Source organism: Trichosurus vulpecula, chromosome 2 (assembly GCF_011100635.1).
Source record: "Trichosurus vulpecula isolate mTriVul1 chromosome 2, mTriVul1.pri, whole genome shotgun sequence".
In the NCBI taxonomy this organism is placed as follows: domain Eukaryota; kingdom Metazoa; phylum Chordata; class Mammalia; order Diprotodontia; family Phalangeridae; genus Trichosurus; species Trichosurus vulpecula.
The window spans coordinates 268,445,187-268,733,544 of NC_050574.1; the positions used below are offsets into that span (position 1 = coordinate 268,445,187).

General features: G+C 40.7%; 3 protein-coding genes across 4 annotated transcripts in view; all 3 read right to left on the reverse strand.

Annotated features, from left to right (window-relative positions):
* Positions 1-12,706: 12,706 nt before the first annotated feature.
* LOC118837508 (tubulin-specific chaperone cofactor E-like protein) lies at positions 12,707-147,780 on the reverse strand. Of its 2 annotated transcripts, XM_036744433.1 has the most exons (31): positions 147,734-147,780; positions 143,385-144,229; positions 142,974-143,123; positions 140,940-141,079; positions 134,607-134,788; positions 133,179-133,435; positions 130,160-130,286; positions 128,632-128,748; positions 95,052-95,116; positions 91,140-91,273; positions 87,987-88,274; positions 83,513-83,650; positions 82,970-83,135; positions 76,519-76,931; positions 70,641-71,211; positions 67,155-67,747; positions 64,832-65,405; positions 57,919-58,520; positions 48,067-48,628; positions 38,444-38,643; positions 33,756-34,139; positions 30,910-31,196; positions 28,228-28,508; positions 24,583-24,693; positions 22,654-22,856; positions 21,483-21,646; positions 21,009-21,257; positions 15,751-15,913; positions 14,194-14,281; positions 13,751-13,867; positions 12,707-12,807 (listed from the first exon to the last, which is right to left on the reverse strand). In XM_036744433.1, exons 3-31 carry the CDS (start codon positions 143,104-143,106, stop codon positions 12,707-12,709), a joined length of 7,410 nt encoding a protein of 2,469 aa, XP_036600328.1. In that variant the 5' UTR covers positions 143,107-143,123; positions 143,385-144,229; positions 147,734-147,780. The 2 variants fall into 2 exon arrangements, with proteins under 2 accessions (XP_036600328.1, XP_036600329.1); XM_036744434.1 differs by lacking the exons at positions 12,707-12,807; positions 13,751-13,867; positions 14,194-14,281; ... (18 more) ...; positions 91,140-91,273; positions 95,052-95,116 and adding an exon at positions 113,042-116,981 and having other exon boundaries at positions 147,734-147,772.
* Positions 147,781-215,813: 68,033 nt separating this feature from the next.
* Positions 215,814-288,358, reverse strand: part of GRIK4 (glutamate ionotropic receptor kainate type subunit 4) — a 457,202-nt gene continuing 384,657 nt past the window's right edge. Inside the window, exons 12-19 of the mRNA XM_036745295.1 lie at positions 274,127-274,240; positions 257,601-257,710; positions 254,358-254,531; positions 249,225-249,390; positions 247,153-247,378; positions 236,443-236,571; positions 218,669-218,787; positions 215,814-216,194 (exon numbers count right to left, since the gene is read on the reverse strand). Coding sequence (XP_036601190.1) covers positions 215,838-216,194; positions 218,669-218,787; positions 236,443-236,571; positions 247,153-247,378; positions 249,225-249,390; positions 254,358-254,531; positions 257,601-257,710; positions 274,127-274,240 — 1,395 coding nt within the window. The 3' untranslated portion in view covers positions 215,814-215,837. The remainder of the gene's footprint in view (positions 216,195-218,668; positions 218,788-236,442; positions 236,572-247,152; positions 247,379-249,224; positions 249,391-254,357; positions 254,532-257,600; positions 257,711-274,126; positions 274,241-288,358) is intronic.
* LOC118838086 (intraflagellar transport protein 25 homolog) lies at positions 264,825-265,370 on the reverse strand. The gene has a single exon (XM_036745296.1). It carries the CDS (start codon positions 265,357-265,359, stop codon positions 264,928-264,930), a length of 432 nt encoding a protein of 143 aa, XP_036601191.1. The 5' UTR covers positions 265,360-265,370; the 3' UTR covers positions 264,825-264,927.

Consider the following 288,358-nt stretch of genomic DNA (forward strand, 5'->3'; position numbering starts at 1 on the left):
ATCCAGGAATGTTTGCCAAGTTCTCTATTTTCATGGGCTTTAATGAAAGTCTGGGGCCCATTTTTCTTCTAGAACAGTTTGTGGGGGGCATATTTCTTTCATATGAAATTTGGAATCTCAGACTTTAGATGTTATCTTGACAGAAGCAGATAAGCTGGCAAAGGAAGATGCAAAAGGCCTTTTAGACCAGGAAGACCTAATAATTGTAGATGGATGAATTTTGTGCAGAACATTTTGGGGAGTGCCATCACCTCTTAGGGGGAAATGAAAGTAAACTTCACTAAACAAACCTCGATTTGGAAAAGGAAAGCACTGCACAGCCTCATCTGCTCTAAGTTTCAAGCTTCATCCAAGTAAGATTGCTCTGCTTCAGCTTATGCTGGGACCCCCTACTTGTCCATTGTGTGTACCCACAGCCAAAGAAATGGAATCAACACTTAGCTGCCAGAGATTAAAACTCAAAGAATATACAGAAGGGCAAATGTTCCTGTTTGGAAGTTGCTGGGGAAATAGTCAGAATAGCTTTACAACAGGCTACATAAGAATTATTTCTACCTTTAGGAACTTGGGGTTTACTGCCTACATTTTTCTTTCTTTCTTTCCTTCCTTCCTTCCTTCCCTCTTTCTCTCTTTATTTCTTTCTCTCAACCTTAAACCCAGTTCACTCTGAAGCTCATAGATTGGACCACAATAGGTCCCTGACCAAGCTCCACTGTATTTTGGGCCTGCCTGGCTTAGAGTGAATGTAACCATTTCTCTTTGGAATAGCAACCCTGAGGGTCTGCCCCTCTCACCATGATTTTTTTTTCTTTCTAATTAAAGGGGCCATCCCTTGACTCACTTCTTAAAGATGCCTATTCAATAAATGGGCATTACCTCCCTCTAGGTGAGTCCATGAAAAGAGCCTAAAAGGGCCAGGGTCTCCCATTGCATCCTGGGTCACTTCCAGTCATCCTGATGAATATCAGGCCACTAGATCCAGAAGGCTCTGGAGGAGAAAGTGAGGCTGGTGACCTTGCACAGCCCTCCCTCACTCAAATCAAAGTCAACTGCAAGTCACGTCATCATTTCCCTGATGTCATGGTCCTCTTCAAAAATGAAAGACAAACACAACAATATTTATCTATTGAATGTTAAAGATGATCAGTCCAGTTTTTTCCCATAAAGGAAATGATATGTGTCTGTATGAAATGATAACATTGACATGAAGATATGGGTCATATCAGATAAGAGGAGACACAGCATGGCAGAGCAGGTCAAGAACTGTCTTGAGAGTCAGGAAAAACTGGTATAGGCCCTGCTGTGCAAATGTGGGAAATTGATTTAACAAACTTCAAGTGCACCAGACAACTCGATTACAACTATAAGCAATCCACAATCATCTCTTATGTGCCTACTACATGCCAGCTAGTGGCAAAACAAAGACAAAAAGGAATCACCTCTTCCCTCAAAGACCTTATGTTCTATCGGGGAAGACGTAAATATGTTCAAAGCATGAAGTAATTTTTTTTTTCTGAGGAGGCACTAGACTAGAAGCTGGGGATGAGGCTGGGGCTGGGAGATAGGATCAGGAAAGGCCTAATAGAGAAGATGGTGCTTTACAGACTGTAACCTCACTGGAGGAAGTTCTTCCAACTAAATTAACAAATTAAAAAAAATCTGATGGCATCATCAGAGGCGCTTTGTTATTTCTACTCCGTTTTAGTTTGGTTTCCTCAAGGAATTTCATCAGGAAAGTCAAGCTCTTTCCCTCTTCTTCCTCTTATCACACTTCCTTCTGAGTTCCTGATTCCAGGTGACTTAAACTCACTAATTCCAGAATAGTTGAATCATGACCTCCCTCTCTCAAGGGGCATGCTGGAGCCAGCTCACATAGGTTGGAGAAATGGATTGTTAGATTTTCCAGCATTTATATCTTAGAAATCAGGAAATGCTACAAAATTAAGGTTTAGATTTATTATTTTGTTGATTGTCTAGATCAGAGATGTCAAATTCATGATCTTTTGGCCTAGTGGGGCCAGAATGAGATTAAAATGTAGTTGGAAAAAATCTAACAAAATAAATAAAAAATATAATACAACATAGATAATATTAATTTGTGGTTTTCTAAGTAGTACACAGCTTGTAGGGATCCATTTCTATTTGAGTTTGATACCACTGGCCTAGACTTAAGAAAGGGTTGGAGAAAATGTTAACAATGGAGATTAAACTTCAAAGTGTGTTGTGAAATCATTTTTTCTTGGAGAGCTGGTTGTTAAACATTTAGCAGCACAACCCTATTCTTACTATACTTTCTAACATCCCTTGATAAGTGTTTTGATCAGCATCTCTGTCCTTTTAAGAGCCTCCTTGGGAACTTCAAAAGAAGTGTACTTCCTTTTTCCTTTCAATAAGCATCTTCCTTACCCCTTCTCTTACTTCATCTGCAGGTTGCTAGGAAAAGTCTTTTATCTTGACTCAACAGAGCTAAAACTTCCAACCTTCTTCCCTTTCCTAGCTCTTTTGCTCTTCCCTTTTCTATCAATTTAGGGGTAGGGGCAAGCCACAGAAACAATAGGAATGAGGTGGAAAAGTGGTTAATGTGAGGATTGGTTTAATAAGCTTACATATTTAATGATCTTTGTGCCAGACTGGTAGCCTGGCTGCAGGATGGGGGCTGGAGAGGAGCCCTGAGCTCAAGTGAATCTGGCTAAGTCCTGGGAAATCTTGACTTCTAAAAGAGTTGGAACCAGACTTTCTTCATTCTTCTAGCTCATTATGACCCCCACTTCAGAGCAGAATTCTAGAGGAAATGTCTAAACAAAGTTATGGGATGGTTCATTTCTAGGTTCTCCCCTAAAAGAGATTAACAAGAGTCTTTTCTGGAAAGTTACTCAATACATAAAGTAGTACATGTCAGTTATTGGACAGCTACTTTTTTCTTCCACCATTAAAGAAAAACTTAAAATATAAAATACACAGAGTGCCTGTTGGCAAAATACTCAAAATAACACTCAGAACATGAAAGAGTAATCCCACAATTCTTATTATACTTTCCCAGAAGCTTACAGTCTTGATGAAGAGATATTTCACTTTCTCCACTGCCCTGCTCTGTTTGCATAGCTCACAGTTCCAAATCTCTCATTGAGCTGTACCCGGGTTTAAGCTCTTTGAGTCCTTTCATATGTACAGGGTGTTCCTAAAGTCTGGACACATAGGCAATTGACAGCAATGTGGACTTACTGCATCAAGTTCACATGAACCTTGCAAAGCACATCAACCTTTGCAACACAAATGATGGAAATCATATTGAAGATGTTATTTGTTAATATTCCAATTAAATAAAAATTTCATTCATTTCATTTCTTGAAAATATGCATTTTTGCCTATGTGTCCAGACTTTAGGAACACCTTGTAGTATCCTTCTAGAAGTTGTCATCTTTTTCTTCAAAAAGTTGTTGCAAACCACCCTCAGAGAAACAGGACAAACAAGGATAGTATGGTCTTACATAGATGCATATGAATGTATAGTCTATATATAAGTATGATTATAGATATCTAAGTATATGTATGTGTATGCATGTACATGTATATGCACATGTATATGTATGTATGTGTATATATTTACATATACATACATACATACATACATACATACATACATATATATCCACACTTAATTATAGCCTTCTGGGGGGAGGGGAGGAAAGGGAAAAAAAGAGCAAAGTAAAAAGTGCACAGCATAGAACAAAAGAAAACTTACAAGGGAGCAAAGATGAACAGCTCTGAACACAATGTGTAGTATTTTTGGTATAGGCTTTCTTGAAATGGAAATTTATTGCTGCATATTTTGAATCCTCTTTTACAGGATGATGCTTTTTTCTTTTGTTATTTTGTATTTAAGTTAAAGATAAATTAATTTTTTAAAAACTTGTTGCAAAGATCACCTCCTGTTGGGCAACCAGCACCCATACCCAGGAGCTCCTGACCTCAATATTTCAGTATCACTGTTTGGTCATTTGTACTTGTGGAAGGAAAGACAAATCAGAAGAGGCAACTAGGGGCGTAAAATCTAGTTTCAGTTCCACCTGTGAAAGAAAAACCCATTCTTCTTGCCATGTGTAAATAGTTACTGTTGTTGGGGGAGGCAGGGAGGAGAGAGAGATACCCTCTCCCCAGTATTAGAAATTTAAAGGAAAATCCTAACGTGCTGGAGGGAGAGCAAGAGTTACTCTTTGGGCATGTCCTCCTGCCTCAGTGGCCAGTTTTCTTTGACACAGCCTCCCCAGCCCTCTCCTCACCCCCTTTATGGTGACAAGGGAACCAATGAGGCATTGCTGTATCACACTAAAATCTAAGTCCTTCAGGGTGTGCTACAGGGGGTGGCACCCACAGGCCCAGTCTGCCAGATCAAAGTTCCCTTGTGTGTCTCTGCTGCATTAGTAAAGATAGACCTAGGAGGATCCCCTACAAGGAGCAAGAAAACCTAGAGGGATAGAATTCCACTTCTTGTTCTGATTGGTGACTTTTAAAAATCGCATTTACAAGGTTACATAAAAAAGAAGCACTGTTTTCGTAAAAAGACAGGAGCATCCAAGGAGATGGATTTTAGAGCTTTTGTTAGTTATGTTCAAAGAGGTACTTAGAATTTTTGCAGGGCGGTGGATTCATCGCCTAAACAAAATATTGGAAAAAAAGTAGGGTGAGGAAAATGAGGAAGAGTGAGTACTGAGTGAGTACTGGGGTAGTGGGATGAGCCCTGGATTTGGATACAGAGGCATTGTGTTCAAATCTCGGCTCTGCCACATGCTACTTCTGTGGCTTTCTCTGGGTCTCAGTTGTCTCACATGTAATATGAGGAGATTAGAATAGGTGATCTCTACATTCCTTTACAATTCTAAATCCTATGCTCCCCAGGGTTCTATTTTGGGTGAGGGAGAAGTCATTCTGTGGCATGTCAGAAAAAAACAATTTCTGTGACATGTGTGCGTGGTGACTCCTCAATCCGTACCCAAGAAAGTCATCTTGTGTCATATCAGGTGCAAACAGTGATTTCTAGACTATTCACAGTAATGCAATGTTGGTTAAGTATATTCTAACTACCTGTGATTTCAGGGCAATTTGCCTAAATGAGTGCTTTAACTAGTCCCTGGGTTTTGCAATATATTCAGTGGGCTTTCCCTTCCCTGGTCTGGGCAGCAAGAGTGGAAGCTCATGATTTAGCAGGCAATGCTTGCCCTCCCTCCCTCCCCAGGCTTAGTTGTAGGTGACCATTTAAGATTATTTAATGGCAGTCATTTTCTTATGAAAATTAACCTGGTCCAAAAGATCCTTTAGAAAAAAACTAAGGAATATTATAGCTTACTTAAAGTGTTGTGTATGTAAGTTATTTCTTCAAAGATATTCATAATAGCATTTTGTTATTGCAAAAAACTAGTTACCTACATGTCCAGCAGTGGGAGAATGGATAAACAAATTGTGGCACATTAATGTAATAGAATATTATAATGTAATTAAGATGAGTGAGTATGAGGAATGTGAGGAAATATGAAAGTGGAAACTATTAAATAATGCGGAGTGAAAAAAGCAGAGCCAGAAGAACAGAATACACACTATGATCATTTGAAGGGAAAAAAATGGATGGGAACGGATAGACAAAGATCCTGCTGGTGAGAGAGAAAGGATAAAATAATACTGCTAGGACATTTGATGGGATGAATTTCTTTTAATTGTAAACAGTTGCAAAGGAGTATTAATTTATCGTATTGCTGTTCAGTATTGTTTATAAGAAATCATCTTTTAAAAACAGAAAATGTTAAGGGAGGGGAGACTTGTTGTTGGATACAGTCTATACTATGGTAGCAGAGCTGCCAAAGACTGTCCCCCCACCCCAATTTCCGTTCATCTTGAATGAATATGCAGATTACGCCTACTCTTCTTCTAACTTGGGTCTACGAAATCAGCACTTTGAGTTTGGGGTTCTTTTAGGGTAGAAATTATTCAGAGCTCTCCACTGTTCTTCCCACTCAATGCCTTCAATGTTCTGATATGACACGGAGAAGCTTTTACATTTCATATTAAATCGCTTTCTCTGTGTCAAATTAGTTTGCTAAATTGCTTTCTGCGTGTTGCTCCTCAATAGCATGGAACCCCTCCTCTTCTGCATGGATGCAGATATTCCCAGTAGCATTTTGCTGTCATGAAATATGACTTATGGAAAGCATGATTGAATATACAGTCAGTAACTCTCTGATTTGAATGTTCCAGGTAGTTATGTAAATGACATCGAAGGAACAGGCAGGACTGTGGCATTAGGGATGTGTTTAGCAACTAAGTTTAGAGAAATGCAGGAAGGAGAATATCCTGGAACTCCAAGGATGATGCGACCTATTACTTTTAATAATAGCCAATATTTTTAGAGCGCTTTATGGTTTGCCAAGTGTTTTAGGACTACCTTCTTTGATTCTCATGGCAACCCAAGTAAGGAGGTACTATGGATATTTTTAGCCCCCCACCCCTCTTTATAGATGAGGAAACTGAGGCTCCTAGAGGTGTCCATTGTCCTACTGCTAGTAAGTGTTAGAAGTCCTGATTTAATTTGGTAGCAATTCTCTTTACATTGAGAAATAAGCACTAGTCTAATGATTCCTTGTATCAAGGCAAGAGTTATAGACCATTTAAAGTAAATTAAGTGTCTTGTCTATATTTGTAAAATAGATTTTAGACTCCTTTTTTATTTCTGACCTAAACTTGTGATTTCATCAGTGTTGCGGAACTCTGGCTACCCGGGGAAGTAGGTAATCCCTCCAGGAATTTAGTATTAAAAAGTTACAGTGGACATTGAAATGTTAAATGACTCACTCATGGTCCTATAGCCAATAGGATGGCTTAGAGGCAGTATTTGAATCCAGGTCTTCCTGGCCTCCCTAGGCAGCCCTCAATGAGCTATGCCATATTGGCTTTCCCTAACAGCTTGGTAAACTAGGGTAAATGGGTGAGCCTGTCTTTTTGTTTAGCGAAGTAATCCCAGGGTCACAAATTCTTTGCTCCAAATAGCAGATCACAGCCATACTTATGTGTCGTTTCAAGGGAGTTCTTAATAATGATCACTTTAAAAAAAATAGAGTTGAAAAAAAGATATCCCTAGGGGTGGGTTTGTAGATTTTGGTAGGGAATAATTTGTACCATACATGATAAAAATTTGAATACTTCTCTTCTAATTTCTCTGTCAAAAAGCAGCATGATTCAGGGTTGAACATTTTTAAATGCAGGTTGTAAGGCAATTGATGTGAAAGGTGTGCTATTAGCATAAGGTATTATTATTTCATCTAACAGGAGAAAAAAATCATAGCTCCGAAATTATTTTACAATCTTTGTTTTGTGCTTAAAGGCTAAAACCCTCACAACCATGGAGTGCATAGTCCTATAGGAAAACGTAGAGCCCAAACTCTCGAATATTTTTGAACTGCCAAATTCATCAACGAACAGAGAGTCTTTGGGGTTTTCTTCCTGCCTGTGTTCCTTTATGATGATGAGAGGCTCTTAAATGATAGCCATATTTCAGGAGCTGAATTACACTCTCTCAAGCAGGGACTTCTAATAGTCAGAACAGAGTGATTTTAGCAGTGCCTTAGGAACACAGAAAGCATTTTACATTGTTTTGAAAAAGGGCCACTAAATATTGCATGTAGTTTTCTCCCTCAGATTGTTTATTTCTCGGCATTTTAAAAAGATACTTAATTTTTCTCGGCAGCTATTTTTGTCAATACACTGGGGAAAGGGATTTTTAAGGGCAAAATTTGCATGGGGTACGCCAAGAGCTGGTATTTTCCTGGAAGGCTGCTCACTACTTGCATAAAAATAAATCTCGCACTGCTCTCCAGAAAATGTCCTTGGCATTTGGTGTACTCTCTAAGCAGCACCCCGTATCTAAGATTTCAGAAAAAGCAAAAGAAAAAAAGATCTCGATTTGGTTTATTTGTTTCAATGCATACTTTGATTTCTCTGGAAAACAGAAATAGTGCACTAGAGGGCGCTGTCTGATTTGCTTTTTAACTCGGTAATGCATCTGACTTGCAAATATCAGTGGTTTCTTTTAACCTCAACCAAATGGGAATAAAAATAGGGGGTGAGGACCTTACTCTCCCCACCCCCTACCCCGCACCCACTCCAGGTTCAGAATGGGGTAGGTGTTTAAAAAATTCTGAATTATTAAAGAAGTCGTTTTCTATTACTATGGGCTTTCACGATTGTCATCTTGTAATAATTTTTAAATTCCTTTGACTGGAAGAAAATTTATTGGATTCTAAACTTTCCCGAAATGTCAAATGATTCTTAAAATAGCTAGGAAATTAAGCAATGTAAAACAATTAGTGCTCTTGAGTTTTCCTATTAGCATTTTCCAACACTTTGACTGTAGCCCTCCCCATTCCTGAGCTAAGAACCAAGGATAGATAGAATTCCCTCTTGGAAGAAACATTTGGCCTGGAGGGACTGACTGCTTTCTTTGATAGGACACAGATCAAGAGCTGACAAGGCTTCCCATTCGATTCCTCTTTTAATATCTGTGACATAGAAGTCACTTCTTTTCTTGCTCGCAGCTAATGCTCTAACACCGCCTGGTGTCTTTTTCTAAGGCACTTCCACAAGATGACTAGAAAAGATAGCTTGTTGTTCCCATATTGTAGATGGAGATATAGCAAGTGATTCATGATCTGAATAATGAGTCTGTAGAAGAACTAGGAATAGCTCCACAGGTCTTCTGACTTCTGTTCATCTCGAGATAGCCTATAGAGCTATCCTTATTGTAGGTTGGAGTAATTAACTCAAATTATTTAAAGATCTGACCCATCTGAGCTAAATACAAAGTGAAGGAAATGTGATGAGAACATCTCAAGCTACTAAGGATAATAAACTGAGATAAAAAGATGGGGGTTAGGGATGGGGTGGAGCGGATCTTGGCAGTCTAGCAATCATTTTAAAGAAGAAAACCCATAAGATCACAGCATGGCAGATCTTGAGTTAGAACGGAACCTACAGACCAGGGAGTTCAGTCTTCTTCTTTTACTAATGAAGAAACTGAGGCCTAGAGAGGTTAAATGACTTGCTTGAGGTAACATAAGTATTATAGGTAAAATGCTGCCCTGCTCTAGCCTTGGATGTGGACTTGTGTTTCACGAATGAGGAGCTCCTTCTACCAAAGCAGATCTTTGAGCCTCGTGCAAGTGACTCTCCGAGAAAGCCTCCTGACTCTCTCCCCTAGGGCTTTTAAGAGGGTAAGTGATCTGCCTGAGGTCTCAAAGCAGTCATGTCCTGGAGGGGACACTTGGAATCCACTTCCTGCCTTCTATCTAGTTTGTCAAGCTGCTTCCCAGGACCAAGTTAGAAAGCTAGCAGTCATTGAAGGACGTCACCTTTGAAGCTGGTTCATTGACGAGCTAGTCTGATAATTCTTTAATTTCTGGAACCTGCATTAACAGAAATGATACATTAGTTTTTACCATCCATTTAGTGTGAGATACAGAGTGGCTGTAGTTCACTGTAGCTGTAGCGCACACACACACACACCCTCTCCCTACAACACAGGTCATGGAATCATAGATCTAGATTTGGAATGGACCTTAGGGGACACCTGGTACCAACCCCCATCATTTTTACAGATTAAGAAACAGTGCCTGTGAATTTAAGTAACTTATCCAATGTCACATAAACAGTGATGGCAGAGACAGGGTTTGAACTCAGCTCCTTTGTCTCTAAATCTATCATTCTTTCTACACCATTTAGCTACACCAGGGCTGTTTCCTTCAAGATCAGGAAGGAGTGTGTGCTGTCTCCCACCTAATAAATTCCTCTTCTGATATAAGATTGTTTCTTCAACTCCCAGCATATACCTACGAGATTTTCAACATCCAAGTGAAAGTAGGGGTCTTTTTCCTCTCATTTTCTGGTTCAGTGCCTTTGTTGTGGCATTGGCAAAGCCCTCTGCCTAAACAAGATAGCTAAGAACCCAAAACCAAAAAATCACGGAATGGGTTAGAACCCAGGGAGAGAGAGAGAGCTGCTCGCTACAGTCCCACAACATAGATTTTCAGCTCAACATGTTCTTTGAGCTGTGAGACTGGTGATTTTCACACATGGGAGAGGCCCTATTGGTCACACCTACCCCCAACTTAGCAGTGCTTAGCTTCTCAGCACTCCTAGCTACACATAAAAGCACCAAGAAGCTTAAAGGCAGAAGATATGACTTCAAAGCTTTCCTTGGGGCTAGTTTGACTTGTCTTTAACCTTGAAAGGAGAGGCTCTGCATGGATGCGTTGAACAGAGTCTGCATGTAGCTGCCAGCTACAGCAAATGTGTACAAATGCTATTTATCGGGGGAAAAGGCTGGTCAATTGTACCTCATAGTATAGCGCATCAGTGGAGGGCTAATGCTGCATGAGGATCTGCAGATAGCAATGTAGCCAAATTCAGAATTGCAGCACCTCAGAGTTGGAAGGGACCTAGAGGCTGCTGGGTCCAACCTTTACAGGACTAAGAATCCCTGTTGCATCATCACCTGACAGGTTCTTACTGGTCTTTCACTGGAAGAGCTCAGGTGATGGTGGGGAAGGGTGGAGGTGAATCCAGTGCTCTCTGAGGTCCCTCCATCCCACCCCAGGATAGCTCTGATTATAAGGAAGTTTTTCCGGACATCAAGACTAAATTGACCTCTTTATAACTTCTATCATCGTTCTGATGGCTAAGCAAAATGCAAGGGCTCCAAATGCCAACCAGAGGGAGTCCCTGGAGTTTTTTGAGTGGGGGAGTGACCTCAAAGCTGAGTCATTTCCTGGCCCACGTTAAAAGTATGTGAAAGCTCTGATCAGCCATCACCTGCCTCCTCTGCTCACACTTGCCTTTTCTCATGAAATGTATTTTGCTGACTTATTTGTGTATATGCTTATTGTCTCATCTCCATCCTTACTAGAACGGAAGTTCCTTAAGGGCAGGGAATGTTTCCTCTTTGGACTGATTGCAGAGCACCTTTATATACTTAGTAAATGCTTAGGAAATGTAGAAATGAATGAAATGCTAGAGTAGGCTAGGCTTCTTTCTTTCTGCTGAGGGTAGCACATCCTTCCATTTCCCCAGGGTTTAATCTCTCAGTCATCCTCCATTCTTCCCTTTCTTTTACTCCATTCCCAATCTGTTGCTAAGTCTTGTCAACTCTAGCCTATCTATGATGACCCTTACATTGTTCCTCTTCCCTCCTCACTGCTCATATGCTCCCCACCCTTGTTCAGGCCCTTACCACCTCTTGCCTGGACCATTTAAATTTCCTGCTTGGCTTTGTTGCCTCCAGTCTCTGCCCTTTCCAATCTACCTTACATTGTCAAACTGATGCTTCTAAAATCAGTCAGTTGCTAAATGTTTATTAAGCATCTACTATGTGCCAGGAATGGTGCTAAGTGCTGGCTTGTCACTCCTCAGCTCAAGAAGCATCTGTGACTCCCCATTGCCTTTCAACGATCAAATATAAACACCTCTGTTTGGCATTAGAAGCCCTTTACAGTCTGGCTCCAGCCTACTTATCTAGGCTTATTATACATTTCTCTCCTTCACATTCTCTGTTGCTGAATGTGATAGTCCATCTCCCATCTTGGGGTCATGTGCAGTCTGTCCCTCAAGCCTGGAATGTTCTCCATCTTTTCTCTGCCTCCTATCTACCTTCAAGGTCAGGTCAAATATCACCTCCTACATGAAGTCTACCCTCATGCCCCTAGATGTTAATGACCTTCCCTACTCCAAATTCTTTAACATCTGTATGTGAACGCCCACATGCGTGAGTGCGTGTGTGTGTGTGTGTGTGTGTGTGTGTGTGTGTGTGTGTGTGTGTGTAGTATCTCTTTAACTGTGTCTATGCTGTTTTCCTGCTATAGTTCCTTGAGGGCAGGGTCTACCTTGTTTTTGCTTTGGTTTTCCCTACACCTGGCACATAGGAGGTACTTAATGCTGCTGGACGGAATGAATCAAATCAGCGAGTAAGAAACAGTCCAGCCACCAAGGAGTGAGAATACTTGAACACAAAAGTTTATTGAAGCATAAAACACATTAAATTATTTGGTTGCTTTGTAAAAGAGGACAGAGTGGGTTTGGGGTGTTGGGAGAGAAACCCCCAGGTCTGCAAAACATAAACCCAGTGGTCAAAGCTGCCCTGGCAAGGGGAAGAGAGGAGCTTGAGAGGAGGCGAACATGACCTTCCTTTGATGGTGTACAGACCGACCACTTCCAAACACCTTACAGATTTCTTAGAGCCACACAAACTCTCCAGCTGTTCCCTCCTGACTTTTTCTTAATCCCTCTCTCTGTAAAACCATGATCTGAGCAATTGCCTGGTTTTCTGCCCTTCTCTAAATGGTGGCACGGTTTTGTTCACTTCTTTCATTTCTCCCCTCCCACACCCCCAGTGCTTCTTGTTTGGGGGAGCCAAAGTTTTTGGAGATAGCCAAGTTGAAATTTCAGGCAAGATGGATGCTCTCCATGATTAGCTTTTAGTAGCACCAGAGTGTGCTCACTCATCCAAATAGCCTGGAATTTCCCTAGCTTCAAATAGTCCATTTTGCTCCATTTTCAGCCTTGAGGGGCTGAATACTTCTGGATGGGTTTTGACTTAGGGGCACACACTTTTAATCCTACAAGGAGGTGAAGTAAGTAAATTACAGTACTTTAAATAGAAACCTTGAGTTTATTATGAGGTTGTGCCTGATTTATACACCAAATGCCATAGTGAAATCTGGGTCAGGATGAGGAGGGCGATCCAAACTTGGAGTTCGATGGAAGAATTAGAGGCTGTGAAGAGAGAGAGAATCATTAGCATAAAACAGTATCAGGATGGAGAAAACTGTCTGGAGGGAATCCTGTGGCTCAGGAGTTGCTATCTGCCACATGTAGGAAAACTTCACAACAGGAGCCACCTTCCTTATCCAGTTGGTCCTAAACAAGCAGGGAAGACTCAGAGCAACCCTGACATTGAGGACCATCTCCCTGGCAGTCCTGACTAATTCAAGTGATGCCCAGGGGAGTCTCTGTGGCTTTCTGGTGTTTGACCAGGACAACAGTTTGTTAGAGAAAGGTCATCCCCATCCTATTCTCATTCCTGCAGCACCTGGTCCAGTTTATTGGCGTAGGCATAAGGATGTTTGGTCATTAGGCTTTACCTCTCAGAGTCAGGCATGTAGGGTTCCCCAAAGTGGTTTGACACCTTATTATAAAGCCTCACCTCCAAGTGTTGGAGCTTACCACCCTACTTCCTTTCTCCTGTATTTAAGTTGTATATATATATATTTGCATTGACATTTGTGGGTACCTGTTGCTTTCTACTCCTTGATCCTGTAGAATATAAGCTCATTGAAGGCACTGGACATTTCCCTGTTGCCTTTGTATTCTTAGTGCCTAGCTCAGTACCTGGTGCATAGTGGCAACTTCAGAAAAAAAATTGAATGGAATCACTTCCATCTTATAGAAAAATAAATGGGGACCAGAATCAGAAATGGGCCTGAGAAAAACTCAACAGTTTCCATATTCTCTCCATCATCTCTGGGACAGTTAAGTTCATAGTTATGTTACTGATTTGGTTGGACTTCAAATAGGAACTACTTTTAACAAGGGTAAAATCACTTATTTAACTTTTCATTCCTCTCCCTAAAGTGATTGCCAGAAAGGTCAATGGATTGACTCCTTTTGGATCAAAGGCAGCCTGGAAGGGATCCTGTCAGTGAGGGTTAGGAGGCACCTCTGCAGCTCTTGCCATCTTCTTGCAGGGTCCCTGTCACACAACTGCACAGAGGTCCATCCACCCTGCTCGTGCAAATCTGCTCACAGCCACCATTGTCTTCACACCAGTCTAGCCCTAAAAGGAACCCATATCAACACCCAATGAGGTAATTGCAGACAGAGAATTCCATTTGGAACTTAAACTTAATGATTTAAAAGGGAGAGATGAAAAAGAAATAGCAAGTCCTTTTGTGATTGAAAACAATACAACAAAAATAGTTACTTGAGGGGAAGTTATCAACTCTTCTGAGAATGATACCCCCATCCCACCCACCCACACAATGTTAGGAAAACATTCATTGACCAAATTCATAACATGTCAATAGCACACATCCCAAAGTTAACATGAGCCTTCCAAGTGTGTTGCTTTAATAATTAATGGCATTTGGGGAACGTACATACTTTTTCTCCTAATAGGTCCCACTGAAATGATCTGTTCTTTGGGTTCTTTTGTGTAATCTGTGGCAATCCTGGAATTCTGTGGGCAGGTCTGAAAGAGAAAACACCAGGGGGCCCATCTCATCATTTCAGGCTGATCATTTATTCTTCCCCACATCCCCACCCCCAAAAGAGTCGATGGCTTCAGCCTCAAGCATAACTGTTGCTTAGATTAATTAGAACCAATGCATTCTTGATCATCGAGCTCACTGGGGGAATGGATGCTCTGTGTTGAACAGAAGTGGAGATATTTTCTGCACCAGGGTCAGATAATAAAGGGCTGCCTGTCCAGAGATGAGGGCTGGTTTGTCTCATTAGACAGTAATGTATGCAGAACTAGAGGGAAGCGTGGTTCCCATTAATCCCCTCTTAGAGTTCAGATGCATGACGAGCGTGATGATGAAGCATAGAAGGTGAGGTACCAGGTGAAAATTCTGTCAGATCTAACAAGCATGGTGGTGAGGTAAACTACCTGGCATAAGAGAGAAAAAACACCTTCCAGTCTATTACCCCCAAAGTACAAGATGAGTGTGCGGTGTGCTGAAGGATGCCAAAGGGACTTCAGCTTGTTGGTTTCATAGCTGGTTAGAATTCAGAGAGATGTGAGAGATTGTCACCATTATCATCATAGCTAGCATTTACATTGTGCTTTAAGGTTGGTGAGGCATTTTATGTATTTCTTGTCGTTTGAGCCTCACAATAACCCTAGGAGGTAGGTGCTAATAGTTTATAGATGAAGAAATTGAGGCTGAAACAATTAAGTGGCTTCCCCTGATCACACAGTTAAATATCTGAGGCAAGATTTGAATTCAGAGCACTAAGCCCAGCACTTTGTCCAGTGCGTCACCTAGCTGCCTAATCGAGATACTCTAATCCCCTCATTTTACAGATGGGGAAACTGGGTCTCAGAGAAGTTAAGTGACTTAGAGAAAGAGAGCTGGACTTGGAATCACTGGAAACCTGGTTTTATATTTTGCTTCTGACACTAGCTTTGTGACCAAGGGCAAGTTACTTAATTTTCCCGAGTCTCATTTTCCTCATCTGTAAAATGGAGTAATGGGGTAGTTATATTATAGCATCGGCTTCACAAGGCTGTTGTGAGGGTACATTGTGGCATAAATGGCAGCTGTTATTATCCAGGGCCTTGCACATAGTAGGCACTTAAGAAATGCTTTTGAATTGAACTGAATTCTCCAAAGTCTGTAGACAGTTACTAGCAGGAGTTTAGGTTTAGTCCAGGGTAGTGCTTAGAACATAATTCCTGGCTTAGACCAAGAATGGCAGCTTGTAATAGTATGTCCCCATATAGCCTCGGTGTTGAGACAGTAAAAACGAGCCTTTCCCATTGATGCTGACTCCTCACTTCCCAAAGGTGTGGAGAGGATTCTCAGTGCCGCCTTTGCCAAGTGCCACAGAGAGCTCTCTAGACCATGTGTTCTTGGCCCTCACATCCCACCATCTGGGAGAAGCTCGGCAGGGAGAGAGACGATGAAGCATTTCATTTCTCTGCCACTCACTTACAATTTTGCAGGAATATTTTTCTGAATCGCAGAGTGACACTGCACAGTGAAGGTGAACTTCATCGTAGTCCCCGATGAACTTGAAGACCGTGACGTGGAAGCGACAGGTGAGAGACACGCCATTCTCCTCAATGCCGATGGTGTTATCTTTAATATTCTGACACCTGCTCAGACAGAAAAGTGCTGTCTTTGCTTCTGGCACATGTTTTCTCCTCTGATACTTTAGACCTTCCATATTTACTTTAAAACTGCATCCCTTCCCAAAAACTACCAGGAACGACCTTGGTAAAAAAAAATGCCTTTGTAACTGAACCAATACCTTTGAGACTATTAGGACTTGGGAGTCATCCTCTCTGTTATATATTATAATAGGTATGTTTTGTTAAAGAACCAAGAACATGTTATTAATTAGTATCATAATTGCAAATAAAGATTTAAAGAGAATGAATTCTTTTCTACCTCAGTTTAAAATGATTGATTTTTAATCAACAGAAGATGATTCTCTATTTAATACATTTTTTTCAGTTAAAATTTTTTTTGGGGTCTATACCTGTCATTTCATTGGCATAGGGGCCTTCCAATGAGGAACCAGTGGCAGGCAGACTCTGATCTGCAACTTATATGCTTAGGGTAGCCTAGGACCCTGAAAAACTGTGAGGTTTGCCCAAAGTCATACAGTCACTATATGTCCAAGGTAGGATTTGAACCCAGTTCTTCTTTACTATGAGGAGAATCCTCCACCCACTCCTGGAGCTTAATTACTCTTCTATAATATCAGGTTTCCTAAGTCACTATGAGACTTCTCATCACAGAAGTCTATAATCTCTGACGAATTCCCATTGGAGGTAGCCCAAACAGCAATGGAAGACATGGTTGGTGAGTGCTGGTAGCTTGCGGCAAATTATCAAAGATGTGTGGGCAGTGGGAATGAGACAGATGGTATCATTGAGGATGTGATAAAGAAGCAGAGCAGTGGAGGAGCTCACAATCTTATCAGTGCTGGGGCTAGTTAGGGGACCTGGATTTAATTCCTTCCTGCCTCTGATGTATATTATCTGTATGGCCTTGGGCAAGTTACTTAACTCATTCTCTGGGACTTAGTTTCCTTATCTCTGGGGGGGGGGGGGTGAGGAGGTGGGGGTGGGGGTGGGGTTGGACAAAATGGCTTCTGCAATGCCCTCCAACTCCACATCTATGATTCAGTGACTCTCTGTATGACTGGAAAAGGAATTTGGATCAGTCATAAAGCAAGAGTGAAGGTGAACAGCTCAATAACCTAAGCCTTGCACTCCCAAAATATTATAAGCAAGGCCACCAGAGCATTGAGTGCATCCTCTATGGAAGGACAAGGCCATGTATCACACAGCATGAGTAAGACCAGTTAGGTTGTGATTTGTTTCTGAGGAAGGAGTGTCCATATTGATGAGATCCCAGACCCATCTAAATCAGAAGATTATGCCATAGAAAAGCCATTGATTTGAGACCTATTGCTAAGGCTTACCACATGTTATAGGGCCACTGTTGCAGGAATTCAGGGCTCATGGGATGATGGAGAACTGAAAGGGAGTTTGAAGGCCACCAGGTCCAGCCCTTCTGGACAAGGGTGAGGGTGGAGTGGAGTGGGAACAGTAAAGGGTGGTCTTGGAAATGATGCAACATGGGTTCTGCTAATCACAGCCTATGCTTCTGGCTGCTTCAGCGAGCATTCTTTAAGCCTGGCATTTGCATCCCTTAAGACAATCATCACACTATCTGAGCAGGGAGCCATGGCATCAGGGAAGTTCTTCCAAGTGGTGAAGGACTGATGCTCAATCAACAGGAGATAGAGAGTTATTTTCTCCTCCCTATGGCTTTTGCCCCCCAATCTATGGCTCAGAGATAATTGAACTGAAGTTATCTCCAGAACCTATTGTATTTACTTGCTTTTATAATTAGAAGCGAGAAGTGCTAGAGATGGGAGAAATCACTTAGTCTGATCCTCATATTTGACAAGTGAGGAAAGTGACATCCATAGAGGTTATCACTTGCCCAAGTTCATGTAACAGAGTAAACACTAGAGCAGGTCCTCTGATTCCCAGCTTGGTATTCTAACTATATTACGAAAAACCAAAGTTGCCTTTCAGGAAAATGGCCATGTGAAAATTCATGACTTATTACCAGGGAGGGGTATTATTTATGTGGGGGAGGGGAGGCGAGTTAGTGATAGAGATTCAAGAGAAGGGAAGGAAGAATAATCAATTAATTTTTTTTAAGTATAGAAGAAAACAGAAAGTCCAAAAGGGGATACAAATAGGACAGTTTTGCTACTACCATGTAAATTTAATGTATACTTAAAATGTATATAATAAAATTTCATTGTTTTATATGGAATTCTCTTTCTTTTCATTGTGTCTTGAAACGTTCATTTTGTTGATGATTATTAAATTCATCATAAAGAAAGAAAAGTAAAAAAAAAAAAACCAACCTAGAAAACATATGGAAACTAAACATTGGAAGCCCTGCTTTTTCTTTTCCTGACATTCATTTGGACTTTTTAAAGATGGCCCAGGCATCATTAAATTCTACCAGTCCATCAACCTTTCCATGAGCACCCCACCTGATCCCCATACTCCCATTGGTCAGTGCTTTCTCTTCTCAGATTATCTCAGGCCTATCTGTGTTCATACTGTATCCTCCAGTGGAACAGAGGGAAGGAACTGCTTTTTCATTTTTCTTTCTATTCCAAGCACCTAGAAGAGTACTTCGCACATGATAATGATAAAAAAGTATTTATATAGTACTTTAAAATACTTTAAAAAGGGGCAGCTAGGTGGCTCAGTGAGTAGAGCATCAGCCCTGGAGTCAGGAGGATCTGAGTTCAAATCTAGCCTCAGGCACTTGACACACTAGCAGTATGACCTTGGGCAAGTCACTTAACCCCAATTGCCTTCCCTTCTCCTCTCCAAAAAAATACTTTTAAAAAAGTATTTATATAGTACTTTAAGGTTTGCAGAGCTATATAAATGTTATCTCATTTGATGCTCACAACAACCCTAAGTAGGTGCTATTATCCCTATATTACAGATGAAGAAACTGAGGCTTAGTGAGGTCAAATGACTTGGCCAGGGTCACACAATCAATCAATCAATATTTATTAAGTACCTCCTATGTGCCAGGCACTGTGCTAAATTCTGGGGATACTAAAAGAGGCAAAAGACAGTCCCTTCCCTCGAGGAGCTCACAATCTTATCAGGGAGACAGCACGCAAACAAATTTGTACAAAACAAAACTATGTGCAGGATCAATGGGAGATAATTAACAAGAGGGAAGGTACTGAATTAAGAGGGTGTGGAAAGTGTCTGAGGAAGGTTTTGAATTAAGATCTTCCTGACCCCAAGACCTCAGTACTTAATAATTACTTGCTGAACTGAATGAAAGCATTTGCTTTTAATTAACTCAGCACCCCGAATAGCAGCAGGGTGCTTGGAAGAGCAGCTGTGGGTGGAGGAAGGAACCATGGAGCATGGAGGCAATGTGGTCTGGGCCTTAGAGAAGAAGGAGGTGATGGTGACTCCCAGCAGGAACAGGAGGAAGCCCTCTATTCAGACGGGGCGATCTGATTGTGGACATGGAGAGACACCCTCCTCTCATTTTCTGCACACAAGGGCTCTCTGTATGCCTGCCTTAGAGCAAGCAAAGAGAGCAGCCCAGAGACACCCACACATTCCAGCCATGATTGTTTACCTTGACACTAGTTAGCTCCAGATACAAAGGAAGAGGAACCACTTGTCCACTGACTTGTGAGCCTTCAAGGAAGTGCCTCTGGGGAAGTTCTATCCTATTACAGATTGTGATGCCTAACTGGGGTATTAGAGAGCAGGAGACTTGAATTAATGGGGTGGGTCCCATGCTGCTATCATCTCATTCACTGCTGGCCACATGTGACCTGACCATAGCTAACTCATGCCTGAGGACCAATGAACTGATGTTAGCGTAGAAAATCATATGAAAATCCTACTCCAAAGTTTCAATGTAGCTTGTGCAACTCTGTGGGTACTCAAAGGCTATGCCTTCAGAATACAAGGTCTTGTAGGTCTCCACCTGGCTGGAGAGATTTGGAGTATGAGCCCAGTGGCACTATCTGTCATTTGAAGACTGCCCCAGCTACATTTGGAGAAGATAGAAAGGAGAACCCGGCAGGTGGGTCAGTGATCATTTCTGTTATTGTGAAACTTGTCTATAAATGCTGAGAGTTGGGGGAAGAATACCCATGCTGAAGAAATCATGACTCTTTTGAAATAAGTATGTGAATTAGTCCCATTGCTTTCTGCAATTAATCCCATAAAGAAATCTAACCTAGGGTTCTAAGCTCTAGGTTAAGTGGAGATGCAGGATAATTTTTATTTTTTACATTCACTTCTAGTACAAAATGCAAAATACCACAGTTTCCTTAAAAAAAAAAAGACACAGAGGTAATGTCATGTGGGTTCATATGACCAGGAGCTGAGATTGTGCTCCTTTTATTTTGGGAAAGGGAAGAAAGAAGGGACTGAGAAATGCATTTTTGGCTGACACGAGGGGAAGGAGAACAACTACCTTGAAAATCCTGCCATGAGTCACAAAAGCCTAGGGCTGTAAAAGAGAAATGAGTCAGAAGTCACTTCCCTGCATCCAGGAAAGATGGTAGTTAAACCATTCCAGGAAAAATATAATGTCTCTCTACCCTTCTGAAGAATCTCTAGAAAAGATATGTCTATATATGATCTATATCTTAGTCAGCTACCCATGCCAGGGGGGTGTCACTATGTTAGCTAGCCTGCATCTCAGCTGATACAATTCATTTGTCCAGATCAGTCCTCACCAAGATGGATAATCTTAAATCGCCTTCACTAAAAGTGTAAGTCCCACTTTCCAGTCTTAGTTATCTTCTAGATTATCTAGAGATGGTCCAATCCCTGGATAGTGGTGGAAACCAAATCACTTAACCTCAGTTTTCTCATCTGTAAAATGGGATTACCGTAATACCTATTTCCTAGGGTTGTTGTGAAGATTAAATGCAGTTAATAGCTGTGCAAATCTTGGAGTGCTGTATAAATTCTAGTTGTCATCTACTACTACTACTACCACCACCACCACCACAGCCACCACCACCATCACTACTACTGTTACTGTTATATTAGGCAGCATAGGATCTCTATTTTGCTCACCTAGGAAATGACCTTGGTAAATAACACAGTAAGGACTCAAAGAGCACCCCTGAATCCCAAGAAGGCTACGTACCCTCCTTCAATGATGAAGTATCTGAGCTTATCATTGCTGTCCCGGGATGGGGTTGCGTAACATTTGTTCAGCGTCAGGATCAGGTGTGTGGAGTCCGCCCCAACAACAAAGACTCCCACGTACAGCACATCTCGAGTGGTCAACACTACCTCCCCTTGCCGGTAGGGATGCTTGTAGGACGCATTCTTGTATAGAGCCATCTTGGTGGTGAAGCTGCCTTCTTGGGTTGGGACGGTCAGGTTAATTACACTATAATGTAAGCAATTCATGAGAAGGGAAGCCACAAAGGCACTGTATTCAGTACCAGCTCTTAACCATTTTTCAAGGTGAAACCGGGAGAAGGCAACAGTTGGGTAAATGCCTAGGGAACTTATAATGAGGACATTCTTGGTCTCATAGTCTCGAGGAGACCACTGAAATTATGGTATCCCTCACACTCCTGATGGAAGGGACATAGAGCCCAAGAACCTTTACCTCAGCATCGGTCTGACAACAGAATCCAAGGAGATCTTGATATCCAGTTCATAAGCGCAAGAGAACTCCACATTGATCGTGCGGTCCCTGGTGATGATGTTGCCGGTGTTATTGGCACTCTCAATCCAGACAGTGTTTTTGTACATGATATGGGTACCATTTGACTGTGGAGCAGAGGAAGGTCAGAAATCATTAATCCCTGGAGTGAGCCTTTCAAGTTGGCAGGCCTGAAAGTGGCAGAATGGCTTCATTCCATCTGTAACTCAGAGGCCATTATAAATCAGTCTGGAGCATGTCTCAGAATGATGTCAAGCGTTTACTGGAAAAAAAATATCACAATAGATTGTGAGAGCACCCTTCATTCTCCTAACCTTGTACAGGCAGGGAGGTCCTTCCATCCACCCCCAAATTGTAACTGTGACTAACTCTCAATTGTCTATGGCAAGGAGAGGGAGCATGGGGAATCAAAATCAAGAGAGAATCTCAGTCAAAATGTTCAACTTGTACTGAATTTTCCACCAGAGCTGTTATTAAGCACCAGCAGAAACTTGTTGGAATTTCTCCTCCTCTCTCCTCTCACCTTCTGCTACGGAGCCAAAGTGGCCCTAAGGTGGACGAGAGTCATACCAATCCACAGAGTGGGCCATCAAAGCCTGAGCAGCTACCAGGTGGCTACCCTCTGTCAGCAGAGCCCTTTTTAATGGCCAACCCGGTTTGGGACAAAGAGGGAAGATGAATTCTTTGTCTGTTTGAAGGAGCGGTGGGAATCCAGGAGCTGTAACAGAGCTGAGCTGGAACTAGGCCAGGACATTTGAGAAATGCTCGCCCCCGAAGCCCAAGTTTAAAGCTGCATTTAGGCAAAGTTGGAAAAGAGGCTGAAACCCAGATACAGAAGAATGCGTCCACGGAGAATGCAAGGCAGACCAAACAAATCAAGGAAAGAAACATGAGTCAAGTTCTGTGCCATTTCAGTGCCTGCGGAGTCCGTAACACTGAAATGACTGTTTGCTTTCCTGCTTTTCATTCCTTTGGTGTCTTTGTTTCCTGCCCTGCTGTTTTCTAAGGAGGACATTTTGCAGTAGTAGCCCATTCTTAAGTTAGCTTTGGGAGGACCCTGGCTGCCACCATCATGGGGGCTTGGCCCCCCATTCTTCTTGTCCCATTTCCTCACCTGCACAATGTTCCCACAGTTCCCTTTTGTGTTGTTGATCTGAAAGGAGATGAAATCTTCCCCCTCGATGCCGGTGCATTGCCGATCATTGATCCTCACCCCCTCTCTCTCAAAGCCAAGCTGAAAAAGTTTGCACTTGGATATGGAGACCTCCATCTGAGCAGCCTTACAAGTTACCTCGGCATCGATGATGTCATGTGAGTCTGTGGGAAACAAGGGTTTGTGAAAGAAAAGTCCCTGGGAAGGATTTCTGCTGTGTGAGAATAGAGCGTGATGAGGAAACAGAGGTAAAGAAGACAGCTGGAAACTCGGATCCTCCAGAGGCTGGTGGCATTCATTCCAAGCCTAGTGCATCTCTGGCCGTTCTTCGGTCTGAATGCACTCTCTAATTTATTTGAAAGCAATGTTAAGCTGCACAGACACTTATACCTTGAGGGAACAAACGGCAATGCCTTTAAGAAGTGAAAAACTGGCAACCTTCCTATTTTTCTCTTTCTGATAAACATCCCTGACAGTCTTCCTCCTTGGGGTAGGCTGCCCTTGTGGGCACTGTGTATCACACCCTGCTTGCTGTGACTCTTCCCAAGGCCAACTGATTGCTTTGTTGGCAGTGGTAACAGGAGCTCACTTAAACTTCCAGTGTGAGAAAAGCCTGGTTGGCAGGACCCTCCCCCCCAAATAAAAACAAACAAACCGAACAAAACCCAAACAAACAAACAAAAACCAAACCCTGGATCACCTGGTGTGTGTATGTGCGAGAGAAATTTCATTTGTTTTGTGAGTTGGTAATACAAATGCATCGTTGTACCAATTGGCATTTTATCCAAGTATACAAGCCTGTATTAATGGGCATCATGGAAAAAGACAGAGAGGTCTCTTTTAGCAAAGACCCAGCTCCTGAACTGCCTCTATCATCCCCTCCCATGGCGCCTTTGAATCAATTAGGTTTCCATCCTCTAATGTTAAATTTAGCACATTTTTTAGTCCAGTCGGAAAGCAAAGGTCAACCTGCAGATCAGTGGATCCAGCTACACACTGTGTTTTCCCTGAAGAAAAGTTTGTGGTGCTGGGAAGCAATGGAAAATAGAAGCAGAGAGGGCCTGCCATAAGTCCACGATTGTCTGGGAGAGATCAGACGGCAAATCATTTCTTTGCTCCCTTAAGGGGAATACAAGTATGAACATACCTATATAGTCTCAGATATTTGTTCTTGGTTTCAGAAATTTCTGTTGGGTCTTCAGGGCTGCAGAGTTCGGAATGGGAGATAAAAATCTCTAAGCTCAAACAGGTCTAATGAATGCACTGGAAACTTCTGCCTACTAACTTCTTTTTGTTTCTCAGTTTTGAAACATCTTTACTTTCCTGTGCAGCAAAATCTTAGATCGATTCTGATGTCTCTCCGATTGAAAATAGCCCTAGATGGAATGGTTGATTCTCTGCATGCACAGATTTGTCTAACCTGTTCTAATTTACCCAAGAGAAGGGTTTAGATGTGTGGAGATGAATGTGAACCTCTTCTAAAGTGTTTGGACACCCTCCATGCTCTGCCTAAATGGTTGTAATGGCTCAGTAAGTTGGCTTTTAACTCTAGATTCTTATCTATAATAACTGGCAAGTTTATAGTACTTTAAAGTTTGCAAATCTCATTTGACCCTCAGGATAAGTGTGTGAGGTCAGTACTGTGGGTGTTATTATTATTTTTAAGCCACATGTTGCAGGTGAGGAAAGGCTCAGAGAGGGTGACTTCTCTCTAATCACAAAGCTACGAAGTGCCAAAGGTGGTATTTGAAGCAGGCCTTCCTGACTCCAAGTCCAGTACTCTGATCATTAAGGATCCTGCCTCTTGAAGGTTTCTTTCCTTACACTGTTATTATTTTTTTTCATGTTGCGCTTTTCTGGGTGGGATGATTGATCGAATTTGTCACTCACTGTTTCCATAGGGCGGGGGTTCAATGCAACCACACAGTTCTCCACCGTTATCTAGCTCACAGGTACGGTTGGGACAGTCGGCCCCCACACAGGGATCTTCAACCACTCCTGCTAAAAGGGAAAACAAAACAAGAACACACAGAACTTTATTTTCACACCAAATAACAGTTATTTTTGGCTCCTAACTGGACTTGGCATCTACTGTTCCTATGCTTCTTGGAAAGGTGCAGGTTCCAAGGTAATAAGAGCAAGTCAATAGACTCTGGTAGCAATGGAGGAAATCAGCTGCCTGGTCACTCCCATCATGGTCTGAAGGTGGGATTTCACTGAAGGCAGAGATGACCCTTCGACCCTCTTGGGACAGTTAGATGGAACCACAGGGATGATAGAGACACTTTGAGATCAGTCATCAAGGTTTGGAGACCTCCTCCTCTACCTCTTTCCATTGTCTAAAAATGAAACCAAACAAATAGAAAACGCTTACGCGAATTCATTAGACCAATGATGCTATTTCATTAATAAGAGAGACTGTTAGATCATGAGCTCCTCAGGGGTAGGGACTATCTTTTGCCTTTCTTCATATCTCCAGTGCTTAGCACTGTGGCTGGCACATAGTAGGTGCTTAATAAATGCCTGTTGACTGACACTGGCTGTCAGTAAATCATCAGTCTATGCAAGAATACAAACCATTGAATTTTGGTCACACTATAATCATTAATGCTTCAAGGCACCATCCCATAATCCACTTGGAGCACATCCTGAATTAAATTAGCTCTCTATCTCCAAATGGAGCTACATTTAGCTGATAAGAGCATCTCCTGTTTTCAAAAACTTCCAGAGAGGCCTCTCCACAATGGCTCATGGTGTACCCCTTTCCAACATATAGCAGCAGGCGCTGACGTTTAGCCCTGATATTCTGTGATTCTATGATCTAGAAAGATGATTTGGCATATGATGATTAGAACCTGCTGTTAAAGTGCCTACAATAACTGATTCAATCCCACTATGAACCAGTTGCAGAGAGGGAACCTTTGCTTTGTCATAGTCACGGATCCTACCTCTGCTGTCAGTCAGTCACATGCCAATTGTAAACTCCTGATCACAGGGAGAATTAAGTTAGAACATTTGATCCTTCCTTATAATAAAAATAACCTCCCCATGATGTTGCTAGTCCCTCAAATTGTCATCTTGTCTTTATTCCCTTCCACTACCAAGCTTTTAGAAAGAGTAGTCTATACACGCTATAGAAACGTCCTCCTCAACTCCTTAGAGACTGACTTCTGTCTCAGCTGCTCTACTAAAACAGGTTTCTCCAAGGTCACTAATGATCTCCTTAGTGCCAAATCCAACAACTTTTGTTTTGTTTTTAATTCAATTTTATTTTATTTTCAGGTCCAACTTCTCCCCCTGCCCCCATTCCTTCCTCCCCACAACCATGAGAAAGCAAGAAAAACAAAACTTATAAGAAACATACAGTTGAGCAAAAATAAAATTACTGCATTTGACCCTCTGCTTTGTAACCTTTCTGTGGCATCCAACACCATAGATCAGTCCCTCCTTTTTTTGGTCAACTTTGCCTCTGTTGGCATCTATGACATTCAATATTCTCTTACTATTTTCACCATTCCTTGCCTTTTTTTGCAGGCTCCTTAACCTTACCCCATCCCTCATTTTCCTACATTTTCTTTTCTTGGGAAGAGAAGATAATGGGTTTGGGCAGGAAAGGGGCCTGGAAGACTATTTCCACTGTGTACTGGATGAATTCAGGGAAGAAGACAGTCCCAGGAGGACCAGGAGGTAGACAAAGCTTACCCTTAGAACCAGATTTAAGGGACCATAGGTTAAATTTACACACACACACACACACACACACACACACTGGTAGGGAGACAGCTAAAGAGTAATTGCAGATACTTCCCAGGAGTTGCCCTATGAGTGCTGGATTTACAGGTGACAAACACTGAAAGTTGTGGCTTCTCTCTCTCTCTCTGTGTCCCTGGCCAAATAAGCATCTAGTTAATATGTCAATGTCTCATTGCAGAGAATCCCTTCTTGGAAATTGGAAGAGTATCCTTCCAGGAGAGGGATCAAGCATCTCTTTTAGGAGATGGAATAGAGAGCCTTAGAAGATGGAATAGAGACTAGGGGAGAAAAGACGGCCCCAGATCTGTGATGATACACCTCACTTACTCAGTCTAGACCCAGATGGCTCAGTTAATCTTTTCCTTTGATCCTCATTATGGATGTGTAGGTCTTTTATGCATATGCCCAATGTGGGCACAGAACAGGCATTTAGTAAATATATGTTGACTGATTTATACAGTGTGAGAATGATCAATCAAAGGGCATAATAAAGTATATAGTCAGCAGCACATATACAAAAAACAGCCTATTTAGAAGTGAGCTGGTTCATCTGCCAGTTGGCAAACATTACCTGCCCATGTGCAGAGGGTAGCTTGACTTGGATGTAAAAAGCAACAAGATTCATTAAAAACAAAACAAACATACAACACAAGCTCATTGAGTATAAAACAAGTAAAATTTTAAAAGCCACTTCTATTGACTTAGCATAGTGAGTCACAAAAATTGAAGCTAAGAAACAAAATGCTTTCACTAAATTCCAACAACAGAGAGAACTGTGGTTATTAACTTGTTTATAGACTGTTTTTGAACTCATTGAAGGCACATTCTTCATTAACTTCATTGTTTTCTAAGCCCCAAGTCATAGTTTTTCCTGCGTGTGACCTGATTGCTAATTTTCAGATTTGTCATTCCCCAAATGGGCCAGATTGTAAGCATGGTATATGTGGTGTCCTGAGCCAAGCTGTTTTTTGCACTTGAGTACATGCATGTACATGTAAGCACACACATATTCATACACATGCTTATCTTTATATGATATTTGACTTATACTAAGTGAAAATATGACCAAATGCTCACATAGAAGCAAGGCACTCATGTCATTTTTACTATACTACTACACATAAAGGAACACAGTATTCTCTCTACATATCTATATAATGTATAGATCGATCTCTCCCTCTCCCTCTCTCTTTTTCTCTCTCTGTCTCTGTCTCTTTCTTTCTGTCTCTCTGTCTTGTATTTCTCTGTGTCTGTGTGTCTGTCTCTCTCCTAACTTACTTTCATGAATCCAACTGTAACCTAACAGGTTCTTATAAACCCATGTCTCCTGTCAGCTCCTCAGGCAGGACATGTCTAGCTATGTCTTTGAGTGATCTGCCTGTCACTCTCCATATCCGCTTTCCTTTCTGTTCTCTGCCCAGAAGCTTTTCCCAGTATAAAGGACATCCACAACTCAAGTCTGCAGCTGAAATCCATCAGCATCATTACCCTAGGCTTTTCAATTTTATCGGCTGCCAAACTGTCTGCTCTGAGCTGGAGAACCTCACCTTCCAAAGGTTGCTTTCCAATTACTTTCTCTGGACTTGAGCTATGAGCGAGTGAAATTTCACTAATGCCTTTCCCCTCAAGTCTCTGCTGTGGTCCATGGCCAAGTGACCCTCTGAGCAAGGTTTGTTACCCTATATGGAGAGCACTATCCATCCCTAGGCAATGCCACATCTCTTAAAGCCCATCCATTTAACTCAGGAAGCCTCCATAGACAGAGATAAAAAGGACTCTTACAGCAATTCTCCTTCTCGATCCACTCAGTGCTGAGGATGCCGAAGGAGCGGCAGGCCTCTCCATAGGCAGCCAGGGAGCCACACAGCTGGAACTTCTTGTGGTTATAACAGCCATCTAAGAAGCAGGACTCATAGAAGGGAAGGGGGTCCAGCAGCCCATAGCAGGGCTGGAAAAAACCCTTCATGTCTGTGAGTTTTAGGCAGTAGCCATCACCTTGCATCTTCTGGATATGTACATTGTCACAGGTGGATGCATACTGGGAATATTGAAGTTCATTACAGCTGGGAGGAAAAGAGATTTTGTCAGTTTAATTGATACAAAAGAAAATGGCTAGGGACGCTGGGAAACCATTGGTTTAAATTCAGTTCCTTCAATGAAAGACAAAGGTGGATCTGTGTGTCACTATAAGGTAACTCGTGCAGATGAGTCATCCTCTCGTTAACTATCTGGGTGTCCTTGGTCAAGTCACAACCTCTCTGAGCTTTGGTTTTCTCCATCAGCAAGATGGGATACTCTCTATTCCTTCCTCCCTCACTGGAATATTTTAAGATAAAGGTGAAATAACAGAGTTGAAAATAAGTGTTATATCAAGGAAAGGTATTGTTATCATTCTGAGATGCTAATTATCATAGATTTTGAGTTGGAAGAGACTGCAGAGAGCAGTACAATGGAAGAAAGTGATGCCCAAGTCACCAGGTAACTTCACTAAGTTTACACAGGTAGTAAGTGGCAGAGGTGGATTTGAACTCCGGTCCTCTAACTCCAGATGCAGAATTCTGTCCATGGCACCATGCTCTCTGCCTCTCCACTGATGGAATCAGAGGCTCCAAAGCAAGCCCTAGGAGGCTTCAGATCTGTCTCCCTTCAGTATCTGCCCACCACTTACATTTCTATAGTGTTTTCTCTATTCACAAAGTGGTCTTACACACATCATCCCATTTGATACTCACTGTAACCCTGAAAGGTAAGCAGGGAAGGTATTATTCATCTCACTCTACAAATGGGGAAACGGGCACAAGGAGGTTAAGTCACTTAACCGGTATCGCATGGGTATAAGTAGTAAAGAAGGAATTAGAACCCAATTCTTCCGATTCTAGCCTAGGGCTCTTTTCACCACAGCTTGCTGTTCCTCCAATAGCTAGGCTAGCAGTGTGGCTCTGGGCAAGTCACTAAACTTCTCTGGCCCTCGGATTCCTCATTGGTAAACTGAGGCAGTCACACTAGATGATCTCAAAGGTCTTTCTTTAACTCATGGATTCTATGCATCTGTGATTCATGAGAAAGTCTATTCTACCTATCTGGTTCAGTTTGGGGATATGGAAAGCCCAGAGGAAATTCATAGGGTCTTTTCTACTCTTGGGTGGACTGATTGCTGACATCTTAGAGGATGAGGAAGAATGAGTGAGGGACTCAAGATAAGGCTGTAAGGCTAAATAAATATTAAGAATGGGAAGCTTAGCTGTTGAAATGCGAAAGGAGATAGTGTTTTTAGCCGCCCAGAGGGCTTTTGGACTGAAAAGCTCTTTTGCAGTAAGAGATGGTTTTTGCTCATTTTTCTTTTAGCCAGAGCCAGAATTGTCCCCTACCTAAAAGTGCCCTCTTTTCTGGCTTGGTGCTACAGGGCACAAACATACCAGCTCAATCCAACAAACCTTTGCTGGGTGCCTGCCAGCTCCTCCCTCATGTGGGCCATTCCAGGAGCCTCTGCCTTGCCCATTCAGGTCATCAAAAACAATGGTGGTTATGACTGACATTTATACAGCACTTCCAGGTTTTCAGAGCATTTTATATGCATTGTCTCATTGGATCTCACAACTCTAAGGCAAGTATTACAAGCAACATTAGCTTCCACATGCAGCTCAGAGAGGATACGGGCCTTGCAGAAGGTCATAGTCAGTAAATGTCAGAGGCAGGATCTGAATCCAGGACTTGCTGACTCAAAATCCTGTATTCTATCTATTACTCCCCATTGCCTCACTAAACAAACAAAACTAGAGAAATCTTGGTCAGCTCTTGGTAGAAGAATAATGCACTTTGGAAGTTATGGTGCAACATAATATCAGTGCCTTGAGGCCAGGGTATATATTTCATTTTTATTTTCTTTGTGTCTTCAGGGCCTAGCTAACACTAATAATAGGTAACATTTATATAGCCTTTACATATATATATATATATATATATATATATATATATATATATGTGTGTGTGTGTGTGTGTGTGTGTGTGTGTGTGTGTGTGTGTGTGCCAGGGACTGGGCTAAGTGCTTTATAATTATTATCTCACTGAACTCTCAAAAAAACTCTGGGAGGTATTATTCTTCCACTATTATTACTGTCTCTGTTTTACAGATGAGGAACTGAGGCAGACAGACGTTAAGTGACTTTCCCAGGGTCATATAACGAGTAAGTGTCTGAGGCTGGCTTTGAACTCAGGTCTTCCTGACTCTAGGCCTGATGCTTCTATCCACCGAGCCACTAGCTGCACAGTGTCACCAACATCATAGGTGCCTTTATAAATGTTGGATTGGGTGGAATATTCCTTCTTCTAGGCCCTATTATTGAGCTGCCCAATGCGCTGAATGGCCTTGGCTAAAGCATCCCTTCTTCATGTGACAGGATTAGACCCACGGATTCCACAAAGCTGTAATTGTCTGAGTGTGGTATCCTTCCAGGTTGCCCTCACCTCTTCTGCATACCATTGGTTTTCCAGCTTTGGGCCAACACCACACTGCTCACCACCGGCTTTCCCCGCAGGGTCACATAGTCGTCGGTCAGGTCCCCGTTGAAGTTGCCGCAGAGGCCGCAGACTTTGTTCTGCAGCCTTTCACTGATGCTGATCTTGATGACGTTGAAACCATTATAATAAATCTGGATGTCTGGGCTAGTGTCAATCACCAGGAAGCCCTCACTGCTGTAAATTTTGGTTGCCAATCCTGTTATAAATGGCACGTTCACCTGGGTCCCATTCACCTAATTGGGGAGGAAAAAACAAGAAAGAAACTCACTGAGAACTGGGGGTAGGAGGTGGGGAAGGGGATCACCCTTTTGATTCCTGTTGTTTCTGGTTACCTAATGGTGGCAGAAATATGGTGGTGAATAGTAGTGGAGACAGAGAGAGAAAAAGTGCATGGAAAAACACAATGAACAACTGGGTTTTGTGTTAGTTTCACCAGCAAAAGCCAATTACTGAAAAATGAAATCCCAGCTCTACATTAAGGGAGAGCCAAACACAACTAAAATGAAACTGGGTATCATTGCTATGTTTATTGTTTTCTTGTGTATAATGCTCAAACTGAAATTCCCCCCAGAGATCAAAGAGCCACACAGTATTTCCTACATTCGTCATTCTCTTGTTTATAATATTCTCTTTCCTTAGCCCTTGGGAAACAGCATAACAAGGTTTTACTGTACTTACAAAATAAATTGTTTTCCTGGGTTGTTAGTAACACTTTAGAGCCTTAACAGCAAAAGGATTTTTTAAAAAACTGATTTTTTTCTCCGTTTTTGGTTGGCTTGGGGTGTTCCATTCAACACAGTATGTGATTTAATCACCATTGTCAGTTTTGTTCTCTTAGATAATCAGTTTTCCTCTCTAGCTCGCGTACACCGGACCAACATGTTTATGTTGACATTGATCAGAGAACAGAGGGAAGGGGCTCTGTGACTGGCAATAAAATTAAAAACGAACACTGAAATTCTGACTGTTCCTATCAGGCTCTTGCAAAATACTGACAGTGTAAAAAGCCTCGTGTTTGATTGTGACCTATTTGATGATTCTTAAAATCAAGATGCATTCAACGCCTGACTATCTGTGCCAATAGAGGAAAGCAGCCATGCACAATAAACTATAATTCCCAAATCGTTTATGTTTGGCTTTGAAATGTAGACCCGGGAACATACAAACACACTCTAATCTTCTCTTTGCTCAGCTTTCTCCCTCCACCAGCTCAGCTTGACTATCAAGATTTGACTGAGGGAAGCTTGAGGTTTCTGGGGATAATTCAGCAAAACAGATCATGCAATTGAAGCTAATTGAGAATTAGACCTGGCGGGAGTCCAAAATCCTAAAGCAGTTTGTTTTAGAGGATCGAAATTTGTTTATGTACTTAAAGACCTAACTAAGCCTTCAACAAATTCAAACAGTAGGTCTAAGAAATCTACACTGGTTTGTTTCTTGTTTCAGTGCATTTGATTTGATTTTTATGGAGATCCCTAGTAGTGGGTATTTTATTTATTTATTTTTAAAAATTCTTTGTTTCTTTATGAAAGTACATTTTTGCTTTGGTTTTTTAGTTAGATATATGCTTTTTCTGAATGGATCTTCTTGCTTAGGGGAACAATCGTGGTGGACAGAAGAAAAAGGAAGGGAAGGCAATGGGACACAGGTCAGACCAATGCTAATTTTGAAGACTCATACAAATGTTCACAGGCTAGAAGATTTTGTGAAATGAATCTATTGTACCAAGTGGTTTGTCTACTGTTCTTTAAACTAGAACTTTCTACTAATCAGCCCTTGGTACATATACAGTACATTGATAACTGATGGTCACAAGGATTACCTGGAAGTATGATAAGTTCCTTAAGAGCCTTCTGAGACATCAGAGATAAACTCAGCTATGTCATTTATAATTTAAGAAGGAGGACTAGTAAGATTAGGACTAGTAAGACTAGTAAGAAGAAGACTAGTAAGATTAGGAAAAGGCCAGATTGTGAAGGGTTTTAAATGCCAAACAGATTTTACATTTGATCCTGGAGAGAATAGAGAGTCACTAGAGTTTATTGAGTAAGGGAGTGATGTGGTCAGGCTTGCACTTTAGGAAAATTATTCTGGCAGCTGAGTAGAGGATGGAATGGAGTGGGTCAGTGAGACTTGAGGAAGGGAAACCAACCAGAAGTAAGGTGATGAAGGCCTGCACCAGGACAGTGACTGCATGAATGGAGAGGAAATGCGTATGAGAAATGTCATGAAGATAAAAAAATAATACAACTCCAGCAGATTGGATTGATGGAGTATGTGTAAAAGTGGAGGCATGGTTTGACAACAAGGTTGTGAGCCTGTGTGCGTGGGAAAGTGGCCATGCCTTTCACAGTAATAGAGAATCTTGGGAGAGGGATAGTTTAGGGGAAAAGATGCTGTTTCGTACATGGCTGAGTTGGAGATGCCTATGGGACATCCAGTTCAAAATTTCTAAAAAGCAGTAATTCAGGTGCTCAGGAGGGCTGGTCTTGTGGTCAGGCTGCCTTTGATGCATGTATGTATGTCTGACAGCGGGTAAATCTTAGTGATCTAGCCATTCTCTTAGACTTATAAGTCAAGATGACCTGCTAATGTGCGTCTTTGTGTCTGCAATTCTCTACATGAATGAAATCATGTAGCAATGCCCTTTTAATTTAAATATCTGACTAATCAGAACACTACATTCCTTAGTCCTGCCAGATAAAGTATACGGTTAAACATGTGTCTTCTTATGAGAGGATTGTTGGGAAAGCAGATCTCACACGTGAAAGCTCTGGCAGTCAGTATGGTACCTTGACAGTATTCCTGTCATTGATGAGGATCTGTTCTTCATTAATGTAGAAATAGACAGGAGAGATGATGGTGAGGTTGGGGGAGGACCACTTGTCAAAGTTGATGATGAGCTGAAATGAGATATCAGGTAATTTCTGGCAGATGGTAGAGAGGACAAAGGCGCAGTTGGCTGGGAAGCGGAGGAAGGCGCCATCAAAGGTGCGAAAGACACCACCACCTGCAGCCAGGCAGTAGGAGGTCTTCGTGCTAAAGCATCCCCGGACTCCGTTCCGGAGGGCACATTCTTCATCTGACTTGCACTGTCGAGGGTCACATTGGATGAGATTTCGCCTGAAACAGCGGCATCGGCGGGTACAGTCGCTGTTCCAGAACAGCTGCTTGGGCTGGAAGAGAGAGGAAGATAAGGATAAACTGGGGCTTCAGCTGGCTGGCATTGGGAACGTCAAAATCCTGCTCTACTGGTCATTTTGCCAGTCTGAGCCAGACTATTTTAACTAAGCTGGGACTTGGAACATAGGGAATAAGGAGGAGCTATGGTGAGGAAAGAAAGAGTGACTTCTTGGAAATCATATATTATGAAGTACAAACAGATTGGAGGCAAAGTCTATGATGTTGAGCATGCCTTTCTTTTTTTTTGAGCCAAGAATTCAGGCATTCTTTGTAGCTCTACTTGTCAGACAATCAATAAGCATTTTTTTTAAAGTGCTCACCGTGTGCTCGGCATCATGCCAAGCACTGGGAATACCTAATAATAATGACGTTAATAATAAAAAGCAAAAAAATGAAGTCCTTGCCTCCAAGGAGCTCATATTCTAATGGGGGAAAAAAACACATGAACAATAATGTACATACACAATATGTACAGTATAAGTGGGAAGTGATCTCAGGGGGAAGGCATTGGCCGTGACGGGAAGGCTGTTGGAGGTGGGAATAGATTGGGAAAGTCTTCCTGCAGAAGGTGGGATTTGAGCTGAATCTGGGAGAATTCACGGAAGCCAGGAAGTAGAGCTGGTGAGAGAGAGCGAGAGAGCATTCCAAGCATGGGGGACAGCCAGCAAAAAGGCAGAGAGTTGGGAGATGGAATGTGTCCAGCATTACAACCAACCTGAATCCACAATTGTCACAAAAGCCGACTGACTGAACAGGGCAAACATTTGTATTGAGACCTTTTGCGAAGAACAGCTTCTGATAACATCTGGTCTTTCCCCCAGGACTAAACCTGAATTGGTCCCAGACAGATGGGTGTCTGTTCTATTCTTAAAGATGCCAAGGAAAGCAATGCCATTATTTGGACTCCCAGGAAAACTGGAAGTTCTTTCTTGGGTCCAACCAAAATGCCTCCACCTTCAAAGAAGACAGATTCATCCTCTCTTACCCTCTAGGGACTTAGAGAGAACTTCTGACTTCACTCATCTGGAGAATAACCTTTTACCTCTGTTAAGGAGAGTAACTCAAAACAATCCACCCAACCTCTCCAAAATCATCTTACAAACCCCCATATGGAAATTTAAATGGATAATTCAATAATGAACCAATACATGCACTTTTATATAGGATCTAAGAGTTCATGAGGGCTGCTGAAAAGTAGTTATCTCTGCCTAGCCTAGAATAGGTAAGTAGAAAATCTCATCTCATGTGATGCTCTGCAACTCGGCAGGCGCTCAATAAATATTAAATCAAATTGACCCCAAAGCAGTTCCACCAAGGAGAGACGTCTGAAGGCTAAGAAGATATCCCTCTTCGGCCATTTCACAGTTCTCTGCTTAAACCAGTGTCCTTTTCAAAGCCCTGGATGCTAGGCGACTGATGCTCCTTAAATACAGAGATAGACAGATGACTGAAAAGATCTTTTAGGGAATTTGTTTACAACTCAAGACACTCCATGTTGATCTTTTTATCCACCAAGAGGGAGTGGTTCCCGGAACCACCTCTCCTCTCTCTCCAGTGCTATAAAATATTCTGGGTGCTGGCAACCTCACAAATCGACTTCATTTCTCTTATCAGATTTATGGAATAATTGAGTGGATGGTCTGGCTTCTCTCTGATAAGAAGTTAGACATTACATTGGTGGAAGGAGAAAAATTACCTCACTTGGGTGGATAGGATCAAGGGTAAATAACTCATCCTGCAGGAGAGCTTGATCATAAAACTAGCCTCACAGTAAAGTGACTGGCCCTGATATAGCTCTCTTTGCCCTAATTAGACATGACAAGGACAGCCAGTAGATTACACTAAGAGCTAATGGCCTGAAATGTTTTTAGCCTGCGTGTGTATTGTGTGTGTGCCTGCATGCACATGTGTAGTTTGTAAGCAACTTCCCACGTGTATTTGGATTATGAAAGTAAATGTGGATTATTTAGGTTATTGAAGTTTCTATGAATTGGCCATCCTCCGGAGTTAGCAGCTTTGGAAAATCACAAACTTTCTCTAGTGACGATTGATAAAATAATGATGACATTATTATTAACTATCATCATAGAGGTATCTGAGATATAGCAGAAAAGAATAGGATGTGGAGCCCTAAGACTTGGGTTTGAAATACCCAGTGACTAGTCCTGTGACCTTGGGAAAGTCATTTAACTTTTATGAACCTTCATTCAGTCATCTGCAAAATAAGAGTAATCCTGTCACTACCTACCTCATTGGGTTTTAATGAGCATGAAATGAAATAAAGAACATATATTAATATTGGCTATTATGTTCATATGTTTCTTACAGATTATCTAATACTTCATGGTAATTATATAGTGTATCTACTACTACCTGGAAGCCCTTTCCCAATCCCCCTTAATGCGGGTACCTTCCCTCTGAGATTACTTTTCACTTATGCTACATATACAAATCTTGAATGCCCACAATTGTTTGCATGTCTTTAGAATGTCAGAGAGAACGCTTTGCCTTTCTTGGTGGCCCTAGCATTTAACACAGTGCCTAGTAAGGCTTAATAAATGTTTGTTGACCTATCGACATTAATCTGGATTGTCTAATTATATTTTTAGGATCTCGCAGGGGAAATAAAAAATATCCTTGTGAGACAGAAAGAGGCAAGTATTGTTATCCCCATTTTCCAAGTGGATAAACTGAAGTACAGGCCAGCTATGTGGTGCAGTAGATAGAGTGGTGGGCCTAGAATCAGGAAGACCTGAGTTCAAATCCAGCCTCACACACTTACTAGCTCTGTGACCCTGGGCAAGGGACTAACCCTGTTTACCTTAGTTTCTTCATTTGTAAAAAAAAAAAAATGAGCCGGAGAAGAAAATGGCCCACTTACTCTGGTATCTTTGCTAAGAAAACCCCAAAGAGGGTCATGAAGAGCCAGACATAAATGAACAGCAACAGCAACAAAACTGAAGCACAGAGAGGGTATGATCTTGTGTGCCAAAGTGTCCGGGCAGATTTTAGAAGGCTCTCGTCTCCATCCCTAGCCCAGTGATCTATTCATTGGGGTTGTTTGAAAATTAAACATGTGATTATGCCCCTCCCCCTGCCTTCTGATGATGCACATGCATCAGCTCTTTCAGGAGATAGATAAAAATCTCCCTCTTCCAAGAGGCCTCCTTGGATCCATCCTACCCACCTCAGGCCCTGCAATGTATCATTCTGCATTTGGTAAAAGGCTGCTTGGTAACTATTCTGTCACTTTAATTATATTTTTTCTCTCCTATAAATGGACTATAAGTGCTGGAGCGGGGGGAAAGAAACAATGCTTTAAAATTATCCCTTTCCTCAGTAATATACTGGTAAATGTTTAATAACTGGCTCTCTTAAAAAGGTTCCCACAATGCATTTTTCTAAAAGTTTAATCTACATTATTAATATTTTCCCTTCACTTTATTTAGTCAAGATATTCAACAAAACGATAACTCAAGCCCTGGTTGGTAGCGTTTTCTTCTGATTTCTGGGTTGTAAATGGTCACACTGAAAATTTAACGATCTGTGTTCCAGAGCTGGTTCTTGCACGCTCTTGTATCTCTTCTTCTACATTGTGCTTAGTACAATCTCTATTACTTATTGACAATTTGCAGCTATTGGAAGCTTGGAGGGGTGTGTGTGTGTGTGTGTGTGTGAGATTGTTGCTGGTGTTGTTCACCCTTCATTCTTGAAGAGGACCAATGGCAGCATTCCTTCATGGTACCCAAAAGTCCAGGGTTCTCCAGACAGGAAAAATGAAACTCAAACTGGAAGAACACAAGGCAGAAGGAGAACTCCTAGTCTCTGTTCATTTTCACATGAACCCTAGACTGATTTAAGGGAAAGAGAACCCTCCTCCCCATCCCTCCATGCAACCTCAAGGCTCTATATTTTCAGGTTAGAAATATACATAGATAAAAGAGTTGTAAATGACAGATTCATGGTCACCATATTTTCAATCTCTACCCGTGTCAGAAGCTTTCAAATGAAGATTCATGGTAGAGAGGAAATCAGAATTCAGAGAGAGGCTAAGCAGGCAGAGACGGTGATTGTGGAGGAGGATGGGGTAGCAGAGTCACCTGGAGCCCATAGGAAAATGGAAACCAAAATACTTCTAAATTTGGTCTTCAAGAAGTCACTGACCCTTTCTGTTTCAAATCTCCCTCCATGCAAAACTAATGTGGTACAAGAGATTAGCAAATATTGACCAACCACTTTGCAGATGAAATGAAATATGAATAAGGAAAGAGGAAAACAAAGGGCCCAGCTCCCATACCTCATAGTATTTGCCGTCTGAGTAGCAACCACAGCTGTGAGGCAGGATGCAGCTCTTTCCATTAAGGACGTAACCAGTGTCGCATTGACAGCCCTCCACGCAGTAATGATTACAGTCACTTTTCAGGCGGATAGCAGCACATCGGGGCTGACAGACACTCACACAACTCTCGTAATGGCTGTTTGGAGGGCAGGTGACAACTGAAAGAATTTTTAAGAAAAGTGGTCTTGCTCAAGGGAAGGTGGGCCAGGAAAGAAAGTCATGTCATTGCTCACTTGCTTGGGGATTATCTGAGGGACACAGACAGACATGCTGTCTCTCAAGTAATTGAGTCCCTCTCTGCCAAGGAGAAGGCTTCACGGACCTACAAGGATTCAAATCCAAGGATAAATAAGGAAAAGTCGGTGATAGATTTTCATGCGTGTAATTCCCTCCTCTACCTGACTTTGAAGGCACTCTGTAATTTGCCCTCATCCAGACCACCCCACATTATATCCCATTACTCACCAAGAATTACACTCTACTCCTTTCAGGGAGGTCTCTTCACTCTTTGCTACATGCCACGCTCATTCTCACTTCCATGTCTTCACTCAGGTTTTTCTCCTTGTTAGAGCCCTATCCAAATGCCTTCCAGTTTTAAGGCACATCTCAATCCCCCACTCCTCCAGAAAGCCTTCTGTGATTACCCCAGACCTCTCTCTGTCCTTTGAAATTCTAAAGCATCCCAGCCTACTACCAAATGAGATAATGTATGTAAAGTGCTTAGCAAATTTTAATAAAGCTCTATATAAATACTGGTTAATATTATTGCCACATAATTTAGTGCTCAATCATAAACTGATTTGTGGTATCATTACTGTTTCATGTTTGTCTTGTCTCTTCAATTACACTGTAAGCTTCTCAAGGGCAGGAATTCTATCCTACTCTTCTTCTGTATTCCCTCTGGTGCCTAGCATAATTCTGAGCACAACATTCCTCTTTGATGAATACTTGTTGATTGGTTCCAGAGGGTAAAATTAACATTTTCTGACACAATTCCCAGGTAACATATAATTAATAATCTCTCTCAGTCACCCTCCTTCCCCCTACCCTCACCCTTCTTAAACTTCCCCTTGTAAAAGATGGACAGGCTAAGAAGAGGGGACTCATTTCTACTTTGTACTGCTTTATACTGCAGACCCCCAAACTTCCTCTGCTGCCATGAATGAATGCTTGTCCTATCCGCTGCCCACAGGCCCATTTAGCATTTATGTCGGTAGTTTCCACGCTGGAGATTTTTTCTCTATCCAAATGCTCCCCCGCTTTAAGGCACATCTCAAGTCCCATCTCCACGAAGCTGCTTTTGACTACTGTAGATCTTTCTGCGTACTTTGAACATCTAAAAGATCCAAATATGTGACCAAATAAGATATGCCAGGGGTGTGCTGGGGCCAGCTTACACAGAGAGCCGATCATTTTCTGTGTGAGCATCTATGCCTTGGAAATCAGCAAATCCTATGAACCAAGAATACTTTGTCATCTTATTTATTGTCCAGACTTAAGAAAGTGAGAGAGAAAATGTAAATAATGCTGATTAACTTAAAAGTGTACTGGGCGTACATTTTTTTGAGATCCAGTTGTTAAATATTTGCCAACACACTCCTGGACATATCCCATTAGATTCTAAGCTTTTTGAGAACAGGGGCTTTTGTATTAGCACAGTTATTGTTCAGTTGTGTCTGACTTTTCCATTTTCTTGGCAAAAATACTAGAGTGGCTTGTCCTTTCTTTCTCCAATAGATTAAGACAAACAGAGTTTCAGTGACTTCCCAGGGTCACTCAGCTACTGAGTATCTGAGGTCACATTTGAACTCAAGTCTATCCTGACTCTAGGCCCTGCACTCTATTCACTGAGCCATCTAGCTGCCTAGCTAGCATAGTCCCTAGCACTATTATAGGCACTTAATTAGGGCTTGTTGATGGATTGATTGCCCTAAAGCAACGGGTAAAGGATTGGCAAAAAAGGAATGTAAGTAGACTCCACAATCTGGGAACAATAATCAATCATGACTGTCATTTCTGGAAAAGACATGTTAAATAACACCCCTATGGCTCCATTTACCACCCCTATGACTCCCAAAGCCAAAACATCCCTCCCTGGGTCACCACTTTCTTGTATGTGTTGTCTTCCACTATTAGTAAGTCCCTTGAGTGAATCCTCAAACTTAGCACAATGCCTGGCACATTGTAAATGCTTAAATAAATACTTTTCATGCATTCAATCAGCCCCTGATTTTGAAGGGGCAAAGTCTTTCACCAGAAAGAAAAAAGGCTAATGGGAATTCCCTAAAGGACTTGACCTTGAAACACATCTTCCTATAGGCACTTGGGTGGGATGAGGGGTAGAAATCGCAGTTCCCTCTTGTCTGCCTACTATCAATCTCTCCACAGGTCTCTGGCTACCTTTTAGACTAAATTAAGTCCCCCACCCATCCTCAACCCCCCCCTCCCCCATTTAGGGGCTAGAAAGAAGAATGGGCCTATTTGACAATCTTAAAGATGGTCAGTGATTCAGAGAATTTCTCCTCTTTAGCTTGGCAGACACTGCTTGCTCTCTCCTGACCTGAAGAGGTTTTTAGAAAGGAGAAAGGTAATTGGATAATAAATTGTTTTCTTATTGACAAGACGAGCTGAAATAATTGGAAAACACTAGCTTTTCTCCCTTGCTACCAATAAGGCTCAAGTGTAATGGAGGATTCTTACTTAACCTCTTTCTTGGTATTCTACCATGTGTCAAAAAAGGGATTGTTGAATGCTTCTTAGCAGAAAGAGGTTCAGGAAATAATTCTATTCTTGTTTTTTGGAAGTCAAGGCCATGGAATGCAATCTTACTATCTTCTTTAGTCAGATCTAGTGACATAGTAACAAGGGCATTCTCTCTCTCTCTCTCTCTCTCTCTCTCTCTCTCTCTCTCTCTCTCTCTCTCTCTCTCTCTCTCTCTCAGTTTTCTCTTGTTCCTGAAGTAAGTGTTGAGACAGAACTGGCTCTGACCATACCTCACAATTTCCCTCAGGCCAGTTCTTTCCTTTCTGGCATTCTTTCCTGACCTCTCAGTTTCTTTTACACACCCTACCTTGAAATGAGAGTTTTGAGTCAATCATCAGTACTGATAGGTAATTCAGGATTTACTTAACTCAGTAATCTGGATCCTGAGTTCAAACCATCCATGACACACTTGGCTACTCTAACTCTAGGTTGGGCCTTAAAACTTGTTTTTGTCAGAGCCTCAGCTATGTAAAGAAAGACCTTCTTACCTGGGAGAAGATAAACCTGTACACGATAAACCTGTACACAAGCCAGGTTTATAGAAAAAAGAGCCCTTTTTGTTCCCACGTTTGGACTCAAAACTAAAAATTTTTCAGAGCCTCAAGTAGGGTCTAAGCTCCTTCTAGACAGAGACCACACTTATTTAATTTTCTCTATCTAGCCCTTCCTTATTCCCCCAAGAGCCCCTATTCTCTAGCACAATGATGGTTCATAATAAGTACTTATTGATTGGTGTAACTGGAGCCCAAAATACTGAATTTCCTGTTAGTATTTTAACTGTGTTCTTAAAGCGAGATCAACCCTATATAGCGGAAAGAAGAGTGAAGTAGGAAACATGAAACCTGGGTTCTTGGGCCAACTCTTATACTGACTAGTTTTGTGACCTTGGACAATTCAGTTGGCTTCTCTTGGCCTCAGCTTTGTCAGCTGCAAAATGGAAATGATACTTACCCCACCTCTCTCTAAGGGTAGTTGGGATGATCACATAAAATTACATAGGAGAAAGTTCTTTGAAAAGACATGAAATGTTATACAAATTATTGTTATTGCTAGAATGCACTGGTTACCAACTTCAGGTCTATACCCAAACTGGGTTGACTAACAGTCCCCAGAAGGGTAGGGAAGAATGCTCTGGAAGTCCTTACAGGCCTAGCCCTAGAGTTATACTATTGTTCTAGCCAAAGCAAAGTGAGCTTGTGTTTGTGCCATTTTTTGCCCTTCCCCAATACATGGTGCCTGAGTTTTATAAAGTTTGCATCTGACAAGAACCTGGAAGGAACAATAAACATTCTGGATGACAGAACTAAGACTCAGGTATACCTTGGTAACTCCCCAGAAAGAAAGGGCCAATGGATGGGTCTAGGGGAGCCTGAAAGATTCGGGGATCTAAGCAATCACCGAGTGGCTTCAATTTCCTCACTTACTGATGAGGAAATGGGCTCAGGGAAGTGAAAGGACTTTTTGGTCCAAGGTCACATCACTAGTAGGTGTTGTCCAGGAGAGAACAGAGCACCTCAGGCCAGAATCTTCCATGGGTCATAGAAAGGATAGGTAAGAGCCTCAGCCTCAAACTTCCTCCATTTCCCTCTTTCTTCAAACATTTGGGGAGTAGCCAAAGATAGAACAGATGCTGCTAGCTGAAGAGACTCTGCATAGTCAATATGTTATAGTAGAAATTATACTCCTTTGCAATCAGGAGAGACCTGGGTTTAAATCCCACCACTGACACTTAACTAACCATGTCACCTTGAGCAAATTCTTTCATCATCCTGGGCCTCAGTTTCCTCATCTGTAAAATAAGATGACCTTTAGGGTCCCTTCTAGCTCTAGGGCTTATGAAAACCTACGGAACTCAGTCATGTGATAGGGAAGGGAAGAAGGGACAGGGGAATAGCCACAAGGGAGGGAACCGAAGGAGTGTGAAAGAGGAAGGTCTTAGGATTGGTGTTGTAGACTGGGAAGGAATAAGCATGGAATCTAGGACATGGCCTTAGACCATGGACAGCGTTGCACCTCCCTTCTATTCATTTACTATCTAAAGGTGCAAACAGAGGGGAGGAACCTCACTCCTGGGGCTGAGGAGCCCTCAAAGGGCAAATCAGCTGGGGCAAATCCCTTGAGTTCTCTGAGCCTCTGTTTTCTCATCTATAAAATGAAGGGTTGAACGAGATGATATCTACCTTCCCCAGCCTACTCTACCAACCTCATTGGTCTGTAGATACACTGGATATTTCCATAGATAGTGACCATTACTTTTTCCAGAAACATACTCCTCCTCTTGGTCTTAGTATTTTCATCACTCATGCCACCATTCACCTCATCTCCCATATTTGAAACCTTTGGTTGAGAGGTATGGGAGAGGGGAGAGTCCGATATTAAGTTGTGTTGATCACATTTCCATAATCTCTATCATCTGTTTCCTCCCAAGGCAGCCCCTACCTCACCAATGCCCAAGGATAGACATCATCTTGTTCAACCTCTCATTTAATAAATGAGGAAATGGAGTCTCAGAAAAGTCAATGGACTTGCCTGGGCCAATTCCTCCTTTGCTTCCTACTGGGACCTCCATGGCCTTCCAAGCCGTCCTTCACACAATTGATAGAAACACCTTCACTATGCATGGACCTAGCTATGCCACATCACTGCCCCCAGAGCTTCAGTGTTCTCTAAAGCCGATTAAATAAAATTCAAATGCCTTCACCGGGCATTCAAGCTCTTCCACGATCTGGTAGCGCTCTACCTTTTAAAGTCTTTGCCAGTTAAATTAGACTACACTGTCATCATAATAAACCCAGTACTTTGCTGCCTCCATGACCTTACTGCTTAAAATGCATGTTCTTCCTATCCCCATTCACTACTGTTAAAAACCATCTCAAATGGCACCTTATTCTTAAAGCCTTCCTTGATTCTCCTAGTTGGAAACAACTTTCCCTTTTGGACCTCACAGAATGTGTGTCTCATATCTCTCTGTTAGTGCTTTTCATGTAATGTGATGTATTACAGTTTTCTTTGTCTGTGTTTTATCCCCCTGATAGACTATAAACTCCACAAGAGCAGGAACTGTGTCTTTTCCATACTTCTATTTCGTCTAGCACCTCTTCTGCTTCTTAACCTAGGGTCTATAAACTTAATTTATTAACATTTTTTATAATTACATTCAATAAATAGTTGGTTTCCTCTGTAATCTTATAGATTTTATTTTACACATTATAAAACATTATTCTGAGAAAGGGTCTGTGGGCTTCACCAGACTGCCAAAGGGGCCCATCTCACAAAAAAGGTGAAGAACCCTTGCTTTAGTGTTGTACCAGTTTTTACAGAGGGTCACAGAGTTAGAACTGGAGGGGACCTTAGAGCTCATCTAGTCTAATTCCTTCATTTTTACAAATGAGAAAACTGAGGCCAGAGAAGAGAAGTAGTGTCCCCAGGCCATGCAGGGAACAAATAGGAGAGGCAGGATTTGAACTAAAATCCTCTAAATCCAAATCTTTTCTCTACACAGTAGGTAGAACACAAAAGTGTTGGTTCAATTAATTAATTAAAATTTAATCAGAAAAGCCTAATTACTCTGGATAGGCAGTAATACTAGCTAATTCTAGATGATCTGCCACCAGGACCTCAATAGGCAGCCAAACTCATTAATGACAGGAAAATGCTTTACTGCCTTCTCTTTCTCTCTCTTTCTTCAGTTGCCCTCCATCTACCAGTCATTTCTCTGGGGACCCTTTTAAATCATTTGCTTTCACCTGTATGCATTGAGCATAAGTATATAACCTTTTAATATGTTAGGAAGTTGTCCCTGTTGGTAGTCAATAAAATAGTGTCCATTTGGGAAAAAAAAAACTTATTTAGTAAGACGATACCAGAGGAATTGGGGTCATAAAGCTGGCACACCATATTTCCTGAGTTTGTTCCTATCAAAAAAATCAGTTGTCTGACTCTCATAAGGGATAAAACCTGTAATATTGAGGTCTGGGTATCAACCTACCACAGTGAGGTCATAAGGAAGGTGCCATGTTGTCTTGATTGGTGTGAGGTGCTGGAAGTGGCAATGAGGTACTGGGGACAGGCCCAGTGGGATGCACTGAGCATCAGCAGATAGCCTTTTCATATGTTAGGGCTTCCAGAAATAAATTTGTTCATTTCTCATACATGCATCATGCTAGGTGCTGAGGGAGTTACAAGATCAATGGATCTATTTCTTTCTTTACATTCTGCCTCATTAGATATAACCACCTTGTTTAGGTAGTGTTTTTTTTTCTGAATACTTTCATGTCAGTTATTTAATTTCCAACAATCCTACAAAGTGTTCTTTTGGGGACAAGGGGAGGATAGAATAAGATGAGTCAGAAGCTAACATTGAACCCAGGCCTTCCTGACTCTGAGAGTTAAAAAATGATAAAATTGCCAAATATTAAGGGACTTCATGTCACCTAGTCCAACCTATACAGAAGTAGAAATCCTTATTACAATACATCCACCAAGTGGTCATCCAGCTTCTTCTGCTCAAAGACCTCTAATTCCATAGAATTGGCCTCTTCCTGAAGCAGACTAGGCCATTTTGTGACAGCCCTTATACTAACAGCTTGCATTTCAAAAGCACTTTGTAGCTTACAGACCACTTTTGTTCCAGCCTCTGGAGTCACATAAACAAGTTAACATGACAGCCTTTCCGGTATTTGGGGACAGATGTCTTACCCCACCTATGTCTTCTCTTCTTCAGGCTAAACATCCCTAATTCCTTTGATGGTTCCTCCTATGAAATGGTTTTGTATCCCCTCACCGTGGTGGCTTCTCTGGACAAGTTTCAGTTTGCCAACGGCTCTTCTAAAATATGGCAGCCAGAAGAGGACATAACACTTAGATGTGGTTTGACCAAGGCAGAGTCCAGCAGGATATTCTGTCTCTCACCCTGGAAGCTATGTTTCTATCATACTGAGCTTATGAGCTTACTGAACTACTAAAATCACTCTGATTTTTTATTTAAATTAAGTGCTTTTTAATTACTTCTCCCTCATCCTATACTTTTGCAGCTGGTTTTTTGAATGCAAGTGTAGGAATTTACATTTATCCCTTTTAAATGTCATCTTACTGGATTTAGTCAATTATTAATGCTTGCTAAGATCTTTCTGGTGGCTAATTCTGTCTTCCAGGGCAATTGGCTATCTTTTTAGCTTCAGGGCAATCCCAAATCTAATAAGCATGACTTTTCATAACTTCATAACAATAATAATTTGGTGTGGGAGGGGAGAGGGCAGATGGGACCGACCTGTTATTTCATCAATGTATGGAACTCATGATATGGAAACATTCTCTTCTGACACATATAGGTGACTTTTCTGTAAATTATAATTTTAGACAGTCTGCTGGGGCATTGAGAGGCTAAGTGGCTTACCCAAAGGTTCAAAGGTAGGACTTCTACCTGGGTCTTCCTGATTCCAAGTCTGGCCCCTTAATCCACTACACCAATAATAATAATTCATTTGTACAAAGTGTCTCAAAAGTTTTAGTGTAGTTTTAAGCTTTTAATGCCTTACCACTTAAAATTTTAATAGCTTAAAACAGCACCAAGACTTTGGTAACACCCTGCATAGTGCTTTAAATTTTACAAACTACTTCACAGAAACCCTATGAATGGGTTGTAGAAATATTATTCCCATTTATAGATGAGAAAATTGAGGTTAATAAAGGTTTAAGTGGCTTGCCCATGGTCAAATAAATAGAATCGGGCCTTAAACCCAAGTCTGCTAACAAGGTTTATGAAATACAGATTACAAATGATGTATAAACGGGTTTTTTCCAAGTCACTGAAAAATAGAATCCAAGACCTATGCTCCTTCATTAGGGACTTCCCCCTATTAATTAGTACTTATCGGGTCCAATCGATCGAACAGCTGTGAATTGAAGCTTTGTCAAATACCTTCCTGAAATACATACACATACCTGTACACACACATCTGTGTATATATGAAGGTAGATAGATCTACATCTATCTATCTTTCTATCTATCCATCTGTCCGTCCGTCCTTCTGTCCGTCCGTCCGCCCGCCTGCCTGCCTGCCTGTCTGTGTATCTGTCGATACAGATAAGGGTATCTATATCTCCATTGCTATATTTATCTGTAGATAGCTATAGCTATCCAGAAAGCTAGATCTAGATGCGAGCATGGCCAGCATATTCACCTTAAATACTATCCTACAGACTAGTTCTTGGTGAATCTCTATTAATTGCAGTGATCACACTTTTCTTTTCTGTCTCCTTTTCAGTCCCTTCCAGAATCTTCTCATGAATTGGCAAGATCACTAGGCCTTAGTTATAATTATCTGCCTTCTCTTTTTTAAGTTCAGGACAACATTTTCCCAGCTCTGAGTCTGTATTGCCTCCACTAATGCCTATGATTCTTTAAAGCAGAAGGTAAACCAAGTATTATTATCCCCATTTTACAGGTGAGAAAACCACTGCTTAAAAAGGCCGGGTGAATTGTTGACATCACACAGTGAGTGTGAGCTGAGCCAGGCTTAGTCTCCTAATTCCCAGGCCTAGGCTCTTACCATTCTGTTTAAGAATAATGCTAGCCCATGTAAACTGAAGCAAGTTACACAACTTATTCCCATATTATTTGTGTATCTGTAGGCCCAGGAGGTTCTAGAATTCTGAACCTGTGTTCCTAGGGCTCTCCTCTGCCCCTTCCATGTTAGTACTGACACTCTCACCCCAGGGAATTTACTCTCATGTCCTAAAGAGACAGCTTTTGCCCCCACAAAATGTTACCCCAACAAGAGAGAAGAATGGGGGGAAATGGAAAGAGGTGGGCTCACAGCAGGATGTGTAGTTCCTCCAGCCGGTCACCGCAATCCCTTGGGTTTGGCAGGTGCTGGCATAGTTCTGCAACCAGCTGCATGCTGTCTGCACAGCTCCACCATCAATACAGGAATCAAACAGGCAGTTCTTGTAGAAAAAACTGGGGTTGACTTTACTGTGGCACTTGGCAAAGCCCGCATTCTGATTGGGGATCAGGCTGCAGAGCTGCTGAACTTTGGAGAAGCCTTCCACCTTGGCACAGGAGGGGCAGCGGTCTCCACAGCCCACCTGGCAAAAAGTGTCCCTCTTTACCCAGCTTTGCCCAAACTCATTGACACTTGAGGCCATCAGGCCCATGGGCATCTCCAGGTCATCATCAGGATTCCCGTTGTAGCGGCCACACAGGCCAAACGTACCATTCTGCATGCTCCGAGGTACAGTGACTGACAGAAAGGTTTTCCAGTCATATACGACCTTGAGCCCAAAGTCAGTTTCCACTACCACATGGAAGCCAAAGGAAAAGATGTTAATTTTTCCTTGACCCAGCTTCAGGGGTAGATACAGACGCTCATTATTGACCTGCAAGAAGGAATAGTGTTGAGGTAGAGAGAGTCAATTTCCCCTAAGATGTCCCAGATTCTATCTTAGTAGTCACTTACTAAAAGGCTTTATGCGAATTTACAATGAAAAGTTTAAACCCAAAGGGAGAGATGGGCAATGGCATATGCCGGGCAAATCAAAACCTTGCTACCATCTCACCTCCCTTCAGTCCTCAATGGAAAGAGCTCAGGATCCTGAACCCTGAATTCAAAAGCCTTGGTAATAGCCATGCCCCTCCGGACCAGTGGCTCTGCTTCCAGCCCTGGTTCTGTAGCCATCATCGAGGGGAGTAATCACTGTGGAAAAGGGGCTTACCTTCCTTGCCACTATCAATATCAACTGCTGGCTATCTGCCACTGACTGGCAGGTACACCCAAGGGCCCCAGGAGTTATAGCAATTCAGACACCAGCCCTGCCTCCAACCTAGCTCCCAAAGACATCATACCAAGGAAGCAACCTGGGTGTTTTTGGGGGTACTGCAGCCACAGCTACTGAGGTCCCAGAAAAGAATGTTTTTAACACCAAACTCTTTGGTACTTTGGCTCAAAGTGGCCGACATATCTCAGCATCAGAAACTGATGAAGATTTTATCAGTGGAAATTACATCAAAGAAGAAATGTTATCATCTGCTTTGCCACTGCACCTTAAGGACAATGGTGTCTTTCCATCCAACTTGCTGCTTGTTTTCTCCATTAGAATGTGAGCTCCTTCAGAGCAAGGGTTGTCTCTACCTTCCCGTTTTTATCCCCAGCACATGGTAAAATGCTCTGTCCATTGCAAATGCCCATTCATTCATTCTTTTATTCACTGTATTTCCTTTTGGATTTTCTACCATATTGGCTTTTCAGATGTGTCCTAATATCCTCTATTATGATTTGTCATAGATTTAGATAATTAACTGTTAGTGCATTAATTATGACTCTTTAGATTTATATAGCACTTTTTCCCTAAATATTTAAATTGTTTTTTGATGACTATGGGAGGGGATACAATTTAAAGATTCCTGAACGCTTAGAGTCAGAACCAAGAAGAGAAGTTGTCTATTGCCAGTCTAAATTTGAATTTATTTTTGGTAAGTAAGAACTCATGAATTCCTCACCTGTGTAACAAAGTTCATTGGATAAATGCTTTAAAGATCTTTTTTAGAAAAGAGAACATTTATAGTTCAGCCCAAGGATAATATCTAAGATTCCATCCAAGAGAGCAACTTCATTGCAAGACTCTTCTGCCAAAGGACTGAGTTAGGTTTTGGTTTCTTTCTTTCTCTTTCTTTCTTTCTTTTCTTTCTTTCTTTCTTTCTTTCTTTCTTTCTTTCTTTCTTTCTTTCTTTCTTTCTTTCTTCCTTCCTTCCTTCCTTCCTTCCTTCCTTCCTTTCTTTCTTTCTGTTTTGTTTTTGTTGTTTGTTTGTTTGTTTGTTTGGTTTGGTCTGAACATTTTATTTCATTGATGTTGGGGACTTCCCTGAAGAAATTCCATCTAGCGATGCCAACTGTTAACTATTCTGCAATTTACAGTCTGAAGAATTTCCCTGTAGCACTGATAGAGTAAGTAATTTGCCTAGGGTGACATAGCCTGTATATTTCAGTGGTGGGATTTGAATCCAGGACTTTGTGACTCTGAGGCTTTTTTGCTATCTGCCGAGGCTTGCTACACGGTCCATGGCTGGAGGACAGATGATAGATATCCTGCCAGGTGGTCTGAATGGGCAGAATTTGCTACTCATAAGGAGTTGAGACTACAGTTGCCAGCAGACGTGTATTTGCTTGGCTTGTCTGGTTATTTCATCACAAAGGTCAGCTGCTTCTTGCTGATATATCACACTAGGGTTTTCATCATCCTAGTTGTCTGCTTCCATTTTTCATACCTCTGGACTTCTCATTCTGATGTAATCCAGATTAACAGGCTAAATTTTTCCCAGAATAAGACCATACTCAGCTCACTAAAAAAAGAAATATTTTCTGAAGTACAGTGTGCTAATTTTTGAATGTGGGCATTATGTTAGGGAGCTCAAAGTTTACAAAGCACCAAACATCCCCGGTTGGCTATATGGCCCCGGCTTTCAAAGGCACAGAGCTTGGGAACAGACATAGCCTTCTAATCCAGATCAGGCTGGTGACTGGATGCCACTTGATAAGAGTTATCTCTTTACTGGCCTACTATGCTACCTCCCTCTCTCCAACCAGGGCCCAAATACTCATTGCAGTCACTTCTCTGGGACAGACAACAAAGACAAAGACTTTGTTTCAAAAAGGTCACTGTTTAACTGAATGTGGGAGACAAAGGGAGGGAAAGCCCTTGGTGGGGCCTTTTCTAGCCTTCTCACACTAGTACGGACTGATCAGTGTGCTGATCAGATCAATTTATTATTTTAGAAGACACAGAAAGCCTAGCTCTTGTGGGTGGAACATGAGATGTAGGATGGATAGGTTTTAAAAGATTAAAAAACTTTGGGTAGAGTATGAGACAATAAGGGATACCTTCCCAGAGCAGCCCTGGTGCAGCATTATGTCAGAGAGCATACATTTTAAGGGAAGCCCAGAAAGGGTGCAAAGGTATGGCCAGGCACGCCCCACCCAAAAAGATAGAATCCAGACAGCCATGGAACAGGGTAAGGGTTTTCTCCTTGCCTCCGTTCCTGATGCCACACAAGTATACCACCTTCAAGAGATGCACAATAGAGAAAATGAATATAGGTCAAGCCTAGAAGAATTTGGACAAAATTCTTTGAAAAAAGAGAAAACTCAGGACAGAGGAGATGTCTAATGATCCAGAAAACAAAACAAAACCATCAAATAAATAAAACTGTTTTCCTATTTGACCATGAATCATATTAGGAAATGAAGTCAAAGGACAGTTGTTTAAAAAAGCAAAGCAATGATCACTGGGTGAGATGAACCCTTTAATAAGCACAGAGAAAAGGGTTACTCAGTAAAGGAACAGGTTGGGGAGGAGACTTTTAACACTTGAAGTCTAAAGGTAATGTTATATAACCTGTGGCCCTGTTTCCCCTTACATTACTATAGAAAACCAAAGCTAATTTCTCCAAGAGAACAGGAGTTTTTCAGCTTTGTTATCTTCCCCAAGTCTATAGTTTCTGTTGGCTATTGGGCCTGGAGAAAAAGGAAAGGAAGAGAGGAACACTTTGAGGACCCAATAGGGTTGGATTAAACCAGGCAATTAATGAGCTCGTCAGTTTGGGGGTTTGCTTTTATCTTTTCTGTCGTTTCTATGGGGAGCCTTGGAGCAGGATCCTACTTTGACTCTGGGAAACTCAGATTCTCTTTGATTTGACTCATTCCCAAATCCCATGGATCCCTGCTTCTACCTTGACTCTGTTACTTTATTTCAGTAAAGAATAGAGGGGAAGGTAGGTAGGGTTATGGGATCAGGGAATAGAGGGGTCTGAAAGGAGAAAGCAATAGGAGCCGAAGATGAGGCAGGAAGAGAAACAGACAGAAAGAATCCCCACTAGCTCCCTTCTGCACTCTCACACCCTTACTGCTGAACATGGGAGGAAGCTGCCCAGCACCATTGGGGTCCACTACAAATTCATTTGATTTGATCTCCCTGGGTTCCATTTCATCCTCTCAGCAAATCTTCTAAACTTTCTCTCCTTAAACACTACAAAGTAACACACTCACCTTTCTCTCTGCCCAAAACTTCCACTTCATCTTTTATGAAGAAAATAGAGGCCATTGACTGTGAATGTCAACTTCTTGCTGGTAAAGATTATTTCTGACTTTGTATTTGTGTTGCTGGAGTCACGGGTTTTTAATAAACACTCAATTAATGGACAAGCTCTTTCCTTTGCCATCCTATATCTTAAAACCTTGGATATCATCCCCCATTCTCTTCTTCTTGACTCCAGTCTGTGATGAAGAGGTGGCCCTTTTTGCCAAAATCAACTTACTATTTGTACCCTTTCTCCAGAAGAATTCTCCTTCCTTTACTCCTCCACCTAATCATTCCCTACCATCTCTCTAATATTTAATCTTTCCTTACCTATTGATTCTTTTCCTGATGCCTACAAACTTAACCAGGTCTCCCCTATCTTAAAAAAACCCCAAACCCTCAAACCAAAAAATCATGACTTGACTCTACAGTTCCTTCATGTCTCTCTCTTCCCTTTCACAGTCAAACTCATAGGAAAAAAGCCAAGTTTTAAAGGAAATTGGGAAGATCTCTATGTACAGAGGATGGCTGAAGTGAGCAAAACCAGGAAAACCATTTATTGTAAAGATTAGCAGTCTTAAATGATTTTTTTGGGGGGGAGGTGCCCAACCTTTTTTTTTTAAATTTAAAACATTTTTATTTTCAGTACCAAATTCTGTCCCTCCTTCTAACCCTATCCTCATCCCATTGAGAAGGCAAGAAGTTAGCCATATGAAAAATACGGAAATATTTAGAATATGGAAATGAGTGAAATATTTTCACATTAGCCATGTTATAAAAAAGCAAGAAAAATAAAAAATGAAAAAATATGCTTCAGTCTGCACTCAAGAGTTCATCAGTTCTCTCTGGAGGTGGAGGCATCATCATGTGTCCTTTGAAATTGTCATGGATCATTGTATTGATCAGAATGGTCTTTCATATTTGATTGTCATTACCATCTTGCTGTTACTATGTACAATGTTCTCCTGGTTCTGTTCACTTCACTTTGCATCAGCTTATATAAGTCTTCCCAGGTTTTTCTGAAACCATACCCCTCATCATTTCTTATAGCACAATAGTACAGTATCCCTTCACAATATACTAGAACAGGGTTGGTGAACCTGTGGCCTCGAGGCCATGTGTGATCCTCTAGGTCTTTGGTGCCCCTTTGACTGAATCCAAGCTCTACAGAACAAATCCTTTTATTAAGGGGATTTGTTCTGTGTAGTTCAGGTTCAGTCAAAGGGCTACACTTCAGGACCTACAGGGCCTGATCACCCACATGTGATCTCGAGACTACAGGTTCTCCACCCTGTATTAGAACTTGTTCAGCCATTCCCTAATTGATGGGTATCCCCACAGCTTCCAATTCTTTGTCACCACATAAAGAGCTACTATAAATATTTTCATATACTTGGGCCCTTTTCCTTTTTCTTATATCTCTTTGGGCTATAGGTCTAGTAGTGATATTGCTGGGTTAAATTTTATAGCTCTTTGGGCCTAGTTCCAAATTGTTCTAGAGAATGGTTGGATCAGTTCACAGTTCCACTAACAGTGCATTAGTGTCCCTGTTTTTCCACATCCCCTCCAGCATTTGTCATTTCCTTTTCTGTCACATTAGTCAATCTGATGATTATGAGGCAGTACCTCAGAGTTGTTTTAATTTGCAATTCTCTAATTATTAGTGACTTAGAGCATTTTTTGTGTGACCATTGATAGCTTTGATTTCTTCTGAAAACTGCCTGTTCATATCCTTTGACTATTTATCAATTATGGAATGGATCTTTTTTTTTTAATTTGGCTCAGTCCCCTATACATTTGAGAAGTGAGACCTTTATCAGAGAAAACTACTATAAAAAATCCTTCCCCCCCTCTCCAGTTTTCTGCTTTCCTTCTAATTTTGGCCCCATTGGTTTTGTTTGTGCAAAAACTTTACTTTTATGTAGTCAAAATTATCCATTTTACCTCCCGTGATCCCCTCTATCTTTTGTTTGGTCATGAACTCTTCTTTTATCCATATATCTGATAGGTCAATTGTCCATGTTCCCCTAATTTGTGTATGGTATTTGAATAAATTTAGAGCTCTGATCCATTCAATCATCAGAGATGAAGCAGGTGACCCCCCTTCTGCCAGTTGGGAGATGGGCTCGAATGGAGAATGAGATGCACATTTTTGCACATGGCCAGAGGGCTCATTGTTCCGAGGATTTTCCTTTTTTGTTGTTTAATTAGATAGGAGGAGTAAAAGGGAGAAAAAAATGATTCTTAATTGGAAAAAAGATAAAATTTTTTAAAAATTGTCTACAATCACTTCCTTTCACACGCTTCTCAAATCCTTACAATCTGGCTTCTAACTTCATCACTCAATGGATCCTGCTTTCTCCAAAGTTATCAGAGATCTCTCAACTGCTAAATACAATGGTCTTTTCTTAGATCTCATCCTTCTTGACCTCTCTTGCCAACCAGACAACACCTTGGATAGACTACTGGGACTGGAGTCAGGAAGATCTGAATTCAAATTCAGCCTCAGACACTTACTAGCTGTGTGACCCTGGGCAAGTCACTTAACCTCTGTTTGCTTCAGTTTCCTCGACTATAAAATGGGGATGATAATAGCATCTACCTCACAGGGTTGTTGTGAGGATCAAATGAGTTAATATTTATAAAGTACTTAGCACAATGCTAAACACATTTATAATCACTCTTCTGATCTCCTGTCCTAAATCACCAACTGCCTATTCAAACTGGATGTCCTGTAGGCGTCTCAAACAACAAACAACAACCTCACCACGTCACAAACAAAACTCATTATTCCTCCCTACCCCGCCCCCCCAATCCACATTTCTTGTAAACTTCCCTATTTCCAATCTACTCTGTATCTTGCATGCACCAGATCTCTCTCTCTCTCTCTCTCTCTCTCTCTCTCTCTCTCTCTCTCTCTCTCTCTCTCTCTATCTCTCTCTCTCCTTTTCTTCTCCCCTCCCTCCCTCCCTTCCTTCCTTCCTCCCTCTCTCTCTCCCTCCTTCTCTCCCTTCTCTCCCTTCCTCCCTCCCTCCCTTCCTTCCTTCCTTCCTTCCTTCCTTCCTTCCTTCCTTCCTTCCTTCCTTCCTCCCTCCCTTCTTTCCCATGCACCCACCAGATAGTATAGAACTATATGTAATATTTCTAAGAAAGAGGAGGGAAATCAATGAGGGCTACACACACACACACACACACACACACACACACACACACCCTTTGGCTTTTGTATTTGGAGTCTTCAGGGCAATTTGGAGACAAAAGCCTTTTTAGGGGGTACAGCTAGGTGGCACAATGGATGGAGTGCTGGGCCTGGAGTCAGGAAGATCTTTCTGAGTTCAAATCTGGCCTTAGATACTTACTAGCTGCATGTTTGCCTAAGTTTTCTCAATCTGTAAAATGAGTGGGAGAAGGAAACAGCAAACCACTCCAGTGTCTTGCTAAGAAAACCCCAAATGAGGTCATGAAGAGTTGGATGTGGCTAAACAGCCACAAATTTCTACTTTTGGTATTTTTACTCCTCTAGGCAGGGCTGGGTGCTCTCTGTCTAATTACCCGGTCCTTCTTAATTTCTTTGGGAGACATTAGGGAGAAATAGGCTTTTATTCCACATGGAATAAAGCCTTTCTTACACCTACTATGCGCTTACCATGAAACAATCTCTGTTGAGGAAACTCTTCTGCTTGGGTATTTGAAGCCAGCTTTTGCATTTAACATGTAATTTGTGATCTGTATTTGTTTGTCCCAGACCTGCAATTTTATTGGTATAGGAAACTTCCAGAGAAAGTTTTTTGGACTTGCTCAGAGCCACACAGCTAGGAGGTGTCCCAGGCTGGCTGGAAATTGAGATCTTCCTAAACCTGAAGCCAGCTCTCTGGGCACAATGCCACAGCCCCTTTCAGTTGTCCTTCTCAGAAGTATAATACTCCCAAGTGAGGTCATGAATGCAACATGCTCTGGAGACTTTGTTATGCAAATGTCAGTTGCTATCAGCATCCATAGAATAAGCAGTATGGCATGGCAAATGGAAAGCTGGCCTGAGAGCCAGGAAGGTCTGAGTCCTGCCCCTGACCCATATTGGTTGGGGTCCCTGGGCAAGTCACTTACCCTTTTAATGCTCTATGAGCTCCCCGAGTCTATAAATGATAGATTTCTGTTGACTTGCACTGGTGGAGGGAATCTACTCACAAGTAGCTCCCAACTTCAGTGAAACCACAGGTGTGGAGCAAACCATGTTACTGCCACTACCATCATCACATCTCCATTGTTACTACCACTACTACAACTACCACTACTACTACTACTACTACTACTACTACTACTACTACTACTACTACTACTTTCCTCTGTGGCTTACAAATGAGATCTTAAAGAGGCTATGCCTTTATTTCTTTACCTTTCCAAATACATATTTAAATAAAAATAATAAGGTTTAAAAGAGATATTGAGTGATTTCCTTATATAACCTTCATGACCACAGAGTTACTGAAGTTCCTATAAAAGAAGCAAACTGTTTCCATCAGAGAACATTAGGTTCACTGTCATAATTAATACCATGTTACTTATTATTTAATGAGTATTTTGAATCCTGAGATACTCTACAATTAAGCCACTAATAACATCCAGCTTTTACCCACATAAATGAACCCACATGAACTGGAGAGAAATGAGTGAATTAAGGAACAAGGTGCTGTGGGGGCTGAGGAGGCAAAGATAACAGTCTGCGGAGGGGGTGTTGGGGAGGAGGAGGAGAGGAATGCACAAGAGGATGGGAATAATAAAACAGAGCATGGACTGTGGGGCTAGAACTGAGCTAGCATGATGCTTTTAACCAGGAGAAGAGAAGGCTTCCGGGGAGCCCAAAAAGTGCTTTCAAATACTCGCTAAGCTGCTGTGTAGAAAAGAGATTAGATTTCTTTCTGGTCCCAGAGGGTAGAAGCAATAGACATAAGTGTTCAGATATAAATGTAAGGAATAAAATTCCAGCATCCAGAGCTATTTCCAAGTTGGATGGGCTGCCTTGGGAAGCCGTGGGTTACCCTTCACAGGAGTTCTTTAAAGTTTTCAGACTTTATCATTTGTCAGAGATGTTGTAGGAGGGATATTTCTGTTCGGTACATGTTGTACTAGTTGAATTATGAGGTGCCTTCCAATTCTGAAATTCAATGATTCTTAACATATGTAAGCCTGAGGACAGCTCAGCACCAATGGTAGTATGTTGTAATGCAATGAGTCAGAAAGCCTGGGTTCCAGATTCAGTTTTATCCCTAGCTAACTGTATAATGTTGGGCAGGTCACTCAATTTTTCTCAATTCAATTCAACAAAATGAAGCCATCACTGGCCGCCTATCACCTATTATATAAAATCTGAATTCTTCTGCCAGGTGTTGGAGATGCTCTAAAATATGGCCCATCCTTCATGTCCAACATCATTTCCTCATCAGTCCCCAATATACACCTTTTTTTCTGATCCACTCAGGCCCAAGCCTCAAATTGCTCATTTGTAAAATGAAATGACTGAGCAAGATATCCCCAGGCTTGCTGAGCCTCCCTCTGTTCCCAGGCCTCCTCCTCTGGGCTCTAGCTTACCATCAACTTACCAGCACCGTATGCTTGTAGGCCCGGTGAATCACAATACTGTAGCCAAAAACAGCCACATCCACCTGTTTGACCCACAAAGCCAGTGACGGGTCCCGATCTTCATTCTTGGCAGTGACTGTGAATTTGGGAAACAGGTCTGTGCTCTGTCGACTTATGGTGGTACACAAGATGAGTGGGCAGCTGCTCTGGAAGTCAAAGGGGTAGCCATCAAAGGTCAGGTAGTGGCCATAGCCGGAAACAATGCAGGAGGCATCTGTGCGAGCCTGGCAGTAGTATAGGCCACCCTCCTCCATGCAGTATTCATCATCTTTGCAGGGGATGCTCTCACAGTGGACGCTGTTGTCTGTCCCATTACAATAGCAGAAGAGTTGGCAGTCCAGGTCGACCCAGAATGTCTCATTCGTGGAGAGCTGGTGCCCCTCAAAGTTACAGCCACACTCACTCCGGGGAACACACTGGGTGCCTCTTAGGGCATAGCCCTCATCACACTGGCACCCCTCAGCACAGCTGTCCACGCAAATGGGGCCGATGGCCAGGGTCTCACAGGTCTCAGTACAGGTCATGCACTCCTCAAAGTGGCTGTTCTCAGGGCACTCGAGAGCTGAAGGCAACCAACGAGAAGGGAGACTCAAGAAAAGAACAGGGATCAGAAACATGTTTTTTAAAGCCTGATTTGTATAGCAAAATGAGCATATAAGTACTTAATCAGTCCTACATGCTTATTACCAGGGAAGGGACCTATTGTGAAATGTTCTTAGGTTCTTTTTCTTTTCTTTCTTTCCTTTTTTAAAGTCTTCACCATGTGCATCCAGTGCTTTTATGATCTATTCGTACATTTGTTCAACATCTTTTCATTTGTCATCTTGTACATCTCTTTCATCATATCATTCCCATGCTCAAGAATCTATAGTAACTCACTGTTGCCTGTTATATCAAGTTAAAACTCCTAGAATTCCTCCCCTCCACCCACAATCTGGCCCCACCCTACACATCCAATTTTAATCTTCCACTACTCCCCAACATGTCTCCTCTGATCTTCTGGGTCCATGCTCACATCCTCTGCATCTTCCATATCCCTTCTTTCCACTCCCTCAGTCAGGTTGCTCTCCCAGGTGTCCTACCCTTTCAAAGCCTACTTCTCATCTGATCTCTTCCATGAAGATTTCCCACCCAACACATCCAATTTTAATCTTCCACTACTCCCCAACATGTCTCCTCTGATCTTCTGGGTCCATGCTCACATCCTCTGCACTTTCCGTATTCCTTCTTTCCATTCCCTCAGTCAGGTTGCTCTCCCAGGTGTCCTGCCCTTTCAAAGCCCACTTTCATCTGATCTCTTCCATGAAGACTTCTTATGTAGCCCAACCCCAGCAGAGATATCCCTTTGTTTTCTTAAAGCCTTTGAATCCTTGAGATGCAGCATGATGTAGTGACAGAGGGCAAACAACTCAGAGCTAGCCAGCCCAGGGCTGATATTTGGTCCTTAGGTGACTCTGGGCAAGTGATTTGAACTCTCTGAGTCTGTTGGCTCATCTGCAAAATGGGATGGTTGGATTAGATGGACTTTAAGGTCCTTTCCAGCTCTAAATCTATGGTCCTATGAGAAATACACTATTTCACTTAATTGTATATTTTCTGGTATTATTTATTCTTTTTTGGTGAGTTTTTATCTTTTCCCCCAACTAGATTCTAACTTTTTGGTATCAGTTTGGGTACAAAGTCCCTTTCTTACGATTCTTTGGTATTCTCTCAGAGTGCCTAGTGTAGTGTTGAGAAAAAAGCAAGCATTCACCATATACTTAATGATTGGTCATTAACTTTTGGCCTTTATATTCTTTACCCATAAGTCTGTTTTTTATCTTGGTCTGTCAGTCCTACAAGCCAGGAATTCCATTTGTCTAAGTGACTGTACAAAGACTAGGACAGTGCCTCATAAAAATAGGTTTTCACTTTTCTAGTCTTGGTAATCAAAGCAGAGACTCACCCCAGGGTAACCTAGTAACCTTGATAAGATCTTTCTTTCTTTCTTTCTTTCTTTCTATCTATCTATCTATCTACCTATCTATCTATCCATCTTTCTATCTATCATCTATCAATTATGCATCTACCTGTCAATCAATCACCTGTCAAACACTCATCTATCTACTATCTGTTGCACTCTTTGTCTGTTTTTCTGTCACTAATGGCTACATTTTAGGTGCAACAATCTGACCCTTTCACTAGGGCACCAAATTTTAGAAGGCACAAAAATTCAGCATAATAATAGCAATAACTAATATTTATATAACTCTTCAAGATTTGCAAAGCAAACACATTATCTCAATTGATCCTCATAATAATCTAAGAAGAAAGGCATTATTATTATTATCCCCGTTTGACAGCCGAGGAAGCTGAGGAGGCAGTGGCTAAATGGCTTGCCAGGGTCCCATAGGCTTCAAACTCAATTCTTCCTGATTCCAAGTCTAGCACTCTGTCTACCACTCTACCGAGCTGCCTCTCTACAACAACCCTAAGTCGCTATAGTAATGAATTCCCTTTCCCTCTCTGGCGGATTTGGGGCAGGATTTTTAGTGACTTGTCCCAATGTGTTTAGTGCATGTTGCCCCAAGAGCAAAGCTGGAATTTTAAGTCATGGCTGCTCTGCATTCTAAGACTCTCCCCTTGGCCCTGCCTGCTTCAGAGGTGATGAGACCCTGTATTTAAGAAGCCTCCCCTAGCTCTTATACTTATTGCCTCTTTTTAAACAGGTTTTACAACCCAAGGACATGAAGAACGCTGCAGAGATATAAATTTTATGGCAATAATAGTTTTGTCCACAAGTCCCACTGCCATAGCCGTGTAGCGTGTGCTGGAAGCAGTTCCTTTTCTATAAGCTGGAAGACTATCTCCACTTCATTGCTTTCCCTCCATTGACTTCTGATAGCATGTGGCTTTTGAGTTGAAGGCTAGTTCAGTGCTGATTAAGTACATCTGTACAGAGGGATTTTCACATTTGTCTGAATTATGAATGTTATAACATCAACCGCAGGTTTATGGTGATAGCAAATAACATGACTTATTTAAATGACTCTCGGTTTATGACTTATTGTGTTGTCTGAATCCGTCTGCAAGTCTGGAACACACAGACGTGGGGTAATAAAATTTCCCCTGGCTCCCAAAATGCCTCTTTGAAATTACTTAATTGGGCAGCCTGTCTCTGCCAGCAACGGCGCTGGTTAAAAATATCTAAACACAAAAGCAACGGTTGTGTGTCTCTCTATCATCAAACACGATTAGGTTGCTGATACGCAGCTGCTGCCCATTCTGATCCTTGCTCTCCAGGACTGGATTGAGATTAACCCTTTGGATCCTAATCTACTTTCTAAATCACCTACATATACATGGTCTACATTAGACACCTCGTAAGACAGCCTCAGCTTGAAGCTTTCTCCCAAGGAAACTATGGTCAATGGGATTGTTTTTAACCATATCCCGCTACAAATTTGTAGGCCTAGATGCAACATGGTGAAAAGCTATGCTTGGCATCTACCACACATAGGGAAAGAGGGAATTGTCAGTACTGTTCAGGGTTTATAGAACATGCAATTATAGGTACCCTTCTGCTTGGCCCCACGCAAGGGAACAAACATTCCCTGTTCACGAGGAGCTAGCAATCTAACAAACAAAGGACAAGTAACATAACGGAATGACTCAACGTGTCATGGAGATGAGGCAACTGGATTCAGACAATGAAGTTAAGTTGGGAATCTAGGGGTGGACAGAATATACAAGAGCTAAATTCAACAGGCTATGGTACAAAAGAGAATGCCAGGGGTTGTGTAGAAGGGAACATGGGACAGTGGTGTGAAGGTTGGGGAGTCTTTTCCTATGGAAATTGCTAAGAAAATATCTTAGAAGCTCATAACCACTGAGTCACTTTTGACTTTTCCCTTTGTCTCACCCCCCACATTTAATTGCCGGGTCTTAGCAATTTTTCTTCTGCATCTGTCGTTGTTTTGTTTGATTAATCATGTCTGATTCTTCATGATCTCATTTGAGGTTTTCTTGACAAAAATACTGGAGTGGTTTGTTGTTTGCTTCTCTAGCTCATTTACAGATGAAGAAACTGAGGCAAACAAGGTTAAGTGACTTGCCCAGGGTCACACAGTCAGAGGCCAGACTTGAACTCAAGTCTTCCTGACTCCAGGTCTGGTGCTCTATCCACTGAGCCTCCTAGCTGCCCTTTACCTCCTCTGAACTTGTATAGCATTCTCTCCCCTCTCCTTGTCTAGGCCCCTCATCTCTTCTCAATTAAGTTAATATAACCAGTCTGCTTGTGTCTAGTCTATGTCCTCCCCAATCCATTCCTCACACCACTGCTTGAGTCATGTTTATAACATGCTGCTCAGATGATGCCACTTCTCTACTCAAAACCTTTCACCAGTTCCCTATCGCCTAACAAAGTCTAACTCTTGATTGTGGAACTCTAGGCCACCTGCATTTTGGCTCTACCCTACCTTTCTGGTCTCACTTCATATTGCTCTGCATCATGTATTTTGTGTCCCAGCCACGGAACGTTCTTCCATGCTACTATTCTTACTGTGTTTTGTCCTGATTGTCCGTCTTCGCGTGTGCTATTAACCCATTCTTCATTTATTGAAGGCTCTGGCTTCCTCTGCAAAAACCTTTCTTGATATTCTTCTCACCTCCAACCTCTGTCCCTTCCCAAATACCTCATTGCCATTTGTCTTGACCTCACAACTGCAGTTATATAACTTTCTTTTGAATCAGATTGATTTTTCTAATAAATAGGATACTATTAGATTATAAATTACTTGAGAGCACAGTCTGTATCTTAATCATATAGATCTTTGTATTCTCAGTGACGGCAGCTAGGTAGCGCAGTAGATAGAGTGCTGTGCCTGGTGTCAGGAAGACTCATCCTCCTGAGCTCAAATCTGGCCTCAGACACCTACTAGCTGTGTGACCTTGAGCAGGTCGCTTAACCCTGTTTGCCTCAGTTTCCTCATATTTAAAATAAGTTGGAGAAGGCAAACCACTCTAGTATCTTTTTTAAGAAAACCCCAGAAGGGGTCACAAAGAGTTGGACATGATTGGAAAATGACTGAACAACAAAAAGTCTCAGTGCTTTGCATAGAGTAGGCACTTAATAGCTCCCAGAGGTTAGGTGTTTTGCCCAAGCCAGGAGACACCAGGCCTCTTAACTTTAGGTCCAATGACCTCTCTGATATACATCATGCCACCTCTCAAATGGTGCCATTCTCTTTGAAATTTGGGTTGAATGCAGATCTGCATGGAAGCGTGTGAATGATTTGCCCTTCCAGGCCCTTTCCATACCTAGAACTTTAAGATCATTCTCCCTTTTAATTCTATAGTCTCCTCTTTTCTATTATAGGTCTCTAAACATCCTCAGCCAAACCTCCATGTTTCCTCCCTGGCTTCAGAGGGCCACAGTCAGAGTGAGAACAAGGGACAGGGGGATGGTTAAAGTGTTATTTTATATTGGGTGGAAATTTTAGAGACGAAGTGCTCCTCTCTCTCCTTTTCCTCTGTGTCTGTCTCCTCTTTCTGTCTCTATCTCTGTCTCCCTTTTAGAGATACTCTTTGAAGAAGAAAAGTAGCTACAAATTGTGACTTCTGAGCTGCCGAAGCTGGGATAGCTGCGCTCTCTTGCTGCCCTTTCGGCCCTGCCCAGGTACATTAGCACCTCAGCCACTGTTTGATTCCCTCTGGGCCTTGCTCCTCCCTGCAGCCTCGCAGATAACCTGGGGTGTTGTCTTCTAAAAACACTTACTCTGATTACTCCTGGTACAACTATGGCCTTGGGAAGAGGAGCCAGGGGACCAAACACCCGCCAAAAATCACAGCTCCCTTAATGACTGCTGTCCTATTTGCCCTGGGGACTAGTGCTATCTTTCTAGACTAAGAAGCACCCTGACCGGTCACCACCTAGTTAAACGAATGGAACTCCTTATTTTGTTTGTCAGGAGTGGAGGCACCTTCTGAGCTAAAACAAAGATTCTTATTCTCTTCCTCAGTGGGGTTTGGTGCCCCCACAGCTGTGGTGAACATTCCCTGCTACTCTCAGCTCAGCAGGATCTCACCTCTCTCTTGCTCCCCAACAGGTGAGATGATCAAATGAAGGGTTGGGATGAGAGACTGTGACTTAGGGAAGCTACAACATGGAAGTTATTGCATGTGTGTATGTGTGTATATCACACACATATACGGCAGCTAGGAGGTGCAGTGGATAGAACTCTGAGCCTGGAGTCTGAAAGATTCATCTTCCTGAGTTCAAATCTGGCCTCAGACACTTCCTAGCTGTGTGACCCTGGGCAAGTCACTTAACCCTGTTTGCCTCAGTTTCCTCATCTGTAAAATGAGTTGGAGAAAGAAATGACAAACCACTCTAGTATCTTTGTCAAGAAAACCCAAATGGGGTCATAGAGTCAGACACGATTGAAACAACTGAACATCACCAACAACTATACAGATATTATGTGTAGCTACAGACTTACCTATCTCCCTCTCTATCTAATTTATTGATGTCAATTTCCAAGTAATCAGGTCTCTCGGGGCACGTCTTCAGGAGGGTGTATCTGTCTGAGATCTACCAGCTAAGTGACCGGAAAGGTTCTTAACATCTTTTTCTGAACATAGTTTTTTCATTTGTAGAATAGGGATAACCGTGCTTTGCCCTATTTATAACTCACAAAAGGATGTGAGCAAAGGGCTTCTGTGAACTGAAAAATACTATCTAGGTGTGAGCTAACGTTATTATTCTCCATAGCAGTGGGGCTGCCCTGGAAGATGGACTGGGCTTTGCAGGCAAGTACTGAGCAGCGCGGCTTCTGTCATCCTCATCTTCCCCCTCAGGCCTCTTACCTTCGCCCACCCCGCCCCCAGACTTACGGCAGAAGTCGTACGTCCGCCAGGGGCCCACCTCCACGTCGGCGTTCTTACAAGCACTCGCGTAGCGGGCTACTGAGTCACAGAGCTCGGACTCATTGCCCCCACTCTGGCACAGGCGAAAGAGGCAGGTGCGGTAGTAGGCAGTGACGTTCACAACCCCGTGGCACTCCAGGAAGGAGCTGTTGGAAGGGTCGTTGATGATGCCGCACCGGGAGCGGCTCCGGTAGAATTTGAGCAGCTCCGAGTCATTGCTGCAGGCTTTCAGCAGGTCCCCACACTCCCCGTTGCAGATCTCTTCGAAGGTCGTCCAGCTTTCCAGGAACACCGCTACATTGTCCGTGCACTTGCCGTTGGGGAAGCAGAGCTCATCGGTGGCATTCCCATTGTAGAAACCACATAGTCCCCCAGTGCAGTTGAAGTAGGCGGTGGACAGCCGGATGTGCAGCATGCCCACGTCTGAGTACTGGACGGTGACGATTCCCCTGGACTCCACGGTGGTGCTGTTCTTGCTACGAAAAATTTCCAGCTTCCCCGAAAAATGGAAAAAAGGTAATTCCACTTCCTGACCATTCAACTGGAAAAAATTAAAGCATGGCTGTTAATGTGATGACATTTACTGAGCAAGGTACCAGCTGCCCATGTAATAAAGTCACGGTCTCCGTCTCCTCTGACATGCTCCATTTTAAGAGCTCACACGTATGTAACCTTTACAAAGCATTCTCCTCACAACCTCAGGAGGTATGGAGGGCAAAGTATTCCATTTCACAGAGGAGGAAGTGGAGGCTCAGAGGAGGTTTAAGTGATCTCCTTATGGTCCCATGGCTATGAAGTGGTAGAGCTGATACAGAAACCCCAATCTTCTCACTCCAAGCGGAGTCCTCACATATTGTCAGCAGAACAAAACCCCACATTTCTTCCCATGCCTTGTCTTTTCTTTTGTCCCTTGTCTACTTTCCCTAACTTCACTGCAAGGACATTGAATCATCCATCTCCCTAGACTGAGGGCCTGCCTAAGAAAAGCTAGAGTCAGACACGTGCCATGGGCCCAGGACTTCTTGGATGCCTGGCTCCTTTACGAGGGTGTTTCCTACCCTCCGGGGCAATCACCTTCCTTGGGTGGAGGCTCATTCCCTTTCACCTTCTTCTTGGCTTTGGCTTTGTTCAGTAAAACTTATCTCCCCTCAAGGCCCGCTCTTCCTTACCATATTATACTTAAACCTAAATCCAGTTAGGACATGCTAACAGGAGGGCACTAGATCCTGGTCCTCCCTCTCCTTCCATGTAATGTGTGTATTTTACCATGTATGAATATTATGCATTCTATGAATATTAGTACTAGAAGAGACCTTGGAGACCAATGGGTCTAACTCTCTCTTTTTGTGGATAAGGGAGCTGAGGCCCAGGGAAGCTATGTGATTGGTTCAAGGCCACACGTTTATAGGTTTTCTTTTGGAACTATTCACCTGGCTCTTTTAGCTCAGACCAAGTAGGAGAGAAAAGAGCTGCTAGTAACAAGATAGGTTGATGGAAATGACAGAGCCTTTCAATGGCTGTCACATCAGCTGGCATAGGCAGCTACCTTGGCCATCTATGCCTCCTTTTGGCCCAGCCTCCATCTGCCTCATCTGAGAAAGCTCGGCCTTATAGCGTTCTACTAGGGGCGCAAGTTGGGAAGGGCATTTTTTTCCCAGAGCCCCCTTACATGTATAGGCAGTCATGGTCAGAGGTAGAAGTTTATAATATAATATCATATAATATCATATAATATAATATAATATAATATAAAATAATATAATATAATGTAATGTAATATAATAATATAATATAAAATAATATAATATAATAATATAATATAATATAATGTAATATAATGTAATGTAATATAACATAATATAATGTAATGTAATATAGTATAGTATAATATATATGATATGATGGTATGATATAATACAATATAATACACTCTTTCATTTATGTAGCACTTTGCAGTTTACAAAGCACTAGCAACACACCTCCTTTGAGTGATTCTCACAACAACCCTGTGAAGATCAGAGGGCAAACATCCCTGTCTCCTTTTTTCAGACGGGGAACCTGAGGGTCAGGGAAGTTCTGTGATTTGTCTAAGATCACACCATTAGTAAGTAGAAGAGTCAAGATTCAAACCCAGATTCTCTCACTCTAAACCCAGAACCCTTTCCATTGCCCACTCTGAGCCCCCTGGATGGATTTCAATTCAGTGACCTTCAGAGACTGGCAAGCCCTTCTATTCTGGGTGAACTACAGTAAGCCTGTTTAAGTGCTGTCTCTGAAGTAAGAGTCTTACCCTGATTTCAGATGCACCAATCCCTCCAATCTTGATCTCCTGATCAGCCACCTGTATCCGAATGACTCTTAACCAGGTCGGACCTGCATCTGGCTTCTTCTTATTGATGTCAATTTCCAAGTAATCACGTCTCTCAGGGCATGTCTTCAGGAGGGTATAGGAGAACTCCATAGGGAAGGCATAGGCCACCCCATCAAAGGTGTGCAGCACCTGGCTTTGACTCACTAGGCACACAGTCTCCCTCTTGGGGAAGCAGCCCTGGTAGCCATCTTCCACAGAGCAGACCTCCCCCTCACGGCAGGTTTTATTAAAGCAATAGATGTCCCCGCCCTCCTCACACAAACACTGCACTGTGCAGTTGGCGGTGGCCCAGAAGAACTCCCCCATGGTATAGTAGTGGCCATCAAAGTCACAGCCGCACTTGTGCAGTGGGACACACTGGCTCGTGCTGAGGACGAAGCCTTCGTTACACTCACAGCCCTCTGTGCAAGGCGTGAGGCAGGAGAGGGAGGCGGTCAGGTCAGAGCACGTATCTGGACAACTGCTAGTACACACAGAGTAATGACTGAAGCTGGGACACTGGACGGTCGACACTGAGAGAGGAGAGAAGGAAGACACCGTGTTAACAAGTGACTACGACCCAATTCCAAAGCCAGGGTTTGAATACAGAATTAGACCTGGGGAAAAGTCATGTCTATTACGTAGTATTTAGGTCTGAGGAGCGGAAGAGAATGCAAATGCTACTTGTCTAGGGAGAGCAAACTAGAGGTCCTATCAATAGGCACTAGTTCAACTGTTTACAGACCACATGCTGAACAAATGATTAGATTGTGAACAATAATAATCACCTTCAGAAAATAGGCTCATTTACCTGAACTTGACCACAAGTAACTGTATAAGTCAATTTACTACTTGGTGGACAGCTGCTATGATGAGCCCAGGGCTAAAATTAACCCTGACAAGAGTCAGTGTGATTATCCACAATGATCAAGGCTTTAATCCAAGTCTGAATGGAAATTAATTCGCCCAGGAGACTGTAACCTCCTTGAATTCAGGGACCATTTCATTTTTCCCACCTTCTATCCTCGGCGCCTGGCAAAAGGCATTTAATAAATGCTCATTAAATTGAACTGGATCCATTATCCAGGATGGAAGAAGATTTAAACTACAGAAGCAGAATTTCAGGTTAGAGGTAAGAAAGAAATTCTTAACAGTGGCATTCTTATACACTGGAATGGGTGGCCAAGGAAGACAAGAATCTACTTCATTGGAGACATTAAAAGTAGAAAAGATTCCTTTCTACCTGGGATAGTCTGGGTGCTCATCCTACCTGAGGGTGAGGTGGCACCTCTAGGGCCTTTGCAGACTTGGGAATCAATCTGTGATTTTGATTTTTGGATTTATCCAACTGTACACTTCAGGTATTCTTGGTTGGATCTCATAAACAGAATCCTCTGAAGGCCTAGATTATATCAGAGAGAAACTCTAAAGCTCCCTACATGAAGAAGGGGTTAATTGAGGATCAGGAAACGTAGATGGTGAGAAGTAGATGGTGGCAAGGACCTTATCTACCTTCAAACATTCTCTCTTTCAGTCCAACTGGTCTATGTACTGTTGCCTGTATGTGACATTCCATCTTTTGCTTCCATGGACAAGTGGTTGCCCATGTCTGAGATGAACTCCTTCCCTTACCCCTGCCTTGCTGAACCTCTGTTTTCCTTCAAAGCAGTGCTCAGATACCACCTCCCCCACACAGGCTTTTTAAACTCTCCTAATCATTAACACAATGTCTTTCTTGAAATTTCTTTGCATGATTTTGTACATTCTTTGCATTTACTTATTTCTCTGTGTCCATGTAATATCTCTCAGGAGAACATAAACTCCTTGAGGTCAGGAACTCTTTTTGTTTTTGCCTTTGTATCCGAAGAGACCAGCGCACTTCCTTACCCATAATAGATGCTTCATAAAAATCTGTTGAACTTGTCAAATTGGAGAAATGTTGGGTGGAAATTTTGATTAGAAACTTGATCACAACTTCCTTCATTTGGGGGTGGGGTGAGACTAAAGAAGCTAAGTTTGATTCCAGCTTAGGTCAAACCCACAAGCCTTCCCCTCTAAGTTCTTTGTTGTCTCGGGAAAGGTATAAGATAGGCCAGATAGAATTGAAACTACCCAGCAATAGGTCTGGAAAAACAAATTGTCCCTTGTTGGTTTGACTGATATTCTAGGAGCTAACACAAATCTGAGCCTCAATGAATGAGACGCTTTTAGAAACCAGAACCCAAAATAATACAAGGAAGAAAAATCTCAAAGCTTGACATTCATCTGGATACTTCTGCTAAGAGATCTCAAAATGACTTTTAATATTATAACACGCCTAGTTAATAGTAATTATTGCTTAGTGGAGAAAACCAAAGCCTAGAGAAGGGAAATGTTTTGACAGAACCTTTTGTTGACATTTTGCATAGCTCTAGGAAAGACTAGGCAATTACTGGGCAGAGCAGAAGGAGAAGATCTGATATTTCTCATGATTTAAGATGTAGAGAAGTCAAAACACTAAATCAGAACCTTGGCCTTCACCCTTAGAACCATGGTCTTGGGTGACCTTTTGCCTTATCTTGCCTGGAACTAGGCCTCCACGTATAGCAGGCACTTAATAGATGCTTTATCTATCTATTCCTAAAGGATATCTGAAAAGAATCTGGGTTTCCTTTTGTTATTTGAGGGTTTTGTTGACTAAGCACTATTTCAGTAAATAGGTGGGGGGAGTCAGATCCCAAAATGTTGATTAAGAGACCAAAGTACTGATATATTCTTTATTTACCTCCCCAATTGGCTCATCTAATCTTTTGCCCTCTCTAGAAGTGGCAAAAATGTAACGCTCTTTAACATGGATGATAATGATATGTAAATATTATATATTATATAATTACGTATAAATATTACGTAATGATAAATAAATATATAAATAAATATCAATAAAAACTTTCTAAATGTTGGATGGGGCGAGAGGGGGGTGGGGAGAATAATGCAATGGAATCAATACTTAAGATTTGCACTGGGGAATTAGCTCCCTTTCCCAAATGTTCATTCATATTAGGCCTACTTTAGGGTCCCACACCAATCACTCTGGGGAATTGGCTATCTCCTCTCTGAAAACTCCACCTTGTCATTCAAGCTCCATGACCGCTATGGGCCCTGAACTCAATGTTTTCTGTAGCCTGTGCAGCTCCTTCCCTTTATGTTTCAAGCTGCTTACTTTCATCAAGCATTCCCTTGTTCTCAGGCTATGAGGCTAGGGAGGGGGAAAGATTGAAGGATCCGCTTACAGTCTGGCCTTTATTATGTGGAATACTTCAATCCCAGCCTCACTCTTGGGCAATTTGTCCTCAACAAAAATGTTCTTGCAGGGCCCTGAAACTCTATCCCTGCACCTCCCCACCCATACAAGGGGATTCTTTCATTTGGATAGGGATGCCAGCTTACCACAACCAGTCTGAATTCGCCAGTCCCCGATTGGAATGCCAAGGGCTTGGCACACGAGGGCATAGGCCTGGATAGCTTGGCAGAGGAGTGTGCCATTATCCTGGACACTGCACAGGTCATATACACAGCTGTGGATGAAGACTGTGGGGTCCACAATCGCCCCACACTCCCAGAGGGGACCGTCTGACTTATTGAGGAAACCACAGTAGTCAGTACCAAAGTAGAGGGCTTCTGTGACTGCATCACACTGGGTACAGTTGTCTACACAGCCAGAGGTACATTTCCAATCAGGGTGATAGACTCGCCAGCTTTCTCCCAGATCCAGAACCGATGTGGCTGGCTTCCCATCTGGGCGGAGGAAATCATCCAGTGGATTTTTGTTGTAGTTTCCACAGAGCCCACAGGTAGAGTTTATGTAGGAGCCTGGGACGGAAATGGAGGCATAGTGCTGGCCATCAAACGTCACTAAGAGCCCAAAATCAGTTTCAACGGCAGTTGACATGCCACTCTGGTAGACTTTCACAGCCCCCAAGTCTATGCTGACAGGCAAAGATGCCACCAGATCATTAACCTGCCAAAGGACAGCAACAGTTAGAGGCAGGTCAGCAGTAGCCAGTGAAAGTGTTTGTAGGCAAAGGGCATAGAAGCCAGAAGGAATCTTTGAGCCATCAAGCCTGACTCCCTCATTTTACAGATAAGGAAACTGAGGCACAGAGACATTCAGTGACCTGCCCAGCATTACATAGCTAGTAAGTATCCGAGGCAGCATGTGAATCCAAGTCTGTCTGATTCCAAGTCCAGTGTCCTATCCACTACAGAGGCAAAGGAATTTGTAACTGATATCCCCCCAAAATATTCCAAGCTTCAAACGCTGGTGTTCTACTTTCGTTCTGGCATAGCCTATGGCATTGCATGATTAGCCTAGGGTAGGACCAAGAATTCAAACCAGTCTAGAGAACACCCCTGGTTTGCTTTGGAGTACCTGGGTCAAACCTCGGGGCTTTTTCAAAAATCTTCACTTGCATTTTTCTTATCACCTAAGAATTTATTCTTCCCCCTTCACCTATTGAAATTCTACCAACTTTGACAAGCCAGCTTAGAACAGATTCTTAGAATGGACCTTAGAGATCAAGTGTAACCCTCTCATTCCATAGATGAAGAAATGAGGCCAGAGAAGTGAAGTGGGTTGTTTAAACTTCACCTTTCTCTAGCAGACCATCCTCCATGCCTACTTCAGTGCTTACTGATTTTTCTATCCCTCTCTCATTCCTTCTCCCTCTTCTCTCTCTTCCCCTCTCTCATTCTCTCTCTCCCCTTTTCTCCCTCTCCCCTCTCTCGCCTTTCTTCTCTCCTCTTTCTCTTCTCTCTCCTCTCTCCCTCTTCTCTCTCTTTTTCCTCCCTCTCCCTCATTCTCCCTCTTTTCCATCTCTCTCCCCTTTTCTCTCCACTCTCTTCACTTTGTTCTTTCTCTTCTTTCTTCTGTCTCTTTCTCTTCTCTCTCCTCTTTCCCTCTGCTCTTTCTTCTTCCTCCCTCTCATTCTCTCTCTCCCCTTTTCTCCCTCTCTTCTCTCTCCTTTCTTTTCTCCTCTTTCTCTTCTCTCTCCTCTGCTCTCTCTTCTTCCTCCCTCTCCCTCACTCTCCCTCTCTTCTCTCTCCTCTCTCCCTCTGCTCTCTTTCTCTTCCAATCTCTTCTAACACCTCCAGCCTCTTGTATAACTTCCAGTTTACACCACACAATTTAACACTCAATTGCATACTGTTTATATTGGCCTTTAATTTTTTTCTTAGTTCTCAATCTAATCTCCCCAAGTAGGCAGCAAATTCCTTGGAGGCAGTGGCAGTGTTCTATATGGTCTGGTAGGAGGCATGTGTTCAGAGTGGATTGAGAAGATATCCACTGCATATTCGTCTGCCTTTATAGCATCTCTCGCATATATCCCTCTTCCTCCATCCACTGGTCTGCTGCCCTCGTTCAGGCCCTGTTGCCTTCTAGCTGGTTTCTGTGTCTCCAGTTTCTCCTCACTCTGATCCATCTTCCACTCAGCTATAAAAGTAATTTTCTTCAAGCACAGGTCTGGTGCCCACCCCACCCCCACCACCTGAGCTGCCCTCCCATTGCTTGAATCCAGGTGTTTTCCTAATAATGACCTCTGGGCAGACCCTGGCTTCAGATGTGTGCCTTCACAGAGGTGTGCAGAGAAGAGATAGCAGCGAGAAGGGGCTGTATGACAGAACGTTAGAACGAGAGAAAAAAGGCAAGGAGTTGATTCATTTGCCCTTCATCGCTACAGGCAAAGAGGTGAAGAAGGGGACAGGAGTTGGCTGGGGGTGGGGAGAGTGGCAGCTTATCTCAGGCAAAAGCGTAAGCCCTAAGAAGTAAACATACATTATGGTGAACACCAAAAAATCCAGTTCTTCCCCCAAATGCCAAGAATACCAACTAAGCTCTACCACCTTCCTTAAGCAATAGTACCTTTACTTAAAGGAACAGCAGGTAGGGCAGGGGTTGTGTATGAAACATGGATAAGTGGATATACTGAAAAATATTAGTTGTTCTACATATAGACAAGCAGATATTTAAATAGATAGTAAGGAGCCCCCCTAAAGAACTCCCAACTCATCAGATATTTCCTGCAACTTCCCTTTCTTAGCTTTTTATTAATACAATCCATTCCTGATTACTCAAGCGTTGAAAATCCACTTTGTGGATGATCCAAACCTCTGTTTTTCCTCCTCCACACCCTCTGGTTACCTCCTTATTCATCAGCATCTGCCCAAGGGCTATGCAGGGTCAAAGAGGAGGTGAAATAAGCATCAGTCTTAATTTCTACTTGTGACTTTCTGTTTTCTATAGCTCTGGCAAAGGGTCTGGTGGGGAAGGATTGAATCATTGGGTTAAAATGAGGTTTGGAGCATCTATCGATTTCAGTTATTTGGGCTTTCTCTGCCCACCCCCACCCCCACTTTAGTATGACTAATCCAGAAGTCTTTATTTTAGCATCTAAGAAAAGGTGCAGTAGAGAATACACACACACACACACACACACACACACACACACACACACACACACACACACAGAGAACCCAGGCTTCCTAAGCTTCAGTTTTTCTCCAACCCCTTGACTGGAAACAGGGCAGCTAAAACTGAACCACCACAGCTGTTCCAAGTCTAGCAGCAGAAAGTGTCTCTGGGAGTCACTTGCCTGGAAAGAATATCCATCTCTTTCCTGCTTCCCAGTTCAATCACCTGCTGCATTGTAGTGGCCCTGTTTCACCCTTGGTGGGGAGTCTATGCACCACCATCCTGTCATTCTCCCCAGCAGAGAGAGCAGGTGCACTTAGAGACATGGGAAACCACTTGCCCAAAGCAAAAAGGGGACCATTGTTAGGCTGTGGATGGATTCCTACAAGCTTCTCTTTCCATAACATTTACATTCACATTCACATATCATAGTCTCTGTGGAAAATTGTGGATTTGCCCCTTATGGCCTATAATGGATCAGAGCCATGCAAAATTAGCATAGACCCTGGGCCTGAAAGAAATGAGGTTGCAACATTCTCCTTTCCTTGCCCCTGTCCGCCCCCACCCCCCAATCCTGGGACTACCGAGAAAAAAATCAGACTATGAGAAAAAGAATGTTCATAAAAATCAAAAATAGAACTTAAAGAACTCTGCTTCCTTCTCCAGACTGCAGCTATGAAATGCATCACCCTCTCAACACACTGGTAAGGATTGGAAAGGCGGGTGAATCTTTTTCTGGCTTGAAAGTTTTGTATCTATCTGCAAGGATGAGATAAGTGCAGTACTAAAAAAGGGTTCTGTAAACTCCAAAGGAAGAAAAGCTCAGAACTTCTGTCCCATAAGTCTTGCCTTTGATTGGGCAGATGTACCAAGCAGCAGGAGTTAAGTGTGGTGGTTGTATCAGCATGTGGATTAGAACAGCGCCTCCCTTCCCTGATTTTGAAACTAAGAAACTACCTGGGCACTGTGAGTCAAGGAGCTGAAGAAATTGGAAATTCTTCGATCCCCAGCCCTCCCTGTTGTTGGACATTTAACATCAATTAAAACTACAATGTGCATTAAAGGAAAAAAAAAAACCCAACAACTGACAACAGAGGGAAACCCTCCCTTTGGCTTCATTTTAGGTTTGTAATCACCATAACGACCTCTGTGCTTGGGGATTAATGTTTGAGCTGAGTTCAGGCAGTCCACCTTTCATAGCCTCTGTTATTATTGCCGGAATAAATACCTGGTTGTGACAAGGTCTGCATTAACATTATGAAAATTGGTACCCCTGTGAATTCACTAATTATCAATGGCTCTTAGCCTTCTTTCCTTTGTCGGCACCCTGACTCAAAACTAGGTTGGATACTGACTAGGATGATTTGCATATGCTAAGCAGGCCCTCCAGAATTCAGATTTTCTCATTCTTTATAGACCCTTGTGGGGAATTCCAATTCAGGAATGTTTAGGCATGAGTTTCAAAAGGCTATTGCCAGCCTCAGTAAAGAGGCTACCATGCCCCTCCAGGCTTCCAAAGCTGCATCTTGAGAAGCATGAATTATGAATCATTTTGAAGGTTTTTCTTAGAATGAGGCAGTAGTTTTCAGTACAAGAGCAGGAGGCATTCAGTTCAAGGAGGCTTATTTGAAGCTCTACTATACAGGAAGGAGATAGGATACAATTTATAGTACTCACTACTACATACACCCATATGCTCACAAACCATTGAACAGGTGTAAGAAAAATTTAATTTCTTTTGCCTTTCCTTTCAATTATCTCCCTCTCCTTTCCCCTCCACATTTCTGTCTCTGCCCTCTCTCCTTTCTCCCTTTTCTCTCTATCTCCTTTCTTTCTCTTCGTTTCTCTCTGTGTTTATTTTTGTATGAATCTATGTCTACGATGGGGATCTGCATATGACATGGGGAAATAAACGTCCTCTTAGTCTAGTGGAAGGAGGAGTTAGTTGTTATTGATGCTAAGGAAATGGGGAGTAGTGAGGAGGTAGAAGGTAGGGTGGATAGAGAGGACCAAAGCACACTTTAGGGGTCAATATAATGTCCATAGCCTGATAATTTTCACAATCTACCAGTATGCCCCCAAAGTCACTAAACCATGTACACTCTTTCACCCAGCCATGCTTCTACTAGGCCCATAACACAAAGGTATCAAAGAGGAAAAAGGACCCATCTGTGCTAAAATATTTTAGCAACTCTTTTTATAGTGGCAAAGAATTGTAAACTGAAAGAGGGAGGTGAAGAAGTGTGCATCAATTGAGGAATGGCCAAACAAATTCTATGAATGTGATGGGATACGATTGTGTGTAAAAAATAACTAAAGGCAAAGCTGGAGAGACTTGTGTGAAATCATGTAGAATGAAGTCAGTGGAACAATTTACACAAAACAACAACATAGTAAAGACAAATAACCTTGAAATACTTAAGAACTAAGCAATATAATGAGCTACCATGTTTCCAGAGGACTGATAATGAAGCATGCTATCTACCTCCTGACAGGGAGGTGAAGGATTCAAGATACAGAATGAGATTTGTATAATGACATTTGGACATGGACAATGTAGGAACTTGTTTTACTAGGCTACATATATTTGTTACAAAGTGTTTTTTCCCCTTTAAATTTGGGTAGATTGGGGGAAAGTAAATGCTTAATTAAAATATTTTTAAATTTTACAAAAAACAACAAGTGATTACAAACACACATATATCCATATGCATGACTGGACTAGACTTAGTCCTTTGGCCTGGTTTAGATTCTATCTACCTTAAAAGTCAGAGACTAGACTAGATGGCTTGTGGAGATAACTTCTACTCCTAAGATTCTTTAACTCTACAGTTATCTATGAAAGAGGAATCTCACCTTGACTCGTCCATAGCTTCCTTTGGGGATGAGAATTTTGTGGCCATAAACCTCCACGGATAGCTCCTTTACCCATGAGACTGCCGAGCCCCCTCGGTGTTCATTTTTGGCCTCCACACTGAAGAAGGGGAGGCTGGACACATGCAAGCATTGTCGAGCCAGCAGATAAGCACAGGATCCTTGGAAGTGGAAGAGGAAGCCATCGAAGGTATGGTAGTGAGGCTCCCCAAACACCACACAAGTGCTGCTCTCCAGTGGATTACAGTAGAAGAATTTGCCCTTGGGCTCACACACCTCATATGGGCCACAGGAGGCATCCTGGCAGAAAATCTCATTGTTAAAATCCAGGCAGCGGCACTTGATGGTACAGTTCATATCATCCCAGAATACCTCTCCTCGTCGAAGGAACTGCCCTGAAAAAAAAATCCATACCCCATGAGCTCAAATCTATCTTGTCTTCATCTGTCAAGAGGAAGTCATTAGAAGGTTTTTTGTCTCCATTTAATCAACAAGGGAAAGATAAAACATAGACAGACAAAGCAACCTACTCAAGGTAACACAGCAAGTCAGAATGAGATTTAAGAGTCAGTGGCATGAGTATTCTCTAGGTCAGGGGTTCTTAACCTGGGGCATCAGAGATCCAAGGTATCCCAGATAGATTTCAAGAAGCCTATAGATTTGGGTGAGAAATATGAAATCTTTATTTCAATAACTGGTCTTCTTTATAACCTTATATAGTTTATTTTATGTGTTTCAAAACATTCGTCTGAAAAACCTGGAAAGACTTACATGAACTGATGCTGAGTGGAGTGAGCAGAACCAGGAGAACATTGTACATAGTAACAGCAACATTGTGAGATGACCAACTTTGATAGACTTGGCTCTTCTCAATACAATACTCTAAGACAATTCCAAAAGACCCACAATGGAAAATGCTATCCACATCCAGAGAAAGAACTATGGAGTCTGAATGCAGATCAAAGAATACTATTTTCACTTTTGTTGATGTCTTTTCTTCCTCTTGTTTTTTTTCCTTTTTGTTCTGATTCTTCTTTTACAACATGACTAATGTGGAAATATTTTTAATATGATTGTACATGTATAGCCTATATCAGATTGTTTGCCATTGGGGAAGGGGGAGGGGAGGAGAGGGGAGGAGGGAGAAAAAAGTTTGGAACTCAAAATCTTATAAAAGTAAGTATTGAAGACTTTCTTTACATGTAATTAGAAAAAATACTATTAAAAAAGAAAACAAAAGAGAAATTGAGAAAAAAAGCATTCTTCTGAGAAGGTGCCCACAGGCTTCATTAGTCTGCCCAAGGGCTTCAAGACTCAGAAAAAAGTTAAGAACCCCTTAGGCCCACAATCGAAATATTGTAAAGCTTCTCCATTTGCCACCAGATTAATGCTTCAAATACTATTTTCTTCTTGTAGCCTAGGAGCCCCCTCCTTTTATAGAACCCCCAAGGACTGCATTAGTTTCTTATGAAATAATTTTACATAGACTAAGAGTTAGCCCCCAAGGCTAGTATTCACTCTCTCTTTACTCCCTAAGTATAAAACCTAAAGAAATGCAGGAGAAATCAGGGGTTTCTGCAAAAACAGTAATGGAGTTATCATGAGGGATGTGCTATTTCTCTCCAATATCTGACATTCTTATTTTGGTACAAGTTCAGTTTACAAACAAAATTTCCTTCCTAAACAACCTCCCAAACCTTTGAAATATAATGGCCAATAGCTGTAAGTGACCTCATTTAATGGAAGTGCACCTGAGCATTATGACCCAGGGCTTAAAATATTGAGCTGGAAGTCAAGAGTCCTGAGGTGAGCTCCCACCTCTGCCACGGATTCGTTTTGTCCTGAGGAAGGCCTGAGAATGCCCCAGACCTCACCTTCCCTTATCTACAAAAGGTAATAACATTAGATGTGGCCTTCCCTATCTCTCAGAGAACAAGAAATGCTGAGAAGATAAAGTGAGATCAGAGCATCAATCCGGTTTAGAGCTAGAAGAGGCTGTAGGGAATGTCAAAACCACCTACTCATTTTATAAAGGAGAAGTGGAAATGACTTGCCTGAAGTCATACAGGTAGTAAGGGCCAGAGTGGAGATTCGAACCCCTGGATCCAAATGAAGTGTTCTTTCCACTACAATATGCTGCCCCTTACTCAGTAGTGCTTTCCTATTTCTCCTTCTTTCCCTATCCACCTTTCTATCCACCCTGATACATGCCCTCACTGGCTTTTACCTGGATTACTGCAATAGAGATCAAAGCGTCTTAAAGATAAAGGTGATAGGTATTGAATCAGTCCTAGGACACTTTCCCCTTTGCTCTTACTTTTCTATTTTGGAAAAATAAAGTGTCTTCCTCTACATATATGCACAGTGGTGGGTAAGACAAGGGAGAGACAGAATAGAAGGGAGCTGAGAAGGGACACCAGTGGTGAGAGAGTTGGGATCAGAAGGAATCAGGAGAAAAGGAAAAAATATTGGGGGTCTGTTTTATGGCCCTTATCTTGCACTAGAAAGAAGGCACTGAAGGATAGAAGGTTCCGAAGGGTATTTCCTAAAAAAAATGATTGAGCTGTGTGCTATGGAACCATGAAGAGAAAGAGAGGGGGGAAAGGAAAAGTGAAGGAGAGAGGGAGAGTGAAGGAGAGAGGAGAGTGAAGGAGAGGTATGTGAAGGAGAGGAGAGTGAAGGAGAGAGAACAGTGAAGGAGGGAGGAGAGTGAAGGAGAGAGGACAGTGAAGGAGAGAGGAGGGGGTGAAGGAGAGAAGAGAGTGAAGGAGAGACATAATGAAGGAGAGAGAAGGAGAGGGAGAAATGGAGTCGGGAGCAAAAGGACAAGCAGAACCATTTTGAGTCCGTAGCATGTGATGGTTAGTTGAAGGAACTGGGCTAGTTTTGCCTGGAAAAGAGAAGACTCAGGAGGTGGGGGTAGGGAGGTGAAAGCTGGCTTCAAGTATATATGAAGGGCTACATATGTAGGAGAGATTGGATTTCTTCGGTTTGGCCCAAGAGGAGCCAATGGGTGGAAATTACAAAAAGGCACCTTTAGGCTTCATGTCAGTAATAACTCCCTAACAATTAGAGCATCTGGGGTAGAAAGGGCTCCCTAGAGAAGTGCTGAGTTCCCCCTTTGAAAGTCTTTAAGCACAGGCTGGTCAATCACTTGTCAGTTATGTGATAATGAGAATTCTTTCTGTATATAGGTTGAATTAGCTGGTCACTGAGGTCCCTTCAAATTCCTAAATTCTGTGATTCTAGTAAGAAGTCACAGTCTCAGAAAAGACTTCCACTAGCTCTGCTAAGACACTCATCCTACCAAGGATAAATCTGGGGATTTATACGGCCCTCTGAATCTAAGTGTAGCTAAAATCAAGGATTTTTGTTATGGTTCCCTCTCTTAATACAATTTGATTCCATAATTTCAGGTTAATGTGCCTGCAGGTAGGGAATCAGCTGATTGTATTGGTGGGGGGTGAGGGTGGGAGTGGACTGGACATCTATCTTCCCAAGTTTCCTGCATGGGGTCTATGATCCAAGAGAGTGAGGAGATATTCCAGGGTAGACCCGGGTCCTCCTTACATGAGAAAATCTCTGCTTACAAGGTTTACAGCCTTATAGGTAAATGTAGTTTATTAATGTCAGCATTACAAAGTAGCAGTGCTTTCCATGGAGAGTAATTTCAAGTTTCAAGGTAAGGTTTGTTAGGTTCTAAAAGCCTTTAAAATTTTTTTTGAAAGAGTGAAAAGGGAATAGACTGAGTAGATACACACTCAGCAGGCATGATTACCTCTGTAACTCCTTTCTATACCTGTCCTATAGGAAAAAAAATGCAAATTCGCAATTATGTTCCCTACTTTTCAAGTATAGAGACCTCAAAATGGGATAAGAGATTTAATCTAATCCCAAATGGCTCATAAAAGATCGACCTCAAAACTGGCCCCTCTGTTCCCTGTCAATTTTTGGCCCTTGTCCAATGCTGAATATATTATCAAGGGTTCAACTTGGGATAATTTCAAGTCTATGATTTTTCAAGTTTCCAATAAAGGAGAGAAAACTCCCTTTGTTTGTCCAGAGTTCTGGACCTGAAGGTAGGCTTTCCAGATATTTTGATTTGTAAAATGATAACATAATAAGCTGATTCTATGCAGCAGCATTCCCCCTGCTATTACCCAGACCCAATCCCAATCCCATTAGGCTGATATACACCCGGTGACACAAAAGAATGTGTAGCCATTTGTATGGGGATATTGAATTTGTCCTGTATATAAAACTCAAATCCATAATTCAGGAGTCGGGGAATGAAGTCAGAGGTGGGGTTCTGCACACTAATGGGGTCTGTTCAACTCTACTGCTCTGCAGGCTCCTAGTTTCCATCATTCTAGCATTTCGATCTTAATGCCTAGAGACCAGAGGTCTAACACTGGGCATTTGTACTGTTTATTCATTGCTTCTGTGACTCTTGGAGAAAGTGGGGAAGGATGACTGGGTAAGATTCTGCAACTTAGCAGGTACTTAGTCTAGTCTCTAGGTTTTGAACACAGGCAACGAACCCGAGTGCTCCCTGAATTACCTTAAAAGGTCATTGGGAAATATTTAACTAGCTAAATAAAAATATACAATAGAACATAGATAAAGTTGATATGTGGTTTTCTAGGTTAATAGGCAGCCTACAGGGATGCTTATGTGCAGTTTGGTGGCCTCTGTTTCTATTTGAGTTTGACACCATTTAGTCAACAAAAGGAAGAATGACTTGGCATTGGTTGGTGCCTTCCATCTATGGGTGGTAAGTCATGTGATATCTACACTGGATGGAGCCAACAGTCTTTGAAATCCTGGTGAGCTTTGGGACTAAGTTCTTTTCAATCTAGCTTAATTCTGGCCTGCCTCCAAAATACATATTTTCTACCCTTAACACCTTGCTGTTTATGGAGTCTATAAGAGGTGCCACCAGAAAGCCCTTCTCTCTTGGGGCCAGGAAATGGTCTCAGCTGAAATCCTTCCAGCAGCAGCTCAAGCAACCAGGAATTTGGAGAGAATCAAAGCTAGCTTTAAAGCTTGCTGATCAAGCCGGAGAAAAACCTCGAGAGGTTTCCTTTAGGCCAACATCAGAACTATTCTCTGAACTATTAGAAACCCATTTGGAAACATAAAAGCCAGGGTAAGCTATTAGAGGGAGGCGGGTAGGCAAGGCACCATGGCCTGGGCCCCTTAGACCATTTATGTCAAATTAAATAGAAACGAGGTCCACTAAACCATGTCAAACTATGTAAAAATTCCTGTGGGCTGCGTATTGACTTGTAGGAAACCACACATTTATATATTTCTTTCTTTTTTATTAATATATCAACACATTAAAATCAGAAAGGAACTGCATTTCAATCTGGTTTAAGAAGCATTCAGGAGTGTTGTGGCCTGAGGGGCGGCCTGTTTGACCGCTCTGCCTTAGATCATCTGACTTTGGCTTTTCTGTATATGTGATAGAAGGCATGACTGAGAGCTACTTGGACTGTAGGGAGACCAGAGATTGGCCTGGTCTGGGAAAAGGAGCTGAAGCCTTCATTCCTCCCCAAAACTAGGCAACGTGGAGATGCCAGGCCTATATGTTTCCTATTTCTCCCAATATCTTCGGCAATCTTCTATTAGGCTATAATCAGGACACAGAGAATTTCTGCTTCCCAAGTGTGACTAGACAGACCAGAAGCAGGGTCCTCACAAATAAAAATGCTCCTATGAAAGTCCCAGGCTTTTTTGCACATCCAAAGAGTTTTCTCTTAGTTCATAGAAGGCTCCAAACTTCTGATGCTGGCCTAAAGGAAACCTACTGAGGTTTGTTCTCTGGCTCATTCAGCAAGGTCTGAGGCTGACTTTGATTTTCTCCAAATTCCTGGATGTTCAAGCTGCTGCTGGGAGGATTTCGGAGGAAAGCAATCCCAAAGACTGTGATACTGATTTCTCTTTCTAGTTGTGCTGGGGAGCCCTAATTTACCTTCAAGAGGTCCTGGCAATGTTCCAAAGTTGTCTGGTGATGCTGAGCCACAAAAAGCAGATGGCAGAGTAGGAGGAGTAATTAAGGATTAAGGAACAAATAAAAATAAGGATAAATGGTCAAAAATATGGAAATGGTGTGGACAAGGAAGGCTGCTTTCTGTCCCTCTGTTCAAGAAATCCCTCAGGACACTGGTCTTCTTGGGGAACCACGTAGGGAAAGGAACATGGTTGAGGCCCAGGCTAAGACTTAGCAACCCAGAGCAGCAAGTACAGGATTTCAGCTCCCTGCATGATGACTTGTGCATGCTAAAATTACCTTGATCTCTTTTACCCAGCTGAGATATGTCAAAAGAGCAAAGCATCAGGAACAAGTCCACCCCCACAGCCTAAAAGCCTGGTTGTCATTCTAGACTAAACAGACTCGCTTTTCCAGAGAAGGGAAAAGTCTTTTTACCTCTGGAGGTACAACCATTTGCTGGGTCAATTTCCTTCCCATCAACTTTAAAGGCCCAGCGACCTGGGACATTCACGTTTGTGGTCTCTTGGATGTTCACGATATCAGGGGTTCTTGACCCTGGGAGGCTGAAGAAATTGGTGAGGTTTCCCCCATTAAATCCTGCCTAGAATATAGAAGCAAGAGATGTTTTATGACCATGCAGACCACACAACTTTAGCCAACATATCCAGGAACCTGAATTTCAGGATGAGCTGTATCTGTTATTAAGATATGTCCCTTTACAAATCATCGACACTGCAGGTGGGAGGGACCAGGACCTGAGCGGTCCTTTATCCAGTCAATCCCAAGTATAGAGTCAAAGAAACACAAAGTCGGGAGACAATACTACCTGCTTTTCCCATGCTCAGATGAGATCAGCAAGAAGTGGATCCCTTAGTTAGCAGCTGGAGGCCTTCAGGATTCCTGAGAAGGATCTAAGCAATGTAAACCCCAATAATGCAAGTTGATTTAAGAGAATACAAATGGAGGAAGGGAACCTACCTGGGCCATCACTCCACCAAGACCTGTCAGGGGGTCACCTCCACTTGCTGTTCCAGTGGTCCAGTTAATTTCATGATAATTGAAGAGGGTAAATGTGGATGCGCCATCAGAGATCAGCACAGCCTGGAAGGTATTTACCTAGAGAAGGGAATGCACATCCATGACTCAGGACATAGTATAGTATAAATGATTAATGTGCTCACCTGCTATCAGGAAGACCCACTTTCAAATCTTGTCTCTGACTTAACTAGCTGCGTGACTCTGGACAAGCCACTTCAGCCGTTGAAGCCCATTTCTTGATCTGTAAAGTGAAGGGGTTAGACTATATGGCTTCTAAGGTCCCTTCCAGCTCTAAATATGTGAGCTTATGAACTTTGTCTCTTTTATATTCCATCCTCTATCCCAATAATTACCCAGTTGTTTGAATAGTCCTTTTTTTTGGAGGCTGATCGTTGCCTCTTCTCTGAACTGACTCTTTCCAAAAGGGACTACAAGAGATCAGTCCTTTTCTATCTAAAAGAGAATTTGCCTGAGGATTACCCAGGGGCTTACTCAGTGCCCCTCTTACATTTCTGAGTTCTAGAAGACAGAAAAGGCCAAAGCAGGGACTGAGCTTGTGATATGTCAGACTACCTATAGATGGCACCATGAGAATAAAGTATGAGAAACAATTGCCCAACGGGGAGCCTAAATGAACAGTACCTTGTTTTCCCATAGCTGCAATTTGACCAAAAAAAATTATTCTTAAAAATAAATTCATCACAACTGAAGTGGTAATAATGCAGGGTTTGCCTTTTCCCCCATAGCTAGTCTTTAGATTTCTTGCCTCCTTAAAATGGAATTTTGAAAGTGATGTTTAAAAAGCACTTTGTGGGGGGAAAATTGCTACTATTATTGAGCATCACTTTAGATTTGCAAAATTCTTTATGCTCGTGTTTCTCAGACCAGCCCTGAAAACGGAGCCAACCTGGCCATGCCTGTCTCCTAGATAACAACAACATCAGCAATAATAGCTAATAGCTTTTAAGCTTTAATGACTTAAATTAATAGATTAAAACTGCACGAACACTTTTGGGACAGCCTTTGAAATTTGCAGAGCACTTTACATATTTTTATCTCCTGTGATCCTCAGAACAGCCCTTTGAATTAGAAGAAAGAGGGGCAGAGAGAGGGGCAGAAACTTCCTGGAAATTCTTTTCTATTGACCAAGTGGCACAGCATAGGACATGATTTCAGTTCATCTTGTAGGCCTTCTTTGGAGACCCTTTGTCTCATCTATAAACTCCTGAGAAAAGGGATGCTGCAGGGATACCAATGCTCTTTTCAAACAATTTTCACAATTGGCTGACCTGCAACAGTCTGCAGCTCTGCCCACACTTAGGAATGACCCCTTCTCATGCCTCTGCTTTCCGGACCCAGATTTTCAGGATAATCAACTGAAAACAGGGTTGAAGGGACACATAGCACCTCCATCTTTTTAGCCCTTTCCTTGCTCATAAGTGAGGGGTTATTTTCACAGTGACATTCATATCTTCCAGGTTAGCATTCTGCTATAACAGTTGAGAGACCCCAAACCATCTCCCATGGAATTAAACTAAGCTAGAAGATATTGAAGTCATCAGTTTCCTCTTTGGACCACACAGAAAGGCTTGGAGGGAAGGAATCACTGTGCGAGTGGAGTGAAGAGTTTGCATTGTTGAGGATGACCTATTCAACCAAGGGGCCTGTTCTTGCTATAGCAGTCACACAGATATCTATCTGCTTTCCTTCATTGCTGCTGTTCAAAAAATGGGAAAAGTGAAACACAGAGGAGGGGTTCCAGATTATACCGGGGTCCAGTAGTGGGGCGAAGTTAAGTATCAGACTCAAGAGGTAGTTCCCCCAATCAAGGCCACACAAAGACTAGATAAGCTGAACTCTCATCCTCTGTGCTGGGATTCCCTACCAAGAAACAATTTTCTTTCTTTAAAACCAAGTCTAAAACATGTTTTGCTGAAGTAGATTGTAAGAATGATTCATTGCTGATCGCAGGAGACAGCTCGAAATTAACCTGCTTGGGCTAATTTACCAGCAATGTTCCTGAGGGTGATCAACAAACCTTTTAATTTAATTTTATTTTTCTAAACTCAGTAAAGGACAGATGCAGCCAGGTCCATGCTGACTAGAGCAGTAGGAGAAGAGAGGGGAGATGTGCCCATCAGTTTGGGTATGTTTCTTAAAACTATGGTTTTAGCTCTTCTAAGTACCTCTTTTTTAAAATTCAGTTTTATTTTTGTTACTCTGGACCTTTTACAAAAGGAATGTTTACTTCAAAAGATAATCACAAATACACAAACTTAGGGCAGCTAGGTGGTGCAGTGGATATATACAGTGCGGGGCCTGGAGTCAGGAAGGCCTGAGTCACTGAAGAACTTATCTGTGTGACCCTGGGCAAGTCACTTAACCCTGTTTGCCTCAGTTTCCTCATCTATAAAATGAGCTGGAGAAGGAAATGACAAACCACTCCAGTTTCTTTGCCAAGAAAACCCCAAATGGGGTCATGGTGAGTTGGATGTGACTGAAACGACAACAGCAAAACAACAACAAACAAACTTTCTCCTCTCAGCACAGAGGAGGTATAATCCTTCTCTCCCCCTAGACCACCTCAGTCTCTGAAAAGAGAAGGGGAATAGGTTCATATAAGCCTCTTTATTTTTCAAGAGAGTTCTATTCACCCTCTGGGGAAAACAGGTCTGCACATTTGTCCAAAACCTAGAAGAAGATTCAGAAACCTCAGACCACTCTTTACCGTTGTTCCTCCATGAGATTGTCTCTCTGCACAGCTCTGGGCTTTTATGTGTTGGGCCTTTGTTCTGTTCCCTTAAAGACAGAGAGAGGTACTCTAGGAGGAAAGCCCTCTCAGTAGGGAAAGGAAAGGGATCATCAGTTAATTTGGGTGGGACTGGCTTCAAGGTTTTTGTTACTGATGAACCTTTTTTTGCAGAATTGAAGATTGAGCTAGCCTTTTTCTCCAAGGGGCTTAAAGCACTTAGAATATTACCTCATTCATCCTTTTAGAAAGAGCTCTTTCCTAGTCTAGAAATTTACTCCCAAGCACAAAACAGAAAAGATCTAAATTACATTGCTATTTTTTTATTGCTGAAGGAAGTTTTTTTTTTTTAAAGAACAGTGGTCAGCATTTGATGGGCATTTTTTCCTCTTTTTTTCCTGCCACTGACACTAAAATTTATCGATTGCTGGCATCCTGGAGCCTAACGCTGTAAGGTATGAGACATAAAAGGCATAAAACATCACCCACAGAATCATTAGCAATCCATAACCTGACAGAGGGAAATGTATACTTCTTTAGAGCTTATTTCCAGCCAATGCATCCCACTCTTAAACTTGTGTCTTTCTGTTCTACAAAGCCTCTTAGCAATAAAGTGCTTCTTGATACTTGGAATGGAAGGTGCTAAAATGCAATGTGCTTACTGTATTGTGGGTGTGACTCGTAAGCCTGGCAGTTTGTCACCCCTGTATCGAACTCACTAGTTACCATTCCTCACCCCCAACCAGCAGAATGCAGTGCTAAGGGAATTGGAACACGGATGGAATTGGAAATATTCCTAGGAAAGCAAGGGCCAGGTTCTTGAGTGCCTTTGCTCACCAGATGATTTATTCCAAAGCTAAAGGTTTTTCAAACATACCCATCTCCAATACAATCAAACAAGTATCAGGCCCTCCTGACAAACTATGCTTCATCATTTCTTTATGAGTAAAGTTGATTATCTCTGATAACACTGAAAATAATCTATTTTATTTAAACTTTTATCTAACTGCTCATTTGGGATTTTGGAGCAGATGTTCAGCCCTTATTCTTGAAACACTCTACCTGCCCACTCAAATTAACATCAAATAGGAGTAATTTCTGTCTTGGTCACAATAAAAAGTAAAAAAGCATGACAGAAAATGAATTAGGTTATTTGTGTTCCGTATCCAGTAGTCTCTTCTCAGCCTCCTATTAGGTTTTGTGAAAGATAGAAATTAAAGAGATTAGTTTTAGAATTAGAAAGAGGCACTTGTACCTTAGCTATAAAAGGAAGAGACTTTGAGGTTCCTAGATTGGTCACTAATCAATATATGACCTGGGATAGTTCTCTGGGCCTCAGTTTATTCTTCTGCAAAATGGGCATACCATCTTCTAAGAGAAGAAGACAATTGAAAGACTTAATTTAGACTTATGTAATATTTTGGGGCTGGGATGACACATCTTCTTAAATACTACAGCAAGCTGGACTGATTAAGCATGGTATTTTTCTCTCTGCCCCAGAAAATGGGTGAGTAGCAAGACAATGATTATTATACAAGTGACCCCAGCTCCTTACTGAATTTCTATGCTCTAGCAATAAAACTCTCTTAGACTGTTGTTAAAATGGGCATGGATTGGCTGTTGGAACATGAATGAAAAAACAAAAAGGAAAATGTGGAATATTACAGGTGTGGTACTGCTCCCGCCATAAAATGTGACCTCCTCCCATGTCACAATGAACACCCAAATGGCAGAAAAGGTGGCCATGTCTTTGAAGTATTTCCTTATATCTTTGGTGGCTCTTCTCAGGATCACAGGGTCCATGGACTCTCTGTAATAGATCTCTCCTCGAATTCCATTGTGAACATCCGCCCAAAATGGGGCAATGAAGGCCCGACCATCTGTCAGAGGAAAGGATTCTGGAGTAAACTGGCTCACCAGCACATTGAAGGAAACAACCCCATTATTATTGACCTACAAAACAGAAGAAGAGTTTCCTATGAGGGAACTAAAACTGACAATTGCAGTCGCTCATTATGATAGACATCTCCTTAGTCACTGAATGCAAGGTAGCTTTCAAATCACAGATTTGGCACCCTAAAACACCAATTCCCACCATTCACGTCAGGCGGTCTGTTTACTTTCAGGCAATTCCAATGGCTCCATTTCACTTTCAATTTATAGTCAATTTCATTTCTCATTAATAATCAGTTTCATTTTTATGTTCCCTTTCCCATCTTTGTTTAAGCCCGTCATACATCACTGAGCTTGTATATATGCATAAGAGAGAGACAAACAGAAACAAAAACAGAGAAGCAAAGGGAAAGGAGAGGAAAAAGTGAAAAGCTCTCTATAAGACTGGATTCTCATTCTGCCCCAAGAGAGTACTGTCAGTCAAAGATAAATCAGATATGTCTGCCCTCCTCGTCAAAACCTCACCCCCAGAATGAGCCACAGCCCACTGTAAATGAGCCATTTAGGCATATCCTATTGATGTAAAAAATGAGTTCTGTACTCATACTGAGGGCAAAGGTGAAACCTACAGGTGCCGGATTCTGGAATCGCTCTTGCGGTCTGATGACTCCTTTCTACAGTCACAACATAAACGGTGAGCCATGAACAGTTTATGCAGGGTATGTAAATGACTATCTACAGTGATTTCTTCATGATTTGCAAATGGGCAATTTATTACATTACCAAACCTTGCTGCAAATGCATAAGACAATAAGTAAATTCAGTTTACATAGCACCCATAAACAACTAAATCTTCTCATGCATTTGTTAATATAAATGTTTATAGGGGAAAGCCTTATGGTTACCATGCGGCTTGTATAATTTTACTTAGAGAAATTTCCTGTTCTAGGAACTTGTGGTGATCCCTCATATGGGGGAATGTAGAGAACTGTCTTCCTTCCTACTCCCTTATTATCAATCAATCATATTATATGAGCTCCTCGCAGGTAGGGATTGTTGTTAATTCTTTGTTCTCGTATCCCCAGTGCCTAACACACTGCTTGACACACAGTAGGCATTTAATAAGTACATGTTGATTGACTGAATGATTCTTATCCATTATCATATTGGCATCAACAACGGAAAGAGTCTAACAGCAATTACTAAAGAACTAGGCCAAGTATGTGCTAAACTCATTTTGGGGAGGGGGAAGGGGTGCATATTTTCTTTAGGCAAAAAAGTCCCTGAGTACTTAGAAGTAACAAGACTTATAAATTTGAAACTGGAATGGACCTTCGAAGTCATTTGGTGAAATGTCTTTATTGTGCAGACAATGAAAATGAGGCTGAGAAATCACAGGATCTTAGATTTAGACTTTAGAGATCATCTAATCCAGCAGTTCTCAAATTGTGGTCCTTTGACCCCGAGGGGTGCCCGAGATCCTTTCAGGGGTTTGAGAGATCAAAACTATTTTCATAATAATTCTAAGATGTTGTTTGCCTACTAAAATACTCTTCTCTTTTTCACATCTGTGTGAGGCTGGGTTTTCTTCACAGGCATCAGCCAAAACAACAGATAGCAACAGATCGAATACAGAAGTAGATATGAGAATCTAGTGTCTTCTAGTAAGCCAGATATTAAAGAGATTTGCAAAAATATTTAAAACATTGTTACTTTTTTCTCTGCTATTTTTGTTTTAAAAATATAGTTATTAAAATTGATTTAACATGTACTAGGTATATTATTGTTATTTTTAAACGAATTAATTTTAAAATTTTACTAGTTTTAATTTCTAATATGGCAGACATCAATAGAAATAACTCACATAAACAAAAACTCTTTGGGATCCCTGATAATTTTTAAGAAGGAAGGAAACAAGCATTTATTAAGTGACTACTAAGTGGCAGGAAGATGCTAAGCTCTATACAAATATTATTTCTCCCAACAACACTGGAAGGTAGGTGCTATTATTATCCCCACTGTACAGTTGAGGAAACAGAGGCAAACAGAGGTTAAGTGACTTATTCAGGGTCACATATCTTAGGCCCTATTTTGATTCTAAGTTGTTTCATCTCGTCTGATGATTCCACTCTCTCTGAGTGGTCGTAAGGAGGGAGGGGTGCAAAGGTACAATATGATTTGCATAGCCCTGTTGCTAAAAGCCAGGAAGGCTAATGCCCCTGGACTGTGACAGTGCAGAAATAGGCTTTCTTTGACCTGTACTCACCTCACCATATATCACATCATTCTGTCTGCAAGCAGCAGCCCCATTAATCCAAAAGCTTTCTTATCAAGTAAATAACCTGGGAGAAAAGGTGTCCAGTGGTCCCTTGACCATAAATGGCACCATTTGCCTGTACAAACATCTAGGTTTGGAGGGTATGCTCCCTAGGCTTCTCTGTAAGCATAACCAGAGCAGCCCTGTGGTCTGCTTTTCTACAGTTACGAACCCCATAACGGCAGTGTCTCCCCAAAGTGGAACAAAGCCCAAGAACAGCAGCTGCCTAGTGTTTTCCCCTACCCAGAAGAATAGGGAAAGTGATATTCCTCCTGTTGTGGTTCACTGTATCTTTTCCCCCTTGTCATATAGCAGAAATAATGCTTGTGGCATTGGGGCTGCTGCTTCCCTTCTGTGTTTCATCACCCACAAAAACAATTTATTGCCCTGTATACTCCTCCGCTATGAACATTAGCCATTAAATACACCTTTGACTTTCTTAATCATAAAACCTATCAGCTCATGAAATCTCAGAACTTGTCATCTGGCTGCTAATAAATCCTCTGGTCCTGGAGCATCAGAAGAGTATGTTTAAACTACTCTTCTTAATGTCACAGTGATGGAGAAGAAGAGGAGCAGTGCAATAGCTGAGCTGCTTCTCCACTTACATAGACAGTCCGATAAGGAACTCCAAAGAAGAAAACGGGGATGGCCAACTTAATCTCCGATGAGCTTCCGTCATCTACTTTGGGGGTCTTGGTATCATTCTGCCAGAATGGGTACATGAGCTCCCTGGGTTGGACTGTCAAAAGAGGAGGTGGTTAGATAGATGATCGCTCCCTTTGCGCTTCTGGCAGACTACACCCCCTCCCATCTGCCAAAGTCAGCCTCTTCCAGGAAGTCCTATTTGCTCAACAGAAATCACACTGCTTTTCCTAACTGTCTCAGCTAAAGTAACCCGCCTCTCTTCTCACTTCTAGTCTTGGGAAATGGAGGGTGAGAGGGATTTTTTCACCTTGGGATGTCAGCTTCCAAGGGAAAAGGTACATGTTTCTCAGATGGTCAGTATGACTTGGGAACACAGGTATTAACTGATAGATCATTGTGAAATTATATATTTTTAGAGATCTTTGAGGATAAGAAAGCCATTTCTCTCTTCTCTGGCCTCAAGATTACTTTGGACTTATCACGGACATGTTCACTACTTATTTATCTGTATCTGTATATGTTTGTATATGTTCTTTTCCTCCAGTAAAGAGTATGTCTTTAAGGGTAGGTGTTAGTTCCCCAGCACCTAGGACAGTGCCTGGCACAAATGCTTGTGGAAATGAATTAAATTGAATTATCTGTCTAAGGCGGCTTAGGAGCCAGTAGCCTGGAGGCTGGGGGTCTGGATATAATGACCTCTAGGGCTGGAAGGCACTTCTAAACCAAGAATACAGGCTGTAGTTCACAGCAAGAAATAAATGTCAGCTGGAACCTAAGCAGGAGCAGTAAGGGAGTAGAGGGTTTGTAGTAGTACCTGGAATGTGAATGACCCTGATTGAGAATTAATCCTAAAAGAGGGCTGTCTGCCCATCTCTTTCAACAGGCAGACACAGAATCCTGCAGAGGTCAAGGGATGTTGGTCATTCACTTTAGAACTCATTGGAAAGGAGGCTGTGGCATTGAGCCTCTGCTCATCTCTCTGGCCAAGAGGTGAGAGTCATTACAAAAAAGTCACCCCTACTGAAACCGTAATGGCACCTTTTATGACAATCTGGCATCTCTCCTGGAAGCCTCCCATCTAAATCCTGGCCAGGTATGGCCTTGTTTACCTGGGGAAGTGAGACCATTTCCCTTGAGGGAATACTAATGGATTACCAGCATCAAACCCGAACAATATGTTCCTTTGAAGCCACCTCCTTAGCTTCTGCCTGCTTCGGCCTTTCTTCTTATTTCCCTTAAGTTCTGACAATGAATTATCTTCTCCCACTCTTTTTCATTTTAGGGTCCAAATCTATTTTGGGCTTATAGCCTCCACTCTTGAGACACTTCCCGGCTATGCTGTTGAAGCTGACAGCCCATTCTTATGCGGTTCACCTCTTCTTGGGAAAGGTCCCTGGCTCCACACTGATGGAGCTGATAGGTTTGGTCACATTTGGCCAGAACTATTTTGGTTCCTCTGGGAATCTTCTAGCTGAGAAGAACAACAGTTCATATAAAAGAGCCTAGTAGAAAGGCCAGAAAGTAAATGGTCTGCAGCTTGGAAAACTCCCGGCTTTCCCTTTTCTGGAACTGACTAGACAACTTGGCTAATCTCTTTCAATGGGCCAACAGTGGTTAGACAGGGAGAGCTAGCAAGACCAACTGATTATGTTCACCATTCCTCTGATCCTAGGAATTTCTGGGAAGTTAAACAGCATTATAAATTTTGGAAGACTCAGTCTAATGTTCAAATAGAGGAGTGTGAAACTAATATTCTTTAATATGGGAAGATTTCCCAACTTCTATCATTTGGGAAACAACTGAGGCCCTCTATGGTTTTCTTTGAAATGTGTTTAAGAAGCTAAATGATTAGGTGAAGTAATTTCCTAAGTGTTCTGGAGAACGGGGTTCAATTTGTCCATAGTGCCCAGCACACCCACCAAAAGTGTAATAAGTAATAAATGACATTTATATAGTATTTTACCACTCTCAAAGCACCTTTCTCATAACAACTTTGTGAGACAGGCACAATTAACAGTGTTGCCCCCATTTTATAGATGGGAGAATTCTGCTAATGATAAAGGAGCTCTTCAGAATAAATCTTTAGAACCATTTCGCATATTTATCCTTTCAGGTAAACACCTTGGGAACCAAATCCAAAGTAAGTTCCCATGCTCAGTTAACATGGAAACTGAGCACTTTGATAGTCAGGTAGGAGATCAGTGCCTCAGACAGTACAAAGTGCTCAGGTATTATATAAGGGTGGGGGGGGGGGGGTGGGGGTGGATGTTATCCCCCATTCTGTCCCTAACGCTGCTTGAAAAAAATAGCAGACTGTGACCATGGAGATTTTCTACATCTCCACTCCCAATAGTTGTACTCATTTCTTAAGGTTGCTGATATTCTTCCTTCATAAGTGGAGAGATTTTTTGGTTCTAATGAGTTATAATTGGACTTTCTGCCACAAGGACAAGGGAAATATTCCATGTAATGTGGACAATCAGTCAACGTTAAACCTAATAACAATACTGACGTGAACATCTGGAAAAGTTAGCCATGGTCTGGGTACTTGTTGAATGAATAGTGCTCCAAAGTGGGTCAGGCTTAAAATGCAATCATTGCCACCTCAGAGATGTGAAATTAACTCTGTCTTATCTTCAGGTTATGAAGAGAAAGAAAAAACCCAGAATTTACAGCACTGCCAATCAGTGTGAAGTTAATGGAAGAGCCAGCCCAAGAATTCTCTGGGCTACCATCAAGTCCCTGAAATTAAGACTGAATATTTCACTGGAAAAATTATATTTCCCAGGGGCCTCTCCTCTCAAAGCAAAAGGTACAGAGAGGTGGGGAGAAGACCTGCATTTGAATATAATTTCACTGTTTTTGGTCACAGCATCAATACTGCTTGAAGTTTCCAAAATAACACAGGAAAAATGATTGGGTTACAGAGGCATCTTAAACACTCAGACCCACTATAATCATGTTTTTATAGACAAGGGATAAGAAAAAAGAGACATAAAATTGATTTTAAAATTCTGTAGAGTTTTTTCTAATTTCAGCTTAAAATTCGAAGAAATGTCATGGAGCACATAGCAAAAGGGATAAACAGATATGACTTTCCATCTAATGGACAGTTTTATGACAGAAAAGCTGAGGATCATTAAGATGCAAGGTTTTTCTTTTCTACCTGGAATTTCCTATCTGTGGTCTGTAATACAGGAATTTATGAAACTCTCAGAGTACTTTAAAATTCTCTTTGGGTGATTACAAGGAAAACCTTCAAGTTCCTTATTCCAGAAATCCAAAGAAAGATAATATTTTATGTTACTTTGTACCAACACACACAGTTACTCTGTACATACTTAGAAAAATAAAGCATTGAATCTCAAAGACCAGAAGACCAAAGCACACATCTAGTCCAATATCTATCTAAACCAGCATCCCCTCTATAGCAACTCCAATGAATCGTCATCTAGGCGTGGCTCAGAGATCTCCGGGGAAGGGTGATCTACTAACTCCATTTGAATTATTTTAAATGTGTATTCTATGACATGCTAATAGGGAAACCTGGCCTGGCAATGTATATTATGTTGGAACATTTTTAAAAAGTAAAAGAGTTAATAAGATATTATTAATTTCATTTATCAACCAACCAATCAGCAAGCATTTATCAAGCACCTACTATGTGTCAGGTACTGTACTGGGTGCTGGGTATACCAAGAAAAATTTAAACCATGAAACACTTTTCAGAATTAATGCCAATGTTTTCTGTTATATCTGTAGGCACATGCTCGTACACCTGCCTTTAAACATATGGTTCCTTCAAGAGCTTCATCATTATGAGTCTAAGAGTATGTAAATCAAGAGTGCTTAAGAAAGTCAGGAGTACTCACCTTGGTGCCGTACAAGTGTGAAGATGAAAGAGACCCAAATTCTAAGTAATGATGAATAATTCATCCTGGAATTTTAAAAAGAAAAAGAAAAAATACCCATAGGGCCCCAGTAAATAGAGTACCAGATGCGCTTTCTGGCAAATCCCTAGGCACATCAAAACTACCATGTAAAAGCTTCACATAACCACAGCTACCATTACGAATCAGGTTAAAATTTCAGGAAAGGTGGCAGGTCCCTGTAAGTTCAACACTTTACTAATGAATTACTCCCCCTTTCCCCCATGACAAGAAGCTAATTTGAAAGTGTAATAAGATCATTCTAGTCCTAAGAGTAAATTGTCAAGTAGGTTACAGAATCAACGAATGCTCCAAGAAAGGCAGAAAAGGAATCTTCAATGCAAATACATTATTAATAAATAGCACCTGATGAGAGAGACCCACGTCCTTCTTTAATCCCAAGAATAAAAACTTTCTGCTGATCCTCTGTGAGGCACAGTGTTTTTAGAATGAATGGTTTTCCATTGTGATAGACTAAAAGACAATTAAAATGAGACGAGCTTCTCTGGGGTGGAAAGATTGTATGTTTATCATTCAGTTCCTCTGAAGCATGGAATCAAACCCTCATTTGGAATTTTTGCCCAGGTACAAAAGCAGTACACACCTATGTCTAAATCAATATTATGTTGTGATAATGTCTAAATCAATATTATGTTGTGATAATGTGTATGTGTGCATGGCAGGGGTGGGGGAGTGGGAGGGGGAGGTGCATATGGAGAGAACATCAGGACCTTGCCTTATAACATATAGTAAAAAGTGGAATATGGTCTAAATGTAATTTTATTGTAATAGAACTAATACCATTAAATGAATCCAAGGACAGTCAATGGAAAGCAAACTCATTTGTGTTCAGTTTTGCTCCCATTCATTTAATGCCAAGAAATTTCCTCTACATTGTAGTGAAGATATACTGAGCTTATGGGAGTTTGTACTACACTGTGGTGCCAGCACAGATGCCCAGCCTTAGTTGTATGCATACACATGTATAAGAATTTAAGTACATGCATATGTAGTGGAATCTGTTCAAAACAACCTTGCAAGAAAATTATGATTTTGATGCATCATAGCATGCAGTTCATAGTGCTAGTCCAGCCTAATGTTTGTGAGCAAGCAGTGGGTCCAACCTACGAGAAAGAGATCTGTCGTCTATTTCCCAAAGTTACCAAGCACACATACACTCCTAATAGAAGCATATCTTAAACAATCACTTTGGCTGGAACTAGTACCAGGACTTGAGCAAAGAGCACACACAAGCTCGAAACAAAGGGAGACAAGGTACACAGGGTTAGAAAATACCAATCACAATTCATGTTCATAGTCACATTTCGGAGTAAAATCGTTAACAAGACAGAAAAGGTGGCACTAACCTGTTCTGTAGAGGCTGAGGAATTGAGTCAGAAATATTAAACCAAATCTTGGTAAACCAGGAAAAAATTAAGTAAAACAGGAATTCATGTCAGCTCTCCCCTATTTGATGCCAATTATTTCTGATTACTGAAATGATGTCTGAATCTCTGACTTGCTCACGAAACCAAAAATTCAGTTTGTCTTGTGCTAGAGGCAGATAAGTGTTGAATTGCAATCACGTTTTTTTCTATTGATTAAGGAAAAGTAAATCTAAAGATCAGTTTCAGGATTGCGTAAAGGGGTTCTTTTCCTGAAAAACTAAACCTTTTTTTTCAAAGTAGATTCAGATGGAAATGTCAGGTACTTGGAGCTGAAACCTTGGCCTTTTTTGATCAGAATCACTTTGCACTGGAAAACACAAAAGACCCCCTCCCTCCTCAGCCCCTAGACCTTTGTACCCAAAAAAAGGCAACTAGATAGAGTTACAGAATTAGCATCAATGAGCATGGGAGGAAAACACAAAACTTAGTTGCTGCCCCCCAAATGTAAAAGAAGTTGATTTTTGAGCCTTTTTTTCTGTTTCTCTGAACTACTGCCATGTATAGACTATGCTAGTTTTCATAGGTATATATGTAAAGTAGTTAAAGAAATCAATATGGTTCTTTCTCAAACTTTTCTAGGTTTGATTTCATACCTTTTCTCTAATCCACCAGCTCTAGTAAGAGGGAATAGTTGACAGGCAAGGTGAAGTGAGGGCAGCCACCGACTGCATGGTTTCTACATCCAAAAAATGTACTGGGTTTTTTTTTTTTGGCCATTTACTGGAGACACATGGCAACATTTACATTCTAGCCACACAGTAGGTGCTTAATGAATGTTTATTGGATGAATGACAGAATCATGTTTAAAGTTAATACACACATAAGCATATGTGGGTGTGGGAATTTCCAGCAAAGAGACAACGTGCACACTCAAATTTGAAAACAGCAGACATCTAGGGTATGAAAGGGAAAGGATGAGTTACTCTTTAGACACACTGCTACAAAGAGGAACTCATTCTTCATTCTGAATGTCCATGATTTAAAATGAGAGCCATGCTATCAACATCAAAAAGCTATTTTGCAAATCAATGCAAATTTTATGATGAATTCCACATCCTTCTATGGGCCAGATTTTCCATTTCAATTGTGTATGGATAATACTTTGGTGCAAAATCCCATTTTGATTAATTTGATGGGGAAATGGGAACTTTAAATGACAGTTTACTTTGTGTTTTCCTTCTAGAATACTTGGGTGTTGTAGTACCAATGCAGATTCATTTAATTCTCTTTAACCCTGATGATACTCGAGATGCGCTCGTGAATCCCAGGCGATATTTCCTCAAGGGCTTGCACACCGCACAAATGCTAAAGGGTTGGGTTTCTTTTTTCCGTGCTGTTTAAAGTTGAACCAAAATCCTGACTTCACCTGGATTCATCCACACCCCACCTCGAGTTTTCAGGCCTGTTGTTGGCAGAAGCATCTTGCTACAAATAATTGATTCCATTAAAAAAGGAAGACAACATCAATAACACTGGGTAGCTTAGTTATTGCCATGGTCCTATTTCTCCAAAGTAGATTAAACATTCCTGACCTTTAGGAAACTCAACTTTATTGTCATTGTTCAGTCTTTTCAGTCGTGTCTGACTCTCTGCGACCCCATTTGGGGTTTTCTTGGCAAAGATACTGGAGTGGTTTGCCATTTCCTTCTCCAGCTCATTTTACAGATGAGGAAACTGAGGCAAACAGGGTTAAGTGACCTGTCCAGGGGCACAAGGCTATTAAGTGTCTGAGGCCAGATTTGAACTCATGAAGATGAGTCCTCCTGACTCCAGGCCAAGCATTCTGTACACTATACCACTGGACACAATAGGATGCAATCTAGTCTGATGGATATATGCCTGCACTTGGAGACATGAGACTAGACATAGGGGTGGGGAACCTGCAGCCCTGAGGCCACATGTGGCCTTCTAGGTCCTCAAGTGCTGCCTTTTGACCGAGTCCAAGTTTTACAGAACAAATCCTTTTATTAAGGGGATTTGCTCTATGAAGTTTGGATTCAGTCAAAGGGCTGCACTTGAGCCCCTAGAAGGCCACATGTGGCCTCAAGACTTCAGGTTCCCAACCCCTGGTTGAGCTTTAAATTTTACTATTGTATTGACACTTACTAGTCTTAAGACCAGAGACAAAGTGAACAAACCTTTCTGAGCCTCAATTTCTTCATCAATACAATACCTCTCAGGGTTGTGAGGAATGTGCTTTGTAAAACCTTAAAATGCCAAGGAGATGTGAGTCATTATCATTAATAGTGAAATAAATTGGATGGAAATCCCAAATCAGAATTTCTTTGGGGATCAATATAAGTATGGAAAGAGGCTGACCTAACTTACCATCTCCTAGACTTTATTTTTAAGTTTATTTTTTTAAAATCTAAAATAATATTTTATTTTTGCCCAATTACATGTAAAGACTATTTTTTAAACATTCATTAAAATTTTTTTTGACTTCCAAATTTTCTCTTTCCATCCAACACCTCCTTCCTCCCTAAGATGGTAAGCAATTCGATACAGGTTATACATGTGCGATCATGCAAAACATATTTCTATATTAGTCATGTTGTGAAAGAAGACACAGATCAAAAGGAAAAAAACATAAAAAAGTGAAAAATAGTATACCTCTCATAAACTTTAAAAACAAGGCTCTGTCATAGTTATTCCTAGTTCAGATAAAATCATCTGTGTGCCCAGGGCAAGTGACAAAATCTCTCATCTTTAGAATGAAGAAACATCCTATTTGAATGAGGTGAGCACAGATTTGAGTGAGGTAAGCACAAATTTCTGGTAGCACTTGAAAGGGGAAAAAATCAGCAGAAACACAGAGCTAACCCTATCTGTCTCCTGAACTCCAGTCCCACAGCATCAGCTGCCTATTGGACATTGCAACCCTGATATCCTCTGGACAACTTAAAGTCAATATGTCCCAAAGTGTCCTCATATCATTCCTTCAAACCCATCTTTCTCTTGAACATCTCCATGACTGTCAAGGTCACAACTGTGGTGTCATCCTTGTCCACACTCTCTGTCTATAGATCTAATCAATTACCAAATCTGGTCACATCGATCTCCACATCTCATATATTTCCTTTTCTCTCCACTCACAGCCCCTACTCTCATTCAGACCCTCATCACTTCTTACCTGGACTATTGTAATAACTCTGTAAGTAGTTCCTGCCTCAAATCTCTCCCCAATCTATCCGTCACTCGGATGTGAAATTATTTTCCTAAAGCTAAGGACTGACCAGTGTCACACACACTCTTCTCAATAAACTGCTGTGACTCCCTACTGCCTGCAGAATCAAATATAAACTGTTTTGTTGAACATTTAAAGCTCTTCACAACCCGGTTCCTTTCTGCCTTTCCAATATTCTCACACATGACTCACCTCTGCACTTACCTCTGCAGTTAAGCCATCCTGGCTTACTTGCTGTTTCTTACATACAACACCCCCATCTCCCATCCCTATGCCTTTCCACTGACAAACCCTACGCCTTGCTTGCTCTTCCATTTCACCTTGCTGGAGACAGCTAGGTAGCACAGTGGATAGTATGCGATTTGGAGTCAGAAAGATCTGAGTTTGAATCTTGTCTAGACATAGTTGTGAGACCAGGGACAAGTCACTTAACCTCTCGGCCTCAGTTTCTTCATCTGTAAAGCGGGGATAGTAATAGCACCTACCTCACTCTTCCTCACAGGGTTGTTGTGAGGAACAAATGAGATAACTTATGTAAAGCAATTTGCAAACCTTAAATCACTACGTTGATGCTACTATAATCATCTCCGGCTCTTAGAATTCCTGGCTTCCTTTGAGACAGCTCAAACGCCATCTTCTGCAGGAGAGTTTTCTTGGTTTTTCACCTCTCCCTCCCCACTTCCACCCTCAGCTGCTGGAACCTTACCTTCCATCCACTCTGTATCTGGTATGCACCTATCTATATGTATGTTGTCTCCCATGATTAGAATGTGACCTCTTTGAGAACAGGGGCTATCTTTTTTTCTTTTAATTATCCCCACTGCTACCAGATAGCAAATGCATAATAACTGCTTGTTCATTGATTGACTAGTGCTGCATATAGATGAGACAGGTTGGTTGTGTTTCTTAGGAAGACAAACAACAAAACTTTCTAAATGTAGGTGGAGTGCACCTTAAAGGCAAACATCTTTCCACATTTGGGTTTCTTAAGTTCTGCACATCTACGCTAAAGTTTTACGCCAGACCATCAAGTCTGGCAAAAGGGTCGATTACTAGTGCTATATCTAAAACTACATAAAATTCGGAGGGTCTTAGGACACATTTACTAGCACAGTGTGGTGGAAATCACACTGTTTGGTGTCAGGAGAAACTTGCCCCAAAAGTCTCATGAACAGTTGGACATTCCTAAAACAACTCAACGACAACAAACACTACTTTTTGTTGTTCGGTTATTTTTCAGTTGTGTCCAACTCTTTGTGACCCCATTTGGGGTTTTCTTGGCAAAGATACTGCAGTGGTTTGCCATTTCCTTCTCCAGATAATTTTATAGATGAGGAAACTGAGGCAAAAAGGGTTAAACAACTTGCCCAAAGTCACCCAGCTAGGAAGTGTCTGAGGCCAGATTTGAACTCAGGAAGATGAGCTTTCCTCACTCTAGGCCTGCTCCTCTCTCCACTGTACCACCGAGCTGCCCTACTAAGTGACCCATGAAACATGGACTCTGATAGTAGAGTCAGAACAGAGATGCTAGTACATGAGACAGCCAAGAGAAAAGATTCCCAGGGGCTCTTAATTCATAAGTCCGTTGGTAGTACCAACCCTGTAACCTGAAGAATTTATACCTTAATGTACATCTGAAAAATGGGGATAAATATAGCCTTGACTTTCAGGTTCTGTAGCCTTGCAAATTGATCAAAATGAAGAAAAAAATGTCAGCCTACAAAACTTTTAAAGAACCCATTGCACACCATTTTTAATTTTTGTCTCCTCAGCACCTAGCAAAGTGTCTTGCATGTAGCAGGTACTTATTAAGATTAAATTTGAATTTTCAGATGAGTTAAGCATGTGCTAATAATCCAGGCCAAAAAGCATTTATTAAGCACTTACTCTGTGCTAAGCACTTAGTCTGTGCTAGGCACTGAGGATACAGAGAAAGTTAAAAGAAAAGATGATTCCTGCCATCAAAAAGCTTGCCTTCCAATTGGGGAGACAACACGTAAACAATTAGATACATGTTGTTGTTGTTCATCCTTCATTTTTGTAGAGGACCAATGACATGATAGGGTGATGTTTGGACTTGTGGGTGAATTGAATTTAAAGTGAGGCAGGACCCACATGTAGAAAGATATTTATAGCAGCTTTTTGTGGTGGCAAAGAATTGGAAATTAAGGGAGTGCCCATCAATTAGGGAATGGCTGAGCAAGTTGTGGTATATGAATGCAATGGAATACTGTTATGCTATATAAGAAATGATAAACAGGTGGTCTTCAGAAAAACCTGGAAAGACTTCTATGAACTGATGCTGAGTGAGGCGAGCAGAACCAGGAGAACACTGTACACAGTAACAGCCACATTGTGCAATGACTAACTTTGACAGACTTGGCTCTTCTCAGCAATGCAAGGTTCTAAGACAACTCCAAAAGGCTCGTAATGGAAAATGCTATCCACATTCAGAGAAACAATTACGGAGTCTGAAGGCAGATTGAAGCAGACTATTTGCTCTCTCTCTCTTTTTGTTTTGTTTTGTTTCTTCTTTCTCGTGATTCCTCCCATTGTTTCTAATTCTTCTTTACAACATGACTAATGGGAAAATATATTTAATATGAATGTATATGTAGAGTCAATATCAGATTGCCCGCCATGTTGGGAAGGGGGAAGGGGAGAGAGGGGGAGAAAATTTAAAACTCAAAAGCTTGTAGAACTGAATGGTATAAACTGAAAATAAATGAAAAAAATAAAGCGAGACAGAGTTGTACAAAGTCAGCAGCCTCACTCTCTCTTCCAGAGTCATTTAAGTCCAGTGGCAGGACAAAAGTTAGGATGATTGGTGATGGCCTGGAACGCACCTTGGCATCTTCAATGTCTTACCAAGTTCTAAGTGCTCCACAGTGTCTGCTTTAGCTGCCTTCGTGGCCACTGGGACAAACTGTTCTCATCCACTCATTATAGCTAGCAGGGGAATGTCATCACATGCTTGGGGTAGACACCCCCCCCCCACCCCCCACCAAACTCACCAATGTGTTTGAGGTCTGTTGGTTACTCTCAATCTGGTTCAGCCCATCTGCCAAGATGGTTTTACCAGGGTGTGGCCACTGCACACGCTACAGCTTCTTGGAGCCACAGGTTAGAGCTGGGTGAAGGTGGACCCAAAAGGTGGATGAGCAGCCCTGAAAAGGGCTCAGCAAGCCCTCACTCCAGAGGTGCCAGTCCTCCCTGAACACCCCATACAAAGTAGTTGGGAGGTACTCTGAGTGGAGCAGCTGGAGGTGGGGAGAGGAACCAGGAAAGGACTTCTGGAACAGGTAGAACTTGACCTGAATTTTTGAAGGAAGGAAACGAAGAAGCAGAGGCAAGAGGCCAGAAAAGTCCAGGCTTGGGGGGGCAGCAGTTAGTGCAAACGCATGGAGACTAGAGATGAAGGGTCATGTTCAAGGAAACGGCAAGCAGGCCAGTGCTGAAATCTAAGTTTTTAAAAGAGTTTATGTCCTTGGGGATTGGGGGATAGTAAGAGAAGAATGGCGGTGGGGGGAGTATATGGAAGGACATCATAGCACAGTGGGACAAGCACTAGCTTTGGAGTCAGAGGATCTGGGTTCAAATGCATCCTCTGATACTTAGTAGTTATGTGACTTTGCAGAACTCTCCATCTCCATGGGCCTCAGTTTTTTCATCTGTAAAATAAGGACTTTAGGTGACCTCTCAGGTCTCTTTCAATTTTATAATCTATGGTTCTATGTACACATGTGGGATTATACAAGGTAATTGGAGGGAGGCACTGGTAACCAGGGGTGGGGCAGGCAATCACCAATAGGTCGAATCTTAAAATGAAAGCTACAAGATACATATATTTTCATTAAGTAAAATTATCCACTTATTATTCAGATTTCTTTTGCGTTATTGACCCCACTTTATTTTAGACTCAGAGTTGTGGACTGGTGCTTTACAGATAAACTGTAAGAAAAATTATCAAGTAGTTCCTTGAAAAGAACATTAAATGCCATGTAAGTGCTTATTAATCAACACAGGAGACTCAATAACTCTAGGAGATCAATAACAAGAAAACGTTTTCGTCTCTAAAATGTGATTTAAGTTTTCAAAGACATTATTTTTTGAAAACTATTGACTGGAAAGTTACTAAGCCAAGGAGTTTAGATTGGCCAGTTCTATGGGAAGAGACATACAAATGACTCACAATTGGCCCACATCTAACATCCTAGTCAAAACTTTTTGCTAGTAAACTCCAAATGAATTGGGGCCTATATACTTCCACATAGTTTCTCAAGAAGAAGGTTCATTCATAGGCAGGAGTCAGCTAAGATTAAAATTTGCTCCACACGATAAACAGCGGTTTTAGGACCATTAATCCATCACTTTTCAAGGGTACTAAGTTGAAACAAGAGTTTGTATACTGTTGAGGATAAATAATACATGCCTTCTTCTGCAGAGATGAAATTTCATTGACTGATGGTTAAATGTTACAGGTGATAGAGGTAGGCAAGACACTTCATAAAATACAATCATGCTTGACTCACCAAACCTAAAATACTTTGAATCAGATGAGTATCTAGATTTCTGTATACCTAATTGGGAAAGAACATAACTTTGTAAAAAAGAAGAGGAATATTTCAAATCCAAGATCTCTAAACTTCTCACTTTACAGAGTTGTTGTTGCTGCTTGTCCTTCATTTTTGAAGAGGACATCATGGGGTAGTGTCTTGATTCGTGGGTGAATTGGATTGAAGTGAGTATAACGGCAACCACATTAGCATACCCAGGAAGGCTGCTAGCACAGGTTCTTTTATCTGCTTTACTAGGAAAGCAACTTAAAAGGGGTCAATGATCTTCTTTAATTACATAAAAGACAGAGAAAATATAGAGAAGAGAAATAAAGACCAACAGACAGGGCTCTACTGCCTGAATCAAAGCCTTACATTCACCACTGAATCCAGAGAGCCTTTACCTCTGAGGAGTCAGGGAGCTCTGAACATACGGCCACTCAGAGTCTGGATCAGGGAATCACAACATCTTTCTCATCAGTGAGCCCCCAAAGCAAAAGGTCATCTCTTAGAATATATACTCTTTAAGCTCAGTGCCTAATTAGAAATTAACAAAAGGTGTGTAAGCCTTCCAAAAAGCAAGCAAGCTTCCCTTGATGGGCTCCATATGAGGCCTATTGATGGGTGGGGGAGATCTTATTCCCCATTAACCTTATAGTAAGGCAGAGTTGCACAAAGTTGTCAACCTTACTCTCTCTTCCAGAGTCATTGAAGTCCAGTGGCAGGACGAAAGTAAAAAAGACTGGTGATGCACTGCATCACCTTGGTGTCCTCCATGTCTGACCAAGCTCTAAGCACTTCACAGAGCCTGCCTCAGCTGCCGTTGTGGCCATTGGAATGAATCATTCTCATCCACTCACTACACTGGGGGAAGTCTTCATTTGCTTGGGGTAGACAACCCTATAACTCCCCAATGAGTTTGAGGCCCATCACTTACCCCCAACCTGGTTTAGCTGGTATGCTTAGATGGCTTTAGTGGGGTGTGGCTGCTACTCATGCTACAGCTTCTGGGAACCACAGGTGACAGTTGAATGCCAGGTAGACATCAAAGGTGGATGACCAGCCCTGAAAAGGGCTCAGCAAGCCCTGACACCAGAGGTGCTAGTTTTTCTTGGACACCCCATATATTCTACTTTACAGAGAAGGTGACAAATAATGTAAAGAGGAGAGTGGTGATAGTGGTTGGGGGTAGGTGAGTGGGTGTGGAGGGGGAGGGATGTTATTTTGTATACAATTTGAAAAACAAGTCATATAGAGTTTTCAAGAAGCTTAATTCAAGTTGTGTAAGTTGAACCCTTAGGCAGCAGGGCAAAGGATACAGATTTTCATAAGCCTTCTACCTTCAAAGATTGTGGTTTCCTCCTGGAAACATTTACTCCTGAGTCTGTATTCATTAACATCTTCCTCCCTTTCTCCCATTATTTTGCTATTTAATGCCATAATTGTATTACTTATAGTAACACCGAAGCATTCAGAGATGCAGTGTCTATGAAAGACTCAACAAACTGAAATTACATTGTAATTTTTGGGCAGATTCAGATCTTACAGTCCATAATAGATAGCCTGTCTCCTCTGTTTTGTAAGCAAGATTTATATTCTTCACAAAGCTCTTTGTGGAATCTTAAAAGGAACAAGATCCGTGACAGGCTCATTCTTTCCCATAACAGAACCTCTGATAGAAGCTGCATTGGATTATAAACTTATTTCTCCTTTCTACAAAGACTAATTTTAAGTTCTGTTGGAATACTGGTGTGCCTGTGATTAAAAACAACAGCAACAAAAACCACTAGGTGGGAAGTGAGCAAATTCGTACTTTTTTTGACGACCTATTGGAACCAAGTTTTCTGAAAGGCTTGGAACATCAGTGTCTACCAGTTAAAAACCATGTTGATATTAGGTTTATGGCATCAGCTCACAGATTTTTTTTAGTAGTATATAGCAATACTACATCAGTGTCCACTTGGCCATTTCAGAAAACTAACAAGAAAAGAAAAACAAACAGGCAAACCAGCCAATTTCACACTTCTGGGCCTGGCACAGGGGAGAAATTCTAACTTGACTTTGGGGAATGAACTCAGTTTACTCAATGTTTGACTCAAAGCCATGACTCATGACAGGTGATTTTTTTTTTTCCATACAGGGATTCAATTGAGTTTGTTGTCAATCAGAAAATCATTTTAGTGTGTCAATTATAGATTGTTAACTATGACAAGCGGTGATGTTACAATGGGTGGGGGAATGTAAGCAACCAAGAGCAGCCTGAGGATTGAGAATTTCATTCATAATCAAGGAGGAGGTCACCTGTCCAGTTGTGCTTATCCTATCTAAATAATGAGTATTTTGATAGGGATCTTCTTAATAGGGAAGCTACAAAACAGATTTTCAAGCAAGTTATCAAGGCATTCAAGCTCTGCTCTTTAAGTTTCTTAAACCAAAACAAAACAAAAATCTCAAACAATTGTATGCATTTACAGTTTCCTTGCCTTGGTATTATCAACCTTTTCTTTAAATCTAGGTTCATCCTGTATTTACTAGGCTTAGAGAGTCAACTTATTTTTAGACACATATTAAATCAGGTTTTTTAATCAGAATGTTCTTTATACTACAAAGGAAGTGTTTTTGTATTATCAGAATGAATCAGAAGGGTAAGGGCCACAAGAGAACTTAAAAAAAAAAAACTTCTTTACCTTCTGTGCTGCTGGCATTGCTGGCCTAAAAGCAAAAACAAAAAAAACCCCAACAATTATTACAACAAATAAATTATACTATGGGAAAAAAGACCCAAGGGTACATAAATTCATCCTACCTTTTAGGGTAATTTCCCTAGGTAAGTAATTTTGGCTGTTTCTAAGTATTCCATAGTAATGTGTAAGGGTCAACATATCTAAATAGTCTATCTGACTCAGCTGATTAAACTTTATAAGAAATGACTGATAGAATTGTCAATATTGTACGTAGGGTTGAGGACGTGTGTAGGAAGACTCAGCATAAGGTAGGAGCTTAGGAGATGATACCATCTCTCTCAAAAATATGCAGTTCATATTAACAACCTCAGTGTTTGAGGGGAAATTCTACATACAATTTTTTTTTAGTTTTTAATATTAATTTTATTTATTTCATTAAATATTTCCCAATCACATGTAAAAAAATGTTAACAATAGCTTAACATTTTTTTGAGTTGCAAATTCTCTCCTTCCTGTCCCTCTCCCCTACTAGAGAATGCAAGAAATTTGATATCTGTTACACATGTGAAGTCATGCAAAACCTATCTGCAGATTAGCCACAGTGTAAAAGATAACACAAACAAAATAAAACAATAAAAATTTAAAAAAGTAAAAGAAAAGTATGTTTTAATTTGCATACAAAGTTCATCAGTTCTCTCTTTGGAGGTGAATAGCATTTTTCATCATGGGTCCTTTAGAATTGTCTTGGATCATTGTCTTGATCAGAGTAGCTAAGTCTTACAGTTGACCATCTTTAAAATACTACAGTTCCTATGTACAATGTTCTCCTGGTTGTGCTCACTTCACTTTGAGTTTATATAAGTCTTCCCAGGTTTCTCTGAAACCATCCTGTTCCGCATTTCTTATAGCACAACAGTATTCCATCACAAACATATACCAAAACTTGTTCAGTTATTCTCCAATTGGTGGGCATCCCCTCAATTTCCAATTTTGTGCCACCACAAAAAGGGCTGCTATAAATATTTTTGTATAGATCTTTTTCTTTTTACTTTTATCTCTTTTGGATGCAGACCTTGTAGTGGTATTGCTGAATCAAAGGGTATGCATAGTTTTATAGCCCTTTGGGCACAGTTCTAAATTGTTCTCCAGAATGGTTGGACTAGTTCACGACTCCACCAACAGTGCATTAATGTCCCAATTTTTCCATATCCTCTCCAGCCCTTGTCATTTTCCTCTTCTGTCATATTAGCCAATCTTACAGGTGTGAAATGGCATCTCAGAGTTGTTTTAATTTCCATTTCTCTAATCAACAGTGATTTAGAGTATTTTTTATGTGACTGAGAGCTTGGATTTCTTCTTCTGAAAACTGCCTGTTCATATCCTTTGGCCATTAATGGAGTGGAGAATGTTTCTTATTTTTTATAAATTTGGCTCAGTCCCCTATACATTTGAGAAATGAGGCCTTTTCAGAGAAACTGGCTGTAAAATATTTTTAATTTCATGTAATCAAAATGATCTATATTACTTCTTATAATCCTCTCTGTGTCTTGGTTGGTCATAAACTCTTCCCTTATCTGTAGATTGGACAGGTACATTTTTCCATGCTTCCCTAATTCACTCATAATAATACCCTTTATGTCTAAATCAGGAGTGGGGAACATGAGACCTTGAGGCCACATGCAGCCCTTGAGGTCATCAAGTATGGCCTTTTGACTGAATCCAAACTTCACAGAACAAATCACTGAACTTCACAAAACAAACCAAACAAAAAGATTTGTCCTGTGAAGTTTAGATTCAGTCAAAGGGCTACATTTGAGGACCTAGAGGGCCACATGTGGCCTCAAGGCCACAGGTTCCCCACCCCTGGTCTAAATCATTTATCTGTTTTGACCTTATGTTGGTTCATGCTATGAGATGGTGGTCTAGTCCTAGTTTCTGCCAAACTCCTTTCCAGTTTTTCCAGCAATTTTTGTCAAATGTGGAGTTTTTACCCCTAAAGTTTGGATGCTTGGGTTTATCAAACACTAGATCACTATGGTCATTTACTATGGTGTAGTGTGTGCCTAGTCCACTGATCCACCACTTTACTTTTTAGCCAGTACCAGATTGTTTTAATAATGCAGTTTGAGATGTGGTATGGCTAGGCCGCCTTTACATTTTTTTTTATTGATTCCCTCGATATTCTTGATCTTTTGTTCTTCCAGATGAATTTTGTTACTATTTTTAGTATCTATAGTTTTCTTTCTCTGTTTTTGATCTCCCTGGTTTAGGTATCAAAAGCATATTTGTGTCATAAAAGGAATTTGGCAGAACTCATTCTTCAACTATTTTTTTCAAACAGCTTATATAGTATTGGGATTAATTGTTCCTTAAATGTTTGGTAGAATTAATTTGTGAGTTCATCTGGCCCTGGGGACTTTTTCCTAGGCAACTCATGGATGGCTTGTTCAATTTCTTTATCTAAGATAGAGTTATTTAAGTATTCTATTTCCTCTTCTGTTAATTTGGGCCATTTGTATTTTTATAAATATTTATTCATTTCACTTAGATTGTCAATTTTTCTGACATGTAATTGGGGAAAATATCTCCTAATAATTATTTTAATTTCATCTTTATTGGTGGTGCACTCACTTTATTTTTGATACTGGCAATTTGGTTTTCTTCTTTTTTTAAAAAAATCAAATTAACCAAATGATTTATCTATTTTTGTCCCCTTGCAGCACCTCCCCCCACTCCCTGCAATAAACCAGGTCCTAGTTTTAGTAGTTCAATTTTTTTAGCTTTCATTTTTATTAATGTTTCCTCTGATTTTCAAGATTTCTATTTTGGTGTTTAATTGGAATTCTTAATTTGTTGTTTTTGAAGTTTTTTTTTAAAGTTTCATGTCCAATTCATTGATCTGTTGCTTCTCTTTTTAATTAATGTACACATTTAGAGATATAAAATTTCTTCTAAGTCTTACATTTCAAAGTCAAATATCCTATTCAGCTCTAGTCTTTGCATCAGGAATGTTTGAAAGTCTTTTATTCATTAAACATACTTTTTTTCCCTTGAAGGATTATACTGAACTTTATTGGATAGGTTATTCTTGGTTGTAATCCTAGCTCTTTTGGCATCTGGAATATCATATTCCAGGCCCTCCACTCTTTTAATGTGGTAAGTTGCTAAATCTTGTGTGATCCTGACTGTGGCTCCACAATATTTGAATGGTTTCTTTCAGGCTGCTTCAAGCATTTTCTCTTTGACCTAGAAGCTCTGGTATTTGGCCATAATACTCCTAGGAGTTTTCATTTTGGGATCCTTTTAGGTAGTGATTGGTGGATTCCTTCGATTTCTATTTTACCCTGTAGTTCTAGGATATTGGGGCAGTTTTCCTTGACAATTACTTGAAATATGATATCTAGGCTCTTTCTTTGATCATGACTTTCAGGTAATCCAAAAATTGTTAAATTATCTCTCCCTTATCTATTTTTCAGGTCAGTTGTTTTTCTAATGAGATAGTCGACATTTTCCTCTACTTTTTTCCATTTTTAAACTTTTAGTGTTTCTTGACGTCTCATGGAGTCATTAGCTTCCATTTGCCTAATTCTAATTATTAAGGAATTATTTTCTTCAGTGAGCTTTTGTACCTCTTTTTCCATTTGGTCAATTCTGGTTTTTAGGGTGTTATTTTCTTCAGTATTTTTTTGTGCCTCTTTTAACCAAGCTATTAGTTGCCTTTTCATAATTTCCTTCCTTTGCTTTCTTTACCTAATTTTTCCTCTATCACTCTTACTTGATTTTGAAACGAATTTAATTCTTCCAAGAATTTTTGTTGAGCTGTGTCCAGTTCACATTTCTCCAGCCCCACCCCCCCTCCCCCAAGGCTTTGCTTGTGCTGTTTTGACTTCATTGTCTTCTTTTGAGTTTCTATCTTCATCTTTCTTGTCACCATAGTAACTTTTTACAGTCAGGTTCTTTTTTTGTTGTTTGTTCCTTTCCCCATACCATTCTTGATTTGGAATTTTATGTTAATGTTGGACTGTGTTGTCAGCATGGATGGGAGGGGGGTGTGGACACTGTTTCAAGCTTTAGGCTTTCTCTGCATGACTGTTTTCAGAGCTAGTTCTGGGGGTTTGGAAGTTTTTTGGTACTTCCAAAGTAGTTATGTGGTGAGAAGTGTGTTCACTGTTCTCCTAGTCTGCACTCTGGTCTTTACCCAGGAAGGACCCCTGATCCCTTGGGATTGCAACTGATATTGCCAGTGATGGCATTCAAATGAACCGAGCTGAGGCGCCACCCCTGTGGCTAACCACTGGTTCACATAACTCAACCTAAAATTAGGTACTGTTTCTACTGAACTGGTACAAACTGGCTGAATTCCACCACTGGACACTGCTCCTCTGGGCCCATTTCCTTGGGCCTATTAGCGATAGTGCCCTTCAACTGTTCCATTCCCTTGACTGACAGCGCCCCTCCCTGCCCTTGAACTATGACTTAGCAGTGTGTATAGGCAATGGAGTTGCCAAACAGTTGCCTCCCTGCCCTTGAGCTTTGATGCAGAAGTGGTACAGTCAAATAGAGTCTGCTTCTGCAACCGGTGCTAGCACAACGGTTTCCCTGTAATCTCTTTCTGACCAGTTGCCAAGTCCCCTTACTGTCTCTGGCTTGAGAAGTCCTGATGCTGTTTCTGTTCCTACCACCTTGTCCTCACCACCACTATTTCATCCATGTGGGCTCTGGGCCAACTTTCTTCCCCATGTCATGGGTCTCTTTCCCACCTATGTTATTTTGGGCTGGAAGAACATCTCATTCTGATCTTTCGTTGGCTCTGCCACTCAAGAATTTGAAGTGTTATTGTAAAGTTGTTTGGAGGGGAATGCTGGGAGAGCTCAGCAGAGTGCTTTCTCAACTTTGCCATATTGGCTCTGCTTCTAGGAGTCCTCCCCAAACAACTTTAAAGGTTGTTTCTAATTTTACTTTTTAAAGATATGGCAACATAAGATGTTCATTATATTTTAAAGAATACTTAATGTGTCTTATTTATCCTCTCATGAATTAACTATTGAAAACTACACTTTCTCTAATGCTTATTTAAAATCAGGTTGGATGCCTACTTCTTAACACATATAAATTGCTTATTTTTATTCTAATGCTATATAAATGAGACAGAAGTAATAATCCTTAAACTTAGGAGCTAGTGAATATATAAGGAAAAAAATTGGCCAGAGGACAAAATAGTGAAGAACAGTACAAATACCATTCCTTGTTCTCTCCTTCACTTTAATTACTAGCTTTGGGCCATTCACCATAGTGTATCACATTTTTCCTACTACAGATTTGAGTACTGGGTGTCTCAATGTATGTCTGCCTTGTGAGTAGAGATCAAGATAAACAATGTTAGAATTATGGCATGGAATTAGAAAATATATCACTCCTTTCAAAGCTGAACAAGAGGCAATTTTCAATTTAAACAAGAAACGGTCAAATAATTTTGCCTCTGCATTTCTAAATGGTCAAAGGACGTGTTAGTCATCAATTTTACTTAGACCCCATGCACTAACCCCTGAGTTTCAGTAAATACCAAGTATAGCTCTTAGATCTTAATACTTCTTTCATGACAAAGGTTAGACACCAAGTGAACAAGTGATACAGAGGACTGTTGGCACATTAACACAAATAGCTCAAAACTACCTCTAGGGCTGATTGGTACAAGTACCTCAAAGAAAAAGGTGTACGCTTTGCATGAGAAATGCAAAAAGATGAAACTTTCAAGTTCATTGAAAGAAAGATGATGAATATCTCAAGAGAAAACTAAACTTGTCAAAAGAAGCAAGACTGGACTTTTGCTAAAACTCCCAAGTGTAACGTTATTTTGTATTTTGGGGTGGGGCAGGGAATGCAGGGGGATACAGTTTCAACTAAGTTTGTTAAAATGGCCAATCATGTCAGTTACTAACTTGACATAGATAGGTCCCCACAGAACCTAGTAACAGAATCACGGTTTATTGTTGGCAATAGAAAGAAGCACAAGCAAAATTTTGACTCCAGAACCCCAGAAAGAATCAAGACACAAAGAGAAAATGGACTTGGGTCTTTAATTTTTTTTTAAAGATTATCTCTCTATATATATTAATAAAAAGTGCAAAGAATAGACCTTCATGTTTAAATTATACTCTAAAATAAAATATATATTTCCATTAACTGCAGGAGACAGCTGGCAGAGTCAAGAGCCTGAGAGAGTCCAGTCCCTCTCCATTACAACAATGGACATATTCTGATGAAGCACCCATGGAGAACAGTAGAGTGTTCACAACACAATCTGAGAACATGAACAGCTTTTGGATGTTTTGAGAGTCTAGTTTGCCTGCATTTCCAATCCAACATGAAAAAGGGGCGGGGAGGGAATCTAATTTACAAGAAGAAAATGGCTTTGCTCATCACAATCTAGCACTCAAAACCCACATTTCAGATACCGTGCACCCCAACACTTCCCATGTAGCAAGCACATTAACTTCTACATACTGTAGTAAGTTATCAATGTGAATCAGAAGGTGATGATCCCTCCTCCTGCCTGTGAAACAACTGTTCTATGCTTGTAACACTGCTGTTTTAGCAACACAGTTGTAACATCTAGTTAGCCTTGAAAAAAATATTTTTAAAGGAAACACACATAAAATTAAAAAGCATGTCACACCATTCAACTTCTTTACGTACAGGTTTGTTTCATTTTGGTTTTAATTTCCACCAAAAGCTCTTGAGAAACTAGGTGGTTCAAACATCCACTGCTATGTTAAACATTTGTGGCAGATGGTGGCATTAAGTGGCAATAACAACAAACAAGTCCTTATGGAAGTAGCACTTGGTTAAGAGAATGCATAAGGTGCAGAAGCTAGCACGAGTCTTATAAAACACACAGCTCTGAATCCCTTCAGTAAACTAGAAATTTCAATATATTCAAACACTCAAAATTGCTTTCTTTCTCAATCTCATGGATTTATAAATGTTTCTCTCAGATTTTTGGTGTGGCTTTTGTCTTTTTAATAACTTAAAAATTTCATTAATTTCATTTTTAAGTTCTTACAATTAGGAATTCTAAAAGAATTTCTCTTTTAGAAAGAAGTATATTCTACCCACAGCACTTGAAGTGTGCAATTCTAAGAGAGCTCTCTGTCTTGCAATGTCTGGGATGTGCGGCCAGTAAACCTGGAAGAAGGCAGGTTTCTAAGTAATCCAAGAGAGCTGTAAGCAAATCGAATATGCCTAATTTGTATGTTTAAAAGCTCACTGTCTCCTGCTAGTGTTCTGCATTTGGTGACTACGATAAAAATAATTTTTATATAAGTGTTTTCAATATACCAATCAATCTTGTTTCAAAATCAATATATCCCATGGCCACCACCTAAGTGAATCTAGAAGCACGAGTCCTCATATGTCTTTCTTCATTTGATTCTGCTCTGCAACTCTAAAAGACCTGTAACTGCGTTGTTCAAGTTGTTATCGTCAATAATCACACAGCACTGTTAATACCACTGGTTATAACGCCAGCACCATACCCAAGTGTGATCGCTCTTCTGCATACCAGAAATTTTCCCTTTATCTACAATTTTACAACAAAATGAATAAACTTGTAGCTGATGAATGGTACATTTTACAATAAAAGAAATGGGTTGCCATTTAATATTAAAAATGTACTTCATGAAACTTTGACTTACAGTAAAATATCTAATTAAATGTGACCACTCCATGTATGGTTAAAGTGTTAAGTGCTTGCTCTGCCTTCTACTAAGGGATTTTCTTATAGTCTCAAGGGTGAGAATATATTTGTTCCCAGGGATGACAGAAACAACATTCTCAATTCTGTTGTTTGCCTCTCATCTCCATGCACATGCACAGATATGCGCACACACGCACACACACCGAGCACCATGTGTTTTAGTCTTCATGACGCCATGGCTGGCATGCTTTTTCCCCCCACTTCCAAACAACTGCAGGAAAAGGTGATTGGGAAATAATTATTCTATTCTAACTAAAGCCTGGATCACCTATTTTCATCTCTATGATTTTGGGAAGATAAAGCCTGCAGCAATAGCAGAAGGAGAATGAGCCTCATTCATCTTTTTTGAACCCTTTGGTTTCTACCTTTAATGTTTCAGGGAATCTGGAAGTTCAGCAAATCTGAGTCAAAAGCTTAACAGATACTGAACCTGAAGTGCATTAAGAGAAGAAACTCCCATCTTTATGGCATAGAAAAAACAGAAAAGATGAAGAAAAATAAACCCAACACCCAAAGCAAGACATTCTAAGACTCATCCAAAAGCTTTATAGAAACAAAAGTTATTTGTGAGATAGTGTGGAGTCATCTATCACAGGTTAAAAGTTCAGGTACAACCAGATACCCAATGACATTCTTTGAAAAATACTTCATGTGAACACCTTTAATCCCAGAGTTAAGTATTTCTAAAATCTTCAACCTGTCGATAAGATGGACAAGGAAAGAGGCGCACTATGTAGGGAAAACATTTGATGGAACAGGGAAAGATGGGAACAAACAAAAAGATTTCAAAGTAGGTAAAGAACCAAGCTTTGAAGGAAAAGTGCTTTTAAAAAAAGCGCATTTTATGCTTAGAAAAAATATTCAGACAAGAATCTCTTTTATGACAATTTTAAAGAGTTTTCCTACCTAAAGAGAGAAACCCAGATTAGGCAGAAGTGTCCTTTGTACTGCCACTCTCACTAAGGTAACTTAATGAAATGCAAAATAAAATGAATTGCCCTTTGGCTTGTTTGTGGTGAAGTTGTTGGATGGGATCATTTTTCCCACCATCAATGCAAAGCGCCAGAATGAGCACTTTCTATGGCTGAAATGGGAAGATTAACATGAGGAGGTTCTAGGTAACAGATTACCTCGAAAACTGCATGCTTGCCTGTAGCAGCAGCATGTGTTGCTAGTAGAGTTTTAAATACTCTCATCTAATCTTATGGAATACCTGAGGTCCAAATCAGGCGAGAATGAGCATTAAAATCCTTTCATTTATTTTAAAAACCAGAAAAATCGCTTGTTGAGAAATGGCAAGTCAAAATAGAATCAGAATTAAATAAGTCAATGCACTGACCTGAATTAAAAATGAAAGGAAAACAGGGGTGGGGTGGGGAGGACAGAGAGAAAGGGGAGGTAGGGAATAAGGAGCCGAGCTGCTGGCCATTTCTGCCATGCCTCCTCGCTTCCTGATTCAATCTTAGTGCAGGGAGGAAAGGGAGGTAAGAATGAACTCTTCTCGCTATTCTCACAAGTACACAGGCATGGCGTTGGTGCTACTTAGTGGTCACATAGCTTCTAAGGAACACAAAAGGAATCCAGTGATCTCTTCTTTACTTATCCCATGAGGGCATATAGACTGGAGATCAGGGCCAATTATGATGTCTGAGCCAAAGATACCTGTGTAGAAAAGAAAACCCCAAATGGTCCCCCTGCCTGTCCTGGGGACACCCACTCATACACACACAGACACACACACACTCACACACACATATGGGCACAGGCACACACACACATATGCACACACACACGCAACTCAACCCTCAAAACGAAATAAAAATCAAGCCTTTCCCTCTCAAAGGAAAATAAGTCCTTATGTGTGTATGTTTGTGCATGCACACGTGTGTGTGTGTCTGTCTGTCTGTACAATGGTAGCAGAGGCTATTTTGTTTTGGACTCCACATAAATTTTGTCTCCATCCCTAATGCCAAAGGAGTGCAGTGCTCGGGAGCTGTACTTCATTTCCTCTGGGCCAAAGGGAGCTTCATGGTCAAAGTGGTAGAGAAGCATGTTGCTTGTTGGTAATTGTACTAGAGTTTTTAATTGTTTCTTTAGTTCTGCTACTGTTTGGTCCAGACGAATACTCATTTCTTCCACCTGATCTTTAAAATGGATTTCTACCCTTGCACTGCTCTGGGGTCTTAAGTCCACTTCGGCCAGGGGCTCCAGCTTCCCATATTTTGTAATCAGTTCATGATACCTAGAAGAAAAGACATATAGAGTTTAAACTAAAACCATGTTACCTAAAGGAATCCTTTGGATCTGCTGGTGTGCAGTAATGTTGTAGTCAATACCTTCTTTACTCAAAATACCTGACTTGCTTGTGTCTTACACTAAGGCTCCTTAAAGGTACTAAGCATGCAGGGGCAACTGTTCCTCAATGGTTGTGGTCATTCAAATGACAGAATCAGTATTAGGGCTGGAGAGGTCCCTGGAGTCAATTTGGTTTAAGCCTCTCAATTTAGAGATGAGGAAAATAAGGCCCAGAAAGATGGAAGGGCTTGAACAAATTCACACAGCCGATTAGTAGCAATGTCATGATAATAACCTAAGTTTCTTAGCTCCTGGTCCAGTGCTCTTTCCAAATGGCAGAATGGGAGTTGTGTGAGCATCAGAGTGGGGATAAGCTCCTGATATGCGTGGAATGGAGTTTAAAGTTACGTAAGAGACTAAAGAGTCACAACCTCTCTAGCTGGATGCTGGTTTCTTTTTCTGGCTCTTCCAAATGCTTCCAGGAAAGGCTCAACATGCACTGGAGATGCACAAAGTTCTCATGTCTCTGAGGCTAATGGGAGACCCAACTATTCTGGAGAATTTAGTATCATTGCATTATAACAAAAGTATGAGTTGTCCATTATCTACTAATGGATTAAGTAGTTTGAGTAGTTTTTTCTGAGAAAATTTAGCACAGTGTTGGACACACTGTAGGTACTTAATATTTGTTAACTTGACTAGTGTAAAGGATGAATTTGTACTAATTCAGCTATGTTCTCTTACTCTGGCCCCCTTGTGAAAAATGCATTTGCAAGATGCCTGGCAGAATTAAGGATATAGTCTGTGGTTATGAGATCAAGAGAGGACAACTAGCCCTCTGAGGTATGAACTAGGGCAAACTAACCATTTAGAGTTATACACAGTGTCATAATATTACATGCAGGAAAGGTCCTTTATATAAATGGAGGAGACCACCAACAAGTTGGCACCTGGGACTTGTTTGACCCAAGAACGAAGGTGGCACCCACCCCCAATATTATAATCATCCTCTACTTTAACAAAAGACTTCTTAAAAACAGTTTCTTAAAAGTGACTAAGACAAGTCTCACTGTTTTAAAAACTTGAGAAACATTTAAACAATCATCTTTCAATGTTAATAAATCAAAAGAAACTTTTCTTTGCACCAGGTAGGAAAATAATAATGACTCTTTACTTATAGCATTGCTTACAATGCTCCCTTTACATAAGCATTTTCACATACGTAATTTCATTCTGCTGACACTATTTCATAGAAGAGGAAACTGGGGCTCAGGAGGTCTGAGTGGCAGAGTTGAGCTGAGAGCTCAGGTCTCTGGATTTCTAGCCCAGGCCTCTTTCTAAGGCACTGCACTGCTTCTCATCTACTAATGTGAAGAGAAGGCAATCCCATCTCTTTATGTGAGCTAGTTTCTGCCTATGGGCTGTAACAAATGTTCGTTCTTCATTATATATTTTTAGCGAGAAAAAAAATTGTGCCTCAATTTACACAATAGATGTGTTCCAAGAAAAGCTGCATGCAAACGTCATACTCATTTTATTAATCAATCAAGCAAGGGATGAGCATTTACTAAGTGCTTATTATATGTCAGGCACTGTGGCACATTTAGGAGACAAAAAAACAGAAATATTCTGTGCCCTGGAGCAGCTTGAATTCTAACAGGAAAAGCAACAGGAACACATCTAAGAAGATATGAAACATATAAAGATTTGAGGTAATTTCAGGGTGGAGGTCAACACTAGTAACTGGGGAGAAGGAAGGAAGAAACAGGAATGGCCTTGCGTAGGAAGTGATACCCAAGGTGAATTTTGAAGGAAGTTACATAATCTAAGAGGGAGAAGTGAGGGAGGGGGAAGGAGTTCATTCCAGAAATAAGGGACAGAAAACAGGCCACTCTGGCTGGGTTGTCAAGTGCACGAAAGGGAATACTGTGTAATAAGTCTGGAAAGACAGGCTGGATCCATATTCAGAAAGGCTTTAAATGCAAGAGACAAACCTGTTATAAAAAGCAATGTGATACAACAAAAAGGCTTGGATGTAGAATGAAGAGACCTGGGTTCAAATTGTGGCTCCAGCACCCTCTGAGTTTTAGTGTTCTCATCTGTGAAAGGGATTAAGGGTACTATAACTGCCTGCCTTAAAGGATTCTTATGAGCAAAGTGTTATTATAAACATTAAAATGTTACATAAACACTTTATGAACAATTATTATTTTAGAGGAAACTTTAAAATAGCAAAGACATTTTGTGACAATTACTCTTATTTTATTTATTCACAAATTAAACATTTTGCATACTGGATTCTCTTAAAGCAGGACATACCTTTACATAAATGAAACCAAAATCTTCTAGAATATTCAGAAATGCAAACTGAAAATTTTAGAATGAATCTCTTAGTTTTTTAGTTCAGATATTTTGTTTTCAATTAAAGCTTAATTCAAATGGAACTGCATTTATCTCCAAAATCAAACATCTTATTAATAATCTCAACATTTCAAAAAGGGGTAACACGACTCTGTCCTCTAATACTTAGAAACTGGTCATCTAAACTCTAATTGTGTCCCTCTCATTAACTTTGTTACCTAACCATGAGCAAACCAGTCAATCTCTCCACACCTCAATGCCTGACCTCTAAAATGAGAGAGAGTGTCACAAGTGGAGTTCAGTGGATAATGATCAGACAGAACTACTAAATATAGCCCTTCTGGTAAACACTAGGTAGTATTATTTGGCATTGGCTGTACATAATTCAGAAGAATGCGGTCCAAGAGTTTTCTGCACCTTTCCATTTTGGTCCTCTAGCAGTAACTGACTTTATTAAATGGGAAACAAACACGCTACCCACACTTCTAAAGTCAGCATGAGCAAAAAGGCACAGAGACTGGTAAAGGAAACCAAAAGCTAGATGCAGCCTTATGAAGAAAACTCCAGGGAGCAGGCTGTTAGGCTTCTTTTAAAATTTAATAAATTAATTAAAGACACTGACTGGGGGGAAAAGCTTATTTCAGTTCTGCAAGATGTTTTCATCACAAGCAGTTGCAATATTTGTAAATGAGTACAGTAGGTCTGAAGGTGGGACCTACCCCAAAGACAGATATGAAGAGTGAGGCTATGCCCAGGAGAAACTTTGTCCTCTTATCTTTCTTATCCCATGACTGTTAGGCACAGCAGTCAGCATTACAGAAATCTTCCTTTCTGTGGCTGCCCAACTCCACACTGCCAATACTCACAGAACCTCAGGGTTAGATGAGATCACAGAGGAATCTAACCTAACTCCTACCTGAGCAGTACTTGTACCATATGCACCAGAGATCTGACTACTTCTCTGTTCATACACTTACTTAGGCCTTTTTAGCATGTGGATGTTGAATGCATGAAACTTTGGAATAGTATTTCAAAATATTACCTTCCCTTTTCATACATTCTAATCTGAAGATGAATCTTGGATGAAACATCAAAGGTAAACACACATAGAAACCAAGGTTAGCTTAGTCATAAAACATAAGAGCTGGAATGAATCTTGGAGGTCCTAAGATCATAGATTAAGAGCTATTAGGTAGCTCAGAGACCATCTAAGACTAACTCCCTCATTATACAAATGAAAAAACTAAGGTCCAAGGGGGTTGTGACTTGCCCAAGGTAACACAGTTAGAGTGTCAAAGGTGGGATTTGAAATCAGGTCCTCTAGAACCAGAGAGCTTTGCTCACGTCTTCCATTATCCAGTACAATCCTTTATTTTTATCAATAAGGTAACAGAAGCCCAAAGAGGTGGGACTAGAAAGGACTCAGTTTAGGCCCTTTCCATTGTACTGTAGCTGCCTCTTTCTGATCTAGAATTCTTAAGACAAATAACTTGGAAAGTACTTTATTCTTTGGCCAATCTTCTTAAAACACCATAAGCAAAGAATAATGTCAATTTAGATCACCTTTCAGCTTTTCAAAGCAAGTGATAATGACTTTCATTTACGTAGGGGGCTTACCATTGCCTAAACACACCTGATTTCCCACTTCTACTCATACACTACTGCAATGGCCTTGCTCTTATTCCATGTGTTCTGAGAAGCCTTTCTTGACAACTCAAGCCAAAAGTAAACTCTCATTTCCCTTAAACGCCTATAAAACTTACTGTCCATCACTAGTGTGATACTTATTTTCTTCTTTTTCTTGTTTGTTATGTGTTCATGTGCATATAGCCTTATTTTCCCAGCTACAATGAATACTCTTGAGAGCAGGAATTCTGTCTTACAATTTTTTTTGTATCCCCAATCAGTGCTTAGCTTACATACTTACCTTGCATATAGCAGTTACCCAGTAAACATCTACCAGTGGATTGACTGAAAGGGATACTGAAGCAAAGGCAGGAATACTCAGGGAAGGCTTCATGAAAAAAAAAAACTAAAGCTGGCTTTTAAAGGATGGATAGATTTTGCATAGGTTGAGGGGGAGAAGAGAGGGTGGGTCATCATGAGCAAAAGCACAGAAATTGAAGTGGGCTTGATCTGTGCAGGACAATAAGTCTCATTATAAAAGAAAGTCCATGTTGGAGAAAAAGGCTACACAGGCAGAGTGGTCCAGATTATGTAGAGCCTCCAAAACCAGGCAAAGATACTTAGATGTTGAAGGAGTAGGAAATAGGGAACCATTACAGACTTTTTAATAGAGGAGTGACATGAAATGTTAAGAAAAGCTTAATCTGGCAGCAGTAAGATGGATTAATATGTATGTGGGGGGGCAGAGCTGGAGGGGTTGGGAGAGAATAGACAGGACTAGAATCAGGAAGATAGATAGGATGCTGCTGCAATAGATAATCCAAGAATAAAGTGATTAGAGTCAGGACTGAGGTGGTGAAGTAGAAGGAAAGGGACAGATAGGAAAGACATTTAAAAGAAAACTCAACAGGATTTGGTGACTGATTAGAAAAGCTAAAGGTGACTCAAATCTCATCAAACCTGGATGATTAGAAATAATTAGAAACTTTTCAGTGGTTCCACTGAAAGAAGCAGGTAAACTATAAGAGATGCAAAAGGGAAGGTGCTAAGTTTTGTTTTGGACAATTTGAGACTGAAGTAATGGCCTGACATCCAAGAACAAAGCCATAGACTAGGAATTAGGACATATGAATTTTATTTCTAATTTGGGTAAAGACTCCCATTGCTCTTGGGCAAATCACAATCTCTTGGAGTCTCAGATTATTTACTTGGTAAAATTTATATCAGCACTTTCAACTTGACAGTGGCATGGTAGAATAGACAAAGGACCACTAAAAGTCAAGAAGACATGGCTTCAAGTCTTGCCTCTGGCACAACTGGCTGCGTGACTATGAACAAGTCACCAACTTTCTCAGGGTCTGAGGCACTTCTTTATAGAAGTTACAGATGAGCTGTTAAGCTCCATCAGCGTAGGGAGTTTTCACATTGAGAGTTCACCACACTAAGGAAATCATAAGTTCATATCAAAAGACTATTTAATAGGCTCAAGAGAATTCCTCAAAGACTAACAATCAGTCCAAAAACAAGCCAGCCAATCAATCAATCAGCAAGTATTTATTAAGCAACTACTATGTGCCAAGCACTGGGGACAAAAGAACAAAGAATGAACAATCCCTACTAACAAGCCATATAAAAATCAGCACAAACCTACAGGCCAAGGATCTGTAATAAATTTAAAGAACAGTCATTCTGAGAAAGCCATAATTTTAAGAAAATTGAGGATATGTCTTACAGCATTAATGTCTCTTCAGGCTTCTGATGATTAGAATCATCAAATACCACTGACACCCAAAGCTGGACAAAGAGCTTAGGAAAAATAGCTTGTGGACTAATAAAGACTTTTTAAAGGGGTAGAAGAGTTTTTTCCCTCTTTTCTCCCCTAAGATTGTTAATAAGAATAGATCTTTAGATAAAAGACTATAAAATATTCCTTGTGGAGCTAAATATCAGATTCTTTTCCCCCTCCCATTAAAGAGGGCAGAATATGTGCTATAGGTCAGACGAGCAGTAAAGCAATGCATTTCAAAATTTTCAAGTTATAAAGTTCAGACACAAAAGATAATTACCCCAAGATCATGATTCTGGAGGGTTGGTCCTCTTGGAGATTTCCTCACCAGCACATACAGACATATGTATACATCTCCGATCAAGAGAGGGGAGGTAGCACATTTTTTGCTAGGCTGGGAAAGTGGCAAGAAGTCAAAACAAAGCACGAGGTAATTGAAATGACAAAGACCCTAAGCTTCGGGGAAGAGCTAACATTTCAGAAGCTCTCCACTGTACACTTTGGAGAATGCCCCTTTTGTTTCTCATCCAACTCACAGCTTAATGTGAGCAGTACTGTGTTACTGCCCCTGTCCGGGGATGACAGAGTCTGGCCATGTGGAGAAGCCCAGGAGACTCATGTCAAATGGAGGAATGCTCCTGTACAACAGCAGGCCCTCTGTCTGTAAGGAGGAGGAGGAAAGGGCAGAGTGAACTAGGACTTCTCTAACATCCTAGACAAAATCAGCCTTTATAAGGGAGGAGGGGCCAAAGAAAGGCCATTGCCCTACTCTCACAATAGTGTGAGATATAATCATGTCTATTTAGAAAACCATTAGTTTTATGAGAAGAAATATTCTTCATATTTTGCAAAAGAGTTTTACCATCAACAATTAAAATTAACATGTCTGAAAAACCATGACCTACTTTGATTCCAGGCCCAAGGATTTCCCAAGTCAGGATCTAAAGAATTCTTAGAGGGGTACAAAGAAACCTAGGGGAGTATAGTAGCAAAGAAAAGCCTTCAAAGCAACCTGGTTCTGGCGCTTACATCCCTCACTGATAATGCCGCCCCCCCCCCCCCCCGCCTATTAGTCAGCTGTGTCCTCCTTTTTTGTTTTTATTTATTCCTGCTAGAATGCAAAATGTGGAAAATTTTTTGAAGACTCCTTAAGTCAATAAACCTATTAGCCCATAAAACACACAATACATGATACACTATTGCCCCAAAGGAAAGCACATTTTAATTGCATGAAAGAAGAGAGCTATGTACACTCATTTAAGTACTCAATCCAGTCTGTCAAAGGATCAGGAGAGGTGACAAATAGAAAATAAAACAAAAAATGAGTCGCCTTAGGCAATGTGATGTAGGCCAGATTATGGACAACTGAGGAAGGGGGACCAAAATAATAAACACATAGATGATACAAGGACACGTCAGAATCATTTTTCCTCAAAAGAAACTGCATAATCTTAGAGAGACCAGAAGTTCTATTCTGTCCTATCATAAGTGAAAACCTCACAACTTGTTTTACTTCAAATTCTGTGATGTTTCAGTTCCTGAATTTTAAAAGTTCTATTTTTTTAGTCTGGTTCTCTGATTCATTTAGTAAATTCCTTTTAACCAACATAGTCTGGCAAAGTACTTTACAACTTCTAGTATTAGAAAACCTGAGCAGTAAAGGGACTTGCCCAGGTTCACAGCAAGTCTATGTCAGAGGCCAGGCTAGAACCCAGCTCTACCTAACTCCTCGCATCCCTTTCTGTAATATTGCTTTAGAAGACTAAGTTCCATTCCCACTTATATTCCCACATTTACAAAAAGCTTACAAATGAATCTTGAATCTTAGCTACTGACTGGGTTATCTTCCCCAACCACATCATCAAGAAAAGGTTCTGTATTCAGCTTTTTAAAGATCTTACTAAGACAGACTGGTCAGGTAGTGAGAATAAGGAATAACTGATGTACAATCCAAGAGGTTTAGAGGAAGTCCCCTCAGCAGAGAATTCATGGGATGACACGGGCAAGAGATGCATAGGACAAGAAGCTGTGGGTGAACTGTGGTCTACACTTCTGAAGGGAACAAATATCAAAGTATTAAGAACTGTTCCAAAGCAACTTACTGTAATTAACTCAAAAACATACTAGTAGATGGTGGATCTTAGCCACTACATTTTACTTAAGATCAGATATAAGAAAAAAAATGAGGGAAAAAAATAAGAAAAAAAGTAACTAAAGAACTAAATGAATTCCCATATTTCAATATCTCCTAAATAATTTAATACCATATACTACAACAGATCACGAGTAGGCCTGAAAGAAAACAAGATAGTATTTGGCATATGGGATTCCTCACAGCTCTCCCGCAAGAGCAACCCCTTGCATGGCTTCAATGACCAGGAAGATGCTCTTTTTTCTGCCTCACAGACCTATAACTCCTTATCAGATTGTGTCAGCAGACTTCAAAAATGTTTCCAATGTGAAGGTCACTTCTGTTAGTTGTCCTTTGAACCTCAGTTAGAGCCTAAAGTTAACATTTCCTGAGGGCTCTCCTAATGAAAATGAGTCAGGAACTGAAATATGACCAAAGGGAACACCTTTCCAGCCACCTGCAGCATAGGCTGAACACATTCTGAAACATTAACTCTGGACTGGAAAAAACAGACTTTAATGGCTGCACCCGTCGCTAAGAGACAGTGCACAGCTGAATGCATTTAAATAAAGAGCTCATTGATTGGGAAGGTAGATTCCACAGTGTTGAAAGGCCAAGAAACAGAGGATAGAGATTTCTCATCCTCTGTTGCCTTACACAGTAAACAGACAACACAAAACAGATGGTAGATTGCTTGGTTATCCTGAAACTATGAGTGTAAGATCATTATTACCAGAGTTGGCTATGTTATAAAGGGTAAACTTCCAACTCCCCCTATCAGTAAAGAGTAGAAAAAAAGATTAACTGGTCATCTGTAAGAAGTTACAAAAACTCCCTGCTGGTTCATTTCCCCCCAGCCCATTAAACATTTCATGCTGCTCATGATATGAATTCAAAAGTTGCAGCTAACCAAAACCTGCACATCTTCCTGGGGCAGAAAAATAGCATATGAAAATCTCTGGGTCATCTGTAAATTCATATATTGCTAAGTAACTCTATATTGGAAAACAGATGTCACTCAATAATCTAGCCTGTTTATAAAGAAATTTTGCTATCATAAAGGACATTCAAATGATCAAAAAACATGTGTATATCCTTAAGATAACAATGAATAAACTGCTGGCCTTAGAGTCAAGAAAACCTGAGTTCAAATCTTGTCCCTGATGGTTAAGACCACGAGCAAGTTACTTACCCTCTGTGAGCCTATTTCTTCATCTGTAAGAAATGGGGATAATAGCACCTTTAGTACCTACCTCACAGGGCTGCTGGAAGGCTTATTGCAAACTTTAAAGTGCTATATGATACCAGTTATTATTATGTTTTTAAGTTAAAAAAGTTATGCCTTAGATAGGAAGAACCACTTTGTGTTTCACAGTAGGTCAGGAGAATGAAAGATGAATGGCACAGTGAACCAAACAGAAAAGGGAGGCAGACGCAGCATTCTTTAATCCAAGTAAGAGTTAACAGGTAAATTAGTTCAGTCTTTCATCCTTCAGACATCGAGAAGACAAATTCTATGGCTAAATGAAAAAGATCATAGAACTATAAACTTAAGAGCTGGAAGGGACCTTATATTCTTCATCTTACAGATGAGGAAGCTGACACCCAGAGAGCATATTACTAAAGGTTACGCTGGTAGTGAGGTGTCAAAACTGGCATTTGAACCCAGATTAAACTAACTCCCAAGTCAGCATTCTTTAAGGCACAATGCTGTCTTAAAACCAACAGATCCAAGGTGTTAACAATCAAATGTCATTCTTGAATACACACTTTCTTACTGAGACACAATTTCACCTAATACTAACTGTTCACTCTGATATTTACTATGATTTTCCTACTCAACAATGTTTTTGTTTTAGAGAGGAAATGAGTAAGGAGTTAGTAAAAAGAGATCCATGGACAGCAAGGAAAGTAATGATACCATGCTATCACACCCCTCTTCCTAATACTTAAGCAATACATACTTATATTTTTTCTATTCTTTTATTCATCACTCTTTTTAATGCCAAAACGAAAGGGTCAATTTGTTCACCACTTAAGTGAAACTATAGCTAGCTTCAAGATGTTAAAATATCCTATAATAAAAGGTCTATCATGTAACAGATAGCCCACTTTTGTGGGGACAGAGAATGATCTTCTTATATTATACCACTGACAAAAGTCAGTCCTCATGTATCCTGGGATCTAGCGAAACTGGCCTTGTGGCTGTCCCTTCAACGCGACACTCCATTTCTCAGCTCTGGGCATTTTATCTGGCTATTCCCACCCCTGCCTCTCCTCCCCTCAATACCTAGAATGTTCTCCTTCCTCAGCTCTGCCTTCTGGCTTCCTTCAAGTTCCCACTAAAATCCTACCTTCTACAGGAAGCCTTTCCTGATCCCCATTGTTCTAGTGCCTTCCCTCTTTCGTTTATCTCTTAATTTATCTTCTTTGTAAATAGTGTTTGCTTGTTGTCTCCCTCATTTGACTGTAAGCTCCTTGAAGGCAAGGGCTCCCTCTTGCCTTCCTTTGTATGCCCAGTGCTTAGCACAGTGCCTGGCACAGAAGAAGTGCTTAATAAATGTTTGCTGAATGACATCTATGTCATATGGTATGTTCAAAGCCAGAATTTTGCCATCTCCCATGAAAATACCAGAGTCATTCCAAAAGATGCAATGATAATCACTTCCCTGAAAACTTGCATGTTTCTTGCACATCAAGCTTCAAAAACAAAACCTAATTTTTAAAAGGTTTATTTTTAAACTATATACTGTTTAAAACTTTTGGGCTCTAAGGCTTCAGAGAAATTTCAAAGGAACCTCAAAATTTCTTGATAGCAACTCTTTAAAAAGCAGAATTGTTAATCATTCCACCCTTGGCCTTCTTTGAAAGCTCAAAAATGCCAACTCTAACAATTCCTAAGAGACCTATTTTCCACCCCCTTTGTCACTTTCATTGTTCCTCTCTCAGCTCTCTCCATATTTTACACCTCTCTCACACTAGTGAAGCCCAGGATATTTCTGAAGGGTCTACAATTTGAAATGATAGGTTAACTTGTAGAGTATGTGTAAAAAGAAATGACCTACTGAAGAAGAGGATCAAAAACAATCAGTGGTATGAATTTGGGAATGAGAAGCACAGAGGTGGCCAGATATAAATGTGTACATGGCCACTCAAAGCTTACAAAGCACTCTCCTCTCAAGAGCCTTGAGATAGATAGAGAAGAATTATTATCCTCATTTTATAGACAAAAGACTTGTGACTTGCCAGGGGTCACAATGCTAATTAGGTCAGAACTGGGATGCAAACCCAGGTTTCCTAACTTCAAGTTCAGTTCTCTCTATTACGCTTCTCACACAAGATAAATATGAGTAAATGTACTGTGCTAGAGTAGAGGAAGTAGGCTAGCTTCTATGCTCACATTCTTTCTGTTTCTTGCATCTGTCTCTTGTGTCTCTTTCCTATTATCTATCTTTCTTTGTCTAATGTGCAGGTAGCCTTGAAAAATTTTTGAATCTTCTCATCTCTGAACTTGAGACAATACCAATGATTGCAGAGAAAGCCCGTAACAAAGGCATAAGTGGACTTTGAACAAACTAAATAATCTAAAAAAGCAAGCTGTCTAAATAACTAAAATTGTTGACTTAAAATACAAGTGTTTTTTAATCAAATTGCTTTCTAAGCAGTCTTGAATAACTGTTCAGGAATTTTTACCTGAATGGTACTTCCTCCTTGGGGACATCCACATAATAACGAATGAAAAATCGCTCAGAGTCTTCTCGCTCTCCATCAGTAACAACACTGCCATTAAGTTTGGAAACTGATGGCAATCTGTAAGTTAAAGCCAAAACAAAGACCCTTTGAAAAACTCAAAGTATTAATTCAGCCTGACAAATGGAAGATCCTCTGGTTTAGGACTGAGACTTAACATCTCCAAAATAAAGTAAATCCTCTGTCATCCTAATAAGAGTGACACTGACATGAAATGAAGATGTAAACAAGTGGTAAATAATATGATAGGAAAAGAGAAGCAAAAGTCAGGTGTTCTGATGCCAACTTTCTAGTTATGGGAATCCCTTTGTAGTCATGGCTTACCTTCGGCAGAAATGGTTATGAAAAGGAATAAATTCTTACAAACTAGAGAGTTCAGACATTAGAAAATAATAATGCATGCAAAAGAACCATGTAAATCAAATGACCTGCAGAAAGTGCTTCCTTTGAAAATACACAGAGACTTACTTTTTAATGAGATATTATATGCAAGTTAATCTACTTTAAAGTATGAAAACGGCTGCTGAGTATTTCTTAGTTCAGATTGATTCACTGTTAGAGAAGATGTTCCTTTTAGGGCATACATTGTATTTAAAGCCTTCCCAAACCACACACTACGTGTTTTACATAGTACCAAAGGAATCAAAGCCACAGTTTTCTCCATGACTCTTTCAGAATCTCATCTTCAGCTAAAGAAACATACTACATGGTGATGAGTTACTTTAGAGCCTGTCAGGGGTAGAGGATGCAGGAAACCTGAGAAGAGGAGGCTGGGAATGTAAGCATCTCTAAACCAATTTATGATTTAAGAAAAAAAAAGCTGTTTATAATATATTCCAAGTGAGCGTGTACACAGGCATGGAAAATGTGGTTGATTTAAACAGAATTCTCAATAAATTACACTTTCCTGGATGCCCTAAAATAGCATCCAAATGTTCCAATTATTAACAGGTAAAATAATGATAACATACCTGTAGTGCGATGTGCCAGGCACTGTACTAACACTTTACAATTATTATCTCATTTGATCCATATAACATCTCTGGGAGGTAAATGTTGTTATTAACCCTATTTTACATTTGAGAAATAGGAAAAAAGAGGTAAAGTGACTTGCCCAAGGTCACACAGTCAGTTAAGTGTCTAAGGCTGGATTTGAACTCAGGTCTCCCTGACTAGACCCAGTGGCTCTATCCACTGTGCCATGTAGATGTTTCCCTCATACCTTCCCTCCACCCCCAAGACAATAAATTTTTTTGATTCTGTGGCTCTTACCGGGCTGATGATTTTTGCTTTTTCTTCCCAACTATTTCTCCCTCCATTCAAAATCTTAGTGCTCCAGAAGGAGCTTCTTCCAGAAGTTACACTCACTAGTATCTTCCTTTCCATCACTCTGCCCAAATAGTAGCCTTGTGCCTCAAGGAAAGCCCAGTCACACTCACATGATAGGGGAGAAGAATCAACAAAAACAGACCTGGCTATTACCAATTTCCTGCGCTCTTCAGTGGTGTATGGCTGCAGAAGAGGTATCCCTAGCAATCTTACTTCTTCAAGTTTGGGGAATGAATTTAGTTTGTCAATGTCTTCCCAGGAATGCAGACCTGCTTTGAGAAAAGCTTTCTTTAAGTAAAAACAAGAGCACACAATGAATTTACAAGATTAAAAGGTAAAAAGTGGATTAAATTAATTAATTAACATGATCTTTTAAATGGAAACAAAGGCCTATACACTAGCTATAGAGCATAAAATCTCTTTTGCCAAGGATGAAAAGCCAGCATGGTGTAATGGAAAGAGCTTTGGCCTTGGGGTCAGGAGACCTGAGTTTGAATCCTGGCTCACACACTTATAAGCTTGGTAACTAGAGGTAACTCACGTCACAGCTCAGAGCTTCTGTTTCCCGCTCTAGTTGAGGATGATCATATATCTGTTACCTCTTACACTGGGGTGCCGTGGGGAAGGTACTTTCAAACCTTAAAGTGTTGCACAAATATGAGCTATCCAGAGGCAACAGAATGCACTAAGTCACAAAATTAGCCTCCTTGTATTCTAACAGCACTCTGACCCACAAGCTGTTAGGAAGTGGCGGGGGAGAGAGGGTCGGCAGTTTCATTCTACAATGTTCATTTATCCAATGATTCTTCATTGATGTTGCTTAGATGCCTACTGGCAGTCTGGAGGAAAGCCATTTCTCTACTGTACTCTGGAGCAAGCATCATTGACTCTTTTTACCTGCAGAGCCAGAGAATACAATTTTTGAAAAGTGTTGAGTCATATTCAATTTTTCACCTTAGGAGATGAATTCTGAAATATGGGGAGATCAATGCAGCCAAAATTGATTATTTTTCTTGCTTATTGGAAAGATAATAATTTGGATCATTTGAGTCTTTATTCACCAGATATCCCATTACACATACTAGAATTTTATTGTTGCTATTGTGGTGGGAAGGATAAAAACAAATTAAAATAAAAATCAGAGTTTTGATAAACACCACAAAACCATGACCTTTGAGGACAGAAGATACATGGCATTTTCAAAATAAATGGTCTGACGGATATAAATTGAAATCCCTAAGCACTCTGCACCAAGTTAAGAATAGGCTTTTCAGTCCCAAGATGAAATCCCGCCTTTTGTTAGGAGCAAATATATCATCCTGGTCAATATTTGGCTCAGGCCAGAAAAGCATTCCTGTAATAACAGAGCTAGTCAAGGGTCCATGTGACAAAGACCTCAGTTCCTTCCTGCTTCTGTCAACCTTCTAAGGGTAGGGAAGTAATTTGCTTTATAAATACACCCAATTATAACTGTCCTCCTGGTTCCAAGGTGGCATTTGTATCTAGGAGGAGGAAGAAAACAGTTAACTCAAGAGATGCATATCCGAAAAGTAATTAGCTTTCTTAAAGTGAAAGATATATCTATTTTTTATTAATTCATCTCTCAACCCCTAAATCTCTACAGTCATGTAAATTAAACCCGTAAGTTGGCACATAGGCATTTTTTGATGTACTGATCACTTCTGCTATATTTTTTATCTTCTTCTTCCTCTGTTTCTATTTCAAAAAAGTTACTTATTTTAGGGGATAGCTCTCTGGGATAGGAGAGGGAGACAAATATGAGAGGAAATCTAGGCAATAGAAAATCAAGGTTATCAACAGAAATCTGTTTTTTAAAAAGAAAATAGTTCAAAAGATACGCATCTGAAAAAATAATCAGCTGTCCTAGGGTGAAAACTATCTTTTTTTTTTTTTTGGAAACGATCTTTCTTTCCTAATTTATCTCCCTCTCCATAACTTCTATTGTCATGTAAATCAAGTCCATAACTTTCGGTTCTATGTGAATGCTATTTTTAGTTTTGTAGTTGTTTCAGTACATGAAGGACCTATAATTACATTTTTGTGGTACTCTTCCATGGATATGGATTGCAACTTCTCCTATGACTTACTACATAACTCCTCCTGAATTGCTGTGACAGACAAAATCTTCATCCTGCAAACCAAGCTGATGACAAGCATCTCTGAACTTAGGCTGGCTGGTTCTCAGATAGAAGGCATATAATATATCAACAGAATTAAGGCCTTTCTAGCTTGGTAAGATTTTCCAGACCTTACATTCCATTGGTCTAACCACTGAGAATCCATGGACACTTCCACACCACAACAAGGCATGAATGAAAACTTTGGTGAAGGTTGTTTCAATAAATATGCTAAAAATCTTTAACCCAATGAAGGGCAGGATTAAGAAGATAATTATATAGTCATATATACTAGGAAAAAAATACACCATAGGAATTAAAAGGGGGGCAGGAAAGTTGGCAGCAGGTTTCTAAAACTGGAGTCCAAATAGGATTTTCTAGATAATATCTCCTTCTGTTCTAACTAATCTCTGTCTTTTGTTATTTAGTTCATTCATTTGTTTCCCTATTTTCATAGCTTCTTCAATGATCTGTGATTTTATCAGTGGGGGTCCTCCTGCTAGTGGTTCAGTTAATAAGCCCTCTATAGGTTCACAGATGGTCTCTTAAAAGTAATTGTGGCTGAAAAATTCATCACATTGTGGCTGCCTGGTGGCAAGTCTTCCTGAACTTAGAATTATTCACAGACAAACGCCATGTATTTAGTTTTTCTCTACTGGCAGGGTCTGTGAAGAGTTTCTAGAATCTAAGGTCCCCTGGATGCCACAATGAGGCATTAGAAGAGGACTTTGATGGAGAACTTTCATAGCATGATTACTTTAAATATAAAATATAAATTAATATCTTTATATTGTTATACCTATCAATATTTATATAATACAAAAGCCCTTCTGGAACAGAAAAGAATGCATTAAATATAAGTACATTTGTTTGTCATCACGGAATGAGTGATCACAGCTGAAAATTAATGCCAAAAGAAAAGATGAATATGACTGAAAAACACATATTTTCTTTTCCATTCATGCACAAGCTTAGATCAATTTGCATGTGAAATGGGAAGAATTTTGTGGCTTTAGTCCCCACCTGACTTGTGAAGGCTGATAGAACGCAGATTGGGAAACAACCTTGCTAAGGAATCATCAGGCTCCTCAATGGCATTCAGATGATTGTTGGCCAGGATGAGGGTATCCAGTGAAGGAAACATAACTCCTAACTTTCGAATTTCAGTCCAGTCCTGGAGGTTATTATCTGTGATATGGAGTAGCTTAAGAGATTGACAGCAAATAGAAGAACAAGACACTGTTTCATAGTCATTAAGGCACAGGAAGAGCTCCTCCAACCTACATAGAAAGAAACAAAGATGTTCTCATTTCATACTTTTTAAAAAAGCCTAATAAACTATATATAGATAAGATAGGGCACATACTTTTCCATTTACTTATTTATATCAAATATTGATTGAGTGCCTACTCTAAGCAAAGAACCTTGTCAAGAGTTATACAAGATACAATATGTATAAGACATGGTCCCTCTACCCTAAGATCTCATAATCTATCTGAAAAGACAAGCCTAACCCATGTGAAACACAGGCAAACAATGCAAGAAAACATAAAATTCAGAAGTAAATTGTGCAATGCAAACTTAGTACAATAGCAGTTTAGAAAAGTATGAGATCAGTGAGGACAGCAGTAGTGAAGGGTGGATTCAGGAAGGTGATCCATGAGTTGTGCCATGAAGAAATAGATAGGATTTGGAGACGGAATGGCAAGGAGGGAGGCTATTACCTGGAAAGCATGAGCAAAATCAAAGATGAAAGTTGTAAGGAATAAGGCAAGCTAAGGATAGGAAAAAAACAAATTAAAATGGAGAGTAGGAAATAGAATTGGGTAAGGAGAGGACATTACAAGGTTGTGATAATTTTGATGTGTTTAAACAATGAAGACACCATAGTTTCATAAACATTTAAAACAACTGAGTCCGAACAGCTATACATACACATTTTTCATGTACAGTCTAGTAACTAGTCAAATTTTGATAAACAGCATCAATAAGTCCATCTTTGAATTGTTGAAACATTAGAAACAGCAAAAAGATATTCACCACACCTGGTAACCCTGACAGGCCTTAGAGGAACTGTGATCCCTTCTTGGTGCTGCCCTGTCCCTGTCCTCACCACCCAACCCCCACCCTGCAAGAAAAATGTAGTGGGGTATTAGTGATCCAGTAGTGAGAAACAGTCCTCTTAAGTACTTGTAAATTCCATCCAAATGATGACATCTCTCATGTCCTGGCACCACCAAATACCATATAGAATTCCTAGGGAAGTACTGTTGGATCATCTTAATCCTACCAACCAATCTTAGAAATTCAATATTTTAAGCTCATTCTCCACTCAAACTGCAGTAATGGTAGTGTGGAAACTAGGAGAGTGACAAGCTAGACACACCAGCAAAGATGACAACAGGTGACCCTCCACCTCCCTCTCCTTTATGCCATGGGCTTTTGGCTTACTCTGGTAATTCCTGCAGTAGCATATGGACTGTTTCCCAAGAAGCTTTGCTGTTGTTGAGGACGAGTTTTCTAACCCCAGAAAAGGAACCGGCACATGTTCTCTCTAAAACTGACAAATTCAGAGGGTTGGAACTCAGGTTTAGAAACTCCAAATGAGGGACATTTGACACAATTTTACTGACCTAGGGAGAAAAAAAAGGAGAAGCATATCAGATTGTAATCAAACCATAAATACTTAAGTCAGCTAGGAGTGTATTATCAAGCAAGGGCTATTTGCTTCACTGAGGCTCATTTCACTCTGGTCCCTAACAGGGGATAAGTATAGTTTGTTAAATCCCACAAAAAGGTGCTAACCTCTTCCTATTATAGAATAACACAACTCATCAAGGAGAAGCAAGAAGAATTATTTATTTTGCTTTTAGCAAAATTTTTATTCTCCTGTTTAATATATTCATCAACAAAAAGGAACATCCTAATTTAGAACATTTAGATAAACTCCTAGAGGGCAAGAAGCAGGTGTATCTAGTTCTCTCTGTATATTTAAAAAGAAAATGCAAAATTAAAAATTTATTAAAGGTTTTTTGTCAACCACTCTGTGAAATCACACTGGCTGGCAGGTAAGCCAGGAATTATTTGTAATTCAGTGTCATCTGGAGAGATTAAAAAAAAAGGAGGGTCCCAAATTGTCCCAAACACTAACTCATTTTAAAAAAATCATCTATAATTAGACAATGACATAGAAGGCATGCTCACCAATTTGGGCAATTTAAATAGCAACTTGGGAGGTAGGATGTAAATGGCCAAAGCAAACTGGAGAAGACTGCAGAACAAAATGCTTAGGCAAGGGAAAGTATGAAGGGAAGTACTGGTGATGGGAGTCCTAAAAGAGCTGCTCCCAGCCCCAATATTCTAAATTCATTATAGGCCCCACTGTACCTACCCAGGCCTCCCCAAAGTCCTAACTTATGCCTCACTGCTCAATAGAACAGGTGTGTCCATGAACTCTTAGTTCCCACAGAAACAGCAGGCATGTTCATGTGATGGGAACCCAGCCACTGCCTCTACCTAACTACTGCCCCCAGATTCACTCCCACAGAAACAGGTGTGTCCTTCTATTCAATCACAGCCACATCATCCATCTAGCCCAAGACAGGACCACAATACCTAACTATGTATCTCGACCAGACAGGACCACAATAGCTAGCCAACTGGAGGGTGGCATGACCAGAATGTTTAACCACTGAACCACAGATGGGACCCCTCTTCCATTACCTAATCCCTTAACAAACTCCTCCTGCCTTTTTAATATTAATCATATTCCTACATTCTACGTAAATTTCTGTTGTGTAATTGCATCTTTACCCTATAAAAATCCATCTTGCTTTCTCTGAAGCTGCTGGTTCCTCTTGGAACTTAGCCTGCTCTCAATAAATGCCTATACTTGGATTAGAGGTGGTCTGACTGAATTCTTTGAGACAGTTCCACCACAACACATCATGGAACTGCAACAGTTTTTGGCCCTAGGTAGGCAGAGACTAAACCTCAGCACTGGCATTGCCCAGTGTGATGGAGAGTTCTAGGGATCATGGTGTGTGTGCACGTCTAAACACACCCACACACACATACACAGCCAGACATCCACACACATGCACACACACCCATATGTCCAGACACACACATCCACAAATACAGACATACACAAATATACAAAGACATATACACATACATACCCATACACATGTACACACACACACACACACACACACACACACACACACACAGAGTACAGGATGCCAGAAATTAGGTCATCTTTACTTCCCACTCATACCTGAAGTACAATGAATGTCCACTTACAGGCTCCTTGGCCCAAGAACTGTGGACTACTTCAGAGTGTTTAGAGGAGAGCAACAAGTTGTTAAAGTGACTGAGGCAGGGGACTCCCATCAGAAAAGCACAAATAAATTGGGATTACTGAAATTGGAGAAAAGAAAACTAAGGAGATTTCAATGTGATCCTACCAACAAACCATCAATGATGAATGTGTGAATTTAAGTTGTTTTATCTATGAGGGCAGAACTGTACTGTCAGTCTGTATTCTGCAGTCCCCACTGTGATGTACAACATGCATCTGGGAAAAAGCTGGTTCAGTATATTGGTTATGAAGCTCAGCAAAGCAAACTGGTCCAAAGACAAATCACATCTATGCTTTTAGCTTCATTAGCCCCAAATTTCAATCAAATGAGTAATAATGGTCCTCAAGTATACGAAGGATTTTCAAAGAGGAAGTAGTGACCAGTTACACTCACTCTCTCTGCTGTAGATAGTGGAAGAAATGGGATTAAACTATAACATAATTGTTAGCTATGGTAAAATATCAATGAATAAGAACCAAATTAATAATAACTCTCCTACCAAAAATATTTTCCTACATTCTATTTTTACAAGAATTGCAAATGATAACAAAGCTTGATTGCATAGGGGGTTTGCTTTCTGAAAATCAACTTTTAGGTAGTATCTTAAGGGCAGACAAATTTAGTCTCAACCTTCCATTATACTGTATTGCTGAAATATAATGAGAACGAAGGAATGATGAGCCTGAAGTACTGCAACACCCTCAAATCCTATTAAACTGAGTTGACTAAACTCTACTAATACTAATGTATTTTGGAAAATACTACATTTACTATATATTATATACTAATGTGTTTTGGAAAACTCAACAAAAGTAGAAGCACAAAAGAGTTTTCTGATGACATTTTTAGTAAACAAGAAATGTCAGGATATGCTATTTTTCCCTGAGCATATTGATTAATTTGGGTTTTGAAAGTGTAAGAATTTCCTGACAGCTTGGCATAGAATCACAGGCTATAAGAGCTGAGGAAACTGAGGTTCTGACAACGTAAATGACATCTCAGAGGTTACAGACCAAGTAACTGTCAAAATCTGGCCTAGTCCTCATAGCCTCTGACTCCAAGACGGGAACTCTTTCCACTCTCCAACACAGTCCCTTCTCAGACACCATGAGTACCTGGCACTTCATATGGCCTCCCCTTCTTTAGGATCTTAAAAACAGGACTCTTTTCCACCTGGCATGACTTAGACATAGTCACATACGGTGGCCAGGACATCTTTCAAGGACTCAATGATTCTATGATTTAATAAGGGACCCCCCACTCTGGTTTCAACAAAGGGAGAAATGATAGTTTTAAGAAAAGTAGGAAGAAACATTTGTGAGATGATATCTGTAACTTATACCCAAGCTATTCACTATGCAGACTGAGTGGTTAATTGCACCCTTACCTCAACAGCCTGGTTTAATTTCTTTCATAAAATAGTTTTGATAAAGAGAAAAAAAGGAGATACCTTGGGAAAGGTCAGACAAAAATCTACTTGGCCACAACCTCTAGTTGAAAACAAAAGAATATGCATTTCTTTAAGCTGTGGTGCCTAGCCTTTGGGGCTGTTCTTGTTTGGGAGTGTGGGGGGTGGTGCAGTGTCAGAAAAGAGGGAGAAATCTTTCCATCTCCATAGGATTTTACAATTCCTCTCATTGCCATATTTTGACCCGCAAGACAGTCAGTAGCCACCAGTTAGGAACACTAAATTTGAAAGGTGATCATATTTACTTAAATCCACCCCAGATTTATTACCCCGAAGTCAGGGCCCTATTTACTTAGTACAGTAAAATGGCAAATTACTTTTAAGATAACTTAGTCACACTGAATACTTTCTAAAATAAATGTATTCTTGAAAAGCTCTGGCATACAGGGATTTCTGACTGTGACAAAATCTGAACTACAGTGATTTGAAACTATAAATTAGTGGTCGTTAACAGCCTGGCAATGGGTTCTATTAATTCTAGTCAACTTATATCATCGTTTTCTGGCTCTGTATATCTCCCTTCCACATCAGCCTACTTACTAAACTACTACATGTACTATATAGGTCACAAGGTTTGGGCAAATGATAATAGGAGAGTAAAGACAATACATGAGGGGGAAAAAAGTACAAATTGGAAAACAACAACTTTAAGGGAAATAGTAACAAATACATATCTGAAAACTGCCTAACAGAAGGAAAAGATGCTAACTAGGAACTCTACTGGGACAATATAGGCTACACAATTAAATACACTTTTACTCAAACATAATTATTAATCATAGGTTGCTCTTAGGCTTTATACAGGATGGAACTTGGGGAAGATACAGTTTACATTCACAATATGTGAAACTTCAATTTCACATTTTGATTCGGCCTTCAGAAAATCTTGGTGCAGACCACAGTGCTTCAGTAGAAGAAAAAGGCAAATTATTTCATACAACCCCTTACAGTGCTAGGCAAAAAACCATTTTCAGTATGGCCATATAGAACTAGAGATATTTGTCTCACTTTCCATATGAGATGTCTTCATCATCACTAGGGCTATTTCTATCACTATCAGCTTTCACCAGTTCATGGCAAAAAACCACAACAACAAACAAAAACACAACCCCAAACCGAGGAATTTCTTATCCAATTAAAAAAAAATTAAGTAACAACAAAATACATACGTACGTAATAGTTGAAGTGATCTAGAGGAGAAAGCTGATGGGACCTGTCTATTCAGTTACAAAATAGTCGGTTAGTCAATAAACATTTATTAAGCACCCACTAAGTGCCAGATGGTGTGCTAAGTGCTGGGGATTCAAAGAAAAGCAAACAGTCCCTGTCCTCAAGAAGCTCTAATGGGGGAGACAACATGCAAACAACTATGTACAAAGAAGATATACACAAAACAAATAGGAGATAAACAACAGAGGGAAAGCCCTAGCATTAAAGGAAACCAGGAAAGGCTTCTTGTAGTGGGTGGGATTTTGCCTGTACAGAAATACAACTGTCCAGTGGGGTTATTAGGAAGACTATATAGAGGTGCAAAAAAAGTGTTAAGTTAACTGCCGAAGTTATGCAGTAGGATGAGCATTAAAGCAGCAAAGACCCTTGGGCATATGCAGTCAGGTACATAATTCACTTGGCAGAGAATGCTATCCACATGGGTGAAAAATGAAAACGTGCTTCTCAAGTAGAGGATATTTGTTAGCTCATTCAAACCAGCAGCAGGTCAGAGATTACACGTTAACCAGTTGACACAGATCTCAAAAAGTTTAGGGTGGAACTATAGTAATGTAAGAATTTTAATAAAATGACATATATAACACCAAAGGCCATGAGCTTAAAGAGACTGCAACACAGGGAGAGAAGGGCAGGGAAAAATAAGGGAGAGTGATGGATTTCTTTTAATCTCCTACCAAGGCTGACTTGGAATATGAACAACACTAAATAACCTTCTCTATTCCTTAGTTTCTTCATTTATGAAATAGGGGGTTAAGCTATATGATCTGTAAGATACATCTGAGGTCTAGTAGAGTGTTTCACCAGTTAATCCGACAAGCACTCCAGACAGCGAGTCCATCTGTGGTTCACAAAAAAGGAGACAAGCACAGAGGGATTAAGTGACTTGCTCAAGGTCATTGAGCAAGTTAAGAGCTCAGGGATGAAAAAAAAAGTGGTCTTAATTTACTAAATGTCTACTTTAAACATGGAATACACACGAAGTTCATATAGAAATAACCATACTTGCCCCCATTTTTAAAGGTAGCCTCTGTCAAGTGAAGACAAAGTCTATAGTTGGCGATGTGGGGGTGTATGACTTATTAGGGACTTAAAACCACATTTAGAAGATGTTAGCTCATATCAATCTTCCAAAAATACTTAAAAATACAGTAAGAAATTTTAAAATATTTGGAATTAACCTCTTGAATAAAATAAATAAATGAATAAAATGAATAATTCTTTTTAATAACCATAGTTTCAAGATTCATTAATTATTATGTCAATTTGCTATAATAAATTCTGAAGAAACAGCAGAGACTGAATGTAGGATGTACAAACTGGTGAGGTATGGGATGTTTTAGTACTGGTTAGTATTTTAGTATTGCTTTTAGTATTTTAATGTTTTAGTATGCTTCAAACCTAGGGAGTTTTGTTAACCTCTTAACAAACTCAGTGTACTGTGCACTAAAAGAAAACACAGTCGTAGTAACAAGGGCAATTCAAGAATCACCACAGCCGGGAAGATGAAATTTGAACATGCCTGAGTCATTGAGGTTATTTTTCCTGATGCATACAAAGTAATAAACACAAACCTCAAGTGAAAATTAAAATTCAGAAGAATTCAATAGAACAGACACATTTACCTCTTTTGAAGTCACCAAAAGAAATATCACGAACATTACTGTAAAGAATGATAATATAGTTGGAGCTGCATTTCACCAACATGCAGCTATATAACTTTACCTCATGCCAGTCTTCAAGTTTATTGTCAGAAAGATCTAATTCAGACACATGGGCACAGAAGGCAGCAATTTCATTTTCATCTCCTGCACAGGTAATTCCGCAGCTGTTCAACACCAGTACGCTTGGGAGGTTGAGCCGATCTGAATCACAGGGAAAAAACCCCACCTCTGGCGTCAACCTAACTCCTGTCAGCATGTGCCCATCCCTGAGACCTCAAGAAATAAAAATCAGACTGCATGAAATTAACACAAGCACTGGAAGGCAGGGGAATTAGCTGGGCCCAGAAGGAAATTACAAGTATAAGATTAGAAGCAATTTAAGAAGCTATTTGACCTTTACCCTCTGGAAAGACCCTAAATTTCAAATGGACTACAATATAGAAAAAACTCCTGACTAGTTCATGTTAAGAGCCAAACATATGCCAATTAATAACCAGATTACTACACACTCCTCATTAGCATCAAACGTTCTTTTATGGGGGAGCAGAGAGTTTGAAGAAGGGGAAAGGAATAAGCATTTACTAAGCTCCCACTATGTGCCAGACATATTTTAAGTGCTTTACAACTATTACCTTCTTTAATCAAGGTAGGTGCTTTTTATCCCCATTTTACAACTGAGGAAACAGAGACAGAGTATCAGTCAAGTATCTTGCTCAGGGTCAAACAGTTACAAAGAGTCATACATTTTTCCCAACTATTATCTTTCTCCTACCTCATTTTTACCTTCTCCAATTCCTGCCTTTGGAGATTCTTGCATGCCATCTCTTAGACCTATGCCATCAATCCATCAATTGAATCATCTTTCTTCTCTTAATCAAAAATGGAAGTCTATCTGAGTTAAATGGACCCATTTATACCCCTGCATCTCTTTTTGTATATTTCCAAAGTTCATCAGTCATTTATTACCCATCTTATATCAACTCTTCTTCCTCTTTTTGGAGGCACAGGCATGGGGTATAGAAAATAGACTTGTGATTTTCCATAGCTGTCAATTTAGCACTTTTTAATTATAAGATTGACAGAAAATACCACAATTGGAATGTATTCATGTGATTTCTGGGAAATCCCTAACTAGAAGACTCTACCCTTCTCTCATGATAGAGATTACAATGAGTTCAGACTGCTGTACCAGGAGATAACATGCAATTTGTATAAATTCCTTCTCTGGGGTGCACATATTATTTTTTCCTACTTCCTGGGTTGGTTGAAATGCAGATTAACCATATTTCTAATTATTTATAGCCAAACACCCACTAAACATTTGGACTTGAGAACTTAAAACAGTAATAATTGTTCTTCATTAACAGGGAGGTAGAAATATCTTTTAGAATTATTTATTGTTATACTTACTGAAAGGTATATATATTTTGTGTGTACTCACTTGAAATCCTTCTTTGTTTGTGGCATTCTCCTTACATCATACTTTTTCTTTTTTCTCTCTCTACTCTTTTGAATTCTCCCCCGCCTTCAGTGTGAAGCCTTCTCTGAGCAGCTTAATCATCTAGCCTTCTGAACTCCTATAGTGTACTCGTCTACACAACTCACCAGGCAATCAACATGTACTTTCTTGTGTGGTCAATTATCAACCAACCAACAAGTAATTATTAAGTGATTATTATGTGTCAGACACCATACTAGGTGTTGGGTATCCAAGTATAAAGAACGAAAAAAATCCCTAATTGCAGAGAGCTTACATTTTAATGTAGACTGTCTTACGCTTCTTATCTCTACTAATCCCTGCCCAGTAAACACAGAGTAAATATTTGTGGGTTGATTAAAAGAAGGAAGGCAGGGTGAAGAGAAAAAAATTGGTTCAAAGGGTCTTTCTTGTGCAACAATAACCTCTTAAGCACCTCCAGGCCACTTAATTTCATATTCAGTTAGAAAACATTATCGTCAGGTCTACGGGGGAGTGGAAATACATTAAAGGGAAAACTTACTGGCAATTCCAAAAGACCATCTAGCTTAGGTGACTGGGCACAGAGGAAAGTATTTGCAAAAATAAAGCAAACTTTTGGTTCCATTTTCTAATTACCTTTCATTGGAGAACCCTGAGGTGTGGCTGGAACATGAACTCCCATCCCAGGACCACGGCGATAGGGGAAATTCTCAGGACTGTACTTTTCACATAAAACTTGCATGAAACTTCTTCCACTTGGTTGGTCCATCTTTTCTTGCTAGAATTCTATAAGCAACAGAAAAATCATCTAATTAATTAATTTGGCAAATATTTGTTGAGTATCTATAGCATATTAGGCACTGTATTAGGCACAAATATATATGGTTGTGCCCAACATTTCCAGAGTTTATTAACTAGTGGGAAAAACGATTCTTTAAGGATCTGTGATTTTGTCAGTACTTCCTCCATGGACATAGGTCACAACATCTCTGTATCTTGGTATTTATAGTCTTTAATAGTTGCTGTGGCTGAAAAAAAATTCATCACCTTGGGGCCAACATGGTGGTGAACCACTCTGAATTTAGCTAGGTTGCTCCTCAGGGAAAGAGATCAGCATAGTCCTTGATAATTCAGGATCATCTACATGCCATAATGAAACATCAGAGGGAAGGAAGAAAGTTTTATACCCAAATAAATATCAATACCAAATCAAGGCAATTTACGATCAGGGTGTTTCACTGGTATAGACAGCAAGTGCCATAAAAATTCAAAGATCATTTCCAGCCTGGGGTGGGGGGGTCAGTTTCATGCAACAAGTAGCTTCTGAACTAAAGCTTGAAGGATGAGTAGGATTTCAATAAGCAAAGAAAGCATTTCAGGTAGTGGGAACAAGGTAAACAAAGGTATGAGTTGGCAGAAGCATGTTTGGGATTTGGTGAGCAAACCATAGCTAAAGCAGAGGGGTTGTGGTAGATAAAACTTGAAAAGCAGACAAAAGAACATAACATTATAGAGGACCTTCATTGCCAGGACCTCCAGTTTGGACTATGTATTGAACAACTGAAAGTTCTTGAATAGTTAGTTAAGTAACATGACACAAAGCCAGTTTTCTATGAAGATTAATCTGGAGACAATGTACAGACACTGTGAGGGAAAAATTCATAGAATCAGGTGACTGTATGTATGGAATATGGAAGCAAAAATGGTCAGAGTTCTTTGAGGTTTCAATTTCAATTAGGATGACAGCGAGTAATGAGATAACATTAACAGAAATCCCACACTTCAAGTTTGGATTTAGACAATTACTATTCTCCAGGAAAGACAAGAACAATGTATAAGATGTTTTTGTTTTGCCATCCATTCCTCCATCCATTGTGAGGTCATCTATTCAGCTAATTAGAAAAAAAAAGGAAAAATTAAAAAACCATAACACTTTAAAAATAAACATATTCATAAAACACACACACACACACACACACATTAAAGGGAAATCAGACTTACTGTTTAACTGAAAAGTAGTCTATTCCTTTCCATTTGCAGCCTAGGTAAGGCCTTCCCTATATAACCCCCAAAGAGACTAGTCATCAAAAACTACAGTGAACCCTCAGCACTTATGTGTATGTTGAAGCAGATAATGTTGCACTGGCTGTTTGACATTTGCTGATTAATAAACCTTGGTTAGAGGGGCTGGTAATGTTCAATATTTAACACAAAACATAAGCAACTCACACTGACCTCTTATTCCTACCCATCAGGTGTGAGGTCGACTTTCTAGTACTTGTACTAGTATTACAAGGCTTCGCACCCCTTGTCTTATTTTGTCATTACAACAATGCAGGTAGCATGATACTCACTTTTTAGGGAAGGAAACAAAGACTTAGAAAAGTTAAGTGAATTCTTCACAATCTGGCTTCTGCCAATCTTAAAAACAAAACTTTTTGCTGGTATCTTTTATTTAATTTTTATGCCAGTTATTTCCTGATGTAACAACTCTGCCCCTCTCTTCACCCCAACTCTTAGCCTCTTCCCAGACTTGACACTTCTCTTTTTTATGAAGTGTACATTCTAGTCAAACTAGCCTGCTTCATATAACTTAAAGTCAAGTCAACAAACATTTATTAAGTGTCTATTCTGTGTGAGGTGCTGTGCTAAGTGTGAGGATATAAGAAAGTTCCTGTTCTCAAGCTCACATTTAATGGGGGAGAAAACACTGTAAATACCTAGGTGCAAAAAAGGTATGTAAAAGATAAACTGGAGATAATCTCAGAGTGAAAGCGCTAAGATTAAGGAGGACCAGGAAAGGCTTCTTGCAGAAGGTGAGACTTGACAGAACTCCTGAGAAGCCAGGCATGGGGAACAGCCAGTGAAATTACCCAAAGTTCAGGAGAGTTCTTGTCCCTGTGTGAGGGGCAAGAAAGAGGCCAACGTCACTTGATTACAGATTACAGAGAGGTAAAAAGATTGGAAAGACAGGAAAGGGCTGGGTTATGATGCCTTTGAACACAAAGCAGAGAAAAATAATTCTTTAAGTGTCTCTGATTTTGTCAGTACTTCCTCCATGAATACAAGTCTAAACATCTCTATGTCTTAGTATATATAGTCTTTAATAGTTTTTGTGGCTGAAAAATATTCATCACTTTGGGGCCAACATGGTGGTGAACCACTCTGAATTTAGCTAGGCTGCTCCTCAGGAAAAGAGACTGGCATAGCTGTTTATATTCCGGGATGATCTATATGTCATAATGAAACATCAAAGCAGTTTTCCACATCCTGTCATTTCTTTCTTTGTAGCTTCTCTACTATATATCCCCTTCTCTCCTCTGTCACTGCCACTATCCTGGTACAGACGCTTATCACCTCATGCTTAAACTACTGCAATAGCCTGCTGGTTGATTTCTCTGCCTTAACTCTCTCCCCACCCCAGTCCATCATCTATTCCACTGTCAAACTGTTCTACCTCAAGTACAGGACTATCATGCCTCCCCTCAAATCAGTAAACTCCAATGGCTCCCTTTCACCTCCTTAATCTATTTACATGGTGGATCTAAGTTCCTTGAAGAGGAAATATTTTTAGATGAATTTTTAGGTGAACTGAATTACTCAAGGTTACACAGCTTTCAAATTACAAAGCCAGGATTTAAACCCGTTTTCTCACTTTAAAACATTTTATAGTATATGACAATTAAACCTTTCTAGTAATTTTTGCCCATGGCCTACACAAATGTTTGTACCAAGTCAATCCCAAAATACATAAAGATATAATCAAGAAGTAAAAGGTATGCATTTTATGTATAAATAAATAAAAATATATTTTATTTGTAATGAATATTAGCTATGACAAATTTAAGCCCTTCATAGACGGTCGATTGATTACTTCCTTATTGTTATACTTGTCTGCATTGTTTTACTTTACATGAGATTTTTTTTTTGATTTGATGGCTGTCTCTCCCATTAAAGCAAATGGAAGTATGGGATGATGTCTATTTCTTTTATATCTATTCATAACTCTGGTATAGTACACTCCACATGGTAGGGAATATTGAGCTGACAGATTTATTCTCTGGGGTAACTTAATGACTTTCAGAAACATCCCAGTTAAGTTGTGTCAAAAGAAGGAATCAAAAAACTAAGCATGAAATCTTAAACCAGCACCAGGGATAAATGCTAAAAGAAGTGTTGAACTACATAACCTTTAATCCTCTTCCACCTTTATGATTTCATGATTCTCAGATTCTTTAAATCTTCAGTTCACGCTTCTTGAATTTACAGACCATATCTTCTTTTTATTTTTTTCTAACTTTACCAGGTCTCTAAATAGTGGGTATTCAAGTACCATATTGACTGACCATCTATTTCATTTTCAATGAAAGGTTAAATTATGGAGAACAACTTTAATGGATCTTGCATAAATAAATAGAAAAAGATGAAACCACCATCTGTTCAGTACACTCTTACAAGTGCAAAGATTTGGCTTGCTTTAGCCTGAGATAATTTATATTTTCTGCATAACTCCTGCGCTCTATCCCATATCTGATTATATATAAAGCCTGATCTGTGTTTGGATCATCTGGGCCTTAGGGAGCAGTTGGATCGAAGGGCACCATATCTTATTGCCTACTGGCAGTAGAAAGTCTAAAACAATCGCTTTAAAATTGGCTCTAGACAGTGACCCCTCATTAAGTCATAAGCTTCCAGATACTGAACAGTTCAGCAGAGTTGTTGCTGATGCTGTTTTTAAGGGGTAAGATGGCACGACCCCTACCAAAAAACTGATAGTTGAGAAGAGTGAAAGATGAAAAGCTGCTGAAATGGCCTCTGACAACTCATATCCTGTTTATGCTAGCCTCTTTGGTCCGGAGGTTTCAGAAATTTCTAGACACTGGTGATACCTTACAATTTGGAGGCAACATTCTTACCCTCATTCTGGAAACAGACAAAGCCAGGGACACAGAGATTAAATGTTAAATTCAAATTGAAACTCTTGATAGACCTGGGAACCAAGGAATCTAACAATTTCACCAAACTATCTTTTGTTCTCATGTCCCATTCCCCCCCCCCCCGCCCCCTGTCTGAAAAGCAATTCCAGGCGCCGTTTTTTTCTGGTCGTTTTCCAGAGTTCTGTACTGGAATTGCTTTCCAGGAATGCAGATGGCATACACATTAATACAGGGGTTTTAAACTGAATTAAGATTGTAGAATGGATCAGTAACATAGATCTATTCAAAATCTGCTGTAGCAGCTTAAGAAGGAACGGGGTGGGAAGAAAAGGCTCACACCTAAAATACTGAAAAATGAGCAAATACAGGATGGTAAGAGACCCTGTAGTGAGGCCTTTTAAAAGGACTTTTTTAAAAAAAAACCTCATGACTTTCTGGAAATAACAGGTATCAAATTACCTTTGACAGTATCTAATGTTGGCAGAGTGCTAATGCATGTGTACGAGGTTGTTCTGAACTAGTGGTTGATGGAGCCAGGCATCCTGGGTGCTGTTCTTTGGTTCCATTACCAAATCATTGAGTGATCCCTGTGAAAAGCACAAGCCCTTTGTGCCTCAGGTTCCTCAGTGCATAATACAAATAACAGAATACTTGCTTGTATAGAACATGGACACTGGCCAGTTAAAGGAATAATGTCAAAATGGCACATCCTTTCAAATAAATTATCCACCAGTAACAAACTACTTATAATTAGTGCCCTGCAACCAAAGGGCGAGTCCCCAACTGATATGAGGATCAACAATGAACACAGGAAATCGTCTTCTGACCAAGTTGCAAGATTAATTTTGACTTCATAAAGTAAATGTTACATTTCATAGTATGATACAACCAATACAAATTCTTGTTACCACTTCCAACAGATAAAGATAGCCCTCAATATGAACGACATGTGAATTGTCATAAAGGGATATAATCCAATATTATAACAGCAAGGGATATCAGCACTCTCTAGGAATTGAAGATTTATTACAAAATATCCATGTTATTTCCCTACTCAAACCTTGATCCTCTAATTTCTTCAATGGATTTTCACTGTCTACTGAATAAAATTCAAACTTCTTTGCTTGTTATTCAAGTTTTCCAGGATCCTAGCTTAATATCATGCCTATCCATAACTTGTCTGGTTTGTCTAGACCATTCACTGGTCTAGAGGAGTTGTTCAATCTTTTTTGTGTCATGGACTCCTTTGGCAATCTGGTGAAGCCTATGGACCCCTTCTCAGAATATATTTTACTAGAATGTTTTTGAATACATAAAATAAAATACATAATTACAAAGGAAAACTACATTGAAATACAGTTATCAAACTATTAACAAAAAGAAGTTAACGGCACCCAGGTTAAGAATCTCTTGTAACCTCCAAGATTCACTTTGAAATATTGCCTATGCCAGCACTCTAGTTAGCATTCTCATCTCTTCTCTCACACCACAACCTTGGACTCTGCTCCTAGGTCCCCTGGTGAGGAATCAGGCACCCACAGTATTTCTCAGCTATTTCCTACTAGAATGTAAACTCCTTAACAGCAGGGACTATCATGCTTATTTGTATTTCTATTTCCAGTGCCTGGCAGATAGTTAAGTGCAATTTTTAGCTATCTATTTTTTAATGAGAGGTTAACAAATCTGAGTAACAGCTCCACAATATTTCTTTAAAGTACTTTCAAAATTCTTGGCCAGTTGTCACTCACTTCCAGAGAAATAAACCAATTTTTCTTCATCAAATTAAATATAGTGAACCCTGTTGCCCTCACCACTATTCTATTTCTTACCTATAATCTGTCACCCTCAAAAGACAGTCTGGGACTAGAAATTTTCACATAGCAATTCATTTATTTCAAACTCTGTGCTAGCCCCTTTCTAGCTAGTACAGGCATTCAGTCAAAGTGAGAACGCACAAATACCTTAGGTTATAAAGGCCAAGGTCTCCCACTGCATCCTGTGCCATCTCCAGTCATCCTGATCTATACCCAGTCACTGAACCCAGATGGCTCTGGAGGAGAAAGTGAGGCTGGTGACTTTGCACAGCCCTCCCTCACTGTAAGCCAATTCACTTGGAAGTCAGGGCATCACTTTCCTGATGTTATGGTCCTCTTCGAGACTGAAGGACAAACAACAACCAGTCCCTTTTTACCATGACTGGCAAATAGTTCCACTAGTTCTCTAAGTCGTTTTTTCTTTCTAAGTATTTAAAGAATCTTTTATTCTTGGTGGTTTTAGATAATCTTAGCAAGGATCTCTTCAAATTATCTTTTTTTGGTTTGCCTAAGTTCACCTTATGGACTTCCTAATTCTTCAGCAATCTTTTCCATTTTTTAAAAACAGCATCTTTTCTATGTGAGCCCTTCAGACTTTGTGTTCAGCAATGTAAGATTTATTCATTTATTTTTGAAAGCTGGATCATCCAGATGCTCAACACAAATTTAATGTGGGTTCATAAGGTGTTGTAACTCCCTCAAGAAAAAGTTAAAAATATAGCTAAGTTTAAGAAAAAATCAAGGAAAATTCCTGAATGATGTATGAATATCCATTGAGGCCAACAAGTCACATTTACAAGAAAGCTCTTTGTAAAAAATGCTCCTCTAACACTACCACCACCACGCCGTGAAGTAGGTAGTACAAGTACTAGTGTCCTCATTTCAGAGATGATGGAATGAAGGCTAGGAGAAATAAATGACTTTGTCGGGCTAGGAGCTGAACCCCAATCTTTTGTTCCATTTCTTTTTCCACTACACCATACTTTCTGTGAATCCCCTTGTTTTCAGTCAGTTAGAAAACTGGTCTAGAAGGAATAATAATCGACTAGTGTATGGCAATTATTGTTCCATGTAGAGGTTACTTGTCATTCTAATTCTGTTCTGATTTTCATGAACATTGTTCAAATAATATACACAGAAAAGCTGCCAACTTTGGAGAAAGATGAGTAGAAGAAATAAACGAACTGCAACAAATTGCTTATAGGTATGTTAAAGAGTTGCTAACCAATTCACTAATTTTTTACTAAAAGCATTTCAACTGATGAACCTGAGAGGTGCTGATAAATTATCACAGCATACCAGCCACCAAGATCTCACACTCTAACATATACCACCCTATTTAAAAGACTTTCACTTTTCAAGATCTCTGAGCAACAAAACACTGTATACAGGTCTGCAAGTACAGAATGTCAACTTTTCTAACCAGAATATAAATAATAAAGCTACCAAATGAAATGGAAATCTAGATGTTCTGTTCATTCCTTTTGGTAAGAAAGGATTATTCTAATTTCTTATAATTTCAAAATTAATATGCTTTTTAAACAAATAAAACCTATTCACAAAGTTTTCTACATCACAACACAGATTCTTCATTCCTACTTAGATCTAAAGGAAGGTGTTAAATATAATTTACCATTTTGAAGCCACATTTTTAATCAAAAGCTAAATTTTAAGGGGGAAATGCAACTTCAAAATGATCTCATTTCATATGTAAAGTTCAATAGGACAAAATGCTGAAATCAAGAATCGAATCATCGGGAAATTTGGTTTGACTCCGTGCCTGTCACTTTATTTCAAAATATGACGTATCACTTTAATCTGCTAATTCAAATGTATCATACTAAGACTTCTGAATCTGTTTCAAAATTTTCAGAGGAAGTATAAATAATAAAGAGTTATAATAATTAAAATGAGAATATAGTTTTAGTTAGACTGAAAGTATAATTTCAAAAAATGTGTGGAAAGTATATCTCTTCACTTGGTTTTGTAAACATTCCTTTCCCAACCTCCAAGTCCTTGTTCTCTACCCAAAACATTCGTTCACTTGCTAATTCTTTATTAAATAGGTCATCTTGTAATACAGAGTAAAGCTACTTTCTATACCTCCTCAGACACAAAGGAAGATGTAACATGTACTACCCTTTTTTCCAAGTTTCCAGCGAGACTTTTCCACTCTGCAGCTGGACAGATTGTCTTCTTCACAAATGAATAATATCTATCCTACATTTCCAGTTGTCCTGGATCCTTTTGAGGAAAGCTCCAAATATTTAAACTCATTCTTACTTAAGTTCTGAAAGTAATTATTTACTCCTGGAACCAACAGCCCAAGCAAAGTGTCCCTATACTGATTAATAATTATTTTACTTAGTAACATCCCACCTCTGAAACAAGCTAACACTTGTCTCGATTTTATAGGACATGAAACTGAGGAAACTTGCTTAGGTTTCTGTGGTACAAGCAACATACTAAAACTAAACATATCTTCTATCTCACCAGCCTGTTGGGTTCTGCTACCTTTGTTAAAGAAGAAATGTTTGATGTCTCTAGCCAGTTGTTTGTGAGCAGCATGTTAATTAGACTTAGGTTGTTGACATATTATTTATTAAAATGAGAGACAAACATTGCAGCTAAATCAAAGTAATTGAACAAATGAACTTTTCCAAATAGAGGAATCGATCTCGTAACTAGAGAGAAAAAGGTTCTTTAACGGCTGGTCCCATAAAGGGAGGTCCCCAACCCTAACCCCACCTGATATATTAGACCTCATCAGAACATTCTGCAGGCATGTTTTCTCTCTGCTGTGAATATACAAGTTTAAGGTCATTACTCAGCTCTCGGGAGAACAGATTACTTCTGTTCAGAAGCAGCTCCAGAAGCTGGCATGTTAAAGTGAAGCCTCATTAGAGACAAACAACTAGCCATCATTTTACATACAGCAGCACACTCCAGCAGTTTACAAACTATTCTTGTTAATCAAGAAGCATTTCCAGAATTTTAAAACTATACAGACTAGTTTTTAAAAAGTACTTAGCTCCCAAAAACATAAACCTGTCCAACTCCTGTCCAACCTGAATGTCAGAGCAATAATGTCCTTGTTATTTGTGAATATAGGTGACCTAAGCAGAAATTCTTAATAGGTTGCTTCAGTCCAATTTTTTTTTTCAGGCTTTAGGACTCTGCTAATTAGCATGGTAGTAACATAATAATATACCTAATATGTCATCGATAGCACTCCATTTCCTCTCTAGGAAGATTTTTACCCATCTTCTCAGCAATTCAAATCCCACAACTCCTTCCTGCCCTAAATCAAAGGTCCATCTCTGTATGCTAAGGCTTCCCAGACCATTCCATTCTTCAGTGCTCTCCCTCTCCTTTGTAATCTTAGATTTGTCCAAACCACTCATTTGGAAATTAATCATCTCTTCTCTTGACTTTTTAGAATATTTTATTCCGCCCCCCCTTTTATTGCATTCTACAACTAAATAACAGAATTTTATGAGCAATAAAAGCATCTTACACTTCGTTGTATCCCTATACAGAACCTAATATTGTGGAACATTTGAGCTAGAAGGGATATGGGAACTCCAGTCATCTCATTTTTGCAAGGCGGGAGAGTGAGACTCAGAAAGACTGAATAGCATGGCATAATACAGAGCCAGGAAGAGAAACAATCCAGGTCTCCTGACTTCCAAGCCCATGTTCTTGCTACTCCACCACTCTACCTGAGACAATGAAGATAATCAGTAACGGAGAGTATATAGCTGAGGTTCACAAAAAGAGTTGTTAGGAATTTCCTTTCTTACCTGTAAGGGTTGAATTACCCCTACTAAGCATTTTGGAGAAATCTTAGTGGTTTAGAGATAACCTTCTGTTATTCTCCACAAGGATACATCCCTGAACTTAATCCTAGAAGAAACAAGAAAGATTCAATGGTGGGGGAAGTTAAAGAGTGGGTGGGCAAGATTAGTGTCACCAAAGCAGAGGTAAAGAAGCCCAAACACCCTCAGGAAGGCCCAGTTTTAAGTGGCAGATAGAGAAGTAACTGGAGGGTGGGTGGAACAAAAAGCAGCTCTCTGCTGAATATATGGCACGCCAAAATAATGAAACATTCAGGGATAAGTTTGAAACTCCTGTAAACTCTCATGTGCAGGAAGCAGCAAGGGGAGAATCCAATCTTTGATTTCATTGTTATAGTAGGGAACTCTCATAGAGGAAACTCCCACTACCCAAACCATCCACCACCTGCTTTGCCATTTAAGAGTTAAAGAGTTTCTTGGGGTACTGGGAGAAGCCCACATTTTTTGAACTCCAAGGCTGCTCTCTGTGTACTAAGCCACATTGCTTCTCATTCCTTAACTTACTCAAAAGGAAATCTTAAATATGTCAATAATAAAACAAAACTATTATGTCTAGGACTGACAAATTTGTATGACAAATACATGATCACAACACATTTATTAGGAACTTACTGTGGGCAAGACAAATAAAAGATGAAAAAAGGCATAGGGACTTCCCTGAAGGAAAGCAAAATATATATATAAATAAGAACATAATAGAGGCAAGTAAGAGATTCAGACAAAGTTCTCTAGGAAAATTTGAGGAGGAAGGAAACACCTTCAATTGTAGCTATCAGGGAAGGCTTCATCAAAGAACTGAGCCTTGGAGAAGCCTTATGATCCTATCAATTTAAACTCCTTTAAGTTGGTGAAGTTAAATCTTAGCCCTTCTCAGCTAACTTCTTAGAGAATGCTGATTATATTCCTTGCTTTTACTTCTTCCTCTAACTTCTTAACTCTTTACAATGTGGCTTCTAAGCCTCATCACTCAGTTAAAACTGCTCTCTCCAAAGTTACCAATTATCTTTTTTAAAAAATATTTTTGTTGAATGTCTTGTCTTTACAGCACCTACATTTTGGAATGTATCCACTCTCCTCTCAGAGTGCCATCCCCCAACAACAAGCTCAGGAAAATTAACATGGAAAAGGCTAACATTATTTATGTCCCACACCTATTGTCTTCTACCTCTTCTAAGAGAGGAGCCTCATTCTTATACTCTTCTTTGGAGTCAAGTTTGACCATAATTTCTCAGCATTCAGTTTCAATGTTTTTATGTTGTTCTTTTCAGTTACATTATTGTAATCATTGTGTGTCCTGTTTTATGCTTACTTCATTTTTCATCAGTTCATATGATTATTCCTAGGTGTCTTGGTATTCACTGTTGCTTAGAGCACAGTAATATTTCAGTGCATCCAAGTTCTACAATTTCTTTAGGCATTCTTCCCAAAGTAAGATCTTTTTTGTTTCCAATTCTTCATCACTACAAAAAGTACTGCTATAAATATTTTGGTTTAAGATTTTTCTTATCTTTCTTTTTATCAATGAAGCAACAAGCAGCATAGGCTGAGGGAGAGTACTGGATTGAAGTCAGAAGACCTGGCTTCAAGTTGTAGCTAAAACACTTACCCTGGAAAAGTCACTTAACCTCTCTAAGGTCTCAATTATCTCAACTGCAAAATGAGGGGGGTCTGGGTAGATGAGCCCAAAGCTCCTTTCCATCTCTAAATTATAGCTCCTATAACAATGAACACAGCAATGATTATTTACATTGTTTTATACATTGTTTTTGTAGTTGTAATTTTAATAAAAATGAAAATTTGAATAAAATAAGATCTAAGAAAATCATATAGACAGCTAAATGAAAAGTGTATGTGGGGGCATATTTTTTTGTAAGTAAAGAGGAAGCACTTTCACAAAAGTTAGAAACTACTATTTTAGTTATCATGTGGTTCCCCCACCCCTGCCCAACCTCCACACATGTAATATATGAAGAACAAGCTCAAAGGATTGAAATGTCTTGATTATTATAGACAGTGTCAGAAGCTAGCTAGTAAATAAAAAGTTCCTTTATTCCCTCCACATAGAAGAGGAAAGCCTAACTTTAGAAAATTTGAACAAAATCTGTCCAATATCAAACATGTCAAAGAAGTGTCCATCTAACTAGGATACATAACTCTAGGGATATATGTGCCTATAGATCAACTGGAGTATATTGCCAAAGCTCATCACCAAACTTCATGACTGATTCTACTCCTCTCAGAAATCATCCACTCTATTTTAATTTGGGGCTTTCCAATCTGGGTAAACTCATTTTATGAACTTATTTGTAAAATGACAAAAATCAAATATAAGTATTTGACTACCAAGTTTCCCCTGACATGGATATTTCTGAAAAAAAAAAGCTACCGATTCTTATAACTATATACCTACATCCCTATAAATATGTCCACGTGTCTCTAGCCTTTAAAAAAAAAGACAAAAACCACTTTACTTGGCTCTATTATGTCACCACTCTCCTCCTTTTCTCATCCCAAATCCTAGAAATCCTGTCTGCACTCATTAATCTCTGCTCTTCATACTGATGTGGCCCCTTGTAATCCAGCTTCCAACAACATTGAATGGAAACTGCTCTCTACAAAGTTAACAAAGATCTCTAACCTGCCAAATCAATTTAGATTCTGGCTCGATCCTGGACCCTCTTCTCTTCTTTCTTGGCAAACTCATTAGCTTCTAAGGGTTCAGTTATTCTCTTTATGCACATGATGATTCCCAGTTATCTGTGTATACACACACAAGCACGCGCGCGCGCGCACACACACACACACACACACAATCCAGTTCATTACCAATTGTCTATTGAACATTTCAAACTAAATATCCCATATGCATCTCAAACTCAACATTATTTTCCCCAAACCTTATTCCAGCAAAACCTTATTTCCCTAAATCTGGCCTCAGACACTTACTAGCTGTGTGACCCTGGACATGTCATTTAACCCTATTTGTCTCCGTTTTCTCATCTGTAAAATGAGCTGGAGAAGGAAAGAGCAAACCACTCCAGTATCTTTGCCAAGAAATTCCCAAATGGAGTCATGAAGAGTTGGACATGACTGAAGAATGACTGAACAACAAAAAACCCTTATTCCAAATTTCCCCATTTCTGTCAAAGATATTACCATCCTTCCAGTTGCCCAGGTTTAAAACCAATAATCTTTAACTCCTCATTCTGCCTCTCCTCATGTATCTAATATTTTGTCAAGTCTGATGAATTCTATTCTCGAAAAACTTCCTTCTATCTGTCCCCTTCTCTCTTCTCATGAAGCCAATACACTAGTTCTGGCTATCACTTCTTGTATGGACTACTACAAAAGTCTCTTATTTGTTATCTCTCCCCCTCAAGTCTCTTCACTTTTCAAACCATCCTTCACTCAACTGCCAAAGTGATATGCCAAAACATACATTTAATGTCACTTCACAGCTCAATAAACTCCAGTAACTATGGATTCTCTAGAATCAAAAACAAACTCCATCATGACCTGCCTCCCTCTTCCTGCTTGTAGGGAACCCTTCCTGCCTACAGAGTACAGGGGGAGATATCATTCCATTGCATGCTAGTCTTTAGGGTGGCCTCTTCCTGCCTTCAGGGAGCAGAGACATAATTTCACCAGACTGATCCCTTGGCTGGCTTCTTTCTGACTGCAGGGGTCAGAGAAAGACACCATTCTACCCTGTTCCTTCCTGTCTCCCTCCTGGCCTGGATGGATAGAAATGCCATTTCTTCCACTGATTGCCTGGCCTGCCAGCAGGGAAAGGAGACAGCTATCATTCTGCTGGCTCCATCCGCTGCTCCCCTCACAAGATTCCACCCAGTGGCCAAATTCCTAAGGATACTGATAACCCACCAGAACTCACCTGTCAAAGATTAACTCCCACTGGGTTATAATCTCCTCATTCCTGGGATTCTGAATGCCCACAGTCATTATTCATACTCCCTTGTCCATCCCACTACTATTCCCAACCCCTCTCAACACAATCCTTCTTACCACCCCCCTGCCCCCGCCACATCCTACTCTAAAGCTACCCACATCTTCCACTGTGCTCTCTTAAATGCCTGTCCCATAGATAACAAATTTGTATTCATCTTAAATCTTTTCCTCACTCCTTCCATATTCTGGCTCTCACTGAGACCTGGCTCCATCCTACTAACACAGCCTCACTGGTCAACCTTTCCGGTCCAGAAATTTCACTCATTCCCCAGTCAGGTGGGGGAGCTGAAATATTCTTTGGGGATAATGGGGAACATTGGTCACTTTCAACCTCACCCTCTAACATCTCTAATACTTCTCCTCCTCTGAGGTTCTCTCAATCTGTATCTCTGAGACAATCAAAATTCTGGCAGCTGCTGTCAATCAACCTCCAGGTCACTTTCCTTTTTTCTTAAGTTTAATGCCTGGCTCACAGTCTTTCCTCCTCAATCCCTGCCTTCATTACTAGAGGACTTCAATATACATATTGATACTCCCTCAAATAACCTAAGATCCTCCCAGATACTCAACTTCCTTTTATCTTGACATATACCAAATAAACTTATTCAATGAAACACAAAGGTGGTCATACTCTTATCTGGTCATCACCCACCAAAGTACCACTTCTATGTTCACAAAATCTGAAATTCCCTTATTTGATCACAATCTGCTGTCATTCCACCATTCCCCCTCTGCCTTACAACCTTAAAAACTGTTCTTCTACCTTACTGTGATCTCCAATCCCTCAAACACTTAGTTCTTTCCAAGGCCATCATCCCAGAGCTGGCTGCTCTTTCCTCCCCTGCCCATCATGACCCCTTAGTGAACCAGTTACAACTCTACATCATTGTCTTCTCTCTAGTTCTTTGCTTCCTTAGGCTACCACAGATCTTGTGCTGCCAAGCCTCAGCACTGGATTACTGCCATCATCTGCTGCCTTTGCTTCTATTCTCAATCCACTCAATGAAAAATGACAATGAGAAATGACATCACCCTGACTGAATTCACTACAAAATTGCTAAATAATCCCATTACAGCAAAGCAACCTTTTACATATCCTTAATTGATTCAGTATCCCAGTCATCAGTTACTTCTCTAAATCTTTTCATCCCTTTTTGAGCCTCCCATAACTCCCCCTTCACGCGCCCTACCCTCTCAGCTGAGTCTTGCCTCACATTTCACTGAATGAATTGAGGGCTTTTGATGAATTTCTTATCTCATCTCACATCACCCAGATGCCTTCTGCCATTATCTCTTCCCATCACTTGTTTCAGGGGAAGAAAGAGTCCTTCATGTTAAGGCTAATACCTCTACATGCACAAGTGATCTCATTCCAACCAGTCTTTTCCAACAGGCTGCCTCCTTTCTCATCCCCACTCTCTTTTTACCTTTCGTCTCTCATTGACTACTCATCTTCCTGAATTCAAATCTGGACTCACACACTTACTAACTGTGTGACCCTGAGCAGGTCACTTAACTGTTTGCCTTAGTCTCCTTACCTGTAAAATGAGGTAGAGAAGAAAATGGCAAACTATTCCAGTATCTTTGCCAAGAAAACCTCAAATGGGAACCAAGAGTTATACACAACTGAACAACAAAGTTCCCTATTGCCAACAAACACATTCATGTGTCCCCCATCCTCAAAAACCCTCAATTGATCTATCCATATCCACTAGCTACTGTCCCACATAACTTCCATTTTTTTGAGGCTGAATTCTCTGAGAAGACCATCGTGCATCCACTTCCCTTCCTCTTACTCTCTTCTGCACACTCTACAGACTGGCTTCTGATCTCATCATTTACCTGAAACCTTTCTAGCTTCCAGTGATCTCTTAATTGCCAAATATGATTTTTCCCCCCAATCCTCAACTTTCTTGACCTCTCTATAGCCTTTGACACTAGTGGTCATGCTTTTCTTGATACTTTTTCTCTCTAGGTTTCTGTGACACTACACTATCCTCCTATCTATCTGACTTACTCCTCAGTCTCTTTTGTGTGGATTTTCATCCAAGTCATACCTCAGGAGTGTCCCTCAAGATTCTGTCCTGGGCTCTCTTCTCTTCTGCTATTTCTTTTGGTGATCTCACCAGCTCCCATGGACTCAATTATCATCTCTACATTGCTATTTCTTAAATCTACTTCTCTAGTCTCAACATTTCTCCTAACCTCCTGTCTCCAAATGCTTAATAAACATCCTGAACTAGATGTCCCAGACATATTAAACTCACTATGCTGAAAATTGAACCTGTTACCTTTTCCCCAAAACATTCCCCTCTTTCTAACTTACCTATTACTGTCAAGGGTACCACCATCCTCTCAGTCACCCAGGCTCCCCACTTAGGTATCATCCTGAGCTACTCCCTCTCTTCTCAGCCTCCATACCCAATTTCCAGGTCCTACCATTTCTGCCTTTGCATCTCTCCTATTTGGTCCTTCTCTCCTCTGACTCTGCAACTGCTCTGGTTCAGACATGCGACTTCTCATGCCTAGACTACTATTAATAGTCAATTGCTTGATCTCCCTGCCTCAACTCTCCAGTCCTCTAATCAGTTGTCACACTGATATTCCTAAAGCACAGGTCTGACCATACCACTCCTCTTTTTAATACATTCCTTATCACCTCTGACATCAAATATAAAATCTCCTGATTGGCTTTTAAAGTATTTCATATCCTGGCCCCTTACTACCTTTCCAGTCTTCTTATAGTTACTAACCTCCATGTACTGTGTAATCAAGTGAACTTTTCCATGAACAAGATACTCCATCTCTCAACTTTGGGCATTTTCACTGGCTGTCTCCCATGCCTTGATTTCTTTTCCTCCTTACCTCTTCTCCTGGCTTCCCTGGTTCCATTCAAGTCCCAGCTAAAATTCCATCTTTAATAAAAGGCCTCTTCTAATTCCTCCTTAACGCTAGCACCTTCTCTGTGTTGATTACTTCTAACTTATCATGTAGCTATCTTGTTTGAACATAGTTGTTTGCATGTTGTGTCCTGTAGATTGTGAAATACTTGACAGCAATGATTGTCTTTTGCTGTTTCTTTTATATTCAACACAGCCCGTAGTACATGCTTAATAAATGCTTACTAAATATTAAATAACTCCAACATACCTTTCCAGCTTTATTAAACATTAGTCCCTTTCACATACTCTTCAATATAATCAGACTGGTTCCTTGCCATCCCTCACACATTCCATCTCCCATTTCTATTCCTTTACCTAGGCTGTCCCCTACAACTAGAACGTACTCCCTCCTCATCTTCCTGTGAGAATTCCTAGCTTCCTTCAAAGCTCAACTAAAAAACATCCTCAATCTATTGATTCCCCTAGCTACTAGTGCCTCCCCCTAAATTACCTTGTATTTATTTTTTATATATTTATATATGTGCATGTGGTCTCCATGTGGAGTTTAAGCTCTCTGAGGGCAGCGCCAATTTCAAGTATGTCTTGTTTCCCTAGAGCCCAGCAATGTATGAATGGTACCTAATAAGACACTTAACAAATGTTGGCATGACTGACAACTACAGAAAGCTAAACAAACATGTACCTGAACACTATCCCTTGAAAATGGGTACAATGGTAGAAAGAAAGGCAATATTCAAGAATGTAATAGGATTTCCTTCAGGATCACTTTCTTCCACTGAAACAATCAACCTTTTTTGACCTACAATAGTTTTAGCAAACAAAATTTTCAATGAAACATTTCAAAGAAGTCAGTCCATTTAAAGCTTTTTCTTTTGCATGATTTGGCCAATTAGCATTAGGCTATTATCTTCTAGTCAGTTCCTAAAAAAAGGTCATCTAAAGAGAAGAGAAGGAAAATCAGACTCCCAATAGGGGGCATGCCAGGATGGAAAAGAGGCACCATTTTTTAAGTCACAGCAAAAATAGCACTGTTTGAGCAATTCCATTTTAAATAATGGCCCTTTCTCACCATTTGTGTATGTTATACTATTTGACAATGTTGCCCTTTTAAATGAGACTTCTTTAAGTTTGTCAATAAATTGGAAATCAAATTCAGCAAAAATCCATTATAAAGTTAACTTTTTATATTATAGGTTAGTGTATAATCTAAGTTGAATTTTATGTTCGCCAATAAAAATGAAATGTCACACATCTCTTCCAATAAAACTCCAACTAAATAGCATGGGTTCTGCTGTAGTTGAATTCTTAGTCAAGCAGCCATATTATCCAGAATATATCCACATATTCATGGTACTAGAAATCTGTAAAAAATGCATTTCCCCCCTCCATATCCTTGTTTATTATCAGAACTGACACCAGGAGGGACCACACTTATTAGGGGAGTGGATGTGGGGTAGCAATAGTAATTCACTAAGTTCTCATCTCATGGAACAGAAAAGGAATACACTTAAAAGTGTTATTTTAACAACAGACTCTCAGTCTTCAAGGAAAAATTAAATTATTCTATTTACAGAGAAACCCCAGTATAGTGGATAGCTGTCCTTAACTTCAGGAAGCTTTGGGTTCAAGTACTGCCTCTAACTTGAGTCACAGTTCTTATTGTCTACATGACCCTGAGCAAACTACCTGACCTTTCAGTTCTTTGTGCCATCTCAAAGATCAGAAGTTGCAGTGTGGTTGCCAATCTGAAGTGCTGAAGGGAACTGCTGGTCTAGACACTTTGGACCAGACCAAAACAGAAGCACAGCATTTCGTAGTTGGTAGGAACCTTAAAATCATGTAATTCAATCCACAGCTCAAGAGGAGGTCCTTCTGTAGCCTGACAAGTAGAAATTTAGCCAAGTTTAAAGATCTGCACTAACAGTGAATCCACTATCTACTATGTGTAAGACAGATAGTTTTAGGAAGGCTTTCATCTAAAATGACTTTAAAAGTCAGTTATTTAAACTTTTATTTGAACATTTTATTTCCTGAGGGTTTTTGAATAACCTGAGCTTTATCATAATTCAGAAATTCTTAATAAGTGGGTGAAAAATGTTTTTAACATTAATTTTTAGGATGGGCAAGAAGAAAATTCTTTAAAAAAAAAGCTATTTTAAAAAAAAGTTAATATCCTTTAGACCTAACATTAAAAATACGCAACATTCTTTTTCACATGGATTTGCACTCCCTCAAATGTGGAGAATGTACTCGTTCCGCCACCTTTTGCAATTCCTTCAAAGAATAGGTACCATCTCTTAAAGGAGGCCTTTACTGATCCTCCCAGTTGTCAGTATTGATTCCCTCTTGAAACTGCTTTGTATCGGCAGTGTTGCATCCTATCAAAAGAATATAAACTTGTTGGGAGACATTTCATTTTCTCTGTATCCTCTGATAAAGTATTTATTAAACCCTTACTATGTGTCAGGCACATGCTAGGCACAGCGGATACAAAAACAAGAAAACAAGATGGCCTCTACTCCCAAAGAACTAACATTTCAATAGTGAAAGACAAAAGAAACAGGAAAGGGGGTGCTGGAGTAGGATGGTACCTGCCAAAGGTAGAAGAGACTGGAGGGTGAACCTGAGGTGGAGAGTGAGAGCAGCATGGCTAGACCTTCTCATGATCTGGATATATTGGGGCAGTTAGGTGGAGCAGTAGATAGAGCACTGTGCCAGGAGTCAGGAAAGCCTGAGTTCATATTCAGCCTCAGATACTTACTAGCAAGTGACCCTGTACAAGTCACTTAACCTGTTTACCTCAGTTTCCCCATCTGTAGAATGAGGACAATATAGGATCAAATTCTTAAGTTTCTAGCATAGTACCCGGCATCTAGTAGGTACTACATAAATGTTAGCTATAATTATTATATACATGGGGAATCCAGGTAGGCACTCACCAATCACTGAATTGGCCTGTGTGGAGGTACAGTAGGACAGAGGGTGAGAATATTTTGGCTAGGGGCCACGTATAATGCCTTGTCCATATTGGGTGCTTAATAAATGGTTATTGAATTGTTTAATTCATTGTTGTTTAATTGTTTAAATGCTAACCTCACTAGATGGGTAGGTATAGCAAGTGTCATTTTAGATTCTGAAATTTAAAATATTCACCTGCCCAAGTAATAAAAACATACTATATAAGAGCCAGATAGCAAAACCATATGAAACCAGTGTGAAGCAGAAGAAAAAATGCTGAATTTGGAGTCAAAGACATGAGTGTAAATCTCAGCAAACTTGACCAAGTTATTTCCCCCATGGGCCTCAGTTTCCTTATCTGTAATAAGCTTATTAGACTCAATGACCTGGATTTCTCTCAATGGACCTGTTTCTTTCAGTTTTCAGTCTATTACCTTTTAACTTAAATTTGATAAAACTTTTAATTACCAATTGAGCTAATTTTTTGAATGAATGGAATATAAAGGCTGGCTATGGAGCAGTGAATTTGTTAGTCATTCTGAAAAGCAAATGGGAACCATACCCAAAGAGTCAATAAATTGTGCATACTCCTTGATCCAGTGATACCATTATTAGGTTTATAAGGAGATAAAGGAGAAAGGACCTACATGTACAAAAGTATTTATAATAGCATCTTTTGTTCTAGCAAAGATCTGGAAATTAAGGGGGGGGGGGAAGGTATCCATTAACTGAGTAATAGCTGGACAAATTACGGTATATGAATGTAATAGAATTGTGATGGAAGAATTGATGAGATAAATTCAGAGAATCCTGGGAACATCTGCATGACACTGATGCAGAGTGAAGTGAGTGAGAACACTTTTACTTAGTAACAACAACACTGTTTAAAAAAACAACTTTAAAAGATTTAAGAAGTCTGAACCATTGGCCAACCGTAATGAAGCATGCTACCCACGTCCTAACAGAGTAGTGATGGACTCATGATTTAGAGACATATATTTTTGAGTACTAAAAAAAGCTGTAATTGCAAGCCAAAAGTTTTTGAAATTGTCTAAGTTTTGTTTTTGTTTTGTGGAACTCTTTCCAATTGTTGTGACTATCAAGTCTATTCCCCCAAAGAGATCACAGCTTGACACAAACCAGCACTATTATTATTAGTCATAAATACACCTCACTTTTGAAATCCAGCAATGTCACTTGACTGTACAACTTCCTGGGACAATAAACTCATATACGATGCATTATTTCTTTTAAAAAGTTCTTTAAACATTGCAACATCAATGAAGTTTTGTTTTGCTTGCCAATGCTCATTAACTTTTTATTATGATTCTATTTTATAATAATACCTTAGAGTAAAATATCTTTCATCTAAGAACCAGCTTTACAAAGGTAGTGCCATCCACATTCAGGAAACAAATAGTACATTAAGTGACTTCCTCAAAGTGCTACTAACTTAGTGGCCAAGCAAATAACATATATTACAATCAATAAGTATCAGACCCTTGTCCTAATCCCTAGGTTATAAATAACCCATGTGACAATTACTGGAATAAAAATGGATCTGGTTACTACTTCTCTTGAGATTTTTAAAAAGTTGAAAAACAAATCAGCCTATCATTGTAATACTGGACCACTGCAAAAACCTACAATGTAGTGATAAGTGCACTAAGTGGAACAAGGTCTCTCACATATCTCGGAAACAGTAAAGGCCAAAGATTTAATTCGCAAATTTTTTCACATAATGAGTCTAAAGAATTTCAACAACAACAGACGAGATCCAAGTTAACAACTAAATATTAAACACAAAGGCATGTTCTTTAGAAACATCAAATATAATGCATGGTACCATTGATCTCAGAAAACAACAAACATTTATTAAACACCTACTCTGTATATACAACACTGTGCTAGGTCCTGAGGGTTAAAACGTAGGTACAGTGCTTAAGTAACTAGAATAGGGTCCCTGCCCTTAAGGAGCTTACACTCTAGTTAAGAGGCCAACACAAATAATGTAATTCAATAGATCTGATTTCATTCCTGTGGCACTATCACCTTCCACTGGTGCAGATCACAAATCATCTAGAATAGAATACTTGGTACCATATGGTATAACACATTTGGACAGATAGATCTTGAGATTTGCAACATCCTTTACATTTATCGTCTCATTTGATCCTCACAACAACCCTGTGAGGTAGGCAGACAGGGGTGTTATTATCCCCACTGGAAGCATGAGGAAGCTGAATTTAAAAGTGGTTGCTTGTTTACAATAACACACACAGTGCAGTGGGATTCAAACGTGGGTCTCGGTTCTGGGGCTCTTTCTTTAGTTATCACACTACCTCTCTAATAAAATGCTATCTAAATCTTGAGGAAGAGGATTGTGGTCAAGCAGCTAATCAGGAAAGGCTTCTTGCAGAGGCAGCACATGGGAATATGGGCTTTGAAATATGGACAGGAATGAAACATATTCATAGCACTTTTAAGATGTAATTGTGTGTGCTGTACAGAATTAATCAACTAGATTTCTCCCTTTTGTCCCAGGAGATAATTATTAGCAAAGGTCTAAAGGTTGGAGTTCCACCCTACTTAAAGGTACAAAGGACATTTTCTGTACTTGAATGCCTAAGTCAAATATTCATCCTCACCATCCAATATAAACCTACCTACAGGAATCAATTTAAAAACAAACAAATGACCACATAACCCGCTTAGAGAAGGAGAGGGCATGTCCTTGGGGAACAGAGGATCATCTATTTAAAGGTGGAAAGCCATTTAGGGCCAACCCCTTCTTTCACAGATAAAGAAACTGAGGCCCAGGGAGGAGAGGTGCCTTGCTCAGGGTCATACAGGCATTTAGCAGGGTCGGGATTCAGGCTCTGGTGCTGTCTGTCAATCTTGAGCAGAGCTCTCCCATTTCAAGCTGACAGGAAAGCTCCCAGCTTCGGCGGAGGCCGTTCACGTTCCCAACACCTTAGCACTGCTTACTACGAGGCACTCCCTTCTACACTCGCAGCACAACCCTTGCAGCCAACTTTATTTACCAGGGCTTCTAGGGAGCCGCTGTGGAATTCCTAGAGGCCAGCATCAAAGTCCTCATCTTCACTACAGCCTACTCACAAATGACCCCGAAACAATTTATTTCCCATTCCCCGTAGAAGCTTCTTTTACAGGGTGTATCTTAAAAATGATGACATCTAAGGCCCTTTATTCAGCCAGTCTTGGGAGAGGGCCTCTAGCCTAGCCGTCCAGCTGCCCCCAACGTAAGGGGACCACTCTGCCTGGCAAATCTAGGGGAAAGCTCCAGCACAAATAGCATCCCTCCCAATACTCTCAGTAGTCCCGGGGGTGGGGGTAGAAGCCCCACTTCCCAGAAGCCCCCGGGACAGACACCTCCCCCTCCGTACCCTCTGGCCCCCATTCTTCTAGCGGTCCCAACACAAGACCCAGATACTTCCTCTTCGGGCAGCCCCCCAACCCATTCTCCCAGAGGCCCCCGGGGCAGGCCCTCCCTCTCTCCCCCACATACTCATCCCCCCCACCCCCAGCCCCAGAGGGGGGCGCCCCGGGTCCAGGTCTGCCTGCAGGCCCGCCGGCCTCCACTCACCCCTTAGCCCGGGAGGCGGAGGAGCTCCTGCTGCCGCTCCTCCTCCTGCCGCTCCTCCTCCTCCTCCTCCTCCCCCCCACCTCCGCCCTCCTCCCGGCCAAGGCTCGGCCTCCTGCCCGGTCCCTGCCGGGCCCCCAGCGGCTCCGCTTCACCTCGTCCCCAACTCGGGCCGCCGGAGCCCAGTGTCCTGCATTGACCCGGAAGCAGCTTCCGCCGCCCGACAACAACACGTGACCTTAACTCACGTGTCACGTCCGCTGCGTGAGCGAGGGGCGGGGAGGGGGAGAAGGAGCGAAGAGAAGGGGATGAGGCAGCCTGGGAATCGGGCAGTGGGCGGCTGAGGGAGAGCATGAGGGGGCGGGAGGGAGGAGGGGGAGATGAGGAAGGAGGAGGAGATGAGGAAGGAGGAGATGGGAGTGGAGAGAAATGATGAGGGTGAGTGACGTAACCGCCTTCAGTTGCCATGGTGACAGGGAAGCTTTCCCAGCCCTTGTCTCAGTCAGAGCCAATCCTTGAGCCTACCGAGGGTCAAGGGCCCTAACGTACCCTTTGAATTCTGTGTGGGGGCGTGGTCAGGTGGGAGGAGGTTCGTGCAAAATTATAGCATCTTAAAATCGGAAAGGCATAGGGTACAGAGCTCAGGGTGGTCCCTCCCACTTGTGTTGTGACCTTTGGGCAAGTCTGCCCCCCCCGCTGACCACCCTGGTTTCATTTAATGCCCAAATAAAAATCCCACCTTCCGCCGGAAGCCTTTCCCCACCCTCTCTTATTGCCAGTGCTTTCCCGCTTTTAATTATCTTCTATTTGTATCTAACTTGCTGTGCATGTATTTATTCGCATGTTGTCTCCTTCCCCTTAAAGTGTAAGCTCCTTGAGAGCAGGGACTGCCTTTTGCTTCCTTTTGTATCCTCAGTGCCTGACACATAAGAGGTGCTTAATAAATGTTTCTTGAATTGAAGGCGTTGTACTGGTTGACCTTCGGGGGGCCCTGACAACTTGGAAAAATCCCTATAGATCAGGTTATAGTTCACAGAGGGTGCGGCATTTCCCAAAATCTATGTTTTCTGTTTGGGATTAGTTATACAGTCACTGGTTTATATTTTGGAATGTGTCTATGTATGTCACTGTACTTTATTTTTCTGGCATCTTGTTTGACCTCTGCTTGCCTCCCTTTCCCAATTAGATTATAATTAGAATTATCTTTATATATTGAAGGACTGTTGCAGGATAGTGGACTTAAAACTGGAAGGGATCTTAATAATAATATATAGCAATTATATAGTGCTTTTCCTTTCAAATATTATTTTATCCTCACGACAACCCTGGGAAGTAGGTACTATTATTACCTCCATTTTAAAAGTGAGGAAACAACTAAATGAAGATTAAGTGACTTTTCCAGGGTCCTACAGTTACGTGAGTGTCCAAGGTAGACTATAATCTCAGGTCTTCCTTATTCCAGTTTCAGCACTCTAACCATTGTACCACTAACTCAAGTTTAACCCTTTCATTTTACAAATGAGGAAACCCAGGCCCAGAGAGGTTAAGTGACTTGCCCAGGGACATACATTTATGGAAGCAAGAGCAGGTCAACTTTGAATTGCTCAAATCACAGAAATACATACATTGGGTGGAAGTCACAGAAAAGTAGATTTCTGTTCCTTCTAAAGAATGCCTTCTTCCAAATTCCTCTCCAAAAAGAAAGAATCAATAACCGAAAGGAGAGAGGGAAGCATGTTGAATAAGATGAATGAGGATCAAGAGAGGGCCAGGTCAAAGTTGGCATCATTAATTGGGATCTCACTTAGGACAGATGGATCATTGTACCAACACAGGTGTGCCAACATCTCCCTGAGAAATAAAAAAAAAAGACAGTATGAAGTAGTGAGGGACAGTTTAATTTAAAAAAAAATAGCTTTCTAGCAATTAGAGCTGTCCAACAATGTAATGGGCTTCTTCAAAAAGTACTGAGGTCTAGTTTAGTGGACAACTTCAAGCAGAGGCCAGATGACCTCTGTAAGGAACATTACAGAAGGAATTTTTGCAGTGTATGAGAGTTTGGAATAGAGGATTTCAAGTCCTTTCTAACTTCAAGATTCTCTAACTCTCTATGCCCCCCTCTCCACACAATAAATGTTGTGTTGACTGGATTTAGGGGAGACCCAGATTTGAACCTCAGCTCCTGTGTTTGCTAGCTGGGTGACTATGAAAGAGTTATATAACTTTGAGCCTCCAACCCGTTTCCCCTGAGGTTATTGGAAGGATAAAATGAGACCATTTATGTCAAATGCTTTATGAATATTTAAGTGCCAAAGAAATGTTAGCTATTATTGTATGATGGTGTCATAATATCAAGGTTGATCACAGTTATGTTTTGGCCAATGGCTGTTTGTCATGGGGTTCTCCTACTAGTGAATATTGCTCTCAGTGAAACTCAATTTCTTTTTGTCTGGTCAATGGGAGGTCACATACACATAAACCTTGAGAGAAATAGGAGAAAATTTAAGCCAGGAAGGGCATTTATGAATAGGTAGTAAAATATAAGCAGGAATGTAACATATTTATATGAAATTTAAGCACAGAATTGTGAGTGTGCCTTGTTGTTGAACCCAAATACCATCTGCTTTAAGAAACTTTCCCTGAGCGCTCTATCAGAAGTGATGGCTTTTCAACCACTGAATTCCTGCAGACTTTGTATCACTCATGGGGCACATCACATACTATCCCTTTTGAAGTTGTTTGTATATGTGCTTTGTCTCTTCTCGTAGGCTATGGGCACCAGTGGGACAGAGATTGTGCTTTACCACTTTTTATCTTTCACAACGGCTAGATAGTGCTCTGAAAAGAAAAAGAGTAATAGCTCACACTTATATAGTACTTAATAAATATTATCTTATTTGAGCCTCACAAAAGTGCTGTGATGTGTTATGCAAGTCTTATTATCCCCATTTTACAGGTGAGTAAGCTGAGACTCAGAAACTAAGTGTTTTCCCCAGTGTTAATCAATTGGCAAAGAACAGGGTTAGAACTCTAACCTAGATATCCTCGTGCCTTTGTGCAGTGCCACCTTACCTTCTAACAAAGTAGGCATTCAGTAAATACTTGTTTAATGAACAAATAAGTGACTATATGCCCTCCTTTCACTGTCTCTAAACCTACGAACTTCTAAGTAGCATTTTAGCATGCGGTACAACAGCCACTATGCTTAATGTCAAGAACTCTTTTGAACATTCCGCATATTTTTATTAAGTGTGTCACAAAATAACTTTGAATATCCAATAACCGACAAAGGAACTATATCCTCCATCTGGTCAGAGCTCTGTATGTACAGTCATCCCTTCCACATTGCAGGGGATGGAGGTGGGGGAGAGTGGTGGTTAGGCGCATTCGCCCCTGCGATCTGGAAAATCCACATAAAATATTTTTGACCCTCTTTGTACCAGAGAAGAGGTCTGAATTTTTTATTTTTCTTTTATGGGTTGTTTACAGTACCTTATTATAAAAATTGGGTATGTTTATGGTATTAAAAGATAAAATATGTTGATATCATACAATTCTATACATATACTTTATGCATTTCTGAGTTTCTAAACTTTTTCTGTATCATCTGCGGCTTCCACAAAACTCCCCCAGAAATTCCCATTTAATTTCTTATGCCAACCCATAATATATCGAAACCATGTTGAGGAAAGTTGTGAGGTAGAAAGGATAACTGTACTTAATATTCTGTCACTTTTTAACTTAGAAATGAAAAATGAAATTTTATATTTACTTTTAAATTATATAATTTCTTAATCATTTTCTACAATTATTTTATTGCAAGTAGAATTTTATTTTATTTTATGGTTTCTAGTGTTTTCTGATGAAATGCTCTTTCAGCTTGTATTGCTCTCTTTTTGTCCTCTATTTAATACTCCAGTGTCTAGTCGACCATGCTTCTGAAATAGAATCATGGTAGAATAGCCTCAAGTAATTGAATTACGGTAGAAATGAAACATTTTGAAAAACCTCGAAATTGCCTCCTATGTTTTCTCTCTGAAACCATTACTGGAAAGGATTTTGAATTTTTTAGAAGTAAATCTAAAAAATATCTAGCACCAAAGTATTTTTCAATAATAACTAACTCCAATTACTCAACTGCCAGGGTTTCAAGGCCCTTACTAAGTACTCTCATCTTATATGCTAGACTCTAATTTGTTCTCTCTACTCCGGTAAAATAACTAGGTTTGCTCTATAAGATGTGCCCTTTTCTTTCTTGGTGCCTTTGTGCATACATACCGTGTGCCCCACATTACAAGACCTCTTTTATATTCCGTTTAACATTCAAAACTCTACTAAAAAGACTTCCTTGTCTGACTAACTGTGCTTGCCTGGATCACTTCATTCACTTCATTCCCGTCATAAGATCCAATTCAAGACATATACCCTCTACTGATGCTAGTCCAATAGCTTCATGTGATAGAGTGAAAAGAATTGAAGTAGGAGTCAAGACAATCTCAGTGTCAGAAGGGACTTGAAAGGCCATCTAGTCCAGTCCACATTTGAACATGAATCCCTTCTATAGGATACCCAATGAGAAATCGCTAAGCCTTTGCTTGAAGACTTCCATTGAGGTAGAACCTACTACCACTCCAGGTAATCCATTATGTTTTAAATCTAATTTTCAAGAAGTTTCCCCTTACATCAAGTCTAAATTTCTCTGGCTTCCACTACTTCCTTCCTGCATGCTCTTGGCAAATCACATAACTTCTGTCTGCCTCAGTCTTCTCAGCTGGAAAACGGTGCTATTGTGAAGGTTCAGTTCACTCATTTAACAAACAAGTTATTGAGCATCTCTTCCTTGTGTGGTTTTGTATGGTTACAATGAGATGATAGATGGGAATGCCCTTTGAAATTATAGACTACTGTGTCTTAAATTTGATCATACACTTTGATCCAGTGAACTTACTACTAATGCTGTACCTTAATGATGTTACTATCAGGAGAAAAGGAGACCCATCCCTAAAAAAAAATTCCCAATATATAGATATTAGTATGATTAGATAGATTCAGAACTGGCTAGACTCAAAAAGTTGCCAATTATAGTTTTATGTTAACTTGGAAGGAAATTTCCAGTGGAGAATCCCATAGATCTGTACTTGACTTTGTGCTGTTTAACTTTTTATTAATAATTTGGATAAAGGCATAGATGGAAGGGTTATTGCATTTGAAGATGACACAAACCTAAGAGGGAGGCTAACATGTTGGAGGAAATAGTTGGGGATCCAAAACGAGCTTAAGGGGGTAAAATATAAGGGTGAATCTAGTAAAGGGTATCTTTTGATTTTGATATCTTTTTTTAACATCACCTATGTCTCCCACTGTATACCTTCTCCCCAAGAGAGCCAACACTTATAACAAAAAATTAAAAAGTGGAAAAAAACAGTTGCATGAAACTAACACATCAACAAAGTCCAACATTCCATTCATTTGTTTCATACCCATAGTCGTCTACCTCTGGATAAAGGGATTGTACCTGTGATTTCTTTAGTATAGAGAACTCGTGGAAGAAATAACCCACTCTGCCTATGTAGGTGGCATTTTCTTTCCAATTTAGAAGCTAGAAAATTGCCTACATGACATACCCCCTAGTCACATATGCCCCTATGTATCAGAGGTGAGACTTGAAAACAGGTCTTCCGGTATTTGAGGCCTGCTCTTTATACACTAGATCATGGATGAGGAACCTCTGGCCTCAAGGCCACATGTGGCCCTCTAGGTCTAAAAATGCAGCCCTTTGACTGATTCCAAACTTCACAGAACAAATTTCCTTAATAAAAAGATTTGTTCTGTAAAACTTGGACTCAGTCAAATGGATGCACCCAAGGACCTAGAAGGCCACATGTGGCCCCAACGCTGCAGGTTCCCCACCCCTGCACTAGACCATGCTGCCTCTTGATACTTGGGGATGTATGTACTGTTTTACATTGGGTTCAAAGAATCAATTGCAAAATTACAAAATAGGGAAGCATAGGTACATAGTAGTTTGTAAAAGATCTGGGAGTTTTAACATACCACAAACTTAGTGTGGGTCAACAGTGTAACATGTAAACTAATAAAAGCCTTAATTCATTGAGAAATACCTAGTGACCAGGACTAGCTGCACCAAGTGTAATTGGCTGCCATTTGAGGTGGTGGGTTCACCATCACTGGAGAGAAGACTTAGGGGGATATGATGGGTATCTTTATTTAAAACACTGTCATGTGAAATAAGAACTAGATTTGTTATTTTTTTATCCCAACAAGTATAAATATAAGGGTAAAGGGTAGACGTTGCTGAGAGGTAAATTAAAGCTTGATTTAAGGAAAAATTTCCTAATGTGATATCTGTGATGATTGTGACACTGTACATGGTCCAAATCAGCTTGTGTATTGCTTTCCTTAAGCATACAGATAGCAGCAAGTCACTGTATTAATTATCCAATGAGGGAATATAATATGTGTTACCCACCAGGTGGCATTCTATACAAGCCACCAGGCCAAAGGTCTCTTCAGTCTTTCTAGTCAAGTGTGTATGTAAGATAGGCACACTTCCTGATAACAGGCTGAAGAATCTCTCCTGATCACCAGAGGGTGCTTAGCCTACAGATGCCAAAATTACTCCCCAACTTCTTACCCAACTGACTCTGTTTACAACTTCTCCCTGACACTTAACATACTGTGATCATATATTTATTGAATGTAGAGAAAAAGGAAAGAACATGGGTCATATACTTCTAAATGGAGCCTTTTACCTTCTAACATCTCATACATCTTTTTTCACTTACCCTTCAGGGGTGTCAAGAGGACATTCCCGGGGGCGGAGCCAAGATGGCGGCTGGTAAGCACGGACTAGAGTGAGCTCCGTACCGAGTCCCTCCAAAAACCTATAAAAATGGCTCTGAACCAATTCTAGAACGGCAGAACCCACAGAACAGCAGAGGGAAGCAGGGCTCCAGCCCAGGACAGCCTGGATGGTCTCTGGGTGAGGTCTATTCCACACGGAGCTGGGAGCTGGGAAAGGAGTGGAGCAGAGCCCAGCCTGAGCGGCGTGGACGATCCAGACCAGAAGCCGGGCGCAGGGGGCCCTAGCGCCCTGAATATGTGAGCTGCGGCAGTTACCAGACCCCTCGACCCACAAACACCAAAGACTGAGGAGAAGGTTAGTGGGAAAAGCTGCAGGAGTGGAAGGAGTTCGCGGTTCGGCTTCCAGCCCTGGGGGCAGCGGAGGTGGGGCAGCTACAGCTGTTGTTACTTCCGGCTCCAGGCCCACCTGGTGGGAGGAATTAAGTGGCCGATCAGAGCAGGAGCGCAACAGCCTGCTGAAGATCTAAGCCCAGCCTAGACTGGGGGTCCTTGGGGAAGGAGGAGTGCGGCTCTGACAGAGCTGGCACCTCCCCCCCAAACGTAGAACATAGAACTCGTTAGTCTACAAGCAGTCATACCCCACTGAAAAACTCAAGGGTCAAGTTAGTTGGTTGGGAATATGGCCAGGCAGCGAAAACGCGCCCAGATTCAGTCTCAGACTTTGGATTCTTTCTTTGGTGACAAAGAAGACCAAAACATACAGCCTAAAGAAGACAACAAAGTCATAGAGCCTACAACCAAAGCCTCCAAGAAAAACATGAACTGGCCCCAGGCCATAGAAGAACTCAAAAAGGATTTGGAAAAGCAAGTTAGAGAAGTAGAGGAAAAATTGGGAAGAGAAATGAGAAGGATGCGAGAAAACCATGAAAAACAACTCAATGACTTGCTAAAGGAGACCCAAAAAAATACTGAAAAATACACTGAAGAAAACAACACCTTAAAAAACAGACTAACTCAAATGGCAAAAGAGCTCCAAAAAGCCAATGAGGAGAAGAATGCCTTGAAAGGCAGAATTAGCCAAATGGAAAAGGAGGTCCAAAAGACCACTGAAGAAAATACTACTTTAAAAATTAGATTGGAGCAAGTGGAAGCTAGTGACTTTATGAGAAATCAGGATATTATAAAACAGAACCAGAGGAATGAAAAAATGGAAGACAATGTGAAATATCTCCTTGGAAAAACCACTGACCTGGAAAATAGATCCAGGAGAGATAATTTAAAAATAATTGGACTACCTGAAAGCCATGATCAAAAAAAGAGCCTAGATACCATCTTTCAGGAAATTATCAAGGAGAACTGCCCTGATATTCTAGAGCCACAGGGCAAAATAGAAATTGAAAGAATCCATCGATCGCCTCCTCAAATAGATCCCAAAAAGAATCTCCTAGGAATATTGTTGCCAAATTCCAGAGCTCCCAGATGAAGGAGAAAATACTGCAAGCAGCCAGAAAGAAACAATTTGAGTATTGTGGAAACCCAATCAGAATAACCCAAGATCTGGCAGCGTCTACATTAAGAGATCGAAGGGCTTGGAATGCGATATTCCGGAGGTCAATGGAGCTAGGATTAAAACCTAGAATCACCTACCCAGCAAAACTGAGTATCATGTTCCAAGGCAAAATATGGAGTTTCAATAAAATAGAGGACTTTCAAGCTTTCTCAGTGAAAAGACCAGAACTGAATAGAAAATTTGACTTTCAAACACAGGAATCAAGAGAAGCATGAAAAGGTAATCAAGAAACGGAAATTGCAAGGGACTTACTAAAGTTGAACTGTTTCGTTTACATTCCTACATGGAAAGATGATGAGTATGATTCATGAGACCTCAGTATTAGGGTAGTTGAAGGGAATATGCATGTGTGTGTGTGTATATATATATATATGTATATATATATATATATATATATATATATATATATAAGTGAATGTGTTGTTATGTATATATCTATATGTATATGTATGTATGTGTATGTATATGTATATATATGTATATATGTGTTTTTATGTATATATATATATATGTAAAAGAGAGAGAGCTGACACAGGGTGAGTTGAAGATGAAGGGAAGATATCTAAAAGAAATAAAATGAAATTAAGGGATGAGAGAGTAACATACTGAGAGAGGGAGATAGGGAGAGATAGAATGGGGTGGATTATCTCGCATAAAGGTGGCAAGAGGAAGCAGTTCTATGGGAGGAGGGGAGAGGGCAGGTGAGGGGGGAATGAGTGAACCTTGCTCTCATCAGATTTGGCCTGAGGGGGAATACCATACATACTCAGTTGGGTATCTTACCCCACAGGAAAGAAGAGGGAGGAAGATAAAAAAAAAAAATAAAAGGCAGGGGGATGATGCAGGGGAGGGCAGATGGGGGTGGAGGTAATCAAAACAAACACTTTGGAAAGGGGACAGGGTCAAGGGAGAAAATTCAATAAAGCGGGATGGGTTGGGAAGGAGCAAAATGTAGTTAGCCTTTCACAACATGAGTATTATGGAAGGGTTATACATAATGATACACATGTGGCCTAGGTTGAATTGCTCAACTTCTTAGGGAGGGTGGGTGGGAAGGGAAGAGGGAAGAGAATTTGGAACTCAAAGTTTTAAAATCAGATGTTCAAAAACAAAAAAAGTTTTTGTATGCAACTAAAAAATAAGATACACAGGCAATGGGGTGTAGAAATTTATCTTGCCCTACAAGAAAGGAAGGGAAAAGGGGATGAGAGGGGAGGGGGGTGATAGAGGGGAGGGCTGACTGGGGAACAGGGCAACCAGAATATAAGCCATCTTGGAGTGGGGGGGAGGGTAGAAATGGGGAGAAAATTTGTAATTCAAAATGTTGTGAAAATCAATGCTGAAAACCAAATATGTTAAATAAATAAATTGCATTAAAAAAATAAATAAAAAAAAAAAGAGGACATTCCCAAACCACTCATACCCAGAGGTCATGGAAAGGAGTAAAACAAGGGTGTGTGTGTGTTTGGGACCACATCTCCAGATCATGGACTCTAGCATGGGTAAATGTGATAGAGGAGTTGGGAAAGAACATTGGCAATCAGTCTGCTCTTCTCAGCTCACTAGTCTGGACTAGATTTGTAAGAGGGGGTAAGAACTTGGGATCTTCTCTTGTCAAGACCCCTGCCTCTACCTCTGTTCTAGGTTCATAACCTCCTACTCATTTCTGGTCTCCAGGAGTCCCAGTCACCAGGAAATAAGAGTTTGAGGGCTGTGGTAAAGTCCCAGTTCTTCCAGTCCACCTCATAGAAGCCAGGCAGTCTCATTCCAGTGGTGCTTGCCACTTGCCCACAGACACCCACATGACGGTCAGAAAAATTGAAACTGAAAGGTAGCAGAAAAAGAAGGAATAAAAGCCAAATGTGTGTGCCATAGCATATAGTTTGTGTCACCTCCTGTCCTAGGATATGCTCATGCCTTCCCTGTTCTCTCTCTGTCTAGAAAAGATGGGGTCGGTCTCACTTTCGATTATCTTCCAAAATTCTGCCTAGCTCTGTCTCTGCCTATTAAAATTTACAGGACCCTTAGGCCCCCATAGAAATAAAATAGAAAGTCAGAAGCACCAGCTGCCCCAGTAATGATTAGAGCTGCCCCAAGTGGAATTGGTTGCCATTTGAGGTAGTGGTTTCACCATCACTGGAGGGTCTTCAAGAAAGACTGCATGATTGCTTGTTGGATTTATTGCAATGCAATACCAGTCAGACTCACTGACTTTTGGAGTTCCTTTTAACCTTGATATGTTGTGATTATTTCCAGTAGCAAAAAGCTGGAAATAACCCATGTGACCAAAAACTGGAGAATGGATAAACAAATTGTGACATATGAATGCAATAAATCTTACTGTATCATAAGAAATGACAAATATGAAAGATATAAAGTAATATGGGAAGGCACACAAAGTGATACAGAATGAAAAAAAAGAACAATATATACATGGACTACTGTTGTAGAAATAATAATAGCAGCCACAACTAGAAAAGTACCTAGGAAAGGAGGGAAAAAGATGTTCAGAAAGGGACAAGAGAGACAAATAGGACAATATTATTCCCTTGCTAACTTGTACATTTATATTTGTTTACCATAAATAAAAGTTATATTTTGAGTACAATCATTTAATGTTCTTGGCATAATTGAATTATTTGGGTTTCTTGATATTAAGTTTATACTTTATAACAACAACAAGTGTTAGAAGTATTGACCTTTTTATTAGTTTAGAACTGAATGGATGTAGCACTTCCTGCCCCCTCCCTCCCATGCTGGCATATAATACAGAAGCAAATAACTACTTTATGCAGGAAATTTATTAATGAGTTGTAATTTTACTTTCATATTGTATGTTTTGACAATAAGAGTAAACCGAGGAAAAATACATGCCTCAACAAGTTTAGTCATTTTTATGTCCCAAGGAGGTCATTTATAAAAAAAAGTCCCATATAGACCAAAATATTTATAGCAGCTCCTCTTGAAGTAGGAGACTGGGTAAAAAAAAAGAAATACCCATTGATTGGGGAAATGGCTTAAACAAATTTAGGATATTAATGTAATGGAATATCACTGTGCTGTAAGACATAGTGAATATGATGAATACAAAGAAACAAAGGAAGATACAAGAATTAATACCAAGTAAAGTAATCGGAAGCAGGAAAACTATGTACATAATGATTACAGCAATATAAATGGAAAGGAGAACACTGGCAAAATAATCGACACGAAGACTGTGAAATTATAATGGCCAAATTTGTCTCTGATGGAGAAACAGAATGTGCCTTCCTCCCTTATTTACAGAGATGGAAACCTCTGAGCATGCAACACTGAATGTAGAAGTCTAAACCATGTTGGACATGGTTGATGTGTTAGTTCTGTTGAATTGATTTTCCCACATCTTTTTTAGTTTGTGTTTTAATAGTCCTGTGGGGAGAAGGGAAAGGATATGTTAGGAAATGTAGGTAATGTAAAAATAAAAGATATTAAGAACCATTAAAAAAAAGTTCAACCATGCAATTTCTATTTACTTTGACCTTGTTATAAACTATTTCTCCTGCCCTCCCGCTACCACCATCTCCTGTCAGGTACATCACTGGTGGCAGGTGGACAACATGAAAATATCCCCTCTAATGACTTCATCAAATGATAATTTGGGGTGGGAGAAATTGTCCCTGGCCCATACTTCATATTTTGCTTCAGATATGTTAAATTTGTCACATGCATGTTTTTCACAAATTGGCTCCTTTGTTTAAGCGTATGAAAAAAGCAACAAATATGATTTATTTTCTAATTTGGAGTTTAGCTTTATGAAGAAACATTTTTTTCATAGAGATAGATGAGCACTTGAGTGGGATTCAGAAGACTTCAGTTCTAACTCTAGCTCTGACTCTGTAACTACTTAGTGACATGACCTTGAGAACCTTCATCTTGACCCTTCCCGGTGCTTCAAGTTTCTTAAACTATAAGAAGAAGGGATTAGCCTATCAAACATCTTTAGCGCTTTTGATTCTTTATAACATCCTTATCATTGTTGACCTGGAGGTGGGAGGGCTGAGGATGGAGGAAGGATCCAGATTTGTGGGAACTCTTGGTATGGAAATCCCCTCCATCAATGGAGACTAGCAACTTCTCGGTAATCTTTAGTTTTAGAGAGTTGCCTGGGGAACAAAGAATTGAAGTGATTTACCCATGGTTACATGGCTAGTATATGCCACAAGCAAGACTTAAATCCCAGGCCTTCTTGACACCCACAGCACTCTGTCCACTCTGCCACACTTAACACACTGTATATGAGACACATTCCTCTGTAAATGGGCTGTCATCCTAGATTTGCAACCAGAGAGCCCAAGTTGCCTTTTGGGAAAGACAGCGTATGAACCTAGGTAGTGGTAGGGGTTTCCAAGGAACTGGAGAGTTGTGGCTAGGCCCTGGAACACAGCTGGGTTTTTTCACATGTAGAATAGGCTTTTACACAATCAAATCTAAAGTCCCTTTTCTGTTTTCCCATGCATGGAACACAGAGAGTGGATGGAATAAATACAAGAACTAGCTTTGATAGGTTATTACAATGAAACTTCCTTCTGTTGTTTTTGAAGAAGATGAAGGTTTTGAAAATCCTTTTACAAAACTGTTCCAAGTCCAAATGCCCAGTCTTACTATGGGGTATTATAATTCCTGCCCCTTCTCTAGAAGAGTGATGTGAGCTCGGGTTAGGTTTAGAGAACGTTAATCAAGCATCTTGAGCTTCTAGAGAAAGGTGTTCTAAGAATAAATCATGTTATTTCACTTTCATTAAGTAATCATTTATTTAATCACACCTTATCTCTTTAAGGATAACTTGCTGGGCTTTAGAGAAATGAGGGTAGATACAGTCTGGGCCCTGCTCTCAAGGAGCTTGTAACAACAAATAGCAGTAGCGGATCCACAAATAGCAATAGATGACTGCACTGAAGGAGGGGGAGATAAATGGAAAGGAGAGGTAGCTCTTAATAGAGTCCTGTGAGATATTTCACTTGATATGAAAAAGGAGAGTCAAGGAAGGCTTCACAGAGGACAAGACATATGAGTTAGGCATTGAAGGAAGGGAAAGACTTCAATTAATAGAGGGGAAGGATGGGGGATGGGAGATGGAGGATGAGGGGATAAAGGAGAATGACTGTTCCAAAGATTAGCAAAGGTACAGAGATGGTGGAGAGCAGGATGCAAATGGAGACTGGGGAATAGTCCAGTGTGACTGCTATATAGACTACATGAGGGGTAGCAATACGGGATAGGCTGGGAAAGTAGGTTGGAGACAACCTGTGAAGGGCCTTGAACATCAAAGTTAGCAGTTCATCATTTATTCACTAGGCCTTTATTTGCCACCAAAGTGGTGGGGTAGCAGATTAAAATGATCATTGTTATGGGTTAGGAAAATTACTTCCCAAAGGGCTCAAGGCCTAGTCCATAGGCATGAACTTAAAAATGAAACGTAGCCACAAACTGAAATGAGGAAAGGGACGGAAAAGGATTTGGTGAAGCGATGAGTAAGGAAGGACGAGGAAGAGTAAGTCACTTTCATGAGAAAAGTGACATAATTGTTTACATCCTTTGACTCAATGATCCCTCTATATATACTGTAGGGAGGTAAAAAACAGAGGAAGATACAATATTATAGCTATGTCTATATCTGTGTATACATATACACACGTGTTTGTATACAAAAATATATACATACATGTATACATATATGTGTGTAAGTAAATAATAAGTAAGCATGCCTTTTGAGCTTGCTCAGTTTGCCTGCCCCAGTTGCCCTGCGTGGCAACTAGTGTGGTCCTTACCATGTGGGTGGGGACAGCCTCCTTGATTGACTGCTTTTGTCTTTTAAAAATGATGGGACAGGGGCAGCTAGATGGTGCAGTGAATAGAGCACTGGTCCTGGAGTCAGGAGGATCTGAGTTCAAATCCATCCTCAGACAGTTGACGCTTACTAGCTTGTCTGACCTTCAGCAAGTCACTTAATCCCAGTTTCCTTGCCTTTCCCCCTCCAAAATAAAGATAAAAATAAAAATGATGAGACCGAACTGTTTTCTTTCTACCATCTTTCCACTGTGCTATTACCTGCTATGTCCAGCCCAGCATGGATACCCTAACTAAACCAGCGGGAGGGTAAGGACTCTCCTTCCCCTGCTCTCTCTCTTTTATGCCTGACTCCAAGAAATGGACCTGGGAATGTTTGTTTCTTGTTTGTGGTGTTTGCTCTCAGTTTCAGGTACCACAGGTAACCCCCTCAAACCATTCCACCCCCACTAGGAATTTGAACCATGGTGTGACCTTGGAGCCAATATTACAGGTACCGGTATGGTACAGCCAGCCTGGCTGGCATAGAAACCCCCAAGAAGCCAGGGTGCCTGGGACTTGAGCCCGACGTGGGTCTGGAGTTGGAATTAGGATTGTAATCTAAGGGAACTGAACTAAACTATGAACCCAATCCCTTTCCCCTACCCAGAGACTGAGGTGGTACAGGGGGAAGGGGGATTGTGCCTTTCATCTGTTGGGAGATCTGTTGTTACTCTTCTTTCTCTTTCTCTCTTTCCCTTCCTTCTTTCCTTCCTTCTTTCCTTTCTTTCCTTTCTTTCTCTTTTCCTTCCTTCCTTCCTTCCTTCCTTCCTTCCTTCCTTCCTTCCTTCCTTCCTTCCTTCCTTCTTTCCTTCCTGCCTTCCTTCCTTCCTTCCTTCCTTCCTTCCTCTGAGGAATTCAGAGAAACATGGGAAAATTTACATGAGTTGACTCAGTATATAAGCAGAACCGGAAGAACAATATACACAAAAATGGCCACAAGAGTATAAATGATAAGAACTGTAAATGTCTTTTTTTAGGCTTTTAGGTAATCATCATAATCCTTCTTGGTCCTGGGAAACAGCGGGAGAAATAGACTGATCTCCCTTCAGTAGAGTGGTGAAGGACTATGGGGACAGAGTGTCATGTGCATTTTCAAATGGAATCTTCGAATCATTTTTGTTTATCTTTTTCTTTGTTACAATGGAAGGTAGAGGTTAGTCAGAAATGACTCATTTCAAAACAAAAGGTACCAATAAAACTTATTTTAGGGAAAAAAAAACTACAGGCATTCATCTTGGGAAGAATGCGGCCTCTACCCTAAGAGGCTGGCCATGTTAAAGGGACTTTGGAGGAGTTCGATCCTCTGACTTATAGGTCAGAGATTGGTCTTGTGTAAGGTGGCAGAGGGCAGTCTTCTCCTTGTCTGTTTGCAGGGGTGGGTGAGAAACATTCTCCAGGTAAAGCTGCTACTTCTTAGGAGTATTACTCTCAGTGTTATTTGTCTTTTGTTTTAGAAGAGGACGAATAACATCACAGGTGACCTCTTGACTTTGCTTCTGAGTTGGATTTAAGTGAGGCAGAGCTGGGCAGAGTCGTCAGCTTCACTCTCTCTTCCAGAGTCATCGAGGTCCAGTGGCAGGACAAAAGTCAAGATGACTGGAGAAGGTCAATGATGCAGTAGATGACCTTGGTGTCTTCTATGTCTGACCAAGATTTAAGTGCTCCACGGTGCCTGCTCCAGTCGCCTTTATGGCTATTGGAACAAAATGTTCTCATCTGCCCATTCTGCTGGGGGAAATCTTCACATGCTTGGGGTTCACATCCCCTTAACTCACTGATGGGTCTTAGGCCTGTCGGTTACTCTCAGTCCGGTTTAGCCTGTCTGCCAAAATGGTTTTACTGGGGTGGGGTCGCTGTGCATGCTACAGCTTCTTGGAACCACAAGTGAGAATTAAATTCTCAGTGCATAGTCTGGTTAGCAAATATAGCTAGGAGTGGATTTGGTGGTGTCTGTTTTCCAGGCACCTTTATGGGTACTTTTGCTACTAGCACGTACTTGCAGGATCAGAGGCTTTTAGAGAACAATCAAGTTTAAATATGCTTTGTCCCAATTTTGCCACTTATTAGCTTTATGACCTTGGATAAATCATTTAACTGCTCCATGCCTCAGTTTCCTCATGCATAAAATGTAGATAATAATTACCAGCATGTTCCACCTCACAGAGTTGTGAGAATCAGATAAAAAAATGCTCAAAGTAATTAATGAAGCATAAAACATTATATAAATCTCAGTGATGATTATCAATTTTCATGCATAATCCCTCTGGGACCCAGTTCTTCATTTACAAAGTTATGGTATTGGGTTGTGTCATTTCCAACTCTTTGTGACCCTTTTTGGGGCTTTCTTGGCAAGGATACTGGCATGGTCTGCCATTTCCTTCTCCAGCTCATTTTACATATGAGGAACTGAGGCAAAGGGGGTTAAGTGACTTGCCCAGGGTCACACAGCTAGTTAGTGTCTGAAGCTGGATTTGAATTCAGTAAGATGAATCTACCTGACTCTTGGCCCAGTACTCTACCCACTGTACCACCTAGCTGATTCTAAGAAAAGGAGAGGAAAGGAGAAACAATGGCCCTACTACTTCTGAAAACTGCCTAGTGACCCAGCGTCATGGGAACTTTTCCGTATAGTGGTTGTTATACAACTGCCTGTTTTACTGAGTTACCAAGCAGCCTCTTCATAGGTCAGTCCCGCCATGGGCCATGTTTTTTCCTTGACCTTATCAACTATACTATTTAACAAAGCAAATTTATTCAGCAATCTGGGAAGATCTGGGTTCTTAAGGACATCCTATGACAGTTCCTTTATTTAAAAAAATTTCTATGGCCAGAGGGCTATAAAACTGTGCATACTCTTTGATTCAGCAATACCACTATAAGGCCTGTATCCCAAAGAGATTTAAAAAAGGGAAAAGGACCTATTCGTACAAAAATATTTATAGCAACTCTTTTTGTGATGGCGAAGAATTAGAGACTGATGGGATTCCTATCAAGTGGGGAATGGCTAAACAAGTTGTGGCATATGGTTGTAATGCAATAATATCGTGCTATAAGAAATGACGGGCAGGATGATTTCTGAAAAACCTGGAAAGACAACTTGAACTGATACAAAGTGAAGTGAACAGAACCAGGAGAACATTGTATAAGGTAATGGCATTATAAGGTGATCAATTGTGAATGACTTAGCTATTCTCAGCAATACAATAATCGAAGACAGTTCCAAAGGACTCATGATGAAAAATGCTATCCATCTCCAGAGAAAGAACTGATGGAGTCTGAATGCAGATCAAAGCATACTATTTTTCCCTCTTTTTATTTCATGTTTGGGTTTTTTCTTTTTTTCACAACAAGACTAATACGGAAATGTTTTGAATGATTGCACATGTATAACCTGTATCAAGTTACTTACCATTGCAGGGAAGAATAAAGGGAAAGAAGGAAGGAGAGAATTTGGAACTTAAAATTTGAACAAATGAATGTTAAAATTATTTTTATATATAATTGAGGAAAAAATAAAATATAATTTAAAAAGAAATCCCCCCCCCCAAGTTTTAAAAGTTTCCTCCATTCTATTTACCTCCTGTTTTTCCTTTTCTTCCTGCCTTCCTTCATCTTCTGCCACCCAAGGACTTCACATCCATTTCTATATCACTTCACTATGATTCCAACAAGAAAGGATGTTGACATGAGGTGTAAATGAAGCAATCCCTTTCAGAGATGACAGAATTATCAGTGGTCTTTTTGGTAAAACTTTTTCATTTTAAAGTTAAACACAAAATGGAAAAAGAAAAAAATTGCTATATTCATAGCAGAACATAAGAGAGGATGCAATATAAAAAATAAATTTCCATTTCAAGAAAATCTATATAATAAATACTACACATTGTTTTCAAAGCTACCCAAATTTTCTTTGCTTCCTTGTTGGTTTTCTTTTGTTCTCTGCTGTGCACTTTTAATTTCTTTTTACTCTCCCCTCCCAAAGACGTCTACAATTAAGCATGGATATATATACACATATACATAGGTATCTATAAACATACACATATATGCACATATACATTCATATACATATGTGTAAGACTGTCCTATGCTTATTTCCTCCTAATATCTTTTCTTTGAAGATGGGTAGCATCTTTCTTCATAAGACCAAATCTTTCCATGTTTTTCTAAGTCAAACAGTTCATTATTTCCTACACCGCAGCAACATTCCAATCCAATAACATCCTATCTGAGAGTTGGTCTTTGAAAGTTTTCCCCCAATTTTCTACATTCCTTCTATTCTTGGCTACATGGATTTTATTTATATAAGAATAATTTAATTTAAAACAATCAAAATGATCCTTTTTACACTTCAGCAATGCTCACACCTTATAATATAGTTTAAGTTTGGGTACTGCTAAATCTTTTTTCCCTGCTTTCTTTGAAGTTCCTGACCTTTTGTTCTTACAAGTGAACTTTGTTATTATTTTTTTCTAACTCAGTAAAATAATTTTGGAATGACATTGGATAAATAGATAGGTAAAATTGTTATTTTAAAAATACAATGGCTTTACCTACCCATGAACAATAAATATTACTTCAATTATTTAGACTTGAGTTTATTTGTATAAAAAGTGTTTCATGTTTATGTTCATATATTTCCTGTGTCTGTTTTGGCAGGTATATGCTCAGGTATTTTATGCTGTCTAGTTATTTTAAATGGTCTAAAAACAATATTGAATAATATTGCTGACACATAGTGTAGTTTCTCTATTTTTCATTTTTGATTAAATCTATTTTAACTTTAACTTTGTATGAGATCATGATTACTATCCCTGCTGTTTTTACATACTAAATTTTACTCCTGCCCTTTATTTTGCCTTTGTGTGCATCTCTCATTTTTATAATGTTTCCTGAAAGCAACATACTGTTGAATTCATATTTTAAAATCTGCTCTCCATTTCTGTTTTATGGGGAATTCATCCTATTCACATTCTAAGCTACATTACTTGTTGTGTATTTTCTTCCTTCCTATTTTTCCTCACTGTCCTTCTCTCCCTATTTACCCTATCCCTACTCACTCCTTTGCTTTATTTCTATCTGCTACCTTGCCCCTCCCTTCCTTAACCTACCCACACCTCTAAGAGTCCTTCCCTTATCATCTCCCCCCACCCTATGCCCTTGCCCTCTTATTTCTCTCTGATTTTGGAAGACTTTTATACCCTTCTAGATATACATGTTGTTCCCTCCGTACCTCATTCCTGATGAGAGTAAGGTTCCAGCACTACCTGCCCTCCCCTCTACTAGTTTCTTCTGTATCAGTTTTTCCTTTTTTGCCTCATTTGTATGAGATAATTACTTCTTTTTCTCTCTCCTTGCAAAGTTTTTTTTTAAAGAATCACCCCATCATACTCAGCTCAGCCTAAGCCTTTCTTTCAAACTACCCAAATAATGACGACAGTCATAGGAGTATCGCTAATATTTTCATATATATGAAGTAAACAATTTGACCTTATTGAGTCCCTTATAGTTGGTCTTTAATGTTTACCTTATATTTTCCCTGGATGTTATATATTGAATTTTCCCTTAAGTTCTGGGGTTTTTGTCACAAAAACCTGGAAGTCTTTGAGTTTGTTAAGTGTCCTTTTTTCCCCCATTTGGGATTATACTTAACTTTGCTGGGTAAGTTACCCTTGGTTGTAACCCCAGCTTTTTTACTCTATAGAATATAGTATTCCAAGACCTGTGGTCCTTCAACATAGTAGCTGCTAGGTCTTGTGTATATTGCCAATGCCATACCCACAGTGGCTGCTATGAATATTCAGGCGTGGTCCCAGGTTTCATTGCAAGGTATAACAGACTCTCTTCAATGAAGACAAAACCAAAACATTTATTCCAACACCAGAAAGCCAAATCCATCGTAGTAACCAAGAAGTCTATACCCTTTATCAATGCAGGGGGCACCGCCATCCCCAGGCCTTCCCTCATCAGGCCTCCCCACAAACTCCCTCAAGCAAAATCACTCCCCCTCTCATTCACACTGCTGCTCTACTCTCTCTGCCTCCTTTATCTCTGCAAACTCCAACTCACGCCAACTTCCTGCTCCACCTGTTCAGCAAGCTCCTCCCACCACAAGCTCCATGTGACTCAGGCTTCCATGTGACTCAAACAGGTCACATGGGCCTATTAATGGATAGGAAATATCTTCCTATTCCATTGACAATATTACCATTCCATTAACAATACATTGTATAATGTAGCTCCATGATATTTAAATTGTTTTTTTCTTGTTGTTTCCAATATTTTCTCCTTAACCTGGGAGCTTTGAAACTTGACTATGATATTCTTCTTAAGTTTTCCTTCAGGGATCTCTTTCAGGGGGTGATCAGTGCTTTTTTTTCTATTTTTATTTTGCCTTCTAATTCTAAAACTTCAGGGCAATTTTCCTTGATAATTTCTTGTAATATTGCATCAAGATGCTTTTTTAAAATCATAACTTTCAGGTAGTCTGACTGTTCTTGTATTTTTTTTCCTTGATCTGTTCTCTAGATTGGTTATTTTTCTGATGAGATGTTTCACTTTCTCTTCTATTTTTTTCATTCTTTTAATTTTGTTTTGTGATTTCCTAGTGTCTTAGAACATCATTAGCTTTCCCTTGCCCAATTCTAGTTTTCAAGAAATTATTTTCTTCCTCAAGTCTTTGATTCTTTATTTCCAGTTGGTTGATTTTCTTTTCATAATTTCCTTGATTTTCTTGGATTGCGCTTATTTTTTACCCTAATTTTTTCTTGATCTCTCTTATTTGATTTTTAGAGTCTTTTTTAAGTTCTTTCAAGAACTCTTTGTGTGCTTGGGACCATTTGACATTTCTCATTGAAAAGACAGTGGCTTTTTTTTAGCTCCATTATCTTCCTTTGAATATGAACCCAGATCTTCTCGATTCCCATAGTAGCTATCTATGGTTAAGTTCTTTCTCCTTGGCTTGTTCATTTTTTTTTTACTTTTATTTTTATTTTTGCAGCTATTAGTGTGATCAAGTTCCAGTCCCGAGGTATGGGGAGTAACTCCCCAAGCCTTGTGTTCTTCTTACTGTTATTTTCTGAGGTCCATCTTGGGGCCCAGTCTTTGCCTCTCCTCTCCACTCCTAAGCCCAGCCAGGGTCTCCAGCCATAGTCCTGAAAATGATCTTGCTCTCTGTGGTCCCTCTGGTGGCTGCAAACTAGAGCTGTTCTCCCTGCGTCAGAACTGAAACCAGGAACTCTTCTCTCCTACAAGTTCCTGCAGCCAATAGGGTCCCTGCCCCTGTGTAAGGCACTCACCAGGTGTGTGCTAGCTCCTTTCCCCCCACAGCCACAGCCTGGGAAGAGTCTGGTCAGCACAGCTCTGCTTGGCATCCCTTGACAGTGGAAGAGCCTTCAATCTACTCAGCCCTCAGAGCCCCACACGGTCTACTAGCTGAAAATTTCTAAGGCTGAGGAGGCGCGTTGTTTGTTGGTTCTGCAGTCAGTCTAGAGGTGTTTGCACTGCACTCTGGCCAAACCTCTGGCCCTGGAGGTCAAGTTTTTCCTGGGAGGGGGGGGTCTTCTCAGATTGTAAATAATAACTGTTCCTCTTTCAGCCAGCAATCCTGAGAATCTCCCCCTCCCAGCTTAATTTTATTTTTTATTAAAAGGGCCATCCCTTGACTCACTTATTAAAGAGGCCTATTCACCAAATGGACGCTATCTCACCCAAAGTGAGACCCTGAAAAGACCTTAGCCCAAAAGGGCCAGGGTCTCCCATTGCATCTTGGGCCATCTCCAGTTGTCCTGATGAATAGCTAGCCACTGCACCCAGGTGGCTGTGGAGGACAAAGTGAGGCTGGTGACCTTGCACAGCCCTCCCTCACTCAAATCCAAGTCAACTGCAGGTCATATCATCATTTCCTGATATCATGGTCCGCTTGGGAAACGAAGGACAAACACGACAAGGAGGACAACTGCTTTACCCTGTGTTTATTTCTGTTGCTCTGAGGTGATGTTCTGTCTTTTTTTGTGGAGGAAATTTGGAGAGCCAAAAGTTTTCTGACCTACTCAGCCTTCTTCCCATAATCCTCAATTACCAATGTTCTTGAGAAAAATACCTTTAGGGAGTAGTTGTGATGCCTTCAGGGCTTTCCTGAAGAGGAAAACAGGAACCCAGACAGATGATTGGACTGATGGCTCCAAGGATGGGCTTTTTCCCTGTCAGGGGCAATGCCCTCAATTTGGCTGGATAGGAATGCACCTTTGACCCTTTTACAAAGCTTCGCTTCCTTTTCTTAGCAGATACACCAGAGAGGCAGAGAAAAGACAAAAAGCCATGGGTGCAGCAGTGATCCTTCATGCATAAAGATGATAGCGATTGCAAAGGTACAAAATCATCCATATAAATGACTGGCCTGGTGAAATTGCTTAATGTCTCTTGATGCTGCTGCTTTTGTCTTTCTTCTGGCCTCAGCACTAGATTTTTGCTTACACATAAATGAAGGCTCCCCCCTTCCCCATAGCATCCTACTAGGAAAATAGAACATCAAATTGCTTCCCTGAACTGTTTTCCTTTTAGCAAGTTATTTTCCAGAGTTTTCTCAGCATGTCTCAAGTAGCACCTTAATGCTTTAGCTCCTGAGGCACAACAGTATATTATAAATGATGTGTTTTGAGCAACATTATTTAGAGTCTAGATGGGAGTTAACAATTTAATTGCCTTCTTAAGAGCAGCATTTAAATGTGCGTTCACGAAAGTGTTAGAGCAAAAGAAAAAGAGATTTCAGACTTGGCTAGTCCACAAAAATTCTATCCGCAGTAGCATCCATTGGTAATATTATCTATGCAAAAAAAAAAGTGTCTTGCAAAGATTAAATTGAATCCATGTGGTGCAATAGAACAAATACTAGAACTAGGAGTCAGAAGACCCGGATTACTACTTTCTAATTGTGTTACCTTGGATTAGTCACTTCACTTCTCAGGCCTTAATTTCCTCATCTGTATGATAGTAATAATACTACATAGCAGGGGATGGATTGGAACCCCTGTAGCATCGGTAGGGATGGGTCTTCAGGGACCAACCAGTCTCTGAAGTATTCATGGAATTGAGCTTCCCTTCTGGTGACCCATGTGACCCAGCACTAAAGGACTTGTGCTGTGGAATGATAGAGCAGTCCTCCCACAGATCTCCTCACCTCCGGAAGGGACAGAGCTTCAGAGTGTCGGTCCCTGAACCAGGAAGAGCACATACTGAGTAGACCTTAGAAGGAATGACTCCACCATCTGGCACTCTCTTCTTGTCAAGTGTTTGGGAAGGGAGAGGAAGGGGTTCACTCTACCACGAAGACACTCTCGCTCTGGGCCTGACACAGAATGGGTTAAGAATAAAGAGGCAGCTAGGTGTGTGATGGAAAGGGCATCGGACCTAGAGTCAGAGGAGACCTAAATTCAAATCTCCCCCCAAACTTTCAGTAGCTGTGTGGCCCTGGCAAGTCACTTCACTTCTTCCTACCTCAGTTTCTTCAACTGTAAAATGGGGATAATAATACTACTTACCTCCTAGGGTTGTTGTGAGGACAAAATAAAATATTTGTAAAGTGCTTTGCAAACCTTTAAGCACTATATAAATACTAGACATTATCATTGCAAAGAGGGGTCAGGCTTTTCTCTTGTCTCTAGCTCTTTACTCCTCCACCCTAAAGCCCCAAGGAAAATCACTTAAAACTTAGGTATGGCTCATATAAAGTTTCTCCCTAAAGGAGATCAAAAAGATAGTCAATTTATAGTATAATATAAAACATCTATAGGACAGCTATTTATTTCCTTCATACGAAAGAAATACTTAAATTACAAAAGATTCATAAGTGCTTTTGACAAAGACTTAAAATTTGAAAAAGTAGCATATAATTACCATCACACTTACCCAAGTGCTTGATAATTAAATCCTGGGACTACTGAGCAGACATTACACCTTCACCTTGGCTCTGCACTGTCCAAACAAATTTCTTAAGGTCTTTGTCTTTTGGCAAGCCAGACCATGTCTTGTCCTTATTTTTCTGGTAGTCATCTTCTCTGAGAAGGATGTAATTGTCAAAAACTTCTACTTGCAGGTTGTTCTGACTCAGGAAACTAGAAGCACCTAAACTTCCAAGAGAGACAATTCCCAAAAGTACATCATTCATAATTCCTAATTTGGTCAACTATGCTCTCAGAAAGAAGCACAAAGCAGAGGAGTCAGCCAGAGAATTGTGGTCCTGTTTTAGGCTTGTTCAGGTCAGCAGCACATGTGCTTTTGATGCAAAGCCCTAAGCATCTGCTAAAGCTACTAAGGGGGAGAGGAAACTTACCCCCCCCCATCAAAAAAAGAGAAAAGTTTAAGTGAGAGAGATTCACAAAGTTCCCACATGCTCAGCAGCTGAAAAGAAAACAAACACCAGCAGGTGGACTCAGTACCCTTAAGGCCTAGTGAAGGGGCAGTTCTCCTTGGTTTAGTGGCCCCCTGCTATGGGTTGCAGGATTGATTCATCACTCCAATTGCAAGTCCATCAGTGCTGAGCCCTTTGTGTTACTGGAAACGTCCTGAAGAGCTCAGCTGCGGTCCACATATATTACACAGGACAGCTGCAGGGCCTATCATCATTCATGCTTCATAGCATGTGCTTCAGTCTGACCCCTTATTGTACAGTGTTGAATTACCTACCTTATAGTATTGTTGTGAAGCTCAAATGAGATAATGTACATTAAGTACAGGCAAGTCCAAACCTTTTGTTAACCACTTACTATGTGCCAGACACTGTGCTAAATGCCAAGGATACAAATACAAGCAAAAAGAAATATAGTCCCGGGGAGGAGGGGAGGCAGGCAGAGAAAACTTAAAACTTATCAAAGTGGATGTCAAAAACTAAAAATAAATTGTAGAAAAAAAGAAAGAAATATAGTCCCTTCCCTCGGGGAGCTTATATTCTAATGGGGGAAGAGAGGAGGGGAGTGAACAGGTACCTCCGTGAGGTGTTTTGGCAAAGTCCAAAGAATGAAGGACTGTTGATCTGGGTCCTTCTTCAACATGAAGGTACTGGTAGCAACTTATCAAAGGGACAAGGAGGCCTCGGGGCAGAGGGAGAAGGCAGCTGAAGCATGGTGATAATGTCCAGATATATGTTCATTTTTGTGACTCTTTAAAGCCTGCAGAATGTTTTCCACACATTGTGTGGAAAGGTAGGTAATGTAGACGTACACATACACACATACATACATATACACGTATGTTTATACATACACATTTTATAGATTGGTACACTAAGACAGAGAGACATTAAATAGTTTCTGCAACATTCAAACAGCCAGGAAATGTAGAGGTGAGATCTGAACCTGACTCCTGATGAACTGAAGTATATCACTCTATCCACTACACTACACTGCCTCTCTGAACTATTGTAGTTATGATAGACCAACCAACTGTCATCCAAAATTAAGAAGTTTTATCTTGCCCCTAGGTACTTCACTGATGAGAAATATTTAAAAACAGGTGACAAATTTTGGTCAGCCTTAAAAATTGATAACTCCTTTCCCCATCAGTAGGACCAATATTATAGGGATGATGCATTTGCTAGCAGTGAATAACATTAGCCTGAAGAAAGATTATTTTAATATTTTTGTTTAAAGTCTTTCCTGGTCTCAGATTCTAGAATAATTTGCGTGGCATCTACATAGATGAAAACAAATGGGCCACACTGGCATCCATACAAAAATAGCCCTCTGTATATTTTTTAGCCAATTTAATACTCTGGTGCAGTTTAAAACAATGAAGACAACAAAACCCACGTTCCTTTTTCTTTTCCTTGTTTGGTAGCAACAGGACTATCTTTCAGTTCCTCAAAAGTATAGGACAGATTTATGTTTACTAGCATATTCTCATTAAAAACCACTTATCGGCATTCCTTTGAATAACTTATTACTCTGTTTATACAACCATGATAAGGCCTTTTGAAAATACATTTTTTTTCATTTGGTTTCTCTGCTTATATCTGTTTCAGCAAGATAAAGATGTTACACTGGTGTCTACCAAGTCCATACACTTGGACAACCAACACTCCATATGTTATATCATCCACCAAACTTCTTCAGCGACCCTTTGAGGAAATGCAAAAAGACTACACACTGTGCCGTCTTTTATCTAGTGCAATTAGCAATTGTTTTCAAGAAAAACTAGTTTGAAAATAGTGATAAATTCATTGAACAAAACAAACTTTTTTCCATTAAATGCTACAGATATAATTAACCTTTCATTTTAAAGATAGCTTCAAAATCATAATTCAATTTAATAGCATATTAAGCAAATTTTACCTTGAACAGCATAATAGAAGGATTTTTCTAGAGGGTAATGAGCTTCTTATTCTACCACGAGGATTAATAATAATAAGAATAATGATAACTAGCATTTATATGATGCTTCAGGTATGCAAGGGGCTATACAAATATCTCATTTTAGCCTCACAACAAACCTAAAATGTAGGTGCTATTATGAGCTCTGTTTGTTTTTTCCTTTTTTTGAAGAGGCATATAGGTGCTCAGTGGCTACAGCACTGCGCTTGGAGTCAAGAAGACTTGATTTCAAGTATAGTCTCAGTTGTGTGCCTGCGAAAATATTTTCACCTCTATTTGCTTCAGTTTCCTTAACTGTAAAATGAAGATAATAAGACCATCTACCTCCCAGGATCGTTGTGAAGATCAAATTAAATATTTGTAAAGCATTTAGCACAGTGCCTGACACATTGTAGGCCCTTAATAACTGCTTCCTTTTACAGATGAGAAAACAGAATCAGTTAAGTGACTTGCCCAGGGTCACACAGCTACTGAGTGTCTGAGATGGGATTTGAACTCAGGGCTTCCTGACTCTGGGTCTAGTGCTCCATCCACCATATTACCTAATACAGAAAGGATCATATTATTTTGGAAACCATTGAGTCTAGGTCCCTCATTTTATAGGTGAAGAAACTGAGCCCCACTGAAGTTAAATGGCTTATTCAGGGTCACAATACGGTAAAACTCTGCTTCCGCATCTTTTAAGGTGGCACACCTAAGTGTCAGAAGGAGGAGAATCAGAAAGATGCTCAATAGATTTGTCAGCTCATCAGCTGGAATATTCCACCCAAGAATGCCAATTGAGCGACACCCATTCTTGCCTTTCCTTCGTGACCCTTGTCCTTGTCTCCCCATCAGTTTCCCATAGGAGGCCATTCTTGCTTTCTCTAAACACTTCTAGGGTACCAAGCAGAGCATGAGAGCTGTTCGGCTGTCATCTGTCACCTTTGTGTGTGACCAGTCCATTTTTTCTTCCAATCGTATATTTCCTGATGATATCTTTTACTTCAGTTCTTCTTCCAAAGTTCCTCGTTGATTTTATATTACAGCCTGCTCACATTTACCCTGCACCTCTCCTTTGTTCTTTGTGTTATATTAATTTTCAGGTCTTCAAAGACTGTTTTGTTCTGTGTATGGTATCCACACAGCAACACTGGCAGAATATTGGTATTAAACAGATGGGCCTTTGTTTCTAGGAGAAACTTGGGGAAGAGAGGGAAAGGAACAGGCATTTATTAAGCACCTACTATGTGCCAATGAAGACTTGCTCAGGGTCACACAGAGAGGAAGTATCTGAACCGAATTTGAATTCAGGTCTTCCTGACTCCAGACCCAACACTATACTCTGCCACCTAGAAACCTCTCCTGTGTGAGCCATTAAAAGAGCTTTGCAATTTGCTGAAAGCAATCTAACCTCCTTTTCTCCTAATCAATTCTGGGTCCAACTCATTGTTCACTGGTACTGTCTTTCCTGGGTATACCTACTGATAATATGTATGCATTAGTATATACTGATATGTTTGTGTATATATATATATATATATATATATATATATTGTACATCAATATATACATATTGGTGGACAAGATCTAAGTGGATGAAGCACGTTTATTGCCCAGATGATATCATCTGGGCAATAAACGTGCTTCATCCACTTGGTCTTTCTGTGTAGATGATTAGTTCATACCCTTTGGTGTTGTTAATTGATCTCTTCTAGGAGACTCTGCAGTATACTAAGGTTTGATGCACCAGCACAGTGTCTGAATGTAACACAAAGGAAAAAAGAAAGATGAAAAATCATTGAACATTTGGAAGGAAAAGATGTATCTCTTCCTTAACAGGAAAGAACTAACTATATACTCTGAAGAGAGAGAAACTATTTGACCTCCAAGGAATGATGCCATGGATCCACAGGTGCTGACAAGGTAGGCTTCAGAGAAAGGAGAGGTAAGTGGTTGTGGTGGGTAACTTCCCATGGAGGGGTACTGAAGCAGCTATTTGTTGACTAGATGAGAACAGATCACTCTAGGTTATGTGTCTATCCAAGATATAACAAAGGGCATCCCAATTTCTGTCAGCAGAGATGACTACTGCCCATCCTGCTGATTTCCTTGGTTATAAATAATTCTGCCAGAAGCAACCTAGGAGATGCTGCTAAAGATCACTAAGTCTAAGGCAAGAAGCTGTAGACTTTAGGGCACAGGTGGTGTCTTTTCATCACTGTTGCCCATTGGAGACAAAGGATTCAGGAGAGAAATGCAGATCTGAGAAGTGAACAGTTGCTTAAGAGATAGTCTTTGAGAGTAGGATTTAGATTTCTGGATCATCAATTAGAACATGGAAGTAACAGGGATTTAAATTTAAAATGAAAGGGGAAAAAACAAAACTTATGTATACTCACCATGCAAGATACCATACAGATGAGCTACAACATAGGAAGAACAATAGCAATAAAGATATACAGAGTTCATAGAAAGGAGCTAGTAATAAAATTAATAACCCCGGATAAAAACTTTATGACCATAAATGCTCAAAATGTGTAATAAGCAAGATAGACTAGGGATCCTAATGCAAAGAAGCAAATTTGACCTTAGGTATCACCGAGTTGTGGTGTAATGAGATCCATGATGGGAATATGGTTCTGGAAAGGTTCACATTATTCAAAATATATAATATGGATAAAACAGGAGAAGAAGTAATACATTGTATATTAATACAACATGCTTATGTGGGGAAATATGGGGACAGGGAGGGAATAAAAGCATGGTGGAGAATAATCTGAGTGAAGATCAAAAGAAGCAGAAATAGAGATAATATTGTCATTAAAGTATAATACATGTTACCTGGATATAAAGATAAAGTAGTTGAGCAATTTGAATAATAGATAACAGGTTTAGTACAGAAGCACATAGGCCATGATCTCGAGGACCCTCCCCATCCTCCTTTCCCTTCTCTGAATACTCTCCAGATTTTCGATGACTTTTCTAAAACATGGCACCTCAAAAAACAAATCATAGAATCAGAAGCTTTCCAAATATGGTAGAGCACAATATGGCTATCATCTCTATGGATGCCATTCCTCCACAACTCCAGTCTAAGTTAGTATTTAAAAACATGATATCATATTGTTAACAGAATATTAGCTCTTTAAGACACATGATCCAGTCCAACTTATTTCACAGATGAGAAAACTGCAAACTGCACATAGTGACCATGACTTTGAGTCCTGTAAAAAGTCCAGAACATCTTCATAAAAGGATAGCTACTGAAAATTTAGAAAGGGCAGTGATCACAAAGAGGCAGGCCAAAAGTGACCTGCCTTATGCTATATAGCCGGTAAGCGGCAGCTGGACTCTGTTCACCCACAGCACTTCAAGAGATTGTTTGCTATTCCTTTCTCTGAGTATGGAGAGAAGATGGGTCATACTTTGGTCTTTCACCCCTACTGGAATTCTCCCGACAAATCCCAACTACCCTTGGACAGAGGAGAACATACAAGCGATGCAGCCTGCACTTTCCCAGTGTAGGACGTTGCTAAAGGGCAAATGGTAAAATGTGAAGCAAATTCTCTCCCTCTTCTTTTTGGTGGCCCTCCCTCCCAAATGTTGCCCGGTGTCTTTAATCTACCTCTTGACTATCTAGGACCCTTCATCATAGTGGCTCACCCGGACCTGTAAACACTGCATATTCCATATCTTGTAATTAGCCTCAAAAACTTCCAGGGAGGCAGCAAGAAGTAATGGAACTGGACATGAAACTAGAAAGCTTAGAGTCATGTCTAGGGTTTGCTACTAACTAGTTGTGTAACAACAGGCAAGCAACTTCACCCCTCTGAGACTCAGTTTCCAGAAAGAGAGATAATGATGCATACCTTACTATCGAAAAAAAGGATTGGTGTGAGGAATCAAAGGGGATGATGCATGAAAAGAGTTCTGTGACTGAAAAATACTATTTAAATGCCAGCTATTATTATCCACGTTGGGAAAGCAGAGTAGATGAAAAACATATTATCCGTGCTACGATATTCAGCTGGAAGTCCACTATGTTGAATTATTCCATACCCGTACAGACAAAAACACACACACACATCACAGATATATCTTGGATAGGCTCTGCAGATGTATAATGATTTGGGCCCAGAATTAAGTAGGAGGAGATCAGGATGGATCTCATTTGGGAAATTATACCATTCTTTAAATGATCCCAAATTGCTTGCTGCTGCAAGAGCTTTTCTCTTTCAAAACCAATATTCTCCCAGTGATGCTCTATGCCTGCCAAGCAGGGAGCACCTTGAACTGGAAAGAACAGAAATTACAAGTAACCCAAGGGTCAATGAATGGATATAGAATGGGTTGGACTGGGAAGCAGGCCACATCATGTTACCAATGATAACTTCTATGTGATATGTAGTATAAAAATCAATGAGGAAATGGATAATTGAGGTAGGCCAATCATATATTGAAAGTGAGAGGCTAACTGTGCCCAAAGGGCTATAAAACTGTGCATACCCATTGATCCAGCAATACCACTACTAGGTCTATCCCAAAGAGATCATTAAAAAAGGGAAAAAAGACCCATTTGTACAAAAATGTTTATAGCAGCTCTTTTTGTGCTGGCAAAGAATTGAAAATTGAGGAGATGACCATCAGTTGGGGAATAGATGAAGAAGTTGTGGTATGCGAATGTAGTGGAATATTACTGTTCTATAAGAAATGATGAGTGGACAGATCCCAGAAAAACCTGATAAGACTTACATGAACTGATACTGATTGAAGTGAGAAGAACCAGGAGAACATTATACACAGCAACAGAAACATTGTACAGTCATTAGCTGTGATAGACTTAGCTCTTCTCAGTAATATAATGATCCAAGACAATAAATATGGAAAGATTCATGATGGAAAATGTTAACCACGTCCAGAGAAACAATTGTGGAGTCTGAATGTGGATTGAAGCATACTATTTTTACTTTTCCTTTTTTCTTTCTTGTGATTTTTCCTTTTTGTTCTGATTCTTTTTTCACAACATGGCTAATGTTGAAATATGTTTAACATGATTGTACATATGTACCTTATATCAGATTGCTTGCTGTCTTGGAGAGGGAGGAGGGAAGAGAGAAAAATTTGGAACTCAAAATTTTACAAAAATGAATGTTGAGGACTATCTTTACATGTAAAAAAATACTATTAAGGAAAAAATAAAAATGTTAAAGGACAAAAAATAAATAAAGAAAATGAGAGGCTACATCAAGTCAGCCTATATTGATATTAAAAGCAGGAGAGAAAAGTCACTGTGGTTGATTTGTGGAAAGGCGAGGACAAAAATCCCATATCATGGAGAAGACTTAGGAACCGTGTTGGCCAGAGAGAGTGCCACATGATGAGATTCCCTGATCCATCAAAGTGTCCTTATGGCTTTCCTGGAAGCCATTGTTCTCTGTTCACGTGGTAGCCGTCCTTAGTAATATTAATCTAAGAAAGTGATGCTCGTGGTAGCATTTCTGTCATGTTGACAGACTGGTGGCAGAAGGGGGAGGGAGAGATATTTTGGGGAAGCTAGCCATTGTTATAGCTGCTCTAGTCACGTCACTTGGGCTTACAGTGGGCTTCTAGTAAAATAAAATCAGGTCGACAAAATGAATTTATTGAGTCTTCTCTGGAAAAGGTGCATTGAAAAACTGATTTCCTTACATGCCCTTACACTGACTGGTTTCTTTTACCTCTAGGAAAGACTGGATAAACAAGGACATATGTATAGTTAAGTGGTGCAGGGGATAGAGCTACTGGACTTAGAATCAGGAGGATAAGTTCAAATCTCAGCTCAGATACTTAGTAGCTAATTGTGTGACCTTAGGCAAATCACTGAACCTCTGTCAGTTACAGTTTTACCATCTGTAAAATGGGGCTAATAATAACACATAACTCCCAAGGTTGTTGTGAGGATCGGATGAGATAACATGTACAAGGCATTTTACAAGCCTTGAAGTGTCCATACAAATGCTACTTATTGCTATTTTTTGGTCTAAAATTAAAATGCACTTAGCGGTATATGGCTGAGGAGTCTGTAAATTTTCACCTCTCAGTTGCTAGGATATAACAGAGGAAGGTTTTGGCTCAATATGAGAAAGAACCTTCTAACAATTAAAGGTGTCTTAGAACAGGCTGCATCATTGTTCTAAGAGAGATTAGATGTCCATATGGCTATGATATCACAATGAAAGACTCCTAGCGCTGGAAGGAACCTAGAGGTCATTTAGCCCAATCCCTACCTGAATCATGAAAACTTTCTACAGTATCTCTTACAAGTGATTATTTACCCTTGGCTTGAAAGCTTCCAGTGATCAGAACTTACTGCTTTATTAGAGAAACTCTTCCAATGTTGGGCTTCATTAATTGTTCAGTTCCTCTTTATATTGAATCAGAAGTCCATCAGTCCTTGTTCTCTCCTCTGGGTCCACCTGAGGACCTCTCAAATATTTGAAGAAAGCGATCACGTACCTCTAAAGTCTTCTTTTGTCTAAACCTTCTGGAGTTCTTCATCTGATTCTCTGTGATTCATCCAGATTCTTAGTCATCCTCATCTTTCAGTTTAATCTCCTGGAAAGAGTACTGACTCTGGAGTCAGAGGACCTAGATTCAAACTCGCCTCTGATCCTTATTATCTGGGTGACCAGGACTAAATTACTTAACCTTCCTAGGTCTCAGTTTTCACATCTGTAGAATGAGAGGGCTGGACTAGATGGCCTCTGACAGCCTTCCACATCTGGATCGATAATCCTATAATCTGTCCAATGATCTCAACATAGGAGTCTTCCTTTGGTTGGGATGTTTGATTAGATGATCTCTGAAGTCCCTTAAAATTTGAATATCCCACAATTCCAAGTAATTTTGCTTGTTTAATTGTACTATTTTACTAGATGAATGCAGCTTACTGATACAGGACTCAAGAAAGGGAGTGGGGTGGGGAGGTGTCTCAGTATGATCCATTGGTAATAGGCACCTCCGGGGGTTTGTTGGAGCCAGCTCAAATATGTTCCTGTGATCCTAATTGTTAAATACAATGTGAGTGTTTACACTTCAGGAATCAGCAAATGCTGCAAATAGAGTTTGATTTATTGTTTTGTTGATTTTCTAGACTTAAGAAAGTGGTGGAGAAAAATGTTAATATTGCAAATTAAATTTAAAAGCACGTCATGTCATGTTTTGTTTTATTTTATTTTATTTCATTTGATAGCCAGTTGTTAAGCACTTACCAGAACATCCCTGGACCTCATTCTCTTCCTCCCACCTCCCCCACCATTACTACTACCATCATCAATCTCCCTACGCATTCAGTCACTCCTCCCAGAAAGTCATAGTGGAAAAGGTGACGATCAAACATATGGCTTCCTATCTCCAGGCTGGCCACCTCTCAGAGTCCTGTATTCTGGGCGAAGGGGAAATAGAAATGATTCATGTTTTCATGCTTCTTCTTCCTGGGAAGACTTGAAAGTCTTCCTGCTCAGGGCTGTCAATTTGACATTCTTCCCTTTGTTCCATATTGAGTATAAAATCCCATTTAAGTCTTATTTCAATGTTTCTTGAACCATTTGGATATTTTCAAACATTAATCATCCTCTAGAAATTCTGCTGAAAATTTCAGTTTCTTTGGGGAAAATATGAAGAGATAATGCAACAGGGATCCCAAGTGTCAAATCTTTATGCATACTTGTTCCTGGCTTGGGGAAGCTGCTTCTTCAACAGCATGGTTATTTTGTCTTTCTTAATCTTTGAAGATTAGGCTTCAGTTTTGTATCAGGATTCCAATTTGCTTACAAATCTCTTCATTTTGCTCCATTTACATGTTTTGGCCAACTTCATGGTTTAATAATGAGAAATAAAACTAGAGCCTTTATGACGGCTAAGGATGTAACTTTCATTTCATCTGAAATTAAGAGCTATTACAGGGGTAGGTACCTTGTGAGACAAGCTGCCACAGTCTCAGCTTTTTGTTGCCAAATGCCAAATGCCAAATGCTTGCTATCAGGCATTGCTTTATACCTGGGGTGATTCTCCAATATGATTACTTTGAAATCTTTCAACTCCAGTCCTTTTTTTGTATCTACATCATAGTTATGCCAGCATTGATTAACTCTCTATCATTAATTGAATGCTAGCTGGATGAGAAGACCCCAGGTCCCCAGTGTATGTGTCCACCAGCTATCTGTCCCAGACTGTTGTAAGTTATTTCTCTCTAATATGCCTGTGCACAAGTTCTACCAGAAATGGCTATCACAGGACTGCCTAATTAGATTAACCAAGCAGGAGAGACCGATGTTTCTCTACTTCCACTGTTCAATTCAATTAAATGCGACAAACCTTTGTTAGTAAACTCCAACTGAAAAGAGATAAACGCCAAAGCATATACTTTCAAAACCTTTTCTGAGCAGGTTTATTATTGAGGCCTTAGAATCCTCTTCTTACTGCTGGATTGGAGAAGAAATAATGACAAGCCCCTTTTATGATGAGTAGTAACACTACTTATGATGAGGAGACCTTGGATTTCTTTTGCTTGCTAAGAATATTGCTAGGCAACTGAGAGAGCTAACAAAGAGGTTACTCTCATGACAGTTAGGACAGTGGGAACAGCTTGAGATAGAACAACTTATTGATTTGGGAAGGGGGCTGGTTAAATGACTAGTAAAAACAATTGGAATTTCTTCTACTTCTACCAATGTTCTGCCTGTATTTCCTTGCCATGTGTCTACCATACATCACTTTACTCAACCAACCATCACAGAACCACTTGCTGAGCAAATAATTACATAATGACTTGTGCACTTAACATGTCTCAACATATGTTGAATAATCTCAAATATATTCAATATTCTCAAATGGATCTGTGATCTCATCAGTCTATCCATCAATCAAAAAATTGATGAAAATTCAAGTGCCTACAATGTATTAGACCCTGGCATTACAAAGACAAAACAACTGAAACAATCCGTGCCTTCAGGGAGCTTATTTTCTAAGGGAGGAAACAGCATTATACACTAAGTAAACACAAAAGATATGCAAGGTTAATACAGGGAAAAGATGAGCATAAACTAGCAGCTGGAGCTAGGACCAGAGCAGAGGGACTCAGAAAAGGCTTGTCTGGGAGGTGGCACTTGAGTTAACCTCTGGAGGGAGCTTGGAATTCTAAGAGGCGGGAGGATACTCGAGGCATGTGGAAAAGGACAGAGATGGGAGATGAAATGTTGTGTTTGAGAAACATTAACTAGGTTAATTTGGCTAGAACAGAGAGAACTTGAAGAAGAGTAATTTATAATAAACCTGAAACGGTAAGCTGGAGCCAGATCATGAAGGACACAGATGCTCCTTACAACTCTCTCTAGGTCATTCTCTTTCTCTTTTTAATCTCTCTGTTCTAGTTTCTGTCTGTCTGTTTGAATGACTCAGTCTGTCTCTGTCTCTCTCCCTCCTTCCTTCCTTCCCTTTTTACTTATCTATGTTTCTTCCCCAAAGAGACTATAAGCTCTTTGCCCTCCTTGAGAACAATGGACCATGTCTTTTACTTCCTGGTTATTAATTTATTACATAAATATTTATCAAACATTTCCTTTATGTAGAGTTCTGTTCTAAGGACCATGGGAGCTCCTGTGCTTGCTAACCTCAGTACAGACTCAATACAATGATGAATTTCTAAGTGTTGTGCTTTGTATTTATCACAGCACTGTTAATCGAGAGTGTAGTAAATAAAGGACCCAGTAAATATTTAATGAATGAATGAATGGATGCATGGATGATTGAATGAACCTACCATTTGCCTGTGCTATTACCCTCCTTCCTGTCACACCCCTTCACTCATTCTGTGTTCTTTCCAAACTGGTCTACTGTTTCCTGAACTCTACTTGCCATCTCCTGATTCTATGCTGTCCCCCATGCCTGGCATGCATGCCCTTTTCACCTTCTTCCCCGGAACCTCAGCTTCCTTCAAGGTTCAGCTCAGGTGCCACTTCCTATGGGAAGCCTTTTCTAAGCCCCACTATTGTTAGGACTCTCTCTCCCCCTCTGATATTTATTTATCTTCATCCGTGTTGCATCTCCCAGTAGAGTATCAAGGTTTTCAAGGTGGAGCAGTTTCCAATTTTGTCTTTGTATCCTCAGTACAGAGGGTCTTACATACAATTTTGTTGTTTAGTCATTTTTCAGTTGCGACTGATTCTTCGTGACCCCACGTGGGGTTTTCTTGGCAAAGATACTGGAGTGGTTTTGCCATTTCCTTCTCCAGCTCATTTGATAGACAAGGAACTGAGGCAGGGTTAAATGACTTGCCCAGGGTCACACAGCTAGTAAGTGTCTGAGGCTGGATTTGAACTCAGGAAGATGAGTCTTCCTGACTTCAAGGTCACGCTCTAACTACTATGCCACCTGGCTGCCCCTTTACAAATAATAAGAACTTAATAAAAGCTTATAGTTCTTAAACTGAGATGGCTCCTAGGAGTATGAGGAAATCCGTTGATTTCTCAAGGCAACAGTATAATTAATTAATTTTGCACCAGAGGCAAGAGGATAAAATTATGCATCTCTATCCCAATGGCATGGCAAACTTGGTAGTAGATGCAAATTTTATATGATTTCTGTGCCCCTCAACTTTGTGTACCCATGGAAAGTGTCTCCCTTGTCACTCTTTTGATACAGCTCTGGCTGTATTCCTGTAAGAGGGCCCTGCCAACCATAAATTTCTGTGTTGCATTCATATGGCTGTATGAGAAACTTTGGCTTTCTTCTTATTTTTTGTCTCTCTGATCACAGAACATGGCTTTTTTTTTTCTGGGACAAAAATCCCAGATCAGTCAAAGGCTTACAGACAAATAAAGCGCTGCTCTGGGTCAATGAGATGCATCACATTAGAATTGTAAACTCTCTTTGCTATTAATAAGAGGAATCTAATCATAGAACACTTGGATCTTCTGAAATTCCATCTCTAGGGAAGTAGGCTCAACATCCCTGATGATTGCTGAGCATTCAAGAGGGAGGGTTGCAGCAACAGCTAAAAGAATCTTTGGCTTAATCTGAGTACTTGGCCAAAGTGACTTTTTTCTTATTGAGCTTTTGGAAGCAACAAAAGCAAGGCTCACAGCTGATGAAAGTCAAATGGGCCTGGGCTCTTGAGAGCTCTCCATAGAATCCCCTGGAGAGGGAACACTGACAACAGGATCAGTGGTCACTAGGCCCAAACACCTTTCAAAAAACAAGACAAAACAAAACAAAACAAAAACACTAGAGATTAGGAAAAGATCAGCATCCTCCTCTTGTCAGGATGGGACAACCTTCTATATCAGTCACTTTTAATGCCATAATTACAGAGCTATTGCTTCTGAAAAAGCAGCTATTGTTTTCTATGAACTGATACAGAGTGAAGTATGCCGAAGAACAATTTATATGATAACAGCAGCATTGTAAAAAGAAACAACTTTGAAAGACTTGAGAACTCTGATCAATGTAATGACCAATCATGACTCTGGAGGACCAGTGATGAAGCCACATGCTACTCACCCACCTCCTGATAGAGAGAGGTGATGGATGGAGGATACAGAATGAAACTTTTTTCTGGATATGACCAACGCAGGAATTTTTTTTTTTTTGCTTGACTACGCAGATCTGCTACAAGGATTTTCTCCTTTCTCTGTCTCTGTCTCTGTCTCTCTCTGTCTCTCTCTCTCTGTCTCTCTCTTTCTCTCTCTCTCTCTCTCTCTCTCTCTCTCTCTCTCTCTCTCTCTCTCCCTCTCTCTTTCTCTCTTCTTTCCTTCCATGGGGAGAGATAGGAGGGAGAGAAAATAGATTTTTGTTTATTGAAACCACAAACTTTAATAATAAAGAAAGCAGTACTAAATACACAAAAAGTGAATATTATTCACCCCTGAAGGAAAACCATCAAAGGGAAATAATTTTCTTTTTCTTTGTTTCTTCCTTCCTTCCTTCCTTTCTTTCTTTCTTTCTTTCTTTCTTTCTTTCTTTCTTTCTTTCTTTCTTTCTCTCTTTCTTTCTTTCTCTCTTTCTTTCTCTCTTTCTTTCTTTCTTTCTTTCTTTCTTTCTTTCTTTCTTTCTTTCTTTCTTCCTTCCTTCCTTCCTTCCTTTCTTTCTTCCTTCCTTCCTTCCTTCCTTCCTTCCTTCCTCTCTTTCTTTCTTTCTTTCCTTTCTTTCTTTCTTTCATGAGTAGGGAGAGGTGGGAGGGAGAAAAAATAGATTTTTGTCAATTGGAACAACAAAATTTTAAAAAGCAGTACTAAATGAAGATGGCGGCTGGAAAGCAGGGACCAGCCTGAGCTCCCTGCCGAGCCCCTCCAAAAACCTATAAAAAATGGCTCTGAACCAATTCTAGAACGGCAGAACCCACAGAACAGCAGAGGGAAGCAGGGCTCCAGCCCAGGACAGCCTGGATGGTTTCTGGGTGAGGTCTATCCCACACGGAGCTGGGAGCTGGGAGCTGGGAGCTGGGAACGGAGTGGAGCAGAGCCCAGCTTGAGCGGCATGGACCATCCAGACCAGAAGCCGGGCGGAGGGGGCCCTAGCGCCCTGATTCAGTGAGCTGCGGCAGTTACGAGACTTCTCAACCCACAAACCCCAAAGACTGCTGAGAAGGTTAGTGGGAAAAGCTGCGGGAGTGGAAGGAGTTCAAGGTTCGGCTTCCAGCCCCGGGGGCAGTGGAGGTGGGGCAGCTACGGCTGCTGCTGCTTCCGGCTCCAGGCCCACCTGGTGGGAGGAATTAAGTGGCGGATCAGAGCAGGAGTGCACAGCCTGCCAAAGATCTGAGCCCAGTTCGGGTTGGGGGTCCTTGGGGAAGGAGCAGTGCTGGTGCGGCAGAGCTGGCACCTCCCCCCCAAACGTGGAACATAGAACTCTGTAGTCTACAGGCAGTCATACCCCACTGAAAAACTCAAAGGTCAAGTTAGTTGGCTGGGATTATGGCCAGGCAGCGAAAACGCACCGAGATTCAGTCTCAGACTCTGCATTCTTTCTTTGCTGACAAAGAAGACCAAAACATACAGACAGAAGAAATTAATAAAGTCAAAGAGCCTACAACAGATACCTCCAAGAAAAACATGAACTGGCCCCAGGCCATGGAAGAGCTCAAAAAGGATTTGGAAAAGCAAGTTAGAGAAGTAGAGGAAAAATTGGGAAGAGAAATGAGAAGGATGCGAGAAAACCATGAAAAACAACTCAATGACTTGCTAAAGGAGACCCAAAAAAATACCGAAAAATACACTGAAGAAAACAACACCTTAAAAAATAGATTAACTCAAATGGCAAAAGAGCTCCAAAAAGCCAATGAGGAGAAGAATGCCTTGAAAGGCAGAATTAGCCAAATGGAAAAGGAGGTCCAAAAGACCACTGAAGAAAATACTACTTTAAAAATTAGATTGGAGCAAGTGGAAGCTAGTGACTTTATGAGAAATCAGGATATTATAAAACAGAACCAAAGGAATGAAAAAATGGAAGACAATGTGAAATATCTCCTTGGAAAAACCACTGACCTGGAAAATAGATCCAGGAGAGATAATTTAAAAATAATTGGACTACCTGAAAGCCATGATCAAAAAAAGAGCCTAGATATCATCTTTCAAGAAATTATCAAGGAGAACTGCCCTGATATTCTAGAGCCACGGGGCAAAATAGAAATTGAAAGAATCCATCGATCGCCTCCTCAAATAGATCCCCAAAAGAAATCTCCTAGGAATATTGTCGCCAAATTCCAGAGCTCCCAGATCAAGGAGAAAATACTGCAAGCAGCCAGAAAGAAACAATTTGAGTATTGTGGAAACCCAATCAGAATAACCCAGGATCTGGCAGCTTCTACATTAAGAGATCGAAGGGCTTGGAATGCGATATTCCGGAGGTCAATGGAGCTAGGATTAAAACCTCGAATCACCTACCCAGCAAAACTGAGTATCATGCTCCAAGGCAAAATATGGATTTTCAATAAAATAGAGGACTTTCAAGCTTTCTCAGTGAGAAGACCAGAACTGAATAGAAAATTTGACTTTCAAACATAAGAATCAAGAGAAGCATGAAAAGGTAATCAAGAAACAGAAATTGCAAGGGACTTACTAAAGTTGAACTGTTTTGTTTACATTCCTACATGGAAAGATGACAAGTATGATTCATGAGACCTCAGTATTAGGGTAGCTGAAGGGAATATGCATATATATATATATATGTTTATGTATATATATAAGTGAATGTGTATGTATGTATATATCTATGTGTATATATATGTGTGACACAGGGTGAGTTGAAGATGAAGGGAAGATATCTAAAAGAAATAAAATGAAATTAAGGGATGAGAGAGCATCATACTGAGAGAGGGAGATAGGGAGAGACAGAATGGGGTGGATTATCTCACATAAAGGTGGCAAGAGGAAGCAGTTTTGTGGGAGGAGGGGAGAGGGCAGGTGAGGGGGGAATGAGTGAACCTTGCGCTCATCAGATTTGGCCTGAGGAGGGAATACCACACATACTCAGTTGTGTATCTTACCCCACAGGAAAGAAGAGGGAGGAAGATAAAAAAAATAAAAGGGGGGGAATGATGGAGGGGAGGGCAGATGGGGGTGAAGGTAATCAAAAACACTTTGGAAAGGAGACAGGGTCAAGGGAGAAAATTCAATAAAGCAGGATTGGTTGGGAAGGAGCAAAAGGTAGTTAGTCTTTCACAACATGAGTATTGTGGAAGGGTTATACATAATGATACACATGTAGCCTAGGTTGAATTGCTCGACTTCTTAGGGAGGGTGGGTGGGAAGGGAAGAGGGGAGAGAATTTGGAACTCAAAGGTTTAAAATTAGATGTTCAAAAACAAAAAAAAAAGTTTTTGCATGCAATTAAAAAATAAGATACACAGACAATGGGGCGTAGAAATTTATCTTGCCCTGCAAGAAAGGAAGGGAAAAGGGGATGAGAGGGGAGGGGGGTGATAGAGGGGAGGGCTGACTGGGGAACAGGGCAACCAGAATATACACCATCTTGGAGTGGGGTGGAGGGTAGAAATGGGGAGAAAATTTGTAATTCAAACTATTGTGAAAATCAATGCTGAAAACTAAATATGTCAAATAAATAAATTAAAAAAAAACAAACAAAAAAAAGCAGTACTAAATACATAAAAAGTGAATATTATTCACCCCTGTAAAGAAATCAGCCAAGAAGAAATAATCCTTCCCTCTCTTTTTCTTTCCCCATAAGGAAGAAATACGTATTTTGGATTTTATTTTATTATTGGTAAAGAAAGTTACACTGAAATAAATGCTACCCTAGTATCAATTAGGAGATACACTTCAGGCACAAAGGTTTCATAACTTTTGTTTTGGAGCAAAGAAAGCCTTTTGAGAACAGCGTGGGAAGAAAGCTGGTTGATGTTTCTACAGCTGGTATAGGAATTGAGAAGTCTGATTCTTCTTGGTCAAGATTAAGGTTTCTACAATCCTGGGAAAGAAAACATCCTTTCAAATCTTATGAATCAGACTCAAAATTTCACCAGCCCATAGATATTTTCTAAATATCTCCTGTCTTCCCCTATTCCTTCCTGGTTACTAAAATAAATGACATTATAACTTTGATTGACATGGATTATTACTTACCAAATCATGTGGCTACTATAAACCTACCTTAAACTAGGGATGTGTTAATATGTATCGATCATACCTGAAGATTTTTGAGTACATTTGAAATCAATTGCATTTGCCCAGAGGTGACTTATAATTCTTGCACCTGGGGCAAGTGGTCCTGAGTGCACCTTGTGAGGGAGGCACTCCTCTTGAGAGAGCCTATGTAGTAGTTTTTCTACTTTGATTAATTATTCCTTCTAACTAGGTGCTAAGCTGAATGGTTTTCATACTTTTGAAGGATTGAAACACCCCTTAAATTTATGTCTTGGAACAAAGCTCTGCAGTCCCACCTTAGTTATAGTTCAACTTTTGCTCTATTGGAAACAATTGTCTTGTTCAGGCCTGCTCAACATTCGGCCCACAGCCTCTTACTACCTGCCAAAGGATTTTGGGCTGCCTGTAGAAAAATGTAGAGGATGTAAAACCAGGCTTGTACAACATACGGCCCGTGGGTCACTTGTGGCCTGCCAAAGTGGCCCACAGGTGGTATGTTGTACAGGCCTGGTCTTATTTAATCTGCCGTTATTTGAAACAAAAATTGAAACAGTCATGTAGATGCTGGATGAATAAAGTCCCATCTGTAAATTGAATGGAGCCACATAATTATTTTAATTTTAGGACTCACTGTCTGACCTTCCAAAAAGTTTCCTTTTGCTCAAGTTTTAAATGGCTATTAGTGACACTGAGTAAAATGGAAAGTTTGCCCCATCCAACTCATCTTGCTGGCAGTGGCCTACAAAGCAATTATCTTTGTATTTTGTCTAGGTGCTTGTTAACACTGGAGGAATATTTTCTGCAGGTTGTCAAAGAGGGTAGATTTTAGGCAGTCAGCTCAATCACTTTAATATTCAATTGAGAATTTAAAAAAAATGCCTACCTTTCCCATCACATATCTATATACACATTTGGCTTAGAACTAAATTACATCAAAGCCTATTTGGTGAGAACTAAGCCTCTGAAAGCTGGAAAGCTAAATCCAGCCTCATTATCTAGGAACACAAAGAAAGGCTGAAGGGAAACAGAAAAATGGTGACTCTTTTGACATCAATGTGCTTCACTTATCTGATGTACACAGATTTGCACATACGCATGTGTCTATAAACAAATATATATATATACATATATACATATAAATACACATACATATATGTTTATAGGATATTTGTGAATCTATGATATCCTCCCTCCACCAATTCAGATCACAATCCATCTATGACTTAATAAGTTCCAGACAGGCACATGGAGGTTAAATGATTTGTCTAGGGTCATATAACAAGTGTCAGAGGAGAAATCTGGATCCACGTTTTCTTTTTACTGTGTCTAGCATCTTGTCCACTGGACTATGCTGAGCCACCGCTTTTCATATATACATACATATATAGATACACATGAGAACATACATCTCTGTATATAAATAAATAAATACACACATACACTAATATTAACATTAAAAAAGAAAGTTAATGTATGGAAACCAAATGACAACCCTTAGAGTTAACCTATAGGAACATTTCATGTGCATATATATACATATAAGTACATTTATATGTATACATATGTACATATATATGCCTAGTATAGTATGTGGCACATGGTAGGCACTTAATAGTTTTATTTGTATTGTGTCACACATTTGAACTTTGAGGACTTTCAAGGTCTTTTGGGAAAGTTGCTGTTAAAGTAGATGTAACATTTTTCTTTGACTACAAACATAACCAAGTTTCCAGTAATGTAAAATACTGGTGTGCATGTGTGAGTGTGTATGTGTGTGCATGGCTGGGGCTGTCTAGAAATGGAAACTTCATGACAATCTCTTGTTGTGAAGTTGCCCAGAATGTAAAAGAATTCTCTCCATGGCCATTCTTTCATCAGGGACTCTTTGACCCCACCTTTAACTAGGCTAGTTTATTGTCCTCAAACAGAAAAATATTTCCTGATCATCCAGGTACCAGAAATAGGAAAGTTTTGTTCTGAATTCACTTTTCACGTTGGTATCACAAATTCAGTTTTGTACCTCTTGCCCTTCCTGATGTTCAAAATGTTGTATCCTTTAGGAACAGCATTTTCTTTAGATCCATTGCAGACCCAGCCTGATCACCGCTTCCAGCTTATGGTGTTCTCTATGCTGTCTGTGACAATAAAGGCCCCTAATTCTAAAGGAGAGTATGAATGAAGTAGCCGATAGAGAATCTCTGAGCACTGTTGGCAGTGGACTGGAAGAAACAGGCAACATAAACCTGAACCTCTTGAAAGAATGCGCCAAAAAGGCAATGAAAAAATTATTTAATCTTAGAAGCTCTGAAGAGTTTACCATCATGAATTAGCCAGATTTCAACTCACAAGAGAGATGAAGCAAGTCTCATTTCCCAGAAATACAAAATGAAATCCTCGGAAACCTCTTAGTCCCAACTCCCTCTTCTGGCCTTTCCAGGCTGCCTCGGCTAACAATGATCTCCCCTTTCTCCTTCCTCAGGTCCCATAGGGTTTAGAGACTCTACCACACAACAGAACACTTCGTCAGGCCTTCTCTTACACTGTTCCTTAATTATTTCTGGAGCATAAGTTTGGGGTTGCCAACCTTGTCTTCTACTTTTTAAAAAAAGTCTCACCTAGCACCTAGGATAATTCTAGGTGTTTAATATATGCCTCTTACAAGTGCAGTAAACTTGAGTTATCTTCTCTCTGATGTTTGAGTAGATTGAAAAAGAAAGGGGAGAGAACAAGTAGAATGGTACAAGGGAATCTGAAAAGGAAACCAATTTCTTTGGTTGATTATGTGATTTGAATTCTGAGCTCTGTCCTCCATGGCTTGAGTTCCTGTCAATATGGTATGATCCCAAGGTACTGTTACACTACAACAAATCTAAGAAGTTGAAATAGATAATTAGAAGTGTACACAGTATACATTTTTTGTTCTACAGGGATTTCAGTATTTTTAAAAATTCCTTCTCCTTTTTTCCTGAATTTTTGACATAACTCATCTCAGTAATACTCAAGAATGAACAACTGAATCATTTTTGTGGGTTACCTTTTGGCTCTCTTCCCACTCATCTATTTCTCTATTTCTTGACATTAGTGTTAGTTCAGCTGTCTTAATGTTAATATTAACATTTTTATTTTTACTGATTGCTCTGCCCTGAGAGTTGGTAGGAGATCAATAAAACTTGATGAGTAAAAAATAAAAGATAAAAATAATCTTCCCAGTAATGAATGGGCCACCTGTTTTCATTGGGCCATCTGTAACCCTCAAAATTCAGTGGGATTATTGATGCTTTTGGTTCTGGATGCTGAAGGATATTCATATATCTCTATATTTGTGTCTTTCTTTGCTGGAAGCCATGCTCATTTCCAACTGTTTCTGTTGGAAGGCTGTTCCAAATACCTGTTTAAAAGCATGCAGTCTGCCATTGTGAGGCATGTGAGTAGTCTACTATGGCTGGGCAGTGCCTGGATTTCCTTGTGGGCACTCTCCCTTGGGGAAGGGGGTGGGGAGGTGGATCCTTCAGCATGGAGAGAAAGTCTACCCTGTATAGAAAGGCATAGAAATCATTCATAGAACAAGGGAACCAAGGCAGTTCAGGTTTGGTTTCTCTATTTGAGGCCCCTTAGGCCCCTCGAGGGGCCTGCTTTAAGTAATCACTGTGAAAGGGTTCCTTCTCTGAATTTTCCAAACAGACCCCTTTGTTATTATCCCAGGAGAATTAACCAGTCAGGGAATCAAATCTCCCTTATCATTTCCAGGTTATTTTACCTTGCTGCATACAGCTCCATTGGCCAGAGAGCCACAAGTGATTCTCTGGGGCTCACTCTAGCCATCAACCAGCCATTTTTGCAAGGTCTCAAGTCTTTTTTTTTTTTGCCTCCCAGTATTTTACTTCTATACTACAGGAAAATCCCCCCTTGGATTCCAAATGAAAATTAAACTCCTTGGAACCCAAAACTAATAAACTTTCACAGAGTAGTCCCAGGTGGCTTAGTTATCATGATATTTCAGTCTCACCTAACCAATAAGAGGGCTGGTTGGCAAGTTCCCAGGATGAATATTCTCTTATGAGCACTGGATTAGAGAAAGCCAAAAGATTTTCAGCAATCTACACGCTCAACTTACACCCCACCTGGGTTCTGAAGCAGAGATCTTGTGACTGGCGGGGCCCTGCAAAGCAATTAAAAGAAATAAAGCAAAGTATTATATTTTAATTGATGTAATCTTCAAGCTCCCAGTGGAATCTGGGGTGATATCTGACTAGAGTTTCCCTGAGAATCAATAGATGACTATTCTGTGAAAAGTGCCTTTAGGAAGACAAAACCCTCCGAATCCTGCACTTCATTAACATGTGTATCCATTTGGGGGGATTGGCTCAGACTCCCGAGGCTACCAAATGAAAGGAGCCACCCAGACATTTCTGGGATTTGAACAAAAGACTGGAGAGGGGTAGAAAGGCTGAGAAAGAAAAGGGGGGGTGGGTGGGCAGGGCTGATCGGAGGGGAAGACAGAGAACTTATTTATGTGTTTATTTGTTTCCAAGGGGCTTGGATTAGCCACATCACACCATGCTCTCCATACCAAATCAGCTTTCATCTATCCATCCACTAACATTTCAGGGTTTATTTCTGTTTTATTGTAAATATTCCAATCAAAGGAAGAAACAGACAAGGAAAAACTCCTTAATATACAGAATCAGATAGAAAATACAAGTATGGAAAAGGAAGCTTGACAACGAACAGATAAAAAGCTAAGACAAACCAAGGGAGAAAACAGCTGGTTGCGATTTCACTGATCAGCTGGGGCGAAGGACTGTGATGGTCTCAGCAGCTATCGGGAACTGCACAGTATTACCAGTCTCATCTTTATTCCACACAGGGCAGAAACGGATTGTGTAAATGCTTCATGGGAACACCTATTTTGCTAATTCATTTAAAAAAAATTTTCTTTTCATCAATATTTCCAGCTCATAAAAACAAGTTTGTTTGTTTTTTAAAAAACAACCCTCCCCGCCCCAGATGTGATCTTACAGTCCTGACCACATTGTCAGAAATGAGGGACACAGCCCTAGGTCGTAAGTTAGCATGGCACCAAGGGGGTCTGAAGGTAGTCTGCCACCAGGTGCCCTTTCCTCAAAATCCAAACTTTCTTTGCAAGATATGAGGCAAGATTAATAATAATAATAAAAATAATAAATTGTCCTGCACAGTTTATTGTCATCAATGGTTGAAAGAACAATAAAAGAAAGAAAAGAAAAAGGTGGCTTTAGGTCCAGGAGAGGGGGCCAGGTTGGCTGAGGACAAAATGGGCATCCTTTATAGAAATGCACAGGGCACTCACTGGGCCCGACTGCCCTAGCACAAAGAGGACGCCAACCTTCCCAAACAGCCAAAGCATGAAAATAAACTTGTCTTCTTCCAAGGATGTCTTTATTTTAGTACATTCAAGACAGAAACAATCTGAGGACAAGACATATCTTTGATTCAGGGTGGTGGTAGTGGTGGTGGGCGTGGTGGTGGTGGTAATCTATTTCTTTCCCCCTCTGAATTTTCTAAGTTTACAATCAGAAATTGCATAGAATTTGTTTTCCATTAGAAAATGAAAACTCTCTATATAGAAGTCTCACAGAAGCCAAACAAAGGCCAAACAGCTGATTGAAAGCCTTATTTCCTTCTATATCAGTTTAGTACTCTAGCACCTCTCAAGTACAGCAATAACTAGTTAATTCACTTGACACCCTGGAAGGAGTCCTTACCTCCCCACCCCCCACACCCCTTTTTGTGGCTGGTAAAAAAGTTAAATACTTTGCCCAAAGCCACAACAAGAAGGCCTTGTGTCAGAGTGGAGATCCAGCCTCTGGGATTCTTGGTTCCCAGATCTTTGTGAATGAGACTCTACTCTCCAGAGCCTGAAAAACTCCCCTATTCCCCTATTTACTGCTTCTCGTCTTTGCATTTAAAACACACACACACACACACACACACACACACACACACACACAGCCCTAATCTTTTATCTAGTAGCAAGAAATCTCCCAAACCAAGATGGCCCCATGAACTTGGTTCCACAGGTAGCTACCAAGTTGGTAAAAAGGATACAATTGTCAAAAGGCGCACTCCATTCCACTGAGATAACCTCTAGCCTTGCTCCTCAGAGAACATCCCTTACCAGCTTTTCAAAGTGAATACTGTGGGTTGGGGAAGTACTAACCCAAGTCTTCTCTGATCACAGAAGAAGGTCAATTTCATAAGAGAGCATCCTAGGGATATCTCCAAGGATTATACTCTTCAGTGTACATTTCTTCCTCTTCAGAGCATTATACTCACAAATGACCAAACCAAACCAAACCAAATAATAATGAAATTAAGAAGGAAGAAGAAAAAGAAAAGACACATAACCCCTGAAATTCCAGGCGTTTCAAGGCCTCTCTGAGTTGACTTTATGTGATGATTAGTTTTTGGCATCTGTGTTTTATTTGTTTTCTTTTAAAAAAAACTCCTTGAATGGGCTTTGATTTGAGAATCCCCACCTGTTTCTTTCCCTGGACCCATTTCCTATTCCCCTAATCACTGCATAGGAAGGAGAGTTCAGCACCTGAAGTCTGATTGATTGTGAGACTCCAGGCCCTAAAGTACAAGGGAAAAAAAGACTGTTGATTCTTCCTTTTCCTAACCCCACCCTCTCTTACCAAAAACCAGAAAACAAATAAACGGAAATAAAATTCCAAAGAAAGACTCAACCAAACAAAATAACTCAAATTCCAGAAAAGAAAAACTTCCCTGGCGAGTTTTAATTCTCTCTGTGAGAACTGGACCCAGGGTATAATTGCCCTTTTCTAGACCAGGCAATTCACCCCAAAATTCTGTCCTATAAGTTGGACAGGTTTGAGTGGGCCTCTCTAGCCCCAGGCTTACAGTGTCTTTTTGTCTTAAAGGAAAAAGGCCCCTTGGGAGAAAAAGATAGGCCTTTCCAGTCTGGGAGGGTGAGCATCCCCTTTGCTTGCTAGTTGCAAAGTCTTTTGAAGGACCCAGCTCTCTTATGAGGGTCCTATCTCAGGCCGGGGTATCAGGTTCTTTGATCTTTTGTTCTTCAAAAAATTATTATTGTTTTTTATTTAATGGAGAGAAGATTCAACACTGTACAAGTCTGAGCTCTGCGCAGCGGCACCTGATCTGATCCCTGCCCACCCTCCCTATCCCAGTGGTGGTGAGTCCTCTGATGTCAGCTTTACTCTGGCTCACTGCTATTGGTCGTCTTTTCCCATTCCAGGCTCTCCTCGCTCCGGGCTGGGGATGGCCGTGCTCTTAGGCCCTGGAATCTGCGGCACTCTGGACAGACCCGGATGTGTGTACAGCCACGGGCCACCAAGGCAGCTTCCTGGGCCAGTCTTTGGGCAATGGGGTCTGGCTCCCCAGCCCCACACAGCTTGCCATTGCTAAGTGTGGCGGTGCCCCTGGGCCGACGTTCCTCTGGGATAGGGGGTCGAGGGCGGGTCACCCCAGCTCGCCTCCTGCGGGGGTGGAAACTGTCCTGACACAGGATGATGCTGCGCAACTCTGTCACCATCTCCTGGCAGACAGACACCTAGAGGACACAAAGAGAAAAGGGTCCAGCTTCTTAGAGCCAAAGGCATAGTGTTTAGATTATCCTTTTCAGGCTGGATGTTCATGACTAGAGATGAACACTTCTTGTTCAACTCTCTGCTCAGCTCTGGAGAGGGAGGAGTCCTTTCCCTGGGTAGCCTTTGTGGATTCCCTCTATTGTCTCAAGAGCCTATGCCCAGCTTATATCTCACTGCTCTTCCAGAGTCAAAGAGGCAGCTCTGAAAATATAGCACAGTACTATTAGACCGAGCAGGATAAGGTCACCAATGAGCTCCTGGAAGAATTCTGGGCATCCTGAGCCAACCCTCTCTGTGCATGGTGATGGTGAAACCAAGTATCCACAGAGAAACATGGTGGCCTGGTAGATATAAGCCTCATCTTCACATGTGTCAAGAGGTCAAGGTTCCAATTTTAGCTCTTGCAATGACTAGCTACGTGAAGTTAAATAAACAGCTTAACCTCCTAATGATTCAGTTTTCTCATCTGTCAGAGGGAGAGAACAACACTTGCCCCTGTTAATTTCAGTATGTCATAGACAGCATCTTGGACTTGGGAAGTCCTGGGTTCAAATCTTATCACCGACACCAATTGACTAGATAACCCTGAGCATGCCTCTTAACTTCTTGGTTTTCTAGGCAACATTTTAAGACTGTAAGTTGCAGAGAAGGTGTTAACCTGCACTGCTGGAGGGAGTTTCTTCCCAGGGAGCTCCCTATGCCAATGAAATCACAGATCCAGCCCCTAGCCCTTCCTAAGTCACAGAGTTGTGAAAATCAAGGGAGGGGATAGATGTGGAATTACATTAAAAATCTAAATATGCTACACCAATATAAGGCATTAAAATTATTAATTCAAAGTAAAATAGAAATGTTTTCATGAGACAGAGTCATAATACTCATTCCTCTTTCTTATTCTCCATAGATAGATAAGAGATTTAATCAATTGATCAATGAGCATTTAGCTTGGCACAGTGCCTGGCACAGAGTAGGTACTTAATAAATGTTTACTGATTGATTAAGCATCTACAACACTAAGTGCTGGGGATAAAAATGCCCAAGTGAGACAGTCCTTGTCCTTAAGGAGCTTCCTTTCTATGAGGGGGCTGTCTTATGCTCCCAAACAAGTACGTGCAGGACACGCAGGGTGTTGCAAAAGTCTTAATGAAGATTGTAAGCTTTAAGCCTAGTGCAGGCTTAAGCTACTGAAGCCTCAATAGCTTAAGGTGGCATTAAGACTTTTGAGACACCTTGTATATAAAATAATTACAAAATGATTTGGGTGACCACTGACAACTGGGGAAATCAGAAAAGGGCTCTTGAACAAGTGAGCTTTGAAGAGAAGCAAGGGTTTTAAGAAATATTGGGGTGGAGTAAGAGAATTCCAGGCATGGGGTAGTGATGGTGGTAGTAGGGGCACTGCAAAGGTAATCTAACTTCAGCCCACTCATTCTGTGGAGGAGAAAACCTGAGACCATATGACCCGCCCAAAATCATGTAGGTGATACAGTAGCAGAACCAGGATTTGAACCCAGGTTTTCTGGCTACAGATCCAGGAATCTTCCCTTTGTGTCATACTGTCTTCCATCCCTATCTCCAGTTTTGCATGAGAATATTTGTTAATCCACAGGTTAATCTTGCTCATTCAAAATTACAGGTGATAAATCATACCTAGTACTTATTCCTTTACAATTTTTTTTTAATTTCTGAAAACATTAATGTTTAATTTTAATTAAACCACCCCCTACAAGTAACATTTCTTGTACTACATTAAATTGTCAATGTGTTATAACTAACGAATCCCTAGTTAAGGCCAAACATCAAAAACAATAAACATCCAACCTAAGAGTAATGGCTGACACCTAACAAAATGCTAATTACCAGTAAAGTAAAATACAAAAAAACTTTCAGGGTTCTACAATTTTATTTTTACTTTTAGTTCCCGATTCTCTCCCTCCCTCTCCCCACCCCTGCCTCCCCTCCCCCAATGAGAAGGCAAGATAATGATACCCATTATACATATGGAGTCATGCAAAACAAATTTCCTCTTGTGTCCCTCCAAATCTCCTCTATTCTAAGGCAAAGATATACTCAAAACTCAAAGGTTTGCCTCCTTTCAAATGATGTGGTTAATCAGCTTTCTGAAACATACCATGAACATGTAGGACTTCCTGAGACACAGCATGGAACCTGTCTCAGTCCCCACAAGATGGCCCCTGATCACTAATTTGGAGCTAGGTCATTTTACAGATGAGAAAGCTGAGGCCTACAGAAATTAAATTACTTGTCCAAGGTCACAAAACTACTGAGTGTCAGGGCTGGGATTTGAACCTACATCTCTGAACTCTAAATCCAGCACACTTTCTACTATACCATATTTCCTCTTAAATGATTTGCAGACAGTTGAAATCTATTCCATCAATAAACACTACACATAGTGGTTCCCAGGGAGTCTTACCTCAGTTGCTTCTGAATGTCGGAGTGTCCATAAAAACTCCAACATAGCCATAAAAATGGCCACTATTAAGCCACAGATAAGAACCACAAAGATTCCACCAATATTCTCCATTCCCAGTCCTGTAAGGAAGGGGGAAAAATGTCACAAGGGCAAGAAGACCTAATATCACAGAAACTGAAGACTCTTCTTCATTTGCCATTTAAACTTCTGAACAAGTTACAGAAATGTGTTTAGTCTCACTGCTTCTCCAAGAGATACAATATTAACAAAATGATATTCTTATTCCAAAATGAGTACCTTAATGTTTATAGAAGTGGTATAGCCAAAAAAACCAGAGCCATCAGATTGGCCAGCCAGGATTCACAGGGTTATGTTTAGGGATGAGAGATACCTTAAAAGTCACCTAGTCCATGTGCCGCATTTACAGATGAAGAAGGCTAGGTGAATTGGCCAAGGTTACACAGAGAGTAAAAGGAAAAGAAGAAATCAAAACTCCTGTCCTTTGACATCAAATTTAGGATTGGTATCACTGCTTGGCACACAGTAGGCACTTAATAAATGCTTGTTGAATTAACTTGACCACATCCTGCCTTGACAGTGGTGAAAGACAAAGACAAAGCATCCTGGTGAAGAACTACAGGGGAGGCAGTAGGTAGAGAAGGGGAGGCCAGAGTTTTCCTGTGACTACGGTCACTCAGGTGAAATGTGAGTCATTGTGTATGTGATGGTGAGCCATAGAGGATATTTAGTTCATATCATCCAAATTTCTTGTTATTCCCAATATTTGCATGCATTAAAGTAATTGGCTTAACTGAGCTATTCCTTTCATTATCTACATTTCGACCCAAGTTTATGTTTATATTTGAAGGTCTGTAGTACATTGGAGGTATGAAGGTTTTATGAAAAGACTTAAGACAATAGTCACAGAAGGAGAAGGCCTGAAGCATTATAATCATCATCTCTACATGGAGAATCTGAACCATTGACATCATAGATTCATCAAGATATCCACATTTACGAAGAAAATGTCTAGCTGGACATTGAAAAAAGTCAATTGGTCAGTCATACAATGTACTTGACTATTTAGAAGGATGAACCATTTGGCTGTTTTGGCATCAGGCATAAAGGCCAATCTTGGGAATAATTATAAGGATCAACAGGTCCCTCAAAAATAATGATGACTGCCACAAATTAGAACACAAGCTTTCAATGAGGCAGTTAACAAAAGGTCGTGGTCACAGTCATGGCAAAGGATCGTGAGCATGGTCATGACCATGATTATAGTTACAGTCATGGCTGCATACAAAGGGTCGTGGCCATGGGCCTGGTCACAGTTACGGCGGTGCACAAAGGGTTGTGATCACGATCATGGTTATGGTCATGGTAGCATACAAAGGGTTAGGGCCAGGATCATGATCACTGCAGACATACATGCTCACATGATTAGTGGCTGTAATTAGTAATGCCTTGTCAAATCGGTGTTGAACAAGATGCTAGATTGAAAGCTTTTGTGACAAACCATAGTTCTAAGAGTTGGGGAGGTGCAAAAAAAAGCTGGATAAGTGCCTCTCTGAGCTCTAAAGCCATGGAGCAGAGTTTGCTGGGGCTATTCACCTTTTTACAAATGCCTTGGATATGACTCCCATGGCTATTATTAAAGATAGACCCAGATAGGTAGCAATATCGTATCCGTTTAGACACCAACTTGCTACCAACTTGCTTTTTTTGTCTTTCAGTATGCACAGGACTACTGCTGAAGTCACCCTACAAATCTGGCTTCAGACTTCAGCAAAGTTTGACAGGCAAAGTGAGGAGAGAACCCACTTCAAAGTATCTTCCCACAGAGAGGAATAGAGATTGGCCAGCACAAAAGGGCTTTCTGGAACTTGGGAGGGTAGAGTATAAAGTAGGGAGGGTTTTATCTGTACATACCATGGAAGCATCAATTGGCACTAGGTACCGAGCTATGGCAGATAAAGCCAATTTTCAGCTATCCATGCTAATGGAGAAAGTTCTGGTTTGGATATTCCACACCAGTAGAGAATTAAAAAAAAATCAATTAATTAAAAATCAGACAGCATGATACAACGGGAAAGAACACTGTGTTCAAATCACAGCTCTGATATTTACTATCTGTATGACCCGGGACCTGGGCCTCAGTTGCTTCACCTGTAAAAGGAGGAGATTGGATTAGAAGGCCTCTTGGGTACCTTCCACCTCTAAGCCTATGATGTTATGATTTACCATGTCCTGTGGGAGACACAAAGAACAATTGTGATTCAGATTTCTGTAGTGTTTTAAAGTTTACAAAGTACTTTCTTGAGTATTATTATATATTTCACACAAAAGTGAAACTCAAGAGTGGTTAAGTAATTTGTCCAGAGTCTCAATTCTAGTAATACGAGATTCAGGAATGAAACTCAGATCTTCTCATTCCAACTCCAATGTTCCTACCATTACAAATAACATGCTAAGAGCAAGTCCTTGACCTCAAGCAGCTTACAGTCTAGTTGGTGTCCCAGGATAGATAAAAATAGAATCGTAGAACCAAATGATGCTTGAATGGAAAGAGCCCTTAAAGATCATCTAACCATGAAAAGTGAAATGATAATGAGTCAATATAGGAAAGGTGTCAAATGAATGATGAAGGAAATCAGTGTTATAGAAGTTATAAGGATAATTAATAATAATAATAACTAGCATTTATGTAGCACTTTAAGGTTTACACGTTTGATCCTTATAACAATGTTGGCCAGTATGTGCTATTATTATCCCCATTTTATTGTTAAGAAAACTGAGGCAGACAAGCTTAAATGACTTGCGCAGGTTCTATTGTTGTTTAGTCATTTCAGTTGTGTCTGAATCTCCATGACCCATTGGGGGTTTTCTTGGCAAAGATACTGGAGTGGTTTGTCATTTCCTTCTTTAGTTAATTTTACGGATGAGAAAACTGAGGCAAACAGGGTTAAGTGACTTGCCCAGGGTCACACAGCTGGTAATTGTCTGAGGTCAGATTTGAACTCAGGTCTTCTATATGCCAAGTTCAGTGCTTAATCTGCTGCATTCTCCCCACTCCCCCATTACCCTGAACTGAGCTAGTTGGGAAATCTAAGTGGAGAGGGTAGGATTTGAGTTGAGTCTTGAAAGATAGCTCAGGTTTGGTTCAGAAGACAACCAGAAGAGAAATAGAGATGGGGCCCTGATATTTGAAGTAGGGAACATAGCCTGAGAACAAGCTTTGTTTCACTGCTTTCAGGGTATGTGCATTAAGGCGTGGTTTGTTTGGGTGTTTTCCGTTGAGTTGAGTGTTGTGTCAAAACAAAATATGTCAATTAAAAATATTTTTTGGGAAGCTCTGGGAAATGTAATGTGATTTATATTTTTATTTTGTTCTATTTGCCTTCCTAGTTAAGTTTTGCTTTAAGTAATATTAAATGAGATTGTTTTCATTGAAAACACAAACTGATGATAACAGCCCATTATGGTTGTAAGACATTTATATATGTCTTACATATATATATATGTTTATATATATATATATATATATATATATATATATATATATATATATAAAATCTTGTTTGATCCTTACAACATAGAACAGGAAAAGAACATTGGCTCAGAAGTCTGAAGACATGGGATCAAACCCTCTTTTTGACACCAGCTACTTAGATGACCTTGGGTAAGTCACATAACTCCCTAGGCCAAGATAGCCTTAAATGAGGGGATGGGACAAGAAGGCCTTGGTGGTTTCTTTCAACTCTAGCTCTATGAACTCATAAAACCTTTAAGACAGGTGATTCAAGTATTATTATGTCTCTTTAGCAGATGAAAAATTAAAGCCTGGAGAAATTGCAGTTTTTGAGGGTAGCTAGGTGGCACAGGGGATAGAGCACCAGACCTGGAGTCAGGAAGACTCATCTTCCTGAGTGCAAATCTGGCCTCAGACACTTACTAACTGTGTGATTCTGGGCAAGTCATTTAACCTTGTTTGCCTCAGTTTCCTCATCTGTAAAATTAACTAAAGAAAGAAATGGCAAATCACTCCAGTATCTCTGCCAGGAAACCCCAAAGAGGTCATGAAGAGTCATGACTGAACAACAACAAGGCCATTTGACAAGTTAGTCGCACAAGATGGTACAGGATTATCTTGAGTGGTAGGTCAGCCTGGGATGGGGTATGGATTAACTTTACAAAGTCACATTGGCAGGGAGGATGGTGTTGAATATGAGAGGATTAGTGGCTTATTTTAATAAATTAAAATTAATTCATTAAATCCTGGAAAACTTCCTGGAGGAGCTGATGTTTTAGACAGAAATGAACTAGAAACCACAAGTCAACCAAGAGTCCCACAGACTTTCCCAACTTCACATATCTGAGAGATGTCCTGTTAATCCTAGGTGTCGGTTCCAGTATGAGGTTCAGTAGCAATCCTATCTTCGAGCCCCTGGCTGGTCTACAATTCCTCTCTTCGGGAAATCAGTGGAAAACGGAAACAAGAATAGATTGCTGGCAGAGCAAAAACTCTGAAACAGATGGTGCGGGGCGTGGGAAGTGAGCTCCAGAAGAGCAGAACATTTTCATTTAACACTGTGAGCTGTTGTCATGTTCTGATGAATCGAATGCCTTCCATAGCACAGAGCCATTGATGGACCCTCCCTACCCAGATGGGTGAGCTCCCGGTGACACTCACTGTATCAAGAAGCCTAAATCCAGAAGGATACTGAGGGGCTTAGTTCCTGTGCTCCCAACCAGAGGAGTCATTCTAGGGGAAGATGGCTTTTAAATTGGAAGTCTCCCGGCATTCTTGATCCTTTGAACCCCAGCAACGATGCTGGCATTAGCTCAATTAGAATGAGATCTTCCCTCTCCTGATTGGGAAACTCCTATTGTTCACAAGAACAAATTAATAGCTCCCAAATGCTGATGGATGATATTCTCTGTCCCTGTAAGCGGAGGCCAAGTAGTAGATGTCAGTTCTAAAACAGATTTGCCTTTGATTTCATCTGAATCTCCACCTATTCACTGACCTGCAGGTCCCTTGAAAATACTTTTCTCTTGTCCAGGCGCTGTTCTTTTCTTCCTTTATTTCTGACTTTCTAATAATGATTTCTTTGCATTCAGACTGTACTCACTTCATAGTATTTTAAGGCACTCCCTCAATTCCAGAAGCACAATGGGACCAGAGTCAAGAAAGGCGAGCTCTGTTCTGAGCAAAATGGAAATACACCTTGGGAGGCAAAGAGGCCATTGGGGGTGAAATCAACAGGCTGCTTTGTAAGCAAGCAGAAACTATGGAATCAAGGGTAGTATTCATATTCACATAAAAGGTTAGGAAAAAAAACCAACAAAACTTTTTTTTTTATAATGCATCAGTCTTTTCAAGCTCACTAGCATAAATGAAAAGTAGTGTCAGTATTCTTCAGTAAAAAGAACTCTCTAGTTCTGCCCTCAATTCCTTCTGAAGGCTCAAAGTACTACCCTAGATGATTCCTAGTCACCCCTCCCTCCCTTCAACCCCCAGCCCCTAAAGCCTCCTCTGATAAGGCTGCCTTACATCTATTCAGTACCGATTTTGTTATGAGGATTTACATGTGCTCTCCTCTATTAGAATGTTTAAAATTTAATTAATTAAAATTTAATTGAAATTAAAATGTTTAAAATGAAATCTTTCCTGATACCCCAACTGTTTGTGCCCTCCCTTCCAGATTACCTTGTTTAATACTTGCTTATACTTTTATTGACCTATTTTGCATTTATACTGCTTTAAGTTTTGATGCCTCTCCCATTAGAATATAAGCTCTTTCTTAGTGTGGATTGTTTCATTCTTTTTTTCTTTAATAAAATACTTGTTTCTCTAACACCTAGTGTAGCACCTGGCACATAGTAGGTTGTCATAGTACATAAGTTCTTAGCCTGGGGTCTAACACAGAACTTGGTTTGTAGGCAGAAAAGTGTATTTTCGGCAATCTCTAGTGAAAGATTATGATTTTTAGTGGTAGAGGGATCCTAGTCCTCTTTCTCCTAGGTTGAATGTATCAGCATTCATGTTTTTTGACTTTCTCAAAGTTTTCTAGGAAAGCTACACCCTGTGAGAGTTGAGAAGTGACTGCATGTCTATATCTATATATTATAAAATAAAAAAATTGATTTGCATAAAGTACAGAAGATTGCAAAGGAAACCAATTATGTTGAAATATGGCACATATGACATATATAAAATAAAACTACATTTCAACATTAATTGGTTTTCTTTGCAATCTTCTGTATTTTATTTTATGTAATTCAAAACATTATTCTAAGAAGAGGATAAACAAGCAATTATTAAGCAGCCATTATGTGCCAGGCACTGTGTTAAGAACTTTACAAATATTATCTTATTTTAGATAATATTTTTGTTTTATTTTTTTCATTTATATCATTTTCACAACCACCTTTTGAAGTAGGTGCTATTGTTCCTCCCATTTTACAGCTGAGGAAACTAAGGCAGACAGAGGTTAAGAGACTTGTCCAAGGTCACAGCTAGAAAATGTCTGTGGCTGGATTCAAACTCAGGACTTCTTGACTCTTACCCCAGCATTTCATACACTGTGCCACCTAGCTGTACCAGGCTTTACTAGACCGGCAAAAGGATCCACAGAACACACACACACACACACACACACACACACTTAAGAATTCCTGCCACAATGCATGGGACACAGTAAGCAGTTAATAAGTGCTTGTTTATAGATTGATTCATAAATATTGACAGTGATTCTCAAAGAGTGTTTCAGAAAATGCTGCCAGAATTTCCCTAGGTGTGCCATATATTGTATTGAACTTATAGTTGGATTGCTTGTTCATGCCCAAGTCTCCAAACTCACCCCCTCTGGTGATACGCTGCAATTCCTCATGGCAAGGAATAATACTGAGCCATGAGGAGGGGGTAGAGTGAGAGATACAGAGAGACACAGAGAGAGACAGAGAAAGACAGAGACAGAGACAGACAGACACACACACACACAGAGAGAGAGAGAGAGAGAGAGAGAGAGAGAGAGAGAGAGAAAGATACACACAGACACATAGACAGAGACAGGGAGACAGAGACAGACAGAGAGACAGAGAAAGAGGGAGAGAGACAGAGGCAGAAAGAGACAAAGATAGAGAGAGAGACAGAGAAAAAAGGGAGAGAGACAGAGTGAGGCAGAAGAGACAGAGAGAGTCAGAGAAAGACAGAGAGAGGGAGAGAGACAGAGAAAGAGGTAAAGACAGAGATAGACAAAAAGAGAAGGAGAGAGAGAAGGATAATGATAGAGACAGAGAAAAATGGAGGTAGAAAAAAAGATACAGAGAAAGACAGAAAGAGATAGAGAAAGAGAGACAGAAAGAGAAAGAGGGGAGAGAAGAGAGAGAGGAAGAGAGACAGAAACAGAAAGAAGGATGAACATAGAGTAAGAGTGAAAGAGAGACAAAGAAAGACACATAGAGAGAGACAGAGAGAAATAGAGACAGAGACAGATGGGGGTGGGGTGGGGAGAGACAAACAGACAGAGAGACAGAGGGAGAGAGGGGGTGGGGGAGAGAGAGAGAGAGAGCAATGACTTATGCCAAGGCTTTCAGAATACTAGCCCATTTTCAGACTTGTGGGTTCAAAGTTGGGCTGTTGAAAACTCCAAGAAGTAAGCCAACCAACCATTGGTTTGCAAAGGGCTTTCTCCACTCTGTGGACTTAGTGACAGATGCTGTTGAAGAGCCGGGCTGCCAGAATCAAGCTCACCAACTTTCTGATTGGTTGCCTCGACACCTAGCCACCTGGAGCTCTAGGAATACAGCTTAGCTCGGCTTCTGGATTCAGTCCTGCCTCTTTAGGTAGCCCACTTTTCCCTGGGCCCTGAGGACAATTTTACTACATGTTAGTAGTCCCTTTGAATCCCCCCTAGGGGTCACTGCATCTTCATTTTCCTGCCTCAAGTTAGAAAGATCTGGTTTAAAAGAGGGGCCAATTCAGCCTTGTATTTCTGCGATTCTGATTCTGATTTCAGGTGGAAGAATGAAGAGAGGTGGCTGTGATGCAATTCAAGGCCGGGAGCTTGAGTCCATGTTGTGTACTCATTGAGAAATGACATTTACCTTCACTGCCCGTTGACTCATATTAGTTCCCTGTTGATTGAATTGATTGGAAGTAACACCACCACCCAGGCCAATTATGGATGAGGTGCCTATTTATAGCTATTAGTCAGCCTAGACACCTATAATTTTTTTTTCTTTCCTTCGGAACATTCCATCAAAGTGAGTCAATGATTTATTGACTTAATCTTAGCCAACTTCTGGATTCAAAGTTGTGCCACCGTCTTTATAAATTGCTGACCTCTTTTGTTTTAAAGTTACTGGGCTACTACTCTCCTGTGTTCTCTATCTTGTTCTTGGCAGTGCCTCTGGAGTTTCTTTGTCACTCAGCAGTAAATCAGATGTTATTAGGAGACAGGCTTCCTCTCCAAACATCCCTACAAGGTACTATCTAAATTCCCTATTCATGTTTTGAGGCTTGTTATCTGAATGGGGAAACTATAGATCCAGGGAAACTAGGCTAGACTTGTAGAGGAAAGAAAAGAGGGGAGGGAGGGAGGAAAGGATGGGGGGAGGGGGGAGAGAGAGAGAGGGAGAGACAGAGAGAGAGATTGAGAGGGAGAGAGAGAGAGAGAAGGGGGAGGGGGAGAGGGGGAAAGGGACGGGGAGGGAGAGGGAGAGGGACGGGGATTTCTAGGATTTCTCTTCTTTTTACATACCACACCCTCCCCAGATGTCTCACAGGGATCATTCAAACTTTCCCCAGTCAACATTTTGGTCTCTAGGGATTTTTGGTGAGTGAAAAGGTGCTATCTCCTTCCTATCCTTGAAAAGAGACTCTGCATTTAACAACTTGGTAGTATATTTATGCTCCTTTGAAGCTTGATCCTGTGCTTATGTTTATCAAGATAAAGGAATTTAATTCCCTTGGAATTCACCAGCAACCTTTTTGTCTAGAAATTGTGCTCTGAAGTCTTCTGTAATGGAATCCTCTTGGATCAGGAGGGTGTTGGGATCTGCCACTGAGTGAATGGTGACATTTCTTTTTATAGGAGTTGAGAAAAAATAAAATAAATGTTTTTGAAACGAAAAGGCAAGAAAAAAAGCAACAGCTTGGACCAAAAGCCTAGTCTTCCATGAGATCTGTCATTTCTTTATTTGGCTGTTTTTGAAGGGAGAAGGTCACTGGGCTACCAGAAGAAAGAAAGAAGAGGACAGCTAAAGAAAAGCATTAAGATTACTACTTTTTACCCAAACAAGGCTTGGTTTGCAAGTCTCACCCTATTCCACCCTGCCCACCCCCCCCCCCAAGCTGGAATATCCATCTCAGGATTATATTCAAGAATCTCAAACTAATGCAGCCCCAGAAATAATTATTGGGGGAGGGGGAGAATATAATGGCCGACCTATCAATCAGTATCAGCCTAGTCAGATAGTAACAATTGTAATTGGTTGTCACGTTGGCCTAACTAGTTTGATGTTGACTGACAGCTCAGTCAGCCAGTGACATAGGACACTGGAGTGCTGGAGAACGCTGGATAAAGCTTTCTCTCTCTTTCCTCTCCAATGACAGACAACACAGAAAGAAGGTGCCAGGCAGCAGTCTGAAGTAGCAAAGTATTCTTTGCTTCTTTGGAAATGTCAGAGCAATAACAAAACACCCCGGAACCTCAGAATGCTGCTTAGTGTGTTCCTCTCCACTTCCTACATAATTTGGGATGGGGGAGGCGCTGGGAAGAAAGCATTTTGTCTGGAGCCTGAGCATCTTCAAGTGGACCAATGCTTCCTAAGGCCCGCCACTGTATTTATGTATTCCTCCTCCCTCCACCCCAGTTTAGCTTAGATTAAGCTGTAAAGAGTTGAGGCTGTGAAATTGGATTAGATTAAAAATGGGACCATATCATCTTCTTCACAATTTCTAACACTTCTAATTGGATAAGAACGAAGGGATTATGTATTGACTGGTACATCCTAGTTGATGCTAATGTGCTTGTGCTGGCTGCGGGTTTCGGAGACTGCAGGAAGGAGGTCTTCTTCCATCACTTCCCTCCTATTCCAGCTTCCTCTCACGGCATCAGGAAATGTGAAAGTCAACAGATTCGAGTTGTAAAAATAAAGATCAACCCAGAGCTAGCACTGGAAGCCAAACTGAGACAACTGCTGGGAGAGTTAATGAGTTAACTCTGAGACATTAAAAGACAAAAATTAAAAAAAAACCCTCAAAAAACCCCAAATCAAAAGCTAGCCCTCCCCTTCCTCTCCACGCAGAGCTGTACCAGGGCTGGACTTGCCTGGCTGTTCTGCCGCAATTGGCAGGCTAGGAAAGGGAAAGATGTGGGGAATGAATGGCTGAGTTAAGTCTGGACAGCTAATTTGCCAGAGAGAAAGCAAGGGATGAAGACAGCAGTAGTTCCAGTCTGGCTCCCTTCTCTTGGTTTGGAGAGGTCACGTGGAGTTTGCCCAGCCAAGGAGCCTTTTAACCTCTCTGAGTAATGTTTGCTTGGGCTTGAGCCATTGTAAAGATGGAACCACTGCATGAAAACTGGCATTTGCTTCTTAGGCTGTGGGATGGCAGCCTAATGCCCTGGCTTTTATGATGTTTTACATAGCATTGCCCAGACAGCTTTGCGCTTGCTTCTCAGGCTTTATGGCTTATTAATATAGCTCTCTTGTTCCAAAGGATGGCTTGATAGAAACAAGTTAATAATGGCTAGTTGGTAGAATCCCAATGTCTCTTGAAATGTTTGGGATGCAGACAGGATAACTTCTCCTATTTACTCTCCCTTATAACCTGCCCAGTTACCTCCTACATGCCAGCGACTATGAGTTCCAAAAGCACAGAGTCAAAGGAAGCTTTTTCTTCTCTCCCTCATTATTGTCACCCAGAGACTTTATATGGTGATTTCTCTGCTTCTAGCATTTCATCCTCTAATGTGCCCTACATACTGGTGCCAGACTAATTTCCCTAAAAAATGGCTTTTTAGCATGTCTTTTCCTTTTTCAAAATCTTTCATTGACTTCCAATTTCCTACTACTAAGTGCCTGTGTCTACATTTCAGGTCCTTCACTAACGATCCAGCCCCTTTCCTGTTGTGACAAAACATGGCCTCTGAACAAAAGGTTCCCCAGCTGTTTCTGCTGTTTTGAGAATACTTTGCTGCCAGGATACCAGAATATCGATTCCAAAAATTATGTCCCTAGGATCATTGCTTTTCCTCTTCCTTCTTTTCTGTGGTTTCTTTGCCCTAATATTAGTCTCTGCAACATTGCAACAATTTTTTTTAGAGTGCAAAAACACATTATTACAATGTGTGAAGATTTCTAGGTGCAAGCCAAGGTGATTATGAGCACAGGTAGGTCATTATCTTGAGTGTTACTCACTTTTGCTTGACAGAGGCAAACATGGTGGCTGGATTTACAGTTGTAGGTCTACACTTTATCGCTCAGAGATCTTACCCACCATTAGGGATCTGACTGTCCCCTTTCTGTGAATGACACACACAACTTTACATCCCCCAACTGTAATTTCTCTAGATTCAGACCAGGCCCAATTACCTATTGGACATGTTCACTTACTTAGAAGTGCTGCCAGAGTCCCAAAGTTAATATGCTTAAAACTGAACTCATCTTTACTCAAAAGACCACCTTCCTCCTTGCTATTTGTCCCTCCATTCTCCCAACGACTATGGCTCAAAACTCCTTCTTTTGTCTCCTCTCATGCATCCAATCAACTGCCAAGTTATGTTGATTCCAAATCTGCAACCTCTTATCTATCTCACCCAGTCTTACTATTTCCACCATTACCAAATCCATTGAACTTGGGTGACTGGGGGAGTAAGGGGAGAAATTCCAGCCCTACATCCTACTACCCTATTATCTTTTATCCGTCCTTAGTCAATAAACATTTATTAATCACCTGCCATGTATTAAACACTGTACTAAGTGTTAGGGATACAAAGAAAAGATAGTCTCTGTCCTCAGGGAGCTCATGGTCTAATAGTGGGTACAATAGGCAAATAACCATGCATAAACAAGCTACAAACAAGGTAAATTGAGCAACAGAGAGAAGGCACTAGAATTAAGGGGGCTTCCTGTAAAAGGTGGGGTATTAGCTGGGCTTTAAGGAAGCCAGGAGGCTGAAGGTTCTCCACAATCTGACACCAATGTAACTTGGCTTCATTTCATACTAACTCCTCCGCATGGTCTAGTGAAATTGGAATTCTTGCTGTTTCATAAGTATGTCCCAAGCTGTCCCTTCTCCATGTCTTTACTTACCTCATTCTCTAAACCTGAAGGGTCATTCTCCACATATTTACCTTTTAAAACCTTACCAGTCCAGCTCAAATTTTGCTTCTTTTCTCTTTGTAGTTTTCATAATACTTTTTAAAAAACCTCTCATGGATCATTTTATTTATATTATAATTATTTAGATAAGTGTCATCTCTTCTATGACCTTAAGGATAAGAACTCTGTTTATTTTTATATCTGTATATTCCTCAGTAACAGATCTTTGCACATGCCCTTAGTGAGTATTTTTTTCAACTGTTGACTTTTATTAGATCCCACTTGCTAAAATGCCACGCCCCACTTCCATCCTTAGTAACTCCAGAGGTTTTCCTGTCACTATGGAAGCAAGATGATTTCTGTCTAGACCTCGGGTCTTCTAGACTGAAACCTTGCAAAATAGTCTTCTCCTTCTACCCTGTTCTCCTTTCCTCCTAACTCCAGTCCCAGATAATGATTGTCCTGAGGCAGCTGGTGGCACTGTGGATGAAATAGTGGGCCTAGAGACAGGAAGACAGTAGGTCAAAAAGTCCTTAGTCACTTACTAGCTGTGTGCCCTTAGGCAAGTCACTTAATTGCTCCCTCCCTCAGTTTCTTTCAACTGTAAACTGGTGCTAATAATAGCACCTATATCATAGTGTTGTTATGAAGATCAGAAGAGATTGTATTTGGGGAAAAAAAGTCTTATCATCGTGCCTAGAACATGATAAGTGCTATCTAAATGCTTATTGCCTTCCTTTTCTCCCCATTCCCTTCTCCATTTCCAAGTCTCCTTGTTATTTCAGAATAGAATTAGCATCAATATCAGTAGTCTAAAATCCAAAGATAAAAAATCTAGGTGGTTTTTTTTGGAGGGTCACTCCAGACTCAGCTGAATTAGGGCTTCTTTCAATCCATGTTTTAAAAAATTTTTATTTTTTGGTGGGGTGAGTTCACAATAACACAAACCCTTTGTATCATTCAGTCTAGTCTTCTCTTGTGCTCCCCCTTCCTTACCCTTCTCTCTCATATTAATTTCTCTTGGTGCTTTTCCTTATGCTGCTCTCTCAGTTTGGAATACCCTACTCCTTCTCACTTATCCAAATTACCCATTGTTAGTGCTACTCAAGCCCCCTTCCTCCACAAAGCTTTGCCCACTTCTAGTACTATGTTGCCTAAAGCCATAGCTAAGAATTTTGATAACTGAGGAAAGGAAGGTGGGGTGGAGTACTTTATTTGGAATGCAGCTTCCAATCTGAGAAAGTATGCCCCAGGACTGTGTTCTTGACATCTTGTAAATTTTGGCACCCTAGGATAAAACTGTATCTCTGCTGATAGTCACTGATCTGTGCATCCTCTAAATTTCCTAAGCACTTACAGTAGACTCCTTACCATCTAGCACTTAATTGCATGTTGTTTTGAATTATTTGCTAATCTCTTCACATATGTTGGCCTTGTCCCTAAAAACAGATGGCAAACTTCTCGTGCTCTTCTTTTCTCCCCTGCAGTACCTAGTACTAGAACGGGCATGTAGCAGCTGCTCAATAAATACTTATGGCTCTGCACCAAGAAGGTTAACCAAGTTTAATCTTCCAAATCCTAGGGTCTGACAAGCTCCATTTTACTTTTTAGAAGTGAATGGTAAAAATACCAACTTCATCATATGATGAAAGATCATTTCTTTTTTTTTAATCAAAGATAATTTCATTCATTTACTTTCAATTAAGAGTATTGGGAATGAAATGATTTTCAAAAAGAAAAATCATCAACAAGAGAAGTCACCTTTTTTGGTTCGCCCACAGGATGAGAAACTTCGAGCTAGAAGGGTCACCAAAGGTCATCTATTATTTTATAGATAAGAAGCTGAGACCCAGAAAGGTTTTCACCTGTTCAGTATCACAAAGCTAGTTAGTGGCAGAATCAGTCCAGAACCCAATTTCCTGGCTTCTGGCTCCTAGCTCAGTGCTTTTTCCACTGTGCTGTATTGCTTTTTAAGAAGTCCTATCCAATACCGAGCACAGAAGCTGGAATATAGTATACATTTAATAAATGCTTACTGAATTAAATGGCCAGGCTGGAATCCTCTAATAATCTTTTCTGGCATTTGGAGGGGGCAAAGGGGGTGGGGTGGGTTTCTAGTTAGGATTTGTATTTTTCAAAAATATTTGTGCATTACACCATATAGATCCAGCATTCCGTTAAAAAATTGTGCTGGATTTTTGCAATGTTGAGTGAATGTGAGTTAGCAAGAATACAAGATAGGCAGTAGAGCTTTGTAGAGATGTTTTGGGGCCTAGAGCCCTATATGGGTTCAAGTCCTGCTTGTAACTTGTGTTAACTGAGTAAACCTGGGAAAATCACATAAACTCTTAGTACTTCAGGAAACTCTGTAAGAATTCTCTATTAAGTTATAGAGGAGTTGGGTCTGAGAGTTCCCCAGGCTGGGTATGAGTAAAGATGATACAATTGGCCAAATGTGTGTTGGCTGCCTTTCATTCTGTTATAAAATATTATGGTTTCCTGTTTATTTGTCTCATTATCAATACAGCACTCTGGGGCATGGTGGAAAGCAGTAAAATTCTTTTATTCCATCTCAGGATATGACACCAATGAAAAAACTATTTCAACAGAAAACTAAAAAAAAAAATACACAAAAGATTAGTAATGGAAAAAAAATCCTTAACTTGGGTATAAATATCCTTTGGGAATTAATGGCCCCCCAGAAAAAATTTTAAAAATCTTGCTATTTATTCCCAGATGAGGGGAACACCCTAAACAAATAGTAAGGGGAAAAGTGGCATAAAATATGGGGAAAACCCATGAAAACCTCATACTCTCCTGAATAGTGAAAGAATATTAAAGGCCTAAAGTTTATTATATGCACATACCAGCAACCTAAAGCAGGGTTGGAGTTTGTGTTACTTCACCCCGTTTGCAGAGGCAGAACAAATAATTAAGGATAATTCCCCCAGAGAAAGTTGACAAAATCGCCACTGGCTCTAAGACTTCTGGCCTGTTTCTGAGACTGGCTCCCCAAAGTGTTGCAGTGGCATTATGTAGGTTGCTATTGAATACTCTTGTGTTCTCCCAGGAGCAGGGGTGGTCCATGCTCTCTTCTGCTTAGTGGGGGAGGCAGTGAGCTGTGTGTACCCCCTATGTTGCTCCTGTACAAATGAGAGAAATGCCTCTTTCTGTCTTTTTCTTCCCACCCCTACTGAATTTCTCCACAGAAGTACAGAGTACTGCTCTCCATAGTCTCCAACCTACCGGTGAACAACTACCTACTTTTCTAAGCCAACAGTTTTCTTAAGCAGTAATATTCTCCTTTGAGTCAAGGTGGAGCACTCATCACACCTTTACCTTTGCTATCACTTTGCTCTAAGCTGATGCTGTGTCATTATGCCTACTATCTGTCATATGCAGAAGAGACTCTCCCCTTATTTCTACCTGTCAAAATCCTTCTCTTCCATCAGGGCTTATTTCATATCCTATCTCCTCCATGAAGCCTTCTCTGATCACCCCCACTTGGATGTTGACTGGCTGACCTCCTTCAACTTCTTCTACCTCTTTAGATTTCCTTTTCGTATTTATGACATTTGGTTTGTATTGTACATGTCTTTCTCCCTAAGTACACTGTAAGATCTTCAACAAGAGGCTATGTTCAGAGTGAATTAAGTTGTTGCTGAGCTGTGCTCAATAACTTAGAAATATGTGATCACTCGGCAGGATGTGCTGGTAAATATCTAACAACAGACCCTCTGAAAATGCATGACAAACTTTAAAGTTTAATTTGGATTATTAACATTTTCTCCATCACTTTCTTAAGTCTAGAGACAATTGACAAAACAATAGCTCAAACCCTGATTCATGGTATTTGCCAATTTCTGAGGTATAAATGCTCACCCCTAAAATTTAACAATCAGCTCTCGAACAAGCCTGGAGCAGCTAGCTGGCTGCAGTACACACCTGTCACTTGTCTATTTTCTCCGTGTGACTTTGTGGATGGCAATATGTGTTGACCATGGCTCAAAAACAGCAATAGCATTTATGTTACTACTAATGTATACTCTTAGGGGGACAGAATATCATGGTTTAAAAAAGGTCTGTTGCAGGCTGGCACATTTTTGTCCTATTCACCAGGGCTACTGCAGAGAGTCAACTGGAATTCATTCTGATGTTTGCCATTTTTTGGCAGCCTTTTCTTTTCTTCAGGAGTATTGGGATATATACATGGAGTCAGAAGAGCAGAGTTTGAGTCCCACCTCCAACACTCACTAACCCCTGTGATTGTGACTCTTTGAGCCTCGGCTTCCTCATCTATAGTGGGGGTAAAAATATTTGTGGGAGGCATTCAGTGGCTCAATATATATAGAGCTCTGGGCCTTGAGCCAGGAAGACCTGAGTTCAAATCCAGCCTCAGACACTTCCTAGCTGTGTGACCCTGGGTAAGTCCCTTAGCCCTGTTTGCCTCATCTATAAAATGAGCTAGAGAAGGAAATGGTAAACCACTCCAGTATCTTTGCCAAGAAAACCCCAAATGGAGTCACAAAGGGTCAGATACAACTGAAGTGACTGGACAACAACAACAAAACAATACTTGCACCTGTAAAATGGGGTTAACAGTACAATACAGGGCTGTTGTGAGGAAAGAGCTCTGTAAATTTTAAAGAGTTATAGAAATAGGGATTGTGTTATTCTTGCCCTCAGGTAGAGTCTTCAGTTGGAAGCTGACCACAACGGTGAGTTTCCCTCCCTAGTATTAGGAAGGAAAATGTTTCATTTCCCAGTTTGTTCCATGTGTCATAATCTGGGACTATAATGGGAAAAAACAGATAGCATCAGGACTAGAACCGTTGATCATCCTTCATTTTGAAGGAGACCAATGACCTCACAGGGGGATGTCTTGACTTGGTGTGAACTGGATTCAAGTGAGGCCGAGCTGCACAAAGTCATCGGCCTCACTCTCTTTTCCAGAGTCACCATAGTCCAGCAGCAAGACAAAAGTCAAGACAACTGGTGATGGCCCAGGATACAGTGGATGACCTTTGCATCTTTGACGTTTGACCAACTTCTAAGCCAACACACAACACTTCTTCTCATGCTTGAGGTAGACACCCCCCTAACTCACCAACAGGTTTGAGTCTCCTCAGTTACCCTCAACCTGGTTTAGCTCGTCTGCCAAGACAATTTTGCCAGGGTGTGGCCATTGGGCATCCTACAGCTTCTTGGAGCTACAGGTGAGAGTTGGGTGATGATGGGTGAGCAGCCCTGAAAAAGGCTCAGCTAACCATCACGCCAGAGCTACTAGTCCTCCCTGGACACCCCATTAGGACTACAACTAAAAAGAAGGAAATCAGCCAATCCAACAACCTGCTATGGGCCTACTATGTGCCAGGCAACATGCTGAGAATATAAAAACAAAAATAAAACGGTCCTTTTGGAGGAGTCCTGAACATCCTTACCTTTGGCTCTGTGATCTTCCTCTTTGGGGCACTTCCCCCCTTCCCACCATTTTCTCTTCAAAATTTCCAGGCGATTGTTCTCTTGTAGTTGGAGAATGGCCAGATCAAACTCATCACGGAATACAGACCCTACAAACCATAGAAACAGGAGGACACAAAGCGTGAGCATTCATTGTGATTTAACTCCAACCTCTTTCCCTTTCAGAAGCCCCTAACGTCTCACTCTTCTTTGAGATTTAGGACAGATGATAAGAAAAGATATCAGGAATAGCAGCATCTCAAGATCCACATTCCCCCCTTCATCCTAGAGGCAGCTCAGTGGCACAGTCCATAGAGAAGCATCCTGGCTCAGACACTTGATAACTGTGCTACTCTGGGCAAGTTGCTTAACCTTTCTTAGTCTCAGTTTCCTTGTCTGTAAAATGGGGTCAGGGTTGGGCTTGATGGCTTCTAAGGTGACTTCTAGCTCTAAATCTATAGTCCTATTATACTTTCACTCTAAAATATCTGTCTTAATCTCCTTGGAATGAAAGGAGCTGTGTTCTCAGAGCTCATTTACTCTTCATCTTACTGTGAATCCACAGACCACTTCATATTTGCAAAGTATTTTATAATTGGATTGTAAAGCTAGAGTGATTCATTTTATTCATCTTAATTTCTGTTTATCATTCCCTGGGTTCTAGATCAGATTATTTCCTATGTTCCAAAGCGGGGGGTCCAGGCTCCTTGAGTGTGGGTATGTGACCTACCAATCAGAGAGTGGGAAGATAGATTACATTCCTTCCTCCCCACAGTGGCCAATTAAGAGATTTGTCTTCAACACACGCCACCTACCTTTGGTCACCAAAACAGTTCCAATGTGGCCCCTCACTGAATTATCTTTCCCTTCAAGCTCATCTCTCTTTCAAACTTCCCCCTCACTGTGGAAGGCTTCACTATCCTTCCACTCACTCAGGTTTCCAGCGTTGGAGTTATCTTTGACTCTTCACTTTCATTTCCTCCATATACCTAATCAGTTGCTAAAAAATCTTATTTTTACCTCTGCATCTCTAACACTTCTCCCCTTCTCTCTACTTACACTGCCACTAAGTTAGTACACGTTCTCATCACTTCTCCCCTGGACCATTGCAACAGTCTCTTAATTGGCCCTGCCTCAAGTCTCACCCCACTCCAATCCATTCTCCAGACAGCTTTTGAGGTGATTTTTCTGAACTATGTCACTCCCCTATATGATAAATTCTAGTGATTCCCTATAGAGCCATTGGAAATAGTTATTCCTTCCACCTCACAGGGGTTAGGGGTGCTCCACCCTGCGATCTGGAAAATCTGCATAAAATCTTTTGGCCCTTTCTTCTTACCAGGAAAGAGGTCTGATTTTTTTCTTCTTCTTTTATGGGGTGTTTACAGTACCTTATTGCAAAATTTGGGTTAAGTATTTGGTCATAGGCTCTGTGTTGTCTATTGGTCTTTGTGTGTTACTTGCGGCTTCCACAAAACTTTCCCCAAATTTCCATTTAATTTCTTATGTGGAAGGGTTAGCTATTATTTCAATTTTATCTCATCCTTTTAAATTGTTCATTTTGTTTTGTTTTATAATGTTCAGAAATAATTAGTACAATAGTACTGTACTCTGTGTGTATAAACTACATATAGTTTAGAAGTAGAGAAAATATACTTTTATTTACTGCTATTTATAAACTAAAATTTTAATTTTTTACTTATAGGGCTGCACCATCAAAAAAAGTTGGAGACAAATGATCTAGATGACAGAATTGAGATCACCAAAAGCTGCATTACTTATGTAAGTTTACAAAGCAAGCTAGTTACGGAGCCCTACATCTCTATCCTGTTGTTTTGATTTCCAAACTCTTCCTTCCAAAGAAAATGACTGAATCTTAAAGCTGAAAGAGGGTTCGGAAACCAATTAGGCTGATGCTCTGAAGAATGTAGAAATCCTTTTTACAGCACCTTTAATGGGTAGTCATCCAAACTCTCAATATTTGTGGTAGTATCTAGACCGCTGTTTCATGAAGTAATTTATTTTTTGGATGGCTTCTCCAGCTTCTTACATTGAGCTGAAATCTGTCTCCCTGTGTCTTTCAGTTATCATTCATAATTCCGCTGAATGGTGCTACATGGAATAAGTGAAATTCCTCTTTCACCTTACAGTCTCTCAAATATTTTGAGCAGTTTGGAGTGTCTTAGCTGAAGTAGTCAATGTAGTCTTAGAGGTGGAAGGAGCTGAGTCACAGTCATCATAGTTATTCAACAGCTTCTTCTGTTCTTCTTCTTTCTCCTCCTCCTCCTTTTCCTTCCTTTTCTTCTTCTTCCTTTCCTCCTCCTCCTCCTTCTTCTTCCTTTTGTTCTTCCTCTTCATCCTCCTCCTCTTCCTTCTTCTCCTCTTTTTCTTCTTCCTCTTCCTCCTCCTTCTTCTCCTTATCTTTCTCCTCTTTCATCAATCTGTCATCTCTTCCTCCAATAGTGTAAATCACAATTTGTCCAAGCCTTCATGTCTCCGTCCTTTCATAAATCCTCCATAGAGAAGTTACCTATGTGTTAGGGGCCTTACTCAGATTTTTGAACATCTACATAGCAGTGTGGGCTTTAGGCTGTTCACCTTTAGTCTGTCTTTTAAACTTACTACTTACTGCCTTTTAAACTCATACTTTTTCTGAGTGCTTTCCATGGGCAACTTATCATTGGTAATATGCTACAGACTGCTTACATAGGACCATCTGCCATGTCTTTCTTTATTCTTATTTTATTCTTTCGAGATGAACGTGTAATTCACAGCCATCCCTCACTGGAGAGGCAACAGGCCCATGGTAGATAGAGGGCTGGCCTTGGGAGTCAGGAAGATATGGGTTTGAGTGCAAGTACCACCTCTAACATATACTAGGCATGTGAATATGAGCAAGTCACTTAACACCTCAGTGTCTCCAGGCAACTCCCTAAGACCATATATTGCAGACCACAATAACATGACCTTAGAGGCCATCTAGACCAGGGCTTCTTAAACTTTTTTCACTCTTGACCCTTTTCCTTATTTTGGCATTATTCCTTGCCTGAGGGCATGTGCAATGCAAAGTGTACGTGCTGTGTATTCAGAACCAAGGCTAAATGAAGTTGCCTGACAGAGACAAGCACTGCCAGAAACTCCTTGGATCCATTACACATTTGATTTTTAATACATTTTTTGTCAGTGAGCATTCAGAAACCTTTTACTGTTCCCAAATTTTTCAAGACCCCATATGGAGTTGAGACCCACAGTTTAAGAAGCGCTGACTAGACAGCTCCCCTTATTGTATAGATGAGGAAAAAATAGGTCCAGGGAAGTTAAATGAGTATGTGGTATGAATTACTGATCTACTTGATAAAGGAAATTTCCATACCAAGAGTTCTCTATGCAGATGAAAAATACAGGCCTGCCTCTCTCCCTCCCAAAGTATTTCTGAAATAGTATTAGTGTTTTTTTAAAGCAATGTTTTATGTCCTGACAATTTCTTAAATGCAATCCAACCTTTTGTCTGTCCAAGATATACATATATATAGATATCTATGTATATGTACACCTATGGATAAAGTCAATGGACTAAAATAAAAAAGTCTGTCCTCAGACACTTTCTTGCTGTGTGACCCCTGGACAAGTCACTTAACCTTGTTTGCCTCAGTTTCCTCATCAGCAAAATGAGCTGGAGAAGGAAATGGCCAAACATTCCAGTATCTTTGCCAAGAAAACCCCAAACAGGGTCACAAAGAGTTGGATACAATTGAAAAAGGAGTCAACAATACAAGGGCTGGATGGTGAGAAGAGAAGGTGGGAAGAAGAGAGAGCACTGAGTAAAGTACTAAAATAACTTAGAAGGGAGTCCCAACATTTGGCCTGGCCTCCCATACCTGGAACACCCCAGATAAACCCTCTGGCTCTGGGGACACTCCCTCTGATTGGAGGGCTCCTCCCAGAACCTCCATTTAAAAATGTCACTGACCATCCAACTGCATATCATAGTCTGGACAAAAGGTACTTTTCACCTACCATTTTTTCCCCTGTATGAACCTGAATAAACCATTAAGTTTATCTCTTTTAAACATCCATAGATCTTGTGGAAGAGACTGTGTAATATTTTTGGGTTTGATGAAATCAGGAAAATGTCACCCTCAGGTTAGAGTAAGTAGAGGACTTTGCTATTTATAGGGTCCTCTTCCATTTGGACTCTGCAGGACTTTCTCCACAGGAGTTGTAAACACCACTGGTGAATACATGGCTCCTTGTTTTTTCTATTGGTAATCAGAGAACCGTAGAACAAAGTTATCTGTGTGGCTGTACCCATTAAGGAACCTTAGACAATTTTAACGTTTGCATGAGAGACACCTTGTTGGAGGGGAGCCTTTAAGTCTGTGTTTTGCTCTGCTGAGTCAAATTCTTTCCTATAATCAACAAATAATAAACCCAGCAGGATCTTGTATTCTCTGTACCTTTCAGTTAATTGTGTCTGTGAATATGTGTTCTGCTGTAGAAAAAGTTTGTGAAAGCCTGCCTGTTCTCTTATATTTTCACCAAGGATGTCCTTGATACATGTGTAACTCATTCTCATAAAGATTTTATGGAGAAGAGAAAGCAAGTGTGGAGATTGGTAGTTATTGATGTCTTCTGGATCTTTTGGGGGGTTGTAAAACAGTCTTTGCTTTTTCTCATTGTCCAGCATCTTCTCTGCTTTCAGATAAATTTCAAATGCTAAACTGATGCTTATAAAACACAGCTCTGATCCTGTTACTACCCTGCTAAAGAAGCTTCAGCGGCTCCCTATGACTTCCAAGATAAAATACAGACTCCTCTGTTTGGCATTTAAAGACATTCACAATATGTATCCAATGTCATTTTTTGGACTGACTTGATGTTATTCCTCCCAAAATCTTGTTGTTTGGTCATTTCAGTCATGACCAACTCTTTGTGACCCAATTTGGGATTTTCTTGGCAAAGATACTGGACTGTTTGGCCATTTCCTTCTCCAGCTCATTTTACAGATGAGGAAACTGAGGCAAACAGGGTTAAATGACTTGCCCAGGGTCACACAGCTGATAAGTTAATGAAGCTGCATTTGAACTCAGGTCTTTCTGATCCCAGGCCTGGTGCTCTATCATGGTGTCAACCTACCTGCCTCAAATCACAAAATCTATATCCCAACTAAAATGAAGTACTTACTTTCCCCCTTTATATGCTCTCCTACCTCTGTATCTTTCCACATCATACTCAGTGCTCTCCCTCCTCACTTTTGCCCACTAATTCTTACTTGAAGCCTTTTCTGATTTCCCCAGTTATTACTGCTCTACTCGGTAGCCCCAAATACTCTGTATTTACTTATCTGTGTACCTGTTGCTTTTTCCCAGTAGACTGTAAGTTCCTTGTTCTTTTTCTTTCTTTCTATCCTCAGAACCTAGCTCGGTGTCCGATATATAGGAGGCACTTAGTATAAAAACAAACAAGCAAACAAGCAAAAAACTCGATCGAATTGAATCTCAAGCATCCATCCCTTAGTGCTTTAAAAAGCACGTCCCTGCCAGCACAGCTTTCTTCTACCTATAATAGGTCTGGCGCTGTTGTTTTTCCCGTCTTCATTTTTGTTAGGGCCATTTCTTCATATAGTGCATTAGATGTCTCCGCTTTCAGTGATAATGAACATAGTGTTATATAAAAATGCTGGCAGACGTGCCTTCATTTTTCATCTGTCTGCTGCTCTCTTTGCAGGTTAATCTACAAATGCTCTTGGAATGATGTGACTCAGGTGGCTCTCATGCCAAACTTTCAGCAGACTACTTTTCTCCTTTACTGCTTTTGACTGTTTTCTGAAATAACACTGTTGGTAATCTTCTATCATTTTCCTCGATAATATTTTATAATCAGTTTATATTCCAAACAGTTGTTTTAGGCTGCCATGCCTTTCTTCCTGGAAAAGAGACTGCTGACTAAAGTGGTTTGGGGTTCTTTTGGCTTCTCTGTTGTATTTTGGTGACTGCTTACATCTGTTAAACTTTTGTAGGAAATGGCAATCATCAGAATCAGTGCATTTTCCTTTTTTCTATTTTTTTCTTTCTTCATTTTTTGCTCTTAATAGCTTACTTGAACAGGTTATAGTGGTTGCAGTTTTTCTCCTCATCTTTATCTTTTATTCTAATTTGGTGTTAATTTGAACCTTTGTTCTAACTAGTTGATGACCAGACAGTTTATTCAGAAATAAGAAAAGCCTTTCACGTGAATTAGCAGTTGTTTGCTTGCTTTTTCCCTTCCCTCCTCTCTCTTTCCTTCCCTCCCCTCCCCACCTTCTCTTCTCCTACCTCCCTCCTTCCTTCCCTCCTTCCTTCCTTCCTTCACTCCTCCCTTCCTTCTTTCCTTCCTTCCTTCCTTCCTCTCTTCCTTCCTTCTTTTCCTCCAGTTACTTACATGGAGTAACAACAGAGTGATGAAAGAAGAGCCTGGAGCATGAAAAAAGGAACTTTCTCATGTCTGTCAGCAGAGAGAACCCAATCACTCGGCATCGTCCCCCAAACTTCACAGTGCTCAGTTGAATTCAGCTTGAGCCCACCTCCCACATACTCCAATCTGTTTTCTCCCTCTCTTGATAACCAGCAAAATTGTTTAGCACAAATTGATCTTTAATAGGGTACTGTCAATTATATTGGGTTCAGGAATTGAGGTTTCATCAGAAAAATAAGGTCAAATGAAACCCTGGAAAGTTCAGTTCACCAGCATGGGACAAAGTCCCAAATACTGAAACAAAGAAGCTATCTACAAGCAGAAAGTACAATTAATCCATCCACTTCCCTTGGCATGATGTCTCCAGATGTCTCAAAGTGGAAACTTATGGAGATATCGATAACAATGTTTTGGCACAAGCACAACCATGTCAATATATAAGGTTTCAGCATGTAAACTTCCAGAGGGTCTGGACATTTAATTGACTTCATAGAGCACCAACAGTGCATTGCATATGGACTAAAAGAATGAATGGTAATGATTGAATGAAAAGTTGCCAACAAATATTATGGGATGATTGGTGCCACCATCTCTGTGAAGCTTTTCTTCATTTCCTTCAGATATGAGTGTTCTGTTTCTCCTCACCATATGGTGTATTTACTTATTTGTTATATGTTGTATCCCCCCAGAAGAATGGCAGCTCCTTGAGGGTAGGGTCATTTCATTTTGGTCTTTGTAGTCCCAGTACATTACATGGCAGCTTGTGTAGAGGAGCTACTTAACCAATGTCTATTGATTGAATGAATGAAAACTAATCACACATAGGGCTTTAAAGGTTTGCAAAGCACTTTCCTCACAAAAACCCTGTGACATGGATAGATAGTACAAGTATTTTCATCACCATTTTATAGATACTATACAGAGGCTTTTATATAATGGGAGTGTTCACTACTCCTTTGGAGTTAGACCTGCAGAGTACAAATGGAAGAACACCCAAGCTCTAAGCCCAAGGTCAAAGAGCTATTAAGACTGTCAGGTTAGATTTGAAAGAAGGTCACTAGATCCTGAGTCAACTATACCAAACTGAGTTGAATGATCACGAATATCCTCCCTTTTGGGGATGGATTTTGCCAGTTGGTCTGACTGCAGCTTTTGTAGGATTCAATTAGATTCATACATAATAAAGTATGCATTTCAAATTAAATTTGTGGTTCAGTCAGCCGCATTGAAATAAAATGGCAGCCAATAAAATGTTTTCACATGGCATTTGACCTATCATTTTAACATATTCTAGTGAAATTGAAATATAGCTAGAAGCTACGGTAAGACCTCACTGAATCGATTACACTATACAGTTCACAGAACTAATGTGCCCCAGACCTTGACAATTCAAGTCTGTCCTGTATTATTATTCTGTTTGCTCATTTTCTCGTTCCCTTTAATCTTTGTAGAAGTTGCCTAATTTGACAAAATTAGAAACATGTTTGAAAGGGATAAATATTCAGAGAGGGCTAAAGTTCTCTGAGCTCTGGTTGGGTACACATAATTATGGCTAATTTGCATATATTATTACAAGGTATATAACATGAATAAAGTCAATGCACAGCTATGCCAAACCCTTGTTTCCAACATTCATATCATTATTCTTGCTTCCTCCCTATAGATCTTAACCAGGACACCTAGTAAAAACCTAAATTTATTTCCTTGTGTACCCTCCATCGGAAGGGCTAACAGGTTGGGTTGAACTTAGAAGATTACAGAAGGAACAGAGCTGGACAATATTCAGGAAACCAGAAAACACTGCCATCTCAGAGCTGAGAGTTGGTGGCGTGTTTTACTGTTTGTATATTAGTGTTGGAGTTAATGGCCAGAGTTTCATTATTGGTTCTTTGGTCCCACCTATGGAGATCCATATGAGAGCTGGAGTCCTGAGGTCTCTGGGAAGGTCATGTTAATTCTGGTCCTGGTAGAATTCTCCCTGCATTCTGAGAATGTTGCATTATCATTATCCCAGGGCAATTTGGAAGAAATTCTAGGACCATAAAGAAATCTTTCTAATTGATCCTATTGTCAAGTGCAGAGAAGGAAGGCTCATCTTCCAGAAGCTGTTGCTTCTGATTTTAGCCCAGATGTCTCCAGTTCCATCTCAGCTCATTTGTCATACCTATGTCTCTTTCTCCTGTCACCAAACCTGGAACCTCTTCTCTACCTGTTCAACTTGCCATCTTCAGTGAGTAGTCTTGGTTCCCATATCATTTCATCTTTGATTTACCTTTTATATAGCCTTTCTTTGGCTCAAATTCCTCCAGCATTGACCCTAACCCATACTTCCACTATCTTCTTAAGCTCCAAACCAAAACCCTGGCCTCCACATCTCAGTCACATTTCTACATAGATATTACCACCACCTGCTGGCTCAATTATGCCCCCCGATCCCAGTGGGTAACCTGGGCCAAACTGGGCAAACCCATCCCATTCCATCCCATCCCAGTCAATTTGAACCATATAGCCCATTCTCAATTACGTGTGTTGACAGGGAGAACAAGGATTAATGAAATCCACAAATAATTTGAAAACCATCTTACTTAATAAGTGTCCTTCCCCCTCTCTACTAAATCTTTAATCAGGGATATTAACAAATGGCAAAATTAATTCTTTTGAGGTTTTACCTCTTTGTTCTTCTCATACCCACAGTTAGTGGAGGTGGTAATAGGCAGAGAATTGGCTGAAAGGCAAACAGCAGGAGGAGAATATAAAGAGCCTAGGGACTCTCTCAAGTCCATAATTAGCTTCTTAATAACAGGGAGCTGAATATTAGTCTATGACTTTATCACATTCTATACATACTAGGGACAAGGGAGTGGTCTCAGCTGGTAGAGTCAGATATGAGGCTCTAGGCTGAATCTGATACATAGGCTACTATTAATAACTCCTCTCAAGGTGTGATCTGGATTCAGACCCTAGAGCAGTACATTACAGACAGCCCAAGGGGTACAGACACTACTGTCCCTCCTTACTGCCTCTCCCATCGGGTAAGGAAACCAGTAGGGCACACACAGAGATAAGACGAAAATGACTAGTGGGTCCAGACTATCGCAACTACACAACCCCCATGAGTCATTCATATTCTAACCCTTCCCCTGCCCAGACCCAACTCCTGCATAGGTGTAACCTAGGACTATGTTCTGGGCTATTTCTTTTTCTCAATCTATTCTTTCTTTGTGATCTCATCAATTCCCATTTATTTCAGGAATCACCTCTGTGCAAATCTACAAATCTATCTCTATCTCTCTTCTGGGTTGCAATCTTGCTTCCCCAGCTGCTGAACATTTCCACTTAGGTACCCTGTAGACATCTCAAACTTGACATATTCACAACAGAACTCATTATCTTTCCCTCTAAACCACTTTTTAATTTCTCTACTTGCTGTCTAAGTGTACCTTGTGAGTATATCCCAAGGCTCTGTTCTAGGCCATTTTATCTCCTCTTGATATACCATCTCTTGACGATCTCTTCGGCTCCCATAAGTTCAGTTATTATCTCTCTGCACAACTCCCAGACCAATCCATCTAGCCCTAGTCTTTTTCCTGAGCTTTCATCTTGAATCACCAACTGGATTTCTCCATGTGTATGTTCCATAGGCCTCTTAAACTCAATGTGTCTGAAACAAAACTCACTACCTTCCCCCCAAATATTTTTCTCTTCCCAAATTTCCTGTTCCTGTTGTTACTTTATATATGACTATATTTACTTATCTTTGGACATGTCGTACCACCCTAGTGGAACATAAGGTAATTGAGGGTAGGGACTGTCTCACTTTTGTATTTATAGCCTCAGCACCTAGCACAGTGCTTGGCCTAGAGAGGTACTTAATAAATGTTTCTTTATTGATTGATAGTCTTTGAAGTCCCCTAACCAAATGGAGCAGTAGCAGCAAGACCTTGGCCTGCTTAGATACACCAACACTATTTCCAATACTTATTCTGCTTAAATGTTCTGTCAGCTACAGCTCTGCAATGGGCAAGAGTACCAGGGAACTCTCTTGTACACGGTGCCTGCCACCTGTCCTTCCAAATCCATCCCCTGCTTTGCTCTGTGCCCACAGACTAATGTCATGTTTTCTTTAATTCTGCCAGTACCCATTGAGAGGCGCCAACTTCAAGCCTCTGCTTCCTGTTTCTAGATCCTCTGACTCTCTGGATGAACCTACATAACAAGCATTTCCCATCTCCGCATACCAACTGGCATCCCTATCCCGTAGCCCTTGGTGTCAAGCAGGCCCCCAATCTGGGTCAGATTGCAGTTTCGCTGACGGTAGTACTCATTCATGGTGGACTCCAGTAGGAAGGCATAGTTGGAATTCAGCACCCGGGCAATTCCTTCTTCCGTGCTCTTCACAAACACACTAGGCTGCTTGGAGTACATGTAATTCCACATCCTCTGATATGTCTGGTAGCGGGAATTCTGGGGAAAAAGCACATAGGAGTGTGGTAGTAATAAAAGAAGAATCAAATGGGTTTCAGGGAGAGGGAAGCAAGCTGGGACCAATAACCCTAGTCGTCAGAATATCTTTCCCCACTATCTCAACAAAGAAATCATGCAAAAGTGCCTTGTTCCCCTCCTTCTTAAGGGGTGGATAAACTTGGAGGAGGTAGACTGAGGGCAGAAGCTGCTGTGAGATTTGGTTGGAAGTGGTCTAACCTGGAGACCAATGGTGCTTTTGTCCAGTGGCCTAGGAGGGGATGAGTGTTTTCACATTTTATCCAGGTGGCAGGCACGATGGTCAAACTCTGCCAAATGTCCTATTGGCTGGCTGATCTCATCCTGCCCTCTCCCTCCTCACTTGTGCAGGTAATTCTCTGTTCCCAGAACAAAGTCCCTCTCCCATTTTGGGTGAGATTGCAGTTGTAATCCACCTATTATAGTATTTCTCTTCTTTCAAGGCTGTTGCCTCCATGAAACCTTCTGTACCCCACAGCCCAAAGGGATCTCTCCCTCCTCAAGTTTCCACAGAGCACTTTGTCTGAATATTCCCTTTACTCATTCTATCTCCAACCAGCGTTGCTTGTGTACATGTTGCATTTTCCTTCCTTGTAGATTATAAGCCCCTTGAGGGCAAGGACTGTGTCATTTTTCATCTTCCTATCCCAAAAATCTATCACAGTGCCTTGCATATAGTAGATGGTTAAAACATATGGAATCACAATTCAAATCTAGCCTTGTATACTTACTGGCTGTGTGACCCTGGGCAAGTCACTTATCTTCTGTCTGCTTCAGTTTCCTCAACTGTAAAATGGGGATAATAACAGCACCTACCTCCCAGGGTTGTTGTGGATCAAATGAGATAATATTTGTAAAGTGCTTTGCAATCCTTAAAGGGCTATATAACTGCCAGCTATTAGTACTGTTCTTATCATCATTGTTGTTGTTATTAATCTGTTGAACTTGTGACCCAGGGAGTTAGGGTGTCTTCTTCACCACTGTCTAGTCCCCTGACTAGAGATAGGTAGGAACTGACTTCTGGTCTTAGCCCCTCCTTTACCAAATGGCATGAACTAAAGTGGAATAGGAGCCATTGGACTAAGGGACTTTAAGCAGTGACTTCCCAACAGACATCACCTGAAGAGGAGGCTCAAGTGACCTACCCTTGGTTCTAAACTGATCCTTTAATCCCATATCAGACACCAGTCTCTACTCTCCAAAGAATAAGCAGGCAGAGAGTGTTGGGAATCTGGCCAAGTTCTATGCCTGATTAATGTGCTGTTCTCCAAAGTTATATCCAATATGACTTGTGAGGAAACTAGGAAGATGGGGTCATGTTAGACCTTGGTTAGAGATGAAAATGAACTTCTTGGCTGGTGGGTTGGCTAGACACTTACTGGGCTGTGTGAAAAGTCTTCCCAGGGTAACCTGAAACTAGGAAATTCACTTGTCTAGTGGGACTAGGATAAGTGTAGTACTGGAGATCAGACAGGACTCTGTGTTCAGGACTTTGGTGAGGACCCTGTGGGGGGAATACAGAAGGTCTCTGTCTAAAGATTCTCTGGATTTATCAGGCCAAGGATCAGAGTATCGAGGTTACCTTTATCCAAGAGCCTTTTCTGATCTTGTTCCAGGACTGACTATTCTGTTAGGCAGTTATCAGCTGAGCCCCTGTGATTTCTAGACTGGATGTTAGGAAAAGGCATGGCAGGAGCAGGTAAAGGCTGGGGAAAGAGACTTCCCATCTCCAGCCATCATCTCACTTTTGTTCCACCTTCTCCTTCCTCTGCCAAACCCCAAAGACTCTGAGTAAAAGATCAAGCCTTACTTGGAAGAAGGTCATGCTGGATCCTCCATGAATTGTGCCATACTCAATGGCTGTCTGGTCAGCCAGGTCATCCACAGACTCGATGGGCACATCCATGCGCTGTACAGTCAGGAAGGCTGCCAGGTTGGCCGTGTAAGATGAGATGATGATCAGAGTGAATGCCCACCTATGGGAAAGGACTTGAGTAAATCAGTTGTTGACTGAGTGCCCCCTGGGTACATGACTATGTTGGAGGTATGAAGGGAAGGGCAGAGGTGCTTCCTCTTCTCAAGGAGCTCCTAGTCTTGAGAAGAGTAGGGGAGATAAGGGGCTCCCACAACATGGAACCAACAGAAGCAGGAAACACCAAATGGCACTGAAACGAAAGAGTGTATCAGACATTGGATAGATATATTGGCAATGGATTGTGAATAATCTAGGAAGGTTTCCTGAATGAGGGGGACTCTAAGCCATGATTAAGAGGTAGAAAGGGGAGGTTAATCACATAATCTAGAGCCTCAAGAGATCTTAAAGACTGTCCTGTCCAAATCTCTCACTTTACCAATGAGGAAACTGAGGCCCAGAATTAGTCAAAATGAATTTATTAAGCGCCTACTATAGAGTACCATAATACAGGGACCACACATAGAGGCAAAAAAAAGAACAAAAGAAAACCCCAAACCAACAGTTCCTGCTCTTAAGATGCTTCACAGAGGTAAAACGACACACCGGACTCCCACGATGAGTCGACAGTAGAGCCAGCATTAATTCTCCTAACTCCTAATCCAGTAGAAGAGCCCTTTCCACTCTATACCAACAAGAGCTCCCATTTAGAAAGCACCTTGGGGTTTACAAGTCAATTTCCCCACGATAACTCTGTGGGGCAGGCGGTTTTTATTTTATTATTTCCATGTAAGAGATAGGAGATCGAAGAACAGAGTAGTGGAGTGTTTCATCCAAAGCCTCATTGCTAGTAAAGTATTTTAGGTCGAATTTGAACCCAGGTCTCCTGATTCTAATGGCAGTGTTCTTTCTACTCTATCACATGGATGTATGTGTGACAAGTTGATCAAAAGGCCGGAGAAGGGAAAAGAGGGAACCAAATGTGTCATCATCTGCCCAATAGAATGTAAGTTCCTTGAGGGCAGGAACCGTTAAATTTTTTCTCTAGTATCTAGCATAGTGCTTGGCATATATTTGGTGTTTACTAAATGCTTACTGAATGATTGATTGCTGACACTGAATAGGGACAGGGGGCAGGGGTCGAACCCTGGTGTTTCAGGTAGGAAACAGGAGGCTATTCTTCAGAAAGTATTGATACTAGCCAAAGGCATAGGGGTGAGGGGCATAGCATATCCCCCAGTTTAATTAGCATATAATCAATATCTGTTTATTCCTACAGCTCCTCCCTCCCCCCACAAAACCTACTAGTAAAAAGGGGTCAGACCTTTGGCACATCACATTTTAAAAGGGTGCCAAGCCCTGGTTCCCTGCTGGATCCTTTTTTAAGTAGATTCCATAAGTGTCTAGAGTAACTATAGGAAATTGCCTATCTAGGGTTGTTTAGGTCAACGTGTTACTGATACTTTGGGTACATGTGTAGTGTATACATATTTATGTATAGGTTGTTTCCCCCAGTAGAATACATAAGCCTCTTGAGGACAGGGATCATTTCATTTTTGTCTTTGGATCCCCAAACCCTAGCACTCACTAGGCACTTAAGAAATGCCTCTGGATTGAGTGAATGATTGATTGCTGGAATTAACTCCAGGGTTGGCCAAGTACCTTTGTTCAGTTCAAATACCACAGACTGTATCACCAACCATAGCTATCTATATTCCAAATGTAAACCACTGGTTTGGGGAACTAAGAAGGCAGAATGGAGAGCTTGTTATGTGAATATAAAGAGCCTGCTTTAAGTAATGGATCAGCTTCATTTGTATTTGGCTATATAATCTGAAATATAGACAATTGTTTTACTCTGGAAAAACCTCTTTTTTACTAGCCTAATCTTTCTCAGCCCAACATGCTATTTGTTCCCTTGACATATCTCCTCCTTCTGCCTAGTAACATTTATTCCTGCTTTGTGCTTTTTATGGACCCTTCTCCCCCCAAATTCCCCTTCACTCCTCAAATCTGGATCTTCCACGTGCAGAAGTTTCTACTTTTGTGGCTTTTTACCTCTCTACCTGCGACCTCGGGAGTGGAAAAACAAGCAGATTCATTTGAGTAAGTCATGCTATAGATGTCAAATTGTTTCAGTTGTCTGACTTTTCATGACCCTATCTGGGGTTTTCTGAGCAAAGATATAAGAGTGGTTATGACATTTCCTTCTCCAGATCATTTTACAAATGAGGAAACTTAAATAGGGTTAAATGATTTGCTCAGGATCACATATCTAGGAAGTGTCTGAGGCCAGATTTGAACTCGAGTCTTTCTAGCTTCTGACTCTTAGCCACGCTGCGCCAGCTCTCTGCTCTATAGAATGCTTGAGTTATTTTGGAACAGTAAGTGACAATAACCCATGAGCTGAGTACGTTGCCTTGAAACATGGACACTGGAGTCCTAGACCATCATGATCTTCTTCACCCTGCCATAACCTCAAGGCAATAGTGCACCCCTAGTTGTATTCCTTCCCAGCTCCTTCCCAGTCTGTCTTTGGAGGTATTAGTCCCTAACCTAATGTGAGAGCCCTAGTATAGAAATATTAATCTCAACCCTAGAGTAGAGGGCCTCCTGTAGTTTGGAGGTATCTCAGACCTGGCTTCAATGTGAAGAGCTCATTGGGCTTCTCTAGAGCCCTTTCCATGTTGTTCCTGCTTCCTAGGGTGTCTCTAGCTAAGCCATACAGTCTTCTCTTTTGTACCTTCCCTTATATATGCCAAATAAAAGTGCATATTGCTTCCAGCACTGACTGATTCATCTAATTCTTTTCCAAAGCCCATTTGGTCTCAGCAATGGGCCCTGACAACCATGAACATGATAAAGTCATTAAAAATGACTTGCTCTATTAAGTAGGTTAAACATGCCCCCTGCCATATGGTTTACATTTTTTAATTTGCAAACCTAATGCCAGTACTAGAAAAAACAACTCTGAGGTCATTCTTTACGGATGGCTGTGGGTCAGTAGTGCCATATTTGCATAAAGGCAGTATTCCATTCGTATAGTTGGCATTCTTTTGGACTGGCATGCCACCATCATCTGCCACTTTACTCTGGGTGAAGAGACCAAGCCTGACTTGGATAGCTCTGTATCCAGCCCTTCCCCATCTTCCACAGGCAAAGGACTGAGCCGTGATCCTGATTTAACAACAGAAGAGCCCAAGGAATCTCAGGGGGCACAATACCGTGAGAGGGACAGCGCAGGATCCATCACATGATGGGCCCTTATTAAGTGTCAGAGCTGCACTCACACATATCCTCTGGATCAGTTACCAAGCAACCTGGGTGTGACTATTTAAATCCTTACTGAGGCAGCCAGTGGACCAGGCAGCAGAACAACCTGTAGCATCCTTCTTTCCTTGGACCGGAGATTGTTATGAAAGAAGAATGGGGGTGGGGAGGGAGAATGGGGCATCAGTATGAACAGAGAAGGAGAGGGAGCCCCAAGTGCGAATGGACGATAATGTTCCATAAGGAAAAAAAACCAGAGGGGTCAAGGGATCAGAATCCAAAGAAGGCCTGGGCTCTCTCAGTTCTGAATTTTTCTTTTACCTTTCTATTAGCTCCAGTTTTCATTGTTCAGAGTTTCACACCTCCCTCTAGATTCTGAGGCAGATCATTCCTCCTACACCAACACACCGGGCTTCTAGAGGAATTATGATCCTCACCTTTTTCTTGATTCAAGTGTGGGAAAGTCTTTTTTCCTCATAGTCCAACAGAGATGGAGTTGAGGCCAAGGGAAAGGAAACAGGCTCTAACATATGGCGGCCAAGCAAATCTGAATTTAGGGATAAGCTAAGCTATAACAAGAAACCTGTATTCTACAAACTTGTTTTAAAAAAATTCTTTCGTAGATATATAAATATATAATGTGAATATATATATATATATATAAACACATTATATATGTATATACACGTATATACATATATATTTTAACCTTGTTGTTAAGTTGTTTTCAGTCTCTAACTCTCTGTGACTCCATTTGGGGGTTTCTTGGCAGAGATGTTGGAATGGTTTCCTTCTCCAGTTCATTTTATGGATGAGGAAACTGAGGCAAACAGGGTTAAATGACTTGCCCAAGGTCACACAGCTAGTAAATGTCCGAGGCTAGATTTGAACTCAGGAAGATGAGTCTTCCTGACTCCAGGTCTAGTACTCTAGCCACTGCGCCACCTAGGCTACATTAATAGAAAAACAGAATAAAATTAATAGAAAAATAGAAGCCCAGAATGAGGAAGGCAATAGTTCCTTTTCTTTCTGCACTGGTTGGGACACACCTGAAATGTGATTTTCAGATCTGGTGCCATGTTTTAGAAGGGACATTGACAGACTGGAGTGTGTCTAGAAAGAGAAGATGGGAATGGTGGAAGGGACTTGAAACTATGTTGTGTGAGATATAGTTACAAGAACTGGGAGTATGAAGGCAGGAGAAGACCGGAGAAAGGTCTTAAAATACTTGAAAAGCTGCTTTGGTCAAGAGGGATTATACTCATTTTTCTTTGCTCCAAAAGGGAGTAGAAGCTATAGGGAGGTATATGTTGCTTCAGTATAAAGAGGAACTTCCTAATAATTTCAGGGATGTACTGGATCCAATTCCTAGGGGGAAATGATTCATTCACGGAGCAGAAGGTAAAATTAGATGATCCCTAAGGCCTCTTCTACCTCTGTGAGTCCAGGATTCCCTTCCATATACAATATAAAGAGCTGGGGCAAAGAAGGAGAACCTTACAAGGGCCTCAGAAATCTCATCTAGATAACAAATGACTCCCCGGGGCTCAATTTATGAATACCACCTGGAGGTATTCTTTTCAAAAGGACTTTGAATTTCCCAGTGGGCAAGAAGTTTGCCATAGAAGAAGCAGCAGATTGGGTTGCTGTACACGTCCAGAATGAGGATGCATCTACAGTGGGCTTTCTTTCTCAATCTGACCCCATAGGTCTAGACTGATCTCCCCAGTGACTGACCCCACCTCTGCCCTTGGTTCTTACCAGACTCCGCTGACACATCGGGTGGATAAGGCGCGTGGGGCAATGGTAGAGCCTTGCTGCATGAAGCCCCCAACAGGAAACCACAGGCTGTTTCCCAGGGAGTACTGATTCACCAAAAGGTTGCACCGGCCCTGGGCACATGGGTGAGGGCTATACCATTCATAAGGTGTTAACCTGTGGAGACAGAAAGGCCTACAGTGAGCATGCTCCAGGCTGGAGAAGAGGCAGCTGGGGGTAGGGTAGGGTGGGGTAAGGGGAGGAAGAAGAATCCCTGGATTGGGAGTCAGGATACCTGGGTTCTAGTCCAGGGTGACCTTCAGCCAATCATTTCACCTTTGTCAACTTCAGTTTTTTCCCTCTGTAAGATGGGGGATTTGAGTCTGTATCCAAGATCCCTTTTTAGCCCAACTCTGAATCTATGAATCATGGCAGGGAAAGTCTCCTTCATCCTTCCCCACTGAGTCTTCTCTAAGTAATTCCTTATACACTGAACACCCTTCTTTCTTCAACCGGCTCAAACATTTCCTCTTTTATCATTTCAACAGATTCTGAAATAAACTTTCTTCCGTGCATCCTTTTTTCCATATAAAATATTTTTTCCTTCACCCTTCCTAATGTTGCCTTGGCAGCCCCTCAGTCATCTTTTCCTACCTCACCCATGTTCTGTGTCCTTGGCATGCACTTACCTATGGCTTGTATATAATGTAAATGGCTTATAGTCTGTCCATAATTCAATGGAATGTTTCTGATACTACTAGGCTCCCTACTGCAGTGGAAAGAACAATGGCTGACAGCCAGCAGCGAGGACATAAGAGTTTGAGCTCTGTAGCTTATTAGTCATGTAACCATGGGCACATTGCTTACCTCTTTGAGCCTCAGTTTCCTCATCGGCTAAAGGGGATAATAATATTTTCACTATTTCACAGAGTTTTGAGAGAAAGTGCTATAGAAATGTGAGTGATTGTTATCTCAGCCCCATCAATCTCACATCGCCACCAGTACCATCATGGCGCCCTGTCCAAATTGGCCTTCATGCATGTTTCATTAGATTGTAAACTCCCAGAGGGTGGAGCCTAGAAGGTTATGCTTGATGTAACAGTACAATTAATTGGGTAATTAATAAATCTTTTGTGATAATTACAATGGCGATGAGCATATAGGTGTGTTTTGGGAGGAAGGGATAGAGAAGAAGGGTTACTTAGCCCTTGAACTCAGTCAAATCTGGATAAATTAAGTGTGAAAAACCTTAGCCCGTAGCTGGGACAGTGTAGCAGCTACACAGCTGGCTCTGCAAGTGTTGCTGGTGGCCAGGCTCCAAGACCATCATGCAAATCGGGGGTAGTGACATGGCTGAGGGTGATGGTCATCTGCTTGCTGCATCATGTCACTTACAAGGATTCCATCAGAAGTGGGGAAAGTGACTGATAAAGACAGCAGAAGGAAGGGGATATTCAGGCAGAAAGTTTCATAAAAAAACTCCAAGCCCACATGATCCCAGCAGACAGTACAGTGAAATGGAGATGGGAGCTATCAGACAGCATGTTAGTTCCCGAACATCTTGCCAGTTGTCAGTGACAACAGTTACTTGTCAGTGGCGATACCTGTGAGGGCCAACACAGACATCTTTGGATGAGCCCACCTGTAGGGGGAGTGGAAAGAGACCAGTTTGCACCTTGTGCCCTTCAAACTCAGAGCCAGCTGCTGACTCCAGGGGAGTGGAGGCTGCCCAGCTTGTACACAGACTAGCTTTTTTCAACTTGGCTGGATTTAATTTGCCAAGAGCTCTTTACTGACCCTGATTCTGACCTGGATTACAAAGGATGAGTGGGATGCAACAACTTCTCCAAAGTAGGCTGGACCAGCCCCTGGGACGCTAGGTCTCCAGGCAGGGCTTAGGGCCACTTTTATTCAGTGGCCTGAGAGGGAATCTACCTTTCCAGCAATTTGGAACAGTAGGTTCCCTCTCAGGCCTCTGAACAAATTTCCCTGAGGAAAGGCCTTCTCTCCACCCCAAATATAACATACCCAATACAAAATCGTCAGTTTTTGGTCAGTAAGTGAAAGGTCAGAACCAAAAGCTGCTATGGGAAAGGCCAGAAACCAGGAAAAATCAACAATGGATTTATATAAGCTTGTCCTAAGGAGTTCTCAGCACAAATATGAAAGCCCTTCACAACTGCTGTGTTTCCCTAGCCCCTGTGACACTAGCGAGAACAGGGCAGAGAGGAAGGAATTTTATTCCTTTGTCTGAAGATGGGGAGTGAATCAGAGTGCTTCTGTGTGGGGGAAAAATACCCAATTCTACTGACTCCAGACTGAAATATCATGGTCAGGCACCACCTTTGGCTCAAGGTGGGATTGCTTCCCTTTATTGGGGCAAACACCTTCTCATAATGATAATTAGAACCCATAAGCAGTGGGGTTTGGGCCTCTGGTGCTTCTTCCTCTGGAAAAGTGAAGTTTTCCCTATAGGCCACAGAAACAAATCACCCATAGGGGGATTCTCCTCTTTTCTCCTCCTATTTGAACCAGACTTTCTAGACCAGATCTGCTCCTAAGAATCCTCCCCTTGTTATTGTGCTATGTCCCTCTCACCTCCTCCCACCCTAGGCCCCTCATTTACCCCCTCAGTCTCCCTTCTCCCATTCCAATATAACAAGGGCAGCTATGTTTTCAGAAGCATCTCTGGGCTAGAGCTGGGTGATCATCTCTCTGAAGAGTGGGCCCTCCTCCCCCATCTGTGCTGCAGCCGCCTCCAGTCCCCCACAACTGTCTCCGAGGCTCCATTTCTTGTCGCTCAGCACTTTGAGGCAGATCCTGGCATGGGCTGAGGCTGGGGCAGCCAAATGCACAGCTCTTAATTTGAGTGATCTTGCTCCACCCATCTCTCATTATCAGGATTCCAAATCATTCCCAGCAGGAGGAGAAGGAGACATTTCAGGCAAAACCTGCCTGCCAGTGTGTGTATATGTGTGTGTGTGTGTGTGTGTGTGTGTGTGCGTGCATGTGTGTGCGTGTGTGTGCACGCACGCACACACAAAATTCTGCAAGTAGGTGGATGGACAGATGGACAGACAGGATGAGGCTAGCAGCCCTGTGGGAGAGCCCCTCTTGGATCACTCCATTTCTGTCCAGAGGTCAGCTTTCACCTGCTCCTTACTTCCTCCCTCTTCTCCCTGAGAAGTTTCCCACATTGAACACAAGGTGGTAGTGTGAGGATGGGAAAGTGACTAAAGCTTGTACCGAGCCACCAGGAAGAGCACACAGCTGACAGCCAGATAGGCAAGAAGCATGAACAGCCAGACTCCAGGAGAAAAGGGGTCCAGGAAGGAGAAATAACCAGGTTTTCGACCCTAGAAATGAACACAGAAAGAAGTTTCACTTTACATGGTCAGCCAAAGTGGACCCTGGGCAGAGGATGTGGCGAGTTGAGATTCTGCCCCAGCCTTGGTCCTTCTCCTATTATAAAATCATGAAATTTTAGGGCTGGGGGGGGAACTTTGAGAATCTCTGGGTCAGGGTAACTGATTGAAGAGATGGTCGGGGCTGGGGGATGATGGAAGGATAAGAAATACTGTCCAGTTTGTGAATACTCAACTCTAGTGCTGACCTTGGCTGTTACATACTCCCCAGAGTGAATGCCAGCTTGCACTCAGAGAGTTGAAATTCCTCTCAATTTTGTTTCTTTTATTTCCTCTGTATTTCTGGAATGGTGTAGGTGGGCTCATAAAATATTTTTTGCTATTTAATTCCTATGCTACCCTATGATGACAGTGATTCCTCTTTGATAATCCCTAGGAGGATCCCAAAGCCAGGGAAATTCTGTTCTCTTCCCAACCAGAAATGTGAGTTGGCCAAGGCCATGTGAGTTGTGGGGTGGAGTTTGGAACAGAGCCCAGGAGAGAAGTGGGCTTCTGGTCATCCTTAGCAAGATAGTGAAACGAGGGCACAAAAGATATGTCCAAATGATGAAGAGAGTGGAGAGGATAGGGGAAGTCAGCGCAAAAGAACAAATAGGCTTTCGTTTGGCAGTCAAGGGCACATCACAACATGTCATTATAACAGAATATGACATTATATCATGACCCACTCCTATATCATGACATGTTATGTCTAGCTTCTTCCATGCAGTGAAAAGAGTCTGTTATTCATGTTGGTAGGGAAATGTCTGCATCAGCTGGCAGTTGATTGGTGTCAGTCACTCCCCAGATATATGACAGGAGGGACCCATTCTAAGTCAAACTCAATCTGTCCCTTCTGAGCTTTTCTGAACTGCCTTGTCCTCAGGATATGTTTGAGTATTCTTTTTTAATCAAAGCAGAGTACTGGCATTTGGTTGGTGCTAGTGCCTCCATTGATAAAATTCAACTCAATTCAGTGCAATTCAATTCATTAAACATTTATCCAGTGTTTACTATGTGCAGTGCACTGAAAACACAACTAATAGATGCTGCCTCAGTAGGCAGGGAGTAACTCTTTGCAGTCCTGCTGTGAGTTGGCAGGTTTCATCATAGACTACCTTCAATCTTCTTTTCCTTTGGTTTATGTATCTCTTTATAAAATTTCCCTCCTCTAGGTGCTGAATACCAACCCCGCTAGGCTCCATTCCCCTCTAGGAATTCCACATTCTTAATTCACAGAGAGCAGGGTAATGCAGCCAGTCATCCAAGGACTGGGATTAGAACTCCCAAACTTTGCCTGGGCTCCTCTGGGAAGAGTGCCACCCTTCCTTCTGCATAGCGACACGATGACAGCGGCCTTTGGGGCAGACAATATACAAAAGCTCTCTTTTCACAGCACAAGCAAGATCAGGTATCAGGTATCTTTTAGCATTTACCATGTCTCAGGAAACTTTTTGAAGCTGTCTCAAGGCGCATACATATACACGTTTGACTTTCAGAGAATACTCTGGGGTGATCTAATCAGGCAACCGAAATGACTTGTAAGATAAGGAACAAGGGAGAAGACAGTTTTGGGATGTCCCAGCCCCATCACTATGCAGATTATCTAACAGAAGGCAAATGACTCAACAGTAATAGAATCAGACTTCCTAGAGCAAGTCATTTCTATTTTCATCATTGGCTAACAGAATTGGTTTCCCTTTCCTGAATGCCAGGAATCTTTAGGCAAACCATTGGAGCCAGAATCTGGAGTCCAGATGAAGAGGAGACCTGGTCATCTCACTTGCTAAAACAGCAGGGTTAGCGTTCAAGATGAGGTCACTTCCTCAAACATTATTTTTTTCCAACCCACTTCACTTGTCTCTGACCTATGGATTCGTGTGTTTCTTAAGGCAAATGTACCTATGGATTCATATGTTTCCTAAGGCAAATGTACCTACTCCAAGATCTTAGACATTTTAGTATCTTACGTGTTATCTTTCTCAGTGCCATCTCAGTAGGGACAAATATGAAAACAAACCAATTCATTGTTGATTTCTGAATGTGAAACCCTATTAGATGCTCAATGTCAGAAATCTATAGCTGATTATATTAGAATAAGTGAAATTGAGGAAAATGACAGAGCTATTTAAAGCTGCCATACTTGGTTATGGGTGATAAAGAAAGACACACGGCCATGGGAAAAAATTCCTAGAAGCTCAAAGCATACACACACACACACACACACACACACAGAGTTTTTTTAACAGAGAAAATATCACACAAAGCTGAAGCAAGATATAAATGTAATTCAAATGGAATAATCTCAGTCATGTTAGCAAGGGGTAGTGTGATTCCACTTGCGATGGGCCAATGTCATCCAGGATATGCCCAGAATAAACAGTCCAGCAGAGCCTTGGCCTGGTCTGAGCCCAAAGATGTTACTATACTGTCAACACATTACTTGCAAACCTTGAGATTTTCCACATAAGCATGTTAGAAATATTGCCTCAAAGCAGCCTGAACATACATAATGGCAGGTTTAGAAGTCACCTGCCATGTTTGTGTAGAAATCACCATATTCCATCGATGTTTCTTCCAAATAGTGCATTTCCCTTCCAAACATAACACTCTGCTCAAAGATGGATGGCACCAATGCCATTTTTCTAAAGAACTCAAAGCACATTCACATTTATTAGTTCATTTGTTTTCACAAATCCCTGTGCGAGATAGCAAAGGGCAGAGATTTTTCTGTCTGAAAGATTAAGGGAATGAGGGAAGAGAAGGGAAATGACGTCTAACAAAGTGGTAGGTTTTTCCTCTCTGGCCTCTAAACTCACAGGCGTGCTCCCTTTCTCCCTCTCCTCTCCTCTCATCTCTTCTCTCTCTCCTCTCCCACTCCTTTGTCTTGTCCCTCTCCTCCCCCTCTTTCCCTCCTCTCCCTTTCTCCCTCCTTCTCTTCCTCTCTTTCTCTTTCCCCTTCCTTTCCCTCCTTCCCTTCATATTGCTTCTCTCTCTCCCTCTCCCTCTCCTTCAGGCTCCTAGTGTGGTCTGTAGAGTCAACCTGGAAAGGAAAGCCAATTTGCCACTTTCTGTCTGGGTGACTGTGAGCAAGTGACTTTACCTCTCTCAGCTTTATTTTCTCCATCTATAAAATAGAAGAGTTGAACTTTCTGTACTCCAGGGTCCCTTCCAGCTCTATGTCTGAGGCTCTTATGATCCTTCTTCCAAAAGGTTGCCTGATTACTATGACTCCTTTTCCTATAGCACAATCCAACCTGTCCTACACTCTTAAAACACTTTTTATCTTTATTGTATTTCCATTCATGATTAATGATTAATATATGTTTGTGTTGACTATAGGTTGGTCAGGTCACTTCTATTAACTTGGAGATTTTTGAAGACAGGACTTCTTTTTTTTGGAGGGCAGAAGGCAAGGCAATTGGGGTTAAGTGACTTGCCCAAGGTCACATGGCTAGTAAGTGTGTCAAGTGTCTGAGGCCAGATTTGAACTCAGGGCCTCCTGACTCCAGGGCTGGTGCTCTACTCACTGTGGACAGGGGAAAAGGGGGAAAGAGACAGGACTTCTTAACTGTAATCCAATTCAATTTAATAACTGACACAACTTTGGCCAAGTGACCAAGTCACTGGACAAGTCACTCTCAGGGCTCTAGGCACTGCCACATTAGTAGAGGAAGTTTCTTCACCCAAGACTTCCTCATATTAGTAAAATTATAGATCTATACCCTATCCCTATTTTTGTTTAATACCTTCTAAATGCCTAATTTAATACTTTCTAAGGACAGAGCTGCTTACCAACACAAGAGGAAAGTTGCTGAAACTCAAACTGAGTTCTCTTGGTTCCTAATCCTGTGCTAGCTTAAACTTGTCATCTGGGGTCCTAGAGATAACCCCCTCAATCCTCTTCCCTCCAAATGAAAGAAGGCTGCAGTCAACCCAGCAACCCAGGTGGGCTGAAATGTGGCAGTGAGGCCAACAAGGAGATAAGGAGTGAGTGTGTCTGTGTACTCTCCTCCTTCAAGTTGGGAATTCTCTGATCCTTTTTGATCTGTTAATTCATTGATCCTTTATTCTGCACATAGTTGAGGAAATGGAAGTATAATGAGAATTTAATTACTTCACCCACCTCTGGTACCACAAGCCTGAGCATGCCAGGCCCATGTCACAGGCAGCTGTGGGTCCTAGGAGATAGTGAGGATCAGGGAAGGAGGGAGGAAGCTTCATTTTTTAATTGCTGTCACCCCCAATGGATAGGAAATTAGGTTTTGTTCTTCCAGCCTGCAGAGACATACAGTGTTTACATTAAAGATGCCTGGCTGGAGGAAGCCATCTGGTTATACTCTCTAGGCCTCCTGTATTTACTAGGGGTTAAAACATATGAATTCTGGGGGCTTCCCCTAGGGCTCGCCTGATAAATAATTAGAGCATTTCTGTTCTGGAATCTCAGTAAGGAATGAGAAATGCCAACTTCTGGGACTTGTTCCCACCTTAGCCTCTCCATTATGTCTGGAAACGGCTTTGTATCATGATTTTTCTCAACTTGAAATCAGGACTGTGTTATTTAATCCCCATCACTCCCCACTCCTTACTCTAAATTCTCTTGGAACCTGGACTGTGGGAAAGTCCACACATCCCCACCTTCTTGGTATGGCCCTGCCAAATTCTGGAATCAGATGAAGATCTTGTAGGGTTGTTTGCTTTTTAGAGAGCTCTACACATTCAATTCGGTTCTTCACTTTTGGCTGTACACGTCAACGAGGTTGGCTCTAGAACTGAAGGACTCTCTATCTCTAGACCAAGGGCTCTTAATCTTAAAAATTGATAACTGTATTTCAATATGATTGGTTTCCTTTTAATCCTATGTATTTTATTATCTTATTCATTTAGAAACATTATTTTGAGAAGGGGTCTGTTGCCTTCCCCAGTCTACCAAAGGGCTCCATTAACACATACACACACACACACACACACACACACACACACACACTTACACAAGTTAAGAACCCCTCTGCCAGATAGTGTTTATGTGGAGAAGTAAGGAAAGGTGAGTTCTCACATTCACTCCCCAGAAGCCCATGGAGGTGAAATCCGTCTGAAATCCTTCAGTGGATTTACAATTGTTTTGCTTAATATGTTGTTCCAGAGCAAGTTGTATAATCACCTTTACCATCAAAATGGCCAATTAAGCCATTTTTAAGGGTTAGCAGCATATCCCTTCTCATCTGAATTACTCAGGTGGGGCATTTGCCCAAATAACTCATATAAATCAGGAAATACATTGATATAAGACTGTATAGTTAAAAAGTATTTTCTCATCCATTGGCTCCTTTGATTTTCATGACCCTCTGAAGCTAGTAGGTTGATACATGAAGGGCCTGTGATTTCAGCCCCATGTGAATTCCTTCCACAGGCACAGATCATAATAGGTAAAGGGGCCCTAGACTCAGAAAGGTTAAGCCACTTGCTCAACGTCACGCAGCTAGTAAATGTCACAGCCAGTACTTGAACCCAGATCTTCTGTCTCCAGGCTTAGCCTTCTTTCCATTAGATGATACTAAATGATGGCCTTAATTGTCTGTGGCAGGGCTGTCCAAAATACCACCCGTGGGCTCCATGCTGGCCTGCAGTGAGATTTATGCAGCCCCCCTACAAGCATAGAAATTTACATAAATGTTTTAGTAAACGAAGCCCAGCTATGGCAGAGCTCTCACTAAAATGGCAAATCAAAATATATTGTCTATTATTTCAATAAAAACCTAAGGTTGGACAGCCCTACTCTATAGGATCATTATTTAGAGGTCAAAGAAACCCCAAAGGCCATGTAGTCCAACCTCCTCATTTTAAGTGACTTTCTCAAGGCCACACAGACAGTATGCCTCAGAAGCAGGATTTGTACTCAGGTCTTCTGACTCCAGAGCCAGTATTTTTTTTCAACTCTACCATAGCACTTCTCCATTTTGGTTTTTCAAAAGAGAATGGGTGGAATCTGGGTGGAAGGAAGTCTTATAGCAGGGTTTCAGGAGTCCTGAATTCTAAATTAGACTCGTTCTGTAACTCTAGGTAAGCCAATACATCTCTTTATCCATCATTTCCTTCATTTATAAGATTGGGTCCCTCAACCAATGTGGGTGGGTGTTGAATTGTAAAGGTTTCTGAAGTAATGTTGGCAAAACACTTCGAGCTCCTTGAAAGAAAGGCTTTCAATAAATATATCATGTCACAAAGATTATATATTCAGAGCTCCATATCTCCATTATATGGGCTATCATGTTACTTAGCTATAAGGAATAGAAATCTATTCATTTTCCATTTTCTTGTAACAGAGTATTAGACAGTATTAGAAATGATTCAGTGGTTTACTTAGCATTGTTCTTCATTTTCATAGACAGTCTTTCTGGAATGAATCAGACCTTCTTGAAGAAAAGCTGGTAACACATCCAGCATATTCCATGGATTAATTTAATAATGGCATTTGTTTTCTCCCTTTTTTAAAAAAAATCTCTCTGTCTCTCTCTATACATACTCTCTCTATTTTCTTCTCTTTCTTATTCTTTTTATGAGAATGGAAAACACCAGCTGTGAGCTAAAGAGACAGAAGAGAAAACCGTGAATTACTTTCTTTTTTGTTGTGAGATGAGGTAGGGAATAAAGGGTGGACTATTGGGGGTCAACAAAGAACATGGCAATCTTTTGGTGTTTGGGGTTGTTGGAGAATGGGGTTGCTTACACCAGCATGACTTGGAATGATATCGAAGATCAGAGGCAAAGTGCTGTGGTGGACAATGGGAGTCAGAGGACCTGGGTTGAAATCTGTGGGACCCTGGGACTTTACTGCCCTTATCCCAGTTTCCTTTTCTGGAAAATGAGGAGATTGGAATACATGACCTCTGAAGAGCCTTTCCAGCTCTCCATCAATGGTCCTACGATCCAAATGAAAGTTACTTAAGTTCTCTAAGCCCCAATTTCTTCATCCATAAAATGGAGGACTTGGACCAAGTGGTCTTTCAGGTCCTTTCCAGTTCTAAATCTATGATACCATGATAACATGAATTTTATATATCAGGGATTTTTTTTTTTTGAACCCAAACCTCTTTAATATGCTATGAGGACAACTGTGTATTTACACAAATGTTATTACAAAATCACACACAAACTGCTTTCAGGAATCCTCAGGTGAGGGATGAGACACTGATTCCTTCTATAGCAACTTTGTGCACAGATACAAAGTGATCGAAGGCTGATTTGATAATGAACCGCAAGTGAGTCGCGTAGCCGTCCCGGAACATAAACTCTTCCATCTGAAGCTGTCCCTCGGTGTGCACCAGGTCTCTTTCTACCCACCGTTCAAAGTCAACCGGTTCTTTGGCATTGCTCTTCTCGATCCTTATACTCCGCACAAAATAGCACTGGAGGGAGAGTCTTTCAATCTTCACGTGTTTGTGGAAACAAATAATGAACTCCTGGGGGAACATCCCCGTGGTGGTCCAGAACGTGGTTGAATTCCCATCAATAATGTTCTCGGGCGGGTACTTCTCGTCGCTGGACGTGGCCAAGATGACCTCGGTGCCCTCGGAGGCCAGGCACAGATCTACCACACGCATGGCGGAGCCAGGGGGAGGGGCTATATCAGGGATTTTAAAAGGCTTCATAGGAAGATTATTCCATAACTTCCCTAAAATTTCTAACCCCCAATTTACTATATGTGAGTTATCTACTTGGTGGATTATTTGTGCCAAATGCTTAACCCTCGTGCCATTTGGCGGACTTCTCTGCTGCCTCTTCCCATCATCAGTCAGGGGGAACTTGGGGAATATAAGCATTATGCTATTATGTAATACCCTGAGAAAAATATCATTAGGGAAAAAGAGATTGTACCTTGCATCCCAATGCCAAATATAAATATCTTTTGGATTAACTGCTGTTTTGGTTTATCCCTGCCATGGTTCCCTTCCATTCGTTTACATGCCTATTAGAGAATTGCCTGCATCCATCAAAATCATGAGAAACCTCCATGTCTTAGAATGTATTTGGAACATATTCTTTTGAACACTGTATTGATAAGACCTTGGGCAAGTCATTTAATTTTCTCAGGCTTCACATTTCCTTTCTGTAAAATGAGGGAGTTGAGCTAGATGTCAGGTCTCTTTCAGGTCTAAATTCTATGACCTCAAGAAAAAAGAACTAGCATGTAGGGACAGTTACATGAGGAATTCTAGCATTTCCAGTGTTCTTTTCACATGTCTCATTTGCCTGCTCTTGGAGACATGGGAAAAAGATGTATGGGGAACCCATAGATCTCTTATGCTTTTGGGACTACTCAACTAGCCAGGTTGGAAGCTCAGTTCATCCTGGTCCAGAGATGTTCTAACATCTTGAGTCCTGGGAAGCCTCAGGTGGACAGGCTACTCTCTCTCTATGGGTCCTGCCAACAGCCAGAAGCAAGAGCAGTCTGTTTGCCCTGGTGGCCAGCTCAGCCCAAGCTAGAGCCGAGCATGTGTTCAAACAGACTGAACCATCTGTCATTGTATTCTCCTTGTTCCCAAGAAAATAGGGCAGGAGACTGAAGAAAGACAAAGTCTCTTCCATGTGGCTCTCTCAAGCTGTTGGCTTGATTCTTTGGACCTCAGACTGTCAGGGTCTCCCTTGGGGAACTTAGGTGTCTCTTTGCTACTGTGTAACCAGGGGTGGGGTGGAATGGCTGGTTCTTAAAAGAAACCATGTGGTTTCCTGCCCCTACTAGTACTTCTGGCTGTGTAGTTTTCATCGCAAGGTGACTGACAATACAATGCCAACATCAGGATGTGGGATAGCTTTCTCTGTGACCTGTTTCTCAGAGCTGGAAGGGATCTCAGAGGTCTTCTAATCCAATCCATACCCAATGAGGAATCCTTTCTACAACAGTTCTGGCAAAGTACATATCCATATTTGGATATTCTCCAGTTGTGAGGAGGCATCTACTACTTTTCGAGTTGGCCTATTCCATCCACCGTGAGACAGTGCTAATCATAAGATTTCCTGTACATTACCCTGAAATCTGAATCTGTTTGCCCTTGATAGACTACAGGCAATTGTAAATGAGTGGAAGGGAATCATGGCATGCATGAATCAAAACAGCAGTTAATCCAAAAAATTTTTATATTTGGCATTGGGTTGCAAGGTACAATCTCTTTTTCCCTAATGATAGCTTTCTCAAGGTATTATATAATAGCATAATAATAAACACTATCTGTTAGGAGGCATTTTGGCATAGTGAAAGGATTTAGAGTAGACCAAGTCTGGCGATGCTAATCATAATCCATGTGATGTTGGGTAAGCCAATTCATCTCTCCAAACCTCAGTTTCCTCATTTCGTAAACTGAGAGGATTGGAATAAATATTCTTTAGGGTCTTTTCTGGCTCTACACATTGAATCTCTGAGAGTTGCCAATTAGAAGAACTTTACAAAAAATAATATTAAGCACCAATCTAATAAACTTTAACTTCATTAACTTAACCCTATGAGATTAGAGAGATAATGTTTCCATATCATTTTAACTGAGTCACTCATTGACTCAGACTCTAAATGTTACTCATGACAGAATCTGAGACTGCTTAATCTTAGCTATTTCTATTAACCTTCTTTTTTTCTCTCTTTCTCCAATAGAAGCTAACCCAATTTGGTTTTCCCTCTAATGTGGTAAAAACGCCTCAGCTTAGACAGCCCAAGGATGTCCTCTTCCTAGCAACCTCTGCAGTGTCTTACCATAGTAGGCCCTCAGGAAATATTAGCTGATGAATAAAGGAATGAATAAATGTTAGGGATTCCTATGAACACTCCATCACCTAAGATTCAGGCTCTCCTTAGATTTGATAGCCCAGAATTATTCTCCCTTTCTGCCTAATTGAGGTAAAAACCAAGCTTAGCAAGCTACATGCTTCTATTTCTCTCCCCAGCTTATGTAAGATTGCTTGCTACTTGTTCCCACTAACTCTTCTTTCTCTGTTTTTTTCAAGTCATTTGAGGTGTTAAATTAAAATTAGCAAACTAGTCAAAGCTTAGTGTGCTTGAGGCAGCTTGGAGTATAGGAACGATTTGGATTCATAGTACCTGGGTGACTTTTCACATCTCAGTTTCTTGCTCTGTAAAATGAAGGGGTTGGACCAATGTCCCTTTTAGCCTGGGGTCTAAGGTCCTATGATCTGGGCTCAAAAATCTCTCCTGCTACTCACTACCTGTATGACTTTGGACAAGTCATTTCATTTCATTGGCTCTCAGTTTCCCTACCTGCAAAATGAGAGGGTTGACCAGATAATCTCTAGTGTCCCTTCTGGCTTTTGAAAGATGTGATTTCATGGAATTAAATCAGCTTATAGTACTTAAGAGATGTTAGTTCCCTCATTTCTTTCATAGCCTGATCAGAATGAAAGCTCTGTTCCCAGCCTCAATCAGACTGTGGTTTATCACATCCTGACATTCACACAACAGTCTCCCTTAAGTCTTAAAAGTCTCCCTTAAAAGGGCCAAGTCATTCACGTCTTACATAGGACCATATAGTTTCCATGACATGAAACATTAATTTAACCAGATATGGTATTTTTAAAAATAAGACAAAGCTGGTTTCTTAGCAAATATGTTACAAGATTTTTTTTTCCTGCCTCATATTGATCTTTCTCTGTTCTCTTTAGGCCTATATTACCATCATTTTACATTTAAAAAGTCAGCTCTACTTGGAAGCTTTCCATGATTAATTCCACCCCATTGTGATCTTTCCTTTAATCTGAGGCCTTTTTAGCACTGAGGTGCCTTTGACTGTTTGCATTACAATGGTTTGCACACATTTTTATATCTTGGAGGTGTTCTTAAACCATTTCTCATGCATGTATTTGTCTCTGAACAAGGCTACCAAGTATTGGAAAGTAGAGATGGAATGTCTAATTTTTTAAAATGAGCCCAGAGTGCCAAGTCTTTACAGAGTATGGATGTAGAAAATGGTGCTAAGCACTTATTGACATTCCATAACCATGTAGTGTACTAGGCATCAGCTGGAAGGGTAGAAATTCCATCATACCGGGAGGCTGTGTAGCCTAGTAGATAGAGTGCTGGACTTGGTGCGTCCCTCCACTGTTAATTACCAACTATGCTCTCTTGGGCAAGTCATAGAACCTTTTTTATGGCCTGTTTCCTCATCTTTAAAATGGTAATAATACTAGCACCTAATTCTCTGTGTTATTAGGAGGTTTAAATAAGATAATATATACAAAGTGCTTTGTAAATCTTAAAGTACTATATAAATGCTAATTATATTATTGTACTTATTTTTATTATATCATTACTATTACTAGAAGTCAAGAAACCTAGATTTCACTGTTGACTCTTTCACCAAGTCAAAAAATAGGACCTGGGGCAAGTCATTTTGTCTCTGTGCCTTAGTTTCCTCATTTGTACAATCAATCAATCAATTATTAACATTAAGTGCCTACTCTGGGCCAGGCACTGCGCTAAGTACTGGAGACAAAAAAGGGGGGTGGAGCAAAAGATGGCCCTGACTTCAAGGAGCTGACAAGCTGATGAAGGAGACAACATAGAAACAAATACATAAAAAACAAACGACATGAGTGAGAAATAGGGGATGATTAACAGAGGGAAGGCACTGGAATTAAGAGTGTTTGGGGAAGGCTTCCTGGAGGAGGTGGGATTTTAGTTGGGATTTGAAGCCAAGTTGGTCAGTAGTTGGAGTAGAGGAGGGAGGGTGCTCCAGGAATAGGGAACAGAATAAATGCTGGGAGGCCAGTGACATTAGTTTAAAGAGTACATGGTGGGGGGTAAGGGGTAAGAAGACTGGAAAGGTAGGAGGGGGCTGGGTTATGAAGGGCTTGGAATGTGAAACAGAGCATTTTGTATTTGATCCTGGGGATGCTAGGAGTTTATGAATAGGGGGATGACATGATTGGACCTGAGCTTTAGGGGAAAAAATCCCTTCAGTGGCTGAATGGAGGGTGGATTGGAGTGGGGAGAGACTTGAGCCAGGCAGTTATTGCAGTACGAGGTGATGAGGGATTGTACCAGAGTAGGGGCAGTGTCAGGGGAGAGAAGGGGACATATTTGAGACATGATGCAAAAGTGAAATCAACAGGCCTTGGCAACAGCTTGGACGAGGGTTTGGGGGAGAGTTAGTGAGGAATCCAGGATGACTTCTAGGTTGGGAGCCTGAGGGACTGGAAAGATGGTATTTCCCTCTGCAGTAATAGGGAAGGGAGGAGGTGGGAAAGATTTAGGGTGAAAAGTAATGAATCCTGTTTTGAATATACTGAGTCTGAGTATGTACTGGACATCCAAAGGCAGTTGTTGATGAGAGATTAGAGATTAGCAGCAAGGTTGGGGCAGGAAAGTATATTTGAGAATCATCAGCATAGAGATCAGGTCCATGGGAACTGATGAAATCACCAAGTGAAGCAATATAGAGGGAGAAGGGAAGAGGACCCAGGAGAAAGCCCTGAGACACACCTAGGGGTAAAGGGTGTGATCTGGAGGAGTCTCCAGCAAAGGAGACTGAGGAGTGGTCAGACAAGTAGAAGGAGAGACAGGAGAGAGAGGCGGGGGAGAGAATATCAAGGAGGAGAGAGTGATCAGCAATGTCAGAGGCTACTGAGAGGTCAAGGAGAATGAGGATTGAGAAAAGGCCACCAGATCTGACAACTAAGAGATCATTAATAACTTTGGGGAGAGTAGTTTGGTGGAATGATTAGATCAGAAGTACGGTTTTAAGGGGTTAAGAAGAGAGTGAGAAGAGAGAAAGCGGAGGTACCTATGGTAGATGGCCTTTTTGAGGAGTTTAACTATAAAGCGCAAAGAAATATGGGACAGAGGGGATGGAAGGATCAAGTGAGGGCAGTGGTGGGATTCAAATGAAGTAACAACCAGTTCTCCATGGAACCGAGCCAAGGTGCTGCCCCCACTAACAAACTGTTCCCTGAACTCAACTTAAAATCAGGTACCAGTTCTACCAAACCAGTGTGAACCAGCTGAATCCCACCACTGAGTGAGGGTTTTTCAAGATGAAGGAGACATGCACATGTTTGTAGGCAGCAAAAAAGGAGAAATAATAGACAGGGAAAGATTGAAAATAAGTGAAAGAATGGGGATGACAGAGAGGCAACGGAATGGGATCACTTGAACAAGTAGAGTAAGACCACTTTATTATGTGAAACAAGGGTGAAGGAGGAGAGAATGGTAGAAGGTATCTGAGTGACAAGAGATGAGGAAGAGGGGGGAAAGAGGGAGCTTATGGCAAATGGCCTCATTTTCCCCCACATAAAATGTGAGGCAAGTATCTGAGCTGAGAGATTTGAGGGAGGTGGAGTCATGGAACATTCAAGGAGGGATGAAAAGATCTGGAAGAGCCACTGCGGAGAATGGGATAGTGAGTTGACAAGGAAGATGTAGAGGGATTACCTAGCAGTAGTGAGGACCCAGTTGATATTGTGTAACATAAATTTATAGTGCATCCAATTTTAATAGTTGTATGGTTTTCTCCATCTTCACTGACCTACGTGTGTAAGAGTGAAGGCACAGAATGGTGGGAGTGATCCAAGGTTAAGGCTTGTGTGGGCACAATTGGAGATAGGTTAAGGGGATAAGGATTCAAGAGAAGTGGAGAATTTTCAAGGAAAGTGTGGAATTGAATCGATCCACTGAGGAATCAAATGGGGGAAGAGGAGAGAGTGACTAATGCATGGGAAATGGCACAAGAGAGAACTGAGGAGTCAAGGAGTTGGAGGTCACAGTGCAGAGGAAGAGTAGAGTTTTGTAAGGAAAGGCAGAGGGGGAGGTAAAAAGCCAATAGACTATGGTTAGATAAGGAGATTTCAGAATTCTTGAACACAGAGGTATGTTTGTGGGTGATGGCAAGATCGAACTTATGACCACCTTTGTGTGTGGTTAAAGTGGGGTGGAGGAGTAGCTCATGGGAGGTAAGTAGGTTGGAAAACTAACTGGTTATGGTATTTGAGGGAGAATTAGTACATGTGCTGAAGTCCCCTAGTATGAAGATAGGAGTTGGGGAGGAGAGAAAAATTGTGAGCAAAGTATTGACCTTATTTAGGAAAGGAGAATGACTGGGGGGTAGACAATGGCTACCAGAATTTTGGTTAGATATGAATAGCATGGACCTCAAAAGAAGGGAGGCTACTGAGTGATGGAGGATGGGCCAACAGGGATAATACTACCTGCCATCATAGAATTGTTGTTAGGATCTAATGAGACCTTGGACAAGTTGGACTTGGACTTAGTCTTCTTGGTGCTGTATTAGTAAAATAGAGACAACACCTTATGTGTAGGAACACGAAGACGTAAAAATACTTTGAGCGATATTAGAAGGGGTTATATGACTATAAGAAAGAAGTTGACTAAGAGGGATTAAAAATGTGCAGTATGTAATCCGCAAAGCAGAAAATTTCAGTGCTAGATGGGGGAAGAGGAGGAACAGGCATAGTGGGAAAATAGCACTGGATTTGGAGTTAGAGTACTTGGGTGTGAGTTTAAGCTTTACCAGATATCAGCTTTGTGACCTGGAGCAAGATCTGCTTGGTCCTTGGTTTCTCACCTGTTGTACTAAGTTGTTGGCCAAGATCTCTTCCAACTAGGAGTCTATGCCCCTATGGTCCTCCTAGGTAATCTCTAAGGTGCATTCGTTCCCACTTCAACATGCTGTGATTCCATGATAATCACATATGCCTCCAAATTGAGAGCTGGATGCAAATAAATACTGCTTTTGTCTACTGTAGTCCAGGTGCCCTTTGAGTTTCTACAATGTTTCTTCCTCCAGATTATTTGACATTTCCTTCTGAGTCAGCTCAGGAATTGAGGTGGAAGTGGTGGCATATGGATGGCTCCTATCTGGGCAGTTGAGCTCAAGCTTGGCTGTGGGCTAGGAAAGACTTCTCTCCTGCTTATGGTCAGGCTGCTATTCAATTTGGATATCGTCTCAGCAGCTGCCAGAGACTGGGAGTAGAGGCTGGGCTGGGAACTATAAACTGAGACCCTTCACTGTTCTCTTAGGAACAAAATTTTGAGGATAGTGACACTGTGTTCCCAGAACACATCTGGAAGCACATTCTGCAGGAGGTGGAGATTAGAAGCATCTTAGACAGGCTGCCTGCCTTTTTGGTTCTGGATCCTTCTTACACCTAGCTGAAAATTGGCATGGTTCATAGTGCCCTGGCACCACATACCTCAAATGACTGGCAGCAGACAGTGCAAAATAGCAATGAAATCCATATGAACAGTATCCATAATGAGCCTTTTTGGATAACAGAATGAAAAAGAGGCTTTTCTGGCTCACAAAGATAACTCTATAAAGTCAACTCTTGGTTATCTGCTTAAGGATTATCTACTTGGTGGATTATACATGGCCAATACTTAATTCTGCCATGCCTTTCCCATGTCACCCAGCATACTTCTGGTCTGAAGACAGGGTACCAGTGCCCCTATATCACTCTCTGTGAGGGAGATGCCCTGCCTGAATTTTCGAGGTCCATCCAGCTAAGCAATCTCAGAATAAAGCACCTTCACTTCCCATCGATTGGTATGTGTTCCAAGAAAACAAATTCTCTTTAATATTCACTTTAGTAAAACATTGTTACAAAAGTAAACCCTGTTCGAAAAGAAAATAGAAATGATGTTTGGATTATCTGCTGTTTTGGATTACATGAGACTATGTGGCCTCCTTTAGGGTGGATGATGGGGAAATGGGATGAGCACTGAACGTGGAGTCTGGAGGTCTGGGTTTGAATTCATGTTTGCCTTCCTCACACCTGTGGGCACATGATATTGCGAATCAGGACCACAGTTTCTTCATCTGTAAAATGAGGTGACTGGGGTGGGGGGAGGGCGATCCCCAAGGCCCTCTTCGGCTCTAAGTTGTTGGATCAGGTAACTGCGTGCTCAATGGTTTCATGTCCAATTGCCATGTGTTGCAAGTTGGCTTGGAAGCTTGAGGGTCAGGAGAGACTTGGGGGTGAGGGAAGGGATAGTTGCATGAGTTCTCTGGAGTAAAGGCTTTCAAGGTCATTGTTCCTCTACTAGAGGAAACAGAGTGAATAATAGGACCAAATTGCATCCTCATTACGTACTAAGTGCTTCAACATCCTTGTTGGCCATCTCCTTTTCAAAGAGGAGGAAGCAATTAATGTAGAAAAGCCCATAAGTGAGACTTCTACTCATTCCGGCTGCTTGTCCACACAGCTGAGAGAAGAAAAAATAGCCCAGCACATTTGCGCTTCAGTCTGAAACCTAAATATTTCCATGAGTCATTCATTACTACCATATAACTGTGTGTTTGCATGCAAATAACTTTAATGACATAAACGCTTATAAAATAAGTCTCTTACCATATGAACCCTGTAAAGAATACTAATTCCCAGAGTCATGAACGGCTTGGAGAAATCGATCACCTTCTCCCTTTCAGCTGTGATAGTGAGACCAGCTACTGCCAGATCTGCTTTCTATAAAGGAATAAAGATAGAGACAGTGAGTGGGGATGACCCACATGAATGGGAGGAAAGGTAGGGGATCAGATCCGCTTGATGAGAGGTTTCTATGTCTCGGCTCCTTGGAATCCTACTAACTGTGGTAATGCCTTGAAATCTCCTCTAGCACTCTCTAGCTCCCAAGTATACCTATAGGATTTCCTTACGTGTCCAAATGCATGCACATTTAGAATAGTTAGAGTCATTAGAATAGTTAATCACTTTTACTCACATTTCCAGACCCACACAGAAAGAATCAAAAACATAGAGACAGTCTTCCAAAAGGTAAAGAGGTGGAAGAGATGTCTTTAGGGAAACCTGGAAGGTAGGACATTGGGGTTTTTTTTAATAACTTAGAACATAGGTGCTTAGCAGGTTATATGGAGTTGGTTAGCTCCCTACTGAATCATAGAATTACAGAGATGGGAGGAACTTTAGAAGTCATCTAGTCCAAACCTCTCATTTTACAGATGAGGAAACTGAGGCCCAGAAAAATAAAGTGAAATGCCCAACTAGTTAATGGCAAAGCTAAGACTAGGACCCAGATCTTTTTACTTCCAGTTCAGTGCTTAGTCTACAACATGTGCCTGGAAGTCAAAGTTGAAGTTTTAGATTCTGTGTCCTGGAACAGAAAGAGCACCACCCCACACCTCTTACTCACCACCCATTGTCCAATGCAAAATAATAAAAATCTGTAAAGCACAGAACTCTCTGAAATGCCAAGGGACTAAACCCATTCTGTGTCCTGGAACAGAAAGAGCACCACCCCATACCTCTTACTCACCATCCATTGTCCAGCGCAAAATAACAAAAATCTGTAATGCAATGCCAAGGGACCAAACCCATTCATTATAGTCCCTCTACCTGCTTCATCTGGAAACTGCTTCAAGCATCTTGGTATTATGAGAGGTTAACCTATTTTTTAAGGACACCTGGAGAAGGAGATTCTCTAGTCTCTGTCACTCACTTCTTCTCAAAGACTAACAAACCTCACTGTAGCAAAGTTCTTCTTCATATCTAACTTAAATCCTTCCTTCTGTATTGGGAGTGCTCTCCCATGAGCTTACCAGCCTTCTTGTAACCAGTCTTCATGAACCCAAAGCCCTAGAGCTCAGTCAACTTTCCAAACTTGGCTTAGGAAACATTACTCAGATAGAGAAGGGCCTAAATAATTTCCAAACCTACAGACTTCATTTGTAAAGGAAGGTTAAAGTGGACTTCTTTGTCTGGTATGGTAGAGGCCTGCTCCCCAATTGAAAGGGCAGATGACAATTGTCATTGCTTCTAGAGGTAATGACAATCACACTGCTTTCTCAATGGGGGTGAGGTGGGAAAAAGAATGTAAACTTGAAAGTACAATTTAATTTAAAAAATAAAACAGGTAAGGGCTTGATATAACTCCTTCCCACCTGAGGCCAACATGTGACTATAAGGACAATCAGTAAGTGAAAGATCTTTCCTGCCCATTGAATGGGCCTCAGGTGGGGCCAACAAAGGGAAATCTGATTAGGGGCAGGCCCATACCCTTTCACTAACTAGATGTGAGGCCCCAGGCCCTCACCCTTTTGCTACTTAAGCAGATGTGGGCGTGAAGCCCTCAGGGTCCTAAGGGGAGTTGCTAAGACTAGAGCCAATGGTTTGTGCATTGAATTCTAGTCAATCAGATGCTGCCTAGGGCTGTATAAAAAGAGAGCCCAGAACTGAAAGCAGCAGAACTGGGAGCAGTGGTACTGAAAGTGGCAGGATTCAGAAGCATACATTGAGAGGACATTGAGGCAGCAGACATTGAAGGAGAGCCAGCATTGAGAGAAACTGAAGGGCGGAGAGGGCAGAACAAGAGAGAGTTGCAGAGATCAAGGAACTAAGGAGTCAGCAGAGTTTCAGGAGAGAGTGCTGAGCAGAGGGTTAGGATTCGTCAGTGATTGTTCACAGGAAGGCCCTAGAGGGGAGGAAGGTTCCAGGAAGACTTGGTTCCTCACTATTATACTGTGTTATAATTTCCTTGTTGCTACATTGATGTGGGCTTATTGGTTTTGGAATATAATTGCTATGGTACAGAATTGGAATTACTGGTCCTGGGACTGGATTCTCTTGTGTCTAAATAAATGTTATATTTCCTCTACCTTCTACTTAGAGAATTTGTTATACTTCGTGATTTCAAACCATACAGGCAAAACCACAAAGGCAAAGATTGGTCATCCTTGAGGTCATGAATCTTGCCTTACTGATATTGTGGCCTAAAATAAAGGCTTCAGTTCTTTGCCTCAGTGTTTGTTCTTTCTTCTTTTAGGTGTAAGACATTTGAGATGGCTGCAAAGTAATTCATCAAAATGAACCAACACAGGGGAGGGGTTAGTTGCATGAGTTCTCTGGAGTAAAGGCTTTCAAGGTCATGGTCCTTCTACTCGAGGAAGCAGAGTGAGTAAGAGTGAGTAACGGGACCAAATCATGTCCTCATTATCTACTAAGTACTTCAACATCCTTGTTGGCCATCTCCTTTTCAAAGAGGAGGAAGCAATTAATGTAGAAAAGCCCATTTGTGGGGTACTTCAAAAGGTTGGGAGAGCAACCCACCAGGAGGTCTAGGAGCAAAGTCCATGCTGGGTTTAGCAGTCAGCCAGTCCTGCATCAAGTGCCTGAAGGAAAACCTTCAGGATACAGTCCAGGAGTAGATGAGATGCAGGTTCCCCTAGTGACTATGCCCTATTTTGAAGTGGAGTTGATGGGGTGAATGCTATGTAGAAGCTAACTTAAGGCTGAGCCTACTCTCCCCAGAAACTGAGGTGGTATAGTAGAGGATATCCCTCCCTCCTCAACTGCACCCCCCCCCCCAGGTTTTTGGGGAGGATGTTTGTACTTCTTGCTATACTTTTGAAGTAAATGCTCCTTTGTAAAAGCTAACCAACCAACCAACCAAATAAATAAATAAGAGGGATTGATCAGGGAAATCCCTGATCCATTTAATGAACTCTCATAATTAAATGTGATAAGCTTATAGGAAGTGGGCCTTTGTTTCAAAGCATTAAGTGGGGCACCTTCCCATGGAGACGCGAGCATGACCACTGGCATCTTGCACAAGGGATACAGAATTCATGATTGGTTCTATGGGAATAAGGCTGCCTCCAAGATGATTGGCTTGCTGGAGATTCAAGAGGACAGGTTTGTGTCAAAGGAGTTGCTCCTTTCCGTAGTCTATAAAAGTGAGCAAGCAAATCAGCTGGATATCTTTTGGATTTCCTTCCCCCTCCCTGGGCTCATTCAGAAGACAGGTCAATGTGCAGCAGAGGGGGCCTGATCCTGTGGGAAGTGAAGCCTTTGTCTGCCTTTCTCCCCACCCAGCAACTGGGAATGGCTGACTTGGGGCAGCACCACTTGAGAGTGGCATGTACTTGCCTGGCGCCTGAGGTGAGAGATCTTAAGAGCAGACTTCCTAAGCTTGGGAGATGGGAGTGACTGGAACACTTATGGATCTCCTGCAAAAATACATTATAGACTAGAGAAGAATTGAGAAACTCTACTACTCTCCCTTCACTGTAGAGATGGGGGACCATGGAGGTGAAAAATTGCATATAATAATAACTAGCATTTACATAGTGTTTTAAGGTTTATAAAGCACTTTACAAATATTATTTCATTTTGTCCATACAGCAAATATTTAATCTTATTCACACAACAACTCTGATAAAGAGGTACTATAATCACCCCTATTTTACAGAGGAGAAAATTGAGGCAGTGTCTGAGGCTGGATTTGAACTAAAGACTTCCTAACTCCAGGTCTAATGCTCTATATCCACTATGCCACCTAGTTGCCTGACATGCTCTCTGTGTTGGTTCATTTTGATGAATTGCTTTTCTTCCTCTTCCTTTTTAAATAATTTGTCTCAAGGATAGGGGAGGGAGCTATTTGGAAATGAGCATGGTATAAAAACAAAAATACATCAATAAAAATAAGAGAGACAAGAAGTCCATCACAAAGGCAAAGATGGGCATGTGTGCTCATTCAGCCTGAACGTGCAATTCAGGGCAATTTTCATGAACCTCAAATTTTTGTGTGGATGAGAGGGTTTTTTTTTTTTTGAAATGCCCTGAGTTGCATTATCTGAGAATCTAATGTTACTCACTAGAGAAGAGAGATTTCCCAGGAAGTGCCTGCTTTTGGGGGTCAACTCATGGGGGAGCCCCAAGGTGAAGATTTATGGGATCCAATAGACCTTCCAGGGAGAAAAAAAGATTTTCAAATGCATCATGCTCTTTGGAGAGAGGGGAGCATCACCAACATAGCTCCTGAACTGCATCCAACTTCAAGAAAAAAGCCAAGTTATTCTGATAGTGTGGATTTGATAGGAAGGGGGTTGCTTCTTCAGCAACCCCAAAGTGTTTGCCTGCTGGGGAGAATCCAAACCATAACAGACACTATGAGTCCAGGAGGGACCATGTGTCACCCTGTGGAAAGGCTAGGGATTCACAAGAATGTCTAATAGTTGCTCCAACGGCAACCCTGAGTTCAGCTCCCTCCCCAGGGGAGCTAGTGGGTTATTTCAATGCTTTCTCATGTACTTCTATGAAAAGCATAATAGTAGAGCGAAAGCTGCCCTCAGAATCAGAATGCCCTGGGTTCAAAGCACACCTCTAATTCATATTGGCTATATGAACTTGAGCAAGTCCTGAACTTGTCAATGCCACAGGCAAATTTCTAAGATGAATACATGACTTCTAAGATTACATTGCAGAACAGTTACTGATATGCCTTGGCAGAGGGAAGTTCTTTACCAGGAGTCCCCCAAACAGATGAAATCATAGACCTATTCTCATCTCCACACTCCAAAGGGTTCTCTTTATGGGTTAGTGGAGGTCCTTTGTCTTTTTCACATTTTCATGAAGTAAAACAAAGGATGTGCTATCCAAATACTTTGTTACGTTGGGTGTAGGCATAAGAACTAGGTCTCTGTTACCCATTTGGGGAGGAAACCTAGACAAACACAAATAGAAGCTATATTTAGAGATTTTACCAGAATTATGTCAAGTGGGCAATGAGTCAAAGAGAGGGAATGATCTTTTTGGAGTCAGCCCCCAAGATGGGACTTGGTCAGTGTAAGCCTAGAGTCTTGGAGTATCCTCCGGAGCGCCAGCTACACAACAATGGAATGTGGCCTATTTGTAAGAGGGGTAGATAATTGAAATCTCCAGATAATCCCAAATTCTTAATTTACCCATTCACTTCTCTTTCTGTCTTCAAGTCACAAGCACACTCAACTTGATCCAAGAATTACTCACAAAGGACCCAAAAGCTTTGGGTTTCAGCTTTGTTATTTATTTACCTTTTTGTTACCCCTATTGTAGAAGGGCTGGTGAGTCAGGTCAAAGGTGAAATGAAGGGCCTGGCTCAATGAGGCAATAAGTCTTGAATAATCACCACCCTTAGAGACTACACAAATGACATTGGGTCTCACCAAATCCTTGAGAAGTAAAGAGAGGACAGACAATATGACCTCCATTTATACATAAGGGAATTTTGGCATAGAGAGACTCAGTTCATTAGGGAAGGTCACACAGTAAGTTAAAAAGTTCTGGTGCTCCATCAGTTAAACCAGCCACTTGATTTAGCACGGATTAGCAGACACAATAAAATGAGGCCAGATCTAAAAGAAACCAAGTTGCAGACTTGTACAACATTTAATAAAAATGGAAAAAATATGGATGACTCATGGTACTGATTTTGTATTTCTCTGAGAGACTGCTAATCACTGTTATCAAATGAATCAATATGCTGTTTAGTGTAGGAAGGTCTGATTAAAAGATTGCTGGCTCATATATTTTGGAAATTATCTGTAGGACTATTCTGTTCCTACATTATCTGCTTGTCAAAGGCAAGGACAGAGGCTGTGGTGTACAGGGCATGAGGAAGCATGGATGTGCCAAAAAGATGAGTCAACAACACAGACCCATTCAGTGCAATAGGCAGCATTATAAGCCCAGCTGCAAAGAAATACCTAATTGCAGACAGAAAAAGGGAAAAAAACCCCAAAACAACTTCCCTAGTCTCAGAGAAAATTAACCTCATGCATGTATGAGGAGGTCCCTGACAGCGAAAGATGAACTATTTTTTGGGCCTATATGAATAGAACAAGGAAGATGAAGAAAAGATAGGAAAAGGGCATTTGAACACTGATAATGGGAGACAGAAATGCATTATCTCTCATATCCCTCCAACTATCTAAATGGGAAAAACAGTAATACCAAATCAGCTTAGCAAATTGAAATCTGTTCTCCAAGTTCCTCTGGTTTCCCAATGAAAGAAGAGGCAAAAACAAACAAATGAAACAGAGGCCACTCCAAAAGGGATCCATAAAAATTAAAGAGAGGGAGGGAGGACAAAGAGAGGGAAAGAGTGGGGAGAGTGAGGGAGGGAAAGAAGGAGACACACACACACACAGACAGTGAGGCAGAGACAGAAAGTGACAGAGAAAGAGAAGGGGAGAAAAAAAGAGACACACACACACAGAGGAAGGTGGACAGAGACAAACAGATAGAGACAGAGAGAGAAAAGAGAAGCAGAGGGAGAAAAATTGCCCTAGTAATTCGCTCAGAGAAAGCATGTGGGCATATTATGACAATTATGACAGATGTGACAGATTATGGCAATTATTTTAAAATTTCTCTCTTTTGGCAAAAATAAAACAAACAAAAACACAAAATGTCTTGGTTTTGGATGCCAGATGATTAAACACACTCCCCTTCTCTCACTAGAGAGGTGGGTGACTATGGATAAGGAATGCTGTATTTGCTATATCAGCTGGAATAGCTGCATTGGTCAGTATTACTTGTTTTCCTTTGTTACAAGAGAGGTTAGGGGAGCAGTATGATGAGAAATACTTGTTCTGTAAAATAAAACAAAACACATAAGGTAGGAAGGGGAAAACATGCAACAACAAAATTCCAAATTTTGTTCACAAGTTTAAAGCTATTTCTTTAAGTTTTAACAAATATTTGATTTTAAAGCAATTTCTGAATTTTGATTAGGTAGAGCTGGACCATGAGGACCTTGTATACATTTGGATGGGGCCCTTTAGTCCTGTTGCAAATAGCCTTGGTCAGGTGTTCAGAGGGGGTTCATTACACACCTTGGCAGAGTTTTCCTATGCACTGGCAAATGGACATGCCTCTCCAAATGGGCCACAAAACCATAAAGAGATGTTCTCTGCTGATGCTACTTTCGCATCCCCCAGATGCCTGGCCTCCTTCCTGCAGCCTGTCAGGAGGTTGGGAGATAGGGGTAGGAGTAATTACTTTTGGTTTACTTGCCTTGCCATGGTACGGTAGTTCTCAACCCTTGTTTTAATTTACCTTAATTTTTTTGCTGAGGTTATGATTAAAAAAAATAGAACAATCCAATGTGGGGGGTGGATAAGCAGGTAGTTGTGAAACCAGAAACCAGCAAAATAAAGGTGCAAGCCTCTGTAATACTAGGAATCACCAGGGGAGGGGAAGAATGTTGGGGAGTATGTTCATGATGATGGCCTTGTTCAAACAGCCTTGCTTCTCTCCTTTTCAAGGGGAACATGTATATTAGCAACGCGCAAAGGCTTCCTTATGAGTTCAGTACCTTGTGGAAGGAGTGTATGAGAAAGTATGTTCTTCATTGTGTGTGTGTGTGTGTGTGTGTGTGTGTGTGTGTGTGAGAGAGAGAGAGAGAGAGAGAGAGAGAGTAGTGTGTTTTTAAATACATGGGGTTACAACAGATGTCAATTATAGGGAAAAACAAAAATAATTTTTCCCATCCAAATTCACCCCTGAAATTGATCCATGGACTCCTAAGAAGACCAGCGAACCCCAGGTTAAGAACCCCTGCTCTGGAAGAAAGAGCAGTGGAGTGAGAACAGCATTGTAGTGGATATGTGGATGTGGTAGAGTATGTGGATGAAGGTACAAAACAGCCAAGAATGTGTTTGGTGTGTACACACGTGACTTTGTGTGCTTGCATGTAGGCATGGATCTATTCGAGTCAATTCAACAAACATTCATTAAGTGTCCACCACGTTCCAGGCATTATGCTAAGTGCTGGAGATACAAATAAGGAAAAGCTTTGTCCTTGCCCTCAAGGAGCTTACAGTCTAAGAAAGAAAACACACAAAAGGAATCTGAAAAGGGTGGAGGAAGAGAGACTATCAAGGAATACTGGGTTTGAAGGCACCACATTCCTTGGAGTCAAAACCAAGCAGAGATGCTGTTTGAAAATGGAGTTAATAGGCCATAAAGGAAGACCTTGGGAGGAGTTTGGTGCTCTACCCTCTAGCCCTCCAGTTAGAGGGGAGAAGCAACTAAGGGTGAGTAGAGAAGGTGTTGAAAATCAAAACCTGAGTCAATCTTAGCTGTGATGTAATTTCAGATGACCAACCCATCCCAAGGGGAGACAGGAGTGAATGCTATATGTTGTTCCTTGGAGTCAAAGCCAAGCAGAGAAGCTAATAGAAAATGGAGACTGGATATATGAGTGCCTGTGTGTGAGTGTATGGAAATGCATGTATGTATACATGTGTGTTCATGAGTACCTATGCATATATATGCTGTGAGTTTATGTGAATCCATATATATTTGTATATGTAATTTGAGTGCATGTGGCGATGGATATATGAGTGCCTATGTGCAAATATATGAAAACGTATGTATATGTGCATATGAACATATGGGCGTTTGTGTGTATGTGAGCAGATGTGGATGTCTGAGTGTGAATCTGTCTATATTTGTTATCTGTATGTATATCTGAATACACACACACACACACACACACACACACACACACACACATATATATGGATATGCAGTAGAGGGCATTTGGGCATGCGGCAGAAGCAAGGGTGTGATAGAAGCTTATTACAGACTGCACAGTCAGAAGGAAGAAAAGGACAATTAATTCCCAAAGAGTTAGGTATAGAATTGTGATGGGAAAGGTCAACTATCTGGAGTGCTGTCTCTATTAATAATGAAACAGCTGATAAAATTTTGACCTGTCTGATTGAGATTTATTTCTTCTTTCTCAAGGTAGAAGGAGAGATAGGTAGTTCTAATATTTTGGATTTGTTTTTGACCAACGAAAAGGAACTCCAAAATCCAATGTTCTCACCATCCCATAGCCAGTACTTTGCAAGCTCAAATGAGTCAACAGTGAAGTGTGGAAGCTAAATTAGCTTTAGGGTCTTAGACTGCACAAAGAGGAGCATTGTGCCAGGAGCAAGGGAGGTGATAGTCCTGCAATAGTCTGCCTTGATCAGAAAACATCTAGAATATTGTGTTCAGTTCTGGACATTACTTTTTAGGAAGAAGACCAGCAAACTGGAACACGTCTGGAAGTGGAAATTCAAAATGATAAAGAGACTCAAAATCCGTCTATATGAGAGCCAGTTCAAAGAATTGGGGCTATTTATCCTGAGGAAGAAAAGACTTCTGTTGTTGTTCAGTTGTGTCTGAATCTTTGTGATCCCATGGACCATACTGTCCATGGGGTTTTCTTTTTTAGCAAGGATTCTGAAGGGGTTTGCCATTACCTTCTCCAGGGGATTAAGGCAAACAGAGGTTTACTGACTTGCCCAGGATCACACAGCTAGTAAGTATCTGAGGCTGGATTTGAACTCAAGTCTTCCTGACCCCAGGCCTAGCACTCTGAGCCACCTAGCTGCCTAAGAAAAGACTTAGGGATTATAACCACCCTCTTCAAATATTTGAAAGAGTGTCACATGGCAGACAGATTAGATTAATTTTGTTTGGTCCCAGAAGGCAGAATTATGACCAACAAGAAGTTATAAAGAGGTAGATTTGGGCTTAATGTAAAGAATAATTTTCTAAAATTGAGTTATCCAAAGAAATGGGCTGCTTCAGGAAGTAGTGAGTTCCCTATCACTGGAAGTTTTCAAGCAGGGGCTCCATGATCACATGTCAGAAGTGTTCTAGACCACACTCATGTTTCAGGTGAAGGTCGGACTGTGTGATATTTTAGGTACCTTCCACAGGTAAGATTCTACGAATACATGGAAATGTGTGTGTCTGTACGTGTGTGCATGTGAGTGAGTGCAAGTGAATTTGTGTATATGGGTTCAGTCTCTAAAACTCTCCCACCAACCAGAAAGTCCCAACAATACAGTCATTCCCTTCAGATTGCAGTTATCCCTTCCACATCACTAGGGTTAGGGACACAGCATCCCCCAATCTGAAAAATCTGTGTAAAATTTTTTGGCCCTCCCTTCATAGTAGAGAAGAAGTCTGAATTATTATTGTATGAAAAGATAAAATATGTTGACATTATACAATACTACACATATATTTTATGAATTTCTGAGTTTCTAAACTTTTTCTATAGTGTGTGCTAGCCTTCACATTGTCATCTGCAGCTTCTGTGAAACTCTCCCAAAATTCCCATTTAATTTCTTAGACCAACCCTTGATATATAAAAATTGTGATGGGGAAAGTTGCTATGTGGAAGGGATAACTGTAAATTAGCAGGGTTTCTAGATTGAAATGATTAAAATGAAAATGTTACCTAAGATAAGTAGCACATCATTCCCTCCTTGTCCCACCTGCAATGTGTGGATGAACCCCAGGGTTCTGTTCTCAGCCTTCTCCCATTTTCTCTCTACCCCAGTGGTTCTCAAACATTTTGCTCATGGATCAGTGAATGAGCACTCTGTGGAAGAGGCAGGAGATTCATGCAATATGCGTTCTCCCTTCAATAAAAATAGCCATTTTTGTTGAATTCTTTGCAAGTTTAAGGTTTGACGTCTTTAGAGGTTAGTTTATATATGTAATAAGCAAGTTGCATTTATTTTGAAAATATTATAGTTAGATGGTATGGAAATAAAATTTATGATACATGCAATTATTTATACATTTTATTTTATCTGTAATTACATAACATACCTATCATCTTGGCACACTTTATAAAATTTGTGGCATGACTTTGAGAACCACTGCTCTACGTTCTCAATTATGGTGGCCTCATCTGTTCCCAAGGATTCAATATTCATCTCTAGGTAGATGAGCTCCATATCTACATATCTGGCTCTCATCTCTCTCCTGAGCCATAGTCCTACATCTTCAACTGCTTCCATCTCTCTCTGTTCATCCCACAGGCATCTCAAATTCAATATCAACAAAAACAGAGCTCCTTTATCTTTCCTCCTAAATCAACTCATTTTTACTAATTTCCCTATTTCTGTCAAGAGTGACACCATCCTTCCAGTCATTCAGGTTCACAATCCTCAGCTCTTCATTCTTTCTCATCCCCATATCTAGTCAATTACCACATCTTTTTGACTTCACCTCCTCAACATTTCTCACATCCCTCCTTTCTCTCTACTCACACCACAACCTTCATCATCTTTTGCCTGAACTATTTCAATAATCTCCCAATTGTTCTCCTTGTATCCCTGTTTTAGGATCTCCCCTCTCCATGTAGGTACCAAATTTATAGTTTTAAAGCCTCTTAGTCTGATCATGTCTCTCCCCTCTCAAGAAGTTTAAATGATTTTCCATTTCTGTGAGGAAAAAAACCCCCAAAATTCCTCTGTCACATTTAAAACCCCTCATGATCTGTCTTCAGATTTTTCAGACTTATTATGCATTATTCTCCCTTAAGCACTCTACAAATTGAACTGCTTATTATTCTCTGAACATAACATCCCACCTCTCTCCTCTCTAACTTTGCATGGTCCCTCTTTCTTACCCATAATGCTTTTCCTCCTCACCTCCACTGGTTGCAAATCCTGTCTTCAGGCAAGGCTCAGCTCATTTGTCCCCTCCTTCAAGAGACCTTTCCTGATTCCACCGTTTAATAATGCCCCTCTCAATCACTGTGTGTTTATTTTGCAAATAATCCTTATTTATCTATCTATCTGTGAACCTGTTGTATCTTTCCAGAATAGTAGAAACTCCTTGACAACAAAGACTGTTTCATGTCTGTCTTTGTATCTAGCACCTAGTATATGATACAAACTTGGCACTTAATAAATGCTTGATTGATCTTATATTTCCACCTTTATCATCATCATCATCACTATCAAAAGACATTCAATAAGTGTCTCTTAGTGGTGGTGGTGGTGGGGACACAATGTAAGCATGAGAATGAAGAAAGATCCTGAGGGGAGGTTGGGCAATGTGCATTTAGCATTGCTAACATGATTGATATTTAGCTCTTTATGAAGACACAGGAAGTGGAGTGGATGACAGGCAACCTAGAGAGGCATGATCAGTGAGTCTGATCTGGATCAGGATCAGATAAGATCAGATCTGATCAGGATCAGATAAGATAAGATCAGATAAGAATTGGCAAGTTGAGTGTTAGACCAAGGTCGAAGGTGAAAGCTGGAGGCAATGGCTTTGCCAGGGTCTCTCTCTCTGATTTTGCACCTTTTCACCTGAGCTATTTGGCAGCTTGGGGCCAACCTTGCTCTTGGCTGGTATGTCTGGGGCCTTAATGAAACTGCATCACCTCTGTGGTTAGTTCTGTAGGCAAATCTTTAGATTTTTCACCAAATTCTTCTGAGCTGGAAGGTAGAGAGATGTTTTTGGGGGTGGAATGATGATCTTTTCTAATTCCAGAGGTATCATTTTCCTACCATCACCAGAGAAGGTCATGAAGAAAGCATTGGAAACCAAGGATCTAATGAAGAGCAAAGAAGATACCCATGTGGCTACTGTAAAGGAGAGAAATGGCAGATAAAATTAAAAAGGTGGGTGGTAGTTAGACTGGGGAGGACCTTGAATGCCAGGCTAAGAAGTTTGGACTTGACCCTGGAGAAAATCAGGAATTACTGAAGTTTGGGGGGCAGGAGGTTATGCAGATCAAAGGGTTAGGAAGCTTAATCTGAAAGGTGAAAAGGTGAAAAAGGTGAGAAGGTAGAAAGGTGAAAAACTGGAGGCAAGAAGACCCTTGGGAGACTATTACAATAGTCCAACCATGAGTTGATGAAGGCCTAAGACAGGGCAGTAGTGGTGATGCTAGAAAAGAAAGGGGAGATGCAAGAGCCTTTGACAAGACAATGACTGATTGGATTGGGAAACAGAAAGGGAGGAATTCAAACTGAAGGTGAAGTTTGAAACCTGCGTAGCTGGGATGATGGTGACACCATTGTCTGCAAGAGGGAAGAGGTGACATAGTATATTGGGGACAACACTGTACTGGGGTCAGGAGACTCAGGTTCTAACCCTGGCTCTGCTATTAAACATCTGTGTGACCTTGGTCAAGGGTCTGGGCTTCAGTTTTCCCGTTTGTAAAATGAGGGAGTTGGGTTAGAGACTGTCCAGCTCTGAAATGATGAGCTCAGTTTAAGACATGTTGACTTTGAGGTTTTGGGGCACAACCAGGTGGAAAAGACTCATGGGGCTGTGGAAAAGTCCTAGCTCTGGGGTCTAGTCTTTGTTCTACTGCTTCCTATGTGACCTGAAGAAAGGAAGGAAACAAGCAATTATTAAACACCTACCATGGTCCAGTCATTGTGCTAAACACTTTACAAATATCATCTCATTTGATCTTCATGACAACCCTGTGCAGTAGGTGCTATTGTGCCATTTTATAGTTGAAGACACAGGCAGAGAGAAGAAAAGTGGCTTGCCCAGAGTCACATGACTGGTAAGTGTCTGAGGCTGGATTTGTACTCAGGTCTTACTGAGTATGAATCTAGCACTTTATCATGGCACCACCTAGATGCTAAGTTATTTCATCTCTCTGGGCCACAAAACGAGATGATGATTTCTAAGAAATCCTCCACTTCTAAAGCTGTAAATCCAGAGGTGTGCTGAAGCAAGCCTAGACCAACTCTCAAGCCAATTATTAAATTTTCAGTGTGAAAACTTACACCCTGGAAGTCAGCAGATGCTACAAATGGTTTTGTTGCTTGTTTGGACTCAAGGAAGTTATGGGAAAATTATTAATAATTCATATTAAATTTAAAAGTGTGTTTTTGTACATTTTCTTGGTTAAGCATTTGCCAGCATGCCACTGTTTAAATCCCATCACCTTAGAAGTAGGACAGACACTCAGGAGAGAAGAGAAGGCTGATGATACAAATGTTATCTAAATAGAGGTAAGAGCTGGAACCTTAAGAG

Bases quoted from the DNA above. Each gene is read 5' to 3' on its own strand.
- LOC118837508 (XM_036744433.1), bottom strand. From the start codon at position 143,106: ATGGACCAACCAAGTGGAAGAAGTTTCATGCAAGTTTTATGTGAAAAG. The intron at 48,629-57,918 runs GTAAGTTGATGG...TCCTTCTTGCAG, and splicing joins CCTACAAGCATACGGTGCTG to GTCAATAATGAGCGTCTGTA. The intron at 28,509-30,909 runs GTGAGGGCAACC...TTTTCCTCCCAG, and splicing joins ACCAATGGTATGCAGAAGAG to CTGTAATGAACTTCAATATT.
- LOC118838086 (XM_036745296.1), bottom strand. From the start codon at position 265,359: ATGCGTGTGGTAGATCTGTGCCTGGCCTCCGAGGGCACCGAGGTCATC.